Genomic DNA, 269,723 nt, shown 5'->3' on the forward strand with positions numbered 1-269,723 from the left:
GGAGAATCCCAGGGTCTTGTTGGCAGCTAGCCTGAGACACACAGGCAAAACGAGAGACTTTCTCAGCGAGGCAGAAGGTGAGGACTAACCCAAGCAATTGGTTGGCCTCTCACCTCCATGCTACAGCATACATGCACCAGCATTCTCACACACATGCACACACACACACACACACACACCATATACACAAAAGATTACACAACACAGTGGCAGTGGTCCATGCATTCATATTCTACAGGTTTTCCACCAAATTGGAGAGAAGTTGCTCTCTGGGTTGTTAAAGCCAAGAGACAGGGGTTCAGCAGCAGGGCTGCGTTTCCCACATGGCTATGCAGCACACTGAGTTGGGTCCCTGCACCCTTCGTTACCACTGTTCTACTCAGTTCCAGGCATCCTTCAAAAGCTTGGGTTTGCGATGGTCTTAGACACCGTGGGAACTATGCTAAGCATGGAGGCTGCATGATCGAATGTGGTTTCCCACCAATTACAGAATGTTACACCCAGGAAGGAGAAGCTTCAAGAGCTGGCCTTGAGTCAAGAAGTAGGAAGTTACAGAGCAGACCAGGTGACTTAAGGGACAGAGCCCTTAAGCTGATTCTTAAATTCCCACATGTCCTGGATTCTGTTGGGCTCAGGTGGCCTGAAGTTGCCAGGAGGGAGGCTTAGCAAGACCGATTCTGGGCACGGCTGGGGTGAGAGGCCACATGAGAGGCAGGGCACCTATAGAGCAGAGACAAGGAAAGAGGCTTCAGAATATTGTCCCTGAGTGCATTGATGGGTGAGGGAAAACGGAGAGGAACAAGTCAGTGAAGGGTTGATTGCCCAGCTGAACTAGAAGCTATTGCTGCCAAGATGGCTATTGCCAAGGCAACCACATGCCACGTCAAAAGACATAGAAATACGAAGCTGGAACTGAGCAGGATGCCTCCCCACTGCTAACTAGGCCTCATAGTGAGGACAGTGTCATGTAGGCTGCTGGGGGTGGGGAATGCTATCAAACTGTCTTACTTAGCTGGGGACTCTGCATGCAACACTTTTGACTGGTCAGGCAAGACGTGCAGTGGTGTGTAATGCCATGGCTGTTATGGAGGTAATCAATTTCTGTCTGATAGGATTTGAAGCCCACTCCACGGGAAGGAATTCACATCTGTTCCTGTAAGTCTAGTCAAAAGCCCACAGAAGGGGAGGCCATAGACCCTAGCATGAAAAGCTATTCCTTCTAAATAATTACATTTACACCCAGGTTTGGACAGAGACGCTTCTCTTTGCAGTGGGCAGTTGTCAATGCAGAGACTCATAACTGGTCAGAACGGTAAGAAGGAATGAACAAGAAAGCCCAGCCATAAGCAGGACAACTGTATTAACCTAAGACTCCTGAGACATCACAGGCAAAGGGGCAGAAGGAATGTAAAAGCAGGAGAAAGTGAGGGCATGGGGAAGGAGCTTACGAGCTCCCCCCCCCCCCCAGAATTGATAGGCAGTTATTGGTTGCTGGGGAAGGGGGAGATAATTTCTTCAATGGTGTATTCATAGCAAGGTAGCCACGCTCCTGCAAACAATCCCAACAAAACTCATTGAGTAGTAGGAAAACAGAAGGGAGGGTCATTGGGAAGAGGAGGGAGTCATTGGGAGGGATGACGAGGATAACTGGGGTGAATACAACCCAGGTGAATGACACACATGTATAAAAGTATCATAATGAAATCTACTATCGTGTGCAATTAAAATATGCTAATAAAAAGACAAAAGACACATCTTTAATCCCAACACTTCAGAGGAAGAGGCAGGAGAAACTCTGAGTTCAAGGCCAGCCTGGTCTACAAACTGAGTTCAGCCAGGGCTATTACACAGAGACACCATGACTTGAAAAAACAAACAAATAAAAAAACAAAAAAAAAGAAAAGAAAAGAAAAAGAAAAAAGAGTCAGCAAAGGACAGTGAGTAGCAGAAACTGCAGCCTGCCTCAGTTTACCCTGTGCTTACCCCCTCCCCTTTTGCTCTGCTCCCCAGTCTTGCACACGACTGTGTAGGATTCACACAGCGCCCCTGTAAGATCCCACACAGAAAACAAGCTTGAAGAGCTGCCTCAGTGGCGAAGCAGGACAGGCGAGTTCAGAAACAGGGCTGGCTTCTCTAAGGTCAGTGTGGTGCTCACCACACTGAGCTCTGACACGAACCACCCAGCCACTCAGCGGGGACACCCTCTGCCTTCCTTACTCTGGGGAGGATGGGTGTGCACAGCTCAGAACAGGCAACCCCCCCACTTTGACACAGACTAGTGCCCACACCCGAATGCCCTGAAAGGTCCTTAGGTGCAAGAGAGAAAATGTCAATGTCCCAGGACATTTCCACCAGTCTGGGTCACCAAGGCCCTTACTATTTTTAGTTCACCCTGTCAAGATATTTTAAGAACCTCATGAGTGACAGGTGATAAGATTGTGCGGCGCTGTACCTGTCTGGTTCAGCACTGGCCTGATGGAAGCACCCCACCACGCATGTAGCATACGTGTTTAGACACACTGCACCGTAAGGAAGGCACAGTGGGCTGCGTCTTAGCCACTGTCCTGGCGCGCCAAGCCTAGCCCATAAGTTTTCACACACGCTGGCAGCGTTCTAGAAGAGACAAAGTGCTCGGTGGTGTGTTTCTCACTGCGGGGTCAGACAGCTGGGAACATGCACTGGTTGGACATGACACCAAGGACAGGGAAGTGACCATGGGTGAGCTCAAAGTTTGGGTTCAGTTCAGCAGAAGTTCAGCACAGGATGGGGGAAGCCACAGCTGGAAGCAGGCCAGCTCTTGAACGCTGCCCCTAGAAGCTGCCAGGACCTAGGGACATTTGCTCCACCTCCAACAGTCTTCTTTTTCCCATCTGGGAAAACGAGGATCAAAACAGTCCCTCCCACACACGTGTACAGTGGCACAGACCTGTAATCGAGAGACCATGGCAAGAAGATCACTAGTTCAAAATCAACCTGAGCTGCAGTGAGCTCAAATCAAGCCAGTCCAGCAACTTAATGGGATCCTGAAAAAAAATTCTTTCGAGAGGTCTTGGGGAGTCTTGAGGCCACATCAGAAAGGTCTCGTTATGATCCTTGTACATTGTAACCCCTGGAAAATAGAAACAGGACAATTCTTTTTCTCCACAGCAACTTTGGCATTAGGGACACCATGGTGGAGTTGCAGAAACAGGATGTGTGTGTGTATGTGTGTGTGTGTGCATGTTTATGTGGGCACATGTCTATAGGGTACACAAGTACACACATGTGTGGAAGCCAGAGGAAAATGTCTAGTGTCATTCCTCAGACACCAGCCACCATTTTTCGGAGACAGGGTCTCTCACTGCCTGAAGCTCAGCAAGTGGGCCGAGTGGGCTAGCTGGAAGCCTTCAGGGACCCTCTTAGCCCAGCTCCACAGCCCTGGGATTGCAAGTGTATGCCATTGCACTTTGCTTCCTCGCATGGGTGTTAGAGATTAAACTCGAGTCCTCATGCTCACTGGGCAAGAGTGACCCTTATTTGACAGTTAGAATGTGCCAAGGAGGGCTGTTATCGGTGAGACTCTGTCTCACCATCCCACCAGCACTGGGACCCCTCAGGACAGGCTCTCTGTCCTCAGCCCTAAAAAGCTCAGGCTTATTTTTGACATCATCAGTTGCTGTAGGCTCTAACGTCTTATAATAGCACATGGAAGTTCCCCCACCTCTCTCAGTGATCAGGCCAGGACCTGAAGAGACATCCCTTGCAGATCCCAGCTGTCAGGAGCCCACAGGATGCCACTGTTCTCCTGGCAATCATATCCACATCTGCCCATAAGCGCTCAGATCCTTTGCTGCCATGATTTCACCTTTCTCGTGCTTTCTTCCTAACACAACGGCCAAGGCCTCTCCTCCATCCCAGAATGCTTTTCTCCTTCTGACCCTTGAGGTCAGAGCTTGGAGCTGGCATGACTGAGGTCATTCTGGGAGCCACAAGCTCTCCTTACACATATTGTCCCCAGGGGTTGTCTGCTATTTATGCCTCACATCATAACCACCACAGCAGCCTCTCGGGATGAGGTCCAGACTTAATCCCCATTCGACGTCGTAAAACAGAAACTGACACACAAACTTTTCAAAGCCTGTTTCCAAATTCAGAAGTATTTCATGGGTGACAATTACATGTAGTGTTTGATCTGAGTCACTCGACAGGTCCTCGTAGTAGAAGTGTAGTTAGTTGGCAGCTTCGATGGGTTAAGCCATGTTCGTTTTGTTTAATATAGACATTAACAATAAATATCCTATCAAGATGTGCTTGTGTTTGTACTGAGCAAATCCAAGATATTTGTTACTTTCATTGTTGCCATGACAATGTACCTAATGGGAGCAAATTAAAGGAGGAAGGGTTGGTTTGGGTTTCTGCCCTGGAATGTTGTCCTTCTCTGTGTCTGCTTACCCATCTCTCCAGCTATGATGTCGGTGGTGATTTGACCCTTGACCTGGTTTCTTTCACTGTCCTAAGAACGGGTGTTACTTTTTCAGTACGTTCATCTTTTTGCACCCAGGACAGGATGAGTTCTGAACTCTCAGTGCACTGGGTAGGGCACTGGAATCCCACACCAGTGCTTCTGTGGAAGACAGTCGTCAGTGATAAACCTACGGGATTGTGTAGGTTGGCCTTGCATCCCTGTGGCAAAGTACTTCAGAGAAATAGTGAGGAAGAGGGGCCTGAGGACGTGACTCAGGAGCACTAGTTCCTGCAGAGGACCTAAGCTTAATTTCTAGCACCTACACGGTGGCTAACAACCATCTCCAGTTCCAAGGGAATCCGATGTCCTCTTCTGACCTACACAGGCATGCTCATGGTACCCAGACATACATTCAGGCAAAATACCTCTACACATAAAATAAAGCTTAAAAATGGTGTAGGAAGACAAGCTTACTATGACTCACAGACTCAGCCCGTGGTTAGCTGGTTCCATTGTCTCTGGGTCTATGCAGGCAAAGCATCATGGCAGTGAGGTCAAGGTGCACCCAAGATACTCATCTGATGTTGGACAGGAAACAGAGAGACGTAAAAGAGGGAACTACATCACTGTGTCTATAATTCCGTTTTCCTATTTGTGTCCATACAACTCATAACTATCATCTCAGGGGCCAAAGAGGCATAGTGCTCTCTTTGGTTTCACGTGAATTGCACTATTGTTGATGGTCCCAAAAGAAGTAGCTATTTCAATAATGATGGAGTAAGTTGTGATGGTCACTCTCAGGGAATTTCCAAGAAAAGTGTTTTGTGTAGAAAAGTTCAGCATGTTTCACTAATTTTCCTTTCTTTTTGTCTTCTCAAATTTCTATATATTCATCTATGCAATACTTACTCAGTTTATATATTTTGTGCCTAACCCAAAGGAACTGCACAACACGTGGACTGACTTGCCCATTTTAAGTGAATCAGTCTGGGTACCTCGAAGTTCATGGCTTGCTAGGGCAACCAGAGAACTAACTGCATTGTGTAGCTGAGGTTACAGCTCAGGTCTGCTCAGTTTAAACTTGTTTTCCCAGTGTGACACGAGATGTCTGAAGAGATAAAAATGTCTCACAGATCCTTAAAGAAAGTAACTTTTGAAAGCACTTCTGTATTAAATAAACTATATCCTTTAGAATATCTTTAAAAACAATGAGGTCACAAGGGCATGCCCCAGAGATGCTCTTTCCCACTGGGTCACATTTCATTCAGCTTTGAACTCTTCAATGGACATGGTGGTTGGAATAAGGATGCCCCCCACAGGCTCGTTTATTTAAATGCTTAGTCACCAAGGAGTAGCACTATTTGAAAGTATTAGAAGGATTAAGAGGTGTGGCCTTGTTGGAGGTAGTGTGTCTCTAGGGGTGGGCTTTGAGGTTTCAAAAGACCCTGCTAAACCCAGTCTCTCTGTTCTGTCTCTCTGTCTCTCTCTGTGTGTCTCTCTCTGTCTCTCTCTGTCTCTGTCTCTCTCTGTCTCTGTCTCTCTCTTTCTCTCTCTGCTTCTGGATCAGGATGTAGCTCTCAGCCATTGTTCCAGTTCCACACTTGTCACCATGCTCACCCCCATGATAACACCTGACTGATCCTCTGAAACTGTAAGCCAACCCCCAATTAAATGCTTTCTTTTATAAGGTTTCCAGGGTCATGGGACTCTTCACAGCAACAGAACAGTGACTAAGAAAGGGCTAGCCTACTGATTGGGTTAGTGCCTTTATTACCCAATCACCTACCCATAGTGACATCAGACAAACCTAAAGTTCCAGCTAGAGGGCAAACATGAGGAAGCCAACCCCGATGCTGACCTGAGAATGGAATTCAACCATGCTGTAATTTCAGGGAGCCAAAGTAGATGGCTTTGCATTAGACGCCTGTTGCCTATTTCCACTCAGGATCCTTAAAACATCATTTGCATGCATGTGTGTGTTTGTACATATAATTACATATGCATTATTATACACAGCCGTGCACACATTCACGATCACATCTACCCACAACTTCATACACACACACACATGTGTTCATGCACTCACACATGTATGAGCACTACGTTAGTGTTAGTCAAGGTACCAGTCACAAGCCTATGGGACATTCAAGCTAGGTCCCTGAAAAGGTCCCGTTTACAAGGATAAAGGTGAGACAAGTGACAGAAGAGGTGAGTAATCTGGACAGCAAACCAGAGACATTGACACATTTGGGTTAAGGAGAAAGGAGGGGAAGCAATGGGCTGAGCCTAGGTAAGGAGGTAGGCGGTTCACTTACTCAGTACTGGAATCCCTGCGTGCCCCCTCACACGGAGTTCTTATGGATTCTGCCACATTGAGCAGTAATTGAGGTTGCAGGTAGGATGCAGGCTGCTACTCAGCTGCCTTCAAAATAGGAAGATGAGGTCCCGCTATCTCCCACCGTTTGCGAAGCTCCTCGTCTGTCACACCACCTCACTGCCGCAGCACACCCAGCTTGGCTGTCCTCTCCACCTTTGTCCTTGTAGTGTGCATCCAGAGGAAATCTCCCCATCCCTCCCCTACCCTCACTCTCTCTGCTGCCTTCCTCTCTCCCATCTGCTCAGCGTTCTAGCCCAATGGGATAAGAACCCCAGACAAGGGGCTGGAGATGGCAGACTCTCCCCACAGAGGACCCGGGCTTGCTCCCAGGACTCGCACCAGGCTTGCAGCCAACTGTGGTCCAGCCCCAAGTCTGTGCTCTCCACGGTGAAAATTCTCTTAGTGGTGGTGGTGGGTATGATGTTGTTTCTGAGACAAGGTTTTAATATGTAGCTCTGGCTATCCTAGAACTTGCTCTGCAGACTGGGCTGACCCCGAACTCTCAGAGATCCACCTGCCTCTGCCTCCTGAGAACTGGGATTGAAGGTGAGTTCAACATTACATCAGGCTGAAAACCCTTCTTCTAAAACAAAACGAAACAAAAATTTAAATAACTTTTTAAAATGTGGGCAACATGGCCGTGTGAACCCTGACAAACGTGAATTCTTGTTTCTTAGTTCTCCAGCCACAGGCAGCCTGGCCTATTTTGCTTAGTCTCCTTCCTGTGGGCTGCTCTGATTTCCAGTGAGAAGGAGGCCCATCCTTTGCAGGGCCCAGGGCCAAGAAAGTTAAGAGAACCCTTTATTCCAAAATTTCAAAGAATTTCAAGATGTCAACAGGAGCACTAACTCGGCTCTTAATCAGGGATCCCCAAAAAGATGACAAACCACACACTCAGAAGTCAGGCCTTATATGCTAGTGGGTCCTATCATTTCTGATTTAACTAAAGCCATGGAATTGTTCCTTATCTCTTTCCCAGTCTCGAAAACTTTCCCGTGTAGGAGCAGAATGAAAAGTAAATTTGTATTATCTCAGTTTCATTGTGGCTATGGTTGTATATCCAGAGGAAGATTGCACTGATTGTCACTGGGCCATAAAACCTGTGATAGAAAAAAAAACAACAAAACAAAACAAAACAAAAAATATCAGGAGGCCAGGGTGTTGATCTAATTCTGTTCCCAGGAGATACGAGGCCTCTAGAAGTCTTCCAACTCCAAAGTTCTCTTTTCTCCATGGGCTTAAAAATGAGCCGAGTAAAACATTTTTAAACAGGCTTAGCACACATTGAAGTGAGATCCTCAAGGAGTGGGACAGAATGAGACCAGGAGGGTCTGGGCACCGGCCACCTTATTAGGTTGGCAAAGTTGCCAGAGGCTGGCCAAGCCTTCCCTGGTCTCTTTCTGACTGCTCACAGAGATGACAACAGAGAGAGGAACAAAGCTCAAACTCCATGTCTCTCTGTCTGTCTGTTCATACCGTAGCTTGGACATCTGTGTGCCAAGCCACTCTTTTGATCCGCGGAGAAATTCTGCATCACGGGTGGTATTTTAAAATTGAAAATGGGAAAGGGCACAGAGGGGTTTAAAAACTTGCCCATGAGTCACACAGCTGATCAGTGATGCTATTCAGGCATACCCCCACAAATAACCCCCTTTTTCCATCAACACATACTTTTCTGGATAGAGCCGAGTGGAAGAGGATTTCAAGTCTGATGCTACTCTGGAACTCCCTTCAGGGGCGTGTCCTCCCAGCTCTGGAGGTTCCCAGGAAGGAGGTTCACCGGGCAACTAGCCCAGGCTCTGGGCAGTGAGAGGGAGGGAGCGCAGGCCACCCCGAGACAGTGATGGAGACCAGCAGCCCGCGGCCCCCAAGGCCCAGCCCCAGTGCAGGGTTGAGCCTGGACGCACGGCTGGGCGTGGACACGCGCCTCTGGGCCAAGGTATTGTTCACCGCGCTCTACTCGCTCATCTTCGCGCTGGGCACAGCGGGCAATGCGCTGTCCGTGCACGTGGTGCTGAAGGCACGGGCGGGTCGCCCCGGACGCCTGCGCTATCACGTGTTCAGCCTGGCGCTGTCGGCGCTGTTGCTGCTACTGGTCAGCGTTCCCATGGAACTCTACAACTTCGTGTGGTCCCACTACCCCTGGGTCTTCGGCGATCTGGGCTGTCGTGGCTACTACTTCGTGCGGGAGCTATGTGCCTATGCCACGGTGCTGAGCGTAGCCAGCCTGAGCGCAGAGCGCTGCCTGGCTGTGTGCCAGCCGCTGCGTGCCCGCCGCCTGCTCACTCCGCGCCGCACCCGTCACCTGCTGTCCCTGGTTTGGGTCACCTCACTGGGCCTTGCCCTGCCCATGGCGGTGATCATGGGACAGAAGCACGAAGTGGAGGGGGCCAATGGGGAGCCCGAGCCCGCCTCGCGTGTGTGCACGGTAATGGTGAGCCGTGCCACACTCCAGGTCTTCATCCAGGTAAGGGGGACCCACAGTTGAAGGGGAGAACCTACTCCCTAAAGTTGTCCTCTGTCCTACACACACACACCTTTTTTTTTTTTAAGGAACCATAAGGTGAGCCCGTGAAATGCACATTTTTGTCCCATTAGACTCTGCACCTATTCCACTCCAAACCATGTGGCTCTGGAGTGGGCCTCTCAGAAATCGAGGGGGACGTTTTTCTGTTCCTGTCTTCTGGGAGCTGATGAGGTTTCTGGCCTCACTTCCTGCCCCCTCCTGTCCCGTGAGAACCCCCCTGCCCTGCCCCTCGCACCTCGCACCTCGCACCGCTATTTTCCCTAGTTCTGCCTGGCCTCTCTCTCTCTGGCATTTAGTTCAATAAGTCTTTCTTTGCTCCCTCCCTCCCCAACCCTTCTTAACCCCAGAAGTGAGCTATATTTTTGCCTCTGTCCAAAAGGGGAAGGCTCCCAAGACCTCTCCTCTCCTGCCCCCTCCCCTAGTCTGTGATCCACTCACAGCAATTTGCAGTGCTTTTTTTGAAAGCAAGTCTTACCTTCCCAAGTACTTGGTCCAGTGGTCCTTGTAACCAGGGCCCTCTGAGTTTTCTCTTCACTGTTCAAATGAGCCTGAGCGGAACACACACTGGTGTAGTGAGAGACACCAACACAGCCACTCCAGCATCCTTCCCAGACATCCAAAGGACCAAACACGCTGTGGCCAGCATCCCTTCACTACCCAAGAGCATGCAAAGGATGCCATCCAGTGCACAGGACACATGTGGGATTCGAGGGCTGCACAGACAGCTGGACCATCATCCCTCTGCACTGCATTGCTGGCCAGGTGTAGACTGTAATCTGGGGGGAACTGCTGAGATGTTCAGGTCCTTGTGGCCCAGAACAAAGAGTTGGACCAGGGGCACACTCACAGGTTTATGGGAGGGGAGCACTTCCAGGATTGAAGTGGACATAGAGCAAGGGAGAAGGGTTAGAAGCTCAAGGTCACTCAACCAGGAGAGTGGAGTGGTGGCAACCTTTTATGGGTCAATTGCATAGCACCTGCCTTCTTCTGCATTTGTAATCCATGGACATGCTCTGTCTCTTACCTGTAGCCATGGGTAAGGATTATTTGCCTTTCTCTGTTATTGGTTTCTTTCTCTCCCCACCCTATTCTTCTGCCTCAGTACAAGGCTGCAGCCCCTGACATAAGGTTCCCTCTGTTCCTCTTCACCACCCTGTGTGTGTCAGCTGGGGTGGGTAGGGAGAGAGGACACATGTGACCTTCCTTTTCACCGAAGAGGGATGGGGAGGAAGCATGAGAGGGGCCAATTGTTAAACTGTGCCCATGTTAAACCGAGTTCTATGGGGCTGCTTCATCCCTATCTGGTCCAACTTTCCCTCCAGGAGAGAAGAGAAGCAAATGCCGATAATGGTCTGTTTGGATGGATTTGCTTTTAAGAAGAGTTTGGCATTTAAAACATTGTGTCCATTTCTAGCACTGAGTTCAGCCACTATAGGGGAGGGAAGGGATGGAGGGAAGCGGCGGGGTGTTCTGGTCAAGATGCTGCTGCAAGCCATGCAGACACAAGAAGAAACTTCAGCCTACAGAAGGACTCGGGACAAGGATGGCGGGGAGCAATGGCACCCTAAGTCAGAATGAAGGGTGTGCTGGCTCCCAGGAGGACTTTCTTCTGTTCTTTGTCCCTGCTTTGGTCCTAATTCAGAAAGGGATGTTTACCTGTCCATGGGCAGTGTTCACATGCCCGAGTTTGCCTGAATGCCAAAATCATGGCACCAGTATCATGAGAGCATTAAACGTGACCCTGTGAGAGTGTAGGGATACCGCACAGCAGGTCCTCAGCCCGTGTCCCCCAACTTTCTGTCCCCACTTATACTCTAGAGGGTTGTTCTCCAGTTTTCCTTCTCACCGAAGCATCTAGCCTGGATCACTGCGCAGCCTTTGAAGTCTCCCCATAAACATACGAGTGGTGGGTGGAGCCCTCAGGAGCTGCCCATGTGGCCTCTGGAACAATCACTGGGAGAACGAGTGGGGAGAGAGGACCCACAGGCCACCCCTCTGCTGTCTTTGCCCCCAGTATCTCTGGAGGTCCCACTTGGCTTTGGATTCCGTTTTGTCGCATGGCTCTGGATGTTACTGTAGCTGCTCTTCCTGGACAGACTGAGCCTCCGCTTGCCACAGCCTTCTGTGTGCTAACCTCCAAGACTGTGATTTTAAAAATGGATTCCTTTTATTTTTTAATCACATGTCTATGTCTGCGTGTAAGGGTTTGTCCACAATGAGTGCAGGTACCTGCAGAGGCCAGAAGAAGACATCAGACTTCCTAAAGCCGGAATTACAGGTTGTTGTGACCTGCCCAACATGGATGTTGGGAACAGAACTCTGGTCCTCTGTCAGAGCAGCAAGTGTTCTGAACCACTGAACCATCTCTCCAGCCCATAAAATGCTACTTTTTTGTTTATTTGTTTTTCGAGACAGAGTTTTTCTCTATAGCCCTGGCTTTCCTGGAACTTGTTCTGTGGAGCGGGCTGGCCTCGAACTCACAGAAATCCACCTGCCTCTTCCTCCCGAGTGCTGGGATTAAAGGTGTGCACTGCCATGACCTCGCTTATGGACTGTGGTTTTAAAATAAAGGTAACCAGTCAATGGGAGCCGTTTGAAGATCCTGATTGAACAGAAAGACTGCAGAGTAGGCTGGGGCACTCAGAGGCCTGAAGACAGTGACTGAGGAGGTTGAGCATCTAATGATGTCTCTCTTTTCTGCCTCCTATCCACAGGGAAGAATGGGTTCTCTGTGGCCTTGGGCTTGTACTGTGGCGGCACAGTTCTGAGCCTTTCCTTAGCTTTACCTTCCAGGCCTTTCTGTCCCCGCTTCTGCTGATGCAGATTCTGAGTTCAGAGCCAACCTGATGGCCAGAGCCGCAGGCACTGCCCCCGTAACGCTTGGCATTACCTTCACAGGTGAATGTACTGGTGTCCTTCGTGCTTCCCTTGGCACTCACCGCCTTCCTGAACGGGGTCACTGTCAACCACCTGATGGCCCTCTACTCCCACGTACCATCAGCCTCCACCCCAGTCAACTCGATCCCCAGCCGCCTGGAGCTTTTGAGTGAGGAAGGCCTCCTGGGTGTCATCGCGTGGAGAAAGACCCTATCCCTGGGGATCCAAGCCAGCCTGCTGAGACACAAAGATACCAGCCAGATCCGCAGCCTCCAGCACAGCGCCCAGGTTCTCAGTTAAGTACTCCATCACAACACTCCCCTGAGGGAGAGGAGCCTGGGGAACCAGGGCTGCCTCTATCGGTCCCTAGCGGGATGAGCTCGGCAAGCCACTGTCCTTCTCTAGATCTCCTTTGCCCTGTACCTTGGAGGCGCTGGACGTTCATCCATAGCATTCCCTCACAAACACAATGGGGTCATTAAAAGAAAGAAGTGGAGTTCTAAATGAAAGCACAGATCTGTCCAGAGAGTAGCTTACCCAGGACACAGGCAGAGACCTGGCTCTGTCTCAGAAAGTGGGTGTGTGTGACAAGACCAGGCGGAGCGCCAGTGGAGGACTTCAGTCTGGCGATTGTGGACGCTCAGACTGGCTGGGTCCCCAAACCCCATTTCCTCTCTACCCCATCTGTTTACTTGCCTGCCTTTGGTAATGATCAGGAACAATCTGGCCTTGTAAGGGACACTTTAAAAGGCACAGGAAAACAGGATCTCTCCATGCAACCATCATGCCCTAGTTGAAATCTGGGCCCTAGCAGAATTCTGGAAGGATCCGATGAGATAGGCCTGTGCTCTCTGCAACATCACAGTCTCGTGGGAAAAGATGTTAAGAGCTGAGTGCACAGTGAGGCGATGATTGGCACAAAGTCAGCCGGGTGGGAATAGCTAGCCCTAAGTTGGGAGTGTGTTCCAGCATGCATCAGGCTTCAGTCTACAGCTGCTGGGCAGAAGTTCCAAGAGCCAACATCTAGCAGATCCATTCCCTTCACATTTTCTTAGCATATGGACGAAATAGCACCCCCAAACTTCAGAGTGTACGGCAATGATATGGGACGGCCCAGCCAAGAGTTTCCAACCCACGAGGTCTTAAGTGGCATGATGATGATTCTGTATTTGGACCAGGATACTAGTCAGTGCCGCCGCTGCTACTGCTGCTGCTGCTGCTGCTGCTGCTGTGGGGCCCACACTGGGTTATACGTGAGTGGCTGCTCATGAGAGGACGAGGAAAAGTTGTTAGAGTCCAGTGGGGAGGACTTTCACAGGTGGCAATAACGGAGACAAGGAAGAGCTAGAGTGGACAGTTGCTGGGAAAGAGCCCACTGAAAGCGAAGTGAGGAAGGATAAAAACCTAAGAATGTTCTGGTCTCTAGCCTGATGATGGTACCACCATCCGTCCAGCCAGGAGGAGTTCTGGGATGAGCTTTGCAGGGCACAAAAGGCACTTGCAGTATGTTGCCCAGGCACACAGGTGGGACTATCTCGCTATGAGTTGGGAGTGTATTCCAGTAGTTGATGGAAGATTCTGGAAGCATGTTGTGTCCAAGGACAGGGCAAGTTCATATCCAATAACTTAAAGTTCTCTTCCCATCCTTTGGCTCCAGGAAGAGGTCACAGGAATTGCTGCTGTCACCTTGGGCACCTTCCTCCATGGACGATGATGTAACTGAGAACGTGTTTACTTTCTGTCTGCTATGTCCTCTCTCTCTCTCCCACTGTCCTGCAGGAGCCATTGTGGCTGTGTATGTCATCTGCTGGCTGCCGTACCATGTCCGCAGGCTCATGTACTGCTACATCCCTGATGACGGGTGGACTGAGTAAGTGGACTGAGGCTATCTGGTCACTGAGAAGGGACTGTTGGGCTGGCTTGGAGCCAGGCAATGGATCCTCAGCTGCCAAGTTTTCTGGATTTCTGACCTATAGTCTATTTGGTCCTGCTCAGGATCTCAAAAACCTTCCATCTGGAGGTGGGGAACAAGGCATTGTGGGGGTCTTTTGTTTGTTTTTAAATTATTTTATTTCATGTGCATTGGTGTTTTAGCCTGCATATATATTTGTGTAAGGGTACTGGATACCCTGGAGCTGGAGTTACAAACACTTGTGAGTTGCCATGTGGGTGCTGGGAACTGAACCCGGGGCCTCAGGAAGAACAGTCAGTGCTCTTAACTGCTGAGCCATCTCTCCAGCACTGTTCATTTGTCTTCAGACCAAGTCTTGCTATACTGCCTCAACTGACCTAGTATTCTCCTAGTAGCCAAGCACAGCAATCCTCCTGCCTCAGTCTCCCAAGGACTGGAGTAAGAGGCTTATTTCATGCCTGTCAGGATCAGGGCACCCTCTGAAAACATCCCTGACCTGGTAAGACCATAGGTATGACAGGCATCATGGATAGTTGGGTTATGAGCATCTTGACACCAGAACAAACCAATGCTCGCAGCCCAGGAAGGGAGGTAAAGGCCATGTTTATTACAAGGAGAAAGAGAAAGACACAACATAGTTTCGCGATCTAATAAAAACTGTGTGGAGAATAGGATGTGAACCCTCTTTTATTAAAGTTAGAGAAGAGAAAAATCATGGGTTAGAAATACAGCTCAGCTGGTAGAGTTATTGCCTAGCAACCACAAAGCCCTGTCTAAGTTACGGTTTCTGTTGCTATGAAGACACCAGGACCATGGCGACTCTTATAAAGAAAAACACTTAATTGGGGTTAGCTTACAGTTCAGAAGTTTAGTTCGTTATCATCGTGTTTGGAGGCATGGCGGTGTGCAGGTAGACATAGTGCTGGAGAGGAAGTGAGAGTGATAAAGAGAGCTCCATCTTTATCTGCAGGTGACAGGAAGTGAACTGGGGCACTGGGCATGGCCTGAGCAGATATGAGACCTCAAAGCCCACCCCCGCAGGCCAACAAGGCCGTATGTATTGCAACAAAGCCACAGCTCCTAATAGTGCTAATTCCTATGAGCCTAGGAGGGTCAATTACATTCAGACATCACAAGGAGCATATGCCAAGCCCTTACCACTGCCGAGGAGTTCTGCTACAGGGAACACGACTTCTGAAAAACTAAACAAAAACTTCCCTTGTGAGTAACGCCACATCTCCTCGACCATACTACAAAGCGCAGGGTTCCCAGCATTTCACTGACCTCGGCAGATAGCCTCTGTCATCAGGGGAGCCATCTGCCGCATAGGTGGTCAGTAATCATAAGCAGGGATTATCACCACAGAGCCTGGCTGAACTGCACCAGGGAATGGCAGCGATAGGAATTTGAACTCTCCGCACCGAGTGTCCGAAAGACCTTCCTTGCTGACCCAGCACTATGGAGGAGGGACAGGAACTCTACAGCAGGACTCGCAGGCACTGTGAGGAGGTGACAATCTCTAACTAGACCCCTGGGTTTCCCTTTCAGCACACTCTACAATTTCTATCACTACTTCTACATGGCGACCAACACGCTCTTCTACGTCAGCTCGGCAGTGACCCCAGTCCTCTACAACGCTGTGTCTTCCTCCTTCAGGAAGCTCTTCCTGGAATCCCTCAGCTCTCCGTGTGGTGAACAGCACTCCCTGGTGCCCTTACCCCAAGAAGCCCCAGAGTCACCCCCTAGTACATACAGTTTCCGGCTTTGGGGATCACCAAGAAACCCCAGCCTGGGTGAAATACAAGTATGAAGAGAATAACAATGACTGCCTGGGACATGCCCATCAGACAAGCCACGCCATCACTAACAATCCAGGTGGACCTCCTGACCCAGCTCAGTCATTGAGCAGTGCCTACTGCAGGCAAGCCACATAACACCCACTACCCTCAGCTTCCCACCTGTGCTACCGAGTTAAATAGGAACCGTTGCCTAGTGATGAAGGTGTCCAGTGCCAGGCCTGGTACATAGCCAATACTCAATAAATTTAGCTGGTGCTAATCTTTTTTTTTTCTCTCTCTCTGTATGTATATATGTGTGCGTGTGTTTCGGCATGTGCGTGTGAACACACATGTGTATGCACATTCATGTTTGTGTATCTTATGTGGTCTTGTGTGTCCAGGTGCTCATGTATGTGGAGGCCAGAGATCAACCATTGTCTTAGATAGGGTTTCTATTGCTGTGAAGAGACACCATGATCATGGCAACTCTTATAAAGGACAACATTTAATTGGGGCTGGCTTACAGTTCAGAGGTTTAGTTCATTATCATCACGAAGGGAAGCATGGTGGCCTGCAGGCAGACATGGTACTGGAGAGGGAGCTGAGAGTTCTACATCTGGATCAGCAGGCAGCAGGAAGAGAGAGACACTGGGCCTGACTCGAGCATTTGAAACCTCAAAACCCACCCACCAGTGACACACTTCCTCCAACAAGGTCATATGTCCCAATCCTTTTAAATAGTGCCACTCCCCATGAAGGCCATTTTCATTCAAACCACCACAAGCATCCACCTTGTTTTTGAGACACTGTCTCTTCTAGGACTTGAATTCGCCAAACATGTTAGACTAGCTGAATAGAGTCCACGTGTCCTGTCACTGTCTCCCTGGCACTAGGATTCCAAGTGTATGCCACCACCACACCCATGCATGTTTAAAAAGAATGGATTATGGTAATTGTTTTAGGATTTCTTAATTTTTTTCCCAAGGTTTCTCTGTATAACTTTGGAACCTCTCCTGGAAGTCATTCTGTATACCAGGCTAGTCTTGAACTCACAAAGATCTGCTTGCCTCTATCTCCTGAGCACCAGGATTAAAGATGTGCACCACCACCACCTGACTTGTGTTAGGATTTCTGTGAAGAGACACTACGACCACAGAAACTCTTAAAAAGGAAAGTGATGGAGGAGGGTCATCTGTCTATGTGTTACTTTCATTGGTTAATAAAGAAACTGCCTTGCCCCTTTGATAGGACAGAAAATTAGGTAGGAGGAGTAAACAGAACAGGATGCTGGGTAGAAGGCAGTGAGGCAGACGCAATGAAGCTCCGGCCCAAGATGGACATAGGCTAGAATACTTCCCGGTAAGCCACCACCTCATGGTGCTACACAGATTATTAGAAATGGGTTAAGCAAGTTACAAGAGTTAGCCAAGAAGAGGCTAGAACTAACAGGCCAGGCAGTGTTTAAAAGAATACAATTTGTGTGTTGTTATTTCGGGTGTAAAGCTAGCCATGCAGAGCCTGGGTGGGACGAAAAGCAGGCCTGCTCGCCTCTTCACTACAGGAAAACATTTAATTGGGATGGCTCACTCACAGTTCAGAGGTTTAGTTCATTATCACCATGGTGTGGCATGGTGTGCAGGCAGATACGGTGTTGGAGAAGTAGTCAAGAGTCCTACATCTTGACTTGAAGGCAACAGGAAGCGGTCTGCCTCCATGGGTGTAGCTTGGGCATATCTGAGAACACAAAGGATGGGTAATGAACTGGAAGTGTAAGCCAAACAAACCCTTTCCTCTCTAAGTTGCTTTAGATCAGTATTTACCAGAGCAACAGAAAAACAAACTAAACCAGCACCCCCCACCCCATCATCTTGCTTCTTCAGTTTCTGGCAAGACAATCCTTGATGCTCTATGCTCGAAGATCTCTCACTCCAGCCTGCACCTCCTTGTCCCATGATCTTGGTATGCTTGTGTTTCTCAGGGGGCATGCCACTCAGGGCTACCTTCACTCTAGGACAGTGGTTCTCAACCTTCCCTAATGCTCAAACCCATTAATACAGTTCCTCATGTTGTGGTGACCCCCAACTATAAAATTATTTTCATTGCTACTTCGTAGCTGTAATTTTGTTACTATTATGAATCATACTGTAAATATCTGTGTTTTCCGACGGTCTTGGGTGACCCCTGTGAAAGGGGTCACAACCCAGAGGTTGAGAAGGGCGGCTCTAGTGTAATCTTAGCCAGTTTACATAGTAAGGACCCATTTCCAAATGAGGCCAGAATCCTGAGGTGTTGAGGGTTAGTACCAATATGTCATTGTGGGGCCCAATACCTCTTTTGAAGATCACAAAAACCCCCACCTGGGAGGGCAGGCAGGCCTGCACCTCTGGATAAAGGTTTCTGTTGAACAGGGACAGGCACAAGCATGACCCCAGTCCCCAGAAAGAATACAAGAGCTTGCCAGAGTTTAATGAAGAGAGAAACTGGGGCAGTGTATTCGGGGAATGACAAATTCACTCACAGGATCCTTGTTTCTTCCCTAGGCATGAAGGCTTTTAAAAATCAGCACTGGCCTTTCCAACTGCTTTGCCCATTAAGATGCTAATCTTTTCTGAGTTGGGACATCTGCCCAGACAAGCAGATTGAAAAAGAAATGAGATCAGTTGTTGCTGGAGGCTGCCTTGGTTCATGGTCCTCCCTCAAATAAAAGCTGTCTGTAGAAGCTGAAGACAGGTCGAATGATTTCAGTGCAAATTTCTGAATGAAAAGAGATTAATAAACTCGGATCCCCAGGTACTTCGCAAAAGGTGTAAAATCCAGTGGGTTTGGTACCGACTCGTGTTTGTTATAGACTCATGTCCAATATGCAGCCCAAGTGGGCTTCCAGTGAAAAGATATGGAATCAATACATTTATCCAATACAGAGCGAGAGAAGCCGACAGTACCTTCCACTCTGTGACAGTGGCGGCAGTAGGTTAAGATGGGAAGCTGCCGAATGTTGACAGGGATGTTACTCTGCTCGAAGGTCTACTCTTTCCTCACCTAACACCAGTGCAGTCTTAGGTCACTTAGTCTCTTTGTTAAAATGGTCCCAATGACATCTACTTCAGAGTACTGCTGCATTAATAGGATGGCATAATGGCTAGCCAAGACTCAGTGGTGTTTGCTGACCTTGGGATTTACTCTTTGGCTAACACATGTCCTGGAGACCTGAGTCCAAGGATCCTGGCTTCTGTTGTTGCTCTCCCAACCCCAAGATAGGATGCTGTAAGAACCCCAACTTACCTACTCTTACAAACTCCAAGTCTCCAGTATTTCTCATCTCTCATCGTAATATTCTCTACACTGCTGAAAGCATTTGGGTAGCTTTTCTCTTTAGGGACCACACATATCAGAAAGGCATGTGCGAGCCCAGATGACGAGAAACAGAGAATGAAGCTCTAAAGTCAGGAGCTAGAGCAGTGGTTCTCAACTGGTGGGTCATGACCTTTTTGGGGAAATCAAATGACCCTTTCACAGGTCCTGCATATCAGGTGCTTACATTACAATTCATAACAGTAGCAAAATTACAGTTATGAAGTAACAACGAAAATAATTTTATGAAGTAACAACGAAAATAATTTTATGGTTGGGGGTCACCATAACGTGAGGGATCGTATTAAAGGGTTGCAGCCTTAGGAAAGTTGTGAACCACTAAGCTAGAGAATTCTGGGTCACCATGTATGCTCATGTCACTTACTCATGAAGACCCATCAAGCATATACGTGGAGCCCCAGGCCCCTGGTGACTCAAGCTGAGTTGAACTCAGGTAATGGTGAAATTTGTGTTTGGTTTGGAGCATTATATTGGGGTTTAAGGGTATTCTAGCTGGTTAGATTTGAACCCGAGGCCTCCAGGACTTATCCTGGAGAATAACTTATCCTGGCTTAAGATAATTAAGGGTCTCAACCAGCCACGTATCCTGGCAAGGATTCTTCTGGCTCTTGGAGTGCTCCCTAAGTGAAGAAACTGGACATATAACAGTTGGTTGTGTTGGAACTGTCAGAGACACTTGAGTGTGGCTTCTGTACAAAATGACATGTGGCCAAGAGTCTATGACACCACCTCTCCTATCAGAATGTCTGTAGAACGGGAAGAACTCAAGACATCAGGAAAAACCATGTGGTGGAGACTAAAAGCCTTAGAACCTCACTAACTCCACAGCTACTAAAGATTTTTTAACTAATAGTTGGCACATGCTTCATTACCGATATAGCAAGCTAAGTCTTCCAGTTCAGAATAAGTGGAAGGTTTCAGTTGGTAGAGTGCTTTACCCAGCATGCAGGAAGCCTGGGTTTGGTCCCCAGCATCATATTAAACAGGCATGATGGTACATATAATCCCAACTCCCAGAGGCAGAGACAGGGGGATTACTGTAAATTCATAGCCAGCCTAGTAAATTCAAGGCTGACTAGAGCTACATAGTGAAGCCCTATTTCCAAACCAAAACAAATAAAAATCAGAAGAAGTTGGGGCTCTTTGGTTTCTTGGTGCTAGAGTGTAGATGGGAGATTTTCTCGTGGCATCTCTACCCCTGGTCTGTACCTCCTAGTTTTTTCCTTCTTTAGGAGAGTTCAGAGAGAAACTGGTAGGAATATTAACCCAAAAGAGCAGATTTCAATCCTGCCTAGAAAAGAGACCAGGAGGAGTGTGTAGCAACCAGCCCTGCCCCTAGGAAAGAGGTACAGTCTTCCAAACAAAGAGCAAAGTCAAGGGCAAGCTTTGCCAATTAGAGAAAGTGAACTGGTCAGACTATTCTTTAATCCATGACTCCAAAGAATGACCCCGGGCACAGGAGCCTGGGGAAGGGTGCAGAGCATGCTGCAAATGGGCTGGAACACACTCCCGAAGGTGATTGTGGTTAGAATTGTTGGTGACACAGCTGCCATACTTCACAAGGAAGCAGGGTGCATGAAGCATTACAAAGAAAGAAGTTGGGACCAAAAGATCTTGGAAGCAAGATGATGATGGAGGAGCATACAGCAAGGACATGGAGTCATGGTTCGGTGATACACTTGGAAGCTCTTCAGTAAGAGGAGAGGAAAAGAGAGAAACAAGACCTGGGAGGCATGGAAGAACAGTGGTAATAATAAGAAACCACAAGATTTTCTGAGAGAGAAGAGCAGGGACTTGGTAGGAAGTTTTAAAATGACCTGTATTTTTATTAATAATAATAATAATAATAATGACACAGATTAATGGAGTTTGGTACAATGATTCTTTTCCTATGCGTATGTGAGAGTCGTATGCGCACTATGTGAGTGCAATACCCAAAGATTCCAGAAGAGGGCATCATCTCCCGGAATGGGAGCTATAAACAGTTATGACTAGCCATGCAGTGTTAAACCTGGGTCCCCAAGAAGAGCAGCATGTGCTCATAACCACTGGGGTGTCTCTCCAGCCCCTGCTGTGATATTTCAACCATTTATACAGCATACAGTGGTCAATTTGGGGTAATTAGCACTCCCCTCCATCATTGTTTGTTTTCAGACTTCGGGCTTCTCTGTTCTAGATCTCTAGAACACATTTTATGTGATTGTATTGATTACAGCCATCCCCTTGTTCTCCTGTGAGTTGGGGGCACCATCAACCCCTTTCCATTCTGCCTTCCCCACCCTCATTTTTTCCAGCCTCTGGACATGACTTCTTCACATTCTGGGTGACTTTCTTCAGCTTCCATGTACAACAGAACATAGTGGTGCTTGTCTTTCTGCGCCTGATCTACTGAAATGTTTGTTTGCTTGCTTGTTTTTGCAGCACTGGGGAATAAAGCCAGGGACTTGTGCATGCTGGGCAAGCGAAACCATCAGAGCTACATCCTCAGCCTTTCTGGGCATTTTAATATGAGAAATGATAGGAAAATCTGTGAAACACAAGAAGGGGCATTACTGAACACATGAAACTTCCTTTTACAAAAAAAAATCACAAAATTCCACACAAGTATAAGTATTATTATTATTATTTTTTTTGAGACAGGTTTTCCTTGTGTAACTCTAGCTGTCCTGGAACTCATTCTGTAGACCAGGCTGGCCTCAAACTCAGAGATCTGCCTGCCTCTGCCATCAGAGTGCTGGGATTAAAGTTGTTCTCCATGTTCTGGATAACCCTTGAAAAGCGATTGAAAGATGAACCAACTCTAAGGAAAGCCCAGGCCAGAGAGGCAGACAGATGTGGACAGAGATCAAGTCCAGGCTGGGGTGCAAGACTTAGAGCCAGACAGATGTGGACAGAGATCAAGGCTGGGGTGCAAGGCTGAGAGGCAGACAGATGTGGACAGATCAAGTCCGGGCTGGGGTGCAAGACTGACCTATACTGTGCCTCCTTGTGTGACTTTTTCTATGCAGGAGGAGAAGTTAAGATTTGCCAAGCACGTAGAACAGGGGTGGGGAAGTGTTATATAAATGGAAAGTAATAAATATGTATTCCATTAAATATGTGGAAATGAACACACTTTATTTGCCTGGCGCATAAAATTGGCAGGTCCCAAACAGGGATCTCATCTCTCTTGCCTTGAGGAGTCCAAGACAACCAAATAGACAGACACTGGCAAAACAGATGTCTGGGCAGAAAACTCAAGAAATTTTAAAAAGTACTCCAATTGCCAAGGAAATACGAGGTCATATTAAGGACGTTAAAACCGGCATTGAGTCTTTCGAGAGAAAGGAGACAGGAGAGGCAGAAGTGTAACAGAGAAGATTATCAAGGGCCAGGAGCACTTGATAACGAGGAAGCAGGATGGTGACCGGTCTGGCCTTCACGAGGACTGGGAAGGTAATTCTACAGAAACAATGCAAAGGTGGGCAGCTTCCCGGGAGGCAGGCTCCACGGCCCCCACAGTTCCACAGCTAGAGAGCTATGGTTATAAACTACCTCCTTGAGTGTGAAAAGCCAAGGACAGTCAGTCAGTGAGCCGCAGCAGGATGGTCAACGCTACCAACCTGGTAGGAGCTAGAATCACATGGTTAACATTGTCAAATTCTAGGCGCATCTGTGAGGAGGTTCCTAGGCTGGATTAGGTGAGGCCAGACTATCCACCCTAAATACGAATGACAGCATTCTAGGGGCTGGGGTTCCATACTGAAAGGAAAGAGAGGTGCTGGCTGAGCACTGTCATTCATCTCTCTCTGCTTCCTGACTGCGAATGTCATGTGACCAGCCGCTTCCTGCATCTGCCACCACACCTTCTCCACCATAGCCCACACCTTCAAACCATGAGCCCTGTAAACCCTGCCTTCCTTAAGTGGCTTCTGTTGGGTCTTTTCCATAGCAACAAGCAGAGCAGGCAATACACAAAGTTTCTCGACTTCACGAGAAGCTTGATATGGGAGCAAACAATCAGAACTGAATCTGTGAGACCACAGAAACTGTAACCCAACAATTAGGCTCTGTCCAAACAGCAAGTGAATTCTGAGATCTCAGAAGCTTAACCCAGGCTGGGGGTGGGGGTCAGGGTGGGCGTGTCCTGGGTTATAGGTTCTTGTCGTAGAACACCATCAAGAGGAGGAAGATGGCTGTTTGTGGTCCTGGCTCCTTCCATTTCTTGGGACCTCCCTCCTAACACAGCCACATCCTGGAGTCTCACACAGGTTTCAGAAGCATTGTCTAAAGGCAAACACTAAGCTGCAGTGAGCAGGAAAAACAAGAGCAAGCTAAGAATGTTCCATCGCCCAAGAGATCACCTGTGTCAATCAGACTTCGGGGGCAGGTCCTGTGGATCAGAGAGCACCAGCTTCCGACGTTTCCTCTCCCTGATGGGCATGTTATAAACACCACCTTCTAGTTTCTCCCTGCCTCCTGATTTTCCCTTTCCCACTGTCAGAGCCCTAACCTCGTTTACGGTATTTGCAGGAGAGGAGATGCTACATATAGCTTAGCATTCTCTACTCTCTCTACTCCAGGAGCCCAGCTGCTCTGTCGGGCTAGAAAAAGGAAAATCAGTTTTCTCCACAACTGTCACTAGGCATCATCAGCCATTTGTATTGCTGACATTTCCTGCTGTATCTAGCTCGTAGCAGTGTCCCCGCGTCTGCAAAGCCTTGTGGCCACTGTTTCTCCCAGTAACCGCCAACAGAGGAAGTGTTATTCTAGACCTGTAGCTGAGCTTTATGTTTTGGATGAACATTGTCATCTCACCTTTTTTCTGGTTTTAACCTTGTTTAAAGTTGCTCAGTGAGATCCGGTTCACTCTACACATCTCCACACATCTCCACACATCTCCACACATCTCCACACAGCTCCACACATCTCCACACAGCTCCACACATCTCCACACAGCTCCACACATCTCCACACATCTCCACACAGCTCCACACAGCTCCACACATCTCCACACAGCTCCACACATCTCCACACAGCTCCACACATCTCCACACAGCTCCACACAGCTCCACACATCTCCACACATCTCCACACATCTCCACACAGCTCCACACAGCTCCACACATCTCCACACATCTCCACACAGCTCCACACAGCTCCACACATCTCCACACAGCTCCACACAGCTCCACACATCTCCACACAGCTCCACACATCTCCATACAGCTCCACACATCTCCACACAGCTCCACACAGCTTCCCTCTCCTCCCACTCTCTGGCATTAACGGTATTTTTTTTTCTGGGTCTTTACTGTGTTAATTTCTGCAGTTCCTGTTTCCGTATCTTGTTCAGCTGCCTTCCCTACACACTTCGGGTGACTGTGGAAGCTGAATATGCTTTCTTTTCTCTAATTCAGGGGCTCTCATCCTTCTTCATGCTGTGGTCCCTCCAGTACAGCCCCTCAGGTTGTGGTGACCCCCAACCATAAAATTATTTTTTTATTCCCCCCCCCATAAAATTATTTTTGTTGCTACTTCATAACTGTAATTTTGCTACTGTCATAAGTCATAATGTAAATATCCAATATTCAGGTTAGCTGATACGGGACCCCTGTGAAAGGGTTGGTCAACCCCGCCCCAGGGTTCTCGACCCATAGTTAAGAACTCCTGCCCTTATTTGCTTTGTGTTTTGTTTTCTATCATAGCAAAGGCGAAATAACTAACACAGTCAATCCTCACCTTCCACCTTGAGACAGGGTCTTCCATTGTCCCTACTATGGACGTCAGCCAGGAGCTTCAGGGGTTCTGTTCCCATCTCCCATGTCACTGCAGGATGTGTGCACCCAGCTTTACCTGAGTCCTGGGGTTCCGAACTTGGGTCCCCATGCTTGCACGGCAAATATTGCACTCACTGAGCGATCTCTCCAGCCCTCTGTGGCACAGTTCTTATTTTCTTTCCCAAAGTATACTGTCTTGCTATGAGATCTGAAGCAGGCAGTCCCAGGAAAACACTGGCTAAACTCTGTCTCCTCGAAACATTATCATCTGAACCCACCGTACAAACCAGAAGTGCCTTATATGTTTTATTTATAAGACTGGAGCAGTCGAGAGTGTTAGTTTAAATTAACTAATAAAACAGGGGGAATGGCTTAGGGAATGGCTATTTACAGGAGACGAACTAAACTAGAGACCATCGGTTTTGTTCCAAATCAGGAATCACGACATTCACAAAGTGATTGTTTTATAAACATTGATCTAAATATTTTATACTTGTGTATTTTTTTTTTCATGGGGGAAAAAGGTTGGCAGTAAATCTTTGGCATCAACTTGAACAGGTTTCTCCTTGGACCGTCACCATGCACAGTGCTGTCCACCTCTAATGGGCCCAAGGATTGTGTTTTGATTACGTTTTCAGCAACCTTAGTTTTCCCATTTAGGTCACTCCTAAAGCACTGTTGTCTGGAGGGAGCTGGACAGTGGTGCTTCTGGTTCTTGTCACGGCTTGCGCTCTTTGCATCATAATGTTCATCTTTCAAATGAGAACAGTCATTCAAGAAGTAATATAAAGTGTACACAGAGACCGGCCGCCAGGGGGCATCCTAAGGCGTTGATCTAAACGCCCGCCAGCAGGGGAAACACACGTCTGCTTGCTTCTCTCTAGTCCCACTTTCTCTGGGCAGGCCAGAGATTCTCTCTCTAAATGAACTAAGATGAATAAGAAAGCTCAGGCTGTCTCACTGAAAAGTAAACTTCAAAAAATAAATCTGGTCCTTAACTGGTTTGTTGGGATTTAAGATTCTCTCTCTCTCTCTCTCTCTCTCTCTCTCTCTCTCTCTCTCTCTCTCTCTCTCTCTCCCCTCTGTGTGTGTGTGTGCGCGCACATGCACACAGGCCTGAGCACACACAGAGGTCAGAGGAGAGCATTGGGTCCCTCTGAGCTGGAATTACAGGCATTTGCAGAACGCGTGGCTTGCCCTCTATGTGCTGGGCTCCCAGCTCCAGTCCTCACGACTGGACAGCAAGCACACTTACAATGCTGAGCCGTCGCTCCGGCCCTCTTCACTGTCTTGTACATAACTTTGGCTTTCATTATTTTTTATCATGTAAGCAATTTGGTCCTCTTTCCTTCGGAAGGTAAATCCTCAGTCCACTGCGACAATCCTAATTCCCTCCCTAAAGTCCTTTGGTTTGTAAGAAAACTTCTTTTCCACTTTGCCCTTTCTAAGAGGTAGGGTATTTACCCTGTATTATTTTAAGAGTCCCTTTTTTTCTAAAGTAAAGCAATTCATTTTATCATATTAAACTGGATGCCTTTGGGCTAGCTTCTGCAAAGAAAACTTGGAGATGGTTAAATAATTCTTATTCCTTTTGTCTAGTCTCCGGCCTTTACAGTTAAAATGTTCCTTTGGAATATTGCTCTAGAGGGAGTCATGGGAAACCTACTATGTGAAATCATAGTCACAGGCACTGTGACAAGACGACCCAGGATTCTCTAGAGCAGGTCAAGTTTGTCCGTGGAAGAATATAAATGACAGCAGAGTTCAAATTTCATTCTTCATAAAACAAACTTCAAGATAGCCCAGGGCATGTGGACTGGCTCAGTCTTCAGTTTTCTTGCCATCAAGGACTCGTGGCTGTAGCTTTAAGTCATTATCTGCACAGGACATTGTGACATGTGTCACAAGAGTCTGTGCATGACCAAGTTCATATAGCCTTTGGTCTGAAACCTTCACCAGCCTCAGCGGCAGGTGGGTCCTGACGACCCCACACTCTCAGGAGTTCTTCCAGCCCTGCCCCCTCAGATATGTCGTCCAGTGAGGAAAAAGAGTGGCCTGTCTTCCTTGGCGTTGGCTGTCTGGAACTCATCCCGCAGCCGGAACTGCCATTCATCCTCCAACTCCAGGCGGACCACGGTCTGGCGGAGTGAGTTCCGGTCTTGGCAGATCACACACAAGGTGGCTCCTTGAGAGGGCAATGACAGAGGCATGAAGACAAAGGGGTTGAGTCCTTCCAAAGTACCCACTCTCAATAGCCAACAGCTCGGTGGAAGTGCCAGGCACCCCGTGGCCTCTGGGATCCCACTCGCAATAACCAAGTGGCTGGGTGGAAGAGCCAGGCACCCCGTGGCCTCTGGGATCCCACTCGCAATAACCAAGTGGCTGGGTGGAAGAGCCAGCCACCCCATGGCCTCTGGGATCCCACTCGCAATAACCAAGTGGCTGGGTGGAAGAGCCAGGCACCCCGTGGCCTCTGGGATCCCACTCGCAATAACCAAGTGGCTGGGTGGAAGAGCCAGGCACCCCGTGGCCTCTGAGATCCCACTCGCAATAACCAAGTGGCTGGGTGGAAGAGCCAGGTGCCCCGTGGCCTCTGCTCCTGTCTAAGTGATTCCTAATCTCAACATCACAGACAGTGGTAGGGATTAGGCAGGCTTGCTGGGAAGACAGTGTAGCGGGCAGAATAGATGAACAGAACAGGGATGAAGGGGAGCAGAGATGGCGGCTTTGCCAGGTCAAACCATCTCAGCTCCAGCCCTGGACTCTCAGGCCACTACTTATCTCAGGTCAACCATTTCTCACTCATGTGGGCCCTGGGCAGCTCGCACCTATGCCACATGCCCCGCCATAGAAATTCTCCATCTGCATCGCTCCCAGCCTGCAGCAAACCACCCATCTGCCGGGCTTTGTTCACAGTCTTTTCTCCTCCCTCTCCACCTGTGTTCGGTCATCCCTTTGGGCCTGGATGTTTTAAGTAAGTTTACCATTTGGGGGAGTCACATTCTTAGCTAACCTGGGGCACATTGGGGCCCCCAGACTGCAAGCTGGACAAGCCTGTTAAACACTGTTCCCGAGGTAAGAGGTTTGGCCCTATTCTTGCTACTTAAATGAATAAGAGCAAGGAAAACAGGCAAGGTACAAGCAACGCCAGCAAGGAACTAGAGCAAGCCTGGAGCCATAGGCAGACAAGTGCCTGTTTACAGGGTGTTTCCAGATTCAGCTACTAACAAGAAAAGGAGAAAGACTGGAGACAATGGAGGATGTGGTGCTTTGTACCGCACAGAAGCCTCTAAGGGGCCCCGGGAACCAACATAAAGGACTGAGAGGGATAAGGAACAGAGAAATGAGAAATGCCTGCCATTCATGAAAAAGACAGGGGAGTCTTTTCTCTACTGAATGGTCCCTGGGAATTCAGTCCCAGCTTTCTACTACTCTGAGAGTTGAGGCCAATGTCCTGTCATCGGAGACGCAGGGTGACAGTGGCCAATCAAACTGAGGTCCGGGCTAGGAGCATTACCTTTCAAAAAATGAAACTTCTTCAAGAAGCTGGCCCCCACGAAGGAGTCACAGAGGTACAGCAGGAGCCCACTGAATGCCACGCCAGAGCAGCTGATGTTTAGGGAGTGGGGCCTGGAACTCACATAACAAACAGAAATCTGGAAAAGAAGGAGTCAGGAGTGTCACCTTCCAGGAAGTACTACTCAGTCACACTTGGGACTAATAGCCAGCACATAAGACGTGCTGGGGCAAACTCAAGGTGGAGCTTGGGGAAGAGTTAGTCATGATATCGCCAAATCAGATCCTTTAAAAAAGTCAGTTCTAAGAAGTTTGTTCCGATTCATAAATTGATTTGTGAATCAGTAATGCCTTGCCATCAGAACTGGGTTTGATACCCCAGTTCTGTTTGACAAACTAACACGGTGCCCTCTGCCTCGGTTTTGGCAGAGGTCAAGTATGGGTGAGCATCTGAGGTAAAGGCCTGAGCACAGCCTGGCCTCAGTATCTACAGGCTCCATCCATGCTGTGGGACAATGGTCTTTTATCCTGTCACTTGTATTATTTTTAATAAAACGCTGATTGGCCAGTAGCCAGGCAGGAAGTATACGTGGGGCAATGAGAATTCTGGAAAGAGGAAAGCTCAGTCTGCAGTCATGATCCAGCCGCAGAGGATGCAAGATGTAACTGCCTTGCCGAAAAAGGTACCGAGCCACGTGACTAACACAGACGAGAATTATGGGTAATATAAGATGTAAGAATTAATTAATAAGAAGCCTGAGCTACTAGGCCAACCAGTTTATAATTAATGTAGACCTGTGTGTGTTTATTTGAGACTAACTAGCTGTGGGACCTAGTGGGACAGAAACCCCAGTCAACATATCCATACCCACAGATGCTATCAACCACAGGTCTAAAATACCTGGAGAACTGAATCTGTATTGAGTGTGCAGACTTCTGGGTCTTTGTTTCTTTGAGCAATGTAGTTCAGTTATGTTCATAGCACCTACACTGCAATGGGTGTAAGCCACCTAGAGGTAAATCCAAGTGTATAGGAGGGTTATGTGAGCAATGCTAACACAAGGGACATGAGCGCATGTGAACTCCCAGTACCCATGGAGCCGCGGACTGATCTCCATAGATACCTGAGAGACACTGTAATTACGATTCAAGATCGTGGTACTGGGCGACCTGTTCTGTGGATTCCAAGCCAAGTTACCTGAGGTCCTAGGTTAAGGTAGCAGTCCACAGACAACACGGGGTGGCTGTGGTTCTTCAGGGACAGCGGGAAGAAGCGGTGGCTGTGGTACTGGAGGAACTTTTCCAGTAGGAGCTGAGCAGGAGCCGCCAGGAACGTGTGCTTACTGTCTGGGGCACAGATGTACTGGGACGGCACAATGGCCACAGAGCTGTCGGATACCTGCCAGGAAGAGGGACAGGCCTCAGGCCACTCAGATGTCTCGGGTAAAATACAGGAGCACAAGCATGATGCCTGAGCTCAGAACCCTGGCACCCATGTGAACGCCAGACATGGTCACGTGTATCCGTAACCCCAGGGCTGGGAGAGGGAAGGTCAGGCTGCATCCCTGTAGCTCACTGGCCAACCAGTCCAGCCGACTAATGAGTTCTGGGTTCAGTGACAGATGGCCTCTCAACAGGTAAGGTGAACAGAAATAGTACAAGAGATCCAACAGCCACCTCCATGTGCAAGCATGCAAACACACATTTACATGCATGTGAGCGTGTATGCATACACACACGCACGCACGCACACACACACACACTCACACCACCACCACCACCATCACCAAAGAAAGCCTGTGAAAACCGACTAATGAGATCACATTGATTTGCACACATTAATCATTCCATGGAGAAAATTGATCCAAAGAAAATAAAAGCACACGCAGGCCTTGGAAACTCTCCCATGGAGCCTGAGCCATAAAAGCAACTAGAGTACCTAGAGCAATGGTTCTCAGCCTGTGGGTCATGACCCCCTTGGCAAACCTCTTTCTCCAAAAATATTTACATTACACTTCACAACAGTAGCAAGATTACAGTCACAAAGTAGCAACGAAAATACTTTTATGGTTGGGGGTCACCACAGCATGAAGAACTGTATTAAAGGGTCACCGCATTAGGAAGGTTGAGAACCACTGATCTAGAAGTCGTCAGCTCCTCCCTGACCCCCAAATCCTTTTGCATCCTCTCCACAGCTCTTCCACTTTACTGCCTAGCCATCACTCACAAGGTCCATGCTCTACCACAGCACGGTTCCCTTGCTGCACCAGAGGCTGCTCAGTAATGGAAATGAACCTGAAATCAGAACCTCTGCCGGAAATCATGAGCGCTTCTGCTACGGCTTCACTCTGAAATACCCAAGCTCTTGAGGACTTGTTCCCTGCCTGGTGGTGGTGGTGGTGTTTGGGAAGGCTGCAGAAGCTTCAGGAAGTAGAAGCTAGCTGATGGGAGTAGGTCCTGGGGGTGGGCCTTTAAAGGCTGTTCCAGCCCGGCCCCTCGTTCCCCTGATTCTACATCATGGTCCACTACCCCATACAGAGCTCCATCACACAGTCCTGCCACCATAGGCTGAGTCCTCCACTCTGCCTGCCACCCACCCCCACTTTGGTGGACCAAAATCCACCTGGAAGCCAAAAGAAATCTTTTTCCCTTAAGCTTTTCCAATAGTCATTCTCCCTTTGAGGACATAAATCTAGCTAATCTAGTGAACTGGTGTCATGGAAACGGGGTTGTTATCTGAGCTAAGTTCGACTGTATAGTTCTCAGGACTTTGGCTTCTTATCAGTCTTAACAGCAAAGTCTAGAAGTTGCCATCTATTTCCTGCCACTCTTCCTGGTTCTTGAGGCTTCCTCCTGGGGGGCATCCATGGACTCCTCGCCACCCAGCTGTTACACTGGGTCACCCTGCAACATTTCCTGCGGCTCCATGGTGCTACTAACAGTGGGGGGCTGCCCTAAGTCTGTCTCCTCCACAGCTGCAAGCCCACATGTCTGCAGGAAAAGGGACCGACGACCAAATGCTGGTTTATATCTAACAAAATAAATAGAAATGAGTGATTTCGCTCACATGAAAAGTTTAAAAAAATTATATTTAACCAAAGTGCAAATAAGATTATGTTCAAGCTGGGATAAAAATCTTAAAAAAGCAAATAAGCACTAGGGCTGGGTCAGTGAGCAAGGGCGCTCGCCAAGTCTGACTTGAGTTTTATCCCTAAGATTGCGTGAGCGAAGGAGAGAACCAACTTCACGTTTGTCTTCTGACCTGTGTATGTGCACTGTGCATACACACACACATACATACACCACACACAAACACACTCATACACACTCATACACACACACGCACATACATACACCACACACACACCACACACACACAAACACACACCACACTCACACACACATGTGCGCGCACATACACACACATACATATACCACACACAAACACACTCACACACACACGCACATACATACACCACACACACACACACACACACACACATATACACGTGCGAAAAAGAAAATTCAACCCAAGAACTTAAAAATTACAATGGGGACATAAAAGTGAATTAAAAGGCACATCAGGATCTTTGGTAGGAAGATCTTGGTGGTCCCCACATCAAACATGTTCAACACTCCATTTTTTAAAACATCACGGTGGCTTAGTCATTGGTTCTCAAGTTCGGGTTGAGCAGGCCTCATAGTTGAAAGGCCTGCTACTCTGAGCCGGGCTTTGGTTCACTAAGAAAGCTTTGGCCCTGCCAGTGGGCTGGCTGTGTGGAACCGGTGTGGGATCCAGGAGTGCTCCAGCTCAGGTTAGGTCACTCTGCAAGGAGCTGGTGGAGACTAGGAAAAGACAGACACCAGGAAAGGACATCCTGATGTCACACATCAGGACAAGATCCAAGACGTAAACAAGAATCAGAGGGACCATCAGGCAGGGGTTGGCCAGTCTATCTGGCTTTCTGGAGGATATCTGATTTGCTTTTTCTTAAATGGATGGGTCTGCTCAGTTAGGACAGCTGGAGTAGAGTGACATCTGTCCCACTAGACCCCGGCTCATGGGCAGACAAACATGGCCACGAAGCTGGCTAGCCTTGTGTATGACGCCAACAGTTCTTTAGCCAAGTGCTACCCGATGGTGTGAAGAAAAACCTAGAACCCTGTACCCTGCCTGGATGGGGAGCGAAGGAGTGCACAAGAATGGTTTGCTTGGTGATCTTGCACTAAGCAGCAATTCCCTGGGTGTCATTTAATGTCAAAGAGTAGAGATTAGTCCCCAAGGCTTGGCACCAAGTGTCCAATCCTCTGACTCCCTTAAAAGACGAGGCACCACCCTCCATCCCCAGGCTCCCGCTTTCAGCTTTGATACCAGGGCCACCTGGGTGTGGCCTGAGCACCTACTGTCAGTGCTACCACGCTCACCTTGGATGTGATATGGAAGGACCTGTGCCCGCCCACTGCGATCTGCTTCTTCATGACGCTGAAGCGGTTGAACCGGCAGAGCAGGAGGCCTGCACTGTGCACGCGAAGGTTGAAATCTACATCATCACACGTAAACCTGCATGGAGTCAAAGGAGGAGTGGGTCTGACTGGGCACATTTCCCGGGCCCCCAGATACTCATTAGGGGGCTACAAATGTTAAACCCGCAAGTCAGAGACATACCCTTGTCTCCTCCCTTTAGAGTTAATGGGGGAGAGGGGTGTTCTGATCTGCTGAGGGGACCACCCCAAGGAAGGTGGGTTCACGTTGAGAAAATGTTCTTCTCCCTCTCAGAATTCCAGGCCCCTAATTCAGTCCCTGTGAGCTACTGTGAGGTTCAGCTGGGTCTGCCTGCTTTTTTCATGTTTCAGAAAGACAAAACTATTCTTCTTGCTTCTGTTCTTCTCTTTTGGATGTTGGTCAGGCCAGGGCCTAAGTATGCTCTGTGTGTGTGTGTATGTGTATGTGTGTGTGTGTGTGTGTGTGTGTGTGCGCGTGCACACACACTTTTAAACTACCTAACACACCCTTTGGCTCTTTGCTGCCTGCAGCGCGACTGCCTGCCTCGAGGTGGCAGTCTTCACACCAGCTCTTCTCCATCCTCTGAGTTTTACAGCTCGCCTGGCCTCAAGCATTCAAGTCTGGTCACTGTCCCTGAGCCTCCGCTTGCATCTGCTCCTAAACACTCTGTATGAATGAGACTAAGAACCGCAAGGAGGGAGCACTGATTTCCTCAGTATTATATAATGGTGCTCAGGATTCTCCAGGATTCCCAAGGATGGTGCTTTACCACCTTTCGATTCTTCCCAGCAAGGAAAATGAACTTGTCCCTGCACCCCCTACACTGCCATGAGGAGGAACTGGACCTGACTCCTGCCTCAAAGTCTCATTCTGGTGGGGAATGAGAGGCAAAGTGGAGGGCAAGGAATAGCAGCACTGGACCCAGAAAGGCTGCGTGTGCTGGGAACACCAGATACACAAGGACTTGGATGTGAGTGCAGACACCATGAGGAATTGCACCACACAGATGCAATTCCACTGTACGTTGATTTGTTTGTTGTTCTTTGAGACAGGGTCTCATGAAGCCCAGGCTAACTTTGAATTTACTATGCACCAAGGATGACCTCAAACTTCTGGTCCTCCTGCCTTCACCTCCCAAGGGCTAGGGTTGTATATAATTTATGTGCTGCTGGGGACCAAGTCCAGGCCTTCAAATGTGCTAGGCAAGCTACGTTCCCAGGGCCTCCACTAAACTGTTAAAAAAAGAAACAGCCACAGCCCAGAGTATAAAAAATATTGGGTATTCTTTTAAAGCTGAGGCAAACAGGTTCAGAGAGAAATCATTGCCTGTTCTGCAGGGCAAGTAAATGGGTGACTCTGGGCTCCAGCAGGAAGCCAATCTAGCTTCCAACCTCACATCCCGAAGTGGCCCACTGCCTGGCATACAGGATGCGCAGTCAACAGACTTCTGTGGTTGGAAAGCAAGTCATTCAAATCACTCTACAGTTTTCTTTGACGGTGTGGTAGGCTCATGGATTTGAATGCTTGGTCACTAGGGAGTAGCACTACCTGAGAGGGATTAGGAGGTGTGGTCTTGTTGGAGTGGGTGTGGCCTTGTTGGAGGAAGTGTGTCACTGGAGCGTAGGCTTTAGGGTTTCAAATGTTCAAACCAGGCCTTTCTCTCTCTCTCTCTCTCTCTCTCTCTCTCTGTTTCTCTCTCTCTGTCTCTCTCTCTCTCTCTCTCTCTCTCCTGCCTGAGGATCTAGATGTAGAACTCCCAATGACCCCTCCAGCGCCAGGTCAGCCCGCATGCTGCCTTGGACTGCCATGTTGATAATGGACCACACCTCTGAAACTGTAAGCCAGCCCCAATGAAACGTTTTCTTTTAAGAGAGTGGCTGTGGCCATGGTGTCTCTTCACAGCACCAGAACAGTGACTAAGACAGAGGGTAATATGACTAAAATAGAGACTTATTTGTCGAGGAAGCCTAAGGGAAGGGAACACCCAGCACAAGGTAACTCACTAGGGAAAGCATCTATGAAGGGATGGAGTTGAATGACTCCGTCAGAATTCAGGACAATTATACGGCACACAAGGACCCCCAGTGCTGTGGGCAGAGTCGCTGCTTCAGCGGCTGTGGGGAGTAATCCTGACTGTCAATCTGACAGGCTTTAGAATCAACATAGGTGTATCTCTGGGGGAATTTCTAGAGTGGGTTCATTGGGATGGGAGGATCCACCCTGTATGTGGGCAGCACCATTCGTGGGCTGGGGTACCATACTATGTTCAAAGGAGAAAGGGAGCTGAGCATCTTTACTCATCTCTCTGTGTGTCCTGACAGTGGAGATGTGACTGGCTGCCTCACACCCCTGCCACCATGCCTTCCCCTCCCGCTGGACTTAACTGTCAAATTCCCCATCAAATAAGCCTTTCATCCCTCAAGTTGCTTCTGTTACATTGTTTTTGGCCACAGCAACAGTGCAGCGCAGGTAGAACAGAGGAGAATCTGCATCCTGTACAGGGCTCAGGGCTACAGGTACTGAGGTCAGCCCCCGCCCCAGAACCCCGTGCTCACCGGTTCTGGTTGTACTGCACATTCTGGGTCAAATCCACATTGAGGATGATGAAGTCGTGCACGTGGCATCGGGAGAAAGGCTCCTGCACCTCGCGGCCCCTTGTCTTGCTGGTCCACTTCCGCATGCCGATCAGGGCATAGTGTGTGATGTTGGGGGAGGCCTCAATGTGCTGCATGACGTACTTCAGAGAGACATTCCTCTCAGACCAGGAAAACTCCCTGTTTGGAGGAGAGATGCCAAGTCAGCTAGAGCATGGCTTCCTAACTGCCTGGTGTGTGCTGGACAGGTCTGATACGGACAGAACCCAGAGCCATCCAATCACAAGTCAGACGGTATCCTGGAACGTACTTCATATTTATTCTGACTTTGAGGTGCAGAATATAATCATGTCCCACGTATGGAGCCTACATACAGACAATGGTGTGGTCCATCTCTACAATGAACGCTAACCTAAAGATTGATACCCTTCAAAATGAGAAACCTAGAATCCCCAAAGTTTTAGCTGCATGTCGAAAGACACAAGCAGAAATTAATGCCAAGAGTAAAGGGTTCTGAGAGGATCAGGGCTAGAGCACAACACAAGGAGCATCTTGGGAGACTAGCAATGTCCATTTATTGATGGCAGGGGGAGGGGGTCAGCTAACTGGGTATGTTTGACATGTGAAAAAGATTGTATACATATTATACTTTGATTTTGTATGTATGTATGTATCACACTAAGTATATATGTCATTTTCATTTTTAAAGATTTTATGTACACGTGCATATATGTATGTGTGTGTTTGGGTGCATATACATGTGCATACGTGGAGGCATATGAGCCTTTAGAGGAGGAGTTAAAGACATTTGCTAAATGTGTCTTGTTACGTGGGTTCTAGGATCTGAATTCCATCCTCACGATTCTGCAGCCAAGTATTCCTCACTGCAGAGCCACCTTCCCAGCCCTTGCATTCTGTATCATGTATCTCATTAATGATTTTTTTTTAAATTGAAAGAATCAGGACTTGGACAATGGGTCCACTTTTGCTACATCCACAACCCTGGCTTTCTGTCACGAGAGGCACACTATGGTCCTCCAGGCTGAGAGGGCACTGCCCGTCGCTGTCCGGCGTGGTTCTCTGGATGAAGGGAAGAGTACGCCCAGAGCACCTCACCTGCTCCGTTCTCCCGCACAGTCCACGTCGGCCACGTTCCACATCACACAGGAATCATCGGAAATGACGATGAATGGCCAGATGTCCTGGGGCTTGACCCCCAGCTCCTCCTGCCGGTTCCTCTCCAGCTCTAGGTTGTGGTAGCACAGCTCTTTGATCAGGAAGTGGGCAGCCCCTGTGGTGGCCAAGTGACCTGACTCAATGTTCAACCTTGCATCCTCACGGCCAAGACAGAGAGCCCACACCAGACCCACCAGAACCAATACTACATATCCCCCTTCCAATGACCACTGACCACCAGCAAGGAAAGACCCCTCTGTAGTTTATACATACATGTATTCTTTTTTTTTTAACAGCTGAGAAAATAAGTTGAATAAATAACCAAACAATTGTTTAAGGGTTATTTATAAGAAAATCCTAACACGGGCTAGGAGATATCTCAGTTGGTAAAGAATTTGTCTTGCAAGCACAAAGACCTGTTTTTGAGCCCCAGGATCCATGAATTTTATAAAGCTGGGTATAGTGGTCTGTGTGTATAATCCCAGCACTGGGAAGACAGAGACCAACGAATATCTGGGGTTCACACATCTACCCAACTTTGTCAAACCATTGCGCTCTAGGCAACAAGAGACCTAGTTTTTGAAACCAAAGTGGACTCCTTTGGGGAAGTGACACCAAGGTTGCACACACACGTGCACATTCACTAGCACAGCAAGTACACACACACAATCAAACACATCAGAGCAGCTTTTTCCATTCCACAAGCAAAGAATGTAATGTCAACCGTTCAGTACTTTCCTTCTGTAAAACATTCTCCCGAGTCTTCATTCACAAAAAGCATACCTGGTCATATATGTCAAAGTCACCTACCAACTCCGGCGCTGTTGAAGATGCTTGGGAGTACAAGCATGATATGGTTGGGCCAGTATTTCTTATAAATGGCCATTTCGTACTCCTTGACCACCAGCACGTGCAGATGGTTGGCCCCATCCATCGCATGGTACAGATTAAAGAGTCCATGCTCATGGCGGCCCGTTGTCGGGGTGAAGGTTGGGCTCTTGATGTGTTCGTGGTTCTGCAAAGTAGTGGGATAGTGAGGGAGGGCATGCATAAATGCAGGCATAAGGACTCTTTGCCCCGTCTCATATCTTCCATGGAAAGATACCATCATTTCTGATCTCAGAGAGAGCACTTTGATTAGCCATAGCCAGTAAGATGTGGGGGAAATGATGCTGTCCCCCTTCAGAGCATGGCCTTGCAGAGTGCACCCTTTCGGAATGTGCCCACAATTAAGTCTGGGCTAGCCTGCTGGTGCTCGGGGCTTTACAAGGCAGAGAAGCAGAGCTCTGTGAGGCCGCTCTAGACACATGTCCTCCAGCTGACTACTATAAGCCAATGACAGCTAACCCAGACACAAGAGTGAGCTTGATCAAATTCAGAGCAAGCATCCATCAAAGTGCCACTTATCATCAGGCCTTGGAATGAGAAGCCTGGGTGTTATGCAATAACCTAATCGGCATCCACCAACTAACCAAATCCATCACCGTCTCTTACTGGAATCTGGGAAATAATGCTCTTGTACACTGTAAAGATTTGTTCACTCATAACAGTTTGATAAAATACTGATTGGCCAGTAGCCAGGCAGGAAGTATAGGCAGGGCAACTGGACAAAGAGAATTCAGGGAAGAGGAAAGGCAGATGTAGAGGGAGCAAGATGCGAATGCCTCACTGAGAAAAGGTACCAAGCCATGTGGCTAAACATAGACAAGAATTATGGGTTAATTAAAGTTGAAAGAGCTAGTTAGTAATAAGCCTGAGCTAATAGGCCAAACAGTTTATAATAATTAATATAAGCCTCTGTGTGTTTCTTTGAGACTGAACGGCTGTGGACTGGGTGGGACAGAAACTTCCATCTACACAAATCCATCGCTCTCACATACTGGAATCTGGTCTTGGCAGGTGCTATTCCTGTATGTCCAATCACTCCCTTCACTGTGGTCATGGACATCCTACACAGCCTAGATATCAGTATTTGCAAGTGGTAATGTCTCACGCCAATAACTCTTCCTTTGGTTCTTTGCTTGATGAGAACCTCTGACTGAGCAGGGGCTTGTGTTGCCTATGAATTCCACAAAGCACCCACTACATACACGATTGATGCTTGTGGGCTATGACTGGGAGGATGGGAAAGTGAACTGAGTATGAACAACCTCTCCTGGTACACCTACAAAAGGGCCACGACAACACCAGATTCCAGGGTCCCCAGGCATCTAAGTAACCAAGACCTCTCTGGTGCTGTACAGAGATCTGCTTCATTGTCAACAGACTGCTAGGTCCCCAAGGTCGAGTCCAGCTTGACTGACAGCTGGTGCTCCCAAGGAGGAGGAGCAATGTCCTCCACTCCTGTCTGCTGATGAGGGCTGGTAAATGACATCCAGTCAACCCTGAGGCTGTCAGGTAGACATGGGAAGTAAGGAACACTATACGGGTCATCTATAAGGGGAGAGATGGTGAGGACAAGGGAAGAAACGGTGAGATACTGGGGAACAGTCTCCCCCAAATGACATGTAGACAGAAGACAAGACAGAAAACACACAGACTACGAGTTAGTCTTTGTGGACATTAGGGACAGGACCTAAAGGAGTCTTGGGATCTTTCTCCTATTTCTCCTACCTCAGCCTAGCCAAACGTTCCATGACAGAACATTAACAAGTGGTGGTGGTAGTGGGGGGGTGAACATCTCACCAGCGCATGGTGTGTTCCAGGTGCTGCAGTCACCTCGTGTTGATTATTCTAAGTGATGCTTACAGCAAACGCTGTGGCTGTTTCTGACATGAGATCTCATATAGCCCAGGCTGGACTTGAATGCCTACACAGCCTTGAAATATTGATCTTCCTGCCTCTACTTCCCCAGTGTCAGGATCACAGAACAAGTCACCACACCCAGTTCGTGCAGTACTGGGGAATCCAGGGCTTTGTGTGTGTTAGGCAAGAACTCTAACAACTGGGCCCCATCTCCAGCCCATCAGAAAGCTTTTTAAAATGAATTGTTACTGTCCACCCTTGCAAGTAAGGAAAGTGGGGCTCAGCACTGTTAAGGGTCAACTGGCATAATTAGCAAGTACTACAGCAAGGCTCGAGTGTAAGTGACTTCCAAGCCCACATCTTCACCAGCGTCCCCTAGGTTCAGTCAACATAGTGTTTGTATAACCTGCTCCAAACACCCTTGACTGGCCGGGCACCTATGTGTCTACACCCCCAACTCCCACTGGATCTCCAAGCCAGTACCTTGTCTGTGACGAGGGGCAAACGCATGCTCTCCAGTTGACCTCCAGGTTGGCTGAACACAAAGTGGTGCTCCTTGGACTTGGGGATGATGAAGTGGAGTTGGATCTCCTCTCCTAGCATGGAGTAAGAGAAGGCAAAGGCGTGCAGGGTGGACTCATAGAGCTGAGATGTGAGGGGAAAGGACAGAGCTTATCATCAGAGTCCGACGTCCGACTTACGTCCCCAAAGAACCCAGGCCCAGCCTGGCCATGATGACACCCAGCTCACACCCACCCCTGCCCGACAGTGTGAGAGCATCACAGAAGAGAGCATAGGTGCTCAGATCTGGCTGTTGGGTGAGCACAACCAAGGCCACCCTCACAGGGCCGGAGCTAGCTTCATCCTGAATCCCAATCGTGCTTACCCAGTCCTGTAGCTTCTATTACTAAGCCTTTCTGCCCTGAGATTTGACCTAGAGGCCATTCTGGGTCAGAAAATAAATCATTCATGAAGATCTCATGGTGTGTGTGTGTGTGGGGGGGTGTATACACATGCATGTGCACACACACATGTGAGACCATAGGACAGTCTTGGGTGTCTTTCTTCCAGTACTGTCTACACTTATTTTTGAGACAAGCTCTTTCATTGGCCTGGAATTTGCAAAGTTAACAAGCTGACTGGTCAGTGTACCCCAGATCCTTCTTTTAAACTATTGTGTATTAAACCTAGGTCTCACATCTATTAGACAAATACCACTAAATTACAGCCCTAAGCCATCTTCAGCGTTTTGAGTTAGTGTCTAAGTTGTCCTGGTAGGCCTTGAACTTGTGATTTTCCTGCCTTGGTCACTTCCATCACTAGGATAATAAGCCTGTACTATGAAGCCCAGTTTTTAGTTTTCATTCTAAGAGGGCATTTTCTGTTGTAGGTGTCATGAGAGCTGGTATACAGCGGAACAATAATAGCCACACAACCTTGAATGTCGTAATACACTCAGCCTTGTGTTAGGTGCCATTTGGTCCCCTTTGGTTTGTCACTAACAATCCTGGGGAGGATGGCATTCCTAGGAGGCATGGTTACTATGGACACAAAGGTCTGTATGGATCCAGAGGTCGCAGGTTCAATCCCGTCCCTTAGGCTAACCTCACTTTCCTCCTACACACACTGTTTGTATGTCCTCCTTTCCAGGAATGACCCCTAGCCCTAGCTCTGTTCTTAACTGGGCAGCCTCTTGGATCCTGCTGAGCTCTGCCTTTCCTGCCCTCATCTGAGCTACACAGGAGCTGCAAGGGAGGTAGCAGCCGCCACACCAGCACACGCTTTCTTCTGTTCCCGCTAGGGCTCTGACAGAGCCATAGAGCCTTCTGGAAAGCAAGGGGATTAGACCTGTGGGACTAGGCAGTAAAGGTAGTCATGAGAAGATGAATTTAAAATAATAATAAAAGAGGACTCTAGGGAGGCAAAAGGAGAGGAGGAGCAGAGATGCTTTTGGGGCCGGAATCAGATGCCAGCAGCTGGCTGGTGCTCTTGCATCCCTCACCAGACAGGATCCAGGTCCCCTTGCCCCAAGCATGCTCTTATTTGACTATCCCCAGATCTGTGTGCCTCATGAACACAGGCCCAGAGCATCCCCACCACCTAAACCCAGGTGTTTCTGCTTCCTGCCTCATGTGCTCTGGGCTTCCACTAATGAAGAGAAGGAGAAACACCGTTTCTCCTGTATAGAGCAACAGTCCACTGTTGTAAGCTAATGTTCTGAGTAGTGCTTACAGCTCATGAGTCCTTTCCAGTACATCCCATTTTAAAAGTCAAGAAAACAGTTTTGCCACAGGCATGGGATATTCTAGTTGTCAATGAGCACACAAACATGGAGAAATTGGTTTTATATTTTGTCATTTTTGTGAATTTTCTACATTTAGAGAAATGTAGACATTTGTTGTCTGGGAGACTATAACATATTTAGGTAGGAAAATTCCCAATATATTAAGTTGGAAACATGTTAGATAACAAGTTTAGAGCATAGTTTTGGAATAAATGGTTACAATTTTGAATGCCTTCAACAGTTTAGCATCTAATAGATGCTACAGCAGTCAATGTAAAGAAAATATAAACCCTTCTGTCCCAATAAACTATATCCTGGTGGTGAAAAAACATAAAATAAAATCCAGTGATATGTTGGGACTTATTTTAAAAAAAAAAACAAAAAGGAAATAGCTCACATTTTTTTGTTTTGTTTTGAATTCTTGAAACAAAAACCCCATGTTCAGGGTTGAGAAATTGGCCTTCACTTATGGGGCAGGAGTAGTGTTACTATTTTGATCTGGTTAAAAATACTTTCTAATGTCATCTATAGAAAAGTGCTAAAAAAAAAAGCAGCTGCTATGCCTGGGACGGACAAGCCAAAGGCCAGTCTATATTAAAGTCACTGGATGCCATTTCCCTTCATAAACAAAACAAAGGGCAATCAAGTCCTTGTCTTGGGCATTTCCAGCAGGACCACAGCCTTCAGTTCCCTGTCATGAGCAGGTGTGCCTGGTTCCTGTCTGCTCCAGCCCTCCATGTCCTCCTGCCTCCCTGCTTGGGTCTGAATTAAGATGAAACTCTTAAATCTAAAATACTAGAATCTACGTGTTTATTAATAGCCAGTTCGGGTCCTCTGCAAAGACCAGGAAGCTGGGGGAGCCCATCTACACTGCAAGCTGTCCTACCGAGTTCTCTGAAGAAGCCCACCTGCTTCTGGGTGCCCAGGGCCTCCTGAGACCCTCTCTCCACCCACCCTCCTGGCTGCCTCTTCAGGACACCCACATCTTCCATTCTGTGTTCTGGCCACAGCCAACTGAGATCAGTTCTCATCCCCAGACTCTGCACTCCCTCTTTGGGACATGCTATTCCTTTCGCTGGCTTTGGCTCCTCAGCAAATTCCTACCGGCCCTTCAAAAGTCCTTTCTCTACCCCACCTGAATTGCAAAGGTCAATAATCCCGGATCTGAAATGTTTGACTCCAAGGATCCTACAGATTTAGGATTTTTTTTTCAGACCTTGTGACATTTCTAAGGACTTTTCTAGCTGGGCATTCACAGTCTCAAATCCCAAAGGCTCTGAAATCTGTGTTGAGCATCGAGTTAGTGATGACTTCAGATGTCCGATGAGGGATGCTCAACCGATGCTCATTTGTAAACCGACGATGACAAGGCTCCGGTGGGAATCCACCAAGAGCCAAAATAGAATGCTTTTCCAGCCGGGGAACCCTGAATGAACTACAGGTGTAGTTTGTAACACGGTGCCCTGATAATCAGTCAGCCTGAGACAGCCAGAGCCATGGCCAGGGAGTTTTAATTCATCTCTTCATTCATAACAGGAAGAGCTGGTACATAAGAGAGAGATGAGTAAGTGGCTGGCATACAGTAGGTGCCCAATAATTCAGACCCCTTCCGTATCTATCTGATTTCTGTGCCACAACCATATCATTCTCCTTCCTGCCTCATGCTGTTCTGAAATCTTGCTCATCTCCCTTTCAAATCATGAACCCTAAGGATGGAAACAAGGTTGATTTGCATCTGCATTCTCAGGTCCTTCTAGTAAGCGCTCAGCGAGTGTCCCTAGCATTGAAGTAACTTTTGGATTCTCTAGAGCTTGATAGGAATGACACCCTTAGTCTTAGCTACTAATATCTGGATGACCACAGGGACTGTTTTGTAGAGTCAACAATATGTCATGACCTATGAGGGCCGCCTGGCAGGCATGCAACCCATGAAGCAAGGGCTTCTGAAACTCTCTTCTCCCACCCTAGAACATTATCAAGGGGCCACAGGGAAATAGACACATGGGCTGTGATGTGGCACCAGCAGGAGCTGCTGGGAGCAGCCAGAGAGCCAGCCAATGCCTGAAGCCTACCTGGTAGTGGGGGTGGAAGCCCATGTACTGGTGGCACTGTTCACAGTGGTGGTATGTGTTGTATGCTGCATACTTGGATAGTCTCATACGTGCTGTCTGACGCCGCACATACAGGTCCTCCGGCTTCCGGGAAGTCCCTCTGTCTGCAAAGATATTCCTGGAGTTAAGCAGTCTCAGCCCAGAGCAAACACCTCACCCCTGAATGCCAAACTCAAATGAATGCACTGGTCACAATAAGTAGCCCTGTTTCTCGTGTCCCTAGGCCCTGGTCACAGGAGGTCAGCATCTCAATGGGGTACTAATACAGGAGAACTCAGACTGCATGGCATCATACTTGTGGACCTAAAAACGCTTCATAAACACTTTGAAGGAAGGTTTCCATGACTAGGAAATAAATTAACAGCATGTGTGGTCCCCAGTTTCTTCAAGGAACCTGGTAGAAGACTGTAACATTGGTCCTTCATTAGGGCTATCTATAGGAAGGGACACCCCCACCCCTCCTGTCAGTGACAGGGAGTGAGGCCAGCAAGTACCTTTTATCTCCTTGGAGACAAGGTCTCACTATGTAAGCCAGGCTAACCCCCAACTCTTGATCGTCCTGCCCCAGTCTACAACGTGCTAGGATTACAGATGCACACTACCACACCCACGTTATAGGTAAACTGTTTTCCCTAACATGACATTTATCAAATTTTTTCAGGCTACACTAATAATCCCACAGGTCACTCCCAACAGGGTTGATTGAGGCTGCCCTCACAGAACATAGAAGTCAGCATCCCTGGGGAGGAAAAAAAAGAGGCTGAGGACAGAGGAACATATGCACCCATTTGGTGACAAATTCATAAATAGAAATTATCATCTTTTACCTTCCATTAACCAAGCTTTCAACAGATCCTGACCATAAGTCTATGGGGGTCTCATGGGTTTTGTGGTACTTCTTTCGTTCTACTGGCAATGGGCAGTCTCAGTGCTAACCCAGGTTCTGGAAAATCACTCAGTTACTACCAAAGAGCATCCCTAACAGGATGCATATCAACCCAGCTGACATTTACTAATACATAAGAAGCAATTGAGCCTATGTACTTTGGGCAAGAGTGAAGTAAGACATCTTACTTCACTGGCCAAGTCTGCCCTCCTGCATGTGCATGAGTGTGTGTGTGTGTGTGTGTGTGTGTGTGTGTGTGTGTGTGAAAGAGAGAGAGAGAGAGACCTATGTATCCACATGCCCACATAGGTACATTTGGAAACTAGAGGTTGACCAGATATCTTCCTCAAGAGCTCTTTTTTTTTTTTTTTTTTTTTGAGATAAGTTCTTGACAGACTCTGGAGATCACCGATTGGCTATACTGGCTGGTCAGCAAGCCCGTGAGATCCACCTGTCTCTACTGATTCCCCCACCTACAGATGTGTATTCCTATGCTCATCTTTTTACATGGATGCTGAGGAATGTGAGCTCAGGTCTTCATGTGTGGACAGCAAGCACGTTATGGAATGAGCTTTCTCCCCAGTCCCTGACCTTCACTCTTGATGCTCTGGTGATGTGAACAAATCAGACTGGCATCTTCATACTTCGGGTCATGAATGATGTAATCAAAAGGCATCTTCTTTAAGAGTTCCAGGTCTGGCCAAGGGTCAGTGAGCTGGAGGTAATGCCAATCTGATTCCTCCGGGAGGCCTATGGGATTGGTGGAAAAATGGATGCATGAAAAACCAGATGTGAGGATGTGCTCTTCAACTGTGCCCAAGGATGGTGCATGGAGCTGAATCATCATTCATCTATGGCTTCCTGGGGATCCCTACTGTATCTAGAAAGCTGCTGACATAGTCGTACTTCAGGTTGGCTCAAACAGAACGAGGTCATGCACTGAGATCTGTCCCCACCCAAGTGAACAGCCTTCACTCTGTGTCCTGTAGACACAGGTCTGCTCTCTGCCCTTGCGTACTGGCTTTCAACCCTCCAGAGTCCTGAGCTCTGAGCTCACGCTGCCTTCTATCAACACCTACTTCATGCACAGCCCCAGCTCTTTGTCCTTGTGGTGCCTGTGTAGGTTTCTTCCTTATTATATCATCTAAGTCACCCCAGCCATAGTAACTCAGCTGCTGTCACTTCACACTAAAGAGTACTGCAGAGGTCGGTGACACAGCAGCATAAATCACATCTTATACTTGCCAGCAGCCTCTGACACTAAGCTACGTATAGCCTTCTGTTGCTCATCAAGTTTCGCTGCCTAAACAGCCAGTCAAAAAGTCTAGTGGACCCAACTCCAATTTCATGATATATTGATATCACGTATGATGGTCAATATATAATATAGAGAAAGTTATAGATGCTTATTTAAGTCTATAGCCTATATCCGGGCAGTGGATATGTATTCAAGGAGGAAGGAGAGCAGAACTTACGAGAGCTTTAATAGGAATTTCATACTCTGTGATACAGAAGGTATTCCTGCTTTACGAGAAAAAAAATAAAAAAAACCTGAACCAATAGAATAGTTAGGATTTGGCCTTTCAGATTTGACAAAGTGCATTAAAATGCTGTCTTTATCACTGATCTATCCAAGAAAGCAAGATGACAGAGATTCAAGCTCCTGCTGTGAGGAAACCACAGAAACCACAAGGCCACGGAACAGCACAGGGCTGGATGGGAGTCCTGGGTTCAAAGCTTCTCTTGATCAAGTTCAACCTCAGAAAGTGCTCGCAGGAGTTGCTCTGATGGCAAAGTGGGTAGCTGGTGACCTCTGCATGGCGGTCAGTTCCCCTTACACAAGGACATAGATTCACTCACCAGGCCAAGACCATGAACTGCTGGGCAGGAGGTGAGGAGGAAACAGAGTAGGCCTTACAGTTAGCACAGGGCATGTGCAGAGAGACGCGTGCCTTACTCAAAACAGCAAACCCAGACACCTCCTTCTGTCCAGCTGGGCTTCCCACGTGAGAGGCTGATATCCCAGCTCACAGGGCTGTACTGAAGAGCAAATGAGGATGGTATCTATCACAGTGCTTGACACACAGAAAGAACTCAACAGGCATGAATTGCTTTCGTGTTAGCAACTCTATTTCTATGAAGTTCTTTTTTTTTTTCCCTTTGGTTTTTCGAGACAGGGTTTCTCTGTGGTTTTTTCGGAGCCTGTCCTGGAACCAGCTCTTGTAGACCAGGCTGGTCTCAAACTCACAGAGATCCGCCTGCCTCTGCCTCCCAAGTGCTGGGATTAAAGGCGTGCGCCACCACCGCCCGGCCTCTATGAAGTTCTTGACTGTATCTTTGAGGAAAACAGACAACAAGAAAGAAAAGGCCCTTGGGACGAGTCAAACTGTGAACCTGAGAGCCCATCCTGAAAGGGAGAGATAGAGTCACCAGGCCACTGACAACGGTTGGTGAGTACTTGCCCGAGCCCAGGGCTCACAAAACACAACTCACTGGTATTGATCTCTTCTTCATCGTAAACATCCACTTCTGTCAGTCGAATCAGCATCCTGGACAAGATACTGAGGAACTGCAGGTAGGCACCCGTCTTCCCTATCTGTGAAGACACTGGAATCAGAGCCCAGGGGCAGGAAGGATGTGTGCACTCACACAAGCATATACATGAACATACACACACACAAACATACCCATACTCACACAAGCAAGCACAAGCATACACACACATGAATGAATACATACACACACATGCGTGCATATACATGAACATACACACACATATACTCACAAGCATGAGCACATACATACATGAATATATACACATACATGAGCATACACACACAAATTTAAAATAAAATTACTGAAAAAGGACCAATGATCAATGGACACATTGCAATGCGCTTATTTTATTAATAATCCAGTACCCTGTTTCTCATCTATTAAATGAGTAAAAGCGCTACAGCTGTAAGATCCAGCTTTGTGTGGGTGCAGACATGTGGGGGCTCTTAGAAAACCTGTTCCTTTCTCTACTTTTTATGTGTGTTAATGTATGCATTTGTATGTGTGTGTGTGTGTGTGTGTGTGTGTGTGTGTGTGTGCGCGCATGTAAAAGCCAGAGATCAACCTTGGGTGCCACTCTTCATCCCCCATCCACCTTGTTTTTTGATGTAGAGTCTCTTCATTGACCTAGAACTTGCTAATTGAGCGATGCTGGCCCAGGCACCCTCCTGTCTCCATCTCCCCAGTACTGTGATTACAAGTAGGAAACCCCATGCTTGGATATTTTTATGTGGGTGCTGGGGCACTGAGCTCAGGTCCTTATGCTTGTATGACAATGCCAAGAGATCCACCACTCCAACTCCACTTTTATGATTTTTTTAATTAGAAAAAGTAATGTATAGTCATTTTAGACAATGAGAGAAAAAATACAGATTGAGAAGTAGACCGCCACTGATGCTGCCTCCCGGCTAAAGACAGTGTGTTAGGAGCTAGCCTTCCCAAGATCCCTCAAGACATACTCACACATACAATGATTTCTTTGCTAATTAATATGACATTATGTGGGGGGCATGCTATTCACAAGTTAGGATTCTTAAAGAAATCTCAATGTCGAAACGAAGAGACCTCTTAAAATGTTTGTGGCTGAATTCTAGGATATGTTTATCCCCATATGTGTGTAGTCAGCTAAACAGTTAGCCAGGGGACTTTCATTCTGGGTCATTTCTCATCACTATAAACAATATTACCACGAGTGAGCTTACATGCATTTTGTGCATTTACATTTCTCAGGGTGGATTCCTGGAGATGAGCTTGCTAGTGGAATGACAGTACATGGTACTGAGTCCATGGTACATGATCATGAGACATACAGAGCCATCAGTGCGCTCTCCTAGGAGCAAGGCAATTCTCTAAGCACCTACACCTCTATACAGGTAAGATCAAATCAGGAGACATTTGAACAAAATGTGGTTCCAGGCACTTGGACCCCGGGTCTCCTTTCAGTCTTTAACCAGTTCTAAAGATCTTGCCACCCTCCTCCTCCCATGCCCACCACAGGTGACACCCAGACCCTTGGGGTTCTGTGTGTGTGTCTGTGTATGTGTGAGTGTGCAAGTGTGCATGAAGACAAGAGGTCAATATTGAGGTCTTCCTCAATTGCCTCCCTGATGTGGGATTTCCCTCTGTATGCTGTGATTACCATTAGTGAATAAAGAAACTGCTTTGGACCTATAGCAGGGCAGAACTTAGGTAAGCGGGGAAGATAGAACTGAATGCTGGGAGAAAGAAGGACAGAGTCAGAAACACCATGTAGCCCTGCCAGAGACAGATGCTGGAACTTTAACCAATAAGCCACAGCTACGTGGCGATACACAGATTAATAGAAATGGGTTAAATTAATATATAAGAGTTAGCCAATAAGAAGCTAGATCTAATGGACCAAGCAGTGATTTAATTAATACAGTTTCTGTGTGATCATTTAGGGTCTAAGCTAGCCAGGCAGCCGGGAACCAACAAGCACCCCCTCCTCCAATACTCCCCCATCTTATTTTCTTTAACACAGTCTCTTACTGAGCTGGGAGCTCACTAATGCAGCTCTCCTAGCTGGCCAGTGAGCCCCAGGGGTCCTCCTGTTTGTATATCCCTGGCACTGGGATAAGTGTGTAGGCCACACCCAGCTTTTCAGTGGGTGCTGAAGGCATGAACATTGTGTTTACACAGTGAAGACCTCACCAACTGAGCCATCTCCCAGTTCTGTTCCCTGTGAATTTATCAAATAAAGTGGTCTACGCTGGATATATAGTGAGCTGAGAATGAGCGGAATCCAGGAAACAAAGACCCCTGAGCCCCATTAACTGTCCACCAAAACTCTCCAATGCAAACTGTCACTTCGTTTCCAATTGATGAAATATTCAAAGACTGTCCACGAGGGTGAAGGTAGGACTATGCCCGACGCCATCCCTATACCCTGCACACATAGAGGAGAAAACTAGGGACCTAGCAAGGGATGGAAGACGAAACCACCCTTCCCATCCACCTGCCTACTCCAGGCCATCAGAAAGAGTGAGTCTTCACTGTGATGGCTAATTTTAGTTGTCAACTTGACACTACACTGGGAAGAGTCTTTTGCTGTTGTTGTTGGAGACAAAGTCTCGCTAGGTGGTAGCCCTGACTGTCCTGGAACTCACTATGTAGACCAGGCTGACCTTGAACTCACGGATCAGATCGAGCCACTGCCTCTGCCTCCCAGCGTGCGCCATCACACTCGGCTGGGAAGAGAGTCTTAATGAAGGTCGTCTAGATCAGGTTGGCCTATGCCTGCACCTTTGAGGGATTATCCTAGTATTTCTTTTATTAAAGTTTTTGAAAACAGAGTTTCCCCGGTGTAACAGTTTTAGCTGTCCTAGAACTAGTTCCTGTAGACCAGGCTGACCTCGAACTCACAGGGATTCACCTGTCTCTGCCTTCCGAGTACAGGTATTAAAGGCGTGTGCCACCACTGCCCGGCCCTAAGTATGTTATTTGATATGGGAAGGCACAGCCTGAAGAGGGCGTCATGATTCCCTGGGTCTGGGTCCTGAATTGCTGAAGAGTGACGACATCGTGCCCAGCACTAGGCACGCGTGCGCACATGTCTATGCCCGTGACTGTGGGTGGGATGGGACTCGCTGCCTTGAAGCTCTTGCCATCTTGACTTCCCTGCTATGATGAACTATAACCTGGAATGCTGAGTGAAACCAAACCCTCTGTCAGGGTAGCCTATCACGCCGACAGAAAGGAAGCGAGGCCATCCGTAGAAGGAGCACAAAGCCAACAAGCGGACACTCAGGCAGCAAAACCAAAGGCAACTCTGGAAGCCTGGCCTGTCCAGGGGCAGCAGGCACAGCACTCACCTGAGGTGGCCCACTGAGCAGCAGCCTGCGGGGGTGGAAGCTGTCCACACGGCCTTCGGCTCGGTTGCCATAGTCCATGTGGCTAGGCCTGGGTACTGTCCACTGCCGGTAGTAGAGGGACTGTTCAGTTGATGTCATCATCTTGCTCAGCAGGGGCCGGAAGGAGCTGGTCCACATGACGGAGGGGGAAGGCAGGAGGGAGGCAGACTTGGGCAGGCCGCTGCTGTCTGTGGACACGAGCATGTCATACACAAGCTTGGGCAGGAAGACGATGGGTGGCTGCCGGCAGGCCTTGGCCATGGAGCACTGCGAGGCCTGGAGGACTAGTACATTGGCAGTGGGCACGGCACATGTGGACGATGAGCCCGAGGAGGAGGACAGCTGGGAGGATGGGGCGGCTGGCACCTGCAGGCTCCTCTGGCCAGTCCTGAGGCTGGAATCGGGTTGTGGGGCCAGCCCAGGGCTGTGCCTGCTGACGACCGTAGGTCCCTGACTCCCTCGGAGCCGCGGTATCTCCCCAGGGGTCCTGCCCTCTTCTGCAGGGCCACAAGGTGGAGGTGACCTGGCAGGCTCTCCCTGTGGAGGTCCTGAGAGCTGAGCCAGGGACTCACCATAGAGCACTGAGCCTGCAAGAGAGGGGAATATGGTAGGAGGTACCCAGGGAAGAACCAGGCACAGATTCACCGCTGCTCCTGTGCCTGCCCCAGGAATGCTGGGAGGATTTAAGGCAAAGTTGGTGGGCATACATTTGGCCAACCTCTCCTCCACAAACCAGACCTTCCTTCAGTCACAGAGTGCCAGGCTGATGTCAAAAGGGCATGTGTATCTGTGGGGTAGACCACACCCACAGGGCCTGTTCTCACTCCTGGATTGTAAACCCAATTTCCTGATGGGCCCTGAGCTCTCCACACACGTGACCACAAGCTCAGCGAGGCTCCAGAGAATCCCACACAACCTTGTATTCCCTTGAGCTTCTCAACCTGGACTATTCCCTCCCCAGGAACATGATTTCCACGGAGGTTCTCTGGAACCTTTGGTGAACAACTGTCCTAAATCTATCCTACGTGTGAGACGGGTGAAGGACTTCCAACTCCCAGATTATAATGAATGCCCAGTTTGATGCATACTTTAAGACAGGTAATGCTAATTCCTGGCTATGGGGTCTTGGCGGAGCCCAGAGACCAAGGCCCCCTTGGGACTGGTGCCCACAGGAGCCTTTATTCACAGTCTCTCCTCCTGGGTACAGGCATCATGGGCTCTTGTTATTGCTTCTCCCATGAACCCTCCTAGGTTCACTTCTCTGGACAAGACTCCTTAGGCAGGGGTCCATGAAGGGTCATCAGAAGTGGCACCGCCACATGGCCAGGGCACTAAGACCTACACTGCAGCCAGGGGTAGACTAGTCCTCTCGTCCCAGCAGCAACAGCTGGACCCGAAAGTCCTATCCTGGCTTCAAGGTCTCAGATGTCAAGTTCAGTTCTAGGCTATTCTTGTGAGTCTGTTCTCCATGTCCTGACCAGAAGTCAGGAACAGCATGGCCCTGGGTCCTGACCGTAAGCCTGGGATCAGCACGGCCCTGGATGTTCTTCCCAGTTTCTGACCTGGGAGGCAGCCCCATGTATGATGTCCCAAGTGGGAACTCACCAGATGCTTTGGAAGAGAGGGAGGAAGATGCTGAGTCATGGGAGTGGGAGCGCTCCCTCTTCATGGGGCTCCTCTTCTCTGAGGTAGAGCCTGCATCAAAACACCCTGCAGACACAGAGGAATCACCATCCCTGACCTCACAGCCGGCCATTCAGAAGTCGTGAAGACATCATGCCTCTTTGCCTGTTTCTTCTCTCGCTCCTTCATCCACCTGCTGCCATTTAAGTCCTGTACCTTACACACACACACACACGCACACATGCATGCACAGACCTCCCTTAGCTAGAATAAGCTCACAAAGGAGTTAGGAGACTAGAATGGGGTGGGTCAGGACAGGCCAGTGAGTCTAGCCACACCATAGACAAACAACATTTAATGCCATGGTCAAAGTCATGCTAAATTAGTTGCCACACAGAAGATCCTGGTGAGCAGGCTTTGCCACCTCACAGGATAAGCTGCAGCCAGGCTACGGCACTCTTGCCTTGTGTTACCCAGTCAGCAGACAGAGAAATAAGAGGAATTTACACTTCTCTCTTTACCCTCTGTACCACCAATGCATGGCATATTTATATTATTAGTTTCTACTTTCCTGTTGCACTATGGATTACAGCCAGATATTGCTCTTATTTGCGTGTCATATTAAAAATATGGCATCAGACTCTTGGAGTCTACAAGAGATGCTGGCCTGCCCTCATAAACTTCACTGATGTTCAGTTTAATGCCAGGTGAGCGGATTTCCAACAAAGGGGATGGGGAAGTGAATCTATTTTCACTGAAAACAAAACCATAAGCTTGAACCCTAGGACATCACCATTTCCTTCCTATTCTTTAAGAATTCTAGATCTTAGAAGAACCTACAGGAATTCCCGTCTTCCCACACCAGAATGACAGAGAAGGAAAGAAAGGCAGAATCTGAATGTTGATGTTTAAAGGATGGCCCAGGAGGGTGAGAGGACACAACACGGAGGTGCAGTCAGCCCCCCTCACCTTCCACCCCTGCCTCCTCATCTTCATCCGTACTGCTTAACTTCTCCCCATCACTCTCCAAGACCTCGTTCTTGGCCCCCTTTTCCAAGGGGACATCGTTGCTCACAAAGTAGGCAGCCAGGCCCAGTTCCTGCTCCAGGGCTGTCCTCACCAGGCAGGAGGAATTGATTAGACGTAGGTCACAGTATCTCAGAGACCTGGGGAGAACAGAAAGTTTTCATCTGTCGCATGCCTTCCTCCAGGAGGTTCTACTGCCAGTGGACAGAGCCATGGTGCCACACCTGCCTTCCTCGTTAGACCGTAGTCCACGGGGCTCCAATGCATGGAGAACCCCACGGCGAGCGCAGAGCACCAAAGTCAGGTTCTTGCTATGTCTCTGAGGGCACCTACCAGGGATCTACTCCTGTGGGGCATGTAATCAGGATACCACGAATTTTCGGATTGGGCAAAAGTGAGAGCTGAACCTCAGCATCACTGCTTCCCAGGGCTGGAAACTGACGAGGTGTGCAGCTTCTTAGAGGCTCTGGGTTTTTTCCCATTTAAAGATGAGGCTGAGTCAGGCAGTGATGGCGCATGACTTTAATCCCAGAGCTCGGGAAGTAGAGACAGGTGGATCTCTGTGTGCTCGAGGCCAGCCTGATCTACAGAGCAAGTTCCAGGACAACCAGGGCTACAGAGGAAACTGTCTCAGAAAAAAAAAATAAGGCTGAATATTCATAAGTACCTACATGTACTGTTGTAGACTGAATTGCTAACTAGATATTCAGTTGAGCGAGCCACACTTAATGTGCTCGTGTGTTGTGCTGCAAGCTAGGAATATTACAGCAATGGAGTCAGTCACTTCTGTGTAGTCACGCCTTGTAGGAGGACAAGTGACTTTCCATCCCAAGTGCCTGTGTGTAGCTAAAGATCCCAGGGAGTCACTCAATGGACATGTGTCTGTGGTGACTGCAGAAACACACAGGTAGGGAAATGTGGTGGTTTAATATGGCCCCCAGAGGCTCATACACTTAAAAGTTTCTTTCCCAGTGGTGGACTCTTTAGGAGAGATCAGGAGGTGTGGCTCGCTGGAGGAGATGTGTCAGTGTGGATTGGGCCAGGCTCAGTCTCACTCACTCTCTCCCTCCAACTTACAGATCAGATGTAAGCTCTCAGCTACTGCTCAGCACCATGCCTGCCTGCCTGTCGCCACACTTCCCACCATGGCCATCAAGGGTTAGCTCTCTGACTTCCCACCATGGCCATCAAGGGTTAGCTCTCGGACTTCCCATGGCCATCAAGGGTTAGCTCTCGGACTTCCCACCATGGCCATCAAGGGTTAGCTCTCGGACTTCCCACCATGGCCATCAAGGGTTAGCTCTCTGAAAGTGTAAGCATGCCCCTAATTAAACACTTTCTTCTATATGTTGCTTTGGTCATGGTGTCTCTCTGCGGCAATAGAACAGTAACTGAGAAAGGTGGCACCTACTCTTTGTACTTAACAACCTACTCCCTCCGAATGGCATCATGAGGCCCTCCTACACCAGACCCCACATGGTCCAGGTACCAGTAACACTGGCTCCAGCTCTGGTCATCATCCTCATGGCACTGTCTTCTCTACCAGAGACATCTCCCCAGCCGAGTTCATTTCCCCTCAGTCTGAACTGCAGATTTTCCAAACCTCTACCCCACACAATGGTGTCCTCTGAGAAACAGCTAATACTGCTCACACCTCAGACACCTCACCCTGGAAAACGAGCCCAAATATAGCATCCATGCCGACTAGGGGTAGGAAACCCTGCACCTGGGGCTGGGGTGTCCTCCTCCCCTCCCCATCCCTCAGGACCTCAGGGGCCCTGATTCCCAACTTACCGGGGCAGTGACTCCCCATGAGGGTCCATCCCACTGAAAATGAGGATACAGGGCAGGCCCTCTAACTCCAAGTAGGTCTGGGGCCTCCATTCCGCATCCTCGATCTTCTGCCACATCTGCAGATGGGAGAAGGAAGGCAAGCTGCAGAAGTGAGGCCTGACTCTCAGGGTTGCTACTTCCTGGGGCTGTTACCGAGCTTCAGCGAAGCTCAGGTTTTTCCTGTCTGAAAGACGAGAGGACCCAACGGCTCCACTGTGGATTAAATGCACTAATTGGTGCTGGTGAGATGGCTCAATTGTAAAAGTACTTGCCACAGAGTCTTATGACCTGAGTTCAATCCCCTGAACCCACTCAATAGAAGGGAAGAACCAACTCTCAAAAGTTATCTTCTGGCCTCTACATGCATTCTGCGACATGTGTACATGCGCATACACAATAAACAGTGTAAAAAACATACTAACTAGACATGCAATGTGCAATCCATACTTAACACGGGCCACTTCCTAACCATCCTGGCTCTAGAACACCCTGATGTCTGTCCACTAGTTGGCGGCCCTCACAACCCATCTTGTAATACAAGGGAAGGATTTTATTCTGCATATAAGCATGTCATGAGTCACTGTGCTTTCAGCTGTTCTGTTCCTGTCTATCTCCCAGGGGACGGGTGTGTGAGGATACCCTGTGGCCGATACTCAGGAAGACAGCGGGTGGCTCCAGCTGTCCCTGACATCTCTCCCTGGATTCTTCAGTGATAGATACTACGTCCTTCCTCTAGGCTTTCCAATTAGCCTTTCATTTATTTATTTATTTATTATAGATTTCTGCCTCCTCCCCACCACCGCCTCCCATTACCCTCACCCTCCCCCAATCAACTCCCTCTCCCTCAGCAGCCCGAAGAGCAGTCAGGGTTCCCTGTCTTGTGGGAAGTCCAAGGATCTCCCATCTCCTTCCAGGTCTAGTAAGGTGAGCATCCAAACAGCCTAGGCTCCCAATTTTCTCTGTCCCTTTTACATTTTCTGTCACCTGTGTATCTTAATAAGAGCCTACAAGAGACCAGGTACTGTACTCAGCTTTGAGGGACCTAGATCTATCCCTTCTTTACCACTGGGACAGGAATAGAGGCCCCCAAGTATGGAATACGATACTCCTAAAAGGGAAAGTAGTTGAGCTGAATTATCAGAGAATAAGCATCAGCTAAAGCAAAGGAAGAGAAAGGTGCCTCGGGAAGAGAAAAAAAGCACATGCTTCTTATCAGAGGACTGGTACTGCAGGCTGTGCTGGGGGACACAGGGTCGTAGGAAAGCAGCAGAGGAGGTGGAGGGGTGGGGAGGGTAGGTGCCAAGGGCCTGTTGCCACGCCCCCTCTTGCCATCCTTTGGTGAATAGCCCTCTATAGCCCTCTGCCCCGAGCACAACACCTACCTTGAGCTGTTTCACAAAGTGCTTGCCCACAGTGATGCTGGAGCTGGGGTGGCCCAGGATGATCTCAAAGTGTTCCTCCAGAGCCAACCGTGCCCGCACATGGGCCAGCCGCTCATAGGCCACAGCTGCCAGGGGCGAACAGGGAACGCGCAGTAGGACCATGAGCCCGTGGCCACAGGGGCACTGCTTCGGAGAGTTGAGGAGGTTCTGGGTGATCTCCAGCGTCTCCACTGAAGTATGGTTCTTCATCTGTGGGATGCCGCTCACAGCCATCATGGCGGCCGCATAGTGCTGCACAAGAACAAAGGTCCTGATCACCGCGCTGTGCAGGCGGGGGAACCTACAAGGAACACAAAGAGACCATGCCCATGACCCCAGGACTGGCCATGCTTGCCACCCAAGACACAGGCAACTCCCAAGTTACAGAATCGATGGAAACCTGCAAGGGTTAGCTGCTGGGGACTTCCAAAACCAGTACAGAAATGCCTTGGGTTTTCCCAGCTGGGAGGGAGACAAAAAGCACAGGCTTGTTGTAGCCACTATACTTGTGTATTTTCCAGTATGAGGCATGAGAGACATGCCTACCTAGTTTGTCATTAGCTCAGGCACTTCATCCCAGAAGCCAGAGTGATGGTCAATCTTCATTATCAACTCAACAAGATTTAAAGTCATCCCCAAGACACAGCCCTCCATATGTCTATGAGTGTGCTTGTGTATGGGCGTGTTTTCACAGAGGTTTAGGTGACAGAGAAGAGGCATCCTGAATGGGGGTGGCACCAACTCATAGGCTGGAGTCGCAGATTCAGTTAAAAAGGGGAAAGCAGCATTTCTCTCTCTCTCTCTCTCTCTCTCTCTCTCTCTCTCTCCTCTCTCTCTCTCTCCTCTCTCTCTTCTCTCTCTCCCTCTCTCCTCTCCTCCTCCTTCTCCTCCTCCTCCTTCTTCCTCTCTCTCTCTCTCTCTCTCTCTCTCTCTCTCTCTCTCTCTCTCTCTCTTCTTCTTCTTCTTGACTGTAGCTGTAAAGGAGCCAGCTCCCTCATACTGTCGTGACTTCTCTGCCACAGGGTCTCTCACTAAACCTAGAACTCCCCGATAGGCCAGATTGGTTAGGCAGCAGATCTCGGTGACGATTTTCTTGTACTTCCCCACACTAGTAGAAGTACAAACGCACACTGCTCTCCCAGGCGTTTTACGTGGGTGCTGGGGATCCAGACTCAGGCCCTTACATGTGCACCACAAACACTTTCCTTGCTGGGGCTCACACGTGGTTAAAATAGTCACCATCCTCGCAATCCACATGGAAACCCTGCGAACTGTGGAGTGTTGTCAAGACCTTTAGAGGGCTTTGCTTTACTTGTGGGCGATGAGGTATGGAGCATGAGATGAACTACCATTCTTCAGCTGTCCAAAAAACTTACAGGAAAGACCTGGAAGTCTTTAACTGCTTCTCAGGGACTTAACTGTATCCCAGAATAAAAGTCCAGGTCAACAGGAACAAAACAGACACCGCAGGTAAAGTTTACAATGTTCTCAAGTAGCCGTGTGATAGAAATGCCGCTAACCCAAGGTGCTTCAAATGCAGAAGATGGAGGGACTGAGACACCAGGGAGGGAGGGAAGTGAACACCCTTCCTGGAGCTCCCTGGAACATTCAAAGACTCCCACTTTCCACTTACACTTGATGCTAGCAAGTGTGTCTAGTAACTTTGAGGAGAAACATACCTTTTTCCTAAGGCAGTGACCATGGCCTCAAAGGAGCTGTCATATCGGAGCAAGGGGAGGCTGTGCCCTGACAGGGTGGAGTCAATAAACTCTGAGAGCCCAAAGTATTTCTTATTTTCATGATACAGGTCCACACCCTAAAACACAAGAGCATCGGTCACTCAGACGTCACATTCACAGGGCAGGTTAGGGGTCACAGGCCAGGCCTCTGGACTGTGTGACTGGCATTTTGAACAGTGTTGATGCTGTGGTTCTGCGGGTGGTTCTTTGCAGTCCTCATTCTGGGCCTAGAGCAAGGAACAAAGATGGTGTGTTCCCAGCAGTCAAGCTTCCCATTCATTTGGCCTCAAGACCTTCACGGTTGGGGGCGATGAAGGGATGAACTCAAACTCATCTGATGAATCTTGGATCCACATAAAATGATTTCCAAATTAGTGCAGAAATTCCTTTAACCTGAGCTGAGCAAAGCCAGGAGAGGTTGTCCAAAATGCAAAGGTGTGAACTCTGCTCTCAAACAGCGGAGTGGCTATGCACCAGGGCTAAGGGGAGCCTGTCCCAGGGTTACCTCCCAAGAGTGGTCCTATGCAACTGGCTCGCCCCCACCTTCTCATTTTTCCATATGTAAATCAGAACATCCTCTGGTCCTTTTGCATAAATTCATGGCTATAGAGCACTCAGAGTAGGGCCCATGGTAAGTGCCACAGAAATATTGATTCTGATGTCACGGGATGGAAGCCAGACATCCGTATTCTTAGGAGCTCTTGGGATGGCTGAAGCATTCTGAAGACGTACAGAATGCTAGGGTGCTTAGTCCTACACATCTGGAATCCAGCCATGCAGAATTCTCAAATCACCAGATCTGTGGGGGTTCTACTTTCATAAATGAGGACAGATGGCGGCTGAAACAAATCTCCCGGGGGAGGGGGTGAGTTTGGTCTGAAGATGCCTTGAATGTGGCTGCACACCAAGCCATCCATGGGGAGCCCAAACCTCTACTGTCTCCCAGGGCTCCATCTTCAGCATCTTCATCTGGTGTCAGGAGGACAATCACTCAGAATGTTGTTCTGAGACCTGGGACTTCAGTTCCCGGGGAAGATGTCAAACCAACTATATTGCCTATACATTTAAGATGGGACCACCCAGGGCTAGGCTTCCGATATTTCTCCAAAAAGCCAAGAAACCTAACCCCAGGCCAAACCAAAGATCCAAGGATCTGGAGCCCACTCATTCCCAACTGGACAGGACCTTCGACTAAAGCCAGCATCTCAGAATCTAAGCAGACAGGTTAGACCATGGCCCAACATCACTCACGTTACTATAGGAGACGGGCCAGTGGATCTCATTGTAGGGGCTGATGAGGGTGTGCTGGGTCTGTAGCGCATATGGGAAAGAGGTCACGTGAAGGGTCACGATGTTGGGTGCTTCTTTCACCTCCCTGCAGTTGAGCAATCTGTCCACTAATCCCACAGAGGGGTCACTTTGGGAGTAGATGTTATGAACAGCACTGCTGAGAGAGAGAAGAGAAGAGAAACGTTAAATGGAATCACTAACTCTGTGTGATGATTTTACAAGGGTAAGGCACCTGATTAAGAGTCTAACTTGGTTCCCCAATTTCACCTATAATTGAAGCTTATAGCCCTGTCCATGGCTAGAAAAACAAGAGGTGATAAGAGCTGGGATTTGCCGGGGGCTCAATTAGCATTCAGTACACACAGGAAAACTATCAGGAAAGAAACTACGGTGGACTCTTTGTGTGACACCGTGTGTCTACTCTAGAACAATGATTCATACCCAATCTTATTCTCAGTCAAAAAACCTGATGGGGATGTGAGTGAGGAAGGAAGGAGACTCGGGGGCCAGATGAGCCTCCTCTTGTCCTCCTAACTTGGCAGAGGATGTTGGCTTGCTTGCCCAGCATGCACAGAGCCCTGGGTTCGATTCTCAGCACCACATAAAACAGGGCATGGTGGTGCACACTTGGGACCTCAGCACTTGGCAAGTGGAGGTACGAAGATTGGAAATGCATCATCCTTGGTGATGTACTGAGTTCAAGGGCAGCTTAGGCGACATGAGACCAGGCCTTGCCTTGAATAAAATAATAATAGTAGTAGTAGTAGTAATGACAAAACCTACGAGATCAAATAAAGTCCTACTGACTTGAGATGACTCAAAGATAATATAAAAGAGCAAATTCTACATTTTTTCAGAAGACAACATTAAAGAAATGGGAAGCATTCTGGATCTTGGGGTTTTAGCAGCCAGGCCCAGCCCACATTTTCTTTGTAAGATAATGGCTGGCACTCTCCTAAATCTAATCAGTGCTTCATCTTCTGAATGAATTTTGTCTTCAGGCAGCTACCTGAGACAAAATGAAGAACCAAAAGAAAATAGCCTCTACCATTGCAGGATGCTCCATTCCTCCAAACCCACACGCACACTCTAGATTTGTAAACCCGTTCTGGTCCTGACAAGCTTAAACAGCTACAGTCGGTGCCAATCAAAGTCTTGTTCGCTGACCTGGTCCGGGAACAAACTTTCTCACCTCCACTAGAGGCAGCATCTAGCTGGTCAGCTCCAAGGCCAACCTCTGGAGGGAGATGGCTCCCAGCAATCTCCAAGTGACCAACCTCACACACATCTAGGGTGAGATTTAAAGTATCTGTCCTTCAGGACGGGCCGACCCAGCCACCACTCATGGTCCTGAGCAGGACAGAGTTCCAGCAGAGAGGACTTCACCCAACAGCCTCACACTGTACTCAGGAGTCATGGCTCCAAGCCTGGCTCTCCCACCAACACCTCCAATCTGGCTCCCCACTCTACCCGATGCTCCCCCCTTCTGTGGCCCTCAGCCCTTAGCCCTCGGAGATTGTACCGAGGGACCTCAGAGATGCCACGCCCTACGATACTGAAAACTGCCCACAGCCTCTGCTCGTAAACACCAACTCCCAGGACTTGCTCAAGACTGGCGCCCTCATCCCCAAGGAGAAACAAGTCACCGTCACAGACCAGGAGGTCTGACCTCACTAGATCCCAGTGGGCGTGGTCGTGGATGAGGACAAAGAGCGTGTGTGGGTTCTGGAAGGAGTTTTGCAGAAAGGCCTTAAATCTTGCCTGGGCCTCCGTGTCTAGTTTCAGAACGTGTTGCTCCGCCCTCTGCTTGGTCACAGGCTCTTTTTCCAGGCCCAGCTCCAGCAGAACCCCTGCAACACAGCAGAACACCTCAGGAGCTCCTGGGTTCACTCACCACCAACACAACGTGGGCCAGCCCTGATTGGAGAGAGGAGCAGCAGGAACGCGTGCAGTGGGGATAACATGGGCTCAGAGAGCTGGGCACCTAAACCAGCAGCTCTCAAAGGGGTAAGATTAAGAGATGGGAAAGGCCCAAGCTCCTAACAAAACCATCTCAGGTTCAAGTCACAGGCCCGATGTCAGGCCACTGAGGAGGTAAGATACGCTATATGAATGCCCGTTAACAGCAGCCAGTCACAGAAAGAGCAAAAAGCCAACTGGTTCTATCTTTAGTCTTGAGAAAAATCACTGCCTTTGGACATATTCTATGGTCTCTAATAAATAGGTGGCAGTGATACTTGCTCCATCTACCACACAATGAAGCATGGCAACAACACCCTTGTGTGTGGTAGTTTGAGTGTACCTGACCCCCATAAGATCACAGGGAGCAGTACTATTAGAAAGCGCAGCCTTGTTAGAGTAGGTGTGTCCTCATTGGAGAAAATGTCTCACTGTGGGGGAAAGGTTTTGAGGTCTCCTCTATGCTGAAGCCACACCCAGGGTCTCAAACCACTCCCTGCTGCCTGCAGGATCAAGATGTAGCTCCTCCACTCTCAGCTCCTTCCCCAGCCCCATGTCTGCCAGCATGCCGCCATGCTTCCCACCATGATGATAACGGACTAAACCTCTGAAACTGTAGGCCACCCCAATTAAATGTTTTCCTTTGTGAGTGTTGCCATGGTCGTGGCATCTCTTCACAGCAATAGAACAGTGACTAAGACAACCAAAAGGATAGAGCAAAGGTCTTCCCTTGGGCTTCAAAGCTCCGCCCCTGAACTCAAAGCCCCGCCTCTGAACCCAAAGCTCCTCTCCTAAGTCTCAAAGCTCCTCCCCTGAACCCAAAGCTCCTCCCATGAACCCAAAGCTCTTCCCCTGGGCCTCAAAGCTCCTCCCCTGAACCCAAAGCTCCTCCTCCAGGCTTTAAAGCTCCTCCCCTGAATCTCAAAGCTCCTCCCCTGAACCCAAAGCTCCTCCTCCAGGCTTTAAAGCTCCTTCCTCAGGCCTCACACCTCCTCCCCCACACCTCAAAGCTTCACCCCTGGGCCTCAAAGCTCCTCCCTCAGACCTCACACCTCCTCCTTGAAAGGCCCCCCTACCTGAATGCCAGACATGGAACACGGTCTGCTGATAGGTCACTTCTGATGGTGGAATGCAAATGAGAAAGTCCACCTTCTCGAAGGACCCCAAGTCCAGATTTTGGGTGCTGGAATCTGCGATTGAGCATACGTGCGAGAGGAGCTTCTGTGCCACTGCCAGCTGAAAGGGCCTGACGCCCGGTGGCTCCAGACGGTAACCTGCAGCCAGAGCCCAGAGGGATCCCAGATGAGCACAGCAGGCAGCTACCACCCTCAGCTAGAGAGATGTGCAAGAAGGGAGGCCTAGCACACACAGGCATATAGAAAAAAGAGGCACTCATAGTCATCAAGGGCATGCACGCTCTCAGTCAGACCCTGGGGCAGCCCTCACGTGCCTCCTCCTTCCTCAAAAGTCTGAAGCAAGCACTCAGGCAACAAAAGTAGTGGTAAACTCTCCCTGCTGACGCTAGACGCGGGAAGGGGCACCGCGCTCCACGGAAGGGAGAGAAATGGTCACAGCTCCTTAAACCCTCCTCTGAATGAGCAACTACAACAGTGAGCTGAGAGAAAAGAAATCGGCATGAAAGGAATGTCAGGAGTGGGCGACCTCACATCAAATAGGGCTATTTTAAGCCTTCTACGTGCACCACGGGAACTTTAAAGTCTCAAAACTTCTGGACAGATGCTGCAGACTCCAGACCCATCCCTGCAGGTTTTCTCCTTAGGTGATGAACACACCTGAGTCTGACCACCCGCTCTGGGCCTCTCTGTCCGCGCCTGCGCACACTCCAGCCGACGCTCACTGCGCACACCCACGCACAGTGGAGCCAGCATTCCCGATGCAGCAGCCACTCCCTCTGGCCGGTGCCCACTGCATCCTCTCCCTCTGCCACTCACTGTGCAGGTCTGTGCCCCTCCCCGCCACTCACTTGTGCACACGGGAACCCCACTGGCATCCAGCGCGGCTGTTTTCTTGGTAGAGGAAGCAGTGAATGAGGACGAGACATGGCCTTGATTTTCCTGGTGAAATTTGTCCAGCAAAATGTCAATGTCACCCTCTGCCCAAAACAGAGAACAGAAGTGGGTTTTGCATCTCAGAGAAATTCGGCAGACCTCTCTGGACCAGCTACTGTGTCTGGTCTTGGCCTGAAGTAATGTGTGGAGAAGGCTTGGGCTTCTAAGCAGAACTGTATCCATGAGGGGGCTCACACTGTGGTGTCATGGGTGGTGGGAGGAAACAGAAATAGACTACTTGAGGTCAGAGGCGGAGGGACTTTGTGCCTTTCCAGGCAAAGATTGGTCCCTAACTTTTTTTGGAGTGCATTAAATGAGTCCTGAGGGACCAGAAGCTGTAGAGAGGAGGGGAATCTGAGTGGCTGAATAGACCACAAAGATAGAGGGAGAAAAGGGTTCTAAATACAGGGAGAGCCGTGTGCTAGGACCCAGTCTAATTCCAGCACCTGAGAAGACGAGGTGGGTGTGCTACACCCCTGAGGCCTAGGTCTCAAAAATGAAGATACAGACAGACAGACAGACTGACAGACAGAGAGCACAAAACTCTTCTCCAACCCTGGACCTCTACAGCGAGAGCAGGAAGACAGACAGACAGCCAAAAAGCTGCAATAGGAAGGAGGCAGGAGCGGTGTCAGTGCACAGGAGTGGGGGCTCAGGGAGAAAGGCTCGGCTGCAGCAGATCCCAGGCAAGAGGGCACCCCAGCAATCTCCCCGCCCCACACAAGCGCTTCTTCTCAGTGTGTGCACTTGAACCTGCCTCTCACAAGCTTACCTGGGCAGAGGCTGCTAAAGAAGGCTCCCAGGGAGTCCACTTTGCCCGTGACCAGCTCATAGTGGACTTCTCTCTGGTACTCCGCAGGGCTGAGGAGGCTTTCGGAAAGAATCCGAGCTTGGTATTTCCCTGGAAGACAAAAGGTAACCATTGCTGGGTCCTCAGTATAGAATCACTGTGAGTTCTCAGACAACAAGGTTCCTACCCGACCTACCCCTGCAACATCCTGGCTGAAGGGGGATAAAACAAAGGACTGAGATGGTCAAAAGCACTTAGAGAAACCCCTCGGGCCTGCCTCTGCCTATGCCAGCTGTGTGGCACAGACGAGTCCCCTAACCTTGCCAGACCTACCATCCTCATTGGTCCCCAGTGGCTAACAGCTGTGTTGGCCTCACAGAACACAGGCAACAGTGCCAGACACACATGTACAAAGGAATGGGCTTATTAAAGATGGTGAGACCCAAATCCAGAAAATAATTAAAAATTCATAAACAACAGTAACTTTGGGTTTAAGTGGTCATTGAGAGGCTGCATAGGAACAAGATGTGCTTTTAATTAAAAGGCATACAAAAACTTCAGGTTGAAAATATATATCATTTGGGAACATTAAAGGTTCCCATAAGGGGGCTGGAGATAGCTCAATGGTCAAGACCACTGGGTGCTCTTCCAGAGGACCTGGGTTCAGTTCCCAGCACCCACATGGCAATGGCTCACAACTGAATCCAACTCCAGTTCCAGGGGATCTGACATCCTCACTCAGACATTCATGCAGGCAAAACACCAATGCACATAACATAGAAATAAATTCAATCAAAACAAAAAAAGCCACCCAGAGCCTGTGTGCTTGGTGCTTACCTTATCAAGGAAACTCCCTCCAACATTTCATCCTGAATCTCAGCCACAGGAGCAATGGCCACACACAGCAGGCTTTCAGGGAAATTTTTAATACTTTAACCCACAAAGTGGATCATTGTTTCTTATCTTAGTCTGATCCCTAAATAACTGGGGGTCAGAGTGGTGGAGATGTGACTTCTTAAAGCCAAACTGTATAGCCAGGGCAATTCAGACTGCAAAGCTGGGCCCAGTCTCTCCAGAGGCCAAATGGTCATTGCTAACTTAGCTACTGATGGCCAGAATGTCTGTAACTAATGTTTCCAGGGTTGAGCAGCTGAGACCAAGACTCCCTTCTAAAGCCACCAACACAGGCTAAGGTACTAACTGCCCTGCAACATGAAGCCCCCAAAACAAAAGAGGGGGGTCCACCAAGGTGAGAGGCTGGGTAATCCATCCATAGCATGGCTTCCCCAAGAGACAGCCAGGACTCACCAGTGACGGCGATGCAGGAGTCGATGGCAGCATTCCTGCAGGCGCAGATGATGACCACGTAGATGGTCTTAGAGAGTTTACCCTCGATGAGCAGCCGGAACATCTCGGAGAGACCCTCGGCCAGGGAGTAAGTGCACTCAATGACATGCACGCTGTCATTGCAAGAGCTGGCAGCCAGTCCTGCCAGCCAGGGCAGCTGTGCAGAAGTCACAGGGGCTGCAGTGTTAGGGGCTGGTGGGAAGGGCTGTGGAGGCGCCTGCTGGTACTGCCTGATCTCCGTCAGATGTGATTCACGCCAGGAGCGCAGGAAGATCTGCTCCAGGTCCTCCATCAGAGGCACCTGATCAGCAGCTGCAAGACATGGTGGCAAGAGATGACGTCAGTGCCTGCTTGTCAGGGGCACAGGCAGCTTGCCACCAATGCTATGGGCAGCTGAGACGACGTGGGCATGCTTAAAATCACACAGCCTGAAATAGTGATTGGAGAACAGAGAAGAACATAAAATGAAGTCAGCCAGCAACCCGCCATCTCAAAAGAACCACAAAGAAAAACAAAATACTCTCTTTCTCTCCATCTACCGTAAGGATTGTGGGTACTCAACTTGCTTCTTTACCATCAACCCTACAATCAGGTTTCCATATCTTATGGTCTCCCTGCACAGTTCTACCGATGGGTGTGTAAATTATTCTCTTGGAGGGGCCATTTGGTCATCCTGGTTGCTACTGCATATTTCTGTATTTCTTCAAGGAATTCCTCTGTAGGTACATCTGAAGTGCATGCCTTTAGGATACTGTGTTACTTCCTAGGCATGCTGAATAGTTTTATTTCAACACAACACAAGCTAGAGTCCTCTGGGAAGAAGAAACCTCTACTGAGAAAATAGGATTGCCAGACTGGCCCTGACTGCCAGGCAAACCTGCTTGCTTTTCCATGATGGCGAATGTGGGAAGACTCCGCACACTGTGGGTGGTGCTACCACTAAGCAGGTGACCCTGGATGGTGCAGGAAAGCCAACTGAGCAAGCCAGTAAGCAGCACTCCTCCATGGCCTTTCCATCAGTCCCTGTCCTGTAACATGAAACTGTAAGCTGAAATAAACCCTTTCCTCCCCCATGTTGCTTTTGGCTGTGGTGTTTATCACAGAAATTGAAAGCCTGGGCTTGAATTCTCAAAAGTCAGCTTTCCCCAATGTGATGGGTGTGACAGTTCTAGTCAGCACTCGCAGCATCAATGGGTACCATCTCTTGGGTACTGAGAAAAATGACGTGTTCCATTGCTCATGTGTCTCTCTTCAGCAACTAACGAGATCAGACATCTTTCAAAAGTCCCTGTATTTTCTTTTGTGAATTATCTGGGTGCTCTAGCTGAACATTTCCTTTGAGAAGCTGGAGGGGAGGTTCTCAGACTTCCAGCCTGCTTTCCCCAACTATGGGACCTTCGCTGCCCTGCCCACAGGACAGCTATGAGCTCAGCCCAACATGAATGTAAACTTTTTTTTCTTAAAATATTTATTTATTGGTTATGTATACAATATTCTTTCTGTGTGTATGCCTGAAGGCCAGAAGAGGGCATCGGACCTCATTACAGATGGTTGTGAGCCACCATGTGGTTGCTGGGAATTGACTTTTGGAATACTCAGGACCTTTGGAAGAGCAGGCAATGCTCTTAACCGCTGAGCCATCTTTCCAGCCCGAATGTAAACTTTCTTAAAACACCAAGGTACTTTTGCCATTTGAAAAACTCTGAATTCACCGTTCTCAAGTATGAATTCTTTAGGTGGCAATGCTGGGTGACAAACGTCAAAAGGTTGGCCAAGCCTATCACAACTCCGCAATCTGTAAAAGACAGCTTGTAGCAGCCACTTAGGGTTGTGCAGGAGTGTGATTAGGTGGGCTTAGAGCTTCGTTTGCTTTTCCACTTATTTCTTGTCTGTGCTATAGAACATAGGAGCAAGTCAAAATGCAACAGGCAGGAGTCAGGTTTCTCCTTCCACCATGTAGTTTCCAGGTATCAAACTCATCTTCAGGCTTGAAAGCAAGCACCTTTATCCCCTTGGGCTATCCCATGGGCCCCGTTTTCTTTATTTTATTATTAGATGCCTCCGGATTATGGCTAGTTATTTGAAGTGTGTGATCAAATTAGAATCGGCAGGTTGGCTGTTATACCCCTTGTCTCTAAGAACTCTCCTTTGAGCCCTTATCTCTCTAAAAGCATCACCTCCAGGCAGAGCTCCCTTAGAGGTGGGCTAGACTTCCTACATTTGTATCCTGGTCTCCATTCTCTCTGATCTGCTTTTATACAGCTTTTGTCACTGCCTCTGCTTCCATATCCTCCATCAAGGCAGCCAGCCTTCCATGTGGCGAACCCACAATCAATTACCAGTGTCCCTAGCCACACTGATGGGTGCTCGGCCTGTGACTTTGACACCGTTTCCTTCAGTGGCCTCTGTATCAACCTAATCACCCCCCCCCACACACACACACCCCTAGTGAGCACCAAGCTGGCCCTGCAGAGACTGCACCCACACATAAAGCAACAGACTGATGTTCTTGGTCCTGCAGCACACATCCCAACCTGGAGGAGGCGCTCATAGAAACACAGCAGCCACGGTTGCTCCTGGAGTGACATTGCTCTAGAAACAAAGGAAACTAGATACAGACCAGGGGGCTCTGGTGTGGGGAGCTGTCCCGGGTATAACAAGGTTCCTTTGAGGAGATAGTGTATGGGTCAAAACTCAAATGGCAAGAAGGGTCCAGGTTCATGGATGTCCTAGACCAGAGTGCTTCAAACAGAAGCTGCAAGTCCACGATGCTCTGGCATGAATAACACTGCACAAGAAGTAGCAACTGGGGCAGAGTGGGAAGATGGGAGTGGAAGCCTGGCAGCCACCAGACCTAGGGATAAATGTCAATCGGGCAGGACTAGAAACGGTCGGTGAGCTCCAGGGAACAAGGAGATGTGGTTTGGTCAACAGTTCCCACAGACCTGGAGACCAAGAGGCCAGAGGTTTGTGATGGGGAAGAAGGTGACAAAGACAGGGTGGGGCTGGATCCTGGGTGGATCTGTGCCAATCAATCGACTCACATGGGTCTTGGGAAGGAGCCTCAGAGAAACCTGATGCTGGGTCTGCCTTCCACAACCTTCACTATCCCATGGTTCTGTCCTGATCCTCCTCACCCACTGACTACCTCGGTATCAAGGGTCAAACCTGAGCTCCTCACTGCCCACCCACGGCTGCTCACAGTGGTTCACAGCTGGCTGGACACTTCCACACAGACTATTCTCAAGCTCACATTCCCTAAATCTCTACCGTTGGCCTCAGCCTCTATGAGATTCAAGAGCTCTCTTTCCAGAGGGCAGTTGGCCTTGAGAGCAACGCAACTAGAAGTAGCCAACAATTGTTTCACTACTCTCCACTGCTCACTTTTTTGCTACACACACACAGCTCACCGTGCTCCCTCGTACCCACAGTCAGCCCCCAACTGTGCTCCCACCCACCCATACCCCAATTGGGGCTCCCACCCACACCCAGCCTGACCTGTACTCTCTTCTCAGCTCTTTCCAAGGCTGCTCCTTCTGGCAGTCAAGTCTCTACTCACAGGCCTTTCTTGATGTCCCTAAGTAGACCCCACATGCCCACACCTCATCAAGTTCTCTCCTGCCTCTTGCGTCTCTTCTCCAGTTGAGCTGACTCTCCCTGAGAGCACAATGTTGGCTTCATCACCTGTGCCCTTGTGTCAGGCTCAGCCTATGAAAGGTCAGCGTGTTGCCTGAATATGGCCCGCATCTTTGCACTTAGACGGGCAGGTGAGTGACTGGTCTCTGAATCACCCTTGTTGATTACACCCTTCTGTTTGTGGACCCCCTCCCTGGAAAGGTTAGGGCTAACCTGGTCTTCAGATCCCTCCCTGGCCTCCTGAGTCTAGCTGGCCCTCCCGGTAAGATCCATCCCTAGCCCACAGCTGGACCTAGGCTCACCCAGCTGGACGAGGTAGTAGACAGTCAGCAACAGTTGCGTCTCCTCAGATATGGGCTGCATGGTGGAGGCACCGTGCTGCTCGTAGGCCCTGGACAGCGACTGGGAGTTCTGGTAGCAAGTATACAGCAGGGGGCTGATGACCACATCATTCAGGTTTCCGCAGAGGTACGGGAAGTTCCCGTGGCCTAGGGAAGAAGAAAGCGGCCGCTTGGCAACTGGTCTTAGGGAGTGATATTTCATTCGTATTTTAATAAATAAAGCTTCCCTGAAGATCAAAGAGTAAAACAGCCTCACTGGTCAGCCATACAGACCGGGCAGTGGTGACACACACCTTTAATCTCAGAAACCACACTAGTCTACCATAGAAATCAGGTGGCTGTGGTGTACAACTTTAATCCCAGCCCTAGAGAGGAATATAAGATGGGAGGAGACAGCTCTCACACACAGTCTCTTTCTGAGATTCCTGGAGGCAGGATCGCCATTTCAGACTGAGGTAGAGGTAAGAGCCAGTGGTTGGCTGTTTTGCTTTTCGGACCTTCAGATTGAACCCCAATATCTGGGGGTTTTATTAATCATGCTATAGTCTTGTACTCAGCCTGGGTGGAGTACCACTGTGGATCCCCTAAGAGCCAGGGGAGTTCTTAGATCCCGTTTCTGAGAAATGTCAGACCTCCTATGGTCCTTGATGACCTAGTACACCTGCTCTGCCTTCTGGGACCTAGGATTAAAATGTCATCACTCATATCCAGCCAGGGCATTTGCTTGTTCATTTTGTCCAGTCCCTTATTTTGCAGTTGATCAAGTTCAAGGCCAAACAAAAGAAGTTTACCCAAAACCAAAGAGCAATGTCCTTGAAATGGCGGGGTGCACATAGCAGTGGGGACTGTTGACCAGACCTTGTTTTCCCCAAGGCCAAGCCTTACACACACACACACACACACACACACACACACACACACACACCAGGTCCTATAGTGAGCAGAGTTAACCAAACACCTCAGTGTCTAGACCCCATGACTCTAGAAAGGGAAAGACACTGAGTGACGCTGGAGTGTATCTAGAACCCTTCTGACGGCAGCTCCTGGGGTAGGACGGCCCGAGCAAGGGTCTGATCCCTCTTTACCATCATTAGCCGCATGACCCTAAGCAAGAACTTGACCTTCCCAAAGCCTTTGCACAATGGGAAGATGCCAAACAGTGAGGGCATGATGTGAACGAACGTTCCCTTTGTCACCAAAATGACACCAAATCTCCCCGTGCGTAGCTATGCACAGGCGTCATGTAGGGCTCCGTGGGCCACGTCTTGAGAGAAAATGTTTCTCGTGCTTGAGTAGGACCGATTTGCTAAGACACGTGCTGGTCCCACCAGCAGCTCCAGACTCAGACCTGTGAGTTCGCATCTCTGCTCACTCCCCTCAAGACGCTAGGGTAGGGGACCAGGGACCACAAGGAGACAGCATTGTCCACATATGTGCTGGCTTACAAGGGGCAATGCCTTAACAAAAGGGATGTCATGCTTGTCATGCAAGGGGTCCTGCGAGCTGCCCTGAGAACCAGATGAGAGCTGTGCTACAGAGCTGCTGGCTGGACCTGGAAGCCTGGGAGTGGCGGGCGTAGGGCAATGAGCACACCTGAGCAGAGGACCTGACCTCTAGGATGGCTCAGTGTGAGATGCGGGTGTGCAGGGTTCCCTCTGTGAGGGTCTTGGTCAGTGCGGATGCTGGTGTCCACCTCCGAGTCTCGCTACCTGCCCCAACTCTGTATTCTCAGCCTCTCTCACACGATTCAGAAAAGAGGGTGCAGATCTTCCATGGGGCCCTGAAGCCCTTCTACCATGCCAGTACTTTTTCTGTCATTTTCCTGCCATCTCCCCAATCAAGGAATTGGATCTATATGGTCCTGAGCACCGTTCTCCTCAGGCACTGCCAGCTTACCCTGCACACAGTTTCCCATTTGAAAGCCTCCAGCTACCGCAAAAGGATTTCTTCAGTTGAGCCACAAGGCGACCTCCAGGCAACACACATGAGCCACCACAGAGGAGACCAAATCAAATCTTACTCAAGGCTTCTGTAGCAGTGACCATAGCTGTCTCGGCCCAAAGTCAGAGGGTACGGCTTTGGATGAAAAGGGAACAAGCCATGGGGGGCTTTGTCCATTCCCCACCAGGCCTTGGTGCTCTGCACTAGCTGGGTAATTAAAGCCCGGGTTCTGTGAAACAGAGAATGAAGGAAAGGAGCAGAGGATGGAGTCACGACATGTCTGCTGGAACAAACCAATACGCTCTGCCATTCTCAGCAGTCTAGAGACTGGGCCCACTTCGTTCTCTTGCCCTGAAGAACTTTTGAATTGGCTCAGGGGGATTCCTTTGGAGCTGGACTGAGACGAGGTCACAGTTTTGTGTGGGATTCCTTGCAGGCTTCCCTGCCTCCCCAGCTGGGGGCACAGCTGTACTTGCCTTTAAATATCACCGGCTTGGCCTTGCAGATCTTCAGCAAGTTGTCTGGGACAGACACTGGTTCACCGGATGCCACCACTGGGAAGGTGACTGAAGCCGGTCCCACCAAGCCAGGCTGGGGCACACAGGGTACGCTGGTACCTTCTAGGAACACAACCAGCTCATCAGTAAAACACAGCAAAAGAGGCGATCTTTCCCCAGCCAACCCGATCCCCAGCCACCGTACAAAAACTACCGCCTGACCCATCTCCCCACTCATAAGACTTGTGGGCTCACCCAGCCCCACCTTTCCCCACCAAGAGACATAGTCTTTTTTGACACACAGGCCACAGCGTGGTAGAGAGGTTGCTTGTCTCTCTGCTACGCCAGAGTCGGCTGCCCAGAACTCCCTCACTTATCTGCGTGCACACATGCATACATGCTACTCGCAGGCCAAGCCACCCAATTCTGGGGTTTGAGCAAGACCCTAGCCACTTACCTTGCTTAGTTCTGTTGCCACCACCCTGAGGGAAGCCACTGTCCGTGGTTGATTTAGACTCTGGGGACCAACCTTTGTGTCGTTTTTTGGGAGGCCCAGAGTTTGGCAAGATACCTAGACAATATTCAGAGTGTGGGTTAGGCCACCATTGGGAACTGGTGTCAATAAAACTCTCCCATGATTTGGAGAACAGAACTGTTTTGTTTTGTTACATTGACAGAGCTGGGGCTCAAATCCAGGACCTTGTGCGTGTTAGGCAGATGTTCTCCCACTGAGCTACATCCCCCAACCCTTGGTAATTTTTAAAATTTCAGCTCTATGGATCTAGACAGGAGACATCCTGTCAATTTTTATAAATGTTTACTCCAAAGTTGTGTTTAAGCAGCATCTCTTTAAGTCTGAGCTCCTTGGTTTTTAAAATAGTCAAAATAATAGTAAAAATCTACTGAGAAAGTGGCTTAACCAGAGGAAGAGAGATGCATGTAAAATACTTAAATGAAACACTTAGGGGTTTGGGCTCCGTAAACTGCCTCTCCGGCCAGTATCAACATTACCAGCCCAGTAAAGGTTCAATGTACCAGCACAGTTTTGCCACTTGAGGGCAGTACTGATCCACATGCACAACAACTTCCTGCCCTCCAACCCCACCCTCGCCCAAATGGAAAGCTAATTTCACACTGCCCCAAGCTGGAAAACTAATTTCATTAAAAAGCAAGAGCAGAAGCTGGACCTGCTGCTGCTTGTGAGTCATCCCTGCCCACTCTGGATGTCAACAGGCTCGTGACGGAAAACTGTTCATAAATTAGTACCAAGAATTGGCTACCTTATTTTTTTAAAACTCTGGACACAAGTGTTCAGCTGTCCAGAGGTCCCATCTCAACCCTGTCATACTTTAAACACATCTGAACACTTTTAAAACTACCTAGCCAAGCGGGAGGGCGGGGGGGGGGGGGGGGTACATGCCTTTAATCCCAGCACCCGGAAGGCAAAACAAGCAGATTTCTGTCGAGCTCAAGGCTAGCCTGGTCTACACAGCAAGTTCTAGGCCAGCCAGGGATACACAGTGAGAGCCTGCCTTTAAACACAGACAAGCAAATGAAAACCTGTCTGTCTGAACACAAGCCTGTTCTGAGGACCTCAAGAAGCTCAGCATGTGTGGAATGAGGCCTCCCGATACCCGGGGCTCGTGGATGATGAGAGCTCTCAGGGCCAAGGGCGATGTCTCCCTCAGCCTATGCAGAGAATACACACAGACCTGGCTCTGCCTAAAGCCACCACTCGGGGCCCCTGAAGTGACAGGAAGATCATGCACCTTGTCACGAGTGCCCAGGTTATTCTAAAGCAGCAGCACTTTGAGAATGACTGCTGTTGAGTCTCCTCAGATAACTTCTTACCCTTAGACTGACCAAAGTGGAATAAAATCAAAACCAAACAGACACAGAGCTGAAAGGACATGAAGTCCTTGACTTTACAGAGTGCTTTCAAACCTGCAGGCTTCTTTGCCCTCAGAGGCAGGGGGGACTGTCATCTCTACACCAGTTCGTCTAACACTGGCCGCAGGAGCAGAGGAAGAGCTCTCAGAGACAGGACCTGGTTCCTCTAGGGCGTGGTCCCCAACTACAAGAGGGTAGGGCTGGAGCTGAGGATGCAGGGGAGATCTACAGGGGTCAACCAGAAACGTCTCTACCGGGCTCTAAGCCAGCAGTAAGTGATCTCAAAACATCACCAGAAACAGCCACTGATGTCAGCGTGAGACGATTATTTCTGTCTCCAGAGATAACCCTACCTGGCATTTTCTGAGGAGTCTGCAGGACTTTTAGCCACCTGTCCCCTCCATCTGGGAGCACCAGCCCCTCTTTCCCATTCTCCATTAGGGGGCAGTGTTTCACTGAGAGCGGCGAGTAGGCCTAACTTAGTTGGAAGCAGTTTCCAACACTGACAGCGAAAGACTTGGTAGCTCTGACACATGCCTATGCTCAACTCTGCGGCAACCCAGGTCAGCCAGCGTCTCTGACTCAGTCCTTCCCTCTGTTGGGTTCTACCACAGCCAGATGCTAGGGACTGCAAGGGACCGTCTGGCCTGAGTTGAGCTCTAGAAAGCCAGCTAACAGGTAGGGTGAGCGCCCTGAGGCTGGGCAGAGTGTGGACATCATGGTGAAGCCACCACGGAAGTGAACAGTTAGAGGAAGAATGAATGAGCATCAACGAGCTAAATTCTAGAAGGCCTTTGAGATCCCGGCAGGAAACTTAAAGGTCTCCATTCCACACACACCCACAAAGTAGGCTTGGAAAGTTCTAGTCCAGTCCTGAATCCAACCCTCTGTGGATCTCAGGGCCCCAGGCTGAGAGGATCTGCTGTGTTGTTGTATGAGGTGAAGACTACATGTCCACAGAGCTAAGCTCGGGGAAGAAGCTATGGACAGCAAGGGGCTTCCTGTCCTTATGGCCAAGGGCCGCTCTTCAACCGTGCGGCTGCCCTGCATCCGTTCTAGAGAAGGAACAGCCACAGGAGGAAGGCGGGAGTCTTGAGGGGAGGCTGAGGAATGATAAAAATTCCAGAACATGAAAGTTAGTCAGGACTGGAGAGTCTTAGATTCATGAGGGCTACTCCTTCAGCAAATGGCTCTGCAGCTGACAGATTTGGGTCAGAGAAACCTTCTGCTACAATGGAGTTGTATTCCAGTCCAGGGTGCCTCTCTGGACCTGTCTCTCTTCCACGATGTTGAAAATAAAACCCAGGAAAACACACTCTATCCATGAGCTACAACTCCATCCCCAGGATGGACATTCTCTAAGGACCTTTCCAATTTAATGTCTCAGACCCTAGGTTCCAGTTCAGGTGGACATGGGGCATGGGAGCCAGGTGACAAGGCAGGAAGGGAAGGAGAGCAAACAAGACTTTCTAGAACATTCTTAAGAATAGCAAGGTGGGAGAGCACGAGACTGGGAGTTTGAATGCAGTCCCCAAGTCTCTTTGCCCCTTCCTTCCCTCCAAAACTCAATTATCACGCCTGCTGACGCCCCCATTACCTCCCCCAGGTGTTAAATGGGCAGACAAGCTCCTGTGGTGGGCTGACACTGATATCAATAGCCTGTGAGCTCCTAGATGTGCACAGCAGCTGGGGATCCTCATCCTGTCCTCAGAGAGGCATTCTTACCCCCAAGAAGGGACCGCTGAAGAAGGCTGCAAGATCTACACCCAAGGAGGGACCGCTGAAGAAGGCTGTAAGATCCACTGCCTTACAAGACAGAGCTGGGCTCTGGATTCATATTTATCTGCCCTGACATCCACCTTCCCCCACCACTCCCAATCTTCCCAAAACCTGCATCAAGAGAGGCTACCTGCTACCAGCACAAAACCCTCTCTGCCCCTCAGCACACATGACTCTCCCATAGCATGGCCCAGGCACAGACCTGAGGACATGTGACATCCACCCTGATGCTCACCAACACATTAGACTCTGGAGCCTCCATGTCCCCAGTCCTGTACCCATATCCCCTCTGGCCCAGGTCCAGAGTAAAGAAGGGCCCTAGCACCTCCAGGACCAGCGGCACTACCTAAGGCTGAGGGACGAGGCACGGCAGACAGGCTACTCTTTGCCAGCTGTGGCTGTTTGGGGGAGTCTTTGCCATTGAAGACAGTGGGACCTGTTGCTGTGGTCACTGAGGGGTGATCAGAGGCCAGACCTGAAAGCAGAAAGCATGGGAAAGTGGTCAGAGCACAGGCTGCACTGGAACCAGGCAGACAAACTAGCTCTGATGAGTTCTATCAGGAAAGCAGGTTTCTGACATGGTGATTCTGCCACACGCAAACAAAGATACACGTGCATTCACATGTGCACATTTGTGCACATACTCCTAAAACCACATGCATGCATGTGTGCTTATAGAAACATGTGTACACCTTGTGCACATTCTTGCCCATGTGGACATAAATGTGCACATATGAATGCAAACTCATTTCCGATTTCACATGCATGTACATGTATGCACAGGTATGCATACAGGAACATATGCACGTTCCCCTACATAAACAACAAGTGCACAGAAACATACTTAATAAATACCCAAATGTACAAGGAACCAATATACACAAATACATGTACACACATTTAGAAAGACATAAATATTCCTGCTCACACATGAGCATGGGAACAGACAGATACATATGAATATGAACACACAAATACCATGAACCTTCTGTTTTCACTCCAGAGGGTCTAGTGTGGGTAAGGGAAGGTCTTGGGGTGCAAGTTGGCCGAATTTCCTAACCTGCAGCCCCATATCTGAGATGGTTGATTCTGTTTGCTTCCTACCTTCCTCCACTTCTGGAATTCAGTTTTATATCAAAACGCTGCAGGGAAGCATGGCAGGTTGGTTGATGACAAGGTCTGGGCTACTTATAGGGTTCAGGTTCCTTAAGTCTTGAGAATAATTCTGAAGGCAACCATGAACTCTGGTCCCATAAGGAGGCCTTCGTTGGCTGGAATCGTAGGAAGGTTTTCATGAAACTTCCCTGTCAAGGCAGTGGCCCATGTGACAGGTGGAATGTGATTCTGGGACTATCCAGTCTGTGTCTGAACCACAGTCCCATTACTTAAAAGTTATGTGACCTGAAACACATACTATATCTCTCCAAATTTCAATGTCCCCTCCATAAAATGGGAGTCATGACGGCAAGTGGCAGAGCTACCGTGTGAAGGATATAGGTGGGTAGACGTCCAGGGCATGGAACAAGTCCCTTAAGGGGCTGCCGTTACTATAACCTTATTTAATTCTTATAACTACCCTGTGAACTAGACTGAAAAGGACACCCCACACCTCCAAGTCTACACACGGGCAAACAGAGTTAAGTTTCAGGAATTAAGTGAATTGCACCATTCAGCAAAAACTAGAAACGCTGGTGTCTAACTGGGTGCTTAGACACAAAACAGCGGTTTCCTCAGTCCACAGTGGCAAAGGAAGAGAAGAGTCAGGACACTGTTGGAGGAAGAGGACAGAGGCCAGCTTGTCAAAAGGAGCCTAGAGCCCCTGAAGGACAGCGTGTCCCAGTGAGAATGATTGCTGGGTCTGCAGAGCCCAGGACACTGGCTTCACTCACAGGGCAATGTGCCACACTGACTCTCTGGGCAGGAAGGATGAAAACCACCAATGGCCTTCCAGAGTCCTCAGGAAGGCCGATATCTCCAGACAACGGCAACCACACTTACAGGCTTCGTCTGTGTGGCTCAAGGCCAGGCATGTGAAACAGAAATACCTGTATACAAACTTGCCTCCCTCAACTCCTCCCTGTGAGGTCCTGGGCAAGCCTCAACCCCCATGGAACCTCAATTTTCCAAACACCCCACTGGTTCACAGCTTTAGTGAGTAAGATACATGTCCAGGGTAGGCACACTCAACGCAGGATAAAGGACAAGAATCTAACCTCCGCCCCTCCTAGAAATCCCCTTGGAATGTTGACCTGATACTTGTCATCCCCTGAACTCTGTGTTGTGACTGGGGGAGGCAGAATGACTCTGAAGCAGGATCCCAACACTGGGGGAGATCACATTCCTTATCCAACAGGAGAGCAGGCAAGTTTTCCAAATGAAAGACAATGTGTACACTTTGCTAAAACTCACAAACTCAAAATGACCTAGGACAACACACCAAGTAAAACTTACAAGATGACATCGAGCAACAACACTCAAAGTGTGACCTTTATTTATTTTGAAGAATGCCAACTCCAGGGGCCTGGCTTTAGCACCTGGGACACCACTCACTAGTCTCACCTGCCTGTTGAGCTCCCACTGCGATGTTGGGGTTTGTCCCAGGAACAGGATCACTGGGGAAGGCAGCCAGAGACCCCGAGCTGTCCAGCGGTGGGAACAGAGAACTGGGACAGGTGTTGGTGGAGTTCTGCCGGCTTCTGAACTCTAACAGAGGCAAGAAGGACACATGAAGTTGGGTGGTGGTAGTGGCAGCACACGCCTTTAATCCCAGCACTTGGGAGGCAGAGGCAGGTGGATCTCTATGAGTTCGAGGCCAACCTGGTCTACAAGAGCTAGTTCCAGGACAGCCAGTGCTACAAAAAAAAAAATCACTCTCAAAAAAACCAAAGAAGAAGAAGGAGGAGGAGAAAATAGAGAAAGGAGAAGGAGGAGGAGGAAGAGGGGAAGGAGGAGGAGGAAGAGGAGATGATGATGATGACGATGATGATGATGACGATGATGATATGATGGCGACCAGGAAGAAAAGGAGGAAGAAGAAAGAAGAACGTAGTAATGAAATCTACTTGGCCCTTATCCAATGACTTCCTAGAGTGGAATTGTCTACAGGACCGTGGGACACATGAGTCTATAAAGAATGCCAATGCCATGCTAATCTGTTTCAGTGTGTTACAGGGCAGAGGTGCCTTGTTCCATAAACAGTTCCCTGCCAAAGGGTGACTCTATCCGCAGACAGAATAAGAGTGTCCCTTGGGGGGAACAAGAAATACTCTTTAGCCGGGCGGTGGTGGCGCACGCCTTTAATCCCAGCACAAGGGAGGCAGAGGCAGGCGGATCTCTGTGAGTTCGAGGCCAGCCTGGTCTACAAGAGCTAGTTCCAGGACAGGCTCCAAAGCTACAGAGAAACCCTGTCTCGAAAAAAAAAACAACAACAAAAAAGACACTTTATGCAACTGAGCTATCTGAGCCCTGTGCTTAACATCCAAGGAGACACGGGTGATGGTGACGCCCCGAGACACAGGACCACTCAGCACCTCCCTCCTCTCCTGCACCATCCTCTTTTATTTATAAGTCCTTCCCCCAGCAGCGGCTCTAGTCTGTGAGCTGGATAGAGAACTGGACCCACAGTGAAGGTCAGCTTCATCCATGGGGCCTAGGACTGAGTAGTGCACGGTAGGGACTTACTGAATAGTCATTGCGTACAATAAAGGAGGAAGAGGAAAAGAGAGGGGAAGGGGGGAGGGGAATCGAGGAACAGCACTCAGAGTCAGTCACTCAAAACTGAGAGATCCTCCTTCCACATAAAGAACCTGTGTGAAACATTCCAGAAAATGCAGAAAAGTGGGGGACAGAAGGACAGCTCTTCTGGACATTTCTGGAAAGCTCCTTCTCAGACACACTCTACCACTCCAGGCAGGCTTCAGAACAGCCAGTGTCCTAGCTTCTCCCCTCAGCATATGGGAGAGCTACAGACGAGACTGAGGACAGCCACCGTGCAGCCTTTTCCTGGTAAAGCCAGAGCCCAGCTCACCCCTGGGGACCAGACCCCAGAGCTGCTCTCTTTGGTCACAACTAGCCGAGTTCAGGGATGCGGAAGGCGGTGATGGTGTGGTATTGTTCAAACCCAGCTTTCTCAGCCTCATCCCAGTGACACTGTAGGGGATCCTAGCCTCTTGATGAGGATTGCAGGGCTTTTAGCATTAGTCTAGGTGCCAGGAGCAACCTCTAGATACTATGACCAAAAACATCCCTTAGCAGTGGTAAATGTCCCCTGGGAATAAAAACCACTGTCCCTTATACCCACCAAAAAGAGGCTCAGCACCAGGTGGCCCTCGGCTAGTGTTTGCAATGAGTCTGTTCAAATACAAGTGACACCAAGGAGCATCTTCAGGGCCAAGGGCTTGCTCTCCTGCTACAGCCTGTACCACTGTACAGACGTCCCTGACCCCTCCCCTCCTAGCCCTACAATGCTCACTGGGGGTGCACTCCCAGCTCCCCACTCCCACCCCTCCAGATTCAAGCCCCCCCCCCACCACACCTGAGCCTTTCCAGCAAATCAATGGTCCTTTGGTCAGTGCTCCCTGTGCGTTCCGGACCAAATAGTACTTGAGGTGCTTCTGTTTCTTGGGCTGTGTGCTCAGCTTCAGGTTGATGTGGTTGGAGAACTCGGTGAAGTAGCAGAAGCCTTTCTTCCCACAGCCAACACAGTTCCCAGAGAAACCTAGGCAGCAGGGAGCAAGCCATGAGCCTCTCTGCTTCCCTTTCAACTCCCCTTCCAACAGCTACAGCTCATCAGGACTCTGACGTTTGCACCCCCATACTGTCAGTCACCCAGAGACTGCCACCGGCATGGTAATCAGGCCGAGGAGTCAAGACTGCCTTAACTCAAATGGGAACAAAGGGACTGAGGCACAGAGGTGAGTCTGGGCAAGTGTGGGAGATTTCGCCCTCTTGGGGCGGTGTGTGTGTGTGTGTCAAAAATTCCATGTACGTGAATGTAGTCTACACACCACACATACAGTGGAATTTTATCCAGCAACAATGAAGAACACAATTGTATCATTTGAAGGGAAAAAAAATGAATGGAGTTAGAGATCATTATGTTAAGTGGAACAAGCCAGACAGAGTCAGAAAGACAAACAATACATGTTTTTCTCTCATTTTAAACATATATGTATGTGTATGTGTGTTGGTGGGTGGGTATATATATGTATACATGGGGCTTCAAAAGAGCTGGAGAGAGGAATAAGCGAGGATAATTGGGGAAAAAAGACAAAATATTATATTTTTATGATATTCAAATCCGGATTTTTATATGAGTATATGTGAAATACATGATATATATTTATACACATGTTATACATTGCTTTGGATATATATAATAAAGAGGTAACATTCTGAGGAGGAAGGGAACTAATGAGGGTGATAGGAGGGGGACTAGGAAGGGTAGCTGGGGCAAACATGAACAAAACACAAAGATAGACATGCAGGAAGATGTCATAATAAAACCCAGTGCTGAGAAGCAGCAGATAAAGAGCCATGCGTGGAGCTCACTTTAAAGGCCAGCTCAGCCAGTCAGGCAGATCAAAAAATATCAGATGCATAGTGGGGGCCCTGGGAGTGAGACCCAAAGTTTAGCAGCCAGCAGAGTGGAGCCATGGAAACATGGCTGTGTCAGGGTAGGGCATCCTCCTGCTGCGATAGGCTAGATGGGCCTCTCTGCCAGCTTGCAGCCCTAGATAGCCATCTGAGAGGGGATAAGAAAGCTCCTCGTATGAGCCATAGACATGCAGAGCGTGCATTTGGAGGGGTCTCTACAAAGCACAAAGTCCCTCCAACGGAACCAGCCACAGGCCTTGGTTAGTACAAGAGAGACCTAACAAGGTGGCCTTCCACCTGACCACTGCTCCTGAGTGTCAGCCATCCCACGACAACCTTGCTCTGCCAATAGCAGGCCTGGTTCCTAGGAGTCCAACGTCCTGGGTCAAGGGAGGTCCTGAGGCTGAGCCAAATTTACTTTCTTTATCGAGCTCTCTGCCTGATGGGCTCATTTGGTGTGAGGCCATAAAAGTCACATGTCTCTGCTTAAGCACTGCTCATACACAGGCTGTCCCTGGGAATTCTGGCTCATATTCGGAAGAAGACCAGTAGGTGACATGAAAGTTAAAGACATCGCCCTAGAGAAGACTCCACACTGCTCAAAATCTCCAATCTGCACATGTCTTAAGCATTTTAATATTCTATAAAAGGCCTTAGAAACAAGGAAAGACTTTGGCTGGGCTGGGATAGGTACAGGTGACGTGGCCATTCAGATCCAACTCATGCCACACCGGTGTGGACAGGTACTCATGCCACACCGGTGTGGACAGGTAAGGCAGCACGGACATGGGCAATGCTGAATGGGGCTTGGCGGAAAGCCGATGTGCACACAGTACCAGGACGTTGTACTGTTCGTTGTCAAGTGCACAGGGCACTTGCTCTGCTTAACTGACCCCATTGTCAGTCACGGTGGGAAGCAGAGCATTCTTGTGCAATCCGAAGAAACAGAGACACAAAGGGTGGGATTTAACCACAACCCAAGGATGAAGTGCAGATCCCACAGGCACGAAAGGCTGTGGAATCTTCCATCCATCCCTAGCTTCATCTTCTCCTCACTAAAACGAGGTGCCTCTTAACCCACCTACTCCAACTACCCCTGCCCTGCCCCTGCCTCAGTTTCTCCTCCACAAGCCCCCTACCCAGGTCCAGCCCTTCCTCAGTACTCAGCTCCCGGACTCAAGAGGGGAGACTGGGGGCGGGCACTTCCCCAGGCTCCTACGCGCAACTTTCTTAGAGTCCTGGAAACTGCTCAGCATCAGGCAGATGCATGTCTTGTCCTCCCAAATGGCCATGCTCTGGTGTGACTGCATACATGTCGGGCTGTATCTGTGTACGCATATGTGTGCTGACTGAGAGCACCATGTGATTCCGTGGCCAAGAGGGTAAGAAAGAGGGGGATGATTAACCTATTAATTAATTAATAATAAACACTTCTACTTATTCACTGGCCTCTAATCTAGGAACACACACAGCCCAACTGGCACCTAAGAATACAACACAACAAAAATGTCTAGGATTCCTGAGAAGAAATTCTAAACCTGAGTAGAGAAACGATGCTGAGCAAGGCATAGGAACTTCAAGGTCATGGTGTCAGCAACCATGCCCAGCAGGGAGGTGGCTACAGCCATGTGGAGCAGTCCCTGGTGACTCCTGGCCCAGTCGCACAGTGGACAATTGGGTCCAGCAGGCAGACTGGTCCCTTGCAATAGTAAAACCTTCCAGCTGAGGACATAGCTGTTTCAAAGGGGACATAGCTGTTCTGAGAGGCAGCTGGGGGATGAGCAAAGAAGCCAGGGTGAGAGCACGGGACCTAGTTGGTGCAGATGATGTCATCCTAAAACTTCAGGAAATTTATTAAAGGGCAACAGACACTTTCAAGAAAGATTACATCACGGAACCATTCCTTTTGGGAACCGACCTCAGGACTTAGAAGTCTAAAAAAAAACCAACAACAACAAAGTCATCAGAAAATGAGATCTCTGGACTAATGATTCAGACTCCTGGATGGCTACCACACCACCAAAAGTGGTCAGCACAAATAACCCCTCCTCTAACCAACTCAGCACCCCGGGATCACCCCTTGGATCTAGTGTGGCAACTAGAGGGCCATCTATGTAAGGATTGCATGCCCGCATGGATACTGCACTTGCAGGCCACTGTGTGAATGAAGCATGCCCTCCTGTGGGCAAGTGGTCCCTGACCACCTCTCCCTGCAGCAAGTAAACAAGAACACAGAGTCAGCAGGTCCTGACGCGTGTCTATCAGGCAGGCTACGACTTGTCTCTGAGCTTCATCATCACCGTCTGCAAATGTGATGGGAGCTAATGCTTATTGCACAGCCGTCGATGGTAAGTTGTGCGTGCAAAGCCTTTCATGTTACCAATGCCCACCGCCCCATTTGAATCTCATGAACCCCATACAATAATCCGTAAAGTCTCCAGCTTGCAGGTGAGGGGATCAAGGCACCATGGCCTGGGGTGCTGGGAGGTGCTGAGCCTCGCTTTCCTTACTCTGCTGTGTCATCTCCACAAAACCTCCCCATGGGGACACTACAAGGGTTAAGGTGTCTCCTAGTTATCTGACCCATCCCAGACTCAGAGCATGGTGTCCTCTCTTGTTCCTCTTGGACTAAGTGGGAAAGAGGAGAGTGCAGGCGGCAAGAGATAAGAAGTAACTGTCCTGGGTTCTGTTCTCTTCTGGTCTCTTTCTGTTCTCTGCCCAGTCACAGAAGACAGAAATAAAAGCTGTAATTGCCTTCCAGGTCTGAAGCGACATGATTCTTCCTGGAAGCTCTCACCATGTGTTCCTTTGGACGTGGTGGGTGGTGTCTAAGCACACAGCGTTATGACTCTGAGGGGAGGGGAGGCAGGGCGGGGTGGGGATGTCTAGACTTGTTTCCGGGATTCCTTCCTTTGCAGAGAGGGGGTCTCCATCTCCCAAGCCTCACGAATGTGCTGGAAGCCGTAACATGTGACTTTTCCTAATGGACTGCCATCTACAGAAGAGCTCTTGGATAGCCCCACGGGGTGGGGGGGTATGAGCAGCTGCAAACCTCGCATCCGTTGTCACATCCCTGTTTGTGGATGTGAATTCCTCAAAGGCGGGGGCAACAATTTCTGAGTCTCTCCTTGAAGTTCGAGACAAATCCCAGCCCTGTGTGGAAACACCCTACTTGGGTGGAAGACTCAAGCAAAGCTGAGTCAGTTAGACACCAGATGAGACACAGGCCTGTTGGGGTACAATGTGGAGGACTGTTATCTTAAGTCCTGTATTCAGCTCAAAACTCACTCTTGCCTTGGTTTCCTTTTTGATAAAAATCAGTAATGCATGGGACCCCCAAGAAAGTTTTCTAAAACACAATAACTGCCTTACCTTTTGAAGATTTATTTCTTGTTTTTGTTTATGTTTATGCATACATGTGTGTGGGAGGCGGGGGTGTCTTATGTATTCAGGTACCCACACAGACCATTAGAGGATACTGAATCTCCTGACCCTGCAGTGGGTACTAGGAACTGAACTCAGGTCCTTTGGAAGAGCAGCAAGCCCTATTAATTACTGAGCCTTCTCTGCAGCCCCTATTTGCCCATTCATGACACCACCAATATTTCTTAAAAGTATACCTTGGAAGGGAGAAAACAAAGGGACACATCATTTTCAAAAGGCAAGAGTTGAGGCTGCACCTCACGAGGTGAAGTGTCTGCTCGCTGTGTATGATGCATTGGGTTTGATCCCAACCTTACATTAAAACCAGGCATAGGGCTGCGCACCTGTATCCCAGCACAGGGCAATGGGAAAGGAGGACCAGAAGTTCAAGGTGGAGGCTATGTAGTATTTTTGAAGCCAGTCTGGAATACACGAGACTGTGTCTCGAAACATACATACATATTAAAAATGCAAAAGAGAAGAAATGAATCAACCAAGCACTTTAAGAGAACTTGGATTGGGTCTTGAATTTAATAAACCAACTTAAAAAAAAAAGAGAGTATATAGTGAAATCTGAACTCACTACTAAGTACATAACAATACTAAAGACTGCTCAAACTTTTTAGATAGGATAATGACACTGGCTTTCCAGAAAATTGTCCTTGTCTTATAGAGACAGATACATGTGGAAATAATTTCAGATGAAGCACGTGGCTGATGGAATTTGATTCCAGATCAGCCTGGAAGGGAGAAAAGACAGGAATCACACAGCATGGGGCTTGCTGCACCTGCACCCCACACAAGGAACCACTGAAGACAACGACACGGTGGGCTTCTGGGCTCTTCCCCCTCTATGTCTTAAGGTCAAAGGTAGCTTCCCAGCTTCTGTCCTGCAGGATCCAAATGAAGGCCACCTTCACACATCTCTCCAAGTGTCCATACCATGGTTCCCTAAACCAGTGCTACATCACCTGAGTTAAAGTACTCCTAGCTGCTGCGTGGGGGACCCTCTGAATGTCACCTATGAACGGTAGATTACAGTGTCTCTACTTCATTTGTTATTTCAAACTCTCTGGGATAGTTCCAGGCACATGAGCCTTCAGTAAATAAGATTTACTCTTGTGTGTCTCCTCGACCACCGTTATTACTATTTTCCAACTAGAATATTCTTACTAATTTGTCAGAACCTTGCTACCACTAAAACACCCTTTCATCACCAACGGTCCGTGGTAACACCCTGGTCACTTTCTGAGGGTGCAGTGCCCCCATAAGATGAGGTATAAGATTTGCTGGCGTAGTTGTTTTCTATCGACACTATGGACCCCACAGACCAAGCTCTGTCTGTTTGCCTGTGATTTCCCAGGTGTACATAAACACCAGCCTTCGGCTTGTCCTTACATATTCCATCAATGTGTAGATAACTTGCCTGCCAGCTAAACCACAAATTCATTTTCTCATAAGAAATGAGAATGCTAGGAAGAGAGACCTTTTCTTCTCTGATGGCTAAGGGACTGACCAACTTAGATTAATGATTGGCAACGGCAGCCAAAGCTGAAGAACACGCCTACATCTGTAACCTTCCAATTTTCGCAGACAAAATCCCCCAGCAGCTTCAAAGTTGCTAGAACAATATTCCTAAAGGCTCTGCTTCCTTAGGGGATGAGCCACAGGTCCAGTTTTATGGATCACTAAATTAGGCTGAACCTGGTTACTGCAGGAGCTGCGGAGACCACCTTGTCCTAGGCAGCCACCCGGGTTAATAGCAGGAAAACCTAAACAGTGTTAAGTGTCCAAGCTGAGAGCATAAACTTTTGTTCAAAGGAGAAAGAACAGGCTATTTCCAGGCAGCCCTTGTTCCTCTTTCTGGATGGCTTTCTGCCAGCAATTAACAATGTTTCTTCCTGGGCACTCTAGGAGGGGCCAGACTCGTAAGAGTTGGAGCAGAAAGAGCTGGGAGATTCCTGTCTCCGGGGCTCAAGAGGCAGAACCTCCCTGATTTACTGCCCCGTCAATTCCCTTATAGTCACAAAGAGGTGGAATTCAGACAAGCCCCCCTCTCTCGTCCCATCCCATCTCATCCCACCCCACCCACAGATCAAAAGACAGCCACTTGAGGCACCACAGTTAATACGGGTACTACGTGCACCCAGTGAGCAAACCCCATGAACCCAGGGAGAAAGCTCAGCACAGCTGTAGGGCTTCGGCTGGCTTCTTGGCTAATTTTCCAGTATTATTCTTAAAGAGCAGATCTCAATAAGTGTGCAGACCTGCCTTAGGAACCACTTCCCCCAAGACATGCTGCCCGTCCTGGGAACATTTATCTGCCTTCTCTCACAGTTTACACACAGTTTGACACTCCCCCCCCACTCGACCCCCCCGCAACACACACACAGTCTGGGAATTATTCCTTTTCTTCCCGATTCCCACTCTCTCCCATCCCAGTCCCTGAAGCCCTTCCTCTGCAGTGAGTTTTCCCACCCAGTTTTGGGACATAAGGGAACAAAACTGGATATTTAAAGGGCTGAAACCCATGGAGAATACAGACGAGTTTGGACCAGGAATCCTCTCTTGTACGGTGGCAAGACTCCATGTGGAAATGGACCACTGCCAAGTCATCCGCTACCCAGTCCTCCAAAGAGGTAACTGGCTAAATCCAAGAACAAACTGCCCAAAGCCATAACATGTATTCAAATCCCTCTCTACTGCAAGGATGGAGGGGGTATGGGAGGCCACATGGCGGTTTGCGGGTAAACAACAAACCAACCCTATTCAGACTTCTGGGCTCTCCATTCTAGCTGGCCTCTTCCTTGATGTTGCCACACAGGAAGGGAGTGTGGTACACAGTAAGACCATAATAATGTCCTCTGAGTGAGAGAAGGTCAGGCACGGCCTCAACGTCACAATGAGTCATCAGGATCTTAGCAGGCCAGTGATGACGTGAAAGACCATGGGCAGGTTCCCACAGCCAGGAGGGAAAGCGACCCCGACTGATACCTGACCACAGCAAAGCAGTGTGTAAGGGGAGAACCTGGAGACTGAAAGGCTTGAACTTGGACCCCTGATGTCTTCTTTATTCTCAGGACTTAAAACAAGTTCATGAACAAGTCTAAGCTCCCCTACAGAATTGTGACAGACACCACCTCTCCAGGGGGAGCCGTAAATCAAAGCAGAAGACTGTAGAAAGAAGATCTGGCAATCACTCGGATGTGACCACCTTGTAGCAGGGACAGACACACACACCACACACACACACAGCCTCACTCTCAGGGCCCCTGCCTGCTAGTTTCTGAAAGTACCTGGCCCAGGGTTTACAAGCCCTTTCTCATCCCGACAGACAAACGAAGGTTTGAATAGCAAACTACAAAAAAAAAAAAAAAAAAAAAATTAAGTGTTGAGCTTTTTAGAGGGAAGCAATCAGTCATTTTTTAAAACATTTATATGTGTAGGCATGTGAATGTATATGTGTGTGTGTCTATCTGTGTGTATGAAGGCCAGCAGTCAACCACAGCTGTCATTCCTAAGCTGTTTTTTTGTTTTTTGTTTTTTTTCAAATATCCTTGGGCTTGATAACTCAGCTCAACTGGCTGCCCAGGAAGTGGGGTTTTGATAAACACGGCCATCAGACCTGAAATTTTTCATGGCTGCTAAAAGATCAAACTTGATACTCGATAACACTTTACCAACCAAACATCTCCCTAGTCCCAACCAGTCATGCTTATAAATAATTCCCATTTTTTTCCTTCCATTCCATAAAGAAATACACAAAAAACAAACAAGCAAACAAACAAGCAGGTGTAGGACATCAAACATCAAAGCAGTCTGTCTCCAGCAGCTAAGGCCTCCTCATCCGGCCCCACCACCAAGCAGACAGCCACAAAGAAATGAAAGCGAGAACTCACCAAGCAGAGCATTGTGGCCGTTGTCGTCAGGCAAGAACCTCTTGTCCACTGCACACACCAGGAGGTGGTCGGGCAGGCTGGGAGACTTGGCCCCAACGAGGAGGAAGCCTGCGGGGACCTCGATGGGTTCTTGGGAAATGGAGACAAGACGAAGATCCTTCCCAGCCTGGCAGAAGCCTAGAAAGGGTAGACAGGGCTCACACACTGTCCTGAAACATTCCAAAACCAAGGAGCACCAAACACCACCTTACCTCTGGGTTAGGGTTTGATGTTAACTACATCTGAGACGAGACAAAACCATCAGAGGGTAAGGGTTGTCTCATCTTTTACATACTACGCTTTATGGGGCTGCAGAATGGCTATCTTCAGGAGGAGGGCAAGAGCAGGGCCTCCTCAGCTTCCCCTGTGGGAACTTGAGGTTCATCTACACCCTTTGGACCTTTGTATTGTAAACTTTTAAATGTATTTCCTATGTGGGAAATAAGTTCCCAGAATTATCCGAGAAAAGGGAAACTAGAGAGAAATGGCTGGGGTTCATGAGGCTTTCTGCACAGTCTTGTTCTAGCTCATGGTTCTCAACCTCCCTGGCACTGCAAACCTTTAACTCTCCTCAATGAGAGTTATTTTCAATGCTACTCCATAACTGAAATTTTACTAATATAAATATCTGTGTTTTTCCAATGGTCTTAGGTAACCCTGATGAAAAGATCATTTACCACCCCCCCACCCCCACAAAGGCATTGTGACCCCCAGGTTGAGAACTGCTGTTCGAGATAAAGGTGAGCTAAGATCCCAGGCTTTCTGCACTGTCAACCAAGAGAAAGAGGCAAGATCCACACTGCATCCCAGGAGCCAACCGTGGGACCCTGCCACCCTTCACCATTCTCACCATCCATCCCTCTCTGGGGACTGTCTCACAGCTGTACTGACTTCTTTGTCCCAGTAACATCGGCTGGCACTCAGGGTCAAGGGCAGAGGTCAAGTTCAGGCCTCAGAGTGCAGACAGCATTGGCAACGACCCTGATCATCTTCCAGTCTCATGCTGTCACTGCTCGCAAGTCCTGCACTAATGTCGTGTTCAGCCACCTGCAGCTCCCCCAATATGCGTCTCACCCCATAAGCCTTTGCAACACTGCTTCCTCTGTAGTTTCCAGGCCTCCCCAAACCTCGATAGCATCCTATCTAAGGCCTCCCAATCCTCTAAAACCCAGAGGAAGGACTCACTTCTCCAGGGAGCATCTCTGAAACCTTGCCTGCCTTTGGAGCTGCCCTCAGCTCCCATGTTGTCAAGCTTACCATCCATAAAGGGGACACAAAGTATCTGTCTCCCCAGATAGCGCCTGCAAGTTCTCATCTCTAATCTCTGAACTTCCAGAACACGGGCTCAATAAATTAATGGCTGATTACTATCGTAGTGATGGACAGGTCGTGGCTCAGGGAACCCGCAGGCCTCCTCAGGTGCACAGCATAAGCTCTCGCCACTGCGCTGAGACATTGCTGTACCCAGCATGCCTTGCCTCTGCTTTTTGTCACCAAGAACTGCTCCGATTCCCAGACAATGCAGATACCTTCACTTCACAGACAAGAACTGACAGGCATAAAAGGTCATTCCTCACCCATCCCAAATCAAGTACATAGCATAGTCAACTTGAATAAGAAAAATATATTCTGATTTTCAAACAATGGACCCAAAACAATGACTATTGGACCCCATGCCATCCTTACAGCTGAGGCTGCCTGTAGTGGCCTAGTGGCTGACTCTCAGCCTCCTGTAGCCTGTGTACGGACACAGGCCCAGCTCACATCTCAGGGGACAAGGAGGGTTATGACCGAGCTGCAGATCCTGAATGGGGGTTCAGTCTCTTACCATCTGTGGTGCAACAGCCTTCAGGAGGAGGGGGCAGCTGGTAGGCATTCGAAGGACTACTGGGTTCTAAGCCCCCTTCTCCTTCATCCTCTTCTTCCTCGTTGTCCGCTCGTCCACCGCCTGGACATGGGAGAGAAGAGGGTTGGTTTGTAAGGAAGCTGCGGTGGGGCCTTGGGAGTCTCCATCGGGGCCTTTCCCTCCACTTGGAGCTATAAGCTCATGGAGGTCAGGGGCCTGGGGAACTCATCAAACAAAGGAGCCCTGCACCTCTCTAGGATGAACTCTGCTCTGTCGTCATTGGTCCTTAGGGACACTCGGAAGTTGGGCATTCTGATCCTTCTGTACTGGAAGGAAATGCCAAGGGTCTCTCAGGGACGGTGACTCCCCAAGACCAAGGCCCACACAGACTCAGGCACAAGTTCACTTCTCTCCTAGCCCCGGCAGCTGCCTAGGTCTGCCCAGGTGTGTGTGTGGGGGGGGGGGTTGCTGTGGATACAGTAGCTAGACAAGGACCGAACACGGCACAGTAGGCATTCCAAAAGCATTTCTGTGAGACATTGAAACATGGAGTTCCTATTACAAATAAGAAACCTGGGGTGGGGGGCGGGTCACCAACCCATGGCTGTTCAACAGCCCCTGTGGGCCTGCAGGGGCCCCTAGTGTTCTGGCAAACCGAAGTAGCATGCACTGCCTAAATTTTGCATAAGGGAGCTGCTGAGCAATACATTAGTGTTCATCCAAAGAATGCATATATTCATTGCTGGAAATACAAACACACAAGCACACACACACACACACACATACACACGTATGTGCACATTTCAACTCTAGCAAGCCAAGTTTCAGTACTTAGATTGCTGCTACCTGTGTGGCCACAGGGCAGTCAGTTAACCTCTCTGTGCAAAATGAGTTGGTTACAAGGTAAGCCCTAGGTTGCTGCGAGCTGTGATGTTCTAGAAAATGTGGCACTTCCAAGTGGCACCCAATTTTCTACCTATGATTTAACTGTACAAGCTACTGGGACCATAACTTGACTGGAGCCAAGATCTTGAGGAGGAACTAACAACTCTCAACCTTCCTTGGTGCCCTGGACCTTGTGGGTGCTGAGGACAAACACCAAGTGGCAGGAAAATCATGGAAAGGTAAACAGGCAGGGTGGAAGAAATGAGCCCAGAAGCTCAGCCCCTTGGCGCCTTCCTGAGATTAAGGTAGGCACAGTTTGGTCCCTCGGGCAGGTCTCTGAGCCCCGCCAGACTCCAGGCACCAGCACCAGAGCAGATGGCACAGTCCACATGGGGCTCTGATCTAGCTCTGCAGGAACCCAGAGAATGGCACGGACACTAGCCTTGGACTGGACATTCCTGCAAGATCCCCAACAGCTAAAACGAACGTCTGCAGAGCCGGAGCCACGGATCAGCCCTGAGTTCAAGGGGACCAGGCTGTGCGTTATTCTGCAGAGCCCAACAGACAGACATTCCGACACACTTAGAAAGAAACAAGAGAAGAGAGTCTTATGCCTCAGAGGGCTCAAACTGCAGGCAGGGTTAAAGGTCAAAGGCCTGTGGTAGGTTTTCTGGACTTTGATGGGCTCCTCATCCAGCAGAAGCCCCCTGAGCAGACTAAACAGACGTGTTTACGGAGGTCTCCTGGCAGGGTTAGAGTCTTAAAGTGGCCTTAGACAAAACCATCAGGGTTGAGGGGTTAGCACAGCAATAAAAACCACAAATTGAAGGACCCCATTGCGCCCCTGACAACAGGCACATGAGGCTATTCACTCTGGTGTTTACAAGCAAGTCTCTTCTCTTGCCATGAGACACACCTCATGGGCATTCTGGGCAGGTAGGACTATAGGAATTGACCAGCATTCTGTTTAAATAGTAAATTTATGATGCCTACAGCTGATGCAGCCATCGGTTTTATTGGTCTTTCTCTTAAAAAGTCAATACTGTGCAAAAGGATTTTTCCCCTAAAATGGGTAGTGGGTAAGAGCCCCAATTCAAAGAACAAAGCTATAATAAGGTCCCTGCTAAATTACCCCCACAAATACATAAAAAGTTACCAGATCCCCGGGAGTTTAGTGTCCCAGCACCCCGGTCATAAGCATCATCAACAATGGTATTATCTGAGGAAGGCCAACCATCAGATAAGAAACCCCGACAGACAGACAAAACAAGATGGGGCCCCCAAATGCCTGTCTGCTCCAAGGTTTATGAAGCAGAAGATATAGCCCAAGCTTAGTGCTTGGTTTATGGTGACATTTAACAAACCCAAAGGTCTCCCTTCTCCCACCGACCCCTCAGGCTGACTTCTGCACTGGACAAACAAAATCCCAGGAGATGGTTCTGGATTGTTTGCTGAGAAGAAAGGAGAAATGCAGAGGGGCTGGGCCAAGTTGGCACAGGAACTCAAAGGCTGAGCAGTTCCACCGTCAGCTGGCAAGGATCGTGGAACACTCAGAACCCGGAGGAATCAAATTCCCGAGCCACGTTCTCCCTGGGGACAGAGATAAAGCTCAGAGGTAGAGCTTACACTAGCACACAGAATTCCTGGGTCCGGGCCAGCACAGGCAGGGCGGGGGTCAGGTGGGGATCACTGGGAAATACCAAGTGCCCATCATTCAAGAGGAGACCCCGAGAAAATGTGACCTCCCAACTAGAAGGTGGGCAGCCTAGGGAGATCCTCAACAGTGGGAGAAGGCAACTGGGGAGCCCCCAAGAACTTTCCGCTGTTCTCAGTTCCCTTCCCATGTGAGCAGCTGTGTTCACATTCCCCTCTCCCACACCCCCACATCCCCACTCCTATCCCCAACCTCGGCTGTCCTAGTCCAGAGTTGACAGCCAGTGCTGAAAATGCAGCTCCAAATCACCGCAGGCCTCAGCGTTAGCAAATGAGCAGACCGTAGATTTGAGGAGATTACTCGAGTATTCTAAATTATCATCATGACTGCTGGTTTTAAATGACCATTGGCAAGGCTTGTCGACCCAGGAATCAGTTAAGGATGACCCTGAAATGCCTAGTTCACAGAGGTCTGTTGGCTGGTCAAAACTGGGACCCATTAAAGAGTCTCCTGGAGAAGTCACAGTGGCACAACGCCGTAAAATATTGGCACTCTCTTAATGACTATTAGAGAATTTCATGTTTTCCTAATTGATAGTGCTAGGCAAATCTAGTTTCTCTTGGACCTAGACCCAGGTTGGCTAGGCCTTTATCTGTACTATTTGCAAGGTTAATTTACTAAGGATACCAGAATGACTCACACTATCCACTCCGCAAAATAAGGGTTTGCAGGCTTCCAGACACTAGGCAGAGTTACTTCAAGACAGGCACCACACACAGCTCAAGGAGCCAAATGCAGTGCAAACCTGGTAGACATTTTTTTCTTTCTTGTTCAACCATTTGTTTTGTTTTGTTTTTTTACTTTAAAACCGAGACCTTTCCTACTTCAGAAACTACTGATGTTTGTATGTAATTTTAAGCAAAAAGCATGAACTTACAAACAAAAGAAAAATTCTAAAACAGTTCCATCCTGCAGATTGCGGCAGGCTTAGTTGACATGAGAACATACACTTGCACACTTTTTACTCGTTTATCTTTATTTTTTGTGCACTGGTGTTTTCCTTGCATGTATGTCTGTGTGTGAGTATTGGATCCTGAAGTTACAGTTGTGAGCTGCCATGTGGGTGCTGGGAATCGAACCTGGGGTATCTGGAAGAGCAGTCAGTGCTCTTAGCCATCTACACTCAAACACTTTATCTTCCAGATCAAGGAAATTCCCAGGTCATCCCCATACCTGTATTTTAACTTTTGGTACATGCAAAATTCATAAAGCTTACTCTTTATTTTTTTTTAAGTTTCTAGAGGGTTCTTGCACCTGTTGCCACACAGCGACACAACATCTCAACTATTTTGCAAAGATAAGACTGTGACTCACAGGTGGAAAAGAAGAGAAAATACACAGCTGAGGGTCAAACATATTAAAAACCCTTCCTCACCAAAGCTCAAACACCATCAAATCAGAGCATAAATAACAAGTTCAGGAGGGTCTAGCACACCGCACTCTCCCTGCCTCCTACGAGTCCGAGATTAATATTTTTTGTTGTATTCTCTGGCCTGAACTTACTTTTGAACAAATAAAAATCTGTGAGCAACTTGCATTCCTTTTTGCTAGACTCTAGATTTTCTGAATGGAGAAAAAAGAGAGACAGAGAGAAAGAACGCCAGGCTTACGCTGCTCATAATAAAACACACACGAAGAACTGCGTGGTTCTTACCTTCTAAGGAGGACAGCTGCTGCTCAGCCTCCAAATACAGCTGGGAGAAGATGGGCCGGGGCACTAGGGTATTGGAGCGCAGGGAAGCCTCGATGGAGTTGTGGAGGACCTCTTCAAACCGCGTGCTCTTTAGCTGTCCAGCATAGGAATTGCCCATCTCCACAGCACAAAGAAGAGGATGGAGGCTTCTGGTTAAAATGGCATCTCAGTTCTTCCGAGAAGGGCTGCCTCCACACAAAGCCCGACGTGGAGGTAAACGGAGCAGCAAGGAGGAAAGGGTTGCAGCCTCTGCTCAGCCCCAGACAGGAGAGGGCGGCTCTCCGCAGCTACTGCCAGGCAATTACAGGAAGTTATATAAGTAACAACCCCCATTGATTCTGCACTCACAGAGCCCACCGCCTGTCTCGACGAATATTCCACCAGGAAGAGCTTCTCGGGCTTTCCTGATTTTCCCAGAGATAGGATCCTGCCTCCTCGGGTCCCCGGGCAAATGACATAACCTTTTCCACAAACGGCCATCCACATAGGACAGCATCAGAGCACAAGCCCAGGCTTTAGGATTAGAGGAGGCACACACGCCCAAAGGCAGGGTTAGCGGATTCCATTGCTTCTGCTCCTGGTAAAAGGCTGGATGTTAAAATGCTCCCTTTAGAGTCCAAAGGGTTCTTAAGGATTCTCACCCTGTGCACTGCAATCCCTTTGGGGTCCAATGACCCTTCCCCCAGGGCTGTCTAAGACCATCAGAAAACACAGACATATTTACACTGTGATTCATAACAGTAGCAAAATTACAGGTAAGAAGTAGCAATGAAATAATTGTACGGTTGGAGGTCCCCACAACATGAGGAACTGTTTAGGGCATTAGCAGCACTAGCAAGGCTGAGAACCACTGCTTTAGACTATACTTTCGCTTATTAAAAGTCTATCAGATAAGTAACACACAACAACCCCAGCATCCCACACCGCGACTATCATTCTCATTTTATCGATAACAACTTCATAACTAATTTGCACAGAGACGTAGACAACTCATGGGTTTTTAATAGTCACCATTTTTGTGCAACTGTGACATGATTGGCCTGGCATGTCCATCATCCCCAGAGAGAAGTCTTCGAGCTGTCACTCCCCAATCCTGCAACAATGAGTCTCTTCTCTGTCGCTGCAGGTTTCCTTGTTCTATCTGCTGTGTGGATGGAAGCACCAGACAGAAAGCCTTCTGCCCACAGCTTCTTCCACTTAGCATAGTAACTCCAGGATCTAAATGCACAATGTCATGAAACAGCAGAGCTGCCATTGGGATTCATTTGGGTTTTGTTTAATGTCTTAAGGATCAAACTCACAGCCTCTCGACGGCTAAGAACTCTACCACTGACTCCTGGACCAGCCTCGCCACTGTGATATTTTGATCTGCTTTTGCAAACTAAATTCCCTTCAGAACTTTGGGTGGGAAGCACGGGGACTATATCCACAGTTACAATCATAATTACTTCCCTTGACACACACACGTCCCTCAGCCCTCTTCCACAGGCTTTTAAAATTGCTTCAATGATTGCATGGCATCCCGCTGACTGGAAACCCAGTTTCCAGTTCTCTGCTTTTTGCTCAGAGTTAAATTTCTATCATTGGTCCTTTCCAAGAGCAAGCATTCAATGCCCAACACCCTCCTGATGGTTTCTATTTCTTGGCTCTTGCATTAATGTTAGCTTTGGGTTTATAGTTTCTTCTTCCCAATTCCTTCCATTTTATCTGTCGCATTCCTCCCGATTCCTCTAAAATAATTACTTGTTCATGTGACTTCAACAATAGGGACATGTAAGACCACCTGTCCTTTGGCCATGTCTTTGCTTTGGCATGTAAATTAACCATAAATTCAGTCAGCCAATCTCTTCTCCCTCCCTTTCAATACACACAGAGACACACAAACACACAGGCACACACACACACACACACACACACACACACACACGGACACAAGGTCTCGAGTAGCCCAGGCTCCCCTCAAGCTTGTTATGCAACCAAGGATGACCTTGAACTCTCGATCCTTCCTGATGGCTGGGATGACAGGTATGCACCACTCAGTCCAGCTTCTCATTTTTTTTTCCTGGACAGCTTAAGTCCTCCGTTTTGGTTCCCTCTGTCTTTGCACCAATGCTTATCAAAGAGTGTTTAATTTCTAAATAATCAAAATGGTTGGGGGAGGTGTCTTATACTGACAACTAAATTCTAATCAAGGCTAGTCTTTAGACGCTCTACTTTTTAACCACCTTAAAGGTCTCTTTCTGACCGTCGCCTGAGGAGTTTACATGAATACTGCACACAGAAGAGAATGCACATGTGTGAGGGATGTAAGGAAAAGGTCAAGTCATTCCTTTCTTGTATGTATGTCCTGGAGCGTTTCTTGTCTCATATACTGTGAAACTTTAAAATAATTTAGAACTCACAGAATAACACCAGATGCCAAGAGCAGCAGCCGTGGACAGCAGTTCCTGGCTTACGTCTATAAACACACACACACACACACAGTAGTTGGAACCTCGGCGCCACAGCTCAGCAAAATCTGACCCTTCATTCTTGGTCTTAAGACATACTCGGTAAATTCTCTTGTTCCTTGCTCCGTGGTGGCAGATAAGCCTCTAAGACATCACTGTGGGATTGAAGAAGTTCCAGTGCCCACCTGAGAGGGAAATGAATGGTGTGGTGTGTGGTTTTCCCTGCCTCTATTGCAGGGGACAACAACCCTCCTCTTCCAGCTCAAAGGAACCTATTAACCACTTCCTGCCTGCCTACAATAATTACCGCCCACAGGCCCATCCCCAGCTCGCTGCAGCCAGGGAAATGACCTCACCCCAACAAAGGGAAAGTGCTCCGGAGTGGAGAGGTCAGAAACTGGCACCCCAAAGATAACTGATGGGGTCTTGGCCTCCTGTTCACCAACTGCTTTGGTTTGTTGTCGTTACATTTTACCTGTCTCAGACTTTGAGATATTCATGAGAAGGTTGATTCATCCTTGGGGGGGGGGGGGAGGGGGCTGATGTAGTTCTCAATTCAAGGCGGCCCACCTAAGCTGCCACCATCAATAACATCCCCAATGCCTCCTACTTGTGAAGCATCTTTGTCTGAACAGTCAGGCAACAGGAGGAGCTTCCTAGTAGCACGCCGTCTCAAAGCCTTGCAACCCATACCTGCCCACAACCCTATCCATTTGCCTGGGGGCGCCAGACTGGCACCCAGAGCCCAGGCTGATTGATACCTACGGTGAAGAGACCAGCCAAAGGGAAGAGGAGACAGATCCTCCTCAGGGGCCATGCTCCAGGCTCCAGGCTTTTCCCCTAATCCCAAGGAATGGTAGCCTGGGGATGAGCATTCCATTGTTTATTTTACTAGTTATGAATTAACACTGGAGGTGCAAAGCCTGAGGGAGCCCCTGTTGAAAGAATAGGATTGGGAGGGGAAAGAGGGTGGATATAATCAATAGATATGTCATACATGTTTGAACATATATATTAAACGGGCATATTAAAATTTTTTTCTAAAATTAATTTTTGCTTTGTTCTAAGTCTTTAACATAGAATGAAAGCTCCTCTGAGTGAAAGACATAACTTGATAACAAACCTCAAGATAGGCATGCATAAAGCGAAGCGTCACGGTGTCCTTACACGGCGGCGACGCTTATTGCCAAAACAACGCAAACGTCTGTATGTTTAGCAGAGACACGGGACACCGGAGAGCAAGGCAAACAGCAACATTCGTGGCATGCAATTCTGACCAGAATAATGGTTCTCATCAAGCACAGCAAACTAATTCATGCACAAAACATCTGGATTCGTGGCTCAGAAATAATCGATCCATCTGATCAATGGTGTGGAAGTAAAACCAACCAGCTGCTTTTACTACATGAGAAGCATAAAATCTAAAAATTTTCTCAGGGGGCCAGCGAGATAGCTCAGTGGGTAACGAGGACAGCCACCAAGCCTAAGGACTTAAGTTCGAGTCCCAGGACCCACGTGGTGGAAAGAGAAAACCAACTCCCTCAAGTTGTCCTCTAATGTCTGTGTATACATGACGTGTGCACATACACACACATAAGTACATGTTTTTAGATTTAATGTTCTCAAGCAGGACTGCAAATTCCACTGCTTTTCAAAGGTCTAATGGAGTTGAAGACTAAGGTCGGTCGCTTTAGTCACATTCCACAGTGATGGAGTCACTGGTACACTGCCCCCACTCAGCAAATAACCCCACACCCATGTTTATACAGACAACCATGATTGCATGCAGTGGGCCTCTCTCTCTCTCTCTGTCTCTCTGTCTCTCTCTCTCTCCCTCACACACACACACACACACAAACACACACACACACACGACACAAAAGTAGGAGAGAACCTGGGAAGAAGAAAGACTTTAGGGGGAGGAGGAGCTTAGAAAAGATAATGGAATTTGATCAAAGAGCATCATATACATATATATGTGTGTGTTTGTGTGTGTTCATACATATATGTGTATAATTATAAAAGAATATGTATATTTTTAAAATTTTGGATCAGGGGCCAGTGACTTAAGCTTTTAACCCTAGCACTTCAGGAGGCAGAGGCAGGTGGATCTCTGTGAGTTCAAGGCCAACCTGGCCTACACAGTGAAATCCAGGACAGCCAGGGCTACATAGTGGAACTTTGCTCAATAAATGAATAAATAAATAAATAAATAAATAAATAATGGTTTTCTGCGAATTCATAGCTTTCGTTCTTATGCTATGGACACAACTGCTCAATTTTACGCTTTAATTCTGCTTTTAAAAGTACATAAAATGCCACAGAAAGTTTAAACTGTAGTGAATGTTCACTGGGATGAAAGAGTTCTTGCATCCGATTGCTGAGACACGGTTTCTGTTGACGTTTGTCCTGCTAGATTTTCCTGTGCACAAGATTTTATAGATATTTATAAATGGTGCTGAGTTCATCGCCAGCAGGGCTACACAGAGAAATTCTGTCTCAAAAAAAAAAACATTTGTGTATCTTCTAAGTGAAATGCCAGTTAGTTCCTAGATCCTATTTGACCTTTATAAATCTCTCTCTCTCTCTCTCTCTCTCTCTCTCTCTATATATATATATATATATATATATATATATATATTATATATATATATATATATATATATATATATATATATATTCTTCATTTTAAAGGGCTGGAGTGGCAAGGTGATCCCCGGGTGAAAGTGCTTACCAGCCAAGCCTGAAGACTTAAGTTCACTCCCCAAACTCCAAGGTGGAAGAGAGAACTCATTCCTACAAGCTGTCCTCTGACCTCCACACCCATGTCACTGCACACACGTATGCATGCACATATACATCATACAAACACACACCAATGATAATAATAAATAAAAATAAATATTTAGAAAAAAAGAAAAAAGACGGGGATGACCCAGTGGTTAAGAGCACTGGCTGCTCTTCTAGGGGACCCGGATTTGATCTCTAGCGCCCACAAGGCAGCTCACAACCGGCTATCATTCCAGTTCTAGGAGATCTAATATCCTCTTCTAGCCTCAGGCACCCATGTGGTGCACAGACATACCTGCAGGCAAAACACCCACCCACATAAAATAAAATAAATTAAAAAGAAAGAAAACTTTATCTTACAACCCTAGGCAAACACTGAAGTTTTCCTATCTACAAGCGGATAGCGATAGAGAAAATGTACACCACCCCTATCTGCAGGCGCTGTTGACATCACAGTAATGAGGACACCCTGGTAGATAAAACTGGAAGAGCAGCATGGAGGGTGTCACTAAATGTCAGGGTTCTTTTTGTTTTCTCTACTGGACCACAATCTAGCTGTGTGGACACTTTCCTTATAGACAGATCATGGCCATGACGTCTCCCCTGCCAGCTGAGGAAGGGTTGGGGTGGCCCGAGGAAAGCATGTGGGCCTTGTCAGAATCCTCCACTTGACCGTGAGAACCAAAGGTTCAGACCAAAGAGCCTACCTCAAGATCAAACACTAGCATTAAAAACTGCTCAATGGGGCAGGCCAGATGGCTCAGTGGGAAAAGGCACTGTCTGTAAACCCTGATGACTTGAATCACATGGTGGAAGGAGAGAACCAACTCCCACAAGTTGTCCTCTGCCCATGTGAGTACCATGGTACATACATGCGCACAGGCACACATATGTGCACGCGCACACACGTGCACACACAGTAAATAAATGCAATTTATAATCTCTGCTCAGTGCCTGGTGGAGGCATCAAAAGGCCCTCCCAGCCGAAAACTCTGTCAGGCAGAGTAGCAGCCACATCAGAACACTATCCTGGGACATAGTAAAGAACTTGCCTCACAAGCTTAGCTCGAAAGTGAGGGCTTGGATAAGCTGATCAGTCACTAACCAGTATAAAAGCAGTAGTGTCTGGAAATGCTTAGCAGAGTACTTGCGGCATGACCGTTCATTTCTAGCTAAATCATAGCATTCTTGTGTTTAAAGAATTTGAATTTCAGATCACACATGGTAAATGACAACCGATACAGCAGTCTAGATGAGACGGAGAGAGAGAGAAATGGGCAGGGCCATCACAAAGGCTGATGAGAAATCCTTTATCCTCAAGACTCAAGACAAAAGTAACAGCCAAAGGACAAAGAAGAAAATGTCAGAAAGAGTAAATACCCCACAGTTAGTATTCTCAAATTAAGAACACTGTACTTAACACAAGAGCAAAATGCTGCAAAACATGTATATGCAGAAACCAAGAGTAAAGTCTTCTAGATTGCTTAAGTATGAAAATCTAAGCTCTAGAAGAAGAGCCTGAAAACAAAGTTGAAGCTAAGAAATCAGAAGACAGGGACAGGCAATGGTGGCACATGCCTTTAATCCCAGCACTCAGGAGGCAGAAGTAGTGAGTTCAAAACCATCCTGGTCTACAGAGAGATTTCCAAACAACCAGAGCTATACAGAGAAACCCTGTCCAAAACAAAAGAAAAAAAGGAAGGAAGGAAGGAAGGAAGGAAGGAAGGAAGGAAGGAAGGAAGGAAGGAAGGAAGAAAGGAAGGAAAAAAATCAAGGAATAGAAAAGATAACAACACTTAAATTATTTAATTATTACATACTGAAACAATACTAACATTAAATTCACCATGTCATTGTCCTGTCATATTGTTTCCAAGATGAGAGGAAAACGAACTACACCTGGCCACAGTTACTATAAAACATTTCATAAAGTCACTAAGAATATTCATACTTTCCTTGGTGAGGAAAGTCCTGGCAAATGCCAAAGGAAAATACTTTCATGTTTTCTTTTAGGGTCTTTATCCTGCTGACATGCTAGATGATGCTCTTTGAGGTTGGAAGGAAAAAGAAAGAAAATTTGACACTAATCTGTGAACTCCCTAGGAGTTTCAGGAGGAGGAGCAAAGGGAAGAAAGAGGGATGGCCCTCAAGGAATCACCTAGAAGATTCTAGATTGAAAGGACCCTATGAGTACCCAGCATGATAAAAGAAAAAATATACAAACCAAGGTATATGACCATGAAATATTAGGAGATTACTAACAACGAGGAAAAGAGAGGAGAGAAGAGTCACAGTCTAGATTTGAAGAGACCGTTATGGCTCTGATGTCCCGGCAGCAACACTGGACACTTGAAATAATAACAGAATGCTCTGGAATTTCAAGGGAACTTTCCTACCTAGACTTTTATACCCAATCAAACTCAAGATCCAAAGAAAAGAAGCGAGAATACATTTTTAGAAGTTCAAGGCTTCTAGAAGCTACTAGAAATTGGAGGTCACAAGCAAATGTGCAGACACAGAACCTCCAAAAAGGGAACCCAACCATGAGACAGTAAAGGGGCTCACAGGCGCCAACAACAACAGGAATGGAGTTGTGTGGCAACAGGGGACAACAGGGCTCTGGGAAGGATGTCCCAAGGTGACAGACTGGACTGTGTGGTGTATTACATCTCAATGGAAGTTTTTCCAGCTCTACCAAAATATGAGACTAGATTCATAAGAATTTAAAGTCTAGAAAAGAAACAGTACTTGCAGGGAGATGAACAGGTGGGAGTGTTGATTTTCACAGACCACAGGTCTGTGGGGAGTATGGACTCACCCAGTTTACAAGGTAAAGGGAAGGGAGGAATGAGCACCTGTTTTGTACATGTGTGAGTCTGAGTACATGCAGTCTGTCTGGATATGTGCGTGTCACTGTGTATCGGATGCGCGAATTCAAGTATGTGTAAACATGTTAATGTTGATAGGGTGTTGGATACGTGTGTGTGTGTTCAGGGTGTGTGTATAGAAAGATAAATAATTGTTACAGGATATATAAGAAAGCTAAATTCTCATATTCTGCAGTAAAAATGAAAAGATGGTCTGGACAAACGAAACGCTGTGGCAAAAGGCATCCTATGGAAATAAAGAGGTAAACCCCCCCACCCCAAGAAAGAAATGGTTCCTTGGGTCAGCAAGAGGGCTCAGCAGGTCAAAGTGTTTGCCACTAAGCCTGATGATCTGAATCTGCTCCCTGGAACCCAATATGGTGGAAGGAGCAAAATCAACTCTCACAAGCCGGTCTCTGCCTGCACATGCACGCCATCACACGTCTCCTCTGGGAAAATGAACCCTCACTAGTTTAAATGGAGACTAGAAGCGTTTCAGGCGCCCTCGTGTTTGTGGCTAAATCTATGCATAACCATTTCCTTCTAGGACCTTTTCTAGTAGTCACACGACACTGCCCGATTTTATAGAAGGCTATGACATTCCATCCAACTTCTAGTGTGCTAATCCACAGCCCGTGGGCTATGTGCAACCAGTGAGAGCTATGGATGTGACCCAGAACAAACTGTAGACTTACTTAAACCACTGTGAGACATTTGTTGCCTTTTCTAGAACTCAGTGTGGATCTGCAGCACAAACTCTGTAGAAGACAATATCATGTCGCTATGTCAAAAGGTAGGGTATACCTGCTAGGACACTGTTCTAAAGAACCTAAGCAAGCATGCCCAACAAAGCTAGGTAGCCCCTGGGTGGGCAACCTCTCCATTGAGTGACAAGAAAATTCTGTAACTATTCAGAGAATAAGGCCCCTCTCTGCTGCTGGAACCTCCAGAGAGAGCACACATGGTCTCCATCACAGAACCTATCCATCACAGCGACAAAAGATGCACAAACACATAAAACTTCAGTTTAGCCATTTTATTTCTTCACATCCATCACTTTCCAGCATATCCAAACGATACATGCCTTGAGTACATTTGTAGGGCGAGCACTCGGTGTTGAGTATCTGCCTCTCACGCTCCATCTTTGTTTTGAATCAGGGTCTCTCCCCGAACCTGAAGCCCAACAACTCAGCAAGACCAGCAGACTATTGAACTACAGAGATTCTCTTGTCTCTGCCTCCCCAGTGCCAGGATGACAGAGGGTGGCATAGCACCCAGCTTTTTAAGTGGGTCCCAGGCATCCAAACTCAGGTCTTCACGCTTCCATAGCAAGCGCTTTACCAACTGAGCCAGCTCACCATTTTACAGTATAAAATTTCTAATTTTAGAGCATAAAATGTATGTTTTATAGTATAACTATAAAATGACACTTTAGCCCGTGTGTTAACTGTATGGGTCAGTAAATATGCTATAGAGACACACATGAATAGATACTTGTATTTGTTCTTTTTATGTCCCAGGGTACTGGGATACTGAAGACCCTAGATACCAGCTACTCAGGGGAGGCAGGAGCGAAGGGGGCAGACAGTGAGGTCTGGAGGATGGAGTGTGAGATTGTCTAACAGTGCTCAGAAGCAGCCCGCGACAGATAAGCACAGTTGGGTTTATGATTTGGGTCCCCAGGATCCACCCCCCACCCCGTTACAATCTAAAATGTCTTCCAGCTGGCTTTTCTCCCTCAGGTATTTACCAAAGACCTTCCTGCTCTTGGTTCCAGTTGTAGCCAAGAGGAATTTTCCTATGAGAAACAGGGAACAAGTTGTGCACCTGTCATTTCTCCTGCCAGAGCAAAGCCTGCTCAGCCACTGTTCCTTCCCTCAGTTAAGGCCTCAGCCAGAAGCTGACGCTGCTCCCCCACCCCAGTGAGCTGCCTGCATCTTCACACGGACCTGGGTTTATTCTCCCAAAAGCCACAGAGACCTATCCATGTCTACCAGCTCCCCAACAAACAGCTGCAGAAAGCAGCAAAAAAATTTCCTGTCCCCATCCCCTCACTTCTGCCCCCCTCTCCCTCTGAGCCTGAAATAGCTTCCTATGGAGAAGGGTCCTTTGTCCACCACCCAGACCACCCCAGGCTCCTAGAGACAGTACATCTGGCTTCAAGAGTCTCAAAGCCCGGGCTGGAGAGATGGGTCAGCGGTTAAGAACACTGGCTGCTCTTCCAGAGGTCCTGAGTTCAATTCCCAGCTACCAGGTGTCTCTCACAGCCATCTGTAATGAGATCTGAGGCCCTCTTCCGGCCTGCAGGTGTACATGTAGAACACAAAGACATAAAATATTAATTTAAAAAAAGAGAGAGAGAGAGAGAAAATCTCAAAGCCCAAGTTCACAAAGCTGGTGTGTCTCAAACCACAAATGCTTCTGGTATGACCTCCGCCTGCCCTGTGAGAAGCAAAGACCATTCTCTCTCCCCTTTTTCCCCTCCCTCAAGATCACAGTTTGACCCAAGAGTCCAATGCTTCCATGATCATTCCACCTCGAGCTAAGAAAGCATGGACAGGTCGCAATGCTGCCCTGAAACATCCTCACCCGACCCTGCAAAGCTCCCTTCACGGGGCCTCCAGGGGCCCAGTCCCATGACCCCCACCACTGTCTCATCTCCCCACATCTTGAGAAGAAAGGCCAGGCTCCCGGTTCAGGCCCCATGCACGGCTCCTCACTGGCCCCTCCTCTCAACCTTCCACCTGCCCTGTCTGTTCTGAATGCAGCCCAAACACTCCTCGGGCCTCTCTCTGAGTTCTAGCTCTTTCTGGAGACATATCCCCCAGAATCTCTGTCTACCTTCCAGTACCATAGATGAGAGTGACAGAGGCAGCCACGGGGCCCACAAACCACCCAAAGTCTCACTACATTGGCCTACACTAGCTAGCATGAACTCTTACTCTACCTTCTAACTTTTGAACAAATTCTCACTAGAACAATCCTACACACAATGATAGGACGGTCTGTGTCCAATGAGCCTGAAGTTTGTGTACATGGGCAAGCATGTCTGTGAACACATACATACTCACATGCCTGTTTATGCAACACAGAAATTGGTTTGCTCCTTCTACCATGTGGGTCTGGTGGACCAAACTCAGACCGTCAGGCTTGGCAGTAAGAGCCTTTTACCCTCTGAGCCCAGAATTTAGAACAGGACAGAACAAAGCGATGCCTTCTGAATATGACATGCTCTTCCCTCCCAGGCATCCCACCAGGCTTGGTGGCTCCCACACGAGAGCCGAAGCAAGCCCTGAATATATGATATGGCAATAAAGGCACTAAACCGCAGAATTGCATCCCATAAACTCTTTGGTGGCTCCGCTGGCAGGAAACGCGGGCATTCGAATGGAGATTCCCTGATCTGTCTTGCAGGAACTATGAACTCCACCAGGTGTTGTGGAGGGAGGAAGGTGGGGGACTGGGAAGGTGGCTGGTGACCAAGCTACAAGCCCCTCATCCCCTGAGCCTGCCCAGCCTGTGAGGAAACTCCCCTGCCTTGCTATACCTTCTGCAGACGTCTGTTCTCAGAAGGTTGGGGGTGATTGTTTGGAGATCTTCGAGGGCTCTCCAAAAGAATGACAAAGAGGTATGCTGCGCTTTCTGGCCCTGGCCAGCGGTGAATGGAAGCACAAAGTCGGAGGAGACGTCACTTGGAAAGCCCCCTCTCCAGAGCCAGCAAAGTGGACTCCAAAGAGAAGTGTCTGAAGCTTCCTTAGTCTGCCCTTTGTAATAGCAGGAACTGTGGCTTCTGTAACCACCTTGTGCGAAATGAATCATCTGCGTCCTCCTTAGGCACCACAGCAAACAGCACCAAGTGCATAACTGAGTGAGCTTCCCTTTGGTTATGGATCTTGCATCTTACAAAAGGCTAATATTCTGCAGCTAATACACTTATCCCAGCCAATACTGTCATAAATAAGCAAAGGCGACACAGACCTCTTCAACCCCAAAGTCAGATCTACCATACCTTACAGAAAGCTGGTCACCGCAGGCAGCCCCTAAGCCAACCAGCTAAGGGCAGGTTGCAAATCCCCATAAGGGCGGGAAGCTCTCAGTGGCTCCCTGCCTCCCTCAACCCACGCCTTTGATCTGCGTTAGAGAACAGGATGCAGGACCAGAGGGTGTGGGGCGGCTCTGCTCCACGCTGGTGCACAGCAGGGAGCCCGGGGGTGGGGGGTGTGGACCTGACACCACAGCTCCAGATCCCTGACGCTTGATGGTATCGGAACTAATATCTGCAGTCACACCATGGCTGCCACCCCTCCCCACAGAAAAGGGAATTGGCAGTGGCTGTTCCAGGAGCTCCATCTGCCCCGCTCCCGCTGGGTCAACGTTCTCAGAACTGAAGCGCTCACACGGGTCACAGTGCTCTCCCGCAGGTACATGACAATGCTGCTGTCTACCCGCAGGCGGTCCAACTGGTCCTTTTTCAACAATGTGGAAGTTTCTGTACTTGGGAGTACAAAACCAAGCACGTTTGTGCGGAAAGCAAAGGGTGGGGACCCGAGCTGCGCTGTGTGGGGCAGTGAGCAGACAATGCAGTGCACGCAGCCCGGCGTGAACCAGAGGCAACCCGGATCCCTAAAAGTCACCACCTCCTGATCACGGGGTATACCCTACACCTGGAGCTCCCTTGAGATCCGCGAGAGGCATAGATTTTATTTTTAGTTATTTAATTTTGTGTAGGCGTGGCTGTATACATGTGCACATATGTGTGGCGGTCTGGAGACAAGCCACATACGTTTCACATCTGAGCTCAGGTCGCCAGGCTTGTACTGTAAATGCCTTTATCCACTGAGCCACCCCCTGGCCCTAAGGGCAGATTTCAACTCTGTCGTTTGCAGCATTTGTTTCTACTGCAATACAAATCTTTGACAAAACCCCAGCTGGAATCCAGAGCCCTCTCTACATTCTATACATTTCTTTTATGAATTCAGGACTCTCGAGCAAATCCTAACTAAAACAGGGAAGAAGGGAAGCGAGATACAACTCTATTTGCAGTAGACAATTTTAATCTCTATTTCCCTATGATGGTGACTTACTTGAATACAACTTGAGAATTTCAACACCATTTACCTCTATGACAAAGTCTAAAAGGTAGAATTATTCTTGTTATTGCTCAAGTCAGCAAAGGCAGTTCCTAGATGTTTCTGAGTGCCACTCCCAAAAGTACCAGGCAACACAGGATGGAATTAAGGCACCCACCACCCACCTTCATACCCCCATTACCCCCACCCCTGCCTGTGCAGCGGCTCCTAGGAAAAGTGGCATCCAGACCACAGTCACACACTCTCTGGCGGCTGGGGAGCAGCGCCCCCTGGTGGTCCTGCTTGACAATGTTCAGGAACCCTGAAGCAACTTCCTGGGGCTTCTGCCCTCACTCTCCTTCAGGGGAGGATGGAGAAGGATCATCACATACAGGATGCACCTGTGGCCTTTCTGTCAGAGCACTGTTGGTAACTGTGGAAAGTGGTAGCTAAAGAAACGTCCAAGGAGGAGGAATACATAAGGTAACCTACAACACCCACATATGATGAAAGCTACACACAAAGGCATTTCAAATAACACAGACCCTCTTAGGCTGTAACATTCAGCAAGAGAATGATTTACAGGCTGAGGATGGAGAGCTTGCCTAAAAGCCATGAGTTCAGTCCCCATACAAGAATGCAAGGACGGAAAGGAGGGAGGGAGGAAAGGAGAGGAGAGAGAGAGGGAAACAAAAAAGATTTAACACTGCTATTGTGGGTAGCAATAGCACACAGTAGCTTTCAACTGCCATAGTTCCTGGGAATCCAACGCCCTCTTTTGACCTCGGTGAGCATCTACACATGCATGGGCCACAGATAGATATATAATAATATATTATATATAATATGTTTGCATATATAATCTATAGATTATATATGATGTAAAATTTTCATTGCTGTATAGTGTATGCTTTCAATTATTATGTATGTGTTTAGACACATACTAAAATATGTTCTGCTCACTGTAGCATCGGCGGTAACACCAGCACAATTAACCATCAGTTTGTATGTCATGTGCTCCAGGTCCAGGGCTGGGTTTCTACCCTTCCTTACTCGATGTTCAACCATGAGCAAGCCACCATTCCCACGCCTCAGTTTCCCAAATCTGGAAAGCAGAATGAAAAAATTCGCCCTTTTGGAGGGGACTACGTGGATTCAGTAAGTCTCTGTGCACAGAGTATCTGCAGCAGGGACACCACAGGGTCACAGCCACAGCAGTCGTGGCTAAGCGCTCAGCCTGTGAACATGCAGCAATCAGAAAGGGACTGATGGAAAACGCACTGCAGCCGCCTCAAGCGCCTTCGAGTGTCTCTCACGTTCACCCCAATCTGTTAACTTTTTAACCTGGTCTAAGTTAGCATTAAGAAAAAACATAGCAAAGCAGGTTTTGTCTTCTTTAGGTCTGAATGATGGGACTTTGAGCTAGCCGTGCTTTTCCCTCGCTGACAAATAGACATGTGGCAGGCATGGTTCAGGGGACTTGAAGGAGGGGCTCCTGGGGGAGGATGGCAAGAGAGAGCCTTCCCTTCCCCATCATGCAGTGTTGCTGAGGGTGTGGCGTGGCTTGTCCTCCAGCTTTAAATGTCGGTCCCTCCCTTCTCCATGCCATGTGCTGTCCTGCCCTGAAAAACCCCCTTCCACATAAACAGAACACTAAGGTCACAGGCACAGCCATCACACCAGCTGTGACCACATCAGCTCTTGTTTTTCCCTCCTGACCACCAAAACTAGAAGTGATGACCTTCCAGAGACAGGGAGAAGTCTCTGTTTATTCAACAGAATGCTCCAGAGACTGTGATAACGGCCATCAACAAGTAAATACGCCCTGAGTTTCGCAAAATGTGTCCCTGAGCGGTTTCCAGATCGCTTTAGGACTCAGAGCTTCCCAGGTGCACACAGGGGGCTACCACCTCCCAGCATCCATCAGATGCTACCTGAAGATGGGAGACACGCTCACGCACGCGCGCGCACGCGCGCGCACACACACACACACACCTGCCTAGCTATGTGTTCCCCTCTGCTGTAAAGCCTTTCCTCACTACTCATAACACAAACTCCTATTCATTCTTCAATACCCAGCCAAGCATCTCTTCCACAGTGTGGTGGACCTGCTTCCAGCCCTGAACAGAATCCTCCCAGCTCCCTTCTTCCTTCACAGCCCTATTGCTCCCAGTATAGGCTGCTACACTTACACCGATTTCTCAGAACAATTAGTCTGGATGCTTGGTTGTCTCTCCTAACATGGAGGGATCTGCAAGAGAACAGAGTATAGATGTGTCCATCCATGCCATCACACGTCTGTCTGGGAAAATAAAAAATATCTGTGCACTGGGTGGTGGTGATGTATGCTTTTAATCCCAGAACTCAGAAGTCAGAGGCAGGTGGATCTCTGTGAGTTCAAGGTCAACCTGATGTACAAAGAAAGAATGTTCTAAGATGACCAGGACTGTTATACATGACAGAGAAGCCCTGTCTTGGGGGAAATATATATATGTACTTGGCCCCTGAGCTATAACCGCCCACAACAAAGGGCATTTGAAGGATATTCGGAGGAACTTACTTGAAATGACTGCCCTTTCATTAGGAAAGAAAGAGAAGGAGAAGGGAAAGGAGAAAGGGAGGATAAGGAGCTCAGAGCTACAACCAAACACATGAACACTTCAAAGACCCACACTTATGCAAACTATTGAAAGCCTACAAATTTATTGGACACAGCCAGGAAGTTAAGAAGACAAAGTAAACGTTGTACCCCAAACCTGATGCAGCCTCTTGTGGGGGCTTATGAAAACACATAATTAGGGCCCTAATTTTCCCTTCTAGCTCAACTGTGTTTGGCCACTTCCCTTGAGTTCACGAATTTCAGAATGTCTAGGATAAAAGCACCAAGACCTCATTCAATGCAATTTAATCCACGAATTCATTGTTTACCTTTCATTTATATATAACTCGATCCACTGACATCCTAGGGGCAACGTGCCAGGATCCAAAAGCAGAGAGAGGCGTCCTTTTTTTCTCTAGAAATTCAGCCAACTGGAAGAGATGAACAAACAGAAACTTATCATGACAACGAATTTCTACCTCCACACACACCACTCCTGACTCCTCCTGAAATCATCACTTTTTAAAAATTCTAGTTTCGGTGCCTATGGGATAGCTCAGGAGGTAAAGGTGATTGCTGCCAGGCCTCATGACCTGAGTTCAGTCCCCGGGACCCACATGGTACGAGGAGAGAACCAACTCCAGCAATTTGCCTGCTGACTTTTCATGTGGCTGCTGTGGCATGTATGCAAAGCCCTCCAACACACACACACATACATGCACACACACACACACACACACACACACTGATGAATTACAATAAATTCTTTTTGAGACAAGGTTTCACTCAGCAGCCCTGACTGGCCTGGAACTTATTATGTAGAACTCACAGAGTCATGGACCATCATACCAAACAAATATATGTGTGTATGCATATATGTATATGTATATATGTATGTATGTATATGTATGTATATATATATATATAATTATGTTTGTTTGATTTTAAGCTTTAAATGGATGGAGTTACTTTGAGTCATAAATTTTAAGGAAAACAGACAGATAGTGAGAGAATTTCAGGTTTACTGAACTCCCAGACGCCAGGGAGTACACATTTCGCTTCAGTGGGTGAAGCACACTGAGGTACCCAGGGCTGCCTGCAGCAAGTGGGCTTTCAGGAGTGGGACTCTCTAAAACAATCTACCAGGTATCTGGAACCTACTCCTAAGGCCACATGCCAAACTCCCAGGAAACTACACCGCCCTCCTAGACGCTTAGCAGGGTCATCATCTGGCCAATCCAGGCAACCCCTGGGAACAAACCTGCCCCCAAAGGCCTCCTAGATTCTGTCCTGGGTCCCCAGAGTAACTGCCCTCATTGCTAACCACTGAAAGCTACAACAGTTGCCCAGCATTCTGAGGGAAAGAAACAGAAAAGAAACACCCAGAAGCTAAAGAAGAGACTTTGCAGAATCAGAAAACCCAGGACACGGCAAGAATTTGTAACTGTAACAAAACTTACAGTTAGTCTTCAGAGGGGTCAGGGGTTAGATTCTGCTTCCTACACAATCCTTGCATGAAAGGACTGCCAGAAATATTCTCGGAGGGCCCCAGAGGAGGCGGGACAGCTCATCTGGGTCCTTGTGGAAGAACCCAGTGTAGACAAGGTAGCGCATGGGAGAGGTCGGGAACAAAGTCATCCACTTCCCACACTCGAGGTCAGCAAGACTTTTAGGTCTTATTCGGTGTAGCCCACACAGTCAGGCCTGCTGCCATGATTGCTCCAGAACTTCTGATTTGCATGACCATATTGACATGTTTGCAGCAAATGGAACACCTCTCCAGTTGCATGTGTGTATGCTTAGGTGTGGCATCCTCTCCCAGACATACTAAGGCAAGTGGATCTAAATGGCATCTGGCTGGATTGGGCTACATAGGAACACAGAAAAACAATGCACGCATCCAGACACTTCAGTACCCACCAGGTGCTCCAACCAGCACGAAGTACCTGTGCCCTTCAAGGTAATCATTCAGTATTTATTGCAGGGTATATATATTTCTTAACTACTTGCACATGTGTAAGACATGTGACCTTTTTATTAGGATTTTATCTCTTTTTAAAGTGTACCACTGATTAAGTGTTTGAGCACTGGGTCTTTAAACCCATCCCGATGAACACACACATTGTATTATAGCACAAATGACTATATATCTGTATCCTTTTTACCCCCCTCTTAGCATAAGGAAGTATATCTGTATTCTTGCATACAAGATAAAAGTAGCATGCTCGCCTGACATGCACAACGCCCTGGGCACGAGCCCCAGCACATACAAACCAAGTATGCTAATGTGCCTATAGTGAGAAGTTCAGGATCATTTTTGATGCTACAGAGTGAGTTCAAAGCCAGCCTGAAAGACACGAGACCCTCAGAAAAACAAACAAAAAATAAGTTAGGTTTCTGATTTATGGATCTATGTGAAAAGCAAGGAATGAATCAAAATACACAGCATGCTGGTGCTGGTTTAAAAAATGTCTCCATACGCGTTCCACCCCACACACCCAAATCTAACCCAGAAACTTTCCCCATCTGCTTGTCTTTCTACACTGAATCTCTTCTTGGGGTAGGACCAATACTTGGAGATTAGGTTCTACAAAAGAAAGTTCTGACACTCCATGTCATTTGGTCTCTTTCCTCCACTGAATACAAAATAAAGTCAAAGCTCGCCGTGAAAAATCCATCTCCAGCATCGGTTTACAGGAAAGTAGAATCTCCAGCGAAGCTTTGGAACATCTGTGCTTGGGTTCCAATCCCAGCCTCCTCCCCCGCTGATACCTTGTGACCCATGGCAGAGCCCGTGCCTCTCTAACCTCCCGCCTCCTTGGCAGAACACGGAGTGAGTGATGCTCTCTTGGGTGCCTCTACAGGGATTAAGTAAAATGACGTACTTAGTAGTGGTTACCGTCAGTGTTTGTCCTTTCCTGAAAGGTTTATTCATTTTATAAAGTGTGTGAGTATCTTGCCTACATGTATGTCTGTGCACTCTGTGCATCTGCCTGGTGCCCATGGAGGCCAGAAGAAGGGGTTGGATCCCCTGGAACTGGAGGTACAGATACTTGTGAGCCACCATATAGGTGCTGGGAATCAAACCTGGGTCTTCAGCAAGAGAAGTCATTGCTCTTACCACGGAGCCATCTCTCCAGCACTTGTTTAAAAGGAAGATTATAAATCTCTCCATTGGCCACAAGCACATTTCCTCATCTGTCTTGTGTTATTGGTCTGTTTACCTATTGAATCCCCCACCCCATCTCCTTTGAACCTGGAACTTGAGAACTGAGTGTGGGAGGGATGGATCACTGGAGACCTGGGAATTGTTGGGACCCATTCTTTGGGTCCATTTCAGTCAGTCTCTCTCTGCCAGGTCTTTTTCTTCCCCTGGCATTGCAATTCATTCCTCACTCACTTGTTCAAACACTTAGGGGTACCGGCTATATAGTGGGGACGAGTGACAGCTCCCAGAATCTTCATCTCCTCAGCAACATGAGTCCTACAACACCCTTAGAAGATCAGTGAGTTGAAAAGTTCTGAAAGAGAGGGAGACCCTAAGGAGCCTTCGAATAGCCTGGTATGTCTTAGACTCTCAGAAAAGGCCAATTGCGAGGAAGCTGTCTGTCATGAGATGACTAAGTCACACCCTTGTCCCACCAGCTCTCCAGCGTCGCTACGCAGAACACCCTCTGCACCCACCCACACGGGAAAGCAGGCTCACAACTCACTGCCGAGGAGGTGGACTGACTGCCTCCTCCCACAGATCCAGACAGGTTAGGGCAAGTACGCCTGGCGGCCAAACAATGAGCCAGATTAGGAACTCTCACCACCTAGGAGGCAGGGCTGGCTGAATCAACTCATCACTGCAAGCTGCCGCAATTAGAAGCATTCCTGGCGGTTCTAGGTCAGAATGACCCAGCTGCCACAGCTTTGTTTTGTTGTTGTTTCCCGCGAACCCCCCCCCCCGACACCATACAGTTTGTGGTGGATCTTCCAACAAAAACTAAAAGCTTATGAAGAGATAAGTATTCCGAGGCTTTTGCTCAAAGCAATAACTTTACGAACTCTGCCCTTGAGATGCAGGTCCTAGTCAAGGAAACCATGAACACTTCTGTGTTTCTGGCTACAGTTGACCATGACTGTAATTTTCAGGGACACACACACACTTCTTCAATGACAGAATTTTTCTTTCTTTTTTCTTTCTTTGTTTCTTTCTTTAATTCTTTCTTTCTTTCTTTTTTGTTTTTTCTTTTAGGTTTTCGAGACAGGGTTTCTCTCTGTGACAGTCCTGGCTGTCCTGGAACTCACTATGTAGACGGGGCTGACCTCGAACTCAGAGATCTGCCTGCCCCGGTCTCCTGAGTGCTGGAAATAAAGACATGCACCAACACTGCCTAGTTAAATTTCTTTTCTCTTACTAACAGAATTACTTGCAAGAGATCTTACCCCCTACCCAACATGGGACACACACAAGTACCATGAGTATTTCTGAGAAGGTTCTCCTAGAGGCAGGCAATAAGGGGAGGAAAAAGAAGAATTAATAACCCTGAATATCAGATCCTTGCCAAAACTTTCCACAAAATAATAATAATAATTAACATTTTCCACATTATTCTTGCTAGTGTTAGCTCATTACCAAAGCTGACTTTTCTGCATTTAAGGAGGTGCATTTAAATGCATGCAAAATGCATGAAATAGTAATAGCGGAGAGCGCACACTTCGGGAGGGAAGCCACGGCATTCACATCTTTAGCGCTTTATAAAATTGTATTCATTTATTTGTTTTTAGACACATGTCTCATTAGCCCAGGCTGGCCTCAAACTCATCATGTGGCAAAATTGACCTTAAACACCTGATGTTCCCGCTTCTAAGTACTACCATGCTTTCTCCTCCATGGAGATATAGAAGAGCTGGAAGGAAATACAATAAAATGGGAATAGGGGTGCTTGGGGAAGCAAGATTACGGGCATGTTTTCTTTCTTCCTAATCTGTGTTCTCTAACTCTACTTGTTTTGCTTATGCATATGATCACATGAAAATTTTTAGATTTTTTTCTATTTATGTGTTTTGCCTACATATATGTATGTATGTATGTGTGTGTATGTATGTATGTATGTATGTGTACCACATGCATGCTTGATGTATGCGGAGTGCAGAGGAAAGTGTTAGAGCCCCTGGAACTGGAATCATAGGTGACTGTAGGTCACCTATGCCGGTGCTGGGAACCAAACCCTGGTCCTCTGAAAGAGCAGCCAGTGCTCTAACCATTGGGCAATCTCTCTGTTCCTGTTCACAGTTTTTTATATATTGAATGCACAGTCACAGGGAGATCATTGTGGCACAGGAGACTCAGGGCACTGGTGTTGGTTGTTGTTTATTTCACTCTTCTACTTTTTTGGCTCTTTGTTCTTTGGGGGCGCCTGCCACCCAGATCCCAAATAATCATATGGAGACTTATTCTTTGTTATGAATGCCCGGCTTTAGCTTGGCTTGTTTAAAAAGCTTGGGAACCAGCTTTTTAAAACTTTAATTGTCTCATCTACCTTTGGCCTCTAGGCTTTTATCTCTCTCTATTCCATATACCTTTCTTTTCTTCTTACTCTGTGGCTTACTGTGTAGCCGGGCAGTTGGCCCCTGATGTCCTCCTCTCCTCCCTTTCTCGCTCCCCATCTTGGGTGCCCAGATTCCTCCTCCTATTTATCCTCTCTGCCCGCCAGCCCCACCCCAGCCCCACCTACCCTCGCTCCTGCCTGGCTATCAGCAGTTCAGCTCTTTATTAGACCATCAGGCATTTTCGACAGGCAAAGGAACACAGCTTCACAGAGTTAAACAAATGCAACAGAAAAGAATGCAACACATCTTTGCACCATTAAATAAGCGTTCCACAACATAAACAAATGTAACACATCTTAAAATAATATTTCGGAACAGGGCATCATGTGAGCTGTCCTCGAGTCAGTAAGAAGCAACCAGGGAAATCTGCTGACCCGTCTCACTAGCCCACCCACCTGGGTAATGCCTCTCCTAGTTGACAGTCACAGGCCAGATGGATAGCCTGGCACATAGCATCTCCGATCCAGGACAGCTAGGGCAGCCTTTACTCCACAGACATCAAGCTCCCTGACCTTTCCAAGTTAACCTCAGTTCTTTATCCTCCAGGTAGCTGTCACTAACCCCTTCCTTCCTTTCTTCTCTCTGTGTGCATACATGTTCCTGTGTGTGCACCTGTATATTTATACATTCACAAGTGCACATGGAGGTCAGAGGTCAATGTTGGATGTCTTCCTCAGTCACTTCCCACCTTATTTTTTAAGACAAGGCTCTCAATGAACCTAGAGCTCACCGATTCAGCGAGACTCCGGGGCCAGTGAATGCCCCTGGGAATCCTGCTGTCTATAACTCTCCAGTGCTGGGGTTACAGGCATGGACCAGCACACCTGGCATTGATGTGGATGTGGGGAATCAAACTTGTGTCTTCGTGTCTACCCAACAAGCTCCTCAGCTACTGAGCCGTCTCCCCAGCCCTCTAAACTCTTTGTCTTGAAGAACAGTGTGCACTTGATTTAAATAGATGTAAACAGAGGACTATTTGTAATTTTTTATAATATTTGTAATACACTGACTCTGCAAAGGGGACTCAGTGACCCGGCATCCAGCTCTGGTCCCCACCAGCAATTTCAAAACAAGCACCCTCATTATCCCTCAAAAGCTTTCCCATTCTTTACCTGGTCAATCTTCCCAAGTAATCAAGAATCTGAATTTTATGTTTTTGTTATTGTTGTCATTTTTAATTTGAGACAGGTTATTTCTGTGTAGCCCTGGCTGTCCTAGAGCTCACTCTGTAGACCAGGCTGGCCTCGAACTCACAGAGATGCGCCTGCCTCTGCCTCCCCAGGGCTAGGGTTAAAGTTGTGCCCCATCATGCCTGGCCTGAATTTTATGTCTTATTTGTCCCTTGTTTTTCTTCTTATGCTTCATATAGTTTTCAAGATAACCCTTGTAGTAACATTTCATTTGTATTTTAATAAATAAAGCTTGCCTGAAGGTCAGAGAGTAAAACAGCCCCACTGGTCAGCCTTACAGACCAGGCAGAGGTGACACACACCTTTAATCCCAGTAGCCATGCTAGTTTGCATAGAAACTGGGCTGTAGTGGTGCACGGTTTTAATCCCAGCCCTAGAGAAGAACATAAAACGGGAGGAGACAGCTCTCACTCACAGTCTCATTCTGAGATTCCTGGAGACAGGATGCCATTTTGGACTGAGGTAGAGGTAAGAGCCAGAGGCTGGCTGTTTTCCTTTTCTGACCTTCAGCTTGAACTACAATATCTGTCTCTGGGTTTTTATTTAAGCGTGCTGCAAACCCTCACTTCATGATTAGCTCGAAATTTTCCTGATATTTACGAAGGTCAACTTTAATATATGTAAGGATGCCTGAGGGGTCTTGTTAGAATTCCGACTCAGTAGATCTGAGCGGGAGCTGAAAATACCCCCTCTTTCCTTTTAAAACACAATTATCACTTGGTAGAGAGAGGTGTGTGGGAATCACAGCAGCCTGGGGATCAAGTCCTGTGGCAGTCAGAGGGTAGCTCTCAGGGGTTGGCTCAAGTCAACCTCTGCATGCCATGTACTCCTAACCTGTCCACAAGTTCCCACCAGTAAATCCTCCTGTCTCTGCCTTCCACCTCACAGAAGAAGGAGTGCTGGGGTTGAAGGTGGACAACATGACATCTGGCTTCATTTACTTGTTTGTTTTGTTTTGTTTTTCAAGACAAGAGTTATTCTCTGTAGCTTTGGAGCCTGTCCTGGAACCCACTCTGTAGACCAGGCTGGCCTCGAACTCACAGAGATCCGCCTGCCTCCCTCCTCCCGGGTGCTGGGATTAAAAGCGTACACCAGCACCGCCCAGTTTACCTCTGGGTTTTTATATGGTCTCAGACTCATGCAGGCTCACACAGCATACACTTTTGCTTGCTGAACCACCTCCCCAGCAGGAAGTACCACTTCCCTGGCAGGAAGTACCGGCTCCAATTTCCTTTTCAGCTTCACCTCTGCAACATGCTATTCAGTGTCCCACTCCCGCAGCCCACAAGAGTGCCCGTGTGCTGTGCACATTTCCTAAGACCGGCTTTTAGCTTTATACAAAGCCCTCAGGTTCCCCCACGATGATGCCTCTGTCTCTAAGACCCTGGCCACCAAGGCTGTGTACAATTTATTCTCCCAAAGAACGGCTAGTGGCTAGTAGAGCTATTTCCAAGGCTTGCTTGTTCAGGAGTTACTGCAAACGACCCTCAGAGAAATGTTCTCAAATCCCCCCCCCCCCGTTACAAACACAGGTTGGCGCACAACTATGGAGTTGTGTAGGCTATACAGATGGCATCCCCAAAAGGATAGCGCTGGACCAGCTTACACTCCTGCCATCAGTCCAATCATGCTCTAGGTGCCCTCCATCTTTATCCACCCTTGACAACTTTTCTCACTGTTGTATGCTGATAACATGTGAAATTGTAGCTGATTATGATAGGATTTTTTGTTTTGGGGGGGAAGGGTTATGTTGTTTTTGAGATAGGGTCTTACATATCCTAGACTAGCCTCCAATTTGCTATGTCGCCTGAGGATGGCCTTGAACTTACTATGCTTCCACCTCCCAAGTACTAGAATTACAGGCATGCACCATAGAGTGCTAGGATTCAGGCCCAGGGCTTCATATATGCTGGCACTCCACCCTCTGAGCTCCAGCCTCCTTCCCCCAGCCCCACCAAGCCGGTCTAATTTGCTCTCCCTTCCTAGCAGATGAAACCCAACATCTTGCATGCTTCTAAATTATCTGTTTCTCTCTGTCTCTTTCTACACTCCCAAATCATCCCTTGAATTGCTCTTTACAGATCTATGAATATTAATGCCTCAGTCATACTCTGGCTCAGTCCCTGCCTGGTTCTCTCCCTTTTCTTTTTGCTGGTTTGTAGGTTCTTTCCTCTGAGGGGATGGATGAGGGATTCTCCTCCATCCTCACAAGTTTAATGCAAATTCCTCAACTTCTTTATATTTTTTTTCCACAATTCCTTCCCATCACTTTCAAATAAGGCAGATTTTGCAGATCTTGGCTAATGGGAATTTCAACATTACTGTATAGGAGGGGGAGTTTACATGTACACACACATGCACACACACACACACACACACACGTGCATGCACACACACAGGTTTTTGGTTAGTTTTGGTTTGTTTTGTTTTCTCAAAACAAGTTCATACTGTGTAGCCCTGGCTCTACTGGAACTCACGCTGTAGATCAGGCTGGCCTCGAACTCACAGCCTGCCTCTGCCTCCCAAGTGCTGGGATTATTTAAGATATGTGACACCTACTTGAGCTGCCTTTTGGAAACCCATTCCTGATGTTGAGTTGTCTCCCCTAACCTTGATGCAGTGAAAGGAGCTTGGCCCTGCCTCAACTTAATGAACCACGCTTTGTTAACTCCCATGGGAGGCCTGCCCCTTTTTGAATGAAGTCGGAGTGTTCTGACCAGACGTGGTGGTGCAGACCTTTAATCCCAGCCCTGGGGAAGCAGAGGTGGGTGGATCTCTGAGTTCGAGGTCAGCCTGATCTACAGAGTGAGTTCACAGGACAGTCAGGGCTACACGGAGAAACTTTGTCTCAAAAAAAAAAAGAAGAAGGAAGGAAGGAAGGAAGGAAGGAAGAAAGGAAGGAAGAAAGGAAGGAAGAAAGGAAAAGAAAGAACAGAAGTGTTCTACCATAATGAATTTTTGAGTGTGTGAATTTGGAGCTGATACAAGAAAGTTACAAGCCTGCATCAGAACAGTGCCCACTGGGATTTCTGTAACACAGAAGCAAAATTTTTAATTCAAGACCCTTCCCTAACATACACAGCCAGGTCCAGACATGTCCAACACAGCCTCCGTGTACGGCTCCCCTGCATTAGATACCTGGTTAAATAATCGATTTTACAACCCACAACAACCCATCTGGAGATTCTGTGTGTCCCTCCCATGGCTTTGCGGGACATTAACTATTTAAAGATGTGGTACATTGGTTTCCAATGCATTTGTTTAGCAGTGAAAAGATGTAGTGCTGTGCCTGCCTAAGGCACCTGATTGGTCTAATAAAAACAAAATCTGAATAGCCAATAGGTAGGCAGTAGGGGGACAGGAGTGGCTGGCGGGCAGGGATGATAAGTAGGAGAAGAAAGAGAAGAAACTAAGTGAAGATGAGGAAGAGAGGGGAAAGCCCAAGGCCAGCCAGGCAAGGAGGAAGCAGGAAAGCAGCACTTACAGAATGAAAGAAAGGTAAAAAGCCCCGAGGCAAAACATAGATGGAGAGAAACAGGTTAAAGTAAGTTATAAAAGCCTGTGGGACAAGCATAAGCCAAGGCCAAGCATTCATAATTGATAAGAAGTCTGTCTTGATTTGGGAGTTGGTTGGCAGTCCAAGAAAGTCTGCTACACATGGCCATTTGCAGAAAATAGAAACCTTCCTCCAAGCTGATGGGAAGGGAAGTTAAGAGCATGAGGGGCTGGCAGACTCCACAGCAGTTTGGTATGCTATATTAATAAAACAATACAGGTGGTGGCCTGTACTAGGACGGGTGACACATCCTCCTGGAAGAGCTTGCCCGTTTCCTTGGATCATCAATATCACCAGTACCTCCTGTTCTGTTTCTGTCATCCCACAAGACCAGGGACTCTGATACTCGAAGAGACATGCTGTTCACTGAGGCCTGAGGACCACTCTGGGGCTCAAGTTTCACAAGACTCTTTCAATGTCATGAAGCCCCTGGATGGGACCGGCCCGAGAGCAGGGATTTTATCTCATCTCGAGAGGCAGACGGCTGCATGAGTGCAGGTTTGTTTTGTGGGTCCTAACCAAAGGCTCTCAGAACTCAGGAGAGGCCATCATTCTAAAAAGAAACCCGCATGAAACAAGGACACAGCCTACATACTTGCTGAACTGTGGAGTAAAGACGTTAAATTGTTAGTGTCGCATCAGTGCGAGCGGAGGGAAGAACTCCCTTGTGGGCAGTCAGGCGAGGTGACATGGAACAAGAACTCAACTCTGGCAGCTTGACCTCCAAGGTCTGTCCTCGGTGATTTCCAAGACCAAAGCTCCTTCTGCCACTAGGAGGGAGGAAATGGCATCCCAGTCTAGATCAGGAGGAGGAATACAGGCGAAGGATAAAAGCAACAAAACCTCCACACCAGGAAACAAACTGCTTTTCCAAAAGCCCCACCCAGCGGGCTTCTGCTGGGGGCACACTGATCAGAAGCCTCACAGTTGCCCTCAGCTCCCAAGGGCCCTGGGAAATCAAGTGTTCAGCTAGGCACTTGGCTATGCTAATAAGTCTGGGCTCTTTGACAAGGAGATGGAGGAGTGGGCAGAGTTGTCTGCCGCACGCAGCCTTGGAGCCCAGCATCCGTTCAGCCCAGGATGGGGGAGATGAGTGATGGGTTTTGGAAAGCACGGCGTGAGAAGCTACGATAAGACCAAACAAACCAGGGCCAAACCCGTCCCAGACTAGGAGGTCATGCTGACCTTCTGGGAGAAGAGGACGTTCAGACAGACCGAAGTACTGTGGGTGAGGACAGTCTGTGAGCCTGCAGAGGTGGCTCTTTCCTGTCCAGGAGCATAGCACACAGACAGTCCCTAAAGGACACCCCTACCTGGGTGACACACATCACTTCCCTTCATCTTCACATATTCCAAGGAGGCAAAGAGGAGAAAAAGTATGAGCGCTCTCCCAAGGTCACCCAAGCAGGAGGTATGATATGACTCTGTCGTGCTCCCAAACCATGGTCTCCCCATCTTCTCTTGTCCAGTTCCATCTTGAGAGACTTGGACACGACCCTGCCTCCATTCTGTTCAGACCAGAGCTCAGGTAGAGCCCGCTTCAGCCTCGGGTATTCCTGGGAAACAGGCTAATTGGTTACTCTGACTTTGGCTTTGCCCTCCAGAGCCTCAGAGCCCTCTGCCTGTCATGGCACCTCATGCCTGTGGTCTCTAGGTAACACTGGTGTACCTTTTAGGTCTGAGCTGACTGGAAGCAGCCCCAGCCTACCCGTTAGAGCCTGCTTCTAGATCTTTCCTTCCATGCTTCACCAAGTAGGTCCATGTCCTCTCCTCATCTCCCACCAGCTCAACTAAGAACTCAGGTTAGGGCTTGGGAGAGGGGCAAGGTGAAGTTTACAGCTGGGTTCCAACTATTTCATTATTCAGAATATGTGCGTGTGTGTGTGTGTGCATGTGTGCGTGCATGTGTGCGTGCACGTGTGTACATGTGTGTGCATGAACGTGCATGTGTGTGCATGTGTGTGCGTGTGTGTGTGTGCATGTGTGTGTGTGTACATGCCAGAGTCAACCTCAGGTATTAGCCCCAGGAGCCAGCCACCTTTTTTTAGACAGGCTCCCTCACTGGCCTGCGGCTCATCAAGTAGGCTAGCCCTTAAGCCCTAAAGATATACTTGTCTTTGCCTCCCCAGTAAGGAGTTATAAACTCACACACTCATGCCTAGCCTTGAAAATGTGGATTTGGGGAATCAAATTCAGGTCCTCATGCTTGCAAGGCAAGCATTTTACTGACTGAACTAGCTGTCCAGATGCTCCGCACACAATTTTAAAAACAGTGTTTGCTGGCATGCATGTATCTGTATGGGCAACTACATAGCTTGGTGGTCACGATCTAGCTGGCAAACATGAATCCCTGGGTTCAATTTCCAGCACCACAAAAATGAATAAAAAATATTTACCCCTTTCCTGTGAAAAGGGAGTTCCTGGGCTTAGCCTAGCTGGTTCTTAAGAAAAGACTTATCCTGGTATGTGGGTAAGGAGGATCTGAACCACTCCAAGTCGGCGCCATTCTGTGTTGGGCACTCCAAGCCCATCTAGATGGGCTAGTCAGTGACGACTTCTGGAGATATCTAAACCATGAGCCATATGGGCTGCTGAGCACGGCAGGAGCAAGGACGGGGGCACAAAGAAACAGTTAAAGGCCTCCTGTGACTAGTCAGAAAGTGATATTTCCTATGACTCTACACTAGAAATATTCTGGGAGAAGAAGTGAGAAGGAGATTGGTCTGTATGAAAACACCCGGGCTGGTCCTTCTTCCCGCCTTTCTGGTTTCAGTTTGAATTGCAGCATTGGACATCTGCTTATCACAGCAGGCATCTATCCAAAACATCCTCAGAGCTCAGGGATGGTGAGGGAGGGACCACGCAGACCTCTGAGGGAGGAAAGGTGGCCCATTGACTGTACTGGAAGGAAGGCAACATTTCAGAAACCTGTATCTGTGCTGATGTTCCAGACAACGGATTTTCTCTGGTCCTTTTACCAAGACCAACAGCAGCTAGCTTCCAAAACAAAAGTAATATTGAATCACAGAATCTAGGGCTTAAGATATATATCTCAGCAGTAGAGCTCTGGACTGCATGCATAAGGCCCTGGCTTCAGTTCCCAGAATGGTCACCACGCATACTTTTTCCTAGTTGAGAGATTTCGGACACAATTGGGGGTGGGGGTAGGGGGCATTTTGTGAACCCTGGTAGGACAGTAAGGGTGAAAAATGCTATCTCATGCCTGCGTAGGAAGGGGGGCTCCAAACAGCTGGATTCTTTTTCACTGTTGGGCATCATCATCTATAGGCTGTAGTCCTCAGTTCTTCTACACATGACAACTCGGTAGTAAAAACACTACCTGAAGGCTTGAGAGGATGGCTCAGAGGACCTCAGTTCAGATCCTCGGCATAAAAGCCAGTTAGGGTCACCCACACCTGTGACCCCAGCATGGGGGGTAGGTGAGGCAGAGATTAGAGGATCCCTGGATCTTACTACTCACCATCCTAACTCAGGTTCAGCGAGAGATACTGTCTCAAAGGAACACAGGACACTGGATGTCATCCTTTGGCCCCTGCATGCATGTACACACACACACAAACTACCGCTGAGTTCATACAGTTCATATAACCTGGGGCAAGAGCACCCCCAGGTCTGTGTGCCCATGACCTTCTGGGCACTAACATGAGTACAATTTTACCAAGCAGAGGAGATGAGCTCACAGACATGAGCCTGCCCTAGCCGGAGCTGGACCACACCTGTCAGGGTTGTAAGAGCCACTGTCCCCTTTAATGCCAAGGTTGCAGGAGTTTGGGGATTGTGTACTCTACATTCTTGTTAAGAGTCCCCCAATCGTGCACTGGGTCTTCTACAAATGCCAGTACAGTGAGTTCTCTGTACCCACAGGCTCTGTGTCCATGATCCCGTTATCCTAACATGGAAAACAGCCACAGAAATTTGGTGTCTATGCTCAGCATGTGAAGATATGGTTTCCTGGCCATTGTGCCCCAAACAACATACATGAAAGTATCCATATCATGTTTACATAGACTGTGGTCTGTTGAATCTAAAGGTGATTTAACGTACATAAGAGGGCGTGGCAGATGCAAATGTCACACCATTTTATATGTCACAGGGTTCGGGGTCACGGTATGTTCCATGAAAGCAGGCACAGTCAGGGTCATAACTAACAGCCATGAGGATCCAGCAGAGCTGAGCTTCGTGAGTCTTTCCAAATACAGAGGCTTAGAAAGCATGGACTGTGGACTGGAGAGATGGCTCAGCAGTTAAGAGCGCTGGCTGCTCTTCCTGAGGACCCAGGTTCAATTCCCAGCAACCACATGAAAGCTCACAACTGAAACTCCAGTTTCCAGGGGATCCGACACCAATGCAAATAAAATAAAAATTACATAAATTTTTTAAAAAAATGGAAGAAGAAGAAGAAGAAGAAGAAGAAGAAGAAGAAGAAGAAGAAGAAGAAGAAGCATGTATTGCCAGAAGTACTTTGCTGCTGTCCATCACAGTGCTTTTTCCCATTAGAATGAATGTTAGCAGATAGAAGTTGATTTAAAAGTCTAATTATAGGGTGAGGAGAAGCTCCGTGGGCAGAGTTCTTATCATGCAAGCATTGCAAGCCTGAGTACCTGTGTTCAATCTCCAGGACTCACATAAAAAAAGCCAGACAGGATGCTGTGCACTCCTAACCCCAGCACTGGGGAGGTAGAGACTGGTGGATCCCTGGAGCAAGCTGAACAAGTAGCCTAGCAGGAGGCTTTTGTATACATGTTGCTTTTATTGGTTGATCAATAAAGCCATTTCCGTCAATGGACAGGCAAAACATAGCTAGGCAGGAAGTAGAAACAAAGATACAGAGAGAGAGAGAAGGCGGAGTCGGGGAGATGCCAACAACCGCCAGGGAAGCAAGATGTGAAATAACAGGTCATGAGCCTCATGGTAAAATATAGAATAATAGAGATGGGCTAAGTTGTAAGAGCTGGTTTATTAAGCCTGAGCTAATAAGCCAAATGGAGGGAAAAAAAGAAAAAAAAAAGAAGAAAAAAGCCAAACAGTTTATAATTAATACTAAGCTTCAGAGTGGTTACTCAGGAACTGGCGGGCAGGAAAGAAACCTCCAGTTACAGGGGCCAGTGAGCCCAGACCAGTGAAAAACTATGTCCTCAAAAAAACCAACAACATCTAATTATACAAATAATATGTCGTGATAAGGCTGGACTCTCCAAACTGGGAACTGACAAAGCTTGTCTACCCTCCTGGCTTCTCTAGCTCCACCAGGCATAGATATAGACCTGTTGTATGTAACATGGCTAGTGTGGGCAAAAGGAGGTGTGACAATCAAATCCTGGCAAAACATTTTCAAAGACCTGTCATCAAAAAGATGAGACTAGCAGCTAGCAAAATGGCTAAGCAGGCAGAGGCGTTTGCCACCAAGCCTGCCAACCCAAGTCCAATGCTTGGGGCCTGCATGATAGAAGGGAGAGAAGGAGCTCTCTGAACTACACACACACACACACACGCACACACACGCACATACACACTGGTCAGGATAAAAAAATCTCTGTGTAAATATAAATGTCACACACTTTATGGCTGTAGTGGGCACAGTGGCTACTTTATCACGTGGTTACAGACAAAGAAACCGGCAGGCAAAATGGACACGGAACCAAAAGCTTGGTGGATTACGAACCCTTCATTATCTGCTCTGCTGTCAGTCACACGGAAACATGGTACACAATCGAAATGTCAAGGAACAACCACTTACAAAAGCATACTTCACAAATGTCCAAAAGGTTCGCACGGCATGAATGACAGATACTTTATAAGAATCTGCAGGGAGCCATGACCTTTTGGGTATTTCTAAACCCAAAAGCAAGTAGAAAAAACATCTGCAAAGATCATAAGTTTGGGAAAGAAAATATTCACTCACTGAACCAAGTCATAACTTTTGCCAGAAAACTAACATTAACACACAGATTTTTTTATGTGAATAAGAAGCTGGAGGAGAGAGGCGGCAGACTTAACAGTGGGCTAGCTTATTTATGTTCACTTCCATACAATTCGTCAGGAAGTCATAGTAAATGATCCCACACTATTTTATCTACGCACCGCCTTGGTTTGACATGAGATGTATGTGACAGTAGCCATGGCACCCCCAAGAGGACAGGGACCCTCAAAATTGCAGACAAACCCACTGAACACCCAACACTCTCAGGCACGCACACAATGGTCTTCCCTCCTAACTCCCCTGAGACTGCCAGAGTGGAGATTACTCTCACCGGCAGGAACTCCGCGTTATTCTCTCTCCACTTGATCGACAGAGCCGGTCTGTCTCAAAGGGCATAGCAGCAAAGCGGCTTCTCCCATCGATCAGGCGAATTTCCAACCCCCACTGATTACAGAGACACAAAGAGCCAAAGGGTCATTTAGAGAGGCCAGATGGGAAGGGCAGCAGGCAGATCAAGGTCAGAGATCTAAAGTAGTACCTACCCTGAAAGTCCCCAAGTTTAAAAGTCCCCCAGGAACCAAACTTCTAACCAGGTAAAATGAACTCCTGAGCAAACAATGTGAAAGAAGGCCATCAGATTTCGAGGGGATGGCCCTTCCCCTCTGCTTCCCTCTCTATTTTTTGTTTGTTTGTTTGTTTTGGTTTTTCAAGACAGGGTTTCTCTGTAGCTTCCGAGCCTGTCCTGGAACTAGCTCTTGTAGACCAGGTTGGCCTCGAACTCATAGAGATCTGCCTGCCTCTGCCTCCCAAGTGCTGGGATTAAAGGTGTGCGCCACCACCGCCCGGCCTTCCCTCACTCTTAAAATGCCACTCCATCTTGAGCCAATATGACTGGTAACCTTAATAAAAGGGCAATGAGTTCTTAAATTTTAAATTATATATAATATAAATTTTAATGAAATATACATACATATGTAATGTATATACATGAAAGGGTGTGTGTGATTTTAGATCCAGAAGAGGGCAATGGATCCCCTGGAGCTGGAGTTATAAGTGGTTATGAGCTACCCAGGTTTTGGGAATTGAACCCGGGTCCTCCAGAAGAGCAGAAAATGCTCTTCACAGCTGAGTCACCTCTCCAGAACCTAAAAGGAAACTTGTACAGAGAAGGAGAGAACATATTAATACTCCCATGGCCAAGTAAGCTTGGAAGCCAGGAGAAAGGCTAGGAGCTTGTATATCCCTAGCACCTACAGAGGGACGTGTCCCTAGCACCTACAGAGGGACGTGTCCCTAGCACCTACAGAGGGGCGTGTCCCTAGCACCTACAGAGGGGCGTGTCCCTAGCACCTACAGAGGGACGTGTCCTAGCACCTACAGAGGGACGTGTCCCTAGCACCTACAGAGGGACGTGTCCCTAGCACCTACAGAGGGACGTGTCCCTAGCACCTACAGAGGGACGGGTCCTGGATAACAACTTCACTGGGGCTTCCCATCTCTAGAACTAAGAAAGGCTAGATGACCATTGTCCAGGCCCCCCAATCTGTGACAACTGGACATGCCTTAGTAAACCCTTTGCTGATTCCACAACATGGGACTCTCCCTTTGCACTCAGTCTGAAGTTGAGAGAAGTAGGAAGAGGCAATGGGATGCAGTGACCTTCAAGACATCACTGGGCCAAATCCCCCTGCCAGAGAAATGCAACCAACAAAGCCACAGGCTCTGAGAGCACAGGACCCCGTCTCACAAGCCCCCATGCCAAGGACCCAGGCCAGCCTTCCAGTGAGATACGCTGTCCCCTCGACCCTCTACTGCCCAGTTCCTACGGCTGCAGGTCTGAGCAGCAGGAAGGGTCCTGTGGCCCACAGTGAGCCAGTCTGCCCCTTCCCATCACACAAGGAAAATGAAAGCACTCTCATGGCCCACACAGACCTCCGCTGAGGACTTATAGCTGTCTCCCCAAGCAACTGGAGAGCGTCAGAGAATAGATACAGAATCTGAGGCATCAGGACATCTCCATGTGGCCCAATGCAGATGCCCAGAAGTCATGTCAATCACACAGAGTGAGCACTGACCTGCCATTCCATGGTCTTTGTAAAGGTGTGAGCATCCGGAGGGCCAAGGGTGGCCCAAGTGTCAGTAGGAGAAAAACTGTTGCAAATACCTGTCATGGCACACTTGAACCAAATTCTACAATTCGGGAGAGGAACCTAGACACCATCCTTGAGGTAGCTGCTATATACTTTCAACATCACCATCCTTGAGGTAGCCGTTCCATGCTCTCAACATCACCATGCTTGAAGTAGTCACCCTATGTTCTCAACATCACCATCCTTGAGGGAGCCACTCTATGCTCGAAGGAGCCGCTCTATGCTCGAGGTAGTCGCTCTATGCTCGCAACATCACTATCCTTAAGGTAGCTGCTTTATGCTCTCAACATCTGCAGAAGGAAGGATCAGCGCACGCAGGGGACAGGTCTAGACAGTGAGAGTTGAACAGTGGGTGAGGAGGACGAGGACTGGGTACCAACGGGACTGGGGGAAGGGAGATAAAGAAAGAGAGATAAAGGAATCCTGAAGGCTAAGTCCCAGCATAGTGATGTTTCACCTTGCGCAGCTTCCAGCTTCCTGTGTCAGCCTGCCCTTGGGAATTGTCCTTCCAAGTCCTTCAGGCGCTCACTCCTCATGTCTGCAGCCTGCTCTGAGTAGCTAACTTCCTTCACTCACCTCCAAATACTGCCCTGGCTCTGCATAAGCAAAGGCACCTGAGCCAGCTAGGAGGCAGTAGTACAAAAGGCAGCCCACGCAGCAGGTTGCGGCAAGGGAACAGGAAGGCATGAGGAAGGCACGACACATTCGGATAGTGGCAGACTGGATGACCTCAAAGAGCCTTAGGCTGCCTTTGCCCGGAGATCAAGGGTGAGGCAAACCTGGCCTTGTAGCAGCAGCCACCTCAGTGTGACCCCATTCTATCCCCACAACCTCACCCAGGTAACCCTGGACCCACTGCCTGCACCATCTATACACACGGGCGGAGAAGGACATTAGAAACACAGTCAGGGATGGTGCACATGAAGGAACTTGGACTTGATCTAATAGGTATAGCAGAATGGGCCCTCTGCTACAAGGAGGAGGAGGACCCTGTCTCTGCAAGAGGGTAGCCATACTTTCCTCTGCCACAGGAAGTCATCTATCTCCAGAGGAACTCTTCCAAGACCTGGGACCTGGGCCTTACTAAATCCCCAAGTCCCTGGGAAGGGAGCATTAGCAAGTACATTTGGCCCTCCCATACCATCTCAGCAGGAAAGGTGTTTACAAGGCTGGAATTTGGGTAGGGGGTGGGAAAGTGAGTTCTTAGCTCCTCTCTCACCCCTCCACTTCTCCCACTCCCAAAAGAAACCACAGCAGAGTTTGAGGACCCTGCAGGACAAGACCAGATTTGTGCTACTATGAGCCAAGTTGGAACCCTGTGAGGAGGCCATTATAACAGCCCAACCGAGGACCCACGCCACACGGGTCATGAGGACAGAGAGAGAAGACTACTTCTCCAAGCAACCCCAACACACACACACACACACACACACACACTGGCAATCCCAAACACTTGGCAATTACTTGTCTGTGATGTTCTGGGGACCCTCAGAGGGAAGTTGGAAGTCCGAGTCCACGCCAGAGAGCTGGTGCAAACCTCTGACCATATTTATTCACATTGCTAGGCTGTTCACAACATTTCCAATTCAATGCCAGATCCAAATTTGCAAAGCCCCTTTGAAAATGAAACACTGGGCCCTGGTGAGGCTTTTCCTAGCTGCATTCCAAAGCATGCAACATCTTGTGTGGCTAAATCAACCTTAGTGGGCAGCACCATGTGGGCCTCTCCTTCACAGAGCTCAGGGAAGGGGAAAGAATTCCTCTGCCTCCATGAGTCTGAATGAGTCACAAACTCCTAGTGGCTTGGATCAAGCATAATATCAAAGCGCTCTGCCTTTGCTCTCAGAGACGCGTTCTGTCACCTCCTGTCCCCAGAGAAGGGCTAGTGAGTGATCACTCTGGCCCCAGAACATCTGCCTGGTCCTTTCACACAGAATCCCTCCTGGGAGACACAAGAGGAGATGGAGACAAGGCCACCTGGAAGCCACCAGGTCAGTACCCCCTGCCCTCCCTTCATACCCAGGCCCCCACCGAAGACCACATGTCTCACTGAGATTCCAGCTGAGGCAAGGCAGATGGTGTTGCCACCACCTCCAGGGGAGGGCATAGTGGGAACAGGACCAGGGCAGGAGCTGCCTTACTCACAGCGATACCATTGAGGACAGAAAGTAAACTTAAAACCATGATTCCTTCTTGAAACATCTCAGGTATGGAGCAAACAATGTCTTCAATCATTCCGTTCATTCGCTCTTTCGTATTCACAAGGTTTTCCCCTCACCCCTAGACTCTTCATGAGCACTGTCTGTATCGGATTTGATCTGTTACCTTACAATGTCACTCCTCGTACTCTATCCTATTCAAAAAGTGAGTGGCATGTGGGTGAGTGGCTGGCTGGCTGGCTAGCAGCCTGGATGAATGGACGGATGGACGGACAGTCAGACGGACGGACGGAGGATGGATGGATGGACAGTGGGTGGATAGGTAGACAGATGGCTGGATGAGCAGGTGGGAGGGTGGAAGAATGGGCTCAGCAAATGATCCCCGAGTGTCAATCATGTGCCCAGCAGTGTGAGCCCCGGGGGGTGCAGGATGGTACCTACATTCAACTTCAGAGGCACTCACAGCCTAACAAGGAAAAATGCCACCAATAAATGAATGTGTGGAAAGCGATACGGCATGGAGGAAGAGGGGGCAAAGGACTCAGCACACAGAGAAATTGCACAGGTTGAGTAACAAAGAATGTGCAGGCGCCCTTTGGTCATTGGAGTTGTGTGCTTTCCTGAGCCCTCAGAGACATTCCTTTGGCTATTGCAATCTCCAGTTCGTCCCCACTGAAGAGCCTTCTGCAGCCAGTGTCCATCTTCCTTTTCTTCTCTTCCCCCAACAACAGCCAAGAAGCATCAACATTCACAAACATCACAGTGACAAGCAGCAGCAGCAATACATGACACGGTCACGGTGGCTGACAAAGGGACGCAGTAATGGGAAGGATGCAGGATTTGGAGTCACCGTCTCTCAAATGCTGAAATCCAAGTTTAACAAGGAAGTCTCTGACTTGGAGAAATGGTTTTCTCTGACCCTGAGTTCTCTGCACAGTGAGATGCCAATAGAACAGCCCTGTCCAAAGTCTTCAGGGACACCATAAGACCCTGGCTCTATAAGGAAATACATTCCAAATTTGGACGTGATGGCACACACCAAGGAAGACACAAGCAGATCTCTATGAGTTTTGGGTCAGCCTGGTTTACATAGTGAGTCCCAGGCAAGCCAAGGAAACATCCTGAGACCCTGTCTCCAAATAAACAAAGATGCTATGAGAATTGCACGCGAACAAACAACTTCGGTGTCTTCTTCTTCTTTTTTTTTTTTTTGATTTTTCGAGACAGGGTTTCTCCATAGCTTTTGGTTCCTGTCCTGGAACTAGCTCTTGTAGACCAGGCTGGCCTCAAACTCACAGAGATCCGCCTGCCTCTGCCTCCCGAGTGCTGGGATTAAAGGCGTGCGCCACCACCGCCCGGCCAACTTCGGTGTCTTCTACACATACCCTTGACTTCTGCGTTAATCTAAGCCTATATCCCACTCCCTGGGTTTAGGGACATCATTTATTTCCCACTGCCTTCCGGCATATAGATCCAACTCCATCTCATCTGGCCCAGTCTCCCAGTCAAAAGGACTCCCCTGCTCTATCCCACTCATACTGTCACCCCCCCTTTAAGGTGTGAGCTCCTTAGGGATGAGCTACATTCAGCTCCACGGGTCTGAAGCTCAACTCAGCACTTGAAATTGCTGGCCAGGAAGCTAGGGGTGTAGCTCAGTGGACAGAGTGCTTGTCTAATAGGCATGAAGCCCTGGGTTGGAGGTCCAGTCGGCATAAAACTGGGCATAATGGTGTACATGGGTAACTCCAGCACCAAACTGTAGAGGCAGGAAGGTCAGAAGTTCAAGATCCTTCTGAGCTACATAGCAAATCCAAGGCCAGTCTGGGATGCAGGATTTCTGAAAGGAAGGGAAAGAGGGAGGGGGGAAAGGGGGCACAGAGGGAGGGAGGGAGGGAGGGAACCTGCATGCATCACTGTTTAAATGAAACATAGGTTATATTGAGGTCATCAGTATGATTGACCCCCCATATAATGGAGGCTATTCCTACAAATAGGAAGCCAGGATGTTCTCAATCAACATGCAAGATTTGATATACAAAAGATCAACCCTAGGAAAGTACAGCATGAACACCCATCATGAAATAGATATGAATCATTACAAGGAAGCCACTGTTCTTACATTTTAAAAAAATTAAAAAAAAAAAAAAAAGGCAGGAATGAGAACTAGCAATGATCTAAAATGGCCGGGAAATGGGATGTTCTTGTTCATTGAAATATATGGGAGTCAGAAGAAACCCCCAGCTACACGACAGAGTCCTATCATCAAAGGAGATCTGGGAAGGCTGCCTGGAGAACATGGCCTTGAAGCATGACTGACAGAGTCCCTGTGGTCTCAGCAGCTATCAGAGTAAAATGGGTGTCAAAGACCTTGAAGGTAGCTCGGGACACACTGAGAACTTCCCGCAGACCCCAGCCTCCATCTCCAACTGCAATCTCAGAAGGTAAACAGGGTCCTTCTTTACACCTGAGACCAAGACACATCCCTCCAAGACGATCTGGGGACTCTAACAAGCCCCTAGGAACATTGAAAAAGAAGGGAAATGGCAGGATCAAGCGGGGCATTGTCTGAAAGCCTGCCCTGGATGCTTACCCTTACACTGGAACTACAAACAGAAAAACTATTGGCCCTCCAAAACCTTTAAAAAAAAATTCCATCCAGCTCAAAGACAGAGAAACTCTGCTTATCGACTCCCCCAGGCCATGGGTGTGTTATAGGCAGCTGAGGTAGTTTCTGACCCACGGGGGCCTCCTCCCTTGCTGCCCTGTAGCTGAAAGACCTGACTATCTTAGCCTACACATTTTAAATGATAATTCAGTAAAAATGAGGCGGGTCACAGAGCACCTTCCCCGTGCCAGGCACAACTGAGTCTTGCAGGAACCTGACATATGAGACCTGAAGTCTTCCTCTTGCTACTTAAGGTGGCAAAGACTCCTGGGAACTCTACCTTCTCAGCGGCTTGAGGATGTAGGAAGTCAGAGCGGCTCCCTGTGCAAGCCCCTCAGCTGTCTCTCTCTCTCACAGTCACCTTCAGATCTCCAGGCTGATTCTTTGTCATGGAGACGCCCCAGTTCTCAAAGCTGCCCGTGGCTGGAGCCTGGATCCCCCCACAGGGCCGTGCTTGGTTGGAGGCAGCCTTCTCTGAATTCACCCCTGTGTTCTCTGAGGGAGTTTACCGAAGTCTCCGATCCCTGGAATGCTCTCCCCCACTCCATTCTCACTGCCTTATTGACTCCCGGGAACCCAAGGCCACGGTTTGTTTGCCCAGTTGTCTTTATTGACTCCTCAGGTTTGAGGGGGGAACCTCAAGGGTTCTGTGTCTCAGCTCTCTGGTTATAAAATGGGGGAGGTTGCACAATGTCAGAAATGCCACGACCTCTAGAAAAAAGGCCTTCTGGGAAATGGACAACGTGACCTTCTAATGCTGTTCCATCAACTCCTGGCTGCCCATAGCTGGCTATTTACTAAGGCAGTGGTTCTCAACCTTCCTTAGGTTATGACCCTTTAATGAAGTTTCTCATGTGTGGTGACTCCCGACCATAAAATTATTTCGTTACTACTTCATAACTGTAATTTTGCTATTGTTATTAATTGTAATGTAAATACCTGATATACAGGGTATCTGATATGAGACCCCTGTGAAAGGGTTGTTCAACCCTAAAAGTTGGGGTCACAGCTCACAAGTTGAGAACCACTGCACTAGGGAAAGCTGTATTCTCTGCTTGGCAAGAGAGCCCCAGCCCCTTACTTCTGTGCTTTTGCAAAAATTTGAGCCCCTGGCCCCTGGTGGGCAAGTTAAACACCAAAAAGCGTCATTACTTTGCAAGACTGAGCACAATGGATATATTGAATCAAAACATTGGTCATGCTACTGACAAACTATCACCAGCAGCAACCAACACAGACACCAGCCATCATGCGCAGATTGTTCTAGAAAAGAAACCAGGCACTACTTCTGCCTTGCCCTGATGGACCTCAGAAAAAGCCCTTTATACTGAATGAGAAAGGGCGGAGCAGGTAAGACGCCTCTGTGGGGAAGGGCGTTTCCCCAAGTCTCGTGACCTACTTTCAGACCCTGGAAATTACGTGGTGGGCTGAACAGACTTCTGCTAGTTGAGCTCGACCTCCACGTTCACACTGTGGCATGTGAGCCCCCATCCCCAAAAAATAAATAAATGAGGAAGGCATTATAAGCCAGGATGTCGTCAGTCCAGTCTCTGAAATCAGTGACCTGACTGTGGCTTCGTCCCGTGGGGAAAGGCAGATAAAGAGTTGATTGAATGCTGTAGTGTTAGGAATTAAACATCTCCCATACCGGCTGGGCACGCATTCTACCAATGAAGCTATACCTCAGATCTTTATTTCCTTCTCTTTTTTTTTAACTTTTAAATTTTTGAGACAGGAACTCAATTAGATGCCCAAGATGAACTTGAATTCACTATGTAGCCCTGGCAGGTCTCAAACTTGTGATCCTCCTGCCTCAGCCTTCTGAGCAGCTGGAATCATCGGCCTTGTGACACTAGGCCTGGCTTGGTGGAGAAATTTTAAACGTAAAAATCAGAATGGCAGCCCAGAGGTAGTGGCGCACACCTTTAATCTCAGCACCCAGGAGACAGAGGCAGGTGGATCACAGTGACTTCAAGGCTAGCCTGGTCTACAAAGCAAGTTCCGGGACAGCCAGGACTGTTACACAGAGAAACCCCATCACAAAAACCCAAAAATAAAATAAAAATAAATCAGAATGTCATATTCAAATCACTGGCCTATCTAAGTATCTCTGAGGTAGGCAGGCTGACACAAAGCATCATATAATATAAGCCCATCAATCACACATCTCTCTACCTTCCCAATACTGCACCTGAACCTGCTCAAGCTTCTATATCTAATTAGTGTTCTCTAATAAACATGAACAAAGGTACACAATAGTTCAGAGCCCAGTAATTCCAAGGGAGCAATGACCTGGTGTTTTTCAACAAAGAAATGTCAAGGAAAATGTGCCACTAAAGAAGCTTACGTAACTTCCTGATAAAGCCAGTGCCTGGAGCTAGGGAGACCGCTGAGTGAGTAAAGAACTTGCTCAGAAAGAATAAGGACCTCTTCACCTCAGCAGCACCAAGCCAGGCACATGCGCAGTGCCTGTAATCTCTGCTTGGCAAAGACCCACCCTGTTTCTGTGCCCAGAACTAGAGAGATGAACAGGAGGATCCTGGGAGCTTGTTGAGCAATCTAACTAAGTCGGCAAAGTGCAGACTCGATAGAGACCCTGTCCTCAAAGTAAGGTGGGGATGATTGAAGAAAACACCTGCCATCTGCCTCTGGTCACCAGTTGCACATGCACACATGGTCACACATATCTGCATGCACATGTGTGCACACAAACAGGAACACACATACACCAAAAACAATAATAAAAAAAAATAGAGCAAGGTGTGGTGGCTCACTCCTTTAATACCAGCCTTCCTTCAAGAGGTAGAGGTACAGGTCTGGAGAGATGGCTCAGTGGTTAACAGCACTGACTATTCTTCCAGAGGACCTGGGTTCAATTCCCAGAACCCACATGGTAGCTCACAACCATCTGTAATTCCAGTTCTAGGGTACCTGACACCAATAGGCAAAACACCCATGCATACAAAATAAAAATAAATAATTAAGAGGCAGAGGCACGCAGACCTCTGAGAATGTGAGGCTAGCCAGGTCTACAGAGTGAGTTCCAGGCCTGCTAGAACTACAAAGAGAGACCTTATCTCAAACAACAAATTAAGACTCGTGCCTGGACCTAGTTGGGTCTTGATTGCAACAGCTGGGCTAAGTGTACAGCAAGGAACCATCTGTGGGGACAGGTGACTGCTCTAGTCCACAGAGGCCGCTATAGCAGGGCACCTCAGACAACGCGACTCACTTCTCACCTGCTAGAAGCCGGAAGTCCGCCATCAAAGACCAATCCACCAGTGTTGGATGAGAGCTAGGTCTCTGATTTAAAAACAGCCCCTGCTTGCTGGATCGGGGTCTCTTTTTAAAAACTGCCAATCATATTCATGATCTATTCAATCCCTGAAGGTCCCACTCAATACCATCACACTAGCTTCCAAGACATAGGTTTTTCAATTATTTTTCTCACATGTATCTTATTTAGTGTGTGTATGGGGAGGGTGCAGGTATTCCAGCACAAATGCAGACATCCAAGGACTTCTTATAAGTCTATTGTCTCCTCCCACCAAGTAGGTCCTGTGAAATGAGCCCAAGTCATCAGGCTGGGTAGCAAGTGCCTTTAGCCTCTGAGTCAACTCACTGGCCTTGGATTCTTGGGGGCAGGGTGCATTGTTGGTTTAATACAAGATGTCGGTGTCACGTAGCCCAGACTGACCTCCTAGGCTCTCAAAAGCTGAGGATGGCCTTAAACATCTAACCCACCTACCTCTACCTACCCAGTCTGGAATTTCAGGCATTCACCGCTATACCAGGGCTGCAAAGCAATAGGGAAGGTGGAGATCAATGCCTAAGACCGTCCTCTGACCTCCTACAGGCGTGCACTCATGCCGGCATCCCTGCAACACACACACACATACACACACACGTGGAGGTGGGCAGGAGAGACATAGAGTAATGTTAGAGAGTCTAGTCTGGCAAGAAATGGGAATGGTGAAAACAGAAAAAAGAATCATCTTCGACAAATCTCTATCATTTATGTTGGCTTTAAAAGAATGCTTTGTTTTCTTTCCTTCTAAATTTGAGTTTAGACTATGCTGTCCCGGAAAATGACTGTATGTTCTTGAAAGGGTTGTGAGTGTTCTTGTTCGGGCAGCTGCCATACAGCAGGGAGAAGCAAGGGGAGATGTGGGAAGGCTGGGAAAACATCTTCTATGGGTGAGGACCAGCGGAAGGTCAGGAGTAGGAGGCAGAGACCATGCTACCCAAGAGCCGCCGCTGCATATGTGTGAGTGGAAAGAGCAGGCTCTGGTGAACAGGCCAATGCCAGACTCGTGTCCCCCAGATGGAGGGGTGCAGAGGAAAGGGTAAGGCATAAAGTCAAGCCCTTAGTCCTAAGGAGTTGGGGGCTCTCCTTGAGGAAATGTAAATTCCAACTGCCAATAATCCTTAAGAAGGACTGTCTGGTGCTGGGACTAGCCAAGGGTCAAGCTGGGGACAGGGATTGGAATGCTGCAGGAGGAACTCAGGGAGGAGGGACACTTCTCTGCCTTCTACATTCTGAAGGCTGCTGATCTCCCATACAGATATGAGTTCCTAATGTCTCCAGACCTCTGAAAAGAATCCCATCTAATAAGAGGCTTCTGCTCAGGAAGGTTCCTTCCTGAGGCCTTTCCAACAGGGTACCGGAAAGCAATACAGCCCAGTCTTAGGGAAATCAGGGGAAGAGTTCAGAAAGGCCGAGACTCCCTAGCTACAGCACAGGGAAAAAAGAAAACTGTCTTTTCTGCACCCACTCCAAAGCCACTGTGGCAACAATAGTGACAACTAAGGAACAAGTTTCATCACCACAATACACCCCCAGCACAGAGGGCCACCCAAGACCGCCAGAGAGGCACAGGGACTCTGAGAAGCAAGGTGGGACCCTCAATCCGGGAGATTCCAATATGAGAATAATACCCATTACACAGAAGTGTACTGTTACACATGTTATGCTATTCTGCTTTGGTTTCTTGATACCAGCTATAAGATGTCTTATCAAACCAGAAAGCAGTCACACACAAAAAAGTCATTTTTGCAGCTCGGCTAACATTGTTACTGTGTTTCATTACTAGAAAAATACCAAAGTTTATTACAATACCTATCTATAGTGATGTTCATCTCAACTGTTGGACTGATGAGGTCCAGAATCACCTGGGAGGGAATTCATCTGATAGGGTTAACCGAAGGGAGAAGATCACCCCACTGTGAGCAGCACCATCCCCTAGTAAATTTGCTTTTTTGCTGTGGTAGTAAAACACCAGGACCAAGGCAACTTGGTTGCTTAGTTTGGCTTACAGGTCCAGAGAGAGAGAGAGAGAGAGAGAGAGAGAGTCCATAACAGCAGGGAAGACATGGCAGCAGGTGGCCAGAGCAGAAATATCCCATCTCCAACCACAAACATGAAGCAGAGAGAATCAACTGGAGACGGGCTGAGAGCATAAACTCCTAAAGCCATGCTTCCTCCAGCAAGGTTCCATAAATTCTGGACAGTTTCACCAACTGGGTCCAAACATCAAATACCAGGGGCCGGGGGCAGTGTTTCTCATTCAAGCTACCGTACCTGGACTGGGATCCTGCCAGCCCAGGGAATGGCACAAATATAAACAGTCGTCACCCTCTGCTTCCTGACTGAGGGCGCGGTGTAATCTGCTGGCTCGGGCTCCTACAGCTGTGACTCTCCAGCCATGATGGACTGTAGCCTTGCCTTTGGAGCCAGAGGAAGTCTCACCTTCCCTCGGTTGCTTTTGACAGCTCACTGTACCACAGCAAGAGAAGTAATACGCCCATTTAGTCAAACCCGTATATAGGGAAGGATTACAACTCTTTCTAAATTTCTTGGTTAAATGGATGATTGATTATTGTGTTATTTTGTATCAAGATGTGCATAGTCTTTCACTGCATTTAAAGGAACATAAACACTTTGTTTTTACAACAATGGTGGAGACTTGCCTGGGTTTCGCCTCCAGCACCAGATGACAAGAGTGCTCATGTGTGTAATATCAGAACTTGGGAGATGGAGGCAGGAGGGTAAAGAGTTCAAAGGCATCCTCGGCTATATTGCAAGTTCAAGGCCAACCTGAGATACCTGAGGCCACTCTCTGTCTCAGGAGGGAAAAAGACTGAAGACTATGGGCAAATCTTGATGCTGAAAGTTCTGAGGGAACAAAAAACAAAAATTAAAAAAGGGAGAGAGAGAGGGAGAGAGAGAGAGAGAGAGAGAGAGAGAGAGAGAGAGAGATTCTATGCCCAGGGATGTCTGCCATGGTTAATGGTTATGTATCTATAATTCCAAGAGGAGAAGCGTCTTAGTTAGGTTTTCTAAGGTGCAATGGAACACCAGGGCCAAAAGCAAGCTGGGCAGGAAAAGATTTATTTCAGCTTACACCTTGACATTATTGTTCACCATCAAAGGAAGTTAGGGCAGGAACTCAAGCAGGGCAAGAACCCGGAGGCAGGAGCTGATGCAGAGGCCATGGAGGGGTTCTGCTTACTGGCTTGCTCCCCATGACGTGCTCAGCCTGCTTTCTTATAGAGCCCAGGACCACCAGCCCAGGGATGGCACTACCCACAGTGGCAGAGTCAGCCTTCTAGCTTTAATTCTGTAATCAACTGGGGTCTTGGTACGTTCACCTTTCTCTGAACTCTTACATATTATGAAGATTTTAGAATTTCTTTCTTTCTTTCTTTCTTTCTTTTTTTTTTTTTTTTTGAGACAAAGTCTCATTATGTAGCCCAGGCTAGCCTTGATCTCATGGTCCTCCTGCCTAAGACTTAAAGGAGAGCAAAGATTTGTTTCAGCTCACAGAAGCTTCACCCATCATTCCCGGGAGAGCACAGAGGTACAGATCAGTTCACATGACGCAGCGAGAAACAGAGAATGTCCTATCCGACAGCATACCATCAAGGACCTTCTCCCAGTGACTGTCTCTCAACAACCATGCCCCCGATGACCCAAGATTCCCAGTGACTATGTCTCTCAACGACCACACACCCCCAATGAGTAGGTCTTCCCAATGACCAGGCCTCGCAATGACCACACCTCCCAATGACCAAGTCTCCCATTGAGCACACCTCCCAAATTTGCAGCATCTTACAAAAGTATCATTGTATTAGGAACCCATCAAGGGGTTAATCCATGTATCAGGCCAGAAAGCAGTCAGGTGCCAATCACTTCTCAAAAGCTGACAACCACGTACAAAGCCTTTGAGGAACATCCCTCCAGAAGCCAGACAGCCCAGTGGCACCAGCACAGACTGGAGGCCCTCTGGCTTACAGTTTAAAATACCAACCGGGTCCCTTCCAAGCAATATGCTTTGTCCCTAGGCTCTCTAAACTGCCATTCCTCGGGAATGGACCAGAGATAAGAGAACTTAGATCACAGACGTTCACCATAACCAGTTGTGTGTTCACTCAATACACTAAGTGTCACAGATAAAATATCAAAAGACGGATGCATAGAAAACACACAGTACTGTATCTGTGGACAGTAAGTATGCCTTTGCCACGTTTGTAATTATTGTCTTTACTTAAATAAGTTAATAAATTACAAATACACGAACTAAAGAAGGCACAAAATTATGCTGATTCTGTAAACTTGAGATGTCTAGGGGGCTAGAGAGGTGGCTTGGCAGTTAGGAACATTCGTTGCTCTTCAGAGGACCTGAGTTCAGTTCTAATCACCTACAGTGGGTGGCCTTCAATCATCTGTAACTCCAGCTCCGGGGGACCTGACGCCCTCTTCTGACCTCCTCAGCCACCTGCATACAAGTGAACATATCCATCCACAGATACACACATACACATAATTAAAAATGAATCTTGAAGAAGAGGAGGAGGAAGAGGAAGAAGAGGACAGGAGAGAAAAGGAAAGAAGAGAAGAAAAGAGAAGGGGAGAAGAGAGAAGGAGAAGAAGTTATTGGCACCATCACACCCAGGCTCTAGCAAGAGTCAGTTTGGCTGCATAGATGAAAGAGGAATGCCAAGCGTGTGGCTCCTGAAAAAGCACCAAACACAGCAAGAAGCTGGCACTTGTTGTGGTGGCTGGACACATCTCAAAGTCATTGTCCTACAAGGCATACTATAAAATAGAATATCAGTGCATATTCTCTCTTGATAAACTCTTTGTTACTGCCCAGAAACAGGGACAGACGAAGGGCCTTCACACTCGAGAATCTCCCCAAGGCCAACTGTAGCTGTCTGCCTGTCAGCTCCCCAGCAGCCCTGTTGTGAGTCAAAGGTCTCCTGACATGCGGGAAGAGATGCAAAGCCTGCAGCAAGCGCAGTTAATTATATGCTATCATATAACTGAGTCGAATGTGCTCCTTGGCCAGTTCCAGGAGGCCATAATCCTCAGGTCAGGTCTGGTGAGTTCCCAGGTGATGTGGCCTAATTCTTGCCTTTGGGGATCTGGGCGAGAAGTAAGGTAAACATAAACGCAATGCGGTCAGTACACGCGAGCCCATCACTGCCTGACTGAAGACCACAGCCCTGCAGATATCCAAGTCACGTGGTGGCATCTCCTGAGCCACCTTCACCACGCCTATGTCTCCCACTCGTATTGACATCACAGTGTGGCAACCATCATTCCTCTCTGTTTCAATTTGCTGTTCTTCAGCTCTCCCCAGAAGGGGTCACTGCTCTGCACACAAGTCTTAAGACAAAATGTTCCCAGTTCTTGTTCATCAATCAAAACACAGATCACTTTGCCATTGTTTTGTTTTTATAAGTCAGGATCTCCCCATGCAGCCCTGGCTGGCCTGGAAGTCACTGTGTACACCTTGATTGAACTCCACGCCACCCAGGGCATCATTTTATCAAATAAGTAACCGTCTGTTACCTCAATGATACCTTGAACAGTTTCTATATGAAACACCTGTAATTTTATAATTTTTTAACAGTATTTATTTACTATATAATAAAAATATTTGGCTAAACCAGAGAGGGCAACAATACAACTTCAACTTGTTCAAAGCCAAATTATCATAATCTAAAGAAATCATGTCAAAGACAGAGGCAGGCAGATCTCTGTGAATTCTGGGCCAGCCTGGTCTGCACAGTGGGTTCCAGGCCAGCCAGGGCTTCACAATGAGACTCTATCTCAAGAAAACAAAACAAAACAACAACAACAATGGCAGGGAACGGGACCAGCAAGATGATTCAAAGGGTAAAAGCACTTGCTGCTAATTGTGACTACCTGTATTCTATCCCTGGGCTCACATGGCAGAAAGACAGACTGTGGCAGACTGTCCTCTGACCTGCTGTGGAACGCTCGCACACACACACACACAACTGTAAAGAAAGATTCTTCATGCTGACAGTGCTTATCTCTAGGGGGAAGGAATTCATTTATTGTTTTGTATTCTTTTCTATCTATGAATTTTCTGCCACCAGCACCCATAATCCTTGAATCTGAAGAGAATACTTCTTAATCTTTTAATCAGATAAGGAAATCCATGCATTTTCCTCTGAACAAAACAGAGAAACGGATGAAATGGCTAATGCTAATGTCATTGATCAATCCCTACTCACAATTAACACTGGCTGTTAGCTCGGGGGCGCCCTCACCCTGGCTCCCCATAGGGAGACCCCCTTGTGCAGGCAGGGCAAGGGACAGGGCAGATAACAGTATGTAGACATGCCTTTGATGTCCTCAGCCACCACTGGGACGAGGGGAAACAAAAGCTCATTCTCCCAGCTCTGGCCACAGCCGGACTCCAGGCTCCCCACCTTTTAATACTACTGGGCTCTCTAGAGTGACCTCTGCCCCCACACACAAAGGCCTCATTCAGCGGCATGGCCAGCCATGTTGAAAATTCTTGCCAGATTCAGCCATTGAGAGAATTTTTGTTTCCAAACTAGCTTTGCATTTCCATCACTCAGCTGGACTGAGAAAGGAGTTTGGGAGGGAATTGACCCCCAAAAAAGATAATTTCTTCCAAAATGAGCAATAATTTGGGGCTCATGAGAATTTTTTTAGGCAAGGAAATTCCAGAGACATTTTGCATATAATTTCACTTTTTATTTTACTTCTCCAGTGAACACATCTGTGTATTAGAGCATTTTTAAACATTGTTAGTAATTGTAACAAATAGAAATTCACATTCCCAGACTGTATTTAAGTTTCACTTATTGTCTACCCAGGCTTCTAAACCAACACCTTTTCCGTGGGTGGGGAGGTCCAACAGGAGCTGATAGATAAAATTGGCCAGCAATTTAGGCAAGCTAGGCAAGCTAGCCCTTGAAGGAGCCCAGGCAGGTCATGCTCATGCCAACTACAGGGTTAACTTCACCCTACAGGTCAGGGTGCCCCAGTTCAGTCCAGGGTGCCAGACACCATCAGCCCAGCCAAGTTGCCTGCCCTGACTCATATCTCCACTTAACTAGAACACAGTCTTAACTCACAGCATCCCAAAGCTGATGAGCTGTGTTTATGGTAATATTCATAAACACTACCAACTTTGTCTTTTATAATTTTTCTTTTTCTTTTTTTTTTTTTTTTTTTTTGGACAAGGTCTCAGGTAGACCAGGCTGGCCCCAAATTCTCTATGTAGCCCAAGATGCCCTTGAACTGTGGATCCCCTGCCTCCACCTCCAGAGTGCTGAGATTACAGGTATACATCACACATGGAGTTTATGCTGGGGAGGGAACTCCGTGCTCTACAGATTCAGCTACATCTCCAGCTCAAAAAGCACCAACCCGGATAATCTTCAAAGAAACTGGCTCATGAACAAGTCAGCAGAGGACAGGAAGCCTTTCCAGCAAACGGTACTGGAACAACTGAACAAGAAGTGAACCTGGACCTAAACCCCGACGCTGTCTACAACAGCTGACTCCCAGCGGCTCCCAGCACACAACCAGAAAACAATGCTTTAGAGAACAGAATGTCTTCATGATCTAGAGCTAGCCAAAGAGTTTTTTAATATGACATCAAAAGCATAATGCCCAGGCACACACAGAGAAACACGCAGATACACACAGAGACACAAACACAAAGAGACATACAGACACACAGACATACATATACAAGTGGACACACAGCTCATACACTAGACTTCATTAAAATTAAAAAGTTCTGCTCTGCAAAAAAAAAAGCCTGCTAAAATGAGGAAGCAAACCGCAGCAGGAAGACATTCACAAAACACAGTCCAGGGCTGGAGAGATGGCTCAGTGGTTAAGAGAATTGCCTGCTATTCCAAAGGTCCTGAGTTCAATTCCCAGCAACCACATGGTGGCTCACAACCATCTATAATGAGGTCTGGTGCCCTCTTCTGGCCTGAAGGCATATATTGTATACTAAATAAATAAATATTAAAAAAAAAAAAAAAAACACAGTCCAACTGCGGCAGAGGGTAGAGTGAGGCACGCACAATAGCCCGGTCAGAAAATGGGCCAAAGTTGTGGAGAGACACCTTACTAAACAGAAAGAACCAACAGACAGCAGAGAACCTGGGGGAAACAGTACTTAAGAGAACAAAGCAAGAGTGGGCCAGTGCTACAGCTCCGTCTGGCAGCTCAGCGGTGCAGAGCGCTTGTGGCTTTTCCCCAGAAACGAAGTTTTTCCCCCAGCACCTCAAATTCAGCAGCTCACAATCTACCTGTACCTCCAGCTCCAGGGAATCCAATGCCCTCTTTTGGCTTCCCCACCGTCACATGCATGGCACACACACATGAATAAAAACAAATCTTCTTGTTTTGTTTTGTCTTTTTTTTGAAACAGGGTTTCTCTGTGTAGTTCTGGCTGTCCTGGAACTCACAGACATCCACCTGCCTCTGTCTCCTTGGATTAAAGGCATGTACTATCATGACTCAGTGATAAATATTTCAAAATCACAATAAAATACCACCACATACCTTACAGGATGATTAAATAAAAAGTAGTAATAATATCAAATACTGACAAAGATGCTGAGAAATCAGAACCCTGTGCCCTAGCCATGGGAGGATAAAGGGGCATAGTCACTCTGGGAAACTGCTTCACAATGTTTCATAAAACTAACCATGCAGGGGCTGGAAAGATGGTTCAGCAGTTAAGAGCACTGGCTGTTCTCCCAGAGGAACGAGGTTCAAGTCCCAGTGCCCACATGGTGACTCACAACCGTCTATAACTCCAGTTCCAAAGCATCTGATATTCTCCTCTGGCCTCTGCAGGCCCCCGACATCAATGTGGCGCACAAACATGCAGACCAAACACACGTGCAGACCAAACACCTATGCACAAAAAAATTAAGCATGCACCTAACATAAAACCCAGCAATTGTGACCTTAGATATTATCCTACTTGGGTTACTATTGCTATGATAAAATCCATGACCAAAAGCAAGTCAGGGAGGAGAGGGCTTGTTTGGCTTACACTTCCTCATTGTAGTCCAGCATTGAAGGAAGTCAGGGCAGGAACTCAAGCAGGACAGGAACCTGGAGGCAGGAGCTGATACAGAGGCCATGGAGGGTGCTGCTTACTGGCTTGCTCCCCATGGCTTGCTCAGCCTGCTTTCTTATAGAACACAGGACCACCAGTCCAGGGATGGCCCTGAGCTGAAATCTCCCACATCAATCATTAATCGAGTGAATGCTTCACAGGTTTGCCTACAGGCCATGAGTAGGTAGTACCTGACTGAGTGGAAGGCCAGAAATTTCTGTGGGAGAGAATCTGAGGTCATCGTGTCCCTTCAGGGTGGAACCATCTTCAGGGGAAATCCTATTGTAGAGACCTGCACAGGATCACATACTGCCAACCCTCCTCACCTAAGAGGGACGCTTGGAGGGTCTGTCCTAGACAATTGGTCATCTTGTGACAAGTTCTGATCTGGGAAGGCCAGTGAGAGGACGGGGCCCCCCCGAAAGAAGCGGGTAGAGGGGCGGAGAGAGGGGTGGAGAGAGGGGCGGAGAGAGGGGCGGAGAGAGGGGCGGGTAGACGGCTCAGGAAGTAAATGCCTGTCCTGAAGCCTGATAACATGAGTTCAATCTATCCCCAAAGTGAAGTGGAAAAAGAACTCCCACAAGCTGTCCCTCTGACCTCCACACCTCCTCCTGCCCCCAACCGCTTTCCCCAAGAGAAAGCCAAAGGGGATGGCACTCCTGTAGTTCTAGCCCTAGTACTTGAAAGCCAAAACAGCTATCAAGCAGTGTATAGTAGTGGTGGTGGTGGCGGCGGCGGCGGCGGCGGCGGGTGCACGCGCAGGAACGCGTGACCACAAACACCATTAATCCCAGCACGCAGGAGGCAGAAGCAGGTGGATCCATGTGAGGTCAAAACCAACATGGGTCTACAAAGTGCATTCCAGAACAGAGAAGCCACATAGAAAGACCCTATCTAAAAAATTTAAAAAAAAAAAAAATGATAGACAGAATTGAAAGCAAATGATATCCTGGCTCAGTTATGTCCATCTAATAAGGGACAACGTGTCATTTCCGGACAGTAAAATCGGTGTTCAAATAAGCGGAAACTTTGAATTTCTGCATCATAACAAGCAGCTCAAGAGAGCTAAGGAGACAGCTTGGAGGGTAAGGTGCTTGCATGCAAGCCCGAGGACCTGAGTTCAATCTCCGAGCACACAAGTTAAAACAATCACCACCAGCGGATACAGCTGTGTTGGGGGGCAGAGACGGAAGATCCCTGGGGCTCAACTGCCAGCCAGTCTAACCAAATAGCGAGCCCCAAAATAGCAAGCCCCGAAGTTCAACGAGAGACTTTTTGTCTCAAAAAACAAAGTAGAAAGTGATGAAGGAAGTCACACAGACACACACACACACACACACATCCATGAGCATACAAAAATATAAGAATATTTAGTAGGAGAAAAGAAACAAACTACAATTAATTTTATTTTTATTATCTTTATTAGGCCTTTTTAAAATTTTTGAGATAGGATCTCACACTGTAGGCAAGATTGGCCTCAAACTTGCTGCAATCCTCCTGCCTCTGCTTCCAGAATGCTCAAACGGGCATGTTCCATCAGGCCCAGTGACATGCATTTTCAAATGTCATTTATTCCGTGTGTACTCTACGCAATTTATAACCAAGTAGAGAATTAGAGGTTTGGGGTGCCTCTTCAAGATGTCTTGGCAGACAAGTAAGTCTACGTGATCATAATTTCTGGAGGCCCCCACTCCGACCTAGGCCACCACCTGTCATCAATCCTGGTGACAGTGGGGAGGCTGCTTCCTGAGGTGCTTTCAGTAGCTGGGCTCCTGCTGTCTGAGTTTCTGTTATCCCTCACCCCTGCAGTGTCTGTGCTCAAACTGGTCCCTGCCCCCAGAGATAAAGTACTGTTCCCTGGCTACCACCACCCCTCAGGAGAGGCCACTCAGCAGGACTACCCTGGAGGAGTCCAGAGGCATCTGGCAGTACTGTCTTACAGGGCAGTTCCCTTCCACAAACTGGGACGTGAGCCATTGAGGCTGGACTCCGGGGCCTCTCCTGTAGCAAACCATTTTGTTACTGATGCGTTTATTTTTATTTTTAGGCGCATTGATATTTTGCCTGCATGTGTGTCTGTATGAGGGTGTCGAATCCCCTGGAAGTGAAGTTACAGTGTGAGTTGCTATGTGTGAGTGCGGGGAATTGAACCAGGGTCTTCTGGAAGAACAGCCAGTGCTCTTAACCGCTGAGTCGTCTCCACATCCTCAAAAACCATTTTTACTGAACCAAACTTCTACCCTTTTATTCTCTCTTATATTGACTTCTGCAAATCCATTCTTGAAAGCCAGCAGCTACTCCTGCCTTCACGCAACACCCTCCAACTACGCTTCAGTGGAGCCCAACTCAGCGTGGACTCTACCCTCTCCTGAGAGTAAGCATTTGTCTCTCCCAGGCAATTATCTAAAGAATCCCAGTACAGGAGCAGATGCCAACACAGAGGTGCACGGCCTGGCTTGGGAAAGGTGGCAGCCCATATCACAGCTAATGGGTCCTTGGTTCCTCCAAGGGCGATAAAAATGCTCGGAACCGAACAGTGGAAAAGCTGCACAACTCAGTATGTATTTTTTTAATTAATTGTGTACATTAAACGATGGGATGTAAAATATGATAAACTATGGGATGTAGAATATTTTTTAAAATATTTTTTTAAAACATATTCACTGTGTAACCCGCAAAGTGGTTCACTGGGTAAAGGTGCTTGCTGCCAAGCCTGTCAACCAGGATCCACGTGGTAGAAGGAGAGAACCAACTCCCACAAGTTGCACTCTGACCCCCACATGGGTGCCGTGTCAAGTGTGTGCACACCAATAAATAAACAAATGTAAAATACGATATTCGGTGCACACAAAAAAGAGCTGAATGATACAGCCCGATGTAGAAAGATCTTGGTGGTCTTGGGGTGAGGGGCAACCCTTTTCTCCTTGCAAAAGTCTTTATTGAGATTCTACTTTTCCTTAACAAGGTACGGAAGCCTGCTCCCCTGTAAAATACGAACAGTAACCCCAGCTTTGCCAGGTTGTAAAGCCTATGGTGAGTCCCAAAGTAGTTCCTCATACCACTGGTGCTCAAGAAGAGGTGACTTATAATCAGTGTAAGTCAGCTTTAAGTCAGGAGGCCACGCAGTGAAGACGTCGTGAGGAAATGAACTACTCCCACAGGACAAGCATCTGGTCACGGCTATGCTTCCTCCCAGGGTCTACGACATCGCCACACACAAGAGCCTGCTTCAAGGGCTGGAGCAATGGCTCGGAAGGGCACCTGCTGCTCCTCATTTCCCAGTGCCTGCATCAGGCAGCTCACCATGACTCCAGATCCAGAGAATCCAGCATCCCCTTCTCGCTTCCACGGGCTCAAATCCCCCAACACAACACTAAACTGAATGGCAATTTTGATTCACACAGAGGTAAACCTTTAATTCCTTTTTAATGGTTTCTGCCAGTGTTCCAGAAGTTCCAAGAAGAATGAACACCCATTCACTTAGCAAGTATTTACTGAGCACCTACTATGGGCCAGCCATTGTAATGGACAGTGGGGTAACCACAGTGACTTGTGCTTCCTCGGTGTTTCTCGTGGGTGTCCTAGAGCAGTGGTTCCCAACCTGTCAATCAAGACCCCTTTGGTGAGGTCGAACGACCTTTTCACAGGAGTTGCCTAAGACGACCAGAAATATCAGAGATTTACATTACAATTCATAACAGTAGCAAAATTACAATTATGAAGTAGCAATGAAAATAACATGAGGAGCTGTCTTACAGGGTCATGGCATTAGAAAGGGTGAGGAAACACTGGGTTAGAGGAAGGGGGTTGCCAAATTAAAGTCACTGCAAATGGAAGTGTCACCACGGGAGAACTCAGTCTTTTAACTTTGCATGAAATCGCCTGTGTAGACTCCTATTCAGAAATATTGTATCTCACAATTTCTTTCCCAAATCCTTACAAGTCAAGAACATGTCAGTTCTCAGAGTTCCTGAATGATGAATGCCACCCCCAACCCTTGTCATTCCACAGTCAGTAATGCCCTATGCATTCACCTTATGGGCTTCCAGGCCTGGAAGGGAGGAAAATGCACCCTGTTCAGGAGGGTCCAGGGATCGAACCTAGGTTCTCATGCAAGGCAAGCACTTTAGTGGTTGAGCTACCTTCCCAGCCCTGGTCTTATTCCTTTACAGTCATAGCTATGTTGGCTATATTCATGGAGTAATGTTTTTTAAACCTGACTGTAATCCGAGACACCTGAAGTCAAAGAGTTTCTGAGTAGGTCTAAGTGGGGACCCAAGAACACACATTTTGTAATGCTGACCCAGGCACTACAATTTATGAGGCATCACAGTCAATGAAAAAGTCAAAGCTTACAAACAAAGTTAAAGTCAGAAGGAAGCTTGTAGGTGACCTAGGTCAACTTCCTTAAGGGACAAACGGGAACAAGTGTCCAGAGAGAAGAACCAGTTCCCTCAAGGTCACAGTGAATGGTAAAACAGGTTCCCTGACTCCAGGACCTGGGCCATTCTGTTACACAACCCCAGGTCCAATCTACCTCTTTCTGCTCATCAGGGCACACTGATCTAGCTTTGTAATTTCCCATAACGAAGAGTCACGAGAATCAACTGCATCAAGATTAATCCTGGAGCGGGGGGAGCAGAGAGAATTTCAGCAACTAGAAACACGATGCTCTTGAGTTCCTGACTTCTGCTCCCAGCGTCCACATCAAGTCGCTCACAACCACCAGTAGCTCCAGCTCTGTGGGATACAATGCCCTCTCCTGGCATCTATAGGTAACGGCACTTACATGCATACACATATTTAAATATACACACATATTTAAATCTTGTTTTTAAAAAGATTTACACTGAATGTTTCCAAGAGAGCTGGGTTTTCACACACACTAAAATATATCTCTTCCACTCAAAAGAAAACAGAACAAAAACATTATACATACATGTATGTCAAACCATACCCTAGTAAACAAAATTAAGACACAAATTTCTGTCTCCCAAAACCCTTAATTTGGCAGCATAAATACAATGCAAATCGTATCCTAGGGATGGCTAAATGACCTCAAAGCTGGCTTTAAAAAAACTAGATAATTTCTTCAGAGACCAAGAGAGTTTAAGCCAGGCTTTATTCATTTCACCTCTTGTCCTAGAAGTCAAATATCTTTTGCTACCTCTTAAGGAAGTTTGAGATACACCATTACCATCAGTCAGGGGTGTTTTCTCACTAAGGAAAGAATGTCAAAAGAACACAAGTGTAGGAAATTGCTATAGAAATGGTTAGATTAAGCCAGGCATGGTGGTACAAGCCTTTAATCCCAGCACTCGGGAGGCAGAGGCAGGCAGAGTTCGAGGCCAGCCTGGTCTACAGAGCGAGTTTTAGGGCAGCTCGGTCTGTTACGCAGGGAAACCCAGTCTCGAAAAACCAAAATATATGGATCAATTATAATTTGTCTACACAATATGCAATCATTATCTAAAATAAGATACTCAATACTCATAATCATTATGTAGAGAAACCAGATACAAAATGACATAAATTGAATATCTCGTAATTCTGACCAACTTCTTGGCATAGTTACATAGGCCTTTAATTCCAGTACTCTGGAGGCAGAGGCAGATGGATCAGTGAAGGTCAGATCACGTCAAGGTCAGCCTGGTCTCCAGAGTGGTTCCAAGGCAGTCATAGATACACAATGAGACCCTGTCTCAATTTAAAAAAAAAAAAAACTTTTAGAAACAATCAGAAACTCATTTTTATGCCAAGAAAATAAAATATGGATCATAATTATAATTTCTGGTTTGCTTTTAATTCTTATGCTTTTTTTCTAACTCCTTTGCTTTTTTTGGTTTTTTTTTGAGACAGGGTTTCTCTGTGTAGCCTTGGCTAGCCTAGAGCTTGTTCTATAGACCAGGCTAGCCTCAAAGTCAGAAATTCATCTGTCTCTGCCTCCAGAGTGCTGGAATTAAAGGCATGTGCCACCACGCCCAGCTCCCCTGCGCGTTCTTAAAGTTGAGGTCACAATTGTGCATTACTTCCGCCATAGCCTTCTCCTGCTATATTTTTTACTATAACTAGCCTTAAAGTACTGCAATGTATCACCATATCTAGAAACTGAACCAAAAGCCAAAATTATCCATTAAGCAATATCTGACTGACAGGATTAACTGCCTGGGGTGTTTTGGGCACGATTAGACATCCACAGACCGTCTAGAAGAGCTGCCCCATCTCAACTCCATCGCTTCCATGAAAGCTCTAACGGAATCCTCACCACATCTGGAGCACCAAACTGGAAGGGGAAAGGTGAGGTGCGCCAAAGCAAACTCTCTTCTCCTGCAAAGGACCGTTCATAAACAGCCTTGCTGTCAACCCCTGGTCCTGCGGCTTCTGATCTTCAAACTTGGGTGTGGGGCAGTGGGCAGGGGACTCGCCCTCTCTGTCACACTTCCCTTTTGGATTTTCTGACTTGTTGTTGGTTCTGCTTGGAGGCTGCCTCAGAACCTCTACATATTTCAAATGCTGAAGCTCCAAACTGGACAGAGTTAAAGGAAACTTCTAATGTCAAGTGAATCGGTAGGGCCAGATGGAGCACGGGCAAGGTCAGGGAGACTCCATCAGGCGTTTCCTAAATGGAAACGCAATCAATGCACAGAAACCTTAGCTGGTCTAGAAGATTACAACATCTGGTTAAAATTACTAAACAAGGGGACAGATACAATGCAATACCTACCAGTCAAAGATTGCCACTGTTGTCCCAGGTTTAAAACATTTTAAGCCACAAACCACGTAAATCACCTTCAATGACAAGAAGGGCCAAAATGGGATGCCAGTTTCAGATCAAAACGACTCCTAACTCCATAAAGAATATGAGTACCAGAATGAGAAGGAACGGAATGCCTTGTACAAATGTTACAAGAGAACCAAAATGTCACAGATCACATTGCAAACTTTAAATGAACTGGAGTTAGGAATGGGGTGGGGAGGACGACCCACAGACACAGCCCCTGCCCATAAAGGTGTTTTACATTTAAATCTAGCTTGCTTGCTGATTTAAGAAGAGGAGCAAACTTCTGAGCAAGCACTCGGAATCAGTGCTTCTTCGAGAAAGGCATCCTGTAAAGTTGCCGAGACTGAAGCAAACGTCCTGTTAAAAACTCCCAGCAATGTAATTCCACCAAGCACTGCAAACCTAGACGTAGGCACAAGACTAAGTTCGGAATTCTCTTGTGGAACACTCGGCATTAAAGGCAAAAGAGTGTCCTTGGTGCGACTAAATGAGCTTTTTTTTTTTTTAGGTTAAATTTACACATTGATCGTTTTTTAAAGGGCTAATAAAAAAAAATTTTCAAGCCCCGAGGCAGCACTTGACTCTATAATAAAAGTTGATTCAAGAAAAACTTCAGTCTATAAAGTAGGCAATTTCTTTTGGCTGCTCCTCAGGAGGAGGGATTCAATGAGCTATGACAGCAAAATGGCCCAGTGTCTTTCTGCCTGGAGGGTCTCCTGGCCTCACCGCCACCCTTGATCACTGGCGACCTGGCCGGCGGGCGCGCACAAACACACACAAACACACACACACAGCACACACACCACACACACACACACCACACATTCTTGGACTTCAGGCCAGTAGCCTTTGTTTCAAGCTCTCTGCTGGGATCCAGTAACCAAAACTCCTCAACCAATGACCACCACTGCCACCAGCCTTTCACAGGTTCCCATGGCCACTCTGGGGAAAAGTCGCGTTTCTCCCACGTCCCAGTACTGCAGAAGACGCGGATGCCACCTCGGGGTGCAAACAGGCTCCCTAACACAGAACCACGGAACACACAACCCGGAGCAGCGCTGTCTTTCTTCCTAAAGTTCTTACCTAAGCAGCAGGAGCTTTCACCATGTGCCAGGAGCGCTTTGGCTTTGGCTCTGGCTGGCTGTCTCTCTCACTCACAGACACACACACGGACACACACACACACACACACACCTCCCACAGCCCTTTGCGCTCGCCCCTCTCCCCGCGGCCACCCTCACCTCGCGCCCTTTGTCCTCGCCCGGGGTCCTCGGAGCCCGCGCTGCCCGAGCCGGAGCTGCGTAAAGCCCGGAGCAGCGGAGTCGCGGAGTCCTCCCGTCCGGGTCTTGCGGGCGGCCGTGCTTGTGGAGCGACCTGAGCTGGGGCGGCGGCTTTACCCAGGTGCGGGCGCAGGAGGGGACTGACCAACCCTGCGGGAGTCGCGCCCGCCCTGTTCTGCCTCAGCTGCACTCACCCGCAGCCTCCTTGGGAATCTCACAGGGTTCGCAAGCTCGGGAGGGGTCCGCGCGCGGAAGTCGGAAGCCTCCAGGGACAGAGGTCAATTGTTGCTTGGCCACAGTAGCCCGAGGAGGAGGTAGGGTGTGGGGACGCGCTAGGGAGCAAGACCCCCTCCCCCAGACGGCTCCACCCGACGCTGGGCGTGTCCGTGGACCGCAGGACAGCACCCTTGGCAGTTCAAGAGGACAGAGGTAAGGGACTCGCATTCCCGACAGTGGAGGTTAGTGAGCCCCCTGCAGTAAGGAACCTACCTAAGACCAACAGATGAAGATTCTGGGACCCTGAACACTGCGGGTGGAAACCGAACTTCCCCAGATGCGAGCGTGGGTCAGAAAGATGAGCGCGGGAAGGAAGGAACAAACCTGATTGCCACGGCAGACCTTCTGCCGGCGCAGAGGTGGTCACAAGCGGCTCGCAGAGGAGGTGGGGCAAATCAAACAACAGAAGGGACCCAGGACCGTCCTCATCATCTCCTCTGCCGCCACCATCCCTTTCTGGGAAGTTCTGTGTTTTCAGAACTCGCCCAGGACGTACCCAGAGCCTTATCCCCTTCTGCCATTCAAGAACTCCAGGAGGGGTGATGAGGTAGCTCAGTGGGGACAGGAGCTCGCAGCCAAAACCTGAACCTTCTGTTGGATCCAGGAGCTCCCACAAGTTGTCCTCTGACCTCTGCAACACACGTGCACTCACACAGATGAGAGAGAGAGAGAGAGAGAGAGAGAGAGAGAGAGAGAGAGAGAGAGAGAGAGAGAGAGAGAGAGAGAGAAAGAGAGTTTTTTAAAAGTACCAGAGCAGATGGCTTGGGCCAGGGTCCTAGAAAAACAGAGCTGGTTTGGCTAGGAGAGGAAGACAATGGGAGAATAAGGGTCAGTCTCCTGCAAAAGTGGGCAGGCTGACGGATGCTCCTCTTCTCCATTTTCACAATGGCATTGGCACCACTCCTTTTCTAATTAGGAAATATATTTCAAGCACAGGCCAGACTAGGGACAGTTACGTGAAGAACCCTGTCCTGTGCCTAAGACCCAGCCAAGCCTAACTGGATACAGATGTTTCTGTAATAAAAGTATTTCAAGAAGTTGGGAGTCTAAGTAACCTTGCCTAGGATGCAGCGAGTTCTCCAGCACTGCATGAGCATAAGCCAGGCATGGTGGCCCATGACTGTAAAGCCAGCCCTCCAGGAAATGGGGAACAGAGAATCAGAAGTTCAAAGTCATCACTGGTTACATTGAGTTTGAGGCCAGCCTGGGCTAAGTAAAACTGCAGATCAAGAAAAGAAAACATTTTCTTGCCTCCCCACCTAGCCTTCTGTACTGCACCGAAAGGGACTTACACGGCTGTGGTAAGGGAGACAGACTTTGTCAGCATAGTGCTCTCCGTGTGAAATCCCACCCCTTCATTTGTAACCTAGACTTTTTGTTCTGCTCTGCTTATGAGAATGTTCTGGAGATTCACCTGGGCTTACATTGGAAGTGCTGAGTAATACTCCCTGTCAGGAGCCTGGGACAACTTTGTTTCCATTCTTCTGTTGATGGACATTTAAGTTGATTAGCTTGCAAGAGTGTAAACAAGGCAGAAGTGAACATTCTTGAATTACAGAGTTACTGTTGCATTAATAGCAACCAACATGTTTACTTCGTAGTTTGGGTTAGAAACTGAAGTTGCTTTTAAAATATATATAAAGTTTTATATGCACATACATATACAATGTGCTTTAATCATACTCCCCCATGCCAATATTCTCTCATCATCTTCTTCCTTCCGCTATTGTTTTCATGTCTGTGTGTGTGTTTGTGTGTGTGTGTCTATGTATGTGTGTCTGTAGGGGGTGTCTGTGTATGTGTGTGTCTGTAGGTGTGTGGGTCTGTGGGGGTGTGTCTGTGTCTACCTGTGTGTCTGTGTGTGGGGGGGTGCCTGTGGCTGTGTGTGTCTGTGGGCATATGTACCTGTGTTTAATAAGACAACATGATCCCTGGGATCATGGGAGAGTTATTTGCCTGAAAGCATCCTTACAGTTTGGCTGCTCATCTGCCACACAAAATACAGGCTAAAAGTCGGCAAACTTTTTATAAAGGCAAGGAGTATTTAAAGTTTCCCCAGCATAATTGAGGCCAAGTCCTCTTATAAGTATTTACAGTGTACCCCTTAAAACTTTGAAAGAGGCTGGGATGTCATTTAGTGGAAGACACTTGCATGAGGAGTACTTGGTGGGCCCTGGGTTCTAGCCCCAATGCTACAAAACAAACAAACAAATAATAAATAGCAGGGTTTCTCTGTAGCTTTGGTGCCTGTCCCGGAACTAGCTCTTGTAGACCAAGCTGGCCTCGAACTCCCAGAGATCCGCCTGCCTCTGCCTCCCAAGTGCTGGGATTAAAGGCGTGCGCCACCACCGCCCAGCAAGACAACCACTTTCAACAAAGACCAAAGTACAATTGGGCTCAACATTAAACTTAATATGACCACGGTGTTGCACTAAGTGGGGGGAAGCACCCCCTCACACAGGTTCCTCTCTCATCCCTATGCTCGCATACATTTCTTCCTCTGTGCCTTTTTATCTGTGTGTACCCAGCAATTCCCTGCACACATAAACGCATGGATGCTTCCTGCAAACCTTCAATGCTTTTTTAATGACTTTGGGGGAAACACTGAATGCTAACTTTGAAAATCTGTAATGAAATTTAGGAATGCATAGGCTCATACCAATTAGGCAGTAATTAGGAAACAAAGTGGGGCTCACTAGAAAAGGCGTTGATTGTTTTGTAGCCTAATGAACCATCTCCCTGTTCCGAGTTCATTAACTTAAACACCAGCACAAAGAGAAACACTTTTGATTGCTTTTTCCTGGAACTGAACCTGACCAACTGATTTTATGTCTTTATTGAACTTGAGCCAAAACTTGAGAATAGAAAAAGAAGTAGTTTCAAAATATATTCTTAAATGAATCGGATCAACCTGATTTAAAACGTTTTATTATTGACAAGAATGGGGCCAAACCAAAACCTGTGGTGGCTGACCTCAAACTTGCTAAGGAACTGTCAGTCTCCGAGCCCATTCAGTGATTTGAGGTCTTTTCCCTAGAGGCCGTGAGGTCAGCCAGGCAATTAGACATGGCTTCTGGGCACCTTTGTCCCTTTGCCCAGCATTATCCTTTCAGTCACACACATTCACTGTCACTCACACACACATTCCTCTCTGCCCCATTCATGCCCATCGTCCCGTGCATTCCTTTCTTACGAGGCTATTCATGTGTGGCTCCATCCCTACACACATGTACATCTGTAAATGTGTAAAGCACATGTGGGTCTTTCCCACATACACCTGTGACTCTCCATGGTATGTCTTTCCACCCACCCGGGCCCTCCCCATGGACCTTGTGACTCACACGTTTCTCCACTTGATCACAGACACGCTCTCCTTTAGCTTGTGTTTCCTGCATGCCCCGCCCCTCTCGAACATCTAACTCTGTGCCATACACGTGTTTTCACACCACTTTGCCAAAGACAAATCCATTCTCTAGTATCTTTGTGTATTTGTCTAGCTGGATGCACACGCACCAAGTAAGTAAATAGCCTTTTAAAACTAAGTGAAAATACAGCATCCATTCATTTCGAGTTGTGGCAGTTATTTAAGCAGTTGGAGCTGGCATGCAAATGGATGCAGCTTTTGGAACCCCCACTTGTGCCTGTCAAGCAGTTTAGGATCATGTACAAGTCTCCTGCCTCTTGTTTCTATACAAAGAAGGCTTTTAAATGACTTGAGGGTCCTTGATGTTTGTTCTCTGATATAATTGTACCCCGTTTATGTAGTCAAGTGGCACTCCCTAGGGTGAGTGTGTGCCTCCCCCTATAGGGAAATGCTTACATCCAGTTTCCTTAAATGATCCCAAGATGTAAGGGTGAATAACCATTAAGGCTGCCACAAAGGAACCCCAGACTTACTAACTCACAGGCAAGGATGAAAAAGATCTCAAGTCAAAGTATGAGCAGGTTAGGGCCTTCTCTAAACTTTCAGAAAAAAAAAAAAACTGTACAAGCCCTTCTTGTTGGCTCTCCTCTTCCTATGTTTCTTTACAAAGTCTTTCCTCCATGCCCCTCTGTGGCCCAATTTATTCCTGTAGTGATACTAGACACATTGGATTGGGTTCCAAACTAAGAACCTCATTTTATGTAAATTCATTGTAAATATCCCCTCTCTAAAGAAGGCCACATTCTAAGCTATTGTTATGACTGTGTTGGGGGAAGGGACACAGCAAACTTTGATTTGTTTCTTCATATGGTAATTTATTAGCAAGAGATAATAATTCTAAACTCCACCTTTATTGATAATAAGTCTGGGGCTGGGGATGTATCTCAGTTTATAGTGCTTGTCCAGCATGCAGAAAATGCTGAGTTCAGTCCCCAGCACTGTATTAAACCAGATGAGTGGTGCACACCGTCCTGGGTTCCACAGCATGTTTGAAGGCCAGTCTGGCAAACGTTGAGTCTCTATTACAAATAGTGTACCAGTGGTCTGACGTGGCAATTCCTCATTTCAAACTTGAAGTCCGAATCTAACCGAATCTCCTCCACTCCACCTTTCAAGGGATATAGCCCATTCCAACACACACACACACACACACACACACACACACACACACACGGGAGGGCGGGGGGGGGGGGTGGACTCTTAAGGTGACATTGCTCCACCTGGTGGCAAGCCAAAGAACTTGACGGTGCACTCATTGAGTACGGTAGGTCCGCAGCAAGGTGCATTCGATGAACAGCTCCTGTGAAAGAATCAGAGGCAAAGCCAACATAGATCTCAGAGGCAGGGTGCAGAAGATTAGCAGTTAAAAGAAGCACTTTAGCAATCAACAGATCACCAAACAAACTAGAGCAAATGGAACAGAAAAAAATTAACTCGACTCTAACAAGACATTCCTTCAAAATCAGACTGCAGAATTGCACTTCCATAAAAACCACTCTGGGCTGAGCCGTGGGGATTACAAATTCCAGAGCAACCTGGACTACACAGGAAGCTCAAGACTAGCCTGAGCTACACACTGAGTTCAAGGCCCATCTGGGTTATAAGGTAAGACCTTGTTTAAAGATGAAGAGGGGGGAGAAGTAGCAGGAACAGAAGGAACAGGATGAAAGGAAAGAGGGGAGGAGGAAGGGAGAGGGAAAGAAACAAGAAGAGGCGGGGGAAGAGGGGGGACAGGAATGGAGGAAGGGAATAAAAGGAAAGAGGGGGAAGAGGGAGAGGAGGAGGAAGGGGAAGAGGAACAAGAAGAAGGGGAGGAGAGGGAGCAAGAAGGGAGGAGGCAAGAAGGGGGGATGAGTATTGTGTGAAGTTTTACTCTTTTGGCTTTTGGGAGAGCACCACCCAGCTCCCAAATAAATCACACACACGAATGCCTGGTCATAGCTTGGGTTGTTTCTTGCCAGCTTTTCTTAAATTATCTTGATTACCTTTTGCCTCTGGGCTTTTATCTTTCTCTATTTCTGTATACCTTTCTTTACTTCTTGCTCCGTGGCCTGCTGTGTAGCTGAGTGGCCGGTCCTTCATGTCCTCCTGTCCTTGTTCTCTTGCTCTTTCTTCTTTGTTTCTTTCTCTATTAATATTCTGTGCCTGCCAGCCCTGCCTATTGTTGTTCCTGCCTCACTACTGGTTATTCAGCTCTTTATTTATAGACCATCAAGTGTTTTAGACAGCCAAAGAATCACAGCTTCACAGAGTTAAATAAATGCAGCATAAACGAAAGCAACACACCCTAAAATAATATTACTCAACATTTCCTCTTTTTTCTTTTTAAAAAAATGAAAAATTTTAACTTGAGTATAGTAAGACAGTTATGTATACAATAAAAACAATGATCACGTAAAGATTACATTCACAATGTACTGAATTCCAATTCATTTGTGTCTGGTAAATTTAAAGAAAATATTCCATTATCTATCCTATCTTAAAGAATCTAAAGTTTTGTACCTAACTTACTTTCTATCATATCTAAGAAAAAGTGCAACTATAACTATCTAGTTTTCAACTCCATCAAAGACACTAGAAGGATATATTATTTAAATAAACAAAAGTATATTGCAAATGACTTCCAAACTCCTTAGAAAGGACAGAGACATCTGACTGCCTGGATAGTCCCCAAAGTTCCTTTGCAATGTTGGGGCATCCATCTTCAGCCTAGAGGCCCATAGTATCTGGAAGACTTCTCAATGAAGCAGGAAATTTGAAAGAATATCCCACCTACATTGAAAGTTTGTCAGCCGGGCGGTGGTGGCGCACGCCTTTAATCCCAGCACTTGGGAGGTAGAGGCAGGCGGATCTCTGTGAGTTCGAGACCAGCCTGGTCTACAAGAGCTAGTTCCAGGACAGGCTCCAAAACCACAGAGAAACCCTGTCTCGAAAAACCAAAAAAAAACAAAAAAAAACAAAAAAAAAGAAAGTTTGTCAGCCACTTTCTTCTGCATCCTGCAGAATGTCTGGCAGTTTCTTCTGTGAAGCAGGAATCCTGAAGGACCATCCCACCTTGTCTTGGTAAAATTCAGCAGTCACTTTCCTGTGGGTCCTGATTGTCCAGGTTTACAGAGCATACTGTCAAGAGGTCCAGGCAAGAGCAGCTTCTTGCTCAAATGGCTAGCCTTGCCACATTGAAAGCAAATACCATAAGGAGTTTCTTCAGCGTCCATCATCTCTGAAGTAAATTGGTGCTGCAGGAGCAGATGTGTCTCATTGTCATGAAAAAGCCAAAATTAGCAAAACATTTTAAATGTTTTGTCGGTCTTTGAAAGGTTTAAAGACCACCTATCTATTTAAAGTGTATCTCTATATGATCTGGAAAACATACCTAGCATGTTTACAAATTTGATTGTCATAGATCACTAACTACTGACCTGTGTTTCTTGATTATCCTAAATAGTTCATAATAAATAATTTTCAAAAAACTAGAATTTTGCCTTACATTTTTAAATGATCTGCATAGGTACAATACCTTAAACAAGAACAGAAACATACATACAATATGTTGTAACAAAAATAACCTTAAATTTGTATCAATATGTAAAAATCCTTTAAACAAGAGTAGAAACATATATACAATGTGTTGTAACAAAAAATTACATTAAATTTGTATCAATATACAAAAGTCCTTTAAACAAGGGTAAAAACATATATACAATGTAACAAAATTGACTTTGAATTTGTATCCATATACCAAAATCCATGCCAAGGCAAAATATCTGTGGTTACCTATTTTTCCTATATTCCTATATTCCCCTAAATTACAACAAACATCCATGACCCACAAAATAACCAAAAGCCTCCCACAACCCACTCTTGGGAATGTGGACATTGTGTTCTCTAGACTGCTTTCTGCTGAATGTGGGTCAAGGCATCTTTAGGGTCCCAGAGGTAAAATTGAGATAACGGCCAAGTCCTGGGAAGACCAGCATTAACCTTTGTTGATAGACATCACCTGTCAAGTCCTGGGAAGACCAGTTATAACATTTGTTGATACATATCACCTGTCAAGTCCTGGGAAGGTCAGTTATAACCTTTGTTGATAGACATCACCTGTCAAGTCCTGGGAAGACCAGCAGTAACCCTTGTTGATAGATATCACCTGTCAAGATTCAGTAGGTCTCCCCTGATCAAACCAGATCCAAATCAACCTGGAACGAATCCACAATCTCTTGTTTGGGGGGGGAGCAGAGGGGGCACCCCTCCAAAGCATTTTTGATTCTCATTCGTCAAATACATTTTTTGTCTTTTTTAAAGTTAAGGCATTCTTTAAATATCTAGCCTGGCTTATTGCACAGTCCCGCTTTCAGGTCCAGGTCTCTTAGCAGCTGCCCTTAGCTTCTCAGCAATCGAAAAATTCAAAATCAACACAAGTGCATACAGGATTCAGACTCTTTGTGTATTTCCCATCTTTGTGTGGCTTTTTTCTTTTATATCACTTTTACTGTCTCTTTAAAGACTTTACTAATTTTTAAAACTATTTCTTTCTATAACTGCCCATAGCCATTTTCTTTCTTAATTCTATGCACATTGTAAAACACACTGGAACTTATTTAGAGGTTTTTTTATATCTGAAACTCTTTTTTTGTTTTTTTTGTTTTTTTGTTTTGTTTTGTTTTGTTTTTCGAGACAGGGTTTCTCTGTAGTGTAGCTTTGGTGCCTGTCCTGGAACTAGCTCTTGTAGACCAGGCTGGCCTCGAACTCACAGAGATCCACCTGCCTCTGCCTCCCGAGTGCTGGGATTAAAGGTGTTCGCCACCACCGCCCGGCCTATCTGAAAACTCTTTTACTGTGTATCTCTAGTCTTTTTTGACCACACAAGCACATTTTATTTTTTAAAAATATTTATTTATTATTTATTATGTATACAATAGTCTATCTGTGTGTATGCCTGCAGGCCAGAAGAGGGCACCAGACCTTATTACGGATGGTTGTGAGCCACTATGTGGTTGCTGGGAATTGAACTCAGGACCTTTGGAAGAGCAGGCAATGCTCTTAACCACTGAGCCATCTCTCCAGCCCCACACAAGCACATTTTAGACTGTTAAGCTACACCTGGATCTTCCGCATTCTCCATAGGCTGATTCCGCCCACTCTCGAGCTTGCCAAGAACTACATTAAACTTTCCTAGCTGTGAAAGCCGGTACCTGTGTTGCCACATGCGGTTTTTACTTACCTTGTTAGTTCTAGTTTCTATCCTGTCTGCTGAACATCAGCACCACTTAAAGGAGCTGTATCCTTTTTCCCCCAGTTTTCTCAGGCTCTAGATGGATATTTGAGCCCCAACTTGGTACATCAAAATGTTGTGTGAAATTTTATTCTTCACTGGGTGTCACCCAGTTTCCAAATAAATCACACACAGAGGCTTATTCTTAGTTATGAATGCTGGCCTTAGCTTGGCTTGTTTCTTGCCAGCTTTTAAAAAAATTATCCTGACTACCTTTTGCCTCTGGGCTTTTATCTTTCTCTATTTCTGTATACATTTCTTTAGTTCTTTCTCCATGGCCTGCTGTGTGGCTGGGTGGCTGGTCCCTCATGTCCTCCTCTCCTTGTTCTCTTGCTCCTTCTTCCTTGTTTCTCCTTCTATTTATTCTCTCTGCCTGCCAGCCCTGCCTATCATTGCTCCTGTCTTGCTATTGGCCAGTCAGCTCTTTATTAGACCATCAGGTGTTTTAGACAGGCAAGGAACCACAACTTTACAGAGTTAAACAAATGCAGCATAAACAAAAGTCACACACCTTAAAATACCACACTTAAAATTTTGTCACACACCTCCCAACAGACAAGGGGAGGGGAAGATGAACAGGAAGAAGGGGAAGAGTGAGAGCAGGATGGGAGGAAAGGGAGAAGGAGAAGGAGGAGGATTGATACACAGGTTTGAATAAGAAGATTCTCTGTGTGCACAGAAACAACTCTGTACATGAAGCAACATTTAAGCACCTCTCTAATTATAACAGCAGCTACAAGAAAAAAGGCTTGAATAAAACACAAAGGCTATAAACACTGCCGGTGTGGGTGACTGCTTTGTCACTCTAAGCATCATTCACCTTCCCTGTTTCCAAAGGACATTATGTCCATTACAACACACCTGCTTATTGAGTGCATCCAATTGTAACTTAGTCAAGGTCACCGTTGCTGTGATGAAACACCGTGACCAAACGCAACTTGGAGAAGAAAGGCTTTATTTGGCCCTTTCTGCCCTCATGAAGTCCCAGGTCTCACTCCAGAGGCTCAGGCACTTCCCTCCAGCCCAGAATTTCCACGGTGTGCTACCCTTTTACAGGAGCTGGAGACATGGCTCTGCAGTTAAGAGCACTTTCTGCCCTTCTGAGAGGGCCAGAGCACCCATGAACAGAGGCTCACAATCATTTTCAACTCCAGCTCTGGGGAAACTGAAGCCTCAAGTCTCTATGGACATTGCACTCATGTGCACACACACACACACACACACGCACACACACACATACACATAAAAATAAGTGAATAGGGGCTGGAGAGGTGGCTCAGTGGTTAAGAGCACTGATTGTTCTTCCAGAGGACCCAGGTTCAAATTCCAGCACCCACATAAAGGCTCACAACTGTCTGAAGATCCAGTTCCAGGACACCTGACATCCTCACACAGACATGCTTGCAGACACAACACCAATGCACATAAAATAAAAGTAAATTATTTTGAATAAAATTAAAAAATGAATAAATCTTTTTTAAAGTATACATGTCTTGCCAGGTGTGTTGGTGCTTGCCTTTAATCCCAGCACTTAGGAGGCAGAGGCAGGAGGATCTCTGAGTTCCAGGGAGCTCCAGGATGGCCAGAAATATATAGAGAGACCCTGTCTCAAGCAAACAAAAAGGTACCCATCTCTTTTTAAGTAAATTATCCATTAAGTTGTTTGACCCCCACAGCAACTTTATGCAATAGGAACTCCCCACTTGACAAATTGAGAAACTAAGGCACAAAAAGGTTTTAGCACCTGGCATAAGACATTCTGATTTGAAAACATGTCTTACCACTACAGGTAAATTTTTTAAGCTTAGTTTTTGTATGCATAGGTGTTTTGCCTGCATGTAAATCTGTATACCATGTGTGTGCCCGGTGTCTGTGGAGACTAGAAGAGGGCATTAGATCCCCTGAGCCCAGAGTTAACAGATGGTTATAAGCCACCACGTGGGTTATAAGAATTGAGCTAGGGTCCTCTGGAAAGACAGACAGTGGTCTTAAAAACAGAGACATCTCTCCAGCCCCCAGTTAAAATGTTTTGTCTGTCTCCTTCACTGAAATTTGAGATCCAGTCTGTCATATTCAAAACAGTATCTTCTTGAGCCCAGTCCAATACCTGACACAATAAGGAATCAAAAGCTGATTCAGCAAATGAAAAGGTGTGGGGGAGGGGGAACTCTGGTTTTGAGACAAAGTCTACCACAGCGAGCTTCGAATTCAAGCACATGATCTCCCCGTATCAGCCTCTATGGTACTGGGCTTAGAAGCATGCGCCTTCCGGCCCCTCCAGGGTGGCTTGTTTAAGAGCATGTGCTAAGCATCATTTGATGCATAGTGGGAGCCCGACAGTCACACCCAATGTTCCTGGGCGCTGAGAAGGTACAGTCCACGGGTAGGGGATTCGGGAACGCCCGTTCCGGTCCCCCGGAATCCCTACTCCGCCTCTTTCTTCTCCCTCTCCATCCCCTCCGAGGATCCATTCTCCGGGATGCCGGGCCGCCAGCAGCCGGCGAGGACCAGTGTGCGCGGGAGAGCTCCACGGAAGGCGGTGCGCATGTGCAAGGGCCAGCGCACTGCGCATGCGGGAAGATGGCCGGCCCGGGAACCTGAGCTCCTCCGCGGTCACCCTGGTCCCCTCCGCGCGTAAGCGCATCGGTGGGCGAGTGGGACCGCGGCGCTCCGTGGGTGGAGCCGAGGTACTCCGTGGGTGGAGCGGGCGACCGGACGCGGCGCCCAAAGGGGCCGCGGAGCCGGAATCGCGCGCGCCGAGCCGCCCGGGAAGGCGGGAGGGAGCGTGGGGCGCGAGGGGCGCGGGGCAGCATGAGTCAGCAGCGGCCGGCGCGGAGACTGCCCAGCCTGCTGGTGGATCCGGCGCAGGAGACGGTGCGTCGCCGGTGCCGGGACCCCATCAACGTGGAGAGCCTACTGGTGAGCGCGGGCCAGGACCACCGGGAGTCACGTGCTGCGGGGCGCGCTCTTTGCGTCCGGCCCTCTGCACCCTTGTCGGTTGGGTGCCCCGGGGCTCTTCCTGCAGCTCCCCATCCGCGGACCGCCCTCTGCTTTTTACATATTTCTATTGCATTACTTACTTTGTGGGTGGGCGGGCGGGAGCGTGGATTCCACGAGGCAACTTGGGGAAGTCTATCCTTTGCTTCCAAACCTTTGTGGTTTGCAGGCTGGAACTCAGGTTGAGTTTGTAAAGCTTGGTGGCAAGTGCCTTCCCCGAACTGAGCGATCTCGCCCGCCCTCCCATCTGTGCTGTTTGACAGGGGCAATGAAAGAGCGGCAATTCCCTCCATTCCTGGCTTCCCACGGTTCTCGGGGCCCCTGCTGGGTCCGTCCTTTGTCCGCTTCTCCTGTTCGCTGTTTTCTCTCCAAGACAAGCAATATCCAAGCCGTTCTGGCCAGTCCCGTGCCAGCTAGTTGATGAGCATTGTCTGCTCACACTAGCCTTGAGATTGTTATTCTTAGAGTTTGTCAGAACAGACTTGTTCTGATGTTGTGTGGCTGGCTTGTGGCTAGGTAATGAGGAAGCTGGAGGAATCTCGGAATGACTGCAGGTGACAGCCTTTCCCCTAATTTCTTTCCCTTCTTTAAAACAGTGATTTCTGCTCGGTATCCACTTGCTCTTGCATTCCCACCCAGTCTTAAGCACTCTGTAAGGTTCTAAATAAGACCTCTGTCGGTTTTTGTCAATTCTAGTATTGATTTCACACCTTATCTTGTGTAACAACTAACCACTCACTCTTGGCTGAGAATTCTCTACTGTGTTTTTTTTTGTTTTGTTTTGTTTTTTGTTTTTGTTTTGTTTGGTTGGGTTTGGTTTGGTTTTTCGAGACAGGGTTTCTCTATAGCTTTGGTGCCCGTCCTGGAACTAGCTCTTGTAGACCAGGCTGGCCTCGAACTCCCAGAAATCCGCCTGCCTCTGCCTCCCGAGTGCTGAGATTAAAGGCATGCGCCACCACCGCCCGGCTCTGCTGTGTTTTTGACAGCCACTGTGGGGGCCCCTTGTCCCCTTCTCTTCCCTTTTCAGACATGTGGGTGCCATTCAGGGTTCTCTACCCTCTGTTCATGTAGTGGCCTGTAATATTCCTGACTTTTGGCCTGTAACCGTGGTGTTTTCTTGAGGATTTCCTAAAGCCCCTCTAAATGCTCACACTGGCAAAACAACACTTAACTTTTCTTTTTCTTTCTTTTTTTTTAAATGCTTATTTATTATGTATACAATATTCTGTCGGTGTGTATTCCTGAAGTCCAGAAGAGGGCACCAGACTTCATTACAGATAGTTGTGAGCTACCATGTGGTTGCCGGGAATTGAACTCAGGACGTTTGGAAGAGCAGGCAATGCTCTTAACCTCTCTGAGCCATCTCTCCAGCCCCCAACACTTAACTTTTCATACTTCATCAGAAGATACTGTCCTCTGAAGTCTTAGATATTCTAATCCAAGCTGGTGATTTCAGTAGCATCAAGGTAACTCCCAAATCCATACATCTTCCCCAGAGCTGTCCAACTATATGTTAGATGTCCTTACTTAGATCTAAAACTTAAGAAAAATATGTCTGTGTGGATGTTATGAAGAGGGAGTTGAAGTTAGCAAAAGATTTTTTTTTTTTTTTTTGGTTTTTCGAGACAGGGTTTCTCTGTGGCTTTGGAGCCTGTCCTGGAACTAGCTCTTGTAGACCAGGCTGGTCCAGGCTGGTCTCGAACTCACAGAGATCCGCCTACCTCTGCCTCCCAAGTGCTGGAATTAAAGGCGTGCGCCACCACCACCCAGCTCTAGCAAAAGGTTTTGAGTTGATATGTGGATGCTGGGACCTGAACTCAGCCCTCTGGAAGAGCAGCAAGCGCTTTAACTGCTGAACCATCTCTCCAGCTGCAGATTTCAAACTCTTACATCCAGAGCCAGATTTATGGTCCCCTTCTTACCTAGGAAAGCATTCTCTTTCTCACATCCCACCCCAGTGGTGGCATACCGACCCTGCTCCCCAATCCAGCACTCTAGACATTGCTGTTGTCTTTTTTTCTTTTCCAGAATTGGCCCCTCCCCGCAAGTCTCTCAATTAACGTCAGTAGAGCTACCTCTCCTCCCGTCACATACTATCTGGCACCACAGTGCCATCCTGACCGATTTCCTGCCTCTCTTGCTCCCCTCACTGTTGATGTGAACTTCACCCGTAACCGATGATCTCATGAAAGCGTGTTTCTGATCTCATTTGCCCAGAGGAATTCGTTGTGATTCCCTGGTGCTCCCAGGACAGGGTCGAAACCTCTTAATATAATCTAGCTGCAGATTTTTCTTTCTTACATTATTCTTCTGTGGTTCCGTACTCTGTCCAGGCCTCGTTTTTCTCAAGCTGACACCCGTGTATACATTTCCGTATTGTCACCAGCGTGTCTGAAGTCAAGCTTCACGGGTAACTTGTCTTTAGACAAGTGTCTTTACCCCTTCCTTAGCCCCCAGACCATTCTGTGCTCACTGCTCCATCCTCTGCAGAGCTTGGGTCTTTCCGCTCATTTTATGCTATCGTGAAGCTCTGGCCGCGCACAAAAACATTAAGCAAGAAGTTAATCAAGTGGAGACTCTGTATTTTCTTGCCTGTAAAATAGTGACTTAACATGTCAGTATTTTTTACTCGACTACAACAATGCCAAAGCTTAATAAGCCATTGCGCCCAACGGTTCTGTGTCTTGCTGGGTGCTGGTTGCCAGGATGAGTGACTTAAACCTGGTGTGGGCTCTGGAGCAGGGAGAAAATAGCACCAGAAGGAGGTGAAGTTTGTTTGCTCATTAGCAAATAAGGACGATCTGGGTGGATGACATTAATGCGGTCACCTGGGAAAGATCAGTGTTCCCTGAGCTCATGGAATATTCCCACGCCGGGAGCTGGTCCAGAGAAACCTCTGCATAGAGAGAACTAACCATTTTGGAGACAGTGCCTCAGACGTTAGTCTCTACAAGTCACCTTTCATTTTTCTCATCCACCTTTAAAGCTAGCCAGGCGTGGTGGCCATGCTCTGTCGTGCCGGTCCTTGGGAGACAGGCAGAAGGGTGATGAGTTAAAGGCCTGCCGGGGCTGCATAGCGAGTTCCAGACCAACCTGGGCTATACACTGAGATCCTGTCCCCATTCTTACCCCAATCCTCCAAACCCAGAAGATTCCGAAGCTGCTTAATCCTTATATAAGGGGGATGGGGCCAGGGGATGGTAATGCTTTCATGTGTGTTTCCAGATGTGACACAGAGGTGTGTTCTTTTTTTTAAGATTATCATGTACACAGTGTCCTGTCTGCATGTATCCCTGCACGCCAGAAGAGGGCACCAGATCTCATTACAGATGGTTGGGAGCCACCATGTGGTTGCTGGGAATTAAACTCAGGACCTCCGGAAGATCAGCCAGTGCTCTTAACCTCTGAGCCATCTCTCCAGCCCACACAGAGGTTTTTAAACGTGGGAACGGAGCATCAGGGAAGTAGTTTGGAACACACCAAATGTGTAACTCCCTCATCAAGGCCATTGCTGAGTGTTCTCTGAAAGTCCTGAGGTCTCTAATCGTGTCTACTAGGGTGTGGAGGGCTTCTGCCCTCTATCCATGTGGCAGCAAGGTGGGTTGGTGGCTCTGCAGAGTATTGTGCAGGCATGGTGAGCACACTTATGTGGTCCTAGCACTCAGGAGGCTGTAGCAGAAGGATGGCATATTTAAAAACAGCCTGAGTTACATAGGGAGTTCTAGAAGAGCCAGAGCGTAATAACAAGAAGCTGTTTGAGAAACAGGAGGGATTTCATACAAGGGAAGAAAGCCAATGGTGGGGTGGGAACCTGTTTCCTGTGTCACTGCAGGCAGTATACAATGTATCTACGTTTATTGCAGAGTATGGAGCAGGAGAAGGACTTCCTTTCATATGTCTCATTGGAATGCTGTCCCTGTACCAACCTGCGAAAGCAGAATCGCTGGCCCTCTAAAGGAAACGGGCAGCCGATAGGTAGGCAGTCTGTGTACAGGGCTTGACCCTGTATCTCTGGGTTAAGAAAGGCAGCTTCTGCAGCAGGCAGCTATGAGTGCATAGTAACACTTCTGAATACTTGTTGACACGCTTTTCACATCAGTGTTAGGAGGCTGGACTTGTTACTCAATTCTAGAACCTTGCTATGAGGCGGGAGTGCGTGGCTCAGTTGGTAGACTTACTTAGCATGCGTGGAAGAACCCCAGTTCAATCCCAGGACCAAATGAACGGGCATTGGGGTACATACCTCCCATCCTGGCACTCAAGAGATGAAAGCAAGACGATCAGAAATTTAAAGCCATCCTTAGGGACAGGTTGAGTTTTGAGGCTAGTCTGGGCTATGTAAGAGACCCCCTTCTCAAAAAGCCTTGCAGGCCAGCAAGATAGCACAGTAGGTTATGGTATTTGCTGCCAAACCTGGCAGCCTGGATTCAAACCCCAACCGAGAACCGCATGGTGGAAGGAGAGCACTGACTGACACCACAGAGTTGTCCTCTGGCCTCCACATGTACACCACGACACATACATGCACAAAATACGTAAGTGTAAGAAGGAGAAGAGGACCCTTGCTTCAGTAGCCAGCCCCTGTCTCATACTGTGTTTGGAGAAGGCTCTATGTAAAAATAGCAATGACAGTTGGTCATATTTCCCTATGGTCGAATTTCCCAGGTCTGCTTCAGAGCTCTCACGTCGGATGTCATTGCCGGCAGTGTTGAGTTAGTCCCTGCCCATAGAAGTGTCAACTTCGGGGTTGCCTGCCTGGGCTCTGGCTGCCCCACCCCTAGCCCACCTGGGCTCTGGCTGGCCCACCCTACCTTTAGCCAGCTTGCTGTCCCTTCCGTGCCACATTTCTTAGACCGAGAATGAGATTGTGTTGTGGTCTTGTTCAGAAGTCTTTGTTGGGTCTCTGCTGGTTAAAACAAGACTTTGGCATGGTCTTGATGTGCTTGGCCATCTCTTCAGGTACAAACCTGGACCACTCCCGTGTGGCCATAGCATGTACCCAGGCAGGGAATAGTATTTTTATCTCTCCATAGTGTGTACTGCTTGGAGTCATGTCCCAACTGTCATTCTTTACCGTCTTCTCCCCAGCACCTGCTGCGGTCAGTATAGGCGTGTCTGTCAGGACTTGTTCCCACCTAAGTACCCTGTCTCCCACCCGCCTGCCTTCATCCACACTGAGAGGCCTGAGCCTGGGCGGGCCCTTAGAGAGGGAGTCACGCACCAGGTGAAAAGACGGAAAGAATGATGGTTAGGACATGACCCCAAGCCCCACAGGGCTACAGAGCCTCTGCATGTGATTCTCGTCACCTGACAAACTGCACCAGCTGTAGTTTGTGAGGATTCATTTTCTCTCGCTCTCATTACTTCGGGTGGAAAAGAAAATTAAAAAAAAAAAAAAAAAACTATCGTGGCCTGGCATGGTGGTCCACGTTAAAGGTGGTCCACCTTTAATGCCAGCACTCAGGAGGCAGAGGCAGGCAGATCTCTGAGTTCGAGGCCACCCTGGTCTACAGAATGAGTTCCAGGACAGCCAGGGCTACACAGAGAAACCTGTCTCAAGGGAGGATGGGGGAACAGATGAGTATCGTAGAACGATAGTAATTCATTTGCATTGCTGTTTATAAAATGCTAAGTTTGTTTTTTGTGTTTTCTTTTTTTCCAGCCGTCAAAAATAAGGATTAACCTAGAGGAAAACGTGCAGTATGTGTCCATGCGAAGTAAGTCGACTCCTGCGTAGGTTTGAGGAGTGTCACACGGGCCAGATTTTTGTTTGTTTGGTTTTTAGTTTGGGGTTTTTTGTTTTGTTTTTCTACCAGCCTCTGCTTCCCGAGTGCTGGGGTTAGAGGTGTGCACCCCTGCCACTACCTAGGAACGCGGTTGGTTTTGAGCGTGCACAAGGTTGTAGAACCGAAGTGAAATGATAGTGAAGGGTACCTCCATGACTGAGTTGGGGTGCAGTGACATTCCCTGTACATGTCACCTTCCCCTCCTATCCACGTGGTTTCTTGTGGCCCCTTCACTCTTCCTGGCTTTACTCTGTCATAGGTTCATGTCTAGGGTATCGGATGATCTTTGTGATCGATGGCCCCGTCATTGATTTCCTCCTGATTTGGTTCCTGCCACAGGGACCTTTTTCATTTACAGACGCCCAGATGTAGATCCTACAGAATGTCCTTTGTTTCCCTCAGTGTCTGCCACCGTCTCCCCTGTGGCTGGTCAGCAAGCTGGGTCAGCTTGACCCTTGAGGTGTTTCTTTCCACTGTCCCACACCAGCTGATTATGGCATCTATACTCGAGTGACTAAGCTTCAAAATACAGCTGTGGATTATCATCCATTGTGAACCCCACTATGAGCCCACTTCTCAGATGCCACTTTGTCCCTCCTTGGAGTGGGGAGCACTGTGCATCATCCTCCTGTGCTGTTCCTAGCATCCTCTGTGAGCACCCAGTCCGTTCTCCACTCCAGTAAAGATGGCGCTTCTTGTTCTCAAGTGGCTTTGAATACCACTCAGCATACCACTGTTTATAGCAGATCTCCTTATCGGGTCCATGCAGTTCTCTTGGTGGGGGAGCTGTCCCCCAGCAGAGATGTTCCGTTAGATTTGTTCTTTATAAAATGGCTGACACCCTCGGAATGTGCTTAACCTACACTAATAGGACTAAAACGTACCCAATAAATGTCTAGCCAGTGAGTGAGTGTAAAATGAGAATAATGAACCCTGGCTTGTCTCATAAACATCATTTGATATCCTGTTCCCAAGTACCGTGATAACTCAACAGGTTCTGCATGGAGTTAAATATGCAGCTTTTAAAAATAATGAAGTACATCTTGGCATGGTGTGTACACCTTTAATCCCAGCACTCAGGAGGCAGAAACAGATCTCTGAGTTTGAGGCCTGCCTGATCTACAGAGCGAGTTTCAGGATAGCCAGGACCACACAGAGAAACCCTGTCTTGAAAAAAATCAAAGGAAAAGGGGAAAGAATAATGAATGAAGTACATTTGCTCATACATCACGATCTCGATTTTAAAAAATCATACTAAAAACCATTCGCCTTGAGAGATGGCTCAGTAGTTAGGAGCACTTGTTACTCTACCAGGGAACCCCGGCACCTCCATAGTGGCTCACAGCCACTGCAGCTCCAGTTCCAGGGGATCCCATGCCTTTTTCTGACCTCAGTGGGCACTAGACATACACACGTGCACACACATGCAGGCAAAGCACTCATATACATAAAATAAGTAGATATATATTTTTTTAATTTTTATTTATTTATTTATGATGTACACAGTGTTCAGCCTCCATGCCTGCAGGCCAGAAGAGGGCACCAGACCCCATTACAGATGGTTGTGAGCCACCATGTGGTTGCTGGGAATTGAACTCAAGACCTCTGGAAGAGCAGTCAGTGCTCTTAACCTCTGAGCCATCTCCAGCCCCTAAAATAAGTAGATATTTTTAACATTAAGAGAAACTATACCTGTGACCTGAGAATGTTGCTCGGCAGTAATGTGCTTGTCTGGCACCTGTGAAGCCGGGCCCACACCTCAATGTGCCCCAAAGAAGAAAGAATACCAACTGTATATTGACACACAAACGTGTGTTGTCAGATTATATGTATGAAATGAAGCTTTTGATTCTCTAATCATTTGTAATCCTATTCCTGAGAAGCAGAGATGATTACAGAAATTTCTTGAAGGGATATGAAACTTGCGAAAATAGTTACTAGAGGAAACTCATTCCAGCCTTTAAGGGAACCTGCTGCCTTTGCTCAGAACAGCCGAGGCCGATTTGCCTTTCATCCAGTTAGAGAACGATTGCCATAGGAGCTAGCGTGGGTCTCTGTTGCCGTCTTCTCCGTCCTAAGGGACTAAGCAGCTGTCCGAGAGGGCTAACATTGTCGGTTCACGTACCATGCTCTCGTTTGCAGAGGCTCTGAAAGTGAAAAGGCCCCGTTTTGATGTGTCGCTGGTGTACTTGACTCGCAAGTTCATGGATCTCGTCAGATCTGCCCCCGGGGGCATTCTTGACTTAAACAAGGTTGCCACAAAACTGGGAGTCCGAAAACGGCGCGTCTATGACATCACCAATGTCCTGGATGGAATCGAGCTGGTGGAAAAGAAGTCCAAGAACCACATTCGGTGGATGTGAGTTTACGTCCATCATTCCTGTTCTTTCCCCTTATCATTTAGCCCTGTCCAGCTGCAGCAGTGTTCGGGAATAGAGAATGAGGCTTTTATGATTCTTCTTAGGCAAAGACTGAGGTTTTCTTGTCTCAGTGTACTTAAATGTAAGTGACTACTTAGGTCTAAACGGGAACATTAGGTGTAGAAGAATATCATTCAGATGGTGTGGAAAAGTTAAACGGCATAAGGTGGTTAATTAATTTTCCCTATAAGATGCCAATAATGAAACATCTGATAAAAGAGGAAATTTTAAAAATGTATTTTCTTAGTGTGAAATTAATAACAGAAGACATGATTCCCATGGGGCAGTAGAATACACAGCCAGAAACCCAGCCCCTTCCTGGGTTGGACTGGTTTTTTTCTGGAGAGGAGCAGGCGTTAGCCTTCTTAGCAGGTTCACTGCATGGCGGTGGTGCAGGTGAGCTGACACTGCCCTGAGGGTAAACACAGACTCCATGGCCAAAAGGCAGTTGCTAAAGAGTTGACATGACTGGGAAGGGTCTCGTAGAAAGGAAGCCTGAAGCTAAGACACAGACAGAGCTGTGTGTGCACAGAAAAAAAAGCTGTATACTTAGGAAAAGAATTCCGGCATTGGAGTACATTAGAGATACAATAGGCAGTGTAAAACCCAAAGGTCTTCAGATGGCTAAGGAATGGAATGGTTGAGGAAAAGTTGAAGGACACTGGTTTAGGACAGAATGCAGGCACATTTGATGAGAACTGTGTCAGCCATTCTGAACCTTTAATCCCAGACTCAGGAGACAGAGGCAGGTGGTTTTCTGTGCTTGAGGCCAGCCAAGGCTATATTTAGAGAAACCGGCCCAAGAAAAGGAGGAGGATGGCCATAACCACATAGATGGTGTTAAAGGAAATACAGACGCTCTCCCTTAGCCTGCTCCCCGCCACAGGCAGCCCGCTTCCCTCCTGGCCCCTGCTGATGACCGTATGTCTGTTTCCTTCTGTAGAGGATCCGACCTGAAGAACTTCGGAGCCGCACCCCAGCAGAAGAAGCTCCAGGCCGAGCTCTCGGACCTGTCGGCCATGGAAGACGCCTTGGACGAGTTGATTAAAGATTGCGCTCAGCAGCTGTTGGAATTAACTGACGACAAAGAAAACGAAAGATATCCTTCCATCCAAGCCTTTGTAGAGTTTCTGCTTCCAGTGTAGATAGGATGTCTGAGGGAGAGTTTGGGGGTAAATTTTCTTATTCGGGATATAAAATTAGGCCCTTAAAAGTTAGAGTAAACATAAGTACAGTGCTATGGCTTGAATACACATGAGCAATTCATGTTGGTGTAGACTCTCTGTGCTCCTGGGCCAAGTCTGCATGACGGCCGTTGGCAGGGACATACCCAGTTTGTCGTGGCTTCTTAAAATTAAGGAGTATTTGTTTGTTTGGTTGGTTGGGTTTTGTTGTGTTTTTTGGGTTTTTTTGTAATCCTGGATAGTAAATTGTTTATCAGCTATTGTGAAAATCAGGTTTTCCCTAATCTGTGAACTAGTTTCTTCCTGAAGCAGACTATGCTACTGAAGTTGTGTCTGCGCTCATCACTGCATGCGGAAGCCTTGTGGAGCAGGAGCTGGGAGGGCCTGGGCCTGGGAGCCTGCCCCTGCTGGGCTCCCAGACCATCCTGCTGGCTGTGACTCTCAGTGCCTTCTATGAGTGTCAGTAATACTGCTCCCTCCTCTCTTCCCAGCAGTCAAATCCTATTACCACAGGACAGATCTTAGAAAATCAAAGCCAAGGCTCCCAACGCAACAGCCACACAGAGACTCTAGTCTAAAAGGAAGAAAACCAGAGCAACTGGGCTGAGGGAGCGCAGAGTATCTGGCAGCCTCGCAGGAGGAGTTGAAGGCACGGAGTGACAGAGAGGCGCTTAAAGGCCGCGGGTGTGTGATCACGCCGGGAACTGGCTCTCTGGGGTCTTACTATTTTGTAGACTGTTTTTCTGCCTTCTGGAGGTTTCTTACCTGAACCCTGAATGCTTTCTTCTCAAGTTCCCATAGTAAGAGCGAACGCTAGGCTCTTAACAGTGAATGAGTTCACACTGACTGTAGCGTAGGTGGGAATTTGAACATACTGCTTTCCTCTTTTCTGTGGTTCTGCCTTCTGTAATGTCTGTTGCCTACAATCAGGTATGATCTAAAAAATATTAAGTGAAAATTCTAGAAGTAAAAACTTTCAGTGTGTTGTAAATGCACTATTATTATTGGTTTGTTTGGAGGTTTTTTGGGTTTTGGGATTGGGGGGGGGTTTCTTGTTTGTTTGTTTTTTGTTTTTTTGGTTTTTCGAGACAGGGTTTCTCAGTAGCTATGGAGCCAGTCCAGGAACTCGCTCTGTAGACCAGGCTGGCCTTGGTGTCACAGAGATCCGCATGCCTCTGCCTTCCGAGTGCTGGGATTAAAGGCGTGCGCCTAATTTATAAATTGAACCTCACTGTAGAAGCGTGTATGAAGAGTGTATGTAGGGAAGTGCATGCTATGTATAGGGTTTAGTTTTGGCTCCTGACTACTGGGGATTTGGAACATCCACCCAGTACTCCACCCCAAGGGGATTATTACCTTTGTGAGTTGTGTCTACATTCAGTATTTGGGCTTTGTCGTATCTTTCTCCACAAATTGCTCCAGTCAGTATTTGGTTTAAAATAATTCTTTGTTATAAATATTATAAAACACCATAAAAATCTTAATTTTTTTCTGGGGGGGGTTATTTATTATATTTTACTTATATGAATGTTCCGTTTGCATGTATGTATGTGCACTCCTTGTGTACCTGGAGGCCCAAGGAAATGAAAAGATAGCTTCAGATCTCTTGGAACTGGAGATAGGGTTGTGAGCCACCATGTGAGTGCTGGGAATTGAACCTGGGTCCTCTACAAGAGCAGCCAGTGCTCTTAACCACTGAGCCACCTCTCCAGCCCCAAGGATTCTTTTTGAAATAAAGTTACCGTGAAGTTTTGGCTTTTCTTTGAACTGTTTCCCTTCATTGTAAGTTTGTATCCCATAAAAGCCAAGCTATTCTAGTACCCGTATTCCTGTAAGAGGTGATCCTCCCATGTGTGCACTAGCACGCCTTTATTTCCAGCCCTTGGGAGTCAGAGAAAGGCAGGTCTCTGAGTGCAAGGCTAGCCCTGTCTATATAACAAGTTCCAGGCCAGCCAGAAGTAAATAGTGAGTCTTTGCCTCAAAAAAAAAAAAAAAAAAGCGGGCCAGGCAGTGGTGGCGCACGCCTTTAATCCCAGCACCTGGGAGGCAGAGGCAGGCGGATCTCTGTGAGTTCGAGACCAGCCTGGTCTACAAGAGCTAGTTCCAGGGCAGGCTCCAAAACCACAGAGAAACCCTGTCTCGGAAAAAAAAAAACCGGGGGGGGGGGGAGGACGGGCGGCTAGAGAGATGGCTCAGCGGTTAAGAGCACTGACTGCTCTTCCAAGGTCCTGAGTTCAATTCCCAGCAACCACATGGTGGCTCACAACCATCTGTAATGAGGTCTGGTGCCCTCTTCTGGCCTACAGGCATACACACAGACAGAATATTGTATACATAATAAATAAATAAATATTTTAAAAAAAAAACGGGCGGAGCTAGGGGTGGTATCCTGTCCATCTTGTCAGATCCTTGACCAGCTTTCACACTAGCGTATGTCACCTATCAGGACATCCACAGCATCCAAGCCTTCCACGAACAGATTGTCATTGCAGTGAAGGCTCCGGAGGAAACCCGACTGGACGTTCCGGCTCCCAGAGAAGTAGGTAGCGCTGCACTGCAAGGAGTAAAAGAGGGAGGTGGGTTAGCTTCCAGGTCTGTGACCGCTACAGTCGCTTGTCATCTGTGTCCTTGTCAAGCTGTGTACCTGTCAGTTTAACCGTGAGTGAGGTGAGAGAGCCAAGCACAGAGGAGCAGGTGTGCTTCGGGAACCCACACAGTGACCAGCAGGACCAGGCGTAGGACGGAGTTTGGCTGGCAAGTGCTGTCAGCCATGCTGCCGCTGTCAGACTGCAAAAGAAACCGCTCCATTGGCCTTAGTCTTCAGGTTCCAGAAGCAATGGCTGGTACGGCCGGAGCTCCAGGGAACTAGCTTGCTACCTACCAGCTCACCAAAGACTGAGAATGAGCTAGACACCAAGTCACGGGTGTAGAGCCTGTGTAAGGCCAGCCTTCCTGTCTGCTGCCAGGTACGTCAGGAAGGTTCGTGTTGAGAGTAATTGTCCCCAGAAGGCCACTTGATGAGGACGGAGTCCAAACCAAAGCCAGTGGCCCTCGGCATTCTGATGGCTGGGTAGCCTCCATGCTGCTCATAGGCAGCCGTCACATACGTAAGGATTATTTCCACCACCACTTATCTGACAGTGTGTCATCAGTCACAAAGGAGCACTCACTTTTCCCTCAGTCTCATTCAAACTGTGACTTGGTGACGTTCCCTAGTCGGATTTGAATTGAGACAGTGTCCGAGTAATGTTTTCGGGAGGAGTTATTTCCACAAATGCTCAGCTCTTTAAATAACCACTGATCTTGCAGAACAGCTTTTATTTGGGGCGTGGTAATCCAGTCCACAGGACTTAGTGGGGTTTGGTCTCCTAGTGCTCTGAGCTGCTTGGCCAGAATTGCTAAATCGCTCTGAACCTCTGTGCACTCCCAGTCCCATTTAGAGCTCTGTGATTGATGTCCTCCAGGCTGGCTGTTCTCGGCAGTATCCTGGATCAGTAGACTATGTATGGCTCTAGTGGGGACTGTGCACCTAGTATAGGGCTTGCACTGTGGCCTTCAACTCGCTCTGGCTTCCTACTTGTCCTTGTAAATAGTTTTGTTGGAACAAGGCCACCTGTTCAGATATCACCCATCTGCTTTCATGCCACCGTGGTAGAGTTAAATAGTTGTGACAGACAGCATAGCCTAAGAAGTCATCTCCTCTGTCCACTTTTTAAAATGTTTTGAAAACATGGGTATGGGTATGCGCACATCAGTGCGGATGCCCCGAAGCCTTAGCAGTGGCTCTCCTGGAGCTGGAATCACAGGTGCCTGTGATCACCCTGACATGGGTGCTACATCCAAGCGCTAATCCTCTGCAGAAGGAGCACACACTCTGTTTTTTGTTTTTGTTTTTTGTTTTTGTTTTTTGTTTTGTTTTTGAGGCATGGTTTCTCTATAGCTTCGGAACCTGTTCAGGAACTCACTATGTAGACCAGGCTGTCCTCAAACTCACAGGCTGTCTTTGCCTCCCGAGTGCTGAGGTTAAAGGTGTGTGCTGCCACCACCCAGTGGAGCACACCCTGCGACCTTCTCTTAGTTCCCCAGGAATCCCCTTTACGGAATGACTTCGTGGCTAGTGGAGTTTGGGGAACAACATTGTTCCCATGCATTGTCTAATGATAAAAGGTTTCTGTTTAAACCAGACCCACCCTGGCTTTCCAGCCACAGAGCACAAAGGTGGTTGGCCTGTCTCTCCTACCTAGTACCAGGAAGGACATAGAGGGTCCAAGTCTCTCTGAGAAGCAGAATCTCACCAGCTTGCTTGAATGAGATCCCAGAAAGGGGAGGAGCTAGAGCAACGGTGCTGTCTTGACTGGCCCATCCATGTGGGTGTGGGAAGGGTGGACTTGAGGAGAGCCAGGCCAGCTCCCATTGGGAAAGATGAGGAATTGTACGAAAATGCCTCTAAATGTACTCAACCACTTTTTTAATTTCTTATGGGAAAGCCATTGGTATTTGCTCCTGGGTAAATAAAACTGAAGCAGAGGATAATCGTCATTTAATCTAGTTCCTTTCTTTGTGTCTGATGTTTCATCTTTTCCTCTTACATCTTTTAACTGAAGACTCGCCTTCCTGGGAGCTCAGTACCTCTGCACTAGTTTGGAAACCCCGACACCTTCTTGTGCAATACAATGGGGAACTCCAGAGCTCCCTGTCGCCGGAGAAGGGGAGGGGGTTCCTGAGGACTCGGCTGTCCTTCTAATAGCAGCTCCAAGACTGCTGGCTGCTTGCATGGTTAAGAGGTCTTTCCTGCAAATTGGCCACTAGTGTAGAATGTAGTAACAGTCGAAAACATGATTTTCTCAAATGCACGGTGGGAAGGAAACTAAGAATTGAAGTTCATTGAAAACCTGTGACTACTGGGTACCAGTGCTCACCTTGACAGTCTCTGTGTCTCCTGCTAGGACTCTATCACAGTACATATCAGGAGCACCAAAGGACCCATTGATGTATATTTGTGTGAAGTAGAACAGAACCACACAAGTGGTAAAACAGCCGATGGAGCAGGGGCCTCTCCATCTAAAAGCAAACATCGAGAATGCCCAGAGAAAGGTAAACATTCCAATTTTGTGATTAGAGAAACTTTATAGATAACTTGAATACATATCTTTAAGGTTTTTCATGATTTTTTTTTTTAACTATGTCTATGTTTGCATGTGGGTATGTGCACATGAGTGCCAAAGGAATTAGATCCCCTGGAGCTGGAATTACAGGCACTGTTTGTGCACATGAGTGCCAAAGGCATTGGTCCCCTGGAGCTGGAATTACAGGCACTGTTTGTGCACATGAGGGGCACCCTTGGAGGCCAGTGGTATTGCATCTCATGGAGCTGGAGTCACAGGCACTTGGGAGCCAGCAGGTGTGGGTGCGGGAAAAAGAGCCCTGGTCCTTGAGAGGAGCGGTGGAGCTCTCTCTCCACTGCCGAGCCATCTCTCTGGCCTCTCCGTAAGGAATCAGTACACTCCTGTAACCCCAGCTTAGGGGATGCTGAAGCGGGCAGATCCAAATTACAAGTCAGCTCCATAGTGAGAGTCAATTTGTGGGGGCACCAGCTGGTAGACTCTTGCCAGAGAAAGCTGTCTGCGCTCTCGGCAGGTGCTTCCCAGCTACAGGCTGGAGTTCCCGTTTGTCCTATGAGCCTGAAAAGATCATTCCAAAAGAGAATTCTGTGTGAGAGAAGGTTCTTGACCAGACAGCTTCATTTCTTTCAACTGTTGAACAGTGCGTCCAGCTCCTTCACGGCCTTCACTCCGTGTCTTTGTGTCTCGTTTCAGAAGACAGGCCTCCTCAGTGAAAGCCGCTCGGAGTGGGCGACCGATAGCAGTGCACAGTGATGAAGGGCCTCCTGTGTGGACGGAGTATGTCCTGGTTTGATCCTCAGCAATAAGTCTCCGTGGAGCGCGCTGGTTCTCCCATTCTAGATTCATAGCAGCGTTGAAGGCCAGTAGTGTTCTTGAGTAGCTTCCTGCTTAGGTTCCTGGATGGTTTCCACGTTCAGAATTAGCTTTCGATAACTCTTCACTGCCTCTTGTCAGTGAGACGGACCTCTGCCTCCTGAAATCATTTTATCACAAAGAATGTCTCAAGGACAGACAAACGGCCAGCTGGTCGTGGACTCTGCCCTTCCCTGATGGACATTGTCAGCTTCTGAGAAGAATTGCCTTACACTGGCTCACATTCGCCCTTAGGTGTCGTGCACTGGTGAGGTGTACACACAGGGCCAAATGTGGCGCCTTTGTACATATCTGTATCATGTTGAGATTGCTTATGAAATATGTCTGATGACACCTCTAACCTAGAACAACCAAAATAATGTATATAGGGAAAAATGACAGACAAATCTCTACTTCAGTATCGATAACTTATTAGAACCCTCTGGATGGGGTGAGTTGAGTTTTCTAAAGTTTTCCACGTAGGAGTTCCACAGATACACTGTGCATTTAGGTCCACATACTTAAAGTATTTTAATACAGCTCCCAGGACTATTATGGGAGTCAGATACTTCTTGATTTTAAGCTGCCTGCAGAGTCACTGTGTCCCAGTAGAATGGTGGCGTGCCTCGAAGTGTTGGGGGCACATAAAGGAATGCCCTCAGCAACGGGTCAGTTCACCCCAGGGTGAACCTGGTCCTGGTGAAAGGGAAAGCATTATCACTCTTTCTGCGAGCAGATTTTATAGTGTTTGTGTGTGCAGTCTGGCTCCTCTGTCAGAGGGGCTTCCCTCCCCTGCATTCATTGTACCCTGCCCCGCTCCAGCTCTCATCCCGCCTTCCCAAGCACCTAGCTACTTCTACCTCAGTGGGTAAGTCATTTACCTCTCTGTGCCTCAGTTTACTCAGTAACTTACCACTAGACTGTGAGCTCCGTGAGAAACCTTTTCGTAGTCGTGCTCAGCACCTCGCACCGCACCTAGTCCGGAACAAGTGCCCAGTAGACGTCTAGCGAACTAGTGAGCGGGTGAGTGTGGCATGCGGCCCCTGGGACCTGGCTTGTCTCAGGGTCTGGGGAGCATCATTGGTATGTTAGATCTCTTTTTACAAAAAATTGGAAGCAACTTGAAATGATGACCATGTATACAAAAAAATTCAAGTAGGGAATCCAAAATTAAAGTATTAAAAAGATATTCCTGCCTGGTGCTTTTGATTCACACAGTCTCTGCTGGTATATATGTTTTTAAGACATTTATTCAGCCTCATGATCAGACTGTTACATTTAGCAATCAACAGCATGAGTAAAAAAGTCTACAGTAAAATCCTTTGTTGGAATGCTTGACACTTTCCTCAGAACAGAAACTAAAATAGCCTGTTGTACAATTAGCCACAAATACAGCCCTGGAGTTGTTTTGCCCATACACATGAGTATTGTCTAAAACATGGCTTCTTTGTAGCAGCCAGGCCCTGCCACCACTGTGCTTGGCTGAGTTCACAAATCTGTTGTGACCTGTAGCTTCCCTGTCACTTCTCTGGCTCTCCTCTCCTGCTAAGCTTTGTCTCCTGACTGTAATTAGAACATCCTGCCACTGCCATGGCTGCTGCTGCTGCTGCTGCAACCACCAGAGCCACCTTGGTTTTGTGGTTTAGCAAAGCACTGGCCTCCGCCACCATAAAGGCCAGAGCTTCTGCCTCCAAAGTCTCCTTTCATTGGTCCAAAAACTGAAGACTGATTGTTGTAATTGCCAAAATCATTGTAGCTTCCCCCACCACCAAAACTGCTTCCATCATTACCAAATCCATTACAGCCATCCCACTGCCACCATACCCTCCACCACCACAGCTGCCACCAAAGCCATCACAACCACTGACGTTTCCCCCTCAACCAAAACTCTCATTGCTGCCAAAACCGTCTCCACGACCACCACCAAGGCTTCTCGAAACACTTGGACCTCTTTGGCTGGACGAAGCACTAGCCATCTCCTGCTTGGATAGGGCTTTTCTTACCTCACGGCTGTGCCCATGCACACTATGGCATTTCTGAGTAACAGTCTTGACCACAGAGTCATGGTCCTCAAAGGTGACAAAAGCAAAACCTCTTTTTTCCACTGCCTCTGTCGGTCATGACTTCGATCGCTTCAATTTTCCCATACTGCTCAAAATAATCTCACGGGTGATGTTCTTCCGTGTCTCCTTGATAACCACCAGCAAAGATCTTCATGGTTAAGTGGGCACCTGGTCTCTGGGAATCCTCTCTTGACACAGCTCTCTTAGGTTGCACAACTCTTGCAGCCACCTTACGGGGTCTTGGATTCACAGTGGCATCCACTTCCTCTACAGTTGTGTGTGTAACAATCCCAAAGGCCCAGGATCTCTTGGTGTTTGGGTAACCGTAACCACACAGCCTGTGAGTGTTCCTCATTTCTCAAAATAGCTCCTCAGCCTCTCAATTGTTTCGAGACTCTCGTCGGTTGTTTTGAAGCTCAGCCCTCCAATGAAGAGCTTCCACAGCTGTTCCTTGACGGCAGGGAAATGAGAGCCTTCAGTGATGCTTTCTTGGCCGCATCAATAGGCAGAAAGGAGTAAGCCAATGAATGTATCCTCTGCTGGTGTATTTTCAGATTCCTAGAAAGTACTGGTAATCAGTATGTTTGGCCTCCAGATGTCCCTTCCTTTCTTATGTATAAAATGTTGTCGTTTGAAATTAGCCAAAGGATTTAGCACACAGTTCTCAACCTCCCTAACGTTGCGACCCTTTAATATAGTTCCTCTTGTGGTGACCCCCAACCATCAACCATTTCAGTTCAGTTCAGTTATTTTCATTGCTACCTCATAACTGTAATTTTGCTACTGTTATGAATTGCAATAACAAATAATAAATATCTGTGTTTTCTGATGGCCTTAGGCAACCCCCTGTGGAAGAGTTGTTCTATTCCCATAGGCGTCATGACCTACAGGTTGAGAGCTGCTAGCTTAGAAGCTACTCCACTTCCTTAGTGGAATGATTGGGCGAGACAGGAAGCACAAGAGGAACAGCAAAGTGGGTAACAGTTACACTGTCGACACATTTGATGGAAGGGAAAGTTCTGGCATCTGTGTGTAGTGGCCCCGGGCCCTGGGAAGAGCTGAGCTCTGTAGAGTGCACTGGCAGATGGTTCGTGTGTGCCTGTTAAACAGGAGAGGGAAGGGGCTCATCTGGTGAGGGCACCTACTGCCAGAAGAGGGTTCCAGGAGCGGGCGGGTCGGAGAGCACAGAAGAAAGGATAACGAGAGGAGGGAAAGCTGTGGGCAGTGTCCCGGATTCAAAGGGATCATTAGCAAAGGGAAGCAAAGGTTTCCGAGCCATGGGACTGGCAGACTGCGTGAAGTTTGGCACACATGAAACCCTGTGGAAGAGAACCTCTCTAAGTTGTAAATGTGTCTAAATGAAGTATCTCCATAGCTCAGTCTGCTGTTTGGCCTCCTCCTTTTAGAACTGATGGAATGGGGTCCAATGCAGGTTAGTTTCCAGGCCTTTCCCTCACTCTTCCCCATGAGGATGCTACCCACTCTACTCCTAGTGCCTGGGCCACCCCTTCTGCGCTCCAGTGGACTCCTGAGTCTAGACCTACGGAGGTACGTGCCTGAGTGTCCGCATGCATGCGCATGCTCCCGCCTTTCTCCAGTTCGCCACGAGGAACAGTGGCTTCGTTCTTCTTTATTAGCTATTTCTGTGAAGTGTCTCCAAGCAAGTGTTCACAGCCACCTTAGGGAAGTGGCTCTCTGTACCAAGATGTATAGCAGGAGAAGGGAACGTCGGAAGAGAGAACTCCAGTGTCAGGTCTCTGTGAAGAATGTTTGGTATTGTTCCTGCCTCCCTGCTTCAGACACAGTCACAAGAAAAGGGCTTGGCTTCCCTATCAGTCTGGAAAAGGAACCAAATATCAAGGGTCCTATCACTTGGGCTCAATCTTGGAGAACTTGGTGCCTAGGGAAGTATGCACTGTTGTCTTGAGGAAGCGGGCTAGTTAGTGATGTGCTTGCTGCACAAGGTCTGAGGACCTAAGCTTGGATCACCAGCACCCACATGGAAGGCTGGGCATCGGGCACATCCCTGTCACACCAGCACTGGGGAGAAAGGAAGAGAACCCGGGAGTTCATTGGCCAACTGCCTAGCCACATGGAGCTCCGTGTTCAGAGAAAGACACTATCAAAAATAAAATGGAATGTGCCCAAGGGTGCCGTTGGTTGTTTTTTGCTCTTTACTCTTTGTCCTTTTTTAGGGGACCCACCACCCAGCTCTCCAAATAACACAGTCTTATTAGTACTGCTCAATGTTCAGCCTTAGCTTGGCTTGTTGCTAGCCAGCTTCTCTTTAAATTAGCCCTTCTATCTTTTCCCTCTGGGCTTCTTTCTTTCCTTCTTACTCCATGACTGACTGGCCCCTGGTGTCATCCTCTCCTTGTACCCTTGCTTCTACTTCTCTCTCCAAATTTCTCCTTCTATTTTTCTCTCTGCCTGCCAGCCCCACCTATCCTTGCTTCCTGCATTCGCTCTTTATTAGACCATCAAACGTTTTAGGCAAAGAATCACAGCTTCACGGAATTAAACAAATGCAGCATAAACAAAAGCAACACACCTTTACAACGTTAAACAAGTGTTCCAGAGCATAAACAAAAGTAACGCATCTTTAAATAATTTTCCACAACACAAGGGGGACACCCAGTATCAACCTCTGACCTTCACATACACTATACAACACGTGCACACATTTTAAAAAATTCTCCTGTGGAGGGCAGGTACAGCTACAGTTAGTTATTAGACATCCAGCAAAATCTAGAATGCTTTTGGGGCATAACTAGGGTACTGCTGACACCTGTGACGACAGGGATGTCACATGATAAACCTAGGCAGCGGATTTACCCAGTTCAGAGTGTCAGTGGGGTTGAGGTCAAGAAGCCCAAGTTAAGGTAACAGGCAGGTACCCTGTCCAGTTCACTGATGATAACCTTGTCCCCAGACACCTCCATCAGTAATGAGATTGTTTGTGTCTCTCTATGTAGCCCTGGCTATTCTGGAATTTGTTATATAGGCCAAGCTGACCTCAAGCTAACAGAGATCCGCCTGCCTCTGCTTCCCAAGTGCTAAGATTAAAGGTGGGTGCCGCCACAGCTGTCTTAGTGATGAGATCTTGACCCATCTCAGGTTTCTGTGCTGAGCAGTTGACATTGCACATGGAAGAGGGAAAGAAAGAATTTCCTGGGGAAAGGCTCTTACAGCATTGGAGCTCCACACTACCAGTAAGGACTAAATACAGCTGCTAACAACAAAAATCTCCAACAAAGTGCCTGAAACAAGATGAACGTGTGGAATCCAGAGTGGGAAATTCACTCCCTTCAGGCCTCCTCCCAGGTGACATCAGGCTTGTCTTCAGCTACCAGGGTCATACCAGAGTCCAAGGACACCCAGCCCTCGTACATACTGGCCAATAGGAAAGGCGAAGACACGAGATGTTGCTCCTTTGGCCTTGTATGGGGTTTTTATTTCTGTGAAGAGACACCATGACCATGGCAACTCTTATGAGGTGGCTCACTTACAGCTCAAAGGTTCAGTCCATTATCATCATGGCCAGAAGCATGATGGCATGCATGCAGGCTACTTTTAATTAATAATTTGTATTTTATGTACATTGCTGTTTTGCCTGCATGTATGTCTGTGTGAGGGTGTCAGAGCCCCTGAAATAGGAGTTATAGACGGTTATGAGCTACCATATGGGTGCTGGGAATTGAACCCAGGTCCTCTGGAAGATCAGCCAGTGCTCTTAACTGCTGAGCCATCTCTCCAACCCGATAAGAGGCTTGTGACTCTGGGTGGTATCTTGAGCATAGGAAAGCTCAAAGTCCTCACAGTGACACACTTCCTCCAACGAGGCCACACCTACTCCACCAAAGCCACACCTCCTGATAGTGTCACTCCCTATGAGCTCATAGAGGAAAATTACATTTAAACTACCAGAGGGCCCTTCTGCAGGCTCACACTGACGGCACTGACCACATCATAACCACAGACTTAGAATGAGATCTTGAGGTGGGCTTAGCCACGTGCCAGGCTAACCAGGAGCTTTGCTCCTGAAGAAGGGAGGGATAGATCGGGATGGAATGCTCATGAGAAAAGTTAGCAAGCCCCGGTTCTCCCCTTCTGGAGACTAGGGGTCTGCAGCTAGCTTCAGCCAGTTGACTGTGAGGCAGTTACAGCTTCCAAGCCACACGTCCAGCAGACACAGGAGCCACAGTTGACCTCGACGTCTGAATGCCTGCGTGGAATCTGGCCGTTCTGCCAGTCCTCTCTCAGTCCCCACGTTTGGGCAAAAAAATGTGTCAGATTTTTAGCTGCAATATTCTCTAACCCATCTTAACTAGCATGTGTACGGGGACAGCAGCTTTCTGCAGCCCAGAGTGAGAGGATAATCCGGACAGAGCGTCCCCATTAAGCCAGAGTTGAAATAAATCCCTTGACAAACTCAGGACTGTTGTCAGTCGCCTCTGTTCAACAGGACTGAAACAGTAGTCGCTTAGTAATGCGACAGAATCCAGTTGCCCTTGGGTAGTATGAGTGGAGCCCAACCCAAGACTGTGGTGATTGCCATCTAGTGAAGAATTAGTCATCCAAACAGTATTTTTTTTTACCTGAGTAGATACTGCTAGAAAAATGGGTTTTTTTTGTTTTTCAAGACAGTTTCTCTCTGTAGCCCTGGCAGTCCTGGAGCTGACTGTAGACCAGGCTGGCCTCGAACTCACAGATCTGCCCGCCTCTGCCTCCCGCGTGCTGGGATTAGAGAAATGCACCACTATGCCCTGCTTAGCATGGATTTTCTTTTCTTTTGTTTCTCGAGACAGGGTTTCTCTGTGTAGTTTTGGCTGTCCTGGAACTAATTTTATAGACCAGACTGGCCTCGAACTCACTCAGAGATCCACATGCCTCTGCCTCTCCTGTGCTGGGATTAAGGGTGTGCCCAGCTTTAGTATGGATTTTCGAGAGGCATTTTCAGGTACCAGCTTGTTTAATGAGAGAATTGATATGTAAGCATAGGCCATTTTTTTATTTGATTCTTAGCACCCATGTAAAAAGCCTTGTGATGGGATCCCCAGGACTCACTAGCCAGCTGTCAATCAGTGAGCCCCTAGCCAGTGGAAGATCCTGTCTCAGAAAACAAGGCAGACAGCTCCTGAGGTTCAACACCATTGGTTGTCCTGTAGCCTACACACACACACACACACGTACGTACACGTACACATGCACACGCACAGAGGGGGCAGGGGAAATTGAGTGAGTATCAGACTCTAGGCTGATAAGATAGATCAGCTTCTTGCAAGCATGAAGACTTGAGTTTGGTCCCCAGTACCCATATAAAAAGGCTAGATATAGTGGTAAGCCCTCGTAATCCTATTGCTGGGGAGGCGGAGATGGGGTTCCTGAGGCTTGCTGGCTTAGATTGCTCAGCAGCTTCCAAGCCAGTGAAAGACATGATTTCAAAAATAAGGTGGACGGCAGGGCTGGAGAGATGACTCAGAGGTTAAGAGCATTACCTGCTCTTCCAAAGGTCCTGAGTTCAATTCCCAGCAACCACATGGTGGCTAACAGCCATCTGTATTGGGGTCTGGTGCCCTCTTCTGACCTGCAGGCATACATACAGAATATTGGGCTCGGCGGTGGTGGTGCACGCCTTTAATCCCAGCACTTGGGAGGCAGAGACAGGCAGATCTCTGTGAGTTCGAGACCAGCCTGGTCTACAAGAGCTAGTTCCAGGACAGGCTCCAAAACCACAGAGAAACCCTGTCTCGAAAACACCAAAAAAAAAAAAAAAAAAAAAAAAAAAAGGTGGACGGCACTTGAGACATGCCACCCAGAGCTGACCTCTGCCCTCCACAGTGCACACATACAAGTGCACCTGAACATGTATGAATACACACATGCATGCACGTGGGCACACAGGCAGTATACTGCTGTAGTTACTTGACTATGAAGTATTTCCCATAGGCTCTCATGTTTGAACACCTTCCTCCAACTAGTGGTACTGTTTGGGAAGGTGGTGAGGCCTGGGTGGTGGAGCCTTGCTGGAGGAGATTACTGGTCACTAAAAATGACCCTTGTGGAATTCATACCCAGCCTTACTATTCACTCTGTGGATTGCGGATGTAATGTGTCCAGCCAGCTTCTGCTCCTGCTTTCATGCCTCCCCCACCTGCTCTATTGTAGACCATAACCCTCAGGAAACTAAACCAAAATCAACCATTTTTTCCCTGAAATTGCTTTGCGGGGTATGTTAGGAGAGCGATGAGAAAGAAAACACGTGCTGTGAGCATTTGCTGTCTTCCACAACCTACTGCACAGAGACTTCGACTGTCGGATCGGTTCATGACACTGGCCCTGTCGAACAGGAAGCATTGTCTTCCTTAGATGTTTTAGTAAAACACGTATGCACTACAGGGCTGTAGATCAACCCATCCTTGGTACCAAGTACAGTCTCCCTCCACAGGAAACCACAGAGGCAAGTTGATACAAGAAATGAATTGCTCAGAAGCTGGAGGGCTGTGGTAGCCAAAAGGGACATGGAGTTAACACAAATCCAGAAGTGGCTGCAGCAAGGACATCATAACCCAGATGTCAGAGGAGTCTCCACCATGCTGGCCCTAAACTCGGAGTAGAAGCCACATAAGCCCTTGGACTTCTGCTGAGAAAAGAGTCTCCTTCATATAGTTGGTGCTTGAGTCTTTAATGGCTTCTGACATGTCTAATGTGCTTGTCACTAAGGGGACCACAGTCCATTCTGGCACTTCCAAGGGACAGCATCACTTCTACTGGCTTCCAGGAGAATCTGGAGAAGAAGCTGTTCTCTTCTGTTGCCGCAGGAAGGCTGATGAGAGCTGGGACTGGAAAGAGCTCCTCCACGTGCCTTCTAGTCCACCACTGCCAGGCAGTCTCCCACCATCAGTCAGCAAGGGAACTATAGGGGTGTGATTTGCAGAGCCCCAGCCCCAGGGCCATGGGTCAGGAAGTAAAAGGGTGAACTTGGACGTGAGAGACAGTAGAAAATATTTGGCATTCCCTTCCCACTCATGATCACTCCATGGAGTGGCAGTCGGCTCTGTCCCTGGCTCACTGCCATAGACTCATCTTACAAATAGAAATGATTGATTTCAATGATAAAATGCCTTTGCAGTTCTCATTCTGGACTCCTAAATGGACTTCTGAGTCCTAATTGACATAGACATGCATTGTTTCTCAGAGATCCTGTTCCCATGGTATGTTTTGTCGTATGACCCTAACTGACAAATGTGTACCTTCTCTTCCAGAATGTGGCCCCTCTGTGACAATTGGTACACGCCTCGGCCATGCCGTATAAGGTTCCTTAATCTCCCAATTCTCGGCAGGCCTGCCCACACGCCCTCAAACCACACTCTCCTTCCCTGCACACTGGGCTTCCTGGCAGTGGTGTCTGCAAAGGTGGCACCTTCAGCTGTCCACACTGTCCTGAACCTCTGTGCCAAGAGCACAGATCCACCAGTCTTTAAACTGGACATGTTTCAACGTGGAACCACGGGGCACACAAATGCAGTGGCCATGCGGTTAGGGGCTGGGAAGTGTGCCTGGGCATTTTTTTTTTTTTTTATGTAGCATTCCAGTCAGGAAGCCTAGCACCTATCATGTTGTGTAGGTAGAAGCCAAACAACCGTCCACCCTACATCAGACTGGTATTCTGACATTCTGTGCTTGTGTGGCTGGCCCGAGGGCAGCTGGAGGGCTAAACTAGGATGCGGAAATCTAAAGAATAGAAGATTACTAGAGGGAGGGGTTGACTTCAGGTTTTCTCAGAGGTATGTGGAATGACTTCTAAGTGTCTGGTGTCGCTTATGGCTAATTTATCCATAAAGACAAGAATTGTGTTTGAAGCCCAAAGATTGTCTCAGGCATCTTTTTATTGGGTTCTGTTCTCCCTGGGAGTTAGCCAGCTTCCTTTGAGTGTGTCTCTGCTTCTCTTATGCTAACAAGCACACAGTTTTCTGAGCTCTGCTCCAGGTCACATTCTCGATGTAGCGAAGTGGCATCCGCCATGGGAATAGGGGTAGAAGAGAAGAAGCCGGGAACTCTGTGGTAGTCACCTCATGCATGACAGGCTCTGGAACACATGTAAATTGTCTTCACTTGCTGTCATTTCAAGTGTCGTAACACAGCAGTGATGTGTTTCTTTTGCTTGCTTGGGTTTGTTTATTATTGCATGTAGGGGAAAATGATGCTTGCATATGGACATGGGTGGGTATGGAGACCGGGGGACAACTCTGAGGGTTCACGAATTGGACTCAGGTCACCAGGCCTGTGTAACAAGCACCTTCACCTGCTGAACCACCTCACCACTAACTAAATAGCTCAGGCTGACCCTAAACTAAAAGGCAATCCTCCTGCCTCAGCCTCTCAAATGTCGAAATGACAGGCATGGAACCACTTTGCTGAGCTATGTAACATTCTTGAAAGATCATAATTATGGATTCACAATGCTCTGTGGTGCCAGGGCTCTGCTGTGCCAGGGCTCTACTGTGCCAGGGCTCTGGGACGAGAGGAAGAGGCATGGGAAACTGGCTGTTTTGGGATGAGCAGCACTGAACCTTCATGGTGATGGGAACATCCTGTTTCAGCTGCTGCACAGTCAGCATCCGGCCTGGGATTTTCTGACTGTCCCCAGTGAGGAAGTTAGGTAGACAGTAATAGGTTCTTTCCATATTCGTTCTCAAAACTACCTGTGACTCTAAATTCCAGAAAAATAAAGACTTAAACAGAAAAGAAAGAAAGAAGAAAGGAAGGAAGGAAGGAAGGAAGGAAGGAAGGAAGGAAGGAAGGAAGAAAGAAAGAAAGAAAGAAAGAAAGAAAGAAAGAAAGAAAGAAGAAAGAAAAACTGAAGGTTTTCTTCATTTGGTTTTTCCAGACAGGGTTTCTCTGTGTAGCCTTGGCTGTCCTAGAACTCACTCTGTTGACCAGGCTGGCTTTGAATTTGGAGATCCACCTGCCCCTGAGTCCCGAGGGCTGGGATCAGAGGTGTGTGCCACCATCCCCCAGCAGGTTCTCTCATCTCTTTCAGGTTCTCAGCCCCGTGGGTCTTTACATCTCCCCTCCAGACATTGTTCTTCTTACTCTCACAAGGACCTGGTATATAATGATTGATCTTTAAAACGGTCATGTCCGTCAATTTCACGTGTAGCGACTGTGTTTTCTATTTTTCTTTTTTTTTTCTTTTTTTTTTTTTTTTTTGACTAAATACAACCTGGCTCCAGAGAGAAGGTTCAGTGGGGAAGGTCACTTGCTGCCAAGTGTGACAACCCAGGCCCCACATGGTAGAGAGAGAACTGACGCTTAAGTTGTTCTCTGGCCTCCACGTGTGCACCACGATACACATGTGTGACAAAGGCTGACACAACAATACATAAAGAAATAAATAACACATAAATAAGTTGGATGGATTTTATAGGTAGTGTGGATTCCAAAGTAGAAGCATCAAAAGAGCTGAGGAAAAGACAGTGTAAAAAGGTATTTTTTCAGGAAATGGGGGCTGTAGCACCACTGAACTCCTTCCTAACATTCACGGTGCCCTAGGTTTGATCCTTGACACCACATAAGCGGTATGGTGGAGCCTCTCTGTCATCCCAGAGCGTGAGAGACCAAGACAAAAGGATCAAAGTGTGATGGTTGGGCCAGAGACTTGTTCAGAGCTCAGATCCCCAGAACCCACATCATAGAGAGGGCACGGTGTACATCCATCACCCCAGGGTGCCTACAGCAAGATGAGAACCAGAGTCAGGAGACTCCCCAGCAACCTGCAGGCCAGAAGACCCGCCATGCACAGTGCGGCACAGCAGAAAAAACCCTGCCTCAAACGGAAAAGGCAAAGAGCAACCTAGAGCCAAGATTGTCGACTGACCTCCACTAAAACGGGGAAGGCTAAGAGCAACCTAGAGCCAAGGTTGTCATCTGGCCTCCACTCATGTTCTTGTGGTGCTTGCCTATACCTGCGCTCATGCTTCATTCGTCCAACACACTACACACGCCTACTAAAAAGTCCAAGGTCATCCTGGGCTGCATGGTTAGTTCAAGCCCAGCCTAAGATATGTGAGACCCTGTCTCAAAAGAAAGAAAAAAAAGAAGGAAGAGATAGAGACGAAGAGGAGAAGAGATCAGTCAATAGTGAATGCATATTTACACATGTGTTCGTGTGTGTATATGTGTATATGTATATATACATAAATACAATCATTGCTTCTATCAGCCCAGCTCATGACCTCTTCCCATTGCACACGACAACATCGTTGATGAAGATACCATTTATGGAGATGAACATGTTCGCCATTCAGGGTCAGCATCCTGCATCTACATTCCTCCATTCCCAGCTGCCCCTCCAGCCTTTTCCACACTTGTTTGACTGCTGATTACAGTGGGCTAGCCGGAGATTATGAGTAGAAGATGATCAGAAGCTGATTACTAAGCTTTCGGATTCCCTTTGTAAACGAGGATTTGCTTCTGTCTTCTCTTTAACCACAAGCTTGGAAAGACCAGGGATCCAGAACTTCAGAGCCCTGGAGAGCAGCTGGGGCAGCCAGCACTCAACAGTGCTTAGAGTCAGACATTCAATTTCCCTATTTTATAAAGTGACATATGCCCTGGCTATTTCCTAAATAACTTCTGGTTGACCGAGGTGATGATATTAGGATAAATGAAATGTTGTTTGCTCCTAGTGGAAGAAAAAAATCTGTCTTCAAAGGAATATTAAAACGCTGCTCTGCCGAGCCTCGTTAAATGCATTTGCATTGAACCATGTAATGGCTTATTCAATCACAGAGCTAATGAATGGGAACAAATGCCTTGACTCTGACGTGATGCTGAAAGTTTCCAGAAGGAGCCAAATACCATGTTCAGAACGTGACAAAAGTCTTCCAGATCTGCTCCCATCAGCCAAAAATACACTCACACTGCCCCGCTGTCTGCAGGCAGGCTCCGTTTCACAGCCAACTTAGAAAATCTATTTGTCAGTCTTCAAAACAAATTTATAATCACCTAGAACCAAGTCTTGGTTGCGCTGCTTCTCCGTGGCCCAGGCAGATTCGGATGGAGAAAGTTAAACTAGGGCTGGGTTTGGAGCTTGCTGAGACCGTGCTTACCCAGCATGCATGAGGCGATGGGTTCTTCTGCACCGCAAAGAGAAAGGCATAAGAAGGAAAGCTGGCTCGAGGTAACACATCCTGTTTGGACAGGTATTAGTGGCCGTTTCAGACTGCAGCACCATTGTACATTCCACAGCTGCTAAAGCTGTATCTACTTACAGCCACCACCCACGTGGATCAGTGCCCTGTTCTGCGACAGCCACTGAGTAGGCAGGAGTCCATCTTCCCACTTTGGCAGGTAAGCACTACTGTCCTCATTGTAGGAAAGGAGAGGCCGAGGCTCTGGAGCGTGAACAAAGTGTTACCCAGAGCTCCGTGGTTGGGGAAGACAAAGCCACAGCGAGGACCTCCAAGCAGGCAGTGATGCACGAGCAGCCCACGCGCCCTTTGAACCCGAAGGTGACCTCTGGTCAGGCTATGTCATTTGAGGCTTTAACACCATAGGAGAAGTCTTGCTTTTCAGACATCCCTCACGAGTTAGGACGAACTTTATCTCTCTAGCCCATTTCACTGACCAGTGACCACACTCATCCTCAAACCAGTAAGAATGAATACACAGAGGATGGTGGGGGCTTGTGATAAGAAGAGGTGCGCCTCACTCCAGGGCTGCTTTCTAAGTTTGGTTTTTAATGTCACTCATAACGTCATTGTATTGTCTCTCTAAACTCCTGACAGTTCATGTCAAGTGTTCAGGAAGATTAAATATGTAATTTGTAGGTAGATGATGATAATGATGATGATAGGTATGTAGATAGATAGATAGATAGATAGATAGATAGATAGATAGATAGATAGATAGATAGAAGAAAAACTCTTGAGAGCTCTATTTTCCATTTGTTTATTTGTCTGTGTTGTGCTCTGTTGTGTAAAATGTGCCAGAGGACAACTTGTGAGAGTTTGTTCTCTTTTTATCATTTGGGTTCTGGGGATTGAATTCAGTTTGTCAGGCTTGGTGGCAGGGGCCTTAATAGCTGAATCATCTCAACAGCAAGATTGTGTGTATGTGTGTGTGTGTGTGTATGCCTGAGTGTGTGTATACAGATGTGGGAGGGATGCATTGCACAAGTACCTGTGTGTATACACAGATGCCAGCAGAAGGCATTGGGTGTCCTTATCACTGCCCACACACACACACACACACATACACACACACACACACATATATATATATTTTTTTTTTTTTTTTTTTTTTATTTTTCAAGACAGGGTTTCTTTGTAGCTTTGGTGCCTGTCCCGAAACTAGCTCTGTAGACCAGGCTGGCCTCGAACTCCCAGAGATCCACCTGCCTCTGCCTCCCGAGTGCTGGGATTAAAGGCATGCGCCACCACCGCCCGGCTCACATATTTCTTTGAGGCAAGGTCTCTCCCTAAACCTGGGGCTCACATTTTCCTTGCTAACGCTGGAAGCCAAGAAGCCCCCAAACTCCTCACACTTCTGCCCCTTTGGAACTTGGATTATAGGCGTTTGTGAGACTCCCATCTGGTTACCTTGGTCCTGAGACTGGAATCCAAAGTCTAGTCTTTTGTGTTGTATTTTGAGACCGGGTTTCTTTGTGTAACTTTGTTGCCTGTCCTGGAACTAGCTGTTGTAGACCAGACTGAGCTTGAACTCATAGAGGTCCGCCTGCCTCTCTAAAGTCTCCTCTTTGTGAGCACACAGCAAGCACTCTGAAGTGCTGAGCTATCTCTCCAGCCCTCCTGGAATAACTGTCTACCCCAGCAGTTCTCAGCCTGTGGGTTGTGACCATCATAAACACATATTTTCGATGGTCTTAGGATCCCCCTACCCATGTATTTATTTTCGTTGCTACTTCATAACTGTAATTTTGCTCCTGAGAAGAGTCTCAGTTCCTAAGACCATCAGAATATGTGTTTTCTTATGGTCACCACCTACAGGTTGAGAATGGCTGCTTTACATCTTGATCTCAGGAACTGGAAATGTTCCTTTTAATGCTCAACTGGGATATTTGATTTCTGGTATTTTGAGCAACTCACAGAAACTAATCTGCCACAGGGCCAAGGGCTCATGGGGCCGGGGGGATCTTAGTTAGGGTTTACTATTGCTGTGAAGAGACACTCTAACCATGGCAACTATTATAAAGAAAAGATTTAATTGAGGGCTGGCTTACAATTTCAGAGGTCCAGTCAATGATCATGGTGGGAAGCATGGCTGCATGCAGGCAGATGTGGCGCTGGAGCTGAGAGTCCTTACATAGTGACTCAGAGGCAACAGGAAGTCACCTGACACCCTGGGCCGTATCCTGAGAATAGGAAACCTCAAAGCCCGCCTTCACAGTGACATACTTCCTCCAACAAGGCCACACCCACTCCAACAAAGCCACACCTCCTAATAGGCCACTCCCTATGAAATATGGGATTATGCGGGGCTAATTACATTCGAACTACCACGGGGGTGGGAGGGTCTTAGGCTTAATCCCCAACATCACAAGGAAAAATAAGAATCTGCCACCAAAGGGGTACAGAGTCATCATGAAATTGGCATTTTTCCCTCAATACTTGACAGCATCTCGAGTAGCATTCTCAGAACCTTCTGAAAATACACAGTACAGTTTTGTTTTTTAAAAGCTAGAGAAATTGGGGCAAAGGCTAAAGAAGGCAGAAATTAACATGAGTCCCAGAGGGCATGCTGAGTGTATGTCATTTATTACATTCTGTCCTAAAAATAACTTTCCTGAAAATGTGGCCCCTGTCTTGGGAACCATCATCTCTGTGTCAGCACAGACCCGCCTGTCCCTTTTGTACTTGGTTCTTTGGGGCCAGCACTGGGAAAGGTTCCTCTTGATCATGTCCCTTATCAGGAGGCAGGGTCTTGTTCTTGGTTTTTGTTGTTCTCTGAGAAACCACCTAACACAGCATCTGGGATAACGAAGGGTCATTTGAGCTTTTTCAAACAAGTGACCGTGAGGAGCATTTGAGGATTCGTTTGTCAAGGGGAGCTGGACCATCTTCTGTGGGCAAGCTCCTGTTTCCAATTTGGGACTCAGAGCAATCAGCTGCGGAGCGTCTCCTATCCGCTTGACGTCAGCACTGAGCCCTGCGGTATCTTTAGTAGCTCGCTGTGCACAGTGACACAAAGGGATGAGCTGTCTCCTAAAAAACAGCTTGTTTGACATATGTTTGTGCAGCTACAACCTGGCAATGATATCAGAACTCTCTTCTAGACATTTCTATCACCGCTACACACGATGCACAAATCTGAAAGGGATAGCTTCTGTTTCCTAATGGCCCTCCCTTTCCTGTGAGGGTCATGTGCTACACCCTCATCTAACCACAACCTGGGCTAGACAAACATTGTCAGAATTCCTGCCGTCAGCGTTCAAACAGATGAGCTGAACATATAAAAGAAAAACTAAAATGCTCCAGTGTAGAGCCAAATTCTGTTTTACATGAAATGTGTGCTGTTTTCATTTGTGTTGTTGTATAAATGGAAATATTAAAAACACCAAGTGCAAAATTCTAAAATCAATATTATTTTGCTTTAATGACTTTGGGATATACATACATACACACACACTATATCAGTGTGTTACTCACTTATGCACGTGTGTGGGCATCCGTGTTGAAACCACAGGAGGACCTCAGGAATTGTTCCTCAGGATGCTCTCCACTTTGTATTGTGAGAGAGTGTCCCACTGAGCCAGGGCTCCAGCTGTGTTAGCTAGCTTGCAAGAGCCCTGAACTCATCTCCCTGTCCCTACCTTCTCTGTACTGAGATTACCAGTGGAGACTGTACCTGACTTCTGCATGGTGTAAGGGACTGAACTGAAATCCTTATACTTGTGGAGCAAGTACTACCCCAAACTTTTCACTTTTGAAAACTTTGTTTTACGGGACTGAAGAGATAGCCCTGTATCGGACTTGCTTTGTGTCTCATCACCCCTGCTCCTTAAGCTCCGTGGAGATACAGTCTCAGTCTGCCTTGGTCTCTTGCTTCATCTGGAAAGCCTAAAACAATGTCTGTTATGTAGAGATTGCACCACACCGCCATGTCTGTCACGATGTTTATTGAATGGGTGAGTGGGTGTGTTAACAAGCTAGCATACAGGACCCGGGGTAAACCAGGCCAGTGAGGTGGCTCAGCAGTTAAAGGCGTTTACTGCCAAGCCTGACAAACTGAGTTTGACCCCCAGAACCCACATGATAGAAGGGGGAACCCTCAAGTTTCCACGGTCTTATTTAGGGTCTCTATGGCTGTGAAGAGACATCATGACCGCAGCAACTCTCATAAAGAAAAACATTTCATTGGGACTGGCATACAGTTTCAGAGGTTTAACCCATTATCCATAGTGGGACATGGCAGCATGCAGGCAAACATGGTGCTGGAGAAGCTGAGAGTTCTGCATCTTGATTCATAGGCTGCTGAAGAAGTTTGTTCCAAACTGGGAATAGCTTGAGCATAGGAGACCTCAAAACTCACCCCTACAGTGAAATATTTCCTCCAACAAGGCCACACCTACTCCAACAAAGCCTCACCTCCTAATAGTGCTTCTCTTTCAGAGACCATTTTCTTTCAAACCATATCCTCTGGCCTCAACATGTGCAACATGGTACTAGTACACACACACACACACACACACACAAATAAATAAATAGATGTAAGAAAACAAAACAGAACAACAGCAAAAAAATTTTTAAAAAAAAGCCAATAATGGGGCACTGCAGAATTTATTAGATGGGCAGTGGCGAGGACACCAGTGTTTTTGGTGCAGGGCTTGTGTGGAGGTCATTTTAACTGGAATGAGTTGAGCAAAGGGCTGCACAGCTCACAGCGGAGAGGGGAATCATATGTTTATAATGTTTTCATGCCGGGAATGCACTGTGTCTTGGTTCCCTTTCCTGTTGCTGTGGTAAAGCAACTTAAGGGGAAAAAGTTCTTTGTAGGTCGCAGACCACTGAGGTATTATCCACCCTGGTGAGGCCGGCAAAGCAGAGCTGAAGGGAGAAAGGGTTTATTGTAGATCACAGACTGAGGTATAATCCTCCCTGGTGGGGACAGCAGAGCAGCAGGAGCTCGAAGCACCTGTCATATTGAACCCACATCAGAAAACTGGAGAGAGCTGGACGTGGTGGCACACACCTTTAACCACAACACTCAGGAGGCAGAGGCAGGTGGATCTCTGTGAGTTCGAAACCAGCCAATTCTTGCAAGTGCTCACCTAATTTTCTCCTTTCTATACAGTTCAGGATCCCCCCTGCCCAGGGGATGGTCTTATCCACAGTTAAGATGGCTCTTCTCATACAAATTAACATAATAAAAATAACCACCCACAGGCATGTTCAGAGACCATGTCCCGGTCATTCTAGGTCATCCTTGTCGAGCTGACACACTAGCCAGCATGGGCTGTGAGGCCTTTGGAGTCCCCACTTGACTCTTGGTTCCCTTGCACCATGAGCATAGACGTACTGATGTGCAACCTCAGACCTTGTACATTCCCCGGGCTGGCGATCCCCAGCAGAATGGTGGGTAACTTTCGTACATTATCAGGGCTGTCAGTCCCCAGCAGAGTGGTGGGTCACTTGTACATCCCCAGGACTGGCAGTCCCCAGCAAAGTGGTGGATCACTTGTACATCCCCAGGACTGGCAGTCCCCAGCAAAGTGGTGGGTGACCTCTATGCAACCACAGCATTTCTTCTGCAAATTACGATTAAAGTCTCTCCAGAATCCTTTTCACAGTGGACCTCTAGGGATGTCCAGAAAGGAATGAGCCCTGTAGGGGTGCTGATGGCAAGCATCTGTTCTGGATCCCCTCAGCAAATCCAAGTCCAGAAATGGCTATTTTTTCAAGTGGAGTGGATTAAAGAGGTCACTAATTTTTTTTAATCAGTCAAGATGTTTTCTTGCTCCTAAGAAAATCAAATTCAAAGATTCTTCCTTCTTCTTCTTCTTCTTCTTCTTCTTCTTCTTCTTCTTCTTCTTCTTCTTCTTCTTCTTCTTCTTCTTCTTCTTCTCCTTCTCCTTCTCCTTCTCCTTCTCCTTCTCCTTCTCCTTCTCCTTCTCCTTCTCCTTCTCCTTCTCCTTCTCCTTCTCCTTCTCCTTCTTCTTTTTCGAGACAAGGTTTCTCTGTGTAGCCATAGCTGTCCTGGAACTCTGTAGACCAGGCTGGTCTCGAACTCACAGAGATCCGCCTGCCTCTGCCTCCTGAGTCCTGGGATTAAAGACATGCACCCAAAATTCAATGATTCTTAAGACTTGAAATCTCAAATGATCAAATTGGGTTTACGCAGTTTGTGTAAGTCAGGACTTTCTCTAACTCTGGGACCACTTGTACTTCACGGACAGATCTAGACGTCTTCTTTTTCAACCTTGTCTAAGGGCATGGTCAAGGGGGTGGCGCCAAATTATTTAAATGTTAAAGAAATAATGTCAAGCCTCTTCCTGGAAGAGCACAAGTCAGCTCTCAACCCCACCTGGAACCTGGGCTTGCTGAGAAGCCCAGAACTTTGCCTCATGCAAATGAGCACCACATACTATACAATGTAGTTTTTCCTATTTAGGTCTCCAAATACAAAAGGAAGTGTCAATTGTCCTCCTGGCCTATTATTTACAATTCTGGAGCTGGGAGTCCTGGCTTGGATCTACAATGCCCCCCAGGGGCTCTCTCTATGTTAAAGTCTTGGCTGCCAACTGATGGACTTTGGGAAGTCACTGAATCCTGGGGGCTCTGATTTCATCAGTAGATTAACCCATAGATTGATTCGTAATTTCATGGCATTGTTGAGGAGAGAAGGAACATTAAGAGGTAGAGTTTGATTTGGGGAGGAGGTTCCTGGGGCCATGATTTTGTTGGATATGGTCCCCATGAGGTGAACAGCTGACGTGTGCCCTGCTGAGATGGCTAGTTTTACTTCAACTTGACTCAAGATGAATCCATTTGAAAGGAGGGAACCTCAATTAAGAAAATGCCTCCATAATCTCCGGCTGCAGGCAAGCCTGGAAGGCATTTTCTTGACTAGTGATTGATTGGGGAGAGTCCAGCCCAGAGTGAGTGGTGTCATCCTTGGGCTGAGGGTCCTGGGTTCTAGAAGAAAGCAAGTTTGAGCAAGCCATGGGAGCCAGCCAGTAAGCAGCTCCCCTCCGTGGCCTCTGCATCGACTCCTGCCGCCAGTTCCTGCCTTGAACCCTTGCCTTAGCTTCTCTCAGTGCTGGGCAACCTGTTAGTTGAAATAAACCCTTCCCTCCCAAGTTGCTTATGGTCACTGTGTTTATGACAGCAGAGGAGCAAACGTCTAGTGTTCTTACACCAGTGAAAATGCTCGAGGGGAGGAATGACCAGGTGAATTAAGTTCCTCATGGGAATACCTGCCCTCAGGCCACTTGCAGCCACCAAGGTCCCACAACCCCTTTTGGACTTAAGAGCCATTTTGGTGGACGCACTAAGGTGGACTTAGGTCATATAGGTGGGCAGACTCTAAAATGGGTACTTGCAGTTCAAAACCAAACCCGCTGACTCCCCTAGGATGCCTTTTACAAAATCTTTTTAAATTGGGCTTAACTGACACGATCTGTCCCGAACGGCTAATTTCCCTGCGTTCTAAACTTTGGCCTCAATACGACCTTGATAATGGGACACGTTGGCCACCAGTGGGGAGCCTTGAACTTATTGTCCTCCGGGACCTAGAAAATTTTTGTCGTCGTAAGGAAAAATGGACAGAGCTTACATATGTCCACGGGTTTTGGGCTCTGCCCTCCCGCCCTTCCCTCAGTAGCCAGTGCCTCGCAGCACCGATCTTGGTCGCTAAGGCTACAATGCCTCCAAATTCCCGGTCATCTGAAAACTGGGACCTCGACAACTCCAGTTGGACCATGCAGCCAGAGGCGCTGGCCCCTCCTCCACTCCCTCAAGCCCATACTACCCAAACCCCTCCACATTCCTTCCCTTCCTCACCTACCCCCTCCCTTCTTAATCCAGAGGTTGGAGGTCCACCTTTACCCCACCCACCTTCTCCTACTCCCTCTGCACACTGGGCTAGCCCCTCCCAATCCTCTTCAATCTCTTCCCATACCAGATCCTACCATGACTCCGCCCTTCTTTGCCCACTCCGGGAGGGAGGTGGCGGGAGCTCATGGCATTATGAAAGTTCATGTTCCTTTTTCTCTTCCAGATCTCTCTCAGATAGAAAAGCGATTAGGTTCCTTTTCCACTAACCCTTCTGCTTATATCAAGGAGTTTCGTTATTTGTCCCAGACCTACAATCTTACCTGGCATGACTATTACGTCATCCAAGCTTCTACCCTCACTCCTGAGGAGCGAAGTAGAATTCAGGCAGCAGCCAGGCAGTATGCAGACCAGACCCATTTGATAGACAGCACAGTCCCTGTGGGAGAAGTGGCTGTGCCAGCCACAGAACCAAACTGGGACTACCAACCCGGCCAAAGCAGACGGCAGAGGCGGGACATCATGGTCCGTTGCCTCCTTCAGGGTATGGAAATGGTCTCGGAAAAAGTAGTTAATTTTGACAAACTCCAAGAGATTACACAGTTAACAGATGAAAATCCAGCCGTTTTCTTAAATCGGTTACAAGAGACCATGGTCCAATATACCAGGTTAGATCCAGCTTCCCCAGCAGGAGCCACGGTCTTGGCCACCCATTTTATTTCTCAGGCAGCACCAGATATTAGAAAAAAGCTAAGAAAGGTTGAGGATGGTCCCCAAACTCCTATACGGGAATTGGTTAAAATGGCCTTTAAAGTTTTTAATGCCCGAGAGAGGAATCAGCCGAGTCTTCCCGACAGACAAGGCTACAGCAGGCAGCTAACCTACAGGCCCAGGCCTTGGCAGCCGCCCTAAGGTCTCAGGAAGGGGAACAAGGGAAGTCAAACACGAAGCTCTACCCTGGTGGAGCCCAGGCTAAGTCACCCTCACAGGCAAACTGCTTCAAATGTGGCTTAAATGGTCACACGGCACGATATTGCACTACACCTACTCCGAGGTTGTGCTATATCTGCCAACAACCTGGACACTAGAAATCACAATGCCCCCGTGCGGGCTTGTCCTCTATGCCGCGACATGGGGGTCCAGCATCACCATCGGCAAGTGAAACGGTTCCAGCTCTTGAACTTCTCAGCCTTGCAGAGGACTGACGATGCCCTGACTTGGTTTATCCCGTAGTCCTCTCCGAGCCTAGGGTCATGCTACAGGTAGTGGGTAAGTCCATTAGTTTCTTCTTGGACACGGGAGCTACCTATCCTTTTCTAACTTCTCACTCGGGCCTTACGTTTCCCTCACCAATCTCGGTTATGGGGGTAGACGGGACACGTTCCTCCCCACTTAAAACTCTGCCATTGCCCTGTATTCTTGCAGGACAATTTTTCTCCCATTCTTTCTTAGTGATACCTACTTGTCCAGCACCCCTGCTGGGTAGAGAGATCCTTAGCCGCTTCAGGGCTACACTCACTTTAGCCCCCCCACACTCTCCAGAGTCACACTTCCTCCTCACTTTAACAGCTTCTCAGGTTCCCACCTCAGGCTGTCCTGTTCCTACTCTCCCTTACCCAGTAAATCCCCAGGTATGGGACACCTCTACTCCTGTAATTGCTACTCATCACCAGCCGGTGCTAGTTCGCCTTAAAGACCCTTCATCCTTCCCTTCCAGACCCCAGTTTCCCATTTGTGAAACCCACCGCCGAGGCCTTAAGCCTATCTCCTGTCTCAAGGACTTTTAATTCCTACCAACTCACCTTGCAACACTCCAATTCTTCCTGTACGAAAACCCTCTGGCGCTTACCGCCTAGTTAAAGACCTTCGCCTCATTCCAGTTCACCCAGTAGTTAACAACCCTTACAATCTCCTGTCTAACGTTCCCCCTACCACCTCCTACTTTACAGTACTAGACCTAAAAGATGCCTTCTTTACTGTCCCTTTACACCCTGACTCATACTTCCTCTTTGCCTTCACCTGGGAGGACCCTGATTACCCGTCCTCCCGTCCTCCCGACAGCTTACATGGACTGTTCTCCCTCAAGGTTTTCGAGACAACCCCCATTTCTTTGGCCAAGCTCTGGCTCGAGATCTCTCAAACTTTGATGCAGGTTCCAGCACGCTCTTCCAGTGTGTGGACGACCTACTTCTCTGCAGTCCTTCATTGTCCCTGTCCCAACAGGCCACCTCTGCACTCCTAAACTTCCTAGGATCCCTGGGATATCGAGTTTCACCAGACAAGACTCAGCTACGCTCTCCTACAGTGGTATATTTGGGTGTTCAACTTAGCCCAGGGTCTAAGACCCTCACCTCTGACAGGGTCCAGGCATTATGAGATTTATGGCCACAGGGGCTCAGATCCTCTCATTTTTGTGTTTGTTGGGGTTCTTTCGCCATTGGATTCCTAACTTTTCCATTACAACCAAGCCACTGTACCAGGCAGCTAAGGAGACGCCCACGGGACCTCTCACCCACCCGGCCATCGCCACTTCTCTCTACTGCGGGATGCCCTTCTAATGGCCCCTGCGCTTGCTCTTCCAGACCCCACAAAGCCTTACCATGTCTATACAGATGAGAGGTCAGGAGTGGTCACAGGAGTGCTAACCCAACAGACTGGGCCTTCAAATCGGGCAGTTGCTTTTTTACCCAAACAGCTAGATGTCACTGTCTGTGGATGGCAACCATGCCTAAGAGCCCTGGCGGCGGCAGCTGAACTCACTCGGGAGGCACTCAAGATGGCCTTGTCTGGGCAAATCGCGGTATATTCCACCCATCGCCTCTCAAACCTTTTGAGATATTCCTCTCTCTCCCTCCTTGAGCCTTCACGAGTCCAGACTTTCCACTTCCTGTTTCTAGAAAACCCCCAAATTACTTTGGCTTCCAGTCCTGCCCTAAACCCTGCGACTCTCCTCCCTGTTCCCTCTCCCTCTGGTACCTCCTCTCACGCGTGCCCAGAGACTGTAGAGGCTTTAGCCTCACCCCGGCCCGGTCTCCTAGACCAGCCACTTAAGATCCCCAACTTACTCTGTAGATGGAAGTTCCCTTACAGACAAATCAGGAAACCAGACCAGCCACTTAAGATCCCCAACTTACTCTGTAGATGGAAGTTCCCTTACAGACAAATCAGGAAACCGCCAGGCAGCGTATGCAGTGGTCACTTCCACTGACATAGTTGAAGCAACCCGCCTGCCGATGGGAACCTCCTCTCAAAAGGCTGAATTAGTTGCCTTGACCAGGGCACTCCAAATAGCCAAGGGCCAACGAGCTAATATCTACACTGACTCTAAATATGCCTTCTTGATAGCACATACTCATTCTACACTCTGGAAGGAAAGGGGCTTCCTCACTACCAAGGGCACTCCTGTAGTTAATGGACCCCTTATAGCCAACCTTTTGGAGGCCCTCCAGCTTCCCACAGAAGTAGCCATTATTCACTGTAGGGACATCAATCCTCCGGGGATGCAATAGCCTTGGGCAATGCCAAGACTGACTCGGTAGCCCGGGGGCTGGCCTCCAGCTCCTCGGACTCCACCGAACATATTTTGTTCTTAACTCCCTCCTATCAGCCCTGTTACCAACCTAAAGAGAGGGACGAGCTTATAAAACGGGGGACAACAAAAACAAAGGATGGATGGTTCTCTTTAAATAACCGTCTCATCCTTCCTCATTTCAGACATCCACCAGACCTTACATATAGACCCTAAAGCTTTGTTCCACTTCTTGGAGCCCCTTTTTGACCCCACTTATCTCTGAGATTGTATTTTACAGGTTCACTCTTCCTGTCAGACGTGTGCCCAGGCCAACCCACAAGGGGCTCTCCACATACGCCGGTCTCTACACCAGCTTCGCGGACACCAACCGGGCGAGGACTGGCAGGTTGATTTCACCCATATGCCTACTCATAAAAAACTTTGTTATCTCTTAACTCTTGTGGACACTTTTACAGGATGGATAGAAGCGTTTCCGGTCTCCAGGGAAACAACGGATGCGGTGGCTCAAGTACTCCTAGACCACATCATTCCTCGGTTTGGTGTCCCACAAACCATCCAGACGGACAATGGGCCAGCCTTCACTTCCAGGGTCATGGAGCTCGGTCAGAGGCTCTCAACTTCTCCTGGAAATTCCACACCCCCTACCACCCACAATCCTCAGGAAAGGTAGAGAAGGCCAATGCGCTCATCAAGCAACAGCTAACAAAGCTCTCCATTGAACTCAGGTTATCTTGGCCCTCCCTTCTCCCCATTGCCCTGACTCAGGGCCACCCCACGTTCCCCTACAGGCCTGAGCCCTTTTGAGCTGCTTTATGGCAGGCCCTTTTTCCTTAACCATCACCTCCCAGTCCAAACTCCTCCACTGGCAGGGTACCTACCCTACCTTTCTCCCTTTTAAGGTCCCTTCTCCGTTCCCATGCTGACAGTTGTCTCCCTGCCCCCACACCAGTGGATCCTAATGCCCCTAAACCTGCCCCGCTCTCCCCAGAGGACAGAGTACTCCTTAAACAGCTAACTCCTAGGACTCTTGAACCTCAATGGACAGGACCTCACACGGTAATCCTCACCAAACCCTCGGCTGCCAAGCTTTTGGGACATCCATCGTGGTACCATCTCTCCAGGCTCAAGCAGGCACCTACTCAAGACACTTGGTCTGTCCAGCAGACAGGACCTTCCACCCTCCGGTTTTCCAGGATGCCACAATGAAGGGCCTACCTGCTCCTCATTTTGGCACACTCATCTTTATCAATAATAATTTTTTTTCTAGGGGGCTGGAGAGATGGCTCAGTGGTTAAGAGCATTGCCTGCTCTTCCAAAGGTCATGAGTTCAATTCCCAGCAACCACATGGTGGCTCACAACCATCTGTAATGGGGTTTGGTGCCCTCTTCTGGCCCGCAGACACAGACAGACAGAATACTGTATACATAATAAATGAATAAATAAATATTTAAAAAAAAAATAATAATTTTTTTTCTAGACACCTGCCTTGTCATCTCCCACAAGGAACAGGTGCCTGCTTTCTCTGGGATGACAGTTCATCATGCCTTTCCAGCCACACCTCTCGCTAAATGTGGACACCTGGCTCTCCCTTTCCCCACACCGCCCCGTGCCCGCAGGAAGTAGCCGGATTTGAGTCTACACCCTTTGTTCTCAAGAGAGCCTAAGTGTTTGTCATAATTACCATTCCAATTTTCTGTCACCCCTATAGCCAAAGAGTCTGGAATGTTAGGCTGGGAGCCTAGGCCCCAGTCCCTGGCATCTATCTCAGCCCCCAGGCCTGGTCTGGACTTCAAATCCCAGCAGACCAGTCCTGACCCCTCCCTGGGGGTGGGGTCAGGACCACTCCCCAGGGTACTTAAGTGATCCCCCAAAAGAAGAACACGAGGTCTCCCTTTCTTCCTCCCCCGGGGGTCGCTTTTCTGCGGCTTCCCTGTTTCCCCCTCGGGGCCACCCGAGAGTGCAGATCTCCCATTAAACCTGGATATTTCTTAATTCGTCTTGTTTTGATTTGGCTTTGGCTTAATTGGGTATTTTTGCGTCATCAGAGAGCTCAGTTAGGAAATATTCCTAACAGACATGGTATAAAGTATATAGAAGAATGGTTGGAGTGTATAAGTGAATCGTAAGCCAGCTGGTAAAAAGAGACTTGAGCATCAAGGAAGATTCTAGAATCATTCTCCAGGGGATCTTTATTTATTTTATTTTATGTAAACAAATGTTTTGCCTGCCCATATGTCTGTGCATCGTGTGCAATCCTGGTACCTGAGGAGACCAGAAGAGGGGGGAGGATTCCCTGGAACTGGAGTTGCAGGTGGTTATGAGCATCCCTGTGGGTGCTGGGTATCAGTCCTGGGTCCTCGGCAAGAACAAGTGCTCTAAACCCCTGAGTTGTTTCTCCAGCCCTTTCCGCACAGCCTTTTAAGGGAAGCCCTAGATGTAGAGAAATGTGTGCCATTTTGGCTTAAGCCATTTTCTTTTCTTCACAGAGTCCTTACGAAATGATGGGCATTTTCCGACCTTAACACTGTAGAGTATATGAAATCCATTCTCAAACCTCTTGGGACTACTTTCCGGGCCCACTGAGTCTACTTCCTCCTTTTGCCTGAGGTCCAAGGTTATCCACAGCTACACAGGGAGATAGGTGTCAGCCTGGACTAAAAAGCCTATCTCAAACAGAAATCAGGTCCCAAGGGTTCAGGCTTTTGAGTTGCAAAGCTAGATTTGCATCTGGAGAATGGATAATCTATGTGACTCATCTGAAAGGCTTTCTCCTGGGCCCTGTTCAACAGCTGAGTCACTAATTTGCTTAGACTGACAAATTGAACCGTGTCTCCCTTCCAAACCTTTTCTTTTTCATGTGCCCCACCACTGCCAGGCCGTCGCTCACCCCAGAAGGCACCACACTAGTCTCCTCTTGGTTCAGTTCTTTTCCCCACACTACACTGCTAAAAATAGTGGAAATTCAGGGGTCTATTTCAGGGCTTCGGATGTACTGCGCAGCAAGCTTCTCTACGTCGGCTTTAACTTGGCTTTCCTAGCTAGCCAGACACTAAGGTAGTTTGCTGAACTTCTATGCTGTCTTTGATATTTTTCCTTCTATGCCAACAAAAGAGAAGAAAATGTGAGTTGGGTGTTTTAAAAAACGCACCCCTGTGTCTAGCTCTGCCCCATCCCCCCCAAAGCAGCCTGCTTCACTTTGATCCTTATCCACAAAGAGAAGTGGTCCTGCCTCCCTTCCTCATGCCTCGTCTTCCTCACTTTCAAAGCCTTACCAAGTTCAAATGTCAAGTTCAAAGCCCAAACTCGATGGAGAAGCTGTGACCCAGTACTTCTTTCAAAGTCCTCTGCACCTTAGGTCTTCTCATGAAGACGGTGCAGTGCGTCTCAGGACTTCAGGGACGCCCACAACGAACATGATGCCCTGAGGTCAGATCCTGAGCATCCACATAAAAGCCAGAGACAGCAGGAGGACCCCTGGAAATCATTGAGAAGTTCCAGATTAAGTAGGAGGCTGGGTCTCAAAAAACTAAGGTAGAGGGACTGGAGAGATAGTTCAGCAGTTAAGAGCACTGGCTGCTCTTTCAGAGGATCTGGGTTCGAGTCTGAGCACCCATGTGGTAGCTCTCAACCACCTGCGACTCCAGTTCCAGGAGATCTGGTGCCTTCTTTTGGCCTCCTCAGCTACCACACATGTGCATGGTACACATATATACATGCAGATAAAACACCTGTCCAAATAATGTGGACAATGTTAACTATTGCTCCTCCCTAATGTTGGGGTGCTGCTCACAGCCTCACACAAGCTAGATAAGCGTGCTTCTACCGAGACACATTCTTGGCCCTTTAAAACTTTTATTTTGAAGCAGAGTCTTACTACGTAGTCCAGGCTAGCCTGGTACTCTGACTCACCCTGCCTCAGCCTTCTGAGCACCGAGCATGGTTTTCCATGCCTGTCTCCCAGATCTGTGAGAGAACAAAATGTTTGGGTTTTTGTTGTTGTTTCTGTTGCTTTGGTTTTTCCAGACAGGGTTTCTCTGTGTAGCCCTGGCTATCCTGCAACTCACTCTGTAGACCAGGCTGGCCTCAACTCAGAGATCCACCTACCTCTGCCACCCAAGTGCTGGGATTAAAGGCATGACCACCCCTGCCCAGCTGTAAATGTTTGTTTTAAACTAATTAATTTGCGGTAATTTATTATGATAGTCCCGAGACACTAACTTAATTCTCACCTGAACCTCCTCCTGGCTTTGTCTTACAGTTGAGCCCCATCTTGACCCGCAGACCTCTGTACAGCAAATACTTACACACAGAATGAATCTTTGGGACCTGAGGAGGGGTCTGAGGTAAAAGGATCAACACCAATTGCACCCTACAGACACACACTCAGTACCACGTTCCCTGGGTATCCTCCATTACTCCCCCTGACCTGACCCAGCCCGATCTTTCCAGCTAAGCTCAGTAAGCTTCGGCCTCAGGGACATCCCTGTCCTTATTTCTCTGACCCACACCCTACTCATCTTCGGGTTTTAGGTACCACACCACCTTCTAGAGGAAGTATCCTTGACTCCATCTCACACCACTGTGTTGGGTTCCCTTTCTCATGGCTGCTATGGCATTCCTGACGAAAGCAACTTAAGCCAGGGAGGGTTCATTTGGCCTTATGGTTGAAGGGTACCGTCATAGAGACAGGAGCGTGAAGCCACTGGGTCACACTCTCCACAGTCAGGAAATGGAGAGAGATGAACGCTGGTGCTTAGCTGTGTCCCATTCATAGGGACAAGCAGCTCCTGGAGGTGCTTGTTAGCATACCAAAGTGACACTCAGTGCCAGTGGCTCCTCTCAGCACGTCTCACTCCTCCCCGCCCCCTACCCTAAACTCCAGCTCCTGGGCTTCCCTTCCCCGAGCTTTCCATCCTATAAAACCCTGCTGTTTTGATCATTCACTCTCTTGGCGCTTGGTCCCCTCTCTTGGCCCATTCTCCTCTCTGTTCTCTCTCTTATCTTCCCTTCCCTCGCCTCTCTTCTCATGACTCGGTTCAACCTGCTGGCCTTGTTTGGTCTACTCCTTTCTCTCCCTGCTTTGGACTTCCAGATGCCTGTCTGTACTCTCTCTCATGTCTATAACAAAAGTCTCTTTAACCGCACCTTGGAGCGTTTATGTCATCATTTCACAAGAGCTGGCCTTTTCTTTTTTATGCGGTCTGGCCCCCCAGCCCATAAAATGGTATTGCCCATATTCATCTCTCCACTTCAACTAATCCCATCTAGGAATTATCTCCCAGACATACCCAGAGCCCCATCTCCCGGGTGATTCTAGATCCTGTCAAGTTAATAATGTTAACCATCAACATGAGCAAAGGTGCTTTGGGCTAGAAGTACTAAAAGAACCAACTCAAACAATTGGGGGATTTCTTGACTCGTGGCCAAAAAAAAAAAAGAACAAGAATCAGAAAAGTTAGGCAAGGAACCATCTGATGGTTCAGGGACTAGTTTCTGTGTCTTCGCTCACACTCTGCAGTTTGCCGGCAGAACCTTGGCAGCTCTTTTGCCTTGTTAACAAATGCCCTGGCCTGTTTCAGCAGCCTCTCTCCCCACCCACAGCTCAGAGACCTTGATCTTCACCTCCATTAGTCCCACTTGGAAGGTACAGTCACTTTTGAATCAAGCAGCTGCCATCGGAAGGGACAGAGCTCTCTGAACATCCAAGCCAGCCAAGAGGGAGAACCACCTTCTCTAGAACCAAGTGGTCCCTGAATAAACAGGATGTGGAGATGTGCCATCTGAGCGTCCATCTTGACCACACCCTCTCCTTGAGCCAGCTGCTCTGCTAAGACCCTGATTGTCCTTGTCAGGTATTTTGTTTTAGCATCTGTACCTTGCTCACGAGACTGTCAGTCCTTTGGGAACAAAGCCTTTGTCATCACATCTAGGCTTCAAATGGACCTTCCATACGGCTGCTGTCCAATCAAGTTTTGTTAGAGTAAATCACATTGTATGTGTGTGTGTGTGTGTGTGTGTGTGTATTCAGGTACATGATGTGGCAAGATAAGGCCAAGTGCACATGTGTGTTCATACAAGTGAAGGCCAGAGGTCAACCGCAGATGTCATTCCTCAGACGCTGTCTGACGTGGGTTTTCAGAACAGTTTCTCACTGCCAGGAACTTGCTGATTGCATCCCAATGAACCTAGGGATCTCCCTGTCTCTGTCTCTGGCATCATGCCCCGGGGTTTTTTTTATGTGGGCTCTGGTATTGAACTCAGGTCTTCGTGATTGCAAAGCAAACACTTCACCGAATGATCCATCTCTCCAGCCCTGAGTGACATTTTAAAAAGGAAATAAAAAAGAGTTGTTTACATACTTCCAAATTCCCAAAGGATCCTGTTACCCCACCCCCACACATGATTAATCCCTTCTCCAGTAAAGGAGGCTGATCACAGGCAACAAAAAGGCTCCCACGTGCTGGAACCTGATACATTCAGAACATTCTAGTCATTTTAAAGCTAAGTCCAATGTCCCCTGCATTTTTTGTGTATGAATGTGTACAGAATTATAAATAGAAATGGAAAAACAGTGAGACTATGTGAACTCACTTGGCGGGGGCCCTGGATCCAGACCCCCAAAATAGCCAGCTGACAGTTCACCACAGGCAGGTTTTTTTTTGTTTTTATTTTGAATTCAACTCAGCTCATCATTTTATACATTCTGAGCAACCATCCTGAATATTTGTTCAATAGTACATTTTTTTCCCACTTTTATTTTTTCCCTCAAGTGTGTGGCTTTTTCTTTAAAAAGAGATGAGGATCTCAGGCAGATAAATATATACTCTGGCAGCTGGCTATAATACAATTCTCTATAGGCAGTTCTGTCTCATGTTTGTGGGGTTGGTTTAAATTTGGAAGCTTCCGGAAGGCCTTAGTCCCATGCTCCTTTTCCCATAACTTAAGTCGGTGGCAGGAGTCCTGAGAAGAGAGTGAGACAGACAGAAAGGGAAGCTCGGCCCGGAGGTTCTCAAGAGAGAAGGCTTTGGGGAATCTTTATGACCCATCTAGTGACCACCACAAATAGGCAGGCAGTTCCAGAACTTTCCCAGCATCCCCACGCTCTTGTTCTACCTCTGTTTCTTTCCTCTGCTTCCCCCACTCCAAACCCCACACAGCTTCCCAGGGCTAACCCCACTGCTGGATATGATGTGTCTGATTCTAGTTGATTCAGGCATTCCCCGGTGTGCAGTGGCCCACACTGGAAATGTCAACCCTATCTGGAGACTTTCCTGTGGTGTTGTGTCATTAATGAGGGGTTAGATTTCTAAGCCGGACCATACACGTTTGTCTTGGTCTCCCTGTCTCTGCCATAGAAAACTGACAAACCAACTTAAGGGAGAAAAGGCTTTTTCTCTGACTCACAGGGCAGTCTGGGAAGCAGGATTTTAAAGCACCTGGTTCATATCACATTCACAACAGGAAGCCGAGAGTGATGAATGCCCGCTACTGCTCAGTTCTCTTTCTCTATTTACACAGGCCAGGATCTGGCAAAGTTTGGTGCCAGCCACAGTGGGCAAATCTTCCAATCTCAATTAGCACAACCAAGCTAATACTTAACAGAGCTTCCCAGAGACCTGTCACCCAAGCAATTCTAGATCCTGTCAAACTGACGATACTGGCCAATCACAGTATCCATGTTGCTCAAACGGGCCAGTGATGCCCTTAGGGGAACCTTTAAAAAGGAACGAACCTGACTGAATTCATGACTTTTTTCCTCAGGGCCTCTTTCTTCCCATCGCTGCTACTTGGTGGATTCCAGGGATGAGCCACCACGAAACCAAAGGCCACACATTCCTGAGTATCTGCCATAGTCCCAGGTTGCCAATGTCTAGGTCTCCTCATAAGTAGGAAAGGAGTGCTGGAGAGATGGCTCAGTGGTTAAGAGCATCTTAACCAGAGGACCAGAGTTCAATTCCCAGCACCCTCATAGCAGCTCACAACTGTCTATAACTCCTGTTCCAGGGGATCTGACATGCTCATATAGACAGGCATGCAGACAAAACACCAATGCACATAAAATAAAACTAAATAAAAATTTAAAATATGTTTAGAAAGTAGAAAAAGAAAGAGAAACTCCTATGACTTTTGAGTGTAGTCAGACTTTCTCTGTACCACCAACTCCCAAATAATGACATGGACTTCTTAAGTATGAAAACTTGTCCCACGACCAATACCATTACCATCATGTCCAGGAGAGCCATAAAGGGACTCTTTACAAAAGTGTGGCTAGGGTTAAGGGCATCCATGCAGGGATAGTGACGGGTCAGCCAGAAGAAACAAGAAAAAGCCCTTGCCACCCACGTGCCTGCAGGAGCCAAAAGGGAGGGCAGGGTCTACCAGAACTGTTGAGAACTCTGCTGGTAGGACAGAGCCACTAGGAGAGAGCTGGGAGAAGGGCAAGAAAGGGTTTCCTTCCTCTCACCCCTCCCACTTCCTGCTGGTGCCTCCCATTGGCCAAAAGCAACTGGAAGCCAGTTGCATTGAGTCAGTGAGGTCAGCTTCCCACAGCCAGAAGCCTGTGCGTAAGTAAGCGTGTGGAGCAGACCAGAGGAAATGGAAGGTATCCAACAATGATCTAGCATGAGCTTATTTCATGGCAGAGACCACACCAGGGAGTTTACACGGTGGTTTCCTGTCACCTTTGCCCCCATCCTGTGCCGTGGGCTACACAATCTCAGCTGCCCAACTATGGCAAAACAAAGCCTTATTTTTCTAGAATTTTATTTCATTTCTATATTGAACCTCCACATTGGTGAGTGGTAGAAACCTTATCTCCATCCACATATTAAAAGTGTTTTGGTTTGGTTTGTTTTACGTTGTTTTGGGTGGGACCGGGGAATTCAACTCAGTGCCTCCATCCACTGCGGTTTTGCCAGTGACACCGTGAACGCTGTTTTCCCAGGGATTTCAGGTGGGTTCACCGGGCGTCCACGGGGTAGAGTCAACTCTTGCTTTCATATCCACTTCAACACCAGCATCTCCCAAGGTGTCTTTGTTGTCATCTAGATTCTTGTCACTGGGTCAAAGTCATAATGGCCTGCCTTACTTCATGACCCCGCTAGACTCCCTTCTCTTCTGGTCCTCTAAGGAATTCATTTGTCTGCTGCCCATAGTGTCATGAAGGTGGGAATGGTGCACGGGCCGGTGGCGGTGGGCACAGTAGAGGACAGTGCCACTGTAGGTGTAGGGTAGTGACTCAGGCTCTCAAAAAAGAGCGAAGGGGGCACAGAAGAAGAAAGGTGCCAAGTGATGTGACTGGCCTTGAAGAAACTCATAAACAGGTTGGTGCCCTATGGGGTAAAAGCAATCAGAGTAGGTAAAAACCCAACAAGAAAGCCTTTGATCTAGTCTCCATCCTGAGCCTCAGCCAAGGGAGTATCAAATAAAAGCAGCACCCATCCCAGGGATGGGGTAAGAATGTTCCATGTGTACCCTTAAGTAACTCTAGGCTGATTTATTGTGTCTCCATTTAACTGTCTGATCTGGGCCCTGCAGAAGCCAGAAGGAACCTGCTAAACATGACCCCCACAGTGGCTTTGCAAGATCCTATATCATGGCTCAAGCAGGTGGCCTTTGATCTAATGAGTGCATTCTTTTTCATACCAATCTGGCTCTCGTAATCTCGGTCATAATACAGAGAGGGGAATCTGGATCAGAAGGGCCACAGAGCATCTTGTTGACCTGTTTCATTTGACTGTTTCATTTGTTTGTTTTGTTTTGTTTTGTTTTGTTTTGTTTTTGAGACAGGGTCTCTCACTGTGCAGCCCAGGCTGGCCTGGAAGTCCATAAGAAGCCCTGGCGGACCTCAAACACAGACAGTCCTCCTGCTCACCCTCCCAGGTACTGGGATTACAGGTATGTGCCCCAACGTATCACTGATCCATTGCACTGATGGATCTTTCAAATTTGCCAGGATGAGGAAAGGGTATGTAGCCTGGAGGACTGAATAATGCATATATGCTCGTGAAGATTTAGAAACCAGGATATCAATAAAGTTCTTTTGGGAGCAGTGGCCAGGAGCATGCTGGGGAGCTTCTCCAAAGAAAGTCATAATTGTTACTTGTTATAGCTCCCACCACCAAGGAATCACGATGTCCTCAGGCCTCCTGGACCCCACAGCTAGGAATATGATTCAAGGTGACATGGAAGGCTGCTAGCTTTAGGTGGCCTGGGGTAGGACAGGGTCTGTAGCAGATTCAGGCTGCAGATCAACCCTCCTGCTTGCACTGTGTAAATGAGCCAACCCTGTAGTAATGGAGGTGTTAGTGGGACAGAGAATGCATACCTTTTGCCAGATAGCTCCTGCTGTGTTACTGGGCCCTGGTAGGAAGCAAAATGTTATCCATGGAATACCCCATGATCTGGTTATTTAGCCAGGTGATGGAAAGGAACAAGGCATCCCTGAGCTGAGAGAGATGCGTCAGGAAGGTTGTTTGAACTGGTATCCACAAACCTGTATGTGATGATTAATGCCATCAGCATGAATGGATCTCGTAGACAGAAGTTTCTGTCCCTCTCGGTCTCACAGCCATTCAGTCCCAAATAAACACAGAAACATATTAATTATAAACTGTTTGGCCTATTGCTCAAGCTTATTACTAACTAGCTCTTACAACTTAAATTAATGTAACTTAGTACCTTTCTCAGTAAGGCATTCTCATTTTGCTTCCTCTGCAACTGGCTTGTGACTGCGTCTCTGCCCTTCCTCTTCCCAGAATTCTCCTAGTTTAGTTGACCCACCTATACGTCCTGCCTGACTGTTGACCAATCAGCATTTTATTAAACCAATGCAAGTGACAAATCTTGATAGTGTACAAAAGAATTATCCCAGCCGGGCGGTGGTGGCGCACGCCTTTAATCCCAGCACTTGGGAGGCAGAGGCAGGCGGATCTCTGTGAGTTCGAGACCAGCCTGATCTACAAAGGGAGTTCCAGGACAGGCTCCAAAGCTACAGAGAAACCCTGAATCGAAAAACCAAAAAAAAAAAAAAAAAAAAAAAAAGCATTATCCCATAGCAGGGTCTAGAATCAGCGAGGATACAAACATCTGGGCATATGCAGGAAGGAGTTTTGGGACTTGATTGGCCGTAGTAAGAAGACCTATTGCAGATTGGAGCATTTCGTGGACTAGGGCCCCAGACTGCATAAAAGGAAGAAAGTGGGCTGGCACAGCGTTCATCTCTCTCTGCTTCCTGACTGTGGATGACGCAGAGTGACCAACTGCCTTTCCCACCATGATGGACTACATCCTCCAACTGTGAATCAAAATAAGCACTTCCTTCCTTAAGTTGCTTTTCTCGGGCATTTTATTACCACCACAATGAAAGTAACTAATATGACATGACATGCCCACAGTTATGCCAGCATGCCTCCCTCATTGCATCATCTCTATGGCCATCCATTGGCCATTGGCGTGGAGAAGAGCGGGAGTCCCAGCAGACTGACTGAAGGATGAGGAAGATCCTGAACTTGATTTGCAAATAGGTTGGCTTTGCCTGTGGCTGCAAGCTGAAGCTGCAGGACGGTTGCCTTACAATAACACCCGTGGAAGGGCCATTAATGACCCTAGGCTTCGTCCTAGGCATGCGCTCTCTCTCTCTCTCTCTTTCTCTCAGGGTGTGTGTGTGGGGTGTGTGTGTGTGATATAGAAGGATGGAGACAGCGGGCAGCGGGTATGGAAAAGGGACATATTCATAGCTGGAGCATATGCAAATGGACACAGAGAACCTAGGTGTTTGTATCTTGTGTTACTAATCAGGAAACATTAATCATGAAAGGCTATTAAATAACCAAGTAGGTAAAATAGCTCCCCCATTGCAGAATGAGCCCGGAAACTGGCATTAGAAACACACAAACAGATGGCCGCAGAGGCAGAAACTTGGGTGGATAAACCACATCACCCCCACTCACTAAGCTCTCCTCACCTTTGTGGACTGAGAGCTTGCTGCTCTGCCACAAGGAACACAGTCGGGAGACCGAGGCTGAGGTTCCTGTGGTTCCCTGCAGCAACTTCCGAGTGGTCTAGCAGTGACTGAACTGGAGAGACTCTTCTGCCGCGGCAGGACTCTCCAAACAGGCAGTCTGTGCTCTGCAGCTGCCTGCTGGGCTGGCCATGCATTAGTTCACAGGATCTGCATGGCAGTAGGGAGCTGTTGCAATCATGTCTGCCTTCTGCCTTCAGCCCTTGGCAGGTGTCACACCAGCTTGGCTATCTGGAGACGTTTACTGACCTCTTGGCCCTTCACAAATATTACTCGCCAGGGAAACAACCCCCTTGCAGCCTTCCCTCTGCTCTAGCACCTGGTTCTCAAAGGCCACGACACGATACCATGGTCACGTGATCTGGGATTCCTTAGCAGTGACATCAAGGGTGCCAGCTGTTAACAGGGTTCCATGGGGGCCGTTGCTCAATCTTGTCCCAGAGACTAGCTCACATTCTGGTGTGCAAACCCTGTGACCTGACAGAGGGGCCAGCGAGAGAACGAACTGTAGTTAGATCTCAGACCCAGAGTATACGAGGCCCCCCTTGAGGGTGCAAATGTGATGTTCGCTGCAAGAGAAGGAGGCAACAGAGAGCCACAGGGAGAAGCCAGCTTTCTCATTTGACAACTTCCTCGCAGGAAATTCTGAGGATTCCGAGAATTCTAAATTTGAATCTGGCCTTTCAGGGTGTCAAGGTAGGTGGATGGAACATTATGTAACAGTGTCTTCGCTTGACTGATGACTTTCAAAGTGTTTATTTTAGACATTTAAACTCAGGCTGCAGAGATGGCTCAGTGGTTAAGAGTATGTACTGCTTTTCTAGAGGATCTGAGTTCAATTCCCAGCACCCACATCAGGCAGCTTGGAACTGCCTGTAACTCAGCCTGGAGGAGATCTGACACTGTTGACCTACACAAGCACCTGCACACACTTACACATAGATTTAAAAATAATAAAAATATATTTTAAAAACATTTAAATTCCTGAAAATGTTAGGAGTGAGCCTCGGGATTCATTTCCTTCTGGTCTGTAGGATGTAGTGATGGTTTCAAAATTACTTCAGCTATCCCTAGCCGTCCTACAGAAAGAAGGGCTTCTACGAACCTTTCTGAGCTCTTTCACGCCCTCTCACCAGGTATACAGGCTGTGCAGGACTTAGATGTCACCCTGAGATGACTGAAGTGGCATCTAAAGCAAGCGACAAGTCAGATGGCCATGGAGGAGTCTCCCAATGATGAAAACAAATTCAAACTGTAACCAGAAAATTTGTTCCTCATACACGTAATCAAGACTCTGAGGCAGACGGAGCTCTGTGAGTTCGAGGCCAGCCTGGTCTACATACAGAGTAAGTTCCAGAACAACCAGGACTGTTTCACAGAAAAACTCTGTTGCAAAAGCCAAAAAACAAAACAAACAAGCAAACCCACAAAAAACAAAACAAAGCAACAGCCAAAACAAAAAAAACAAAAACTCAGAGATATGGGGGGAGGGGAATGAGAGTAGTTCAATGGCAGAGCACCTGGCGTCTTCAAGTCTCTTGTTCCCATCTCCAGACCCACCAAACAGAAAACAAACAAGCCCACACTTGTCAAATTTGCCAAGGCTACATAGTAAGATCCTATCTCAAAAACAAAAAGAAAGGCAGCGCTCGAGAGACAGAGGCAGGCAAATCTCTGTGAGTTTAAGGCCAGCATGGTCTACAAAGCTAGTTCTAGGACAGTCAAGACTACACAAAGAAACCCTGTCTCAGGAAAAATAAAAAATAAAAAACAAAACCAAAAAGAAACAACCAAAACCCCAAGGTCTGGGATGTGACTCAGCTGGTAGAGTGCTTGCTCAGCATCCAGGAAAGCCTGGGTTCAATTTCTAGAACCCTATAAACTAAGCAGGGTGGCGCGTGCCTATAATCTTACCGTGTGTGAAGTGGAAAGTGAACCATTAGAAGTTCGAGGTCAAAGGTTTTGAGGCCAGCGTGGTATACCTGAGACCCTGTCTCTAAATATATAAATAAATAAACAAGCCAAACCCTCATAATTACAGATAATAAAAAACAAATTTCAACCAACCATACTGATGAAGAAACTGAATTTACTTAATTGTCTAAATTAATTTTACTGTATCATTGCCATATGAAGAGTCTATTGGCTATAAGCATCAGATCAGAAATGTAGGCAGAAGTAAGGGTGCTGGAGAGATGGCTCAGATGTTAAAATTACTTGCTGCTTTTTCAGAAGACTCAGGATCAATTCCCTGCACCTACACAGAGCGGTTCATAACTGCCTGTAAGGTCAGTTCTAGGGGATCCAATGTCTTCATCTGGCCTCTGTAGGCTCTGAAACACAGTGAGCATACACACATAAATAATAATAATAATAGCCTGATATTGGCACATACCTGTAATCCCAGCACTCAGGAGGCAGTTAACAGGGGGATTTCTGTGAGTCTGAGGCTGGTCTACATAGAAAATTCCAGACCAGTCAGGGAAATATATATATAAGTGTATGTGTGTGTGTGTGTGTATGTGTGTGCGCGCATCTTGTCTCAATAATAACAATAATAATTATCATCATCACCTGAAAGCTATTTTTAAAAATAATCATGCAAGAGAGTTATAAACACAGTTTATTTTAGATTTTGTGATATTTGTAGTGTTTTCTAGGTTTTCTGTTTTTATTATTTTCGTATTTACTATTGTGTCAGATTAGAGTGTACATTGGGGTCAGAGGAAAACCTTCGGGAGTCAGTTCCCGCCCCCACCTTGTTTCTGAGGGAGGATCTCGAGTAGTCTTTCCGCTGCTCTGGGTACTCCGGGCTGGATGACCTGAGAGTTGCTAAGAGGTCCTCCTGCCTCCTCGTCCAGTCTCACAGTAGGAGTGCAGGGATTATAGATAGGAGCCGCCATATCTGACTTTCTGTGGGTTCCAGGGATCGAGCTCAAGTCCCCAGGCTTGCCTGGTGAGCCATCTCACTGACACCAGATTTTCTCTTTATGCTGTATTTGTTGTTGAATACCCTAAGCAAATATTCCTGTCAGGATCGGGATGGAACCTAGTGGTAGAGTATTTACTTGCCTAGTATGTGCAAGGCCAGCACCCTTCCCCCAAAAAATCTTTTTTTAAAAAATATGTGCATTGGTGTTTGACCTTCATGTCTCTATGAGGGTGTTGGAACCGCTGGAACTTGAGTTACAGACAGTTGTGAGCTGCCATGTGGATATTGGAATTGAACCTGGGTCCTCTGGAAGAGCAATCAGTGCAATTAACAGCTGAGCCATCTCTCCAGCCCTCCTCTCTTCCTCTCCCTCTCCCCCCTCTCTCCCCTTCCCCCTCCCCCTTCCCTCTTCCTTTCCTCTCCTCTTCCCCTCCCCTCCCCTTCTTCTCCCCTCTCCCCTCCCCCTCCCCTTTCCCCTCTCCTCCCCTCCCCCTTCCTCCCCAACCCTCCCCTCCCCCTCCCCTCCCCCTTCCTCTCCCCTCCCCTTCCTCTCCCCTCCCCCTCCCTTTCCCCCTCTCTCTTGAGACAGGGTTTCTCAGAGTAGCTTTGGAGCCTGTCCTGGAACTAGCTCTTGTAGACCAGGCTGGCCTCAGACTCACAGAGATCCACCTGCCTCTGCCTCCCAAGTGCTGGGATTAAAGGCGTGTGCCACCACCGCTGGGCAACTCATCTTTCTCTTAAAGGGCTAAACATTGGGCCCTACTAAACCTGGATCCACTCCTGAAAACTTGTTGTGATTTTGGGAGGCAGAATGGATCGCCCTGGTTTTACAAACAAATCAAGGACCGGGGTGAAGTTCCTCACCCACTCTGAGTCTGGGTTGTTTTCTGCTAGATTCTGCTATCTCCAGGCTTCAACTTGCCAGTCTGTGTATGGACCCTTCATTCACTCCAACTCTCCAAGTTCCCACAGGGAAAGCCAGAAGGGCTCTGGTGAGAAAGAGGCCTCAGGAGTGAGCCTCTGTCAAGAGCATCCAGCTTTGCTACAGCCCACACAGGGAGGTGGGGATGGAGAAACACAAACCCGAGCCAAGAGACACAAGCAGCCAGCTTCTTCAAGAGTGCAAGACAGGTGTACTCAGGACCCTGGACCTCATACAAACACTGGTGTGGCTTCCAAACCGCTTGATCACATGATCAAGAGGGGCAAGGACAGATATGGAAGGATTTCATGCCTGTACTTTTGGGCTCCTGAAATAGCGCTGCTTTGCAAAGAAATGGCTTAGCTGTGTATAGCCAAGACCACACCCGGTTTCAGGATTGCTGCCAAACAGCCTGACCGACCACTCATCTTTGGCCTTGGGCCTACGGACACTCCTTTTGTTAATCAGGGCTCTTGAGAATCAATCACAGAAGCCTTGCCTATCCTGCGTAACCCCACAGAGTCAATCCCTAATCCAGCTAACAAAATATATATATATATATATATATATATATATATATTTTTGGTTTTTTCGAGACAGGGTTTCTCTGTGGCTTTGGAGCCTGTCCTGGAACTAGCTCTTGTAGACCAGGCTGGCCTCGAACTCACAGAGATCCGCCTGCCTCTGCCTCCCGAGTGCTGGGATTAAAGGCGTGCGCCACCACCGCCCGGCAACAAAATATATTTTTAAAATAATAAAGTAAAATCATTAAAGCATTGCCTCTGAGAACAAAGAGTACCTAAATGTCACTGGAGGGTGTGAGTTGTAAAGGTTGTCTCTGGTAAAGTATTGACAAGATGAAAATGTGGGCAAGGGGCTGGAGAGATGGCTCAGCGGCTAAATACACATAACTGTTCTTGTAGAAGACCCGAGTTCACTTCCCAGCATCCGCATCAGGTGGCCAACAATCCCCTGTAACTCCAGCTCCAGGGACCTGATGCCCTCCTCTGGCCTCCAAAGGTAGCAGCGTACACTTGCACATACCCACATACATACACACACACATATTTAAACTATAACCAGGGACTGGAAAGATGAGTCAGCAGATAAGAGTACTTTTTGCTCTTCCAGACGACCAAGGTTTGGTTCCCAGACCCCATTGGGGGTTTACAATCAATCATCTGTAACTTCAGTTCCTGGAGATTTGAAGTCTTCTCCTGGCCTCCATGGCCATGCCCAAGGTGTACAGACATACGTGCAGGCAAAACACCCATACACATAAAATAACATGAAAATAATTAAATACACAGACATGTTAGATAAAAAGATATCTTTAAACATCACATCAGTGGCTGGGCTGTGGTGGCGCACGCCTTTAATCCCAGCACTCGGGAGGCAGAGGCAGGCGGATCTCTGTGAGTTCAAGGCCAGCCTGGTCTAGAAGAGCTAGTTCCAGGACAGGAACCAAAAAGCTATGGAGAAACCCTGTCTCGAAAAAACAAACAAACAAAAAAATCAGTGGGGATATTACAGTCGCTTTTTTTCCCAAAATGAACGGTATACAACTTGAGAGTCACCATCTTGGCTAAGGTTGTATCTTGTTTCATTGATATGGTTAAGATCTCCCTCTTTCTGAAGTGATGGGGACCATGACAATACTGGCCCACAGTTGTTGAGTGTCGCCGTGTGCTGGGTGGACACTGTGCAGTGTGTCTTATTTACCACTATAAGAACCTTAAGAGATAGACACTGTTGTTAACCCAGCTTCGCTTCTGAAAGAGCGGGCTTAGGGATAGCCCAGTGTGCCCTGTCCCCATAGCCACACGTCCTGAGTCAGGAGTCTGATTTTATCAGGCATACTCACTGCCATCCCATCATTCTGCTGTAGGAGACTAAAAGTGATCTTAGAAGTTTTGTCTGGTATCTCTCGGGATAAAGGTCTGGACTGGGGGCGGGGGGGCTGGGGGACTGGGGAGCTGGGGGGGGCTGGGGGGGCTGGAGTGCTTGCCTTGTATGCATGAGGCTCCGGATCTGTCCCCCAGCACTGCAAATACTAGGCACAGTGGCACTCCAGCATTTAGGAAATAAGGGCAGGAGGATCAGAAGTTCAAGGTCATTCTTCGCTTCATGATGAGTTCAAGGCCAGCTTGGGCTACACGAGACCATGTCTTAAAGAATAATAATAAATAAGATAGGAACCTAATGTTTTCTTCTACAACTTCAGTAGCCGGACATCTGAAGGCCTGAGAGCCACTTAGGTAGACGGTTTGAAGCATGGGCTGCTTAAGGGGGTGAGGGGAGGGGTAACCCATTGTCATCCTGGACACAGCGCTAGATAAAAAGAAGTCCCGCGGGTTGCACCTTCGGCGTTTGTGACACATAGGCATCTGGGGATTTCCCTTGGCGTAGACAATAGCTGACTTAAGGATGAATTCTGAAAATAATTCCAACCTGCATTCCCGGGGACATCCTGCCTTTGACAATGCACTTTAGTGCAGCCCCAAGAACAAGGCTGCATTCCTCCACTCGGTGGGAATTTCCAGCACCGTGTGTGTGTGGGGGGGGATGGGGGGGTTGGAGGCTCCACCTCCTCCCACTCAAAGACAGGGCTTCCAGGTTGGCTGTCTCCATGGTGAAGGTGAGAAGAAGAGAGAGGTTGGATCATTTCCATGACAACGACACAGGAGTGGTGGTTTCCTTGGCAACAGTGGGAAGGTAGAAGCAGTTGGGCTTAAAAGATCCCTCCCCCATCCCAGCTCCTTCACCACAGAGACCAGGTGGCAATAAAGACGTGTGCTACTGGGACAGAGGGCCGGTGTTCTGTTCCGTCTGGACTCTAGGATCAGAAAGACAATTTGGAGCACATCATTTCATTATTTTGTTTCTCATCTATAACATCTATTATTATTCTATAACAATAGAAGTGATTGAGTTGGATGGTGAGAAATGGCAACACAGAACTGGGTATGCGGCAGCCACGGTAAAGCTCAGTACCATGATTACCACACAGCCACTACCATTATTGCTGTGATGCAGAGGAGGGGCAAATCAGATTTTGTGAAACCATCCAAGAAACAAGGAGGCTGGGGGTCAGGGGCCAGGGGGGTCATGCTGAATCTTGCTGGTCAAGATCTGGTATTGGAGCTGGATGCTAAGCACTGGGACTGAAGATCCAACCTTCTTCTTCCTCATCCTCCTCTTCTCCTCATCCTCCTTTTTTTTAAAATTAATTTTATATGTATGAATGTTTTGCCTGCATGTATGTCTGCTCACCATATGTATGCCCAGTCTGTGCTCACAGGTGCCAAAAGAGGGTACAAGATTCATTGGAATTGGAGTTATAGATAGTTGTGAGCCATCACGTGGGTATCGGGAATCTAATGTGGGTCCTCTGGAAGAGCAGCCGGTGCTCTCAGCCACTGAACCATCTATCCAGGCTCTCAATGTTCTTCTTGCAACATACCATGACCCTCACACTGCGGTCTTGCTTGCCTGAGTGGGACGCCTTTGTCTCCGTTCCTTAACCCTCAGAGACACCCCTCCAGGCAGAACTTCTACACCTGCTCCTTTCCCATACAACCCATGCTTTGCACCCTAAGTCTCAAGTTCACAGTAGAGGCCTTGCATACAGCAAGTACAATAACAGAGGAGTGGTCTTATCCAGTGACGTCTCCCAACCTATCAACTACTGATTATCTGTTTAGACCACAATCTAGTCTGCCCGAAGATTATCAGGTAACCTGCTGTGTTCCTGAGTGGCTTGGCCATTATGAGTCTTTTGTGGCCTTCTTGAATCATACAATATATGAATTGCCATGGCTTTGTTCTGCCATCTATTTTGCTTAGAAAGTAAGGCATCATCCTGAGAAGACAAACAGCCTGGAGACCAACCTGGTGCTTAGAATACAATCCTAAATTCTGCTACATTCTAGCAGTGTGACTTTGGGTGAGTAAACCTCCCAAGTATCACTTTTCTGATATATAAAATTTTTTTTTGTTTGTTTTGTTTTTGTTTTTTGAGACAGGGTTTCTTTGTGTAACCCTGGCTGTCCTGGAACTTGCTCTGTAGATGAGGCTGTCCTCAAACTCACAGAGATCCACCTGCCTCTGTCTCCCAAATGCTGGGATTAAAAGTGTGAGCCATCACCACCCAGTCTGATATATAAATTTCTTATGACATAATTTTATATATTATGAAATTTATAATATATAAATTTCTCCACAGATTTGTGCAGTTAAGAGATAATATATATGGCTAATAATATATATGTATTATCATGATAATATTATGTTATTGATATGATGGCGTAAAAAGATATGTGATATATTATATGATAGCATAAGATAATATGAAATATATTATAACATGTATGTATTTATACATCATCTTTAATCCCAACACATCTTTAGTCCCAGCAATCCAGAGGCAGAGAGGTAGAGGCAGAAAGACCTCTATGAGTTTGAAGCTAGTCTGTGGACATGTCTAGGGGGATTATCTTGATTATTAATTGATGTAGAATGATCCTAGGCTGTGTATTAAATAAATAAATAAAAGTAGCCTTCCTCTGTGCTTTCTGCTGCAAGTCTCTGCCTGAGGTCCTGGCCTGACTTCCTTCAGGGCTGCACTGTGACCTGGAGCAGTAAGCAGAAAGCACCCTTTCCTTCCCAGGTGGCTTTTGGTCATGGGATTTGTCATGGCAGCAGAATGAAGCTAGAGCCCACACATACATGATAACTAATACACAGATGCAGAATCCCAGGACAGAGTGATGAGGCCTGTGGATCAGTCGGTAGAATGCTTGAGGAACATGCACGAATCCTATCTGATCTCCGGTACCACATGAGTCTAACATACCAACACCTGAGAAGCGAAAGAAGCAAGGTCATGAATTCAAGGTCAGCCTTGGCTACACAGTTAATTCAAAACCAGCCTGGGCTACATGAGGCCGGGTATTAAATAAGTGAATAACAGGACAGAGACCCAGTAGGGTCCTAACTGATGTATTTCCTTTCGACACAGAGGTAGAACAAGGGCAGGAAAGATGCTGAGTGCTCTTGAAGAAGCAGAATTTACATAGCCACTCCCCACAGCTGACAACACCAGTTTTCAGGAGTCTCGGCAACTACCGTGTAGTTCTTTCTGAGCTTTGATGCCAGGTAAGTTTATGCCTCTTGAGGTACACGTAGGGAGCAGATGAAGTTCCGAGTGTACATGTATTGTCCACACGGGTATGGTCATGTCAAGGATCCCAACAGCTCGGATCCGTGAGAATGGCAAAGTCCGCCCCTAGTCCGTATGTGATATTGACAGTATACAAAACTAGCAACTGCAGTTTCCTCCTCCTGGGTAACTACTACCTGACTTTCCTCCCCCCCCCCACACACACACATGCATACACACAGAGTGCGATTAGCTAGGCCTGCCTTCTCATTCAGCTATAGCCAACACCTCCTCTATTCAGATTCAGAATACCGAGGTCCCTCAGTTTCCAGGCTACTAATGGTGTGTCTCCATCCGAGGCTAGGGCACATACAGTCCCAACTTTTCTGTGTTGGATGGAGGCTGCTTCTTCTTCCCGGCCACCCAGCTAGCTTAGACCCAAAATAATCACACAGAAACTGTATTAATTAAATCACTGCTGGCCCATTGGCTCTAGCTTCTTATTGGCTAACACTTATATTAATCTAACCCATTTCTATTAATCTGTATATCGCCACGTGACTGTGGCTTACTGGGTAAAGATCCCACCATCTATCTCCCGCTGCTCCATGGCTTCTCTCTGACTCTGCCTCCTTTCTCCCAGCATGCCATTTAGTTTTCCCCACCTACCTAAGTTCTGCCCTATCAACAGGCCAAGGCAGTTTCTTTATTCATTAACCAATAAAAGCAACACATAGACAGAAGGACCTCCCACACCATTTCTATATGTGTGCCTTTCGTTTCTTCATCCCCCACCGCTCCAATCTGGTCAGTCCCTAAGCCATGTCAACAACACACATTCACTCAGGACTCCGTCCACGTCCTTCAGGGGCAGGCCACCCTTGGGAAGCTAAAGCCACAAACTCATACTGCCTATGTGATGAGGTCTTTAGATTAAATAAGTTCCTGTGCTTTCTTAAATGCTAGAAGATGCTTGATGGACAGTCCACATCATCAATGAGAAGGTCTCAGGGTCTTGGGACTGTCTCGGAGCATCAGCCACCCGTCCACACCAGCCCTAGGGCTGTGACTCAGAAGCCATCAGGAGAAGGACAAGATGGCAGCACAGTCAGAAGCCAGAGCCATGCCAGGGGTGGAGTGATTTGGAGATGGGGGGAGCCTAGGGGTACAAAGCCACCTTTCCAGGCTCAAAAGGACTATGTCCTGGGGGAGAAGGAGGAGATGGGAGTTCCTACTGTTAGTTCACAGGCAAGATGCTTATTCGGGCCAGGGAACTGCCTTGGGGAGGAGCATGGTGGAAGAAGGACCGAGCTCATAGAGAAGGTGAGGCCCAACAACAGGTGACCAGGAGCTGAGATGACCTTCACTTTGTCTAATCATCTGGCCACACGGTTTTACCTTCCCCATCATGAGTGCAGGTCACCCCAAAGCATTATGACTTTGGACTAGCAAGCTCTCTGCCACTGAGGCAAATCCTGGAAAAGGCAGCAGACCTCCCAGTAGCTTGGGAAGTCTGTCCACCAAGATTTCTCCTAAGAAATCAGAGCAGCCAGCAGTCACAGAGAGCAAAAGGAAGCCAAATGCTTAGCATAGCAGTCAGTGCTGGAACGCAGCCATTCGCCCTCTTGTTAAAAATCATAGATGGGAGTTCATCAGGCTGAGGCAGCTGCTGGGCCTCGTTCCTATGGAAACAAAGAAACCCGACTCCAAGCAGAGGATAAAATGTTTCGTAAGCTCTGCCAATCAGAGAGCACCAGCCCACCTCCCTTCTCAGCTGAACCAATCAGATCTTCTCTTTGTCTTGCAACTACCTTATAAAAGTTTTGCCTACACCCCTGGGCAGAGCACCTGCAGCTGGGCGCTGCCCTGTGTGTGGATTACTGAAGGCTCTCATAAACTCTTTAAAGGTCTAATGTGCCGACATTTGTCTTTTAATGCTCCGAGTCCACTTGTGGCAGTAAAGTCCTTTGCCCAACCACCGTGCCAACTGTCCTGTCCTCAGAGGTGATCTGACATTTGAACACAGGGCAGGTCTTGATCCGTTGTGCAATGGTGATCCAGCCTTCAGAAGAGTAGGAGTTCAGGGTCAGACGGTCTCTGAAATTGCCTAGGTGACTGAAACAAAATAAATAAATAAACCAAAACAGAAACTCAGGCAAGAATGCTAGTCTAGAAATTAAAAGGCCTACGTTTGACTTTAGGCTTCCTGACAGCGTAACCTTGATAAAGTATCTAAGCCTCTCGGAGCCAAATCTGAAAATGATCACTGTGCTATTTACCTTACAGGGCAGACATGAGATTTAAAACTTAATCCACGTTGCCAGGTGGAGATCAACAGAGGCAGGTGGATCTCTGTGAGTTCAAGGCCAGCCTGGTCTACAGCCAAAGTTAAATCATGAGACCCTGAAAGTTAACCCATGTAACTGGCACTGCCCTTGATAGAGAAGCAGGATGCAGAGAATGTTAGCTGTTTGCCTTCCCTGATAAACACTCAGCCGCAGTAGATTCTGTAAAGTTATTGTTCTGATCAGATGGCCATTAACTCTGTTTGTTATGGCCTAATGAAGGCTAGACACTAAGTCCCAGACCATAGTGGCCCCATGTGTGATGGATCTTAGTTTCTGGGTAGGCTCTGGGCTCTGGTTCAGATTTTGCCAAGGTCTGTCTAGACACAGTCTTTCCAAGAGACCCTGGCCACACACAGACGTGTATGTGTGTGTGTGTGTGTGTGTGTGTGTGTGTGTGTGAGAGAGAGAGAGAAAGAGAGAGAGAGAGAGAGAGAGAGAGAGAGAGAGAGAGAGAGAGAGAGAAACAATTAAAGCTGTCTTAAGGGAAGACCAGCCCTCAGCAGCGCTCATAATTGGGGGAATTGAAGTCATCTTTGCCACCCAAGTTTGCTGAAAGTGGGAGGAAGCCGAATATTTTTATTCCTGGTAACCTAAAAACGCTGTTATAAACAGATTTGCTGAAAGATTCCAAGCCACAGTTTTGCTCCACAGCTCAGGCAGGAAACTGAAGGCCAGAGAAGGTCTACAGCTTGTCAAGGCAGCACAGGCCATCTGTGAAGGAGGGAAGACTCAGCCCACTGCACTAATTTGTTTTATTTTATTTACTTAGTTATTGAGTTTTTTTGGTTTTGTTTTTTGCTTTTTCAAGGTCTTTGTTCATTTGTTTGTTTTGGGAAAGGGACTTTTTCTTTTCTATTTTAAAGTGTGTGTGTGTTTTCTCCTAGCTCACAAAAAAAAAAAGACTTCAGAACAGTGAAGGTGAACATAGTAGCTCTTGCTTGTGATCTCAGCTCTCTGGAGGCAAATGCTGGACAGCCATGTCACTGTCTAGAGGACAGCTTGCAGAAGGTGGATGTTTCCTCCCAGTATATGGGATTTGGTGATCAAACTCGGGTCATCAGGCCTGGCAGCAAGTTCCTGTATCTGATGAGTTGCCTCATTGGCCCTGTGGTTTTCTGAGAGACAGAGTATTACAGCCTAGGCTAGCCTGGAGCTCACTGGGTAGCCCAAGCCTTCGAAGTTATGATGGTCCTGTATTTGCCTCCTCAGGATTGGGGTTGCAGGCAAGAGCCCCACATTCACATTCACTTTTCTGAGCTCTCTTTAAACTGGGAGAAGAACACATCTGACTGTGCTCAGCAGCAGCACCAGCTCAGACAACAAGCATGTGTCCTCACTCACTGACCCAGGCTTTTACAGATTTGCGAATGATGAGGAGAGATGGGGATGGGGAATGAAAGGTGCAGAGGCAGGGAATGGAGAGATAGATCAGCAGTTAAAAGTACATGTTTCTCCTCCAAAGAACCTGGGTTCAGTACCCAATACGTACCCATGTTTGGTTTGCAGTATCCACATTCAAGTCGGGTGGCTCATAATTGTCTGCAAAACATGCTCCAAAACAGACAGTGCCCTCTTTTACCTTCCACAGGCGCCTACACTCCACGTGTAATCCCACACAGACAGGCAGGCAGCAGGAACTTACGCGCACGCACACTCATGCAATTATAAAAATAAATTTTGGAATGGGCGGTGGCAGCACACACTTTTAATCCCAACACTTGGGAGGCAGAGGTAGGCGGATCTCTGTGAGTTCGAGGCCAGCCTGGTCTACAGAGCGAGTTCCAGGACAGCCAGGAGTGTTACAGAGAGAAACCCTGTCTCAATAAACAAATAAAAAAATAATTAATCAATAATTTTGGAGCCTAAAGAGATGGCTCATTGGTTGCAAGCATGTGCTACTCTTTCAGAGGACTCAAATTCAGTTCCGAACACCATGTCAAGCAGCTGACAGCAACCTGTAATTACAACTCCAGAGGAATCCACGTCCTGTCCTGGCCTCCCAGGGCAACTGCATGCACATGGTAAATGCACAGAATATTCACAAATAAAAATAAAATAAAGCTTATTTTAAAAATATAAAACTGAGTAGTGGTGGGCTGGAGAGATGGCTCAGAGGTTAAGAGCACTGGTTGCTCTTCCAGAGGTCCTGAGTTCAATTCCCAGCAACCACATGGTGGCTCACAACCATCTGTACTGAGATCTGGCTCCCTCCTTTGGCGTGCAGGCATACATCAAGGCAGAATGTTGTATACATAATAAATAAATAAATCTTTAAAAAAAAAAAACTGAGTAGTGGTGGCACATACCTTCAATCCCAGAACTTGGACAGCAGAGACAGGCAGATCTGGCCTGTTCAAGGCCAGCCTGGTCTACAGAGCTTGTTCCAGGGCAGCCAGGGCTACACAGAGAAACCCTGTCTCGAAAAAAAATTAAGTGAAAAGACAGAGTGGAGGTAGTGAGTCTGCTTTTGCCCAAATCCCATAAATTGGGGCAGTTTCATGACAGAAGGGTTACAGACTGTGACTGTAACTCATTGGTAGAGTGCTTGCCTAGCATCCGGGAAACTCTGGGCTCAATCACCAGCACCTCATAAACTGGATGCAGTAGTACACAGCTGCCATCCCTGCGCTCAGGGGGTAAAAGTAGAAGGACCAGATATTCGAGGAGCATTCTCAGCTCTAGAGTCGACCTAGGATGAATGAGAACATCTGGGGGGGGGGGACATGAAAAAACAACAACAAAAAAACAAAGTCAGAAATGTCCTTCCTTAGGGCTCTGGGGGCAGAAGGTCTAAGATGGTCTTCAGTACAGCAGGTTTACTCCTTCTGAGACCTGGGAGGAGGGGCCCTTCAATAGCAAGGTGGATGATAAGAACACGCTCCCATAAAGTTGTCTGATCATCACACACGTGCGCATGCACACACTCACACACATATACATGAAACCAAGAGAAAGAAAGGAAGGGCCAGTAGAGAAGGAAGACGTAGAGAACGAACGCATGCTCGCACTCAGGTGTATACATGTAAAAATATCATGTTGTAGTCATTCCTCTTACATAGCTGCGGCCATGGGGCTGACAGCTCAGAGGAGGAAAAAGTCATTTTGTCACATTTTAGAGCGTTCGGCCCAATGGAGAAGTCCCAATGACATCATGGGGGGTAGGAATCAAAGAAAGGGTGCGAAGACTCTGCCTGGCCTTCATCCCCTTTTATTCCAGCTGAGCCCCAGCCTACAAGATGCTGCTGCTTGTATCCGGGTGTACCATCCTTCCTCAGTCCTCATACACCTTCCCCCAATTATTCCAAAGTTCAGATTTTCTACAACACTGTTTTACTCATAAAAATTGGCCAGCAAGATGCCTCGGTGGGCAAAAGTTCTTGCCACATAAGTCTGCTCACCTAAGTTCAATCCCTTGAATCCAAATATATGCATATGTACATATATACTACATATATCCATATATACATATACAGCATGTGTATATACATATATGTATACATTTGTGCGTATATACATATATATAGCATGTGTATATTCACATGTATATATCATAAATAGTTGACTGTCTTCTTAAGAAGAAACACAAGCCATCCTCAGGTCACTGATGGACTGTGACAAGAAGAGACCCTCAAGGACTGCTGAGGTCTGGCCATGTGGGCAAGGCAAGGATTTGGGTGCGCTCTTCTCTACTTGTCTTCAGCGTCCAGGGAAAACACAAGCAGGAGCACTGCCCTTGAGCTGCGTTCTTCCCCATGGCCTCTGCCTCTTAGGAAATGCCAAACAGCATGGCCAGTTTGGACAGCCAGCATCTGTGACTCTTTTGCAATACCGTGATGGAAGCCACTGGCCGTTCCATTACCCAGTGTTCTTTTTACAGGGACACTCAGAGGAAGTTTTGGCAGATGCTTCATTCCAGGAAAATGCCAGAGCTCTTGCGAATCGATTTGTATGCATTCTTTTGTCAGACAAAGAAAAGTTTGCAACTCCCTTCTTCTTAGCTGCTAGGAAATGCAGACCCAAACTTGAGATCCCTTTAGAATAATCAGTGGTAAGGATTGCAGGGCTCTAAAATGTCAGAGCCAAAGACCCTTCTCAGAACACGTGACCCTCGACTATACCTATAGAGGAGTTAAGGCTGACTCTTTCTGTCTGCAGCTGGCTTTCTCAGGTGTTTGCTCTTCCTCCTTCTGTGAAATAGGTCCCTCCCAGTCAATTCCTGAGTGTCTCCCTTTGCACTGTGGATGGCGTGACTCTCCTGTAAATCCCACTGTGTAACTTCAGACTTATGCCACTGTACCAGAGCAGACCAAAATAGGAACAAAGTTGGGTCTTCCCGCAACCTACCTCACAGCTACCTTTGATGCAGATGTCACTTCCCACCTGGTCTGCCTTTTGTTGTATTCTACACCTTCACTCTGAGCTCTTCTTTGTGACGTTCACTATATCCTCACAGCCTGGGGACTCCACCTTAGGATGGTATCTTCCAGCCTCCATCTTGTGCCTCTCTTCTCTCACAGAGGTCAGTTTCAGTTGGCCCCTGGCATAGCGAAAACTGGCCATACATGAGGACAACTGGTCTACCTCTAGAGAACTTCCCTCGTGTAGAACTTTTCAGATGGTTCCTCTAACTCATGGTATTATTAAACTCACAGAATACATAGATCTGTTGGGTCTGTCATGTCCTGTGGGGATTTTATATATATATGAAGACAAAGAATATGTCTTTGGGGTCAGGGAGTGCATGTTTACATGTTTGTAGGTAGAGGCCAGAGGTCAACATGGTCAACACTGGGTGTCTTCTTCAATCACTCTACACCTTATTTTTTGAGATATAGTCTCTCACTGAACCTGGAGTTCACTGAGGCTAGGGTAGCTGGCCAGAAAGCCTCAGGAATCCTCTTGCTTTTCACTATCCTAGTTCTGGGATTCTAGGTGCACGCTAAGGCATCCGGCTTTCTTACATGGGTCCTTAGAATCCAAACTCAGGTCCTCCGGCTTACACGGAGAGCTCTGTACTAATTGAGCATCTCCTGTACTGACTATTTCCACAACCCCGCTGTGTCTTCTATTCCCACAGCATCATGAAGCCTCATGGCTGAGCACACACTTGTGTGCCATTTATTGAACAGAGGACGATAGGAGGAGTCCATGGCCTGGCTCAGGAAGTATATTCAGGCAGGATACGGGATGGGGCCACCTCCCTGGACTTCCCTCTGTAAACCATATATGAAATCATGATAGGAGGTAGTGACTGGTAAGAGAGAGCAGGCCTTGGGCATAGGCAAGAACTACCTAGCTGGCTGCCAAGGCAAAGAGGCTTGTAACAATGAATCACCATTCATTAAAGGGCTGATCATATATTATCTTAGTCTTCACCCCAAAAACGTAAGCCAAGGGGTACACGGCTTGCCCAGAGCTGAGTGGTTAACAGATCTATTTATTGAAGTCAGTTTAATTTTGCAACCTTCCCCGGCTCCTATTGTTCAGGACGGCCTGGATGGCACCTCTCCTAGGCCACAGAGAGACTCTCCCCCATTAGAGGCCTGAGGATGACATTCTCACAAGGTGCAATGGCCACTTTGGGGAAGGGGCCATCTGTCACAACAGACAATGTAACCACGTGCTGCTACAACAAACACAGTTATTTCAGACACAGACTTGAAAAAAAAAAAAAAACAAGGGAGGAAGTACAGCTTAACACTGCTCGGATTTATTTTTGTGAGCAGGAGAATGACAGCCATAGATATATGACCGAGAGCTCAGGAGGTGCTGGAAAGAGAAATGTTTGTATCTTATCACCAGACCCAGAGTCTCCTGCAGAGTTCTAGTCTTTGATGAGTTCTGTCTGTTTAACAGGCAAAATAATAATAATGAGAGAGGGAGGGTGGGGGACGTTTCAACACAGGACACATCAAACACCTGACCCCTGAGATGACGCCTACGCAGGCATAAGGCCTCTCTGGCTTCCGACCCTGAGCACAGTTTAAATGGGTCATGTTTGTGACGCAGCAGCAAAGCAGGGGGACATAGAGTTCTCCAGGGCAGTCAGTGGCGAGGCGCCTAACCAGAAAAGGAATATGCCTTTCAACGGGCCACATTTTTCCTACCTTGCCAAAAGCTCTCATTTCCTTCAGTGTTCTCCTGGTCACGAACAATTCAAAGTGTGGGCAAAGATGGCGCATTCAGAGACTACTACCGAGCTTTGGCCAAAGGGATCAAGGGGAAGGAAAACTGAAAAGGTAGAAGAGGTTCCTGGACCAGGGAAGGCTCTGGAAGCCATGGATTACCCCCAGGATGGGAATAGAAAGTCTCAGAGACTGGACTATTTTTCCAAAGGGTTTTTCAAACATGGCCTTCTAAGATAAATGAGCTGCAATGGCCAGCTAGCTACAGTTGGCACTCTCAAGAAATGCAAGGTCCTGATTCTTCTCAGGCAAGGAAGGCAGGAACAGGGTGTGTGTGCCCCCGCCCAGATTGGAGTCCCACAGATGGAGACAACTGATGGGGAGAAGGGCTTAACAAGGGCAAACACCCCTCACCCCTACTCCCCACCCCACCTCTGCCCCCACCCCTGTCTCTGACATCGGTTTCTGCTTTGATCTCTCCATTCCTTTGCAAATCCGACCCACAGCTTTCCCAGTTTCCTGGTGACCCTTGAATAGAGACCCTGAGCTTCTGAACAAAGGAAAGGCTTCCTGCGCAGAGCCAGAACCTCTGAGATAAAGCACAGTCTATCGAGGTTTGCTGGGTTTCTTCTCCATTCCGGCACCATTGTTTGTTTCTTTTCATAGGTAATATGCAAAATGAAACACATGTAGGTAAGGTAAGTTATACCCTCCTCAAGAGTACCATTTAGTCTTCATGGAGTTAACTATCACTGTTTATGCCAGAGTGTTGAGATAGATAGTGGTGGTGGTGGTGGTGGTGTGTGTGTGTGGTGTGTGGTGTGTGTGTAAAACACCTACAAGCTGGTTAGCTGAGCTGTTATGTGTGGAGGTCAGAGGTCAACTTTAGGCAATGCCAGAGTATGGGGGTGAGGGGTGTGTGTTTGTCTGTGAGTGTGTACATACACCTACGTGCTGGTGTGCTTACCTGAGCTGTTATGTGTGGAGGTCAGAGTATGGGGGTGGGGGTGTGTGTTTGTGTGTGAGTGTGTATGTGTGTATACATACATCTACGTGCTGCTGTGCTCACCTGAGCTGTCGTATGGAAGTCAGAAGTCAACTTCAGGCATCTTTTATTGCTCTCCAACCTAGCTTTAGCTTAGACAGGATCTCTAGTGTTCCTGCATCTTGCCTCTATCTCAGCAGGGCTAGCAGGCCAGCCAACTCTCTCTGCCTGACTCTCTCAGTATACACTACCATACCCACCTTTTATGTGTGCCCTGGGGACACAAACTCGGTCCTCATTCTTGTACAACAAGCCCTTGACCCATTGAGTCATTGTCCCAGCCCATAATGCCAGAATTTTCATTGTCCTGTAAAGAAATGCTGTACCTATTCAGCAATCCCTCACCACCACACCCCTTCCTGAGCCATCTTTTTGACGGAAACAGCTAATTCTACATCAGGCCAATACAAGGAAGGTTTCAGTTTTATAAAGACCTAAGTGGGAACTGGAGCCAGTGGAGACGGGGACCAAGGTCTCATCAGGCACTGGTGGCAAGGAAATGGGGACATGCTTTTAAGATCCCCAGCCCCAGGATCTCTGTACAAAGTCTAGCTGGTAAAGCACTCGCTTAACTTTTGCAAAGCCCAGCGCCTTATAAACTTGGCTTGATGGCAGACCTATAATCCCAGCATTCAGAAGGTGGAGGCAAGAAGATCAGAAGAAGTTCAAAAGGGAGAGTGACAGTCAGCATCTCAGCTCTCTCAGGTACCCCAAAGATGTCGACAGCCCCAGACAACAGGAAGCAGTCTAGAGAACATGGCACTCCATTCCCACCTCACCAGCTACCCCTTCCTGTTTCCTCACCTTTTTATAATAAACAAAAGGGAAGAGTGTTAGTTCCTGCCCTGGCAGCTGCCTGCCCGGGCCACGGAAGCAGTTATGACATATCCCTGACCCCACCCCCACCCCCGCCTTTCCACCTTCGGCTATGCAACATGTGCTCCCCTTAAAAGTGTCCCCTGGGCACGGCTCGCTCTCTTACCTCTCCTGCCTCTCTTCTTCCTCTTGTCTCTGCTGTCTGTCTGTCTGCCTGCCTGCCTGCCTCTCCCACGTCCCCACTCCGACAAGGTCTTTAGCTCTTTCACTCTCCCCCTCCGTCTTCCTCTCCCCAATAAACCCCTTGCACCAACTCTGTTGCGTACGGCATGTTTTCTTAGTGGCGTACCTTGGCAGGGCCCAGAAGGTACCCACTTGGCCTTTCTTTTTCTAATCTTTTCAGTCCTCAGCTACATAGTTTTCAGCCAGTCTTGGGCCGCAGCTGCAGAGACTGTTGGGGTTGGCCCTGAGGTCTCAAAGGTTGGCCAGAGAACTCTCACATTGGAACAGATTCAGAATTCCAATAGAGATCACTTTTTCTACCACACTCCCTGGGTGCAGATGCCAGATCCTTGCTGCTCTGCCAGAAGTGCAGAGATGTCTCACTAAAGGCAGGTCCTCCAGAGTGGGCAGAAGTTGAAAGCCCTCGGTGCTCAACACCCCTATATTTTGAATAAAACAGCTCTGAATCCCAACTGAGCATGCCCCAGCTCAACATAGTTCTTTTGGTCCCAGCCACGACGTCTCACATCGAAGGGAAGAGGACAGGAAGGCAGTAGTCTAAGCTAACAACGGGTTACTACTAGTAGATATGGGGAGTTCACTTTAGAGCTGGAAGCCAGATGCTGGGAGGCAGACAAACTCTGCTTCATGAAACCCAGTGGTTTCTTCTTCTAGTCCCCAAAGCTGTTTGGTGGTGTGGGCAGATGAGGCTGGGAGAATGAGACATCCAGCTCACTGTCCTCACCTGGTTATACGGACACCCACAGGGAACTCCTAGAAGCTCACACAAAGCTCACTAGACCACTGTCTCTCTGTGGGATGCAACTGTCTTGCCTGGCTTTCTCTGACATTGGTTTGGGCAAGTTGGTCCTCAATAGCTGATCCTGTCTCTTAATATTAGGGGAAGGAGTGGGCTGCCATAGGGAACCCTTCCCTTTCAGAGATCCTTGAGCCATTCTGCAAATGGACTCTCTATTCTCAAAGCTCTACAGACTACCAGGGGTGGGGGCGGGAATTGGCTGTGTGAGCCAAGGCTTGCTTGTGTTCAGTGTCACCGTGAGACCACTCAGGATCTGGCCCACGGTGACCTTCCTTTGTCTCTCCACATAGCTGTTTCTAGAAATTCTCATTAAATTTTTTTTTCCTTTTTAGAATTCTAATAGGGTATTATGTTACATAAACTTAAGCCCCAAGAGAACGTTCTGTTTCAGAAAGATAGCAGAGCACATATCAGGGACCCAAGGGCCTCAAGAGTGACTTGAACAAGAAACAGGGAAGCTGTCAGAACTTCTCTGGTGCCTGGGGGGTTATTGTGTGCTCTGCAGACAGGCTTCTGGGGCTTGTTCACATCTAGCTGACTCAGCTGCCCGGCTTGACTAGCATCCCTTCTCATGGGCCTGGAAGAAGTAGAGAAACAAATCACAAATCAAAAGTTGGTAACAAGCATCTGATGAGCAGGCTTGGCTCCATCTCTGGTCCAGTTTGCTAAAGGAGAGAGGGAGGGTGTTCCACTGCAGACCTGAGTGGTGGATAGAGCTAGTTCTGAGAAAGGGAATAGGGGCTGGGAGACAGTTTAGTTGGTAAAGTGCTTGCCATACAAGCATGATGATCCGAGTTCAATCCCCCAGAATCTACAATCAATCAATCAATAATAGATATCATCTAGTGTAGTGGCATTTCATTTGTATTTTAATAAATAAAGCTTGCCTGAAGATCAGAGAGTAAAACAGTCGCACTGATCAGTCTTACAGACCAGGCAGAGGTGACACTCACCTTTAATCCCAGTAGCCATGCTAGTTTGTCATAGAAACCGGGCAGTGCCCTAGGGAGGAATATAAAACAGGAGGAGACAGCTCTCACACACAGTCTCATTCTGAGATTCCTGGAGGCAGGATTGCCATTTCAGACTGAGGTAGGAGTAAGAGCCAGTAGTTGGCTGTTTTGCTTTTATGACCTTCCGGTTGAACTCCAGTTTCTGTCTCTGGGTTTTTATTAATCATGCTACAATCTAGTCATTATATTTCATGCTTGTAATCTCAATTCTGGAGAGACAGAGACAGGAAGACCCCCCAGAGTCTGCAGGTTGGTAAGCTTAGCCTACTTGGCAAACTCCAGGCCAATAAGAGACTATCTGAGGGGGAGAAGGGTGGACATTGCTTGACAAACGACCGCTGAGGTTGCTCTGGCCTCTGCCTGCAGACAAATGCATGCACACACAAGTAAAGGCAATGGGGCAGGGAGGCAGATGAGCCACTGTTGTCTAGAAAGGTCGGTTGCCTTCCACACAAGCTGCTGCGGTGTTTGGGTGTTCCCATGGTAACACATGCCTCTGTTCCAGGGAAGACTAGTTGTCCGTCCATAGCCCTCAGATTCCCCTTGGGATCCTGGGAACTAATTACCTCTGGAGCCCCTCTGAGAAGCCCCCAATAGCTGCAGGAAGAGATGTGAGCTCTGTACAGCCTTGCCCAGGGCAGCTCTGTGCAGCCAAGTGCAGAGAGGGTGCCAACTCCACTTCCACACCATGGAGGGGTGCCAGGCAATTCACAGGTTGTCCCTGCAACAGTAACAGTCATAAATACTTAGCTATGAGATGTGCTCTCTTGGCCCTGGGAGGCTTAAATGAGCCTCTTTATTTCCCAGCCTTCCTGCTAAAGGGAGAGCAGAGCAGAGCTGGGAGGAAGGACATTCCAGAAATGCCACAGTACCCTCAGTGAGCCTGCAAGAGGAAGCACTTCAGCAAGAGAGATCTGCAGGAAGGGGCCCAGGCCCCTGGGCCAGTGGCCACCAGGGTGAGGGGAGGGCCAGACCTTGTTCTCAGAGGAACCGCTGGGGCCTCCGGGCAGGGCTGGCTGCTTATCCAGGCCAGTTTTCCCCTACGTTGCATCTTCTTCATTTGAAATGGGTGGAATGTCACCACACTATGGTGTCTGAGTGAACCCCAAAGACATTGTGTTGGTCAAAGAAGCCTGCAGGAAGTGGCCAGGATTAACTATAAAACAAATCATTTTCAAACACGCTCCACCCAGTTCTATCAAGAGTGAAGTCCTGCTTGTTTACTCGGCGGGGGGGGGGGGGGGACCCCTTTTTCAGGCCTGCAGCTGTCAAGGAGTCCACAGCTAGCACAGAGATAAAAAAGGAAAGGGAAAGCACTCTGCAAGCACACAGCTCTCCAGACTGACATCTTTTTGTTTTCAAATGGCGGAGTTAGGGATGGAAGCCAGAGCCTCAAATATGCTGTGTGAGTCCTCACCTTCCAGCTCTGTTCCCTCCCAGTCCTGAGTTTAGGGCTGGGTTAGCTATCACTGGCCACACAGAAAGCCCGCACTGTTCATGCAGCAGGGATAGCTCGTTGGTAAAGTGTTTGCTTTGCAACCATGAGGAACGAGTTTGATCCCACAGAACCCACATTTTAAAAAAAGGCCACGCTTGGTGGTGCATCCTTGTAATCCAGCACTGGGGAGATAGAAACAGGGTCAGCCTAACTGGGGATCTCTGGGTCAATGAGAGACCCTGCCTCAAAACAAGATGAGGTGGAGTCCCTGAGGAATCCATATACACATACACTTGCACGTGAACACACACACACACACACACACACACACTTGAATACAAAGGCAAGATGGCTCAGTGGGTAAAGGTGTCTTCCACCAAGCCTGACCTGAGTTCAGTCCTTAGGCCCCACATGGTAGAAGGAGAGAACCAACTCTTGAAAGTTGTTCTCTGACCTCCACATGTGCATACACACAATAAAAAAACAGAAAGAAAAGAACAGGAACCCCCATGCCACTTTGTTTTACGTTTTGTCATCCTGGGAATCAAGCCACTGGACAATATACTCAGCCCCTAACTGGCATTTCTGTATTAGTTCTTTCTGTTTGAGAAAGCTAAGAGCATCTCCTCAGGTGAGCTTTCCCCAGTTTGCATGATATAAACACTCATGCACACATGCACACGCATGGGCTGTCCTCCTAGTTAGTCACAGTGAATTGTAATTTTCTCTTCATCTCCGTACTGGTTTGTGGGGCCTGATGTCCTTTGGGTAAGAGGCTGCGGAGGAAGAGAGCTATTCCCATTGCAGTGGCTTCATGCCCTGTCACTTGCAGAAAAAAAAAAAAAAAAAAATTTGGGCTTATGTCAGGCAGTCCAAAAAGGGGACTACAGCTTGTGTGGGCATATGTCACCTATTTCAGGAATGGGACATCTGAGTCACTATTTAAACTAAACACAGGTATTCCCAGCAGCTCTCACTGCTGAGTAATGTCACTGAGGGACCCGTTCCCTGGCTCACTGTCTGAGGGCCAGACTGGGAGAAAAAGAACACAGACGCTTAGGATGGCATCTCCCAACCCAGATCATGGTAAAGACATTGTGTAGATGTTCTGTGGTAAAGTCCAGTTTCAAAGTCAGGTGTGGTGATGTATGCCTATAATCCCAGCACTTGGCAAGAGGAGGCATCAAGAGTTAAGGCTAGCTTCAGTGAGGCTGGGCTACATGAGACAAAGTCCTCATAGTAGAACATTTTACTCTTTCATATATAGGACAGCTCATTTATCTTAGTTTCATAGTCTATAAAATGATACAATGACACACAAATGACAAGGCCATTATCAAATGACAGATGGTGACCATTCAACAACGAGTATGTACGTAGGAGACGTTTAGCAAAGGTATGTGCTGCTGCTGACGCTGTTCTTTTAATTATCATTATCCTCTCTCTCTCTCTCTCTCTCTCTCTCTCTCTCTCTCTCTCTCTCTCTCTCGTGTGTCTGTGTGTTTTCACCGGTGTGTATTGACCTGTTTCTGCCACAATGAACGTGTGGAGGTCAGAGGACAACTTTTAAGAATGTCCTCTCCTTCCACGATGTGAGTCCTGAAGATCAAACTCACTCATGCCACCAGACTTGGCAGGAAGTGCCCTGACCTTCTGAGCCATTTCTCAGGCCCCTGGAATTCATTCTTGAGTTGTCCTCTGTACCAGCTGTATTTTTCCAGACCCTGGATCTCATTTCTTTCGCCTTTGAAATTCTCCAAGAATGGGAAGGTGTGTAGAGAGTTGTCGGCAAACCCCCACCTGCACCTGGGACCTCACCCCAACCGTGATTCAGTGTCTTGCAGGTCCAGACATCTGACCCACACAGTAGTCATCGCGCAAAGGCAGAGATAAGAGGCAAGGGGAGAAGCCAGCACTGAAGATGCTGAAGTCTCAGAAGCAGGCAGGACAGAAAGTGGACATGGAGAAGTGGAAGATGTGAACTGAAAATTCCAGAGGAGCCAGAGGAGTGAGGTGTGGGGCTCAGAAAGGTCTGCATGAAAGCGTGTCTGCAGGTCTGGCAGGGCAATCTCACTCACTCTAGTTGACCAGTGAATCATTGCTGAGGACCTGTGCCATTCAGGCACTGGACTCCAGGCTGCAGCTACCATGGAGAGTGTGACGCGGTTCCGTGGGAAACAGGTCAAGGAGAGCTTCTTACATGGTTCCATATGGCACCAGGAGTCAGGGCCAATCACAAGAACCCAAAGACGAAAGAATGGGAGGCAGTGATAGCCCAGCCAGACCTGGAGGCCAAATAGAGGACTCAACTTGGTCAGAGGAGAGAGAACTACAACAAGAGAGGGGCCCTTAGAAGATCCAGGGATGCTTGGCTTAACTGGGGGAGTTGAAGTTTCCAGAAACCTGTGGCACAGTGGGATCAAGCAGTAGCGTTTTGGAACCTTCTTTCTGTAGGTGACATACACTCAGCACCCAGCCAGGCACAGAAGAGGAAAGTAAGAAATGTCCCAGAGATGACAACAGAAAACAAAGCAAAGCAAAACAAAACAAAACAAAACCAAAAAAACAAAAACAAAAACAAAACAAAAAAAAAAAACCAAAAAACCCCACAGGAATGAATAGCTTCACTATGACAGATTTGGAGCCAGCTAGCTCTAGCTTCAGTATCTTGTTTGCAACTTTGGGCGAATAAGGAGGAAGCTGAGCCTTTGATTTGACTGTCCCCTTGGCAGACTGGCAGCTAATAGATCAGATTATGTTCCAAAGGTTAATGGTATGACCTCATTGCTGGCACTGCCTCTGGAGCCAGGAATGCCCAGACTCAGATTCTGTGGCAGCAATATGCAAGTTCTCATGGGTCTGGGTCTCTCTCAGGCTCTGCGGGTCTTAGAACAAGTCAATGGAGTGGTGCCTGCTGGGCCCAGTGCAGTAGCTGGCAAAGGACAACATGTACCAGGTGTCCACCCTTGCAAGTGAAAACACACACACACACACCCCTATCCGTATACATCCTCTGTCCTCTCTTGAGTGGTTGGGGAACATGGTACATCGTGATGAAAAGAAAACTGAGTTTGTGGCATGGCCCTCTCTCTGCTTACACAGTCCCCCGGCTGGAGTTCCATCAAGTGGTTCGGTACCTGTCTGTGTGGGTCATGAGGTTTGGCGGATGTGGGCAAAAAAGCACAGCTGTGTGTCAGTATGCTCTGTGTAAGGCAGTGCTTCTCAACCTTCCTAACTCTGCAACCCTTTGTACAGTTCCTCATGGTGTGGTGACCCGCCAACCATAAAATTATTTTCATTGTTACTTTATAACTGTAATTTTGCTACTGTGAATCATAACAGAAATGTCTGTGTTTTCCAATGGTCTTAGGTGACCCCTTTGAAAGGGTCATCTGACCCCTAAATGCGTCACAACTCACAGGTTGAAAACCCCTCGCTTAAAGGGTTCCAGATGCCCAACGTCTCCAATTCAGGAAGGCTTTTATGTCCCCATGACACTAACTTCAGGCTGCAAACACCATCAAGGTATGTCCTAGGGAAGTCAGGACCAGGAAAGTCCCTGCTACCAACTCTCTGCTTGTACAGGGAGCCAAAGAGGCCACAGTTGGCACTTGCTACAAGGGTGGGGTTCCCTGGGGTCAAAGTCAGAGAAAGGCGGAAATATGGGGCACAGGACTGGGAGGGTCCCACGATGAGACTAACTGTTTATTGTCTCTAGTATGTGCCAGGCACTGAGCCAGATGACTTATATACGTTAAACAATTTAGCTCCAGGACAACCCTGGGACAGGGGCATTCTGTTGTCTTCATTACACAAGTTCTGATGGGCTTGGCGATGGGCCTTTGTGCCCATGGTGCCAGTGCGGGTTCTCCCATTACTTAGGTCTCCCTTAAACCATCACCTTCTCAAGCAGGACTTCTGGGTACTGTTTCGAGCCCAGCTCCCCTTTAGCCTTTCACTTTGCATGATGTTTTTGTGGTCTTCTAATCTTCACATATATGCCACGGCGTAAGAGCACCACATACATATACCACACACACATATGCACAGGTTGAAATAAAAGAAAGCAAAAGAACAATATCCTCTCCTGTTGCCACTCTTAGATATACTATGAGAAATGTGGCTTTTCAAGGAGCCACTGAATGACTCCTGATCTCAAGCGTAAGGCTATAAAGTGAGATTGGGACTCACAGTCAATTTCCTATTTCATAACTTTCACCATGGCAGGTGTTTGAAGAGGGCTCATTGTAGCTCTCATTGTAGCTGGGGAGAAAGTCCTTGAAACCTGTTCCTTAGTTGTAGAATGCACACATATCACATCTGCTCCTTTGTTGGAGAAAAATATATTTTGTCTACACAGGCATCTGATTTTTTTTTTTTTTTTTTTTTTTTTTTTTTTTTGGTTTTTCGAGACAGAGTTTCTCTGTGGTTTTGGAGCCTGTCCTGGAACTAGCTCTGTAGACCAGGCTGGTCTCGAACTCACAGAGATCCGCCTGCCTCTGCCTCCCGAGTGCTGGGATTAAAGGCGTGCGCCACCATCGCCCGGCTCTGATTTTTATTTTTTAAATAAAGAGGGTTTCGTGGATCCTTGGACAGTCTTAGACTCACTGTATAGCTGAGGCTGGTCTCCATTTCTGATCTTCCTGCCCCTACTTCCCCAGTCCTGGGATTACAGGCATGTACCCTCATGCTTGGCTCAAAAGCACCAAACTTGTGAGGCAGACACAGCCACAGCTCAAATCATACCGACCATGTAAATACTATACCTATACCATTTCTCTGCTCTGCATGCTACCCTTCCTCCTCCTTCCCCACCCCAGTCCTAATAATCACCATGGGCCATGAGTCATGTCACTAACACTGACACATAGTAGATCCTTGGTCACAATTGCTCCCTGTGTTTCTCCATCTCTCTAAGGTGTTGCCAGAGTCACATACCCTCTCCAACTTGAGCTTTGGGATGGAGGTCCCTTTCTGCTGAATTCTGATAGCCTATCCTCCTTCCCTGCCTGGGGCACTAGCCCAGCAAACTTTGAAAGGAGACATTTCTCTCCTGAACATGCAGATATCCAAACCCAGACTTGGAGCTCCTGGGAGAGGTGGAGTCCACCTCGTGCTCCAAGGCCTTGCCATTCTTACCTTCCACACGTCTGAACTCTAGATCTGGCATTGATCCTAGCGATCTGCTATCAACAACGATCATGCTTAAAGGGATGTGTCCAACCCTTTGATAACAGGTCACATGTTGTCATCTACAAAGTTCATGCCTGATAACAACGAGGAAAAGAAAATCACAAAAGAAGCTCGTAATATTTTTAGTAAGTTTTGTACTGGGCAGGATTCAGAGCTATCCTTGGCTACCTGAGGTCCATGTGGATGGACATACCTGATAGAACTCTTTGAAGACACGATGGCTATAGAGCAGTGGTTCTCAAGCTTCCTCATGCTGTGACCCTTTAATACAGTTCCTCATGCTGTGATGACCCCCCAACCATAAAATTATTTTTGCTGCTACTTCATAACTGTAATTTTGCTACTGTTATGAAATGTAGTAATGTAAATATGTTTTCGCAATGGTCTCAGTATCTGCTATGCAGGATACGTGATTATGTGATCCCTGTGAAAGATTCCTTGAACCATCAAAGTGTTGTCACCCACAGGTTGAGAACCGCTGCGATAGCGCAAGCTAAGCCAGAAAACAGCACTAAAATGTGAATCAGCTTGGCTCTGTAGACCTTGGCCTGGTAGACCCAGCCTAGGCTCCACCTCTATAATACTGCATTTCCTGCCCAGAGCATGGCCTGAGCCCATGTGGGTAGGACCGGAGTTAGTCACAATGAGAAAATCCCCAGCATGTCAACAAAGGCTGACTTAGGGGCAATGTGGGTCAAGGGTCATACTAGGAAAGCAGACCCCTTAGGGTACCCAGCGTGTAGGAGCCATAAGGTGAGAGATCTTCCCTGAGATTCTAAAGGACAGCGAGCAGGAGGAACTGTAGGACAGCCTGGAAGGTCTAGGCAGCTGAAACTGGCCTTACTAATGCAGTGTCCAGATTGACAGCTCTGGGAAGGAAAGACCCAGCCTTAGGCATCCCCAGCTCGCCTGGGCTCACTGGCGACCAGACAAAAGCAGAAGCAGCAGTGAGATTTCAATTTCCTGTTTCCTCACCGTTATGTGTGGAGTGTCTTTTCCCTTCACATTTGGGGTTCACAGCAGCGTCCAGGGCCTACCATCTGGCCCCGTGCCAACTCACAAGACTCCAATTCACTCCGGTGGGGGCAGGGTTAGACTTTTGTCAGGCTTTCTACGGTTGGGTCAAACTACTCAGGAGATCTGTGCCCACAACCTGCCAAGGCTTCATTTTGCTCTCTCTGCAGAAAGCACAACCTCGGTGACTGTCACCAAGAGTCACTGAGGAGATCAAGGAGAGCCTTCACTCCAGACACGCAGATGTGGACCCGGGAGCCCCTCTCTAAAAAGGCTGCAAATGTTTTTTTCTCTATGACAGAAAAAGTCTTGAATGAGCATTTGGGTTTGCAAATCAGATATGCAAATAAGCTAATAACAATTTTTAAAATGCAAAACAATCTTCAGTGATATTGGCAAAGCCTGTGATTTGTGAGTTCCTGCTTCCAGGAGGAAACAGATTTACAAGGTAAGAGGAAGTGGGGATGCTGACTCTCAGGCCTATTTTCATTTTCCACCGAAGTCCTGCTTCCTTTTGACTTCGTATACACAAGGAAAGGCCAGTTGTTGTCCTGTTATTGCAGATAACCTGGGTCCTCAGGGGTACATTAGTTTATCTAAATAGGTCTCTAATAAACCACTCAGCGTTCCAAAATATTGCTCCCCAGCTAGTAACGAGGATAATAGTAGATAACGCTTTATTGAGCAGCTGTTACACAACACTTACTAAGCACTCAGCACACAGCAGGATTGTGAGGTGTAGCTCAGCATGCCATGGATGGAGAAAAGGCATGCTGCTGGCTGCCTAGACCTGCCCCACGCTAGACTCCTACTTCTGAAGAAAAGACAATCATCAGGATGACAAGGGGGTTGTGTGAATGTGTGTGCATCCAGTATTATTTCTGGCTTTGTTACCAAGGGCAAAAACTAGACTACAGTCACATATAGGAACAGATGAAAATGTTACTGAAAAGTTTCTGTACCCTGATAAGCCTCTCCGCCAACGTGATAATCTGAATCAGACCAAATTAGAAAAAAGCCCAGGTTTAATGAATACCAATGCTCACAGATCGCTTTCTAGCCCCCCACTCCCCAGAGAGGAGCCGTGGAAGGAAGACTGGAAAACCATGTGTTTGTTCTCTGGGGTGTAGTTTAAATACCCTGTGGAAGTACTCTTGAGCATCCCAGGGGAGGGGTCATTGTTTGGCAGACTTTCTCGGGTGGAGTCTGGACTTCGGCAACTCCCAGGGGAGGGGACTTGGGATGGAACTTCCACCTGAACATTCCAGACTCTGGCTACATGGATGTCAGGAACTGGGGTGACACCTCCACCCAAACATTGTTTCCCAATTCTGGAATATTATATAATCATGAAAAATCAAGCTTGTTAGGGGTCTGGGATGGGATTCCCAAAATTGTTAAGAAAGTCAGGATGGAGTCTGGAGGTTAAAGTGTATTCCTTTAATCATAGCACTTGGGAGACAGCGGCAAGTGGATCTTTGATTTCGAGGCCAACCTGGTCTACAGAGTGAGTTCCAGGACAGCCAGGACTGTCTCACAGAGAAACCCTGTCTGGAAAAACAAAAGAAAACAAGCAAACAAAAAAGTCAGGATGGAGCTAGGGATACAGCTCAATTGGGGTGTTTATTTATCATGCACCAAGTCCTGGGTTTGGCCTCCAGCTCTGCGTAAACTGGGCATGGCGACACACGCCTATAATCTCAGCACTCTGGAGATGTAGGCAGAAAGACCAGAAGTCACGAGACTGTCTCAAAAACAACAGAACACAAACAAGCAAACAAACCCGCAAACCAATACCAACCATTGGTGCAGCAGGCCAGGCGCGTTGGCACACCCGGGACCGGGAAGTGGAGCCAGGCACATCTCTTTTTCTACAGTGAGTTCCAGAACTGTCAGGGCTATGTAGAAAGACTCTCTCTCAAAAAACAAACAAGCAAGCAAGCAAACCGCAAAATCATAGATACAGCAGTGGTGGTATAGTGGCAAGAATAGCTGTTATTCTAAATAATAGCAAAACTACCACTCAGGAAGGCATGAAAAAATCACTTTTTAAAATGACTGGAAGTCTCATGTATCTATGAGTATGTGCTTAAAGCTCCACACCCATCCACTTCTCCTATGGTTGTGTTACTGTGGAGGGTACATTCTCTGGTTGTGTTGCTGTGCAGGGTACATTCTCTGGTTGTGTTGCTGTGCAGGATACATTCTCTGGTTGTGTTGCTGTGCAGGGTACATTCTCTGGTTGTGTTGCTGTGCAGGATACATCTCTGGTTGTGTTGCTGTGCAGGGTACATTCTAGTTGCCACTGTGGCTGTCAGAGACACACTGTACGTCTGGCTCTGGCAGGAAGCCATGCGGTCAGAAGGCCAGACTGACGGAGTGGGGTCAAAGCAGAAGAAGAGGAAAAAGGACTCTCTCACACAGTGGGCTACATGATACATGCTGTTTATGTGTATGAGAAATTAGGTCAATTACTAGTAATGAAAATATTAGAAAAAAAAAGCCAGGGATTTAAATACTTCTGAACACCCCTGAGAAATAGCCCCTCCTTCCCATTTCATAAACAAGGGTATTGACAATTGGCTCATCAAGGCCACATGACAAATCAAGGCTGTGTGATTCCAGGGTTTAAATTCTTTTCTGAAAGCACAACACACAGTCATGGTAAGAAAACAAAGCAAAATAAAACCTCAGCTACTCTACTGAAGTTCAATGGTGATGATATAACCCCTGAGCACCAGAAACTGCTGTTAAAACCAGAGCAAGCAGCCCCACAGCCCTTTCTCTGTGTGTGTACACCCACTTACCCTATGGCAGTATCAATCTGCTGTTGAGGTTTGGGGGTCGCCTGCACTCTTAGAGGAAGCCATGTTTCCATGCTTGCTTGTTCTAAAAGGTGGAAGATCCTAGACAGGAAATAAGGTTGGCCTTAGGGAGGAAGAGGCGGGCCCAGGACCTGCCTTGTTCTGTCCAGTGTGGTTCTTACGGAGGGAACCACTGAGACCACCAGATCACCACAGTGCAAGGACGACGAAGTGGTATTTCCAGTGACCACTAGCCTCTTAAGGAGAGAGCCCCGGGCCAGCTGTGGACGAACCACATCTTCACACAGAGGTAAGAGAAGACTGCTCTGGGCAGTCTGTGGCTTATAGTGCCTGCAGTGGCCACATAGTGTCTTAGCTGTATGTTTCAATAAACACCAACCTCTTCTGTGCGACTGAAGGGTGGAGAGACAGACAGACAGACAGGATCCCCTCTAGAAAATGAAAACACAACCCGACACAACCTCTGGCACACAATAAAATCAGTCCTATGAGGAAATTTATAGCTCTAATTGCCCACCTTAAAAAAAAAAAAAAAAACTATCTCAGGGAGGCCAAGGCAGGCAGAGCTCTGTGAAAAACAAAATAACAAGAAAAAACAAATAACAAATAACAAGAATAACAACAAAGTCTAAGAGCTCAAATAATTGACTTTACCCACAATTCAAGAATTCTGGTGGCCCACTAGCCTTGTCACAGTTACAGTCTCATTGCTGCGGGAGACCACCTGAAGGTGGCTCAGGATGTGGGCACCTCCCTCTTCCTCTGAGATGACAACAGTGATATAGGCCTGTCCTAGCAACTGTGAAGCAGCCAGAGGGTCCCTAAGATGCTCCCGTGATTTAGAGAGAAGGGAATTGGTATTTCTCTCTGCCCAGATTGTCTCCACACAGAGAAGAAAATGAGCCTCTGCCCTAGGAACAGCAATGCTGCCACCATCCTGGAGACAGCAGAAGGCAGGGATGGGGGGAGGGGGCAGATTCAAAGGACCCAGCCAAGTTCATAATGTTTAGAGGTGGCAGCAAGGACATGCACTGCTGATTTGCATATCAGTCCCTCCACGCATCAGTACTGGGAATTGAACCGAGGACCTCATGCTATCGCTCTGAGCTCTATATTCCAGCCCTCAGATGAGCTCTTCTTCTCTGGGTGAATGGGGAGCTCTTGGGTTAAGATATGAGTGTTAAGGAAGAATGGCTTTTTTTGTACATCAAGCTGATGAAGTTACGTGTGTGTGCATGCGCGCGCATGTGTGTGTGTGTGTGTGTGTGTTATGTATATTAAAAAGTACAACGTTATTCTTATTGGCTCCCCGCTTTAAACCTACCAGTATGGTACCCTGAGATGAATTCCAAGCTCTTTCCCACAGGCTCCTAAAGAACACTGTCTACATTCTCCTTTATTCTCTTACACACCATACCACAGTGGCATGGAAGCCCTCCAGGTCTTTGCCTGTGCTTTTGCTTAGAGTAATTTATGTGCCGGGCACCTACCTGGCAGCTCCTACGCAGCCCAGAATCAGCTTATAATATCCCCTTGCCTAGGGAGCTTTTCCTTGAGCACACTGTCCCCAGATTCAGTTTCTCCTACTCGGGACCCTGGAATCCCACCTTTGCTGTGCGTCTCTGGTGTGCTTCACTCAGAGACAGGGCCTTCCCCAGAGTGCACGTTGTCCCCAGGGGTTGGCTAGTGGTGTCCATTAGCATGCCTCATGGTCTGTCAGCTGTCTGAATGGTGAAGGTGCGGAATTTTATGCAGAGGGTCATGCCACAGTTCCACATGCCTGTGCCTTTAACGACTATTGATGCTCACACAACAGAATTCACATCACTGCATCCCAGTGCGTGTAATTAGCTTTCCTTAACCCCTCCCTACTGGATCCTGTCCCCTTTCACCTTCAGTGCCAAGCGTGCAATAGGTGCACAAAACCACACCAAAACCTGCTTACTGTCTGGCCAAGAGAAAGGGTTCCAAGCCTTCCCACGTCTTCTTTTCCATCCTTCACCCCACACCTGGCTCCTGACCCTGCCTGGTTTATTCCATCTAGCCCCTAAGGTCCTTCTGAAAAGTTAGTTATCTCTATGAAGCTGAGTGTGTCTCTTCTAGACAGAGGCAGGAGTTCATCCAGGGAGCCCCTGCACCTGATCATTGGTGGTTCTGAGACAGTGTTTTCTTGCATGTGTGAACCCTACCTGAAGTCTTCCCTCTCCCACTTCTCTGTGTTTCGTGAATGAGTGCATGGACGGTCATATTTCCACTCTCTGAGACCTACCTGGTGAGACTCAAGATGAATTGCCGTCTGTCCTGCTCGACTGCTCTAGACCCACAGACTCTGGAAGTCTGGATCGCAGTCAAAAAAATCATTCAGCACACTGAAACAAGAGGGGGGTTTTTTTTTGTTTTTTTTTTTTTTTGTTTGTTTTGTTTTGTTTTGCATGAGATGAAACTGAGGTCCCCTTGAGAAGGTCACACAGTCAGTTACATAACAGTAGAGCTGGCTGAGCTATCAAGATTGATACTCGTGCATTTCAAGAGCTGTGAGTCATTGAAATCTTGCTCCTATTTTTGGTGTGACATAATGTACTTTTTGTTTCTCAACAAAATAATGTTGACGACTTAAAATTGTAAAGCGCTGGCCTGGAGAGTTGGTCCAATGATAGCAGGCATAGGACCCTGGGTTCCGTTCCTTGGCATGGCAAACAACAACAACAAAAAGAGAAGAAAGAAAGGAAGAAAGAAAGAAAGATGTAGTATTTTAGAGTTAACAGCATCTTGTAAAAAAAATTTTTTAAAAAAGGAAAAGAAAGACAGACAGACAGATATCGGAACTACTTGTGGTGTCACATATCAGAGTCACTAGGTTCCTAGGGGATGAATCGCCCCGGTATGACTCCTATTTTCTGGCTCTGTATCTCTCACGCTTTCCAGGATGTATTATCTGCCTCCAGCAACACAATGAACGCTGGCTAAATATTGATTCTAGGCTCACTCATGGGAAAACACTAGCATTTCTAATCATCATCATCGCTTCCTACTTCTAAGAACTTTCTGGAGGAGGAGTAGACCAGACTTGTTGAATCTTAACATAAGAGAGCTGATAAGATCCAAAACAGGTTACCAGGAGAAACCCGAACACCTTGTCTGAGTGTTTGTGCGCGTGGAAGTCGTGTCTGCAACTACGTGAGAAATACTGGGTACTTTAGGGCTTTCAAAAATTCAAGTGTGGGGCTGGGGAGATGGCTCTGGAGGTAAAGGCACTGGAGGGCATGAGTTCAGATCCCCCAGCATCCATGTAAATAGCTGACAGTGGCCACACAGCTCTAACTTCAGGACTGGAAGAATCCCTGAAGCTCCACAGCCAACTTAGCTGAAAAAGAAGGCAATGCTCCAGATGCAGTGAGAGACCCTGCTTTAAGAGTAAGTCAGAGAGTGATGAAGAAGGACACCCCTCTGTGTGCACTTGCATACACATGTGCATATAGATGATTATACAGCAAACACACACACACACACACACACACACACACACACACTGCAAATGTGTACAGAATAAGCAAATTCCCCAAACACAGACTCTGTGCAGACCATGACCCTGGAAGGTATTTGCTAATAAATTAGTATGGCTTATGAAAATATTTTTGTACTGCTGCTGGTGCATGCCAATAATCCTAGCAAGAGAAGTTCAAGGTTACCCTTGGCCATCAGCCTGAGCTACGTGAAACCTTATCTCAAACAAAACAAAAGCACCAACCAAAGATTTCTCACACGGTGAGACGGTACTCGCTAAACTAAATTCTCAGCCCCAAAAGATCTGTGCATAGCATGTCCAAGAACATGGGTTTGATCCCCAACACTAGAAAACAAAAACTCATGTGCTTAGTATTTCCAGTTTGACTTTAAAGACTTACATGTCTTGCTCATAACTAAATGTTTTCATCAGTCCCTTCACTTAAGAATAGAAGTTTACCAATGCCCAGAGCATCGTTTCCCAACTATATACCAGTGAATAAAATACACAGACACAACCTTCTCATGAAGTTTACATTTTTCAGCAGCAGAAGACATGGACAGAAACTGAACATTAAGTTAATATACCAGGTGACAATTGGTGAGGCAAAACAAAACAAAACACCATAAGGAGAGCAGCCTGGGGTGCCGGCAGTATGGGGTTGCTGCGATTTAAGCTGAGCCTAGACTTTCTGGCAAGAGACAGAGATCATGAAGATCTTCTGGGTCATTTTAACCTTGATATCATGCACATTTTTTTTTTTAAGTTCTCCCAAAGAACTGTTATGCACTGGCTTGTTTTTAAGATGGGTAAATGGCAGGAAGTAAGCGTTTTCTGAAGTCTGGGGACGTCTTTGTACATCCATGCTGGTCCACAACGTAGCAATGTCTTCAGAAGCTGAGATGGGGGTAGCTCAGAGGACTCTGGGCCCTTCAATCAATGTTCTCTTGTAAGTTTTTTGTTTGTTTGCTAGCTTGGTTTTGCTTTGGTTCGGCCTCCTGCGGCCTCTGGCAGTTGTCGGCTCAGACGCCACACTTTCCACGGCTCTTTGTGTGTATTATTGGTTTGTGAGAAGTGGGTCCCAAAGAGAAACAGTTGAACAAAACCCTAAAGGATTATTTTTTCCCCGTAGGGCTTCTTGGCGCTCTGGGACACAAGTAGGGACTGGGGTAGAAGTTGCTTTCGCCAGAGTTCAAGTGGCCATACTTGGGTTGGAGGAGGAGCTTGAAGTTTGAGTGTCTCTCAGAACAGCAATTCTGGGGGACAAGATGTGATGTACGGTAGCATTTTAGGGCTGGAGGACAGGTCCACCTCCTCAGGTCCTTTCCGTCAAAAACAACAATTCAAAGCTGGCACCGTCCCGAATGTCCTCTAATAAGAAGGCCTGCTGCATTATGTGGGCCTTGGGTCTTTGATATCAGGCCAAAGCAAGCCAAAGCACCAGCTTGGAGCGCAGCTGCCTTAGGTCCACCAGCTTCTGTACTCAAGAAGCCTTACTGGGGGACAGAGAACAACTGAGCCAAACTGAAGTGGTCAAATTCCCTGTGGCCTCAAGCTGTGAAGTAGGATCTGTGACCGCGGAAGGACACTGACTGGACCAATTCCATGATTTGACACATGAGGAAACTGAGGCCTGAGAAGAGAGGGTCATGTCATAGCTAAGCTCACATTGTGAGCTACATCTCTGTCAAACAGCTCTCTGGACTTCACAGTGGTTTTGCATTACTATTCTTTTTTTCTTTAATGATTTTATTTTTTATTATTTTTATGTGCATTGGCGTTTTGTCTGCGTGTGTGTCTGAGTGAGGGTGTCAGATCCCCTGGAACTGGAGTTAAGACAGTTGTAAGCCACCATGTGGGTGCCGGGAATTGAACCCAGGTTCTCTGGAAGAGCAGTCAGTGTTCTTAACCGCTGAGCCATCTCTCCAGCCTTGCCTTATTCTTCGTACTGTTAATGTTTTACCTATTTTTCTCCATGCTTATGACTTCCTGCCTGAGATCCTACAGAATTATTGTTCTTGTTCAAAGCCAGTTAACATTTTCTGATGAGATGGTTTGGTGGGGAAGGGCTCTTGCTGCCAAATCTAATGATCTGAGTACAGTCTCCAGGTCCTACATGGTAGACGGGGGGAACTGACTCCTGCAAGCTGTCCTCATGTATTCTGTGGCTTCCACATGTGTACTGTGGTGTGTGCCACCCCCACCCCGACTCCCGAAGTATACACACATACACTATGTCTTAGTTAGGGTTCTATTGCTGTGATAAAGCAACTTGGGGAACAAAAGGTTTGTTTCAGCCTACAACTTTCAGGTCACGCTCTGTCACCAAGGAAATTCAGGACAGGAACTCAAGGCGGGAAGCTGGAGGATTGCGAACTGCCTTGCTGTCCATGACTTACTCAGTATGCTTTCTTATAAACCTCAGGAACACCTGCCCAGAAATGGCACCAACCCTGTGGACTGGGCCCAACCACATCAATTATTAATCAAAAAAAAATACACTACTGCCAGGCATGGTGTTGCATGCCTTTGATCCCAGCACTTGGAAGGCAGAGGCAGGCAGATCTCTGTGGGTTTAAAGCCAGCCTAGTCTACAGAGTGAGTTCCAGGACAGCCAGAGCTGTTATACAGAGAAATACTGTCTTAAAAAACCAACCAACCAACCAACCAATAAACAAACAAACAAAATCAAAACAAAACAAAAAAAGAAAATAAACCCAAAACCCAAAAAATACATTACAGACTTGCCAACGATCTGGCAAAGGGGCATTTTCTTTTCTTTTCCTTCCTTCCTTCCTCTCTCTCTCTCTTCTTTTCTTTTTTTTCTTTTGGGTTTTCAAGACAGTGTTTCTCTGTAGTTTGGAGCCTTCTTGGAACTCTCTCTGTAGAACAGGCTGGCCTCAAACTCACAGAGATCCACCTGCCTCTGTCCCTTGATTGCTGGGATTAAACATGTGCACCACTAGCTACCCGACTCAGAGGGGCATTTTCTCTTCCCTCCTTTCTTCCTTTCTTTTGAGAGAGGGTCTCACTATGTAGTTATGTAGCTCTGATTGTCCTTGAGCTCACTATGTAGACGAGGCTGACCTCAAATTCACAGGGATCCACCTAGCTCTGCCTCTTAAGTACTGGGAAGAAAAGTATGTGCCACCGTGCCAGGCATGAAGGCATTTTCTCAATTGCGGTTCTTCCTCACAGATAACTTTAACTTGTGTTAAGTTGAAAAACTAAAATCCCACATGCTAAAAATTAAATAACAATGAAATTTTTACATGTATATTTGTGCAGTAATTTAAAACTTGACTTTCCTCTTACTTTCTTGCCTTTGTCATTGCTGCAAATGAACAGACTTTGCAATGCTTATGAGAATAATGGCAGGAACAAGTACTTTGCCAAGATTCAAATAGTGCCCAAAATACTCCTTACCAAATGGTTGCCTCACCCGGTAAATCTTTACCCATTCCTAATCTGGGAAGAAAAACCTGCAAAGAACAAAATCACATAGCAAGAAGACAGCTGCCACGGGGACATGAGAAGTGAGCCCAGTGTGTGTCAATGGGGAAGCAGGGGATACAGGAGCCCTCCTGCTCTTCTGCCTTCTGGGGCTTGAAGGAGGCAGACTCTGCTCTTTGTACCATCAGTGCATCCGCCTGAATTAAGATTCTTCATCTGTGTCTTCACCCTAGGAACCCAGCTTCTTCCTTTACAGGCAGCTTTGGTTCTGGCCACATTTCTTCCTGGTCACTGTAACTGGCAGTTTTCTGCCTTCCTCTCTTACTCATTCCAAATGGCTTCTCCGGGCCCACTTTTCAGTCTGTCCTATAAGACGCCCTCCCAGTTGCCCTCGGCCTCTCTCATTGGAATTGTTGCGTGGTTCTCTTGAACCCTTAGTGTCCCCTCCATATGTCCTCGGTGGGTGGCCTTTACAGGTGATTGCTCCCAGTTTTATGGGCAAGGAAAGAGATACCCCGAACAAAAAGCTAACTTTCTCAAGGTCAAGAGACACAGAACGGGAAAATAACTTCCCGCAGACACGGTGGTGGCTTTTAATTGTAATCCCAGGACTAAGGAACCAGCCTGGTCTACAGAGCGAGTTCTAGGAGAACTAGGGCTACACAGAGAACCGTGTCTCAAAAAACAAAACAAAACAAAAGTTCAGAATCAGCTTGGGCTACCTATTGAGTTCCAGCAAACTTTACCTACACAAAGACCCTGTCTAAACAGAACAAAACAAGTAAGCAGGCAAAGATGTCAAGTGTTGTCATGATTTTATTTCCTCCTGGTCCAGGAATTATTCTGTGAGTTGGGTTCCACGAGAGGGTAGAATTGACTTACAGGCTAGAAGTGGCTTCCATGTTGGAATATTTAGCCATATGGGGAAGACTAAAGGAAGACAAGGAATGCTGAGTCCCTCAGACATCAGCAATGATGAGAAGCCTATTGGGAAGGGAGGATTCAGTGTGGTGGCCCAAGGAGAAAGGAGTGGGCCTGTGGGTAGAGCGGAATTGCAGCGGAAGACAAGCCAGAATGCAGGCAAAGAAACTTGTTCCTTAGCCTCTTTCCAAGGAATCCCCTTAGTGGGCCAAACCAGAAGACAGGTCACTAGGAGCTCAGGAAGACAGACCATGGAAGTCATCCTGGACACAGAACAGGTGAACAGATTGTATTGAAGCAAATAGAATACCCAGTGATGTTCTCAGCTAGACTGCAGGGGAGTTGGGATGCAGAGGGATGCTCACTCACTCTGCCTGTAGACCCCCCAGTGGGGCCTTTCTAGTGTACCACGTGACTTGGATGGATTCGAGTTTTTATGCTCACTAGTCCTTCTTCAGACAGCAGCTACTCTGAGCTCGTACCTACTCGCAACCACGTCTGTGTATCTCACTGCCCATCCCAAACCATAAAGACCATGATCTTGTCTTTCTTATCCTTAAAGTTCCTCTAATGCCGGGCATGGTCTTCTATGCACAGAAACACTGGAGCCATGTTGATAATTAATCAGTAACTACCCAGGGGACCACAGTGACCTGTGCTAAACCAGGCTGCTGCCGTCACCTGCTGAGATACTAGGAGGGTGTGTTGGTGTGCTTACCACCCAGCCACTTTCCTGTAGGACTGTAAGTGGGGTCATCATGAGGCCTGGGGTTTCTTAAAGCTGCGGGATTGGCGTCGTGTCCGTGGGCGTAATGCCCTCGACCGGTGTCTCTGGCTGGCAGTTCTCAGCTCTGGCCTGCCAAGTCCCGGCTGCTGCTTCTGAGTGCTGTATGTCAAAGCTGATGAAAACAGTTAACCCTTTCCTTCATAGGCATGTCTCTCGCGTGCATTGCAGGGAGAGAATCACTGAGATTCGAAGTGCCTTTACTTGAAGGGTCTGCTGGCGACAGCAAGCAACCAGTGGGTGTCCCACAGCTGTGTGGCCCACAGCTGCCTAACTCTGCCAGTGGATATGTTGACAAGAAATCTGGGTGTTCAGAGGTCAGGGTCACTGGCTCTCAGCTTTGGAGGAGCAGTGGCTGCGGCGTATTTATAGGAAGGTTAATAGGGTAACCCGGGACCACTGTACTTCAACAGTGAGTGAAGGTTGCTCTTCTTCACTGATGGAGACGGGGGACATCTCAGACCATTCTAATGCCATTCTCCTCTCCCTGCCAGACTGAGGACACAACCAGAACTGGAACCAGACAGGCTGTGGGAGGACAGACTTCTCACTGTGCGTGCATGCATGCGTGAGTGTGTGCGTGTTTTTGTGTATGTGTAGTGTTTTCTCTGTGTGTCTGTCTCTCCTCTTTCTGTGTGTGTGCATCTGTCTGTCTCTTTTCTGTGTGTCTTTCTCTCTATATTTGTGTCTCTTGGTCTCCTTTCCATTTACCTGCTACGTTGTCCCTACACAATGGCAAACTGTCTCTCTAGTCTTTACTTTTAGTATATGTATGACTTTTATTTCATATATATATATATCCATATTACATTATGTTTCCTTTTATTTACCTCCTACTTCCCTGTCTGTGTCCTGAAGACTGGGGAGGACCTAGGGGGAGGGGGAACAGAGGTAGAATAACATCAGCAAAGCTGCACACAGTGAGACTGAAGAATGCAGTAGAAGGTAAGGCCAGAATTAGCGAATGGAGGCTGAAGCAATGGTCCAACAAGTAAAAGCCCTGCTGGCTGCTCTTCTAGAGAACCAGGGTCCAATTCCCAGCACCCACATGGTGGCTCACAACTGTCTATATCCAGGGGATCCAACGCCCTCTTCTGGCCTCTAAGAGTACTGACACACAGTACAGACATTTAAGCAAAACACCCAGGCACACAAAAATAATGTTTTTTAAAATTAGCCTATGGAAAAAACACAGTTTGAAGAGATAAAGATTAGAGCACTCCCCAAGTCTCTCCGTCATCCCTTGAACTCCTCATCAAGCCCTACATACCACAGCACAAGCAGAAAAGGTACATGCTGTACAAGTGACCTGAGTGTCCCACGCCAGTGGGCCTGTACAGGTGTCATTGATCATCCTACCCTCAGTAGTGCACTCCTTCTTCAGAAACCACCCCCGACGCTGGGCAGCGGTGGTGCACACCTTTAAATCCCAGCTTTTGGGAGGCAGAGATGGGAGGGAGGACCTCTGTGAGTTTGAGGCCCAGCCTGGCCTACAGAGTGAGTTCCAGGACAGCTAGAGGACACAGAGAAACCTCGTATCGAAAATAACCAAAACCAAAGCAAGCAAAAAAAAATAAATGTCCCCGCTTTTTCTACCATTCAGTTTTCCTAGTCTAATTTCTTGTTCGAGCCTGGAAATCCCGTTAGTTACCCAGGAGACTCTGGCTTCTGCTTAGAAGAAAGGACACTCCAGGATCTCACTTGTGGACCCGAGCATCTGCTTACATAACTGCTTAGAAGCTCCAGGGAAGGAGGATTTGAGAACCCAGAGAAGCCAAGTCAGAAGAACAGGAGGTGTTAGTGGGGGAGGAGCGGGGGCAGGTGTGGGAAGGGGGACTTTGGTGTGTGTAGCAGGGAGGGCTAAGGGTTTGACAGGTGAAACAAGAATGTAGGGAACTGTCCCGTCTGTGGAAATCAGCTTCGCCAGAGAGGGCAGAAGCAAATTTGTTCCACTTTGAGGAAAAGCTAGGAAGACTAGAGGAAAAGGGAGCGGAGGCTGTGACTCCTGGCAGGAAAAGATTTCCTCCTCAACCCCAGGCACCCTGATGTTGGGTTGGGGGCAGTTGAACTCACGCGAAACATCCTGGACCCGTGGCTATCTCACTCGTGGCGACAAAGGGATCGGCAGCAATGACATCAAGATCTCCTGCCAAAGTGGCAGGGCTGGACTCCTCTACAAGCTGAGCTTCCCAGGACCCCAGACACTCCTTGACACCATGATTAATTCTCAAACACTACAGGTCTGTGTTTTCGGAGTGACCTGCCATTTCCCTCTAAGGACAGATGTGAGCCTCTAGCAGCCCCTTCTCGCCAGGGAGTGATTTCACAGTACGCTGGGGAAGACGCTGTCTCAGATGAGTGCTGTATCTTTCATCTGGAGATCTTAAGGAGCCTTAATAACAGTCACGCTTCATTAGTCCTGCTTTGTGGATGAGGGCACTGACTCACAGAGGGCTTCAGCGATTTTCTCATTCATGTTGGGAGTTATTGCCAGAACCATGAATGAGACTTAGGGTGAAACTCTATTTCATAAAGCTTTAAACCTGTACCCTTTATAGTAGGGGAGTTTACAAAAATAATGATCCCTTTGCACTGAGAGTTGAATCCTTTGTTCTGTTATTAAGTCTGCTTTAGGTGGGGCATGAGCATCCCCACTACAGGACAGTTTCCAACTTGAAGGCTCCAGTGTGAAGCACGGTGGGAAAGGCTGTGTGTTTTATTGGCAATGCCTGGACCACTGGTAGTTTATTGTTTTCATCTACCTACCCACCCATTCATCCCTCACTCAATAACTCAGTCCGGTAATACACAACTCAGTCTCTATGACATCACCTGAGAAATAGGCATAGTGATATTACCATTGGCAAAGGCAGTTTTGGAAATTAAGATAATTTCTATGAAGCACCCTGTCTAACATATGGTAAACCCTTGAGGTAATTATTATTATTAAACAAGTAATTATAAGAGACATATCAACGCACACAAAACACAAAAGTGAGTTCTTGAACAGCCCTTTGTAGGATGGAGAGAGCAAAGTTGCAGCTGAAGGGAGTTAATTCCTGGGGAACAGATAGATCTTTCAAATTAAAACACAAGAAATAAGAACATGGCCTGTCAGTAAACAAAAGAGGGAGAGTCCTAGATGCTCACTTTGGAGCCTGAAACGTCAGGCAGACTGGGAAGACAGTAATGATTGGCACGAACCATTTAAAATGGGTAGAGATGTGGGGATGGAGGACAGAGTTGGGTGGAGCGTTGATATCCTGGAGAGTTAGTAATAAAGCCCTAGCCTCTCGTGGGCCTGTCTTATTTCCCCATTGTTCATTCTTAGAACAAATATCTTTGCAAATTCTTACTTAACTCTCTTGCAGTCAGGATACCTGAAACTCAGGGGTTAAAAGGGTGGCAGGGAGGAACAGTTGGGGTGCAACAGGAAGGGCAGAACCTTAGAGAGGAGCAAGGGAGACCTTCGAAAAAGCTTATTTCGGAGGACCTGCGTATCACAGAAAACTGTGGACTCCTCCTAACCTCTTGCACCTCCATGTAGTAGGAGCTGCGGGCTGTGTTCCTGCCGCCCCAGCTCCTGGTTGCCTGGCTAGCTTATGCCCTGAAATAACAACACACAAACTGTATTCTTTTAAACACTGCTTGGCCCATTATATCTAGCCTCTTCTCGGCTAACTCTCGCACCTGGACTAGCCCATTTCTAATAATGTGTGTAGCACCCCAAGGTGTGCTTACTGGGAAGATTCTAGCCTATGTCCATCCTAGGTCGGAGCTTCATCGCATCTGCCCTGGAGAGCAGAGGCATGGAGTCTGAGCTCACTTCCTCTTCCTCCCAGCATTCTGTTCTGTTTGCTCCACCCACCTATGTTCTAACCTATGAGGGCCAAGCAGTTTCTTTATTTTTTAACCAATGACCTTCCTCCATCATTTCCCCTTTTTCTGTTTAAACAAAAAAAAAAGGGGAAGGCTTTAACTTTAACAGCAAAATTACATATAACAAAACAGTTATCAAGCAAGAATTACAGTTACAATATTTACATCTACTTTATCTTTTATCATAACAAAGGAAAACTATAATTATAACTAACTATTCTTCAACTTCATCAAAGACTCCAGAAAGATACAATATTACCTAAGCAAACAAGAAATAAGCAACTTCCAAACTCTAGAAATGACAGAGACATCTCGCTGCCTGGACAGTCACCCAAAGTTTCTCTGTTCCGTTGGGGCATCCATCTTTGGCCTACAGGCCCATGGTATCCAGCAGACATTTCCATGAAGCAGGAAAATTCAAAGGCAGTTCAGTCACTATCTGTTGTGTCCTGCAGAATGTCTCGCAGACTCTTTCATGAATCAGGAACCCCGAAAGATCATCTCACCTTTAGGCAAGTTCAGCAGTCCTCTCCCTGTGGGTTCTTTGTGTCCAGTTTATGCAACAGTTCAGGCAAGAGCAGTTTCTTGCCCAAATGTCTATCAAACTCCATAAGGATCCTCTTCGATGCCCATCTTCTTCTTGAAGTAGATTGGTGCTGCCAGGAGCAGACGTGTCTCATTATCATGAAAATTCCTAAGTTATTAAAACATTAAACGGCATATTCCGTAGTCTTTGAAAGATATGAAGAATGTCTATCTAAAATATATCTATGTACATCTAGAAAATCTAACATGACTACAAACTTGACTATTATAGATAACTATTCATTAACAACTTATATACATAACATTTTTACATGAGCTACACAATCACAATACCTTAATCAATATCAGAAATACATATACATATAACAAAATTGACCTTGAATTTAAATCACTAAAGCAAAATCCCTATCGATGCAAATTATTCATACCCATATCATATCCCCCCTTTAAATGTAAAAGAACATTTATAAACAATATTTGGAAATATGGACGTAGTTATTTCTCTCCAAACTGCTTCCTGCTGAATGAGGGCGCTGTTAATCAGATATTTCAGGGTATAACCTGTGTGCTAGGTTCATCTCAGTCGTCAATTGAGTGAAGTAATTTTTTGAAGGTGTTCACAGCAACCTTTCAGGAGGGCGTGGTTAATTATACCATATTGGGATGGAAGCAATCCGCAGGGTGTCATCGTCTGTGAAAACAAAAGAAGAATCTCTTTTCTAAAGTATCATATCTTTAGATCCAAATTCTGAAGTCAAGATATTTTCAAAATATCTAGGTTGGATTAGTTCAGTAGCATTTATAAACAAATATCTTTTAGCATCTGTTGCTCCTTCCTCAGCATTCAAACAATTTTAACAGAGCATAATAACATACAGTATCAAAATTTTCTGTGTATTTTCCATCTTTGTGCGCTTTATTTTAACCTCTATTTTGTTTATTTTTACTTTTATTTTTTTGCTTTTTGAGACAGGTTCTCTGTATCTTTGACCTAGAATAACTCTGTAGACCAGGCTGTCCTTGACCTCTCAGAGATCCACCTGTCTCTGCCTCCCAGGCATTGGGATTAAAGGTGTATGCTACTACACCTTGAACTCACAGAGATCTGTTTGTCTCTGCTTTTTAGGCACTGGGATTAAAGGCATGTGCTACCACACCTTGAAGTCACAGAGGTCAATCTCCCTCTGCCTCCTAAGTGTTGGGATTAAAGGTGTGTACTACCACACCCAACTACTCTCTTTCTTCCTTTTTTTTTACTTTTAAGTACTTTAACTTTTAGCTTACATATATTTTTAACACACTGTAAATCATTTAAACATTTTCTTTGACTTTGAATCTTTCTTTTACTGTATATCTCTCTTTTTCTGACCACACAAGCCTTGAAATTACTGAGCAATATGGGTAGGTTTAAAGCTGTGGCTTTGATGGCTGGATCCAGCCCATTCCTTAGCTTTCCAGCCTCATGGCTGAGGTACCGGCTGTAGCCATGTTTATCACCACAACTCTGTGGCGTTTCAAGGTCCTTGCCAGCAAACAAGCTGCAACAGACAACACTCAAGTCCTCTCGCTGTAGTCGGCCCTCCTGCCTCAAACAGTCAGAGTTTGCCCTGGCTGGAAGGCCCAGAAAGCCAGTATTTTAAAACAACACAGGTTTTTTTCCTGCTACTGCTGAAAACAAACAATCATTCAGTCGGCTTTTATCAATACCATTTAAGTGTTTCATGGCAGAACCTCTTAAGAGCTGCAAGGTTAAGAGCTAAAGCTGAGACAGAAAGCCTCTCTTAGATGAGAGCGCTTGCTTGCCTCTAGCAAGCAGAGCAGACCCGAGAAACTGCTGCTACTAAGAAAACATGCTTTATTCTATTCTTTCCCAAGCTTTCTCAGGCTTTCTGTGGATTCAGTTGTCCACACGTTGGGGGCCATTCTGTACTAGGAACTGCGGGCTGTGTTCCTGCCGCCCCAGCTCCTGGTCGCCTGGCTAGCTTATGCCCCGAAATAACAACACACAAACTGTATTCTTTTAAACACTGCTTGGCCCATTATATCTAGCCTCTTCTCGGCTAACTCTCGCACCTGGACTAGCCCATTTCTAATAATGTGTGTAGCACCCCAAGGTGCACTTACTGGGAAGATTCTAGCCTACGTCCATCCTTGGTCGGAGCTTCATCGCATCTGCCCTGGAGAGCAGAGGCACGGAGTCTGAGCTCACTTCCTCTTCTTCCCAGCATTCTGTTCTGTTTACTCCACCCACCTATGTTCTAACCTATGAGGACCAAGCAGTTTCTTTATTTTTTAACCAATGACCTTCCTCCATCACCTCCACACTCTGTGTGATCTAAAACCTGGATGTGAAATCCTTCCCCAGCCTAGACACAAAATCTTGAAGCTAGACAGAAAAGTACTCACAGGTTAGACCATATGAAAAATAGAAATATTTGTGTGGCAACAGATACCCAAGCCCAGAAAGAGAAGCTACAGGCTGGGAGAAAAGCTTCACAAAATGTCGTGTATTTTAAGGATATATTATAACAAGGAGGAGCGTTCTCAACGCTAAGGAACTTCTACAAATCACTAGGAAAGAGACAAAGCTGACAAGGAATGGAAACAAACAAATTTGGAAGAAGTGGGCATCCAAAATACTCATGGCCAGTAGCAATGAAGAGAATGCAAAAGGAAACACCATTACTGTTGATTACTTCATTGATACAATTTATAATATTTATAAATCTTATAATATTTATAAAACATTTATAATACTCCATATTGGCAGAAGTGAAAGGATGGTTGACAACGTGAACTGATGTGTGTGCGCACGTGTGTGTGTGTATATGTGTGTGCGTGTGCCTACATATACCACGACACGCAGGTGAAGGTCAGAGGACAGTGCTGTAGACTTGGTTCTTGGGAGGTGGTCAGACTTTCAAGACAAACTCTTCTACCTGCTTAGCTCTTTGCCAGCCCACAGCCTTTTTTGTTTTTGTTTGTTTGTTTGTTTGAGACAGGGTTTCTTGGTGTAACAGCCTTGGCTATCCTGGAACTAGCTCTGTATCTGTAGACCAGGTTGGCTTCAAACTCAGAGATCTGTCTGCCTCTGCCTCTGGAGTGCTGGGATTAAAGGTGTGTGCCACCACTGTCTGGCTGCTAGTCCACAGCCTTTTTGCAGTAGCTGTGACTTTGGAGGACACTTTGTTAAGTTGTCTGCTTTCAGGAACTAATCTCATCACATCTATCTCCACACAAAGGCAAAAGTACATTTATTTAAGGCTAGCACTCAGGACCCTGAGACACAGAGAAGTTAGGCAATTTACTCGGGATCACACAGGTGACATTAGAAGTGGCAGGTAGCTCAGGCAGTTGTTCTCCACAGACTGTCCTCAGCTGTTATACTAATGAAGGCAGCAAATATAGGATGGCATTCTCATATTGTAGGATAGAGTACAGCAGTGAGAAAATGAGGATTTCTCCGTCTACACATGTGGGCATGTACCAGGACATAATAATGGGGCATGGATTATAAAGTTGCAAAATACTATGATATGGTGCCATTCTATGTACATGAAGGAGATATATATGTGTATATATACATATATATATATGCAAATAATTATCTATGAGAATATGTAAAAATTTTAAGTGACAACATCATGCACGTGAAAGAAGAGTCAACCAGACATGATGGTTTGCATTTGCAATTCTAGCACTTGGGAGGTTGAGGCAGGAGGATTTACTCCTGGGAAGAAATAGATCCTTGAAGTTAAAGACTAGAAATTAGTGGAAAGGAAAACACAATTAATTTTTAAGATTAAAAACAAAATGACTAGAAATAAGGATGTGGTTTTCTGATAGATAAAAAGAGAGATCCCTGGACCTTTAATTAATACCACAAAGTGTCAGAAGGTCTAGAAGGGACTCCTGGGCATAGATGTTAGGATAGCTAGAGGCTATCCTGGGCTACATAGTAAGTTCATTGATGTCTGGGTTCCTAGGTGACATTTTGTCTAATAAAATAAAATAAAAATTTAGAATAGCGTGCGAGTAAACACGAGAAGACAAAATTTCAGGTTATAGTCTATGTATTTCTGGTTTGTTTGAACTTTTAGCTAGATTTCATATGTGTATTCCTTTTGTAAATAAGAATGATCATGCTGACCAAAAATTAATTAGAAGAGAGACGAACTGAGGATGGTTTACTACTTATCAAGAAACAAATCTTGTCTTCCAGGTGGGCAATGGTAAATATCTTTAAACAAATTACTTATTATTGTGTGTGTCTATGCACGATATCTGTGTGTGGGTGCATGTGTGGAGGTCGGAGGACAATTTTGTGGAATTGGTTCCTGAGGTAGACTGAGATCACTAGGCTTGCTGGTGAGCATCTTTACCCTCTGACTCATCCCAATAGCCCCCTCAGGTCTTCCTTACCTAATGGCTATCCATAAAGTATGTACATCTTGTTGTTCCTTTTATTTATTTACTTTTTTTGTGTTTTGTGTGTATGCATATATTCATGTACACATATACATTGTGTGTGTTGGTATATGTGGAGGTCAGAGATTGACACTGTGTGTCTTTCTTAATTGCTTCACCCCTTATTTATTTGTTTGAGATAGGGTCTCTCACTGAACCTGGAGCTCAATTTGGCTAGGCTGGCTGGCCAGCAAGCCTCAGGGATCTTGCTGTGTCTTCCTCCTCAGAACCCAGACTATAGGTATGCAGGAGACTTTTTACATGGGTGTTGGGGATTGAACTCTGGTCCTTATGTTTGCAAGATAAGCACTTGTTGACCCAGCCACTTATTTTTTCTTTTTTCTTTTCTTTTCTTTTCTTTTCTTTTCTTTTCTTTCTTTCTTTCTTTCTCTCTTTCTTTTTTTCTCTCTCTTTTTTTTTTTTTGAGATAGGCTCTCTGGTAGTATACCTGTCTGGCCTCGAACTTGCTAAGTAACTAAAGATGGCCTTGAACTCCTGATCTTCTTGCCTCCACCTCCTGAGTGCTGGGATTATAGACATGCACCACCACTCCTAGCTACTACCATTCTTTTAAAACAAGGTTCCCAAGGTTGGATACCATGCTACTCCACCAAAGTCCATAAAAACATATAGCTGGTCATTTCAAAATTTAATTTGTAACCTAAAGATCACAGTGTTCCTATTGAAAACCTATTATACTATCACCAGGAAAAGGACCTCTTAAGCTCTGTAATCATGAATATCTAATTATTTTGCTCCAGTGCATTATTGGGAGGAGCAGTTAGCTGGCTCTACCCTCCTGCTTTGGGTCTGGGGAGGCTTGAATGAGTAAATTCACCTACAGGCTTGAAGTTCTACTTTTTTTGACCAGAGGCAGTTCTATTATCTGCAACAGAAAGGGCTCTCTCTTGAGTCATCCAGGGCCTCTTCCTGCCTGAGTTCAAGTCAGAGTGACTTCACACAGAAAGAAGAGATGTTCCTGGAATGATGCTGTGGTAAAGCCCGGTTTTCACAAAGCCAGGCTGGAGGCTATCTGCAGATACAGCTTTGACACCTACACGAGCCTTACAGTCTCAGGATTTAGGGGCATTACACTTGTAGCTTCTCTTAGAGTGACCCATCAATAAGTATAGTTTTTCAAGTTTTGAAATTCAGTACAATTCTTAACATCTTTTTGTTGCTGTTTTCCAGACAGGGTTTCTCTGTGTAGCCTTGGCTGACCTGGAACTCGCTCTGTAGACCGGGGGCCTCGAACTCAGAGATCTGCCTGTCTCTGTCTCTCAGTGCTGGGATTAAAGGCTTGTGCCACCACCGCTCTCCTTAGCTTTAGAAGGGGGGAAAATCCCATCCACTTAGGAACAAGTGTGTTTTCGTTTGTTTAGTTACTCATTTCAGAGTGTTCATGATCCCCCTTTGTATTTTTAACTTCCGGTACATTTTCTTCCTTCATTTTTAACCTGCCTGAAATACCTTCAGGATTCTTCCCTGATGTGACAGAGTTTATTTGGATTATTCAGTTAGTTGCAGGACGATTCAGTCCACTCCCAGGGCTTTGGTCATTAGGAACATTCTGAATAGCCCAGCTGTAAACATCTCCACGCAAAGTCCTCCCCTCTTTGGATCATTTCCTTACACTTGGACTTCCTTAAATGGGCTTACTGGGTCAAAGGGGCTCTGTGAACAGTTTTATAGCTCTTGGCACATAGTTTTCAGATTGCGCCCGGAGAAGA

The 269,723-nt window shown here is 47.5% G+C and overlaps 3 protein-coding genes across 3 annotated transcripts; 2 read left to right on the forward strand and 1 right to left on the reverse strand.

Annotated features, from left to right (window-relative positions):
• The first annotated feature begins 8,633 nt into the window (after window positions 1–8,633).
• On the forward strand, window positions 8,634–16,183 carry Ntsr2 (neurotensin receptor 2). The gene is given in 5 exon segments (XM_057776438.1): window positions 8,634–9,288; window positions 12,247–12,520; window positions 14,005–14,095; window positions 15,686–15,854; window positions 15,856–16,183. Coding segments are annotated over 5 exon segments (1,374 nt in total). The 5' UTR covers window positions 8,634–8,664; the 3' UTR covers window positions 16,072–16,183.
• A 9,877-nt stretch (window positions 16,184–26,060) lies between these two features.
• Greb1 (growth regulating estrogen receptor binding 1) lies at window positions 26,061–154,883 on the reverse strand. The gene is made up of 34 exons (XM_057785741.1): window positions 154,558–154,883; window positions 111,169–111,270; window positions 95,026–95,354; window positions 90,755–90,874; window positions 88,888–89,064; window positions 80,505–80,687; window positions 78,530–78,673; window positions 76,317–76,445; window positions 72,759–72,872; window positions 72,281–72,424; window positions 69,825–70,010; window positions 65,848–66,198; window positions 64,522–64,650; window positions 63,665–63,793; window positions 62,757–62,954; window positions 61,391–61,571; window positions 59,683–59,878; window positions 58,372–58,508; window positions 56,654–56,993; window positions 55,233–55,348; window positions 53,382–53,578; window positions 52,395–52,499; window positions 50,751–51,376; window positions 47,356–47,458; window positions 45,454–45,612; window positions 43,938–44,080; window positions 40,065–40,226; window positions 37,647–37,851; window positions 36,777–36,951; window positions 35,622–35,840; window positions 32,988–33,123; window positions 29,761–29,961; window positions 28,564–28,702; window positions 26,061–27,231 (listed from the first exon to the last, which is right to left on the reverse strand). The coding sequence occupies exons 3-34, from the start codon at window positions 95,180–95,182 to the stop codon at window positions 27,068–27,070; spliced, it is 5,865 nt and encodes a 1,954-aa protein (XP_057641724.1). The 5' UTR covers window positions 95,183–95,354; window positions 111,169–111,270; window positions 154,558–154,883; the 3' UTR covers window positions 26,061–27,067.
• Window positions 154,884–166,146: 11,263 nt separating this feature from the next.
• Window positions 166,147–183,431, forward strand: E2f6 (E2F transcription factor 6). Its single transcript, XM_057788820.1, has 7 exons — window positions 166,147–166,487; window positions 172,228–172,282; window positions 174,494–174,710; window positions 175,715–175,870; window positions 178,380–178,494; window positions 180,902–181,049; window positions 181,772–183,431. The coding sequence occupies exons 1-7, from the start codon at window positions 166,380–166,382 to the stop codon at window positions 181,789–181,791; spliced, it is 819 nt and encodes a 272-aa protein (XP_057644803.1). The 5' UTR covers window positions 166,147–166,379; the 3' UTR covers window positions 181,792–183,431.
• The last annotated feature ends 86,292 nt before the right edge of the window (window positions 183,432–269,723 follow it).

The sequence above is a fragment of the Chionomys nivalis genome, chromosome 1 (assembly GCF_950005125.1).
Source record: "Chionomys nivalis chromosome 1, mChiNiv1.1, whole genome shotgun sequence".
NCBI lineage: Eukaryota > Metazoa > Chordata > Mammalia > Rodentia > Cricetidae > Chionomys > Chionomys nivalis.

Coding starts and splice junctions, on each gene's coding strand:
- Greb1 (XM_057785741.1), bottom strand. CDS start 95,182: ATGGGCAATTCCTATGCTGGACAGCTAAAGAGCACGCGGTTTGAAGAG. Junction 70,011..72,280: donor CAAGCCGGTGATATTTAAAG/GCAAGTACAGCT, acceptor CTTCTTCCCTAG/GCCACGGGAACTTCCCGTAC. Junction 33,124..35,621: donor GTGCAGTACAACCAGAACCG/GTGAGCACGGGG, acceptor GACTCCATGCAG/GTTTACGTGTGATGATGTAG.
- E2f6 (XM_057788820.1), top strand. CDS start 166,380: ATGAGTCAGCAGCGGCCGGCGCGGAGACTGCCCAGCCTGCTGGTGGAT. Junction 172,283..174,493: donor GCAGTATGTGTCCATGCGAA/GTAAGTCGACTC, acceptor TCTCGTTTGCAG/AGGCTCTGAAAGTGAAAAGG. Junction 175,871..178,379: donor GACGACAAAGAAAACGAAAG/ATATCCTTCCAT, acceptor ACCAGCTTTCAC/ACTAGCGTATGTCACCTATC.